A 262,443-nucleotide genomic window follows, 5' to 3' on the forward strand; every position below is an offset into this window, starting at 1 on the left:
CAAGAACAGAAAGGGGCACAGCAGAAGAGACAGGAGAGAAAGCCTGGGGCTGATGGTGGAAGGGCTATGCTAAGGAGCTGAGACTTCAACTTCTCCCTGTGGGTGGCAGGACCCATGGGAGGGGTAGCGCATGAGACAGATGATTCTGTCATCTTGGGCAGGACTGGCCATAGGCAGACAGGAAGGCCAGAAGACAGAGTATCCTCTCACACATGCGCTTCACTGGGAGAACGCAGGTCTGAAGCCCATTCTCAAACCACCCGCTTTCCATTTCTTCCAAGTGTTCGGTATGTATGCTGAGACTACCAGTGGAAATGGTGGAAGGAAGGAAACACGGGTAGTTCATTCAAGCTAACATGGAAGAAGTCAGTGGGCATCACGTTGTGCACAATGGGAACAGCTCTGCAGATAAAATCTAGTTGGGGCTTGTTAAAGAAGCTTTGCTATTTTCTGGCAAAGAAATGAGGTATCGACACCCTATTCACTGGGGAGGAAGCGAGGTATGCAGGAGCCAGTACTATTTCTTGGAAGTGACAGGGGAAGAGGCTTTTGAGGAAACAAATTTGAGCTTCAGAATGTTATTTGCAATGACGACAAAATGTCCTAGAGGTGCCAAGGAAATGGCTGGATGGATAAAAGGATTAGTGGAATCAGGGCCATGAAATCCTAGGTGGGAACAGGGATGAAATACAACTTGGGAATGCTGAGACTGAATGAACACTTCCAAGGCCCAGGTTGAGGTTGTCAGGCTTCCAGGATCGCTTTTGACTTCAGCGCTAATTTGTCAGCTTTGCCTTGAGAAAATTCCCAGCTCTCTCAACACTTTCTCACCTAATTGCAGTGGTTAGTATTAAGCAAAGACTATCCCTGCAGAAAGGGCTCCACTGGCCTTTAGTGCTGGCTTTTCTGCTTGAGCTGGCACCCCTTCTCAGTCCCACTCTTTTTTGCCTGGCCTTGGCCTGCTTAGGATACTTTCCCTCCCCTCTAGTCTCCTCCCAAACCTGCGGCTCAACTCCCACTTGCTTCTGCATCTTTATTAGGGCCGCCCTTGAGCCACTCGACTTCTACACTTGCTGCAGGTAAGGATTTTGTTTTCATTCACTGATTTCTAGAAGCACTTTCAACTTAAGACAAAGCTGGTCGTTTGTGATTGAACAAATATTTTATTTATTCATGGGTAGACCATAGGTTTGATAATACAGTTCTTCCTCTGTTAGAGATGAAGGAGTCAAGGCATGATCAGCTGCAATGTCAGCAACAAAACCAGGAGGAGATAGGGCTGTCTCCTCCCTCAGGACACGGCACAGCACAGCACGGCACAGTGTTAAGGGTGTGTCTCCTTTTGGGGTTTCCAAGTTGCTCTGTATCTTCTCGTGCTGGGGCTGAATGTTCTTCAGCTGTACCTCCACTAGGAGAACATCAGCTGTGAAGACAGAGCCTCAACAGTGTGACCATAGGCCAGATCTTTGTTCTCTTTGCCCTCAGGAGATGAATTTTCTTAAGCTCTCATGGAGCTCTTTGGGGACTCCCTTTTGTTGGGCTGCCTTCTAGCAAATGAGAGAATGTGGGAAAGCAAGCAACCTGCACACCATAAAGCGCCACAAGCAAGAGGACTCACCCTTCCTGTGGCTCAGCCCACACACATTTCAGGTGGCTCATTCATCCAGATGTTGCTCTTGACCTTATGAATTATGACAGCACTTCCTAAGACTCCTCCGCACAAGTTGCAATGGCGCCTGCCACGTCAGAACTGCCAGAACTGCCTGCTCTAAGCACCCCTCCCCTCCTCAGAAGGCTATGGGGATGACTGCTGTCCTGCTCTGCAACTGGGCCCATCCCACCCTCATTTTTGGAAACACTGGTAGCTGGCAGGTCACTTTCTCTGGCCATTTTTCTCACCCAGTTCTCTGCTACTAAATCAGGCCCCTGCTTTCTCTAACACACACCTTTGCTATAGCAGGCCTCTCCCACCTTGTGTACCTCTTGGGAAAATGTCAGCATTTTGCCACCACTGATGTGGACTCCCATCTAGTTGGTGCTGTTTGAAGCAGTGTCTGGGGCTGGGGTGGAAGACCAAGCACACACCCTTCACAAAGGGCCTGTCACCACCGCAGGGAGCTGTACCGATCCCCAGGACGGCCCAGCTCAGCTAGCTCATTATCACTAAGGAGAAAGCCCTCTGGCCCCCAAAAGTTTGGGATGTTCTTCCCACTACTTTGCCCACGCCCTCCCTTCTCAACTACTTCAAGAAGGTGTCTGAGCCACAGTTCATTGCAACTATCGTTTATTAAAAAATATATGTCTCCTTGGAAGGAACACTGGTAAACCGACTAGTGTCATGCTTACTTTGAATCTTTGTTTCTCTTCCCTGGGAGGGGGGAGGGCTGAGCATGGCTGAGACTTCGCCACATAGTTAACAACAAAGAATCAACCTCTCTGCTCAACCCTCCTCACCAGAGTCACAGTCAGCTGTCACTTTATCCTTCTTTGCCTTCAAGTCAGTGTACTGCCCAGGGAAAGCCACTGCCCTTTCCTTATCCTCATCCTGGGTCCCATGCTTTGTACAGTTAGCCTCATTCTGCTGGTTGGACAACTGTTAACAGAGTTCCCGGATTTGGCTGGTAGTGCTTAAAGCATCCTCAACATTGCCTTGCTGACACCAGCCCTAACCCAGCGGGCTAGGAAACAAATGCCTCAACCCTAGGGCCAAGCACTTCTCTGTTCTCCCCTGCATCGTCCCTCCAGTATGGAGGCGAGGGAGGCACGTTGGCTTCAAAGGAGCACAGTGGGGTGGGGGAAGACCTGAACCACACCTGCTGCCTGCACTTGTGGTGGTGAAGATTCCCTTGACCACAGTCACTGCCATCAGACTCTGGGAAAAAGCAACAAGGTTTCACAGCTCACCAGCAAGCGAATCTTAGCTCTACAGCTCAAATGTACAGCATAAAGTCTACTTTCCTCTTGAAGAAACCATAAGCTACCAGCTGTTGGGGAGGGGCTGGAGCAGAGCATATGAAGCAGCTGCAAAAAAAAAACCAAATCAAACTCACGACGCGGCTGGCCAAGCAAGCCAAGTGCTGTCCCGCCATCCCAGCACAGAACTGGAAGGCAAATGACTCCCCGTCCCTGTTGGTGGAACCCAGAAAGGAACCTCAGTGGAGTCCTGCGTGTCCTCCTCTCAGCCCAGCCCCTGCTCTCCCTTCTGCTGACAGGACAACCAGGCCTGTGTCACCTACTCCATCACAAGGCCTGGCTCCTTCAGGACCTCATAAGCCTTTAGAACCTTGGCAAACTGGATTCTATGCATTCACTTAAATAGTAAAAGTAAAATTTGCAATAATGAAAAGGCTGACACAGTAGCACAACATGGTTTTGGTTTAACAGCAGCTTAAAAAGGAACAAAAAGGAAACCTCTCATGCAGACACATCAGGTGGCATAAAACAATAGGCAATTCCACGCGGAGCATCATTAGCCATTCTCTCTGTCCACACACAGGACTGGCTGCACCTCAGGGGCAGCAGCTGCTTTCAGGTCAAGTCTCTAACCCTCTCACCCCAGGCAAAAGCCCTTTCTCTCAGGCCTCAGGCTGACCCCTCCTAGCTCTCAAGAGAATGACCAAATGCGAGTGCCCTTAGTGCAGCACTTGCTACCATCTTCAATCCCTTCCCAACCAGCTGGGATAGAAGATGCCATCTGATTGGAATATGAAAATTAAAGCATTTCTCTAATAACATAGTACCATTGATGAAGTCTCCATAGATTTTCTAACCCAAATGTGTGTGAATATATATATATATATTATATGAGAGTGTATAATATATATATATAATAATTTCTATATATTTTATATAAATTACATATATATATCTATATATAAATAAGATACTTTCTGTCGCCATTACGTTGCACCGTTCAGAGCTGCAAGACAGCAGTACAGATAGGGAGAAATGCCCAGGAGCATCTCATCATGTGGTGCATTTAGCTCACTTCACAAGCCGTGCAGCTGTCCAGAGTCTGTCTTTCCATCAGTCCTCCTCTTTTCTCTTCACTTCTGCTTGGTTTTTATGAAAACAATGGCTCTGATGGATTTTGCACCTGTGCTAGCGCTTGGGAAAGGTCCATGCAGGAATGGGCACAGTCACATGATGAATGAGATGGCATCATCCCAAAAAATAAACTGAAACAAACAAAAAAATTTAAAAAAAAGAACAGGACTAGAAAACTCAATTTTTTTTGACATATCTAAAAAAGGGGACAAGAACAGTAGCATTTGTTCTCCCCATGGGGACAGGAATGAAGAGGGAGGAGGGAAGAGGGACTTGATTTCTTCTGTTCACAAGAGAATGGTTGGAGGGGATTCTTCAGAGTTTTTCAGGGGATGGGACCCAAATGTAGTGCCCAGACTGGTCCTCAATGATTTGTTTGATTTTGTTATAAATCTCTTCCAGTGAGTCACCCTGTACAATGGCTAAAGTGAAGAGGAAAACAAAATTATTACTGTGGTCCACAGCACATCCCCCAAACCCAGCAATCCTGCCTCTCCCAACAATCCTACAAGTCCCCCCTCCACACCCCCAACCCCTCACATGAAGGACATGTTCCCAGGAGTATGGGTTTGGGCTTGGGTTCACTGGCTGGCTGCCTGTGTGTTCAGGGCAGTAAGGGCAACCAACTAGGTGCCCCAAGCCCAGGGCTTGAAGTCAACTCACTGAGACAGTGAGACTAAGTAGTAATGACCAGAAAAATGTGTTTATTCAAAAGATGTTTATTGAGCACCCACTATGTGCCAGACCTTGCAGTTCATGTTGCTCTTGGGTGCCATAAGGCCAGCAGCTTGTTATTCTAAAGCAGCCTTACTAAAAGATTTGGAAAACTGCAGTTCTCCACAGAAAGAGTTGAAAGCCACAATTTCTGGCAAGAGGCAGTGCTTCTGGGCCCATCACATCTGCTATATGTCAGAGGTCAGCCCAGCAAACAAGGACATGGATGCTGATGGTAAAGGGAGCTCTGAAGACCCAAGGTGTGTGAGGACATTTATGAATTCTTTACGCAGTTAACCTAGTGTCACCACCAGCTAGAATGGATTCAGCACTGCCTTGCATGCATATATGTATATATCACTGTACTTCAAAAGGTGAAGAACGTTATTACATAGAAACCTTCCCAATGTTTCAGGAACTGACCTTCTAAAGTAGATGATCACACACACACACACACACACACACACACACACACAGAGACAGGCACCCCAACAGACAACTTGAACACCACACTGAGGAATCATCATCATCAACAAACGTTTATTCAGCACCTAAACATGCAAAGCAAAGTACTGGGGGAGGGGGAGGGGAGCTGAAACAGAGGGAGACAGAGTAATACAGGGAGACCACAATCTAGTAAGGACAAGACAAAATGAACAAACCAACAATTCAAGGAAGCATTTGGTGAGTGGTTTATGCTATAAACTGGCTGAGCTGCTATGGCTGGACACGGGGAACTTGAGTGCTTTGGAAAGGTTTGTGCTCAAAAGCTTAAAAGCAACTGGAAACTCCGTGCAAGGTTTCTACATTCTGTCTACACCTCTTTGAGACACTTATAGAAACAGGTACCTGGCTAGTCCCCCAGAACCCCCCGCAGGGCAGCAGGAGTCTTACCCGTAAAGTACTCTCCAAACTCCTGCTCCAGTTTCATGGCTTTGTCATAGATCTTATTTGCTTGTTCATATGTCTGCCTTCGGTTCATTTCCCTGCCAAAGACAGAAGAAAAATAGTTCCGAACCAGATCTTATGTTCTGATTAACCATAAAGGATTATTCCAGGATCCCTAAAAATCTGCTAAGCTGCCCTCTCAGAGCAGCAGTGGCCCATGGCTAACTCCTCAAACCTTCTGTGTTCAAAAGTCCAACCGAGAACATACGCACAAGCCCTCAAAACAGGAGCGCCCAGTGACCAGAGCTGGGGCACAGAGTTTCTTTCAAGTTTCTGCCCAGCAAATCACTTTCTTCTCCATTTCCCTTCCAGACCCGATCTTAGCTTGGTGTGTCTGAGTTCTCAGTTAAACACTTACATAAGGGCTTCAATGGACTTGGGCTTGATGAAAATGGCAATGGGGTAAAGTTGTGCTTGCTGCAGTCTCTTGATAGCATTGCCGGAAACATCTAAGATGCAGTGCTTGCCCTGAAAAAGCAGAGATTGTATCAGCCCAGCCACTCCCTATTCACTGAGCCCCAAGCAGAAATCCAGTGACATTCTAAACATCCACCTTGGCTGGGGGTGGAGTTGAGGGGAGGGGCACCAGGGCCACCCAAAGTGGCCTAAAACACTGGATCCCTGAAGTAGACAGGCCCCACTTTTTGCTCCTATTACCCAGAAAAGGCCACATCTGTCCAAGGTCCCCTATTCCCTGTTGGGTGATGCTCTGGGGTGAGTTGTATGAAGGAGACAGATAGCTTCGTCAAGGGACTGGGAGTATGCAGAGGTGCTATGGCTTTGGTCAGCAGCACTGTTGGGCAGCTCCTGTGTTGGAAGGATAAGGATCCAAGTGGAACCTTGGCGTGAGCATTGGCTTTCCCTTTGAGGCCATCTCCTCTACACTTACCCTCTCTGCAACTGCCCGCACTGACTGGATGCTGGTCCCATAGAGGTTATCATTAAATTGGCCTGCTTCAATGAACTTGTTGTCCTGAATATCTTTCTCCATTTGTTCACGCGACACCACAAAGTGGTAGTCTTGTCCATCCACCTCATTATCACGTCGAGGTCGGGTAGTATCTGAAGGAAGAAAGGAAATGCTTTGTAGCCCAGGGGCAATGATCCATCCCAAGTCAAAAAATACTGAGTGGTCCATTCTCATCTGGGTGGGTCACTGGGCCACTCCATTTTTTTTTTTCAAATAAGTGGGAGAAAACAAGCAGTTGGGAAATAGTTTGTCTGGCCTACTTCTCTTCCAATCTCCAGGTCTCACATAGGGGGCTATTTGCTTTAGCTTAAACTGGACCAGAAAGGTGAGCTAAGGCATGGCAGAGGGTGCCAAACTTGGTAGAGGAGATAGTGAACCTAACAAACTGTTCATGGAGTCACATCAACACCACTTTGGCTGGGCCTCCCTATTTGTCCAACCATTCCCAACCATCACCACTGAAACTTCCCCTCAAGAGAGTGAGCAGCCAAGCCTGATGGCTTAATCTCTGCAACCCCATCAGCTTTTGGGGAATATATTGCCACCTACTCTTTTCCAGGGTGTCAAATGTACCCTGTCCTCAAATAGCCCTAGAATCTGATCCCAGACCTTTTCCATAAAACATTACAGGAACTATTCCCAGGGCACCAAGCCTCAATCCTCTGGGCCTTCCTGGACTCTTACGTGGCACACAGGATCCAAATTTATGTGGAAATTCGGAGATCAGGTCATCATTGACTCGGTCCTTCATTGGGCCCAGGATGATCACAGGCCTTGCATAGTGAACTAGAGAGGGAGAGCATCGAGACAGTGAACAGAGGCCCCCACCAGACAGCCTGTCCTACCCCTGAGTCTGGCTAGAACACAGAGGCTCTGGAGCAGAGACTCAGACAGGGTAAAGCATCTTCGGCCATTGTCTGGCTTTTAAACAGAAAGACATCAAAGAGCCTTTAATTTGAGAATATCTAAGTTCAAGGCAAGTCTGAAACCGGAAGCTGCTCCTCTTCTAACAGTCAGAAAGAATCTCTGCACTGACACCAGTAACTGAGCAAGGTTTTTGCAGAGCAGCCACTGAAGGGAAGAACCTGGACCTCTCTTTTAGCAGTGGCTACATCTACTGAAATAGACCTTCCTTGTAAATTTGCCCCCTCCTTTGGAAGGTGTCCTGGCAGCAGGCAAAGGCACAGAGAGAAGTGCACACTGGATGCACCCCCTTCCCTATGACACTAGGAAGAAGCAGAAGAGAAGAAGGAGCCCATGGGCTGGATGTGCCATGAGTCGAGCCTTCCTCCTCCTCCAGGTCCCTCCCTCTGCTGCCATAGCTACCCAGTGTATTGAGCCCCACGACCAGACCAGCACAAAGACAAGGCTCTCAGAGGGGGCTTACTTTCTTGCCGTGTCACTGGCTCATATGACAAAATAGCATCCTCTTGTCCTTCTGCAACAAAAAAGGGAGATAGGTTAGCACCATATGATCTGCCTCCTTCTGTACAACACTCCCCGCACCCCTCCCCTGCCAGGACACAGCCTTATCGGTGGTCCTTGCTACCACCTGTGATCCTTTCTGTTTTCTGCTGGTGAGAAAGCACAGGAAACCTTTCACTGGCTCTGAGACAGGAGTCAGCAGTTATCTTGTTCAGTGAAATATCACTGGGCAAGGGGCCAAGGCCCAGAAGCCATGAAGCCTCCACCCCAAACCACCCCAATTTCTGAGGAACTCTTCTTGTAGGTAACAAGTCAGCTGTGTGCAGTAGCCCCCTCGCTCTAGTAAGAATGACAGGGACGCTTCGACTGGTTGAGATGCTTGCCTGAGTCCCCTTCATCTACATACAGGGGAGTCAGGGCACACACCCAGGTCCCCAAAGCTGCGGCCTAACTTTCCCCTTTTAAAGGTCTACCGACCCACCTCCTGCATTGGAAGCAGCATCCAGAAAAGTGGCACATGGCTCTGCTAAGGTCCCCAGTGCCCTTTAAGAGCAATGCTGAGCCTGCTGTCTCTTTCTGGTGGAGCTCCATGTCGAGCCTAGCAATGTTGAGGTTTTCCTAAAACAGTCATTAAGCCACTTGGTGCTGGGTGCCTGGAGGTCCCAAAGTGGCTGATGGCAGTCCCAGGGAAGACAGTGATATTTGCATCAAGGCACACAATGCTTGCTAAAAGGCTTCTTCTGAGCCTAGGACTCCTGGGCAGATTTTACAAGGCTTCTAGCCACCATAGCTCCTGAAAGACCAGTGCTCCCAAAGTTCATGAGGTCTGAATTATGGTTTCTCTGGTCTGGTCACAGGATCTCCCAAGGAGAACTTGGCAATTACCTGATCCTTTAACTGGCCCCAAAGGCAAAGAGGTCCTACTGACCTGGAAAGGCAGATTTAGAGCAGTGTCCTATAGGAGCCATTTTTCTTTTGGTCTCTGAGCAAATCTACAAATCTGGCAGCACCTATGGCCCACAGTAGCCATGGCAGCGATTTACTCTTTGTCAGTTTACCCTTTCCAGTGCCAGGGATGCTTTTAAGTCAGGTCCTGGCCAGAACTATAGGGCTTATACTCTCCTTTAACCCATGGGGTGAACCCCAACCCATAAGGAGAATGAACTGGCCACAGCATTTCCAGGATCTCAAAGTGTACATGGCTAAAAGAAGCACCAGCCTCTGAGCAGCAATGGCAGCTGAGCGACACTGGAATGAGGATGGCTGGGATACACGGTGGAGCTACATGACATGGAAGGAATGACACACACTTACTGGAACTGCTTTCGCTGTCACTGGTGTTGGATGTCACTCCCTCTGCAAGCCAACAAGAAAGAGACTCCAATTCAGAACACACCACTGAGAGGTCACATGCAGCACAAAACTCAAATTCTCCAGGAGCGAGACACTGAGCTGCCAACTGAGTCAGGCCACAGGAGGCCTGCCACATCCAGGCTACCAACTGGGAGGCACAGCTCCAATCCTGAGCCCCTGGCCCTCTCGTACTTGTCCCCAGAGCCCTCTTGGTCTGCCAAGTCCCTCCCTATGTGCTACAAGTCATACTTCCTTCAGCAGCATCCTCTTCACCTGAATCAAACAAATTGACCTGGATGGTTTCCAAGTCCTATTTCAAAATGCATCGCCCAAGGCTAACAACAGGAAAGAAAAGGCAGTGACAGGAGCAAAGAGAAGTCCAGGGACCAGTCTGCTCATGGGTGTCCCCCGCCCGACAGAGTCCCCGAAGTACAGAACCATGTGGCACTCCACAACTAAGAGGCCAAACACTGGATGGGTTAAGCAGACACCAGGCAGCGCTGCCCTGACCATTTGGTGGGATCCCCAGCCTTCCTGCCACCACTCCAAAGCAGGAGAGCTTGGCTTCAGTGGTGAGAGGAGAAGCACTTCCATCCACCACCAGACACATGTCAAAACACAGACAACAAAACCAACAAAAACACCTTGAGGACAAGACAGCCCTCCTGTCTCACACAGCTGGGATCTGCCCATCTCTTAGCGGTGAGGGAAAAGAAAGCTCAAGCGGAGGAGCAGCGCTCACAGGAGGCACAAACAAAGCCCGCCCATCCAAGATGACACGCGAATGAAGATGAGACATGGACACACCAAACTATGGAGAGAGATGCTGCTCATTTCAGCCAAGACCACACTGTTCCAGACCATGATATGCTGTGGCCCCCCCCCAGAAAGGACTGGCTGAGTTGCCACACATGGCTAGTTCCTGAACAATCCCCATAGGCAACTCCTTTGCCTTTGGCCTTTATTATTTATTGAAGGAGAGTATATGCTGACAGAACCCATTCGGCAAGGCTGCATGTCTGTGCACCCTTGCACACAGCAGGATGGCCGCTAAGCCTCATCATCTAGGTCTTTTTCATTTTCCACTCTAGGATTCTTTTCCAGAAAGGAAAATGAGGTCAGAGTTTTCCTGAGATAAAGCACTAACTACATATGGTCCATAAATGGTGCCGAGGCCCCTAGCAGACCAGCTCAACCCCTTACAGGTGCTCTGTGGGAAGCCCACCGGCGCTGTTTGCTGAGGCCCTGGATCTGCTGGGACATCCCAGATGCAGGTTGGGAAAAGGGGGTCACAGTACCCTTGCCCCTAGTTAGAGGGACTGTAAGAGCTGCAATTCCTACACCCAATTCTTTAGCGTGGTATCACTGGAAGAAGAATCCAACCAGCAGGACCCCTCCCTTCGACAATAGGCTAGAGATTAGCTGAGTGGTTACCTTGGAGAAACATTTCAAGCCCATTTCACTTCTAAGGTGGGACGCCAAGCTCACGCCCTGCCACTTTGAGTAGCAAAAGGTAAACAAAGGCATGAATGATAGGGACTTATTTGGGTACTAGGGATCCAGAGCAAACATGTAACATTTGGAGCCACACGCACTTCTTCCTGCTGTGATGTCAGAGTGCTCACAAACACTGCCCTCCTCTCACCCTTGACCCTCACCCATGTCCCCAATAGCCCCACCCCCACTATCTCCATTCATGCCACAAATACAGTGAACGGTGTGTAAGTTGGACTTACTCAGGTTCTTTGCTCCATAATAATCGTCACTTAACCCCGGGAAGTCCTGATTTCACAGACAGCAAGGGCGGAGAGAGGACGAGGGGGAGAAGAAGAAGGGGGAAGGGGAAGGGATGGGAGGGAATGGAAGAGAGGGAGAGATTTGGGGAGAAGAGAAAAAATAGAGAAAAAGACAAGGGGGGAGGAAGAATACAGAGGCAGGTGAGCACTAGTGACAGAATTATGAAACACCATGAAGACCTAGCACTATAGTGAGGCCAGGAACTTTGCCACAGAAAGAACATCCCAGGGCAGATGAGACATCAAGACTTCATGCTGCCCAATTCGTTGCCAGAGGGCCTTGGAGTAGACTAGCTTTCTGAGGTGTCTACGGCTATAGGCCAATGGGACAGGACAGGTGACACTCCAAGGCTTACAGCACCTGCTTTGACCAAATTTTGGTTGTGGAGCCCAGGTCTCTGTTTGGCCCTGAAATCACCATTTCCCTCCGCAGTGCGTGAAAGAGCAAATGCCCACGTGTGCCAGGTAGGCAGACAGAATTCCCATTACCTCAAGAAGCTTTCGCTCAATACTGATTCACTCTGTTCAAACCCTTCAGGAAAACTTTCGCATGGTGTGGGGTGTGGCCTCCAAAGCTGCCCTGAGCCAGGCAGACCTTGGGGGATGAGCTCAGCTTCTGGAGAAGCACTAGGCACTTTCAACTCTGTCGTCCAACAGATACCCCCACCTCGCCCACCAGGCGGGACCACTGAGCAATGAACAACCCCCGAAGGCTGGGCTTGGCATGGAGGGACTCTGGGACACTGGGACTTATCTGATGAAATTATGGTGACATCACCTCAGGCCTCTGACTCGGACTGTCTCCTAACTGCTCATGAGCAGAGCCACCTCATCTATGGCTTCTCATTGAACTACTCCAGGACGATGAGCTGTGGCTGCCATCTGGATGAGGGCACCCTTTTGTCCACCAGGTACCACCCAGATAGCAACGACTTACACATACCATGACTGTGGACCAGGCTGGCCTCACAGAAGGACATTTCCTATCAGAACCAGTCAGTCTCCTGCCAGCCCCAATAGCCCAAGACCCCAAGATCCCTCCATGTAAGTCAGAGGAGTCACTGGTAAATGACAGATGTTTACCACTCATGATGAGACAAATGAGAAAACATTTTTCAAGCCAGACCTGGTGTTTAAGGTTAGGGTTGGAGCAGTTAATTGCTGAGGCACATGGTAGAGCAAGAAGATTTATCAGGATTAAATTTCTTCTTCAGTTGAATTTAACTCAGTGTGACTGCTCTTCCTACCAAACCAACTTTGTGTTTTTCAACAGATCTTTATTTGAACAATGTGGAGCAACACTCCTTCCATGTCAATTCATTTAAGCAGGAAGGATTCTCCTGGGAAAACTGGCTCTGTAGGCACTCTAGGATGACAGCAAGTCTGCTGAGAGTTGTGTGGATATCCTGTATGCTTATGCACGTGCCTGGGATTCCGGAAGTAGCCCCAACTCCAGGGATCCTGGGAAGAAAAGGCTCTTCTCTTGACATACATGAGTGAAGTTAAGGGAAAGAAAACACAAGAGGAAGAAACCAGGAGAGCAACACTGAGTCCCTAGACCTCGTTCTCTTGAAAAACCATTTTCCTGACCCTGACACTCTAGCTGAAAAACCGTTCCTCACCACCACAGCAGAGCTCTGTCTGGCACTTCCATTGCTAGTGCCAAGCACTTCCTGGGACCCTGGGACCAGTCCCACCTCAGTGCCTTCAACATTCATTCTAACTGAGGAGCAGGACAAATAAAACCCAACATCTTCTTATGTAGACCAATTTCTGCCCTGACTCTGTAGATAAGCAGGTGCACGCGCACACAGGCATGCACAGGGCCACACGTGGCCCTGCCCAGGCTTCTCCTGAGGGAAAGGCAACTGACGATGAGAAGACGGGGCTGCAGACGGCCTGCTCTCTGGACTCTGCTGCTACTTACGTTCCTGTATGCTGCTCTCCTGGGCCATGTTTTCTTTGCTCTTGTAAAATGGAAACTTTCGAGAGAGGCGGAAACTCTTTTTACGTTTCTTTTTGATCGACTGTGAAAGAACATGAAGATGGAGGGGAAGGACAGAAGAAAAAAAAACAGAACAATGGATTTTAAAGCATGCAAGAAAAACTAAAATGGAGACAACGGTGAGCTAAATAAAAGACCATCTCTCACAAATGGAGTCTATGAGATTAAATGAAAGTTGATGTAAGAGGAAAATTATGTTTACAAGAAAATGTTGTAGGGATGTTAGAGGTTTCTACCTAACCCAGACTCATAACACTCACTGTACTTCCTAAAGAACAAAGGTCACTGTAGCCTCCTGGACACATGCCCTAAGGTACCACTGATATACACAGAGTCATCTACTCCACGTCTCTCTTCCCTCTACTGCTCCAGAAGTTCTTTGGCCTGTGAAGCTCATAGAAAAAAAGGGGTGAATAGAGAGCCCCCCTGCCTCAGGTGGTCTGAAGGGAGGTAGGAGCTCTGGGACTGGGCTTCTTGGCTGGATGCTCTGACAGGATCTATAGCCAGGGAGACACCCATGAGTGGCTTCATTTTCCCCAAGCAAGTCAGCCTTCCAGACTGTCCAACTCCAACACATCTTCAAGAGCCAGTACCCAGGGGGAAGGAGCACAGACTAGCTGTGGACTTTAAGAGCTCCCTCTCTGCTTTCTGAAAAGCAGTCAATGTTCTGACAGGACAGAGCCAGCCCCCTGAAAAAGAGATTTTCTTTTGTGTCCCCCAGTTCTCCTACACATCAGACTAAATTCCAAGCTTCTCGCCCCTCTTTACCTACTGGCTGATTTCCTTGGGAATCCCCACTTACCCTGTTAGACTCAATCATCCCCGTCCTGGCATGGAACTTCACAGTTTTCAATCGAGCTCTTTCTTTCTTTTCTACCCTGTTTTGGAATCAGAAAGAAGTCCTGTTACTGCCAGTAAATGGTCCAACAGTGGGTTGCAGCAGGCACAGCAGCCATTTTTTTTGGCTCACTGAGTAAAAACTATGTTGAGTACCGACTCTACCAAAAAGGAAGCAAGGCACAAATGTTGCTCTCAAGCAACTTCTAATAGGAAAACAAGAAAGAAATACCAGCAAGAGGGCAGGAAAGGCCTTGCTCATGATCATGATGACTCACCTCTTCTTACTGGGGATCACACCGATCTGCTCACTTTCTCCGTGTGGGGTCACCAGCCTTGCCTGCCACCACTCATCATCAGAGGCATTAATGACATGAAGAATGTCACCATAAGAGAAGCTGAGCCCCTGGCTTGGCAGGCAGCTGTCCCGAGTCCGATCATAGTCAAACAGGGCCCTGAAAGGCACAGTGAAAGATGAAGTGATCATCCAACCCTAAATGCCAAGACACTGGCACCTTGAAAAGATGGAAGGCCAACCCAAACAGCACAGACATAGCAGCCTCACAGCATACTAGAAGGATGTCTCCAGGAGACCACATCCTTCTTTCTGTGCCAAAGTGGTAAATATGCACTCCCTTTCAAAGAAACATCTCATTCTCCCAATAAGAAGCATAAGAGAAAATATTTTACAAATCCCATTTCCTCTTGGCTTCTGGATGCAAGACAAAAGTTCAAAGTAACTCATTCAATAGCCCTCTCCCTCACTCACATCCTAGGAAACTAGCTCTAGCAGGGAGCTTTCTCAGTTCACAAACATATCTTCAAAAAGTAGCTAAAGACAGGACAAAAAAATGTTAACTACAATCCCAAACAATGACTGGTAAACACTGCTGAAACACTAAAGAAAGGGCCCTATGTCCTCGGGAGTCCAAAGAAAAAGCTAAGGCTGACGCTGACCCACACAATGGTAGGGTTGAAAAGAACCAATGGGACCCTAGAAGTGCAGTCTCTTTCTCTTACATATGGGGAAACAGAGGCTCAGTGAGGAAAAATAGTTTGACCTAGATCACACATCTAACCAACCTGGGACAAAACCCAGGTCTTCTGACAAGACATGCTGTTGTGACATGCTATAAATGATGCAGAGTAAAGAAGTAAAAGGGAAGGTGGGAGAAGGTGGGGAGGGAGCTATACAATCCAGGTTTATGGAAAAGGACACCAGCTTGGCTGCTGCTAGAAGTCCTAGGAAATGGTATTAGAAATAAAGGTCTGAGGCAAATTTTGGAAGCCCTTGAATAGACATGATTTAGCAGCCCCTGGAAATCTGAGAGGAGTGACACATCAAAAGAGCCTTACGAGGTCGGGTTCAGAGGCTCATGCCATTATACTTTGGGAGTCTGAGGTGGGTGGATCACCTGTGGTCAGGAGTTCAAGAGCAGCCTGGCCAATATGGTGAAACCCCATCTCTACTAAAAATACAAAAATTAGCTGGGCGTGGTGGCACACGCCTGTAGTCCCAGCTACTCAGGAGGCTGAGGCAGGAGAATCACTTGAACCTGGGAGGTGGAGGTTGCAGTGAGCCGAGATTATGCCACTGCACTCCAGTCTGGGTGACAGAGCGAGACTCTGTCTCCAAAAAAAAAAAAAAAAAAAAAAAAAAAAAAGTTTCTACTTTTCACATCCAGTGGAACCTGTCTTTATATAGTCACCACAAATGGGTGATTTCAGTAAGAAGTTTGTGTTTTTCTATCTGCAATCTAGGCTGTCTTCTTCATATTCTCTTAATAGAGGTGTTTTCACACCTTTGCACACACAGCCCAAAATCTAGTTCCAAGACGACTTCTACCTGCAATACTGTGGCCTTTGGCTCAGTTGGAAGTTGCAAGTAAAACACACTATCTTACCATATGCAAGCCCAAATGAGATAGGATGTAGTAAAACCATGAAGAGTGAAATACCCACCTACTGCTTAAAGTTCTTGAAACAGAGTTCTTAAAAATCAGTGTCAGATGATTTGAAAATGAAAATACCCAAACTCTAACAAAAAGCCCTTTTTTTCCCCTCAGTTTACACACTCAAAGCAGTCAGGAGAATGGCAGAGGCAGCAGACAAGGAGGTGCTGTCCAAGAGGTGCATTCTGGGCCATGTGTGACAGAATCAAAACTGAATGCATTTCACTGCCTGAGTCCTGCATTTCCTAAAGCAAGGAAGACATTCTGTCAGTCACTCCTACTAAGAAGAGCATCATGAAGCAACCTCATTCTCATGACAATGAGAAACACTGGATGTTATTATGGGTTTCAAAGATTAGAACAAATACAGTAAGGAAAAGAACAGAACTTGAATTAAGCACAAATTAATTTGGGGAGGGAAGGAAGGAAGATGTTAAAATGAATTTAGGAGGCTGGGAGCGGTGGCTCACACCTGTAATCCTAACACTTTGGGAGGCCGAGGTGGGCAGATCACTTGAGGTCAGGAGTTCGAGACCTGCCTGGCCAACATGGCAAAACTCCATCTCTACTAAAAATATAAAAAGTAGCCAGGCAGGATGGTGGGCGCCTGTAGTCCCAGCTACTCGGGAGGCTGAGGCAGGAGAATAGCTTGAGCCCGGGTGGCAGAGGTTGCAATGAGCCAAGATTGCGCCATTGCACTCCAGCCTGGGTGACAGACTGAGACTCCATCTTCAAAACAAAACAAAACAAAACAAAACAAAATAAAACAACAAAAAAATTAAAACACATACAGCACAAGCTAAGTAAAAACAAAATAAACACAGATCAAAGTCAAAAAGATTTTGCCAGTAGTTAACTCTGCACATTGGGAATTGTACTATTCGGGCTTGTGTTTTTAAGCACAGCATGTGTTCCTTTCACAATTTTCAAAAAACATTAAGTCAATTAAAAAGAAAAAGTGGGGAAGCAGATATATCAAGCACTGGTGTGAGTCATTTACTTCAGATGAGGAACACGTTTGGTTCTAAGTTCCCTGGCAAACAAGGCAAAAAAGGAAGTTGTCTAACTCTAACTTCCCAATAAAAAATGGTACCCAAGTCTATCTGGATTTTGTTTGATGAATTTACGAATGCTGAATGAAGAAGAAATATGAACAGGATGGACAATGCTTTAAGCTATGGTTTTGTAAAAGACATAGAAATGTAGTATCTGAGGTCTGAGATTCTGAACTGGACTATCATTCACAGTTGAGAATGCAAAAAAAATTGAACAAGAATTTCCTTTTCTATCAATCAGAACTGCAAATAGAAAAAGAATTTTGCAGACTGCTAAAGCCTCAGAGGTCATTTTGTCCAACTTTCTATCTGATAAAGGAAATCCCTTAGATATTCTCTAAGTTTCTTTCCAGCTCTAGCATTTAATGAGTCTGGGTCTTTCCTAGATCTTCTCTACCAGGCTAAACATTCCCAATTCCCTCAACAATTCCTTTGTCGTAACTTTGATTTGTTTTCCAAACCCGTGATGTGGATTTTCCCTAAATCTACTTTGCCTCTTTTTCCTGCTGAAATTTTGTTTGACTAAGAGCTAGAAAATTTCCTCAAAGACAATGAAAGTCAGGCCCAGATATGCACATGGCCTCATCTAGAACTCCATGCTGGGTGACTCTCAGACCAGGGCTCTTCTATCTCAGAAAATTTTGTAAGGCCTAAGTCACAGTCACATGTGTTTTTTTTTTTGTTTTTGTTTTTGTTTTTTTAAAGCTAATTCTTGGCCGGGCATGATGGTTCACATCTGTAATCCCAGCACTTTGAGAGGCCGAGGCGGGCGGATCACAAGGTCAGGAGATGGAGACCATCCTGGCCAACATGGTGAAACCCCATCTCTATTAAAAATACAAAAATTAGCTGGGCATGGTGATGCATGCCTGTAGTCCCAGTTACTCGGCAGGCTGAGGCAGGAGAATCACTTGAACCCGGGGGGCAGAGGATGCAGTGAGCCGAGATCACGCCACTGTACCCCAGCCTGGTGACAGAGCGAGACTCCGTCTCAAAAAAGACAAAAAAGCTAATTCTTCACTCGGCTATGTGTGGAAAAATACCATTCTTCCACTATTTAAATACTTATTCTGGCCTGGCGCAGTGGTTCACGCCTGTAATCCCAGCACTTTGGGAAGCTGAGACAGGTGGATCACCTGAGGTTGGGAGTTCGAGACCAGCCTGACCAACATGGAGAAACCCGTCTCTACTAAAAAATACAAATTAGCCGGGTATGGTGGTGCATGCCTGTAATCCCAGCTACTCGGGAGGCTGAGGCAGCAGGAGAATTGCTTGAACCCGGGAGGTGGAGGTTGCAGGGAGCAGAGATGACGCCATTGCACTCCAGCCTGGGCAACAAGAGAAAAACTCTGTCTCAAAGAAAAAATACTTAGTCTTCTTTATATGGAGTATGTGTTAGATACATGGGAGATACAAGAGCAAACTTTATTGTCTTGTGGAGCTTACTAGGTGACAGACGGTATAGTATACTAAGGATGTTGTAGCAAGAAGCCCAAAAGGAGGACAAACCAAGGCATAGAAGGATTCACAGGGAGTACAGATCACATCTAGTTTGTACAGATCACATCTAGGGAAGCTACAAGGAGATACTGCTTTTTGAATTGGTTCTCAATGAAGATTTAGGATTTCAAAAGGTAGAACTGGGGAGAGGCCCTTCCAGCTAAAGGGAACAGTGTAAGCAAAGGTCTGGAGGCAAGAAGCACAGGGTATTTGCAGGGATCAGCCGTGCATCCAAGTCTGGCTGGGCCTCAGAGAATGGCAGGTTGGGGCCTGACTGTGGACAGCCTGTACTGTCCAGTTAAGGAGTTTGACATTCATTTAGTAGACCTTATGGGACCAACTTCATTACCTCAGCTTTCTTATCCCATTATCAGGCTAAACTTCCATGTGGAAAGAAAACCAGTAAAAAAGAACAGGCCAGCGAACTAAAGTCAAACTTCTCCCATGAGATATATTTCATGTAATCAAAAAAAGTATGTAAATTAGACCTTAATAATTTTTTTAAAAATACTGACTACTTTCCTAAGATCTTTAAGAAGCAGCTAAACTGTGGCCATCTAGCAGTGACAGTCTGTCTTAAGAACACCCTGGAATCCTAATGAAGTGACAGGGGCTGGTACCTTCTCACAAATAAATGCCTCACGGTAGGCTTGATGAGAGGAAGAAGGAATACCTTTCTCCACAACACTGATAAATCCTCTTCTTCCTCTTTTTATCCTTAGGGTAGGCACTAGAGAAAGTCAAGGCAGATACTCCCCTTTCAAATCAGGCTGAACCACTGTCCGAGGATGGAAATCCTACACATGCAAGGCCCACATGACATAGCAACCAACCACTTCAACCTGACTCAAAACTAGAGAGCATTAAAAAAAAGCAAAACGTATTTGTCTCTCAATACCTAAAGAAAGGCCATAATTAACCAACTGCCACCCTGGTCTCACTATGTGTGTAGGTTTGTGTGTGTGCGCATGTGCACACGTGTGCATATGTGTGTGTTTCAGCTTCTGACAAGATAATGTGCTGACAGAGTAGAAGGAAGTCTCAGAAACTCGTTATTCCTTCTGCACTTAGATAAAAATAATTTCATTGAAGCCTCCAAGTTAGGGACTGGTCACATCAGAGAGAAACACTGTGCCATGAGAGAATAAAACTCATGGAAATAAATTACCATCCCCAGCCTGAAGTCACAGTGCTTGATCTACAAGAAAGATGATCTGCCCCTGAATATGTTACTCGTTAGTTATGGCCACGTACCTCTACGAAGCCAGGGAGAGCCAGAGCCTGGGTATTCCTGCAACTTTTCAAACATTGAGGCCAAGCCAGAAAAATATTACTTTATTTAAGAGCAACGAAAATAGTGTAGCCCAGGGAAAATGTGACATGTAAAAACAAAGTGACGGTAGGCTACAAAGCAGCTTTCCAGAGCCATCATACCACCATGAAGAGCAGATGCAACTTCTGGGGGATGTGCAGGTTTGAGTTCTTGAGCTGATCTTCGGCACTCTAGCTCTCAAGGCTGCTGCCTGTCTCCCTAAGGAGAAAGCGTTTCCAAAGGTCTTGAAAGACAATGTTGTTTAAGAGGTGACCTTTAAAAATATCCTCGAAGGGATGCATGCGCCCACCCACAGGGATAATGTACATGCTCTAGAGGACTCTGTCCAGTCTTCCTTTCAGCTGGGTCCTCTCTGCTGGATAGAAAAGCAAGAATATAACCAGCTCAAAGTAAACAGATTATCAGGCAAAAGTTCTAGTAGTTGAGATCCTAAATTGTGAGATTTGGGTTGGAAAGATCCAGAGAAATTATAAGCACCTGGCACTGCCACTGTGATGTCTTAATGAACCAGAACGCAAAGCAAATGGTAACTAAGAAGGAAACTGGTAAAGCAGGTTTCTCAATGCAAAGCAAATGAGCATTTTAGCGCTATAGCCTCAAAGGCAAGGGGTTGCTTCTGCTAAAATAACCTAGTATTGTGCCCATCTCTCTACCTGTGGCTCGAGCCATCTGTCTATAGCCTGAGATGCTCTGTCAGTCCCCTCACCCTGCTCAGCAATTCCTCTGAGGCCCAGCCCAAGTCTCTCCCAGCTTTGTGATCCTGCCCACTCCAAATTTCCTTCTTCCAAATCCATACCATATTTGCTACCACATTTGGCAGCAACCTTTCTTTTTATTTTCTCCTTATTGCTATTTAATTCTTGCAAGGTTTTTTTGATGTTTCATATTACACCGCCAAAGTGGAAGCCCTTTGAAAACTGAGACCATGTCTTATGCTTCATGTGGGATTCTGAATCCTTGTGAATCGTGGGTGAGACCTGGCTACAGGGGATGGAGTGTCCACAGAAGACCCTCCCAGTTACTCCCTAGTTACTAACCCTGAGTGTTCCCTCCCGTAGTAACTGGGGTCTAAGAGATCACTTTATTCCTTTGGCCAGAAAGTATTGGATAAAGGCCACACATTATTTGACGACTAAGCAGCCCATCCCTTGCCCAGTCTGTATAAAGCATGCACAGAAAGTTATAAAGCAACAGTCACTCATCAGCCCTTGACCTTAGTGAGAGTTCAATTTCCAGCAGCCTCTGAAGAGCAGCCTAACAGCACAAACCCGAGCACTCAGACAGGCACAGTGTAGGCCAACACAAAACGAGTGAATTGGGCCTCCCTGGTGTATCTTGAAGAAAGGTACATGGAGAGCAGGTTAAGAGCATCTTCCTCCTTTGTCTGTCTCAAAGTGTCAGGACTTATGGCAATTATGACGTTGGAGAGGCATTCAAGGACCAATTAGCCCACAATGAGTAACTGTTTGGGGCTCAAAGCACTTGCAGATGATAGGATGAGCTGAGGGATAATGAGTGCAAGCCCAGGACTAGTGTTTGGGAATAGGCAGTTCTAGAAATCACTGATGTAGGAAGCTCTGCCCCACCCTCTGGTAGCCCTGAACACTTACATATATTATTGTTGTTTTTTAAAATGCATATTATTCTCGCCCCCAAATTCTATCAGATAGTGAAGCCTGCCAATATTTCCCCATTGGCATCTTAATCCACTATTGAAACTCATTAATAAACAAGACCAAGTCAGGCTTCACCAAGCACCACCCTGGGCAAAGCACAGTAGTTGCACAATTAATGTTTGCTGGTTCACAGGAATGAGCATTCTCCAGCCTTCTTTAATGACCAAGCCAATATGTCTGACATTGTTTCTTGAATCAAGACTACAGATGCTCCAACATGATTTCCTTCCTACAGTGGGAAGACGACTAAGATGGCAGATGGCCAGTCAGGAGGCCGGGACTCCCAAACTACTTGAATGCTGTCCTGTGGCTGCAAAGAATGCAGCCAGGCTAGCCTGAACAGACTTTCAAAAGCTATTTATACAACTGTACTCTTGAGTCTCTTGGCAACATTTGGAGCACAAGGTCTTTCCTTTACTCATTCAATAAATAAATTAAATTAAATTAAATACAAGTATAGAACAAGGTCATCCCTGGAACTCTAACCTACCCAGTGTCTTTGTATTGCCTTCACATCAGAATGGTCTGAGTTAAACATCTACCCATTCCAACCCTGAGCAAGAAGTTCAAGAGAGGTTTATTTCTGTGGACTCTTCCAGTGGGCAAGGCAAATTCTCCAGCAGAGCAAAAGCCCTAGGCTGGGCAGACTGAGGTGCTGTGCTCATTCTGGTCATCTACTTAAGAGATGATTCTAGCACAGTGAAGTATGAGGAAGGTCCTTCCAAATAAGTCACTGATGACTTTAAAATCAAGTTTCATTTTCCAAATACTGCTCTTTCCTTCTTCCTCCTGCTCCCTGCTCTACAAACCCCATGTCCCCTGTGGTTGGTACAGCTGCAGCTCCCTAGGGTTTCACCTGTTAGAGCCTCTGTTGCAGCTTTAAGAGGGTGTTATTTACTTCAAAATAGCTTTGCAAACCCATGCACACCAAAGGTGGATAGATACTCAGGGGAGGGGAAGGAAAGCAAAATAATTATGTCATAGGGGAAGTGACAGCAAAAGAGAGGTGACACCCAAACTGAAAAAGGGTTCCCTCACTTTAACCACCTTCTGCTTAATCTTTTCTGGGTAGATGGCGAACGGCCAGAGGGCAGGGACCATACCTGCTGCTTCCTTGAATCTACTCTGCAACTGTGCCCAAATTCTCAGCCTTGTGTTTTACTGCTTTCTACATAGTAGGAGCTAAAGTAAGTGTGACGTTTATTTTTTATAATTTTTTATAGAGACAGGGTCTTGCTCCATCACCCAGGATGGAATACAGCGTCATGATGACAGCTTACTGAAGTCTCAACCTCCTGGGCTCAAGTGATCCTCTTGCCTCAGCCCCTTGAGTAGCTGGGACTACAGACACATGTCACCACACCTGGCTAATTAAAAAATTTTTACTTTTTAAGAGGGGTGCTCACTATGTTGTGCAGGCTGGTCTCGAACTTCTGGGCCCAAGCAATCCTCCCAGCTTGGCCTCCCAAAGTGCTGGGATTACTGTTGTGAGCTGCCACACCCAGCCTTGATTCTTGTTAAAAACATGTATTTTCCTGGGCCGGGCACGGTGACTCACGCCTGTAGTCCCAGCACTTTGAGAGGCTGAGGCTGGTGGATCATGAGGTCAGGAGATCAAGACCATCCTTGCTAAGATGGTGAAACCCTGTCTCTACTAAAAATACAAAAAATTGGCCAGGTGTGGTGGCGGGCACCTGTATTCCCAGCTACTCGGGAGGCTGAGGCAGGAGAATGGCGTGAACCCAGGAGGCAGACCTTGTAGTGAGCCCAGATCGCACCACTGCACTCCAGCCTGGCGACAGAGCAAGACTGCGTCTCAAAACACACACACACACACACACACACACACACACACACACTCTCACACATGCATTTTCCCAAACCTGGTGAATCCAAAGCACTGGAAAAGGAGCCTGGGAATCTGTATTTTTACTAGCATTCCAGCTGATTCCTATGAGGAAGTTGGGGAAACACTGAAAGAACCACTTTATAGTCAGAGCAGCCAGGTTCAAGTTCCAGTTTTGGAACTTCTTAGCTATCTAACTGGAGTCTCAGTTTTCTCATCTGCAAAATGGGAATCATAGTATCTACTTTGTAGGATTATTAAAGGGATATTAAAAGCCATTTAAAGAGAATAACAAGGTCTTGATGTACAATGTGTTCCCTAAATGTTTGTTCCCCTTTATCCTGAAGACACTGAGGAACTAGTGAAAGCTTTTGAGCAGATCATGTTCGGATTATTGCTTTAGTTTCAACCCCCTCTGCAACACCCCGGCAAATGGTTTCCCAGCCTCTCCTGTAACACCCTGAGTGACAAAAGATCGAATTTACTATATCCGGAAGCAGTCCATTCCATTTTCAGACAGTTTTAATCATTAGCTCTTCCTTCCTTATGTTGAGCAGAGATCTGCCTTGGGTGACAGAACAAATCTAATCCCTTTTCCACATGATAGGGTGAGGCAATTAACTTAGATAAGGAAAGCACATGCCGCTTGTTTGAGGCACTGAGAGGGCAGTTTTATTTATGCACATATCCAGCAAGTAGTTGATATGCAGGTCTGTAGTTCAGTAAAGAGATCAGGAATGTCATTTATATGGCAGGATTTGAAGCTATGAAAATAAATGACATTGCCATTTAGGGGGGCAGAACTAATGAAAGTATTAAGGAATAGTAAGCAGGGTAGAAAGGGAGCCTTTAAAGAAGAAAGCAGGTAATTCATGGAAACAAATGTGGTGAAGAGGTCAGAACAATGTCAGAGAACCAGCGAACCAGTCACTAAATTTGAAGACTAAGAAGTCACCCACTGATCCCTGACAGACAGTCAGGCTTCTGCTCCCCTGGAGCTTTCCAGAGCTGCTCAGAGCCACACTACCACATTGAAAAGCAGATGCACGCTTCCTTTTGGGCTAAAGAGAGGTGATTTGAAGCAGGAGCAAGTACTCCAACATTTCCCAACCTGGATGTTGACATAGGTTTCTCAAATAAGGCTCCCATGCTCTATCTTTGGGGAAACACTGCCTAGTACAGTCCTTCCTGGAGATTAATCACAGGCAAGAGCCCCATTTTCCTCTGTTTAAGCCTGCATTTGCCCAACTTACTAAACCACTGATTTTTCACACAATATTACTAATTATTTTGAGGAGCTAGTGTTTTCTGGCCAATAATTTGGCAAATGCAGTAAGCAAAGGGATACAAGACAATAGTTTAAGGGACTATTGGTATCAAGGGATATATTTTTCTTTTTAAGAATGGAAGAAGCTTAAATATGTTTACATGCTGAAGAAAAGGAACCAAGTGTAGAGTGAAAGGCCAAAAGCAGGAACAAAAGGGAAGACAGCAAGCCAGGTTCCGATAAAGGGGTTAGCTTAGCAAAGGGCCTCAGCTCAATGTTTAGCCATAAGACACTAAGTCCCCTGATTAAATCTAGTGATCACAAATGGTTACTATTTTCCTAACCACATCTACTTTCCTCAGAGGATACAGACAATTTATCTAGAGAAGGTTACGGGCAGATTATATAAACTGATTCACTAGACACAGTCATGGTCTCCACCCTCGCCTCAGAGTTAAGCTGAATGCATCCCCTTGAATTCCCTTGCCTGGGCCAGGGAAGAGTGCTCCAGATTGGGAGCCAATGCCCCATTCCCCCTGCCCAGGCAGAGAGAACTCTAACACAGGATAGGCGGAGAGGGGAAATCTAAAAATAAAGCTCTCCAAAGAAACTGTCTTGCCTAAAGAGCAGCTTCCCACGCACACTGGAGTGCCACATCTGCGGGGGCTGGAAGCACGGAACGGAACAATCCTGACCAAGTCATATAAGCATTACCTATTTTAGGGGGTCAACAGTGCATTTCTGATTTCCCCCATCAGCACCCCAGTATCCAGGCTGCAGACTGGGAACAAGGGCTTTAGTGACAGAAAACAAAACTTTCTTTTCCAGGGGACTGGAAAAATGACCAGTGACTAGTCCTGCCTTCCTACCATCCTCCCTTCACAGCTTGAGGTAAGCATAGCAAATGCTTTCAACACACAAGGGGTGGAGTTGAGGGTTCACATTAGAGAAGATTGTGAAGGGTTCTAGTGGGCTTCAGGCTCAGAGATGGGCTCCCTCAGCTCCACTCCCTGCCATAGAGTCAGGGACCACCAACTGGGGAAAAAGAAAAGCAAGCACCATGAGAAAAATTGCAATTAGCATTGACATCCCTTTGCTATTGTCATCTCACACCCCAAGGACAGAGCAGTTGTCACGTTGCCAAGCAACTAGCAAGCGCAACTTCCAGGCCAGGTATCAGAGGCCACTAGAAAAAGTTCAGCCCAAGAGTTTGATATGACGCCACACTTAAGCATTAAACACAATACTGTAGCGACTTCTGGCTCAGGAGAGTAATCCCCACCACCTTTCGCTAAGGGCTTTAACCTTGGAGAGATACAATGTACTTGGCACCAGATTTTGGAGTTTTGCCAAGAAGCCAAAGCAGGAAGAAGGAAGCTATCCCTAATTCTATGAGGAGTCCACAATATTCGCTTGGCACTCCAACTCCCCAGGAGATTTGTACTTTGACCTGACAAAGTATTATGCTATGCCTCAAGGGTCAGAGAAGCTCAACCTTGGAAATATCTTGGAATAGCTTTCAGCAGCAATATACTCCATGCCACCTATCTGTTCCCTCCACCCCCTCCCTCTTCCTAGGGCACATACACTATACATCCCATGATTCATAGATACAGCAGACCAGTGCTGCGGGTGGTGAGGGGGGAATGGAATCACAATAAAACATCCAGAATGCAGCAACCTGTCAGTTCTTTGGTCTCTTAAAACAGACCCTGTACCAGAACACTGCGATAGTTGCTATGCTCAGATACAAATCCTGATGTCTATCTTGCATACATGGAAGGGGATGGGGGGGTGGCAAGTTTCCCCTCAAAGCACAGATTGCAAGCAAAGTACTTTGAACATTTGACTGATATTTGAATGCTGACTAGCAACAATCACCTAACAGTCTTTTACAATTATAGCAAACTGAAATTTTCCCATACTGAGTCATTCATGAGCTAAAAGGAAGAAGCCAGCTCACAAAAGGGAGGAGACACTGACCATAAAATACACAACCTAAGCATACAGTGAGAATCGTTATTTTAGTACTGGGAGTACATACTCCCTAGCTCACTAGTTAAATAAGAAGGGCTGGGTTGGCATGGAGCTCTCCTCGTCCAGCACAAGGGCTAGTGCTCTGAAGGGCAACTTACCTGACATACAAGGACCTCTTCTCACTTGTTCGGAGGGACCCAGATCCAGAGCTCATGCTGCTGTTCATCATTTGTTCTCGCAAGTCATGTATCTTCGATTCAAAGCGACTGTATTCTGTCGCGGAAACAAGGGAAAAGACAGGAAAAGAATGAACTCAAGGAGCTCCCCTGAGCTTGCATGCCAGCAGCCAAAGAGCCAGAAGGCCCCTTGGCTTAAAAGCAGCCAGAGCCAGCCCACTCTGTCTTTGCTTTGATAAGCAAAGTCCCTCCTCCTAACCACAGAAAGACAGACTTCCCTTCAGCCCCAGACTAACAGAAGGAAAGAATGCACCTGAAAAGGGAGTAGCATTTGGGCAGGTCAAATGCAAAAAGCTCTTACCTGCCTCAGAAATCTCACTGATCCTTTAAAAAAATAACAACTGGAAAGAGGTTCCAGTGCAACCTTTATAAATCTTTAGAGCCGACACTAAGGCCCAAGGAGAGCAGATGGGAAAGGAGACTTTCCCAAAAAGCGGATTGCAGAGAACAGATGGCCCTGAGATGCAGAGCAGAGGGGCTGGAAAGGACCTGAGGTCATTATATCATTGTTAGGCAAGAAGACAATTTTTTCAGGATGACTTCTTGGCTGGGGTGAAGGGGGGTGATATTGGAACCCAGTAGAGAGGTAAAAACAAACAAACCTGACAACCGTAACAACCATATGAGGAGAATTAAAGCTCTCCTGAGTTATTTCCCTTTTAACCAATAGCCTCTTTGGCTTCAGTAACATACACTAAAACATAAATTCTCCCAAATCGAGAAGTCGGCGGACACCTCTCACCTCCAAAATCATCTAGGCATTGAGGTCATAAGTCCATCCCTAACCTTACAGCCCAGTGAGACCATCACAACAGCCGGAAACAGCCTTATCACTCTGGAAATGTAATACAGGTTTATGCCCAATTTAAGAAAACCTGATACAAGAAAATTAACTCTAGCTGTACAATTGTTATAAAAGGTTTTTATAGGGCTGCTTTGCTGTACATTCTCCAAGGACATTTAAAATACAATATTCACACTTACCAAACACACAATTACACATTTTCCAGGCCTATAATTGCCACATAAAATGGGGTATTATCTAAGGCCACAGGCTGTGGAAATACTAGAAAACAGGCATACTTCACTATGACAAGCTGACTTTAAAAGAAGCCAAAATTTATAGTAGGGGTTGAAGGTTGGGAAACTGCTTTAAAAAACACACTTCCAGAGGAAAAAATTCCACAAAAGCAATTTCGTGCACCATAGAGGGCTGGCAAGAAGCATCCCCACCTAGTCCGTATGACTCTACAGGAGAAAACAAAACACCTGTTCCGGCACCTGACACTCCCCTTCCCTCGACAAAGCAACCGGACTGACCTTCAACTGGGTGTAAGGGGAAATGCTAAAGCCTAAAGGGGAAGGAATGGAGTCAGGCAAATAACCTCCTCTCAACAAAGTTTCTTTTGTTCATTGTGGTATCAATTTAACCAACTGGTTAAATTCGTGCGCTCTTTCATTCATCACACACCGGTGTTATGGTGATTTGTCCTCATTACCTACTCCTGTTCCTGAAATCCTGGAGGAAGCAGTTAAGTCACTGACTCACCCATTAAATGTTGCAGGGGGGCGGTGGGTAGAGAGACAACAGCTGGACAATGTTCCTGTTCTGAGGGTTACATAGCAACCCATTAATATCAATGAGGTGCCCCAACTTAAAGGTAGGGGGTGGTGACCAATTTGTCACAGAAGCCCTGGACTGTCATAGAGCACAGCAGCAGGCCAGTCTACCTCTGGAGACCGCCTGGGTGCTGGCCCCACCCCAAGGCTTGGCCCTCTACACTGGGTGGGGATTGTTTCTCATTCGTTCCTTTCTGGCCCTCCTCTGAGCTCACTGGCTATGGGCAGAACCATGTGAGACAAAGATTTCTGACCAGGCAGCCTTTTCTTAGGGGATGATAAATAAAAGAGACAAAGAACTATGCATTGAACTGTGAACAAAAAAGTACACCCAATCTATCTTTAAGCCATGTTTTCCCCTTCTTGAAACTTGTTTATATATTCCCTTCTTTGGAATTGACTTGCCTGCTGAACTCCAACTCAGCAGCAGGTCATGGCGGTTGCTTAGTAACTACATTTCTTTAAAAATCCTTTAAAAAACAACCACCAAACCACCATTTCCTCAAAGCTCCTAATCCAAGGCTGATAATTCTGGGCCAGAGGGCCCACTTAAAATAGACTACAGAAAAAGAACAAAGCTATTGCTTCAAGGCATACACTTTTTGTTTTTACATGTGCTGCTAAAATTTCAAGTTTATTAAATTGTGTTTTATTCACTTTTTTTCCATTTGGATGATCCCCTTAGAGTTCCAGCTCCCCATCAGTCTCTGGCTTTTATTTGTAGATTTATCTAAAGTCTACTAGGCAGAGCAGCCTTTGAATAAATGATTGTTGGGTAAATGAGGAGCAAATTAGAAAACTGTGTCCAAGTTGACACTTCTATTCTTAAACTAATAAACTTAATGGTTTATTTAACTGATGGCTGCCAGCTTCACTGAGGGCTTAGAAAGGTAGTTAAGAAGCATTCACATTTACTTTTGTTCCCAAGGTTAACTGTTGGGAGCAATTGGGGTTTATTATTTTTAAACACCCTTTTGAGATGTTAACCCACAATGGGCAGCTGATTAACAGACTTTGTATACAACAAAGAAAAATCATTCTAACAAAAAACTGTTTAGAATAGACTTAGATACTACCTCCTCTTAAATATTAGAGGTATCATTTTCCCAGGACAAAAGCTTCCCTTAAAAAGCATCTCAGTTCTAAGACTTCAGGACTCGCCAAGCTCCCTCCTTCCCTCTGATTTGTCACTAACACAGCCATCACAGCCAATGCTGGAGGACATCTCCTAGGCCAAAGTCACCGCCTAGGAAGCCCACCTGACCAGCCTCTAACCCAGACGGCCCACTTCAAAGAAGCAACACTTAATAGTAGACTAAAATCTCAAGTCTACTAAACTGCTCTTTGTTTTTTCCCATTCAGATGAACCCAACTGTTTGTGATCCACAAAGATATCCATACAGTCATCGCCCTCTTTCCTTTTTCCCAGTTAATCACAGAGAAACAAGTGGGAGGGGGCACAATCAGAGGTCAGTACCAAAGAAGGGTTTTGCCCCAGTCACTGACAAGCTGGGGTGCCTCTAAAAGATCAGGATTTGGCGCCCCATCCCAGATACACAGAATCAGAACCTACTGAGCAGGGGCCCAGGAATCTGCATTTTAACAAGCATCAATGTGATTCTGATAAAGTTTGGAGCTGCTGGTCTTAACTTACAGAATTGGATCCTGCAGTGTCTCTCAAAAGGAAGATGGGGCCAGAGAGTGGATAAGCTCTCAAAAATAAAATTTGGCAATACAATTGCAAATCCTTCGGGAAAGGAAAGCCCTAAAGATGCCGCAGTCTTATGTGCCTGCAAAGAAAGCTGCTGAGTTTACACTTTTTAAAAATTCTGTATCACTTCTCCATCCCACTCCCCAGAAGATACCACTGTTGATATTTTTAGTATGTGTCCTTCCAGACTTATCTCTATGCATATATGGTTTATATACATGTACTCACAATTCACACACAAGCTTTTTTCATTTTCTCACACATCATGAAAACCCATCCATGTTGGCCAAGCATGGTGGCTCACCTGAGGTCAGAAGTTCAAGACCAGTGTGACCAACACAGTGAAACGCCGTCTCTACAAAAATACAAAAATCAGCCAGGTGTGGTAGCACATGCCTGTAGTCCCAGCTACTCATGAGGTTGAAGCAGGAGAATCATTTGAACCCAGGAGGCGAGGGTTACAGTGAGCCGAGATCACGCCACTGCACTCCAGCCTCGGTGACAGAGCAAGACTGTCTCAAACAAGCAAGCAAACAAACAAAAAACCATCCATGTCAGTATACAGACCTCATTTTAATAGCTGCATAGGATTCTATACTATGGACAGACCGTAATTTATTCAGTCATATTCCAATTGATACACATTTAAGTTGTTTACAATTCTTAATATTACAATCAATGCTGCATTGTGTATTTGTGGGGATTTTTTTATTTTATTTTATTTTTTGTAGAGATGGGAGTCTCACTATGTTGCCAGGCTGGTCTCGAACTCCTGACCTCAAGGGATCCACCTGCCTCGGCCTCCCAAAGTGCTAGGATTACAGGCATGAGCCACCGTGCCCAGCCTGCACTGTATATTTGAGCATTTCTGTTGCACAGATTACTAGAAGTGAAACTGCAGGGTCAAATTATACGCAAATTAAAATTTTTGATTAGCACTACCAAATTGAACCCCAACATTCTGAAACCCTTCTGACTGAGGACAAACTACTATTCCAAAGCTTCTAGTACTTTTTCTGTTTCTGAAGTGGAGGCAGAATTTACCTTTGAGGAAAAATTGATTTTTCGTTTGGAGAAAAACACTTTATAAACGATACCCCTTTTTCCCTGCATACAACCAGTGTTTTCTCAAATTTTGCTGATGTTTCTTCCTAATTGCTTCCTCGGATCTATTTCTTTATACCTTTAATTGTCATTGCCTTACTGTTGTTTTCATGTCTTAATTTTCCCTTGACTATTTTATTATCTCTTCTCTGGGCCACTGCTATATCTCTCCAACTGGTCTCCTGCCCCAAGGCTTTACAAACTCAAATCCAGATTAGATTCTTATTTGAAAAGCTTTCCTAAAGCTTGAATTTGTAGCCCCCCGTCCAAGTATCTATAATGACTCAATGAGCACTAAAGAATTTTACTTTTAATATGTCAACTAATCTTTCAAGGACTGCTACAACCATCCTCCCATCACACCCAGCCTATCTAGCCCACATCTCAATTACACAGGTCTTCTTTTTGAGCTAGCCTGCCTGGACCCCTTGAATACAGCTTGTTCAGTTCTACCTGTTATTCCCTGCTCCTGAAATATTTCTCCCCTGCCTGACACTAAACAACCTTTACATTCTTCACCATCTTTCCTACCTCATTTCAAGAAGTTTTATTCATTCATTTATTTATTCAAGTATTTTCTAAGTTTGGGCGCAGTGACTTACACCTGTAATCCCAACGCTTTGGGAGGCCAAGGTAGAAGTATTGCTTGAAACCAGGAGTTCAGGCCGGGCGCGGTGGCTCAAGTCTGTAATCCCAGCACTTTGGGAGGCCGAGACGGGCGGATCACGAGGTCAGGAGATCGAGACCATCCTGGCTAACACGGTGAAACCCCGTCTCTACTAAAAATACAAAAAACTAGCCGGGCGAGGTGGCGGGCGCCTGTAGTCCCAGCTACTCGGGAGGCTGAGGCAGGAGAATGGCGTAAACCCAGGAGGCGGAGCTTGCAGTGAGCTGAGATCCGGCCACTGCACTCCAGCCGGGGGGAAGAGGGAGACTCCGTCTCAAAAAAAAAAAAAAAAAAAGAAACCAGGAGTTCAAGACCAGCCTGGGCAATATAATGAGACCCCAATTCTACAAAAAATTCAAAAATTAGCTGGGCATGGTGGTGCACACCTATAGTCCTAGCTACTTGAGAGGCTGGGGTAGAAGGATCACTTGAGGTCAGGAGTTTGAGGCTGCAGTGTGCTATGATCACACCTCTGGACTCCAGCCTAGGTGACAGAGTGAGACGCTGTCTCTAAAAAAAAAAATTACTGAATGTCTACTGTGTATCAGGTATTGTGCTAGCTGCTGGGAATATAATGGTAATCAAAATAGTCCCTAGAAATTACAATTACAAAACAATTATTTCATTACAATTGTGATAATTGTGATGAAGAAAATGCTAAGAGAGAGACTAATAGGGTGACTTAACCTACCCGTGGGAGGGGGGTGGAGTTCAACAAAGATTTCCCTGAGGAAGTGACATTTAAGCTGAGTCCAGGGAAAGGGCACTGGTGAAGAAAGCATTCCAGACAGAAGGAACAGCATGAAGTAAGGGTACAAAATGTATGGAACATAGGAATGTAAGGGGATACTGGCAGGAGATAAGACTAAGAGGTAAGCAGGGGTCAGATCATACAAGGCCTTGTAGTACTATGGTAACGTTATTAGCTCACTGCAACCTCCACCTCCTAGGTTCAAGCGATTCTCCTGCCTCAGCCTCCCGAGTAGCTGGGATTACAGGCGCCTGCCACCACTCCCAGCTAATATTTGTATTTTTAGTAGAGACAGGGTTTCACCATGTTGGCCAGGCTGGTCTCAAACTCTTGACCTCAGGTGATCTGCCCGCCTCGGCCTCCCACAGTGTTGGGATTACAGGCGTGAGCCACTGTGCCCGGACAGGTTATTTGCTTTTATCCTAAGATAAATTCTTTCTCAATGGAAAGAAGCCATTGAATGATTTTAAGGAAAGGAAGGACATGATCAGGTATGTGTGTCACTTTGGCTACTGTGAAGAGAATAAGTGCAGCGTCTTATATCTACATTTAAGTTTCTTGACCGACGAAGCACATGCTTTCTATGTTTGTGTATCCTCCACAGCCCCTAGTATAAGAAGCCCCTGCTTTTACAGCATCTAAACCAGCTAGCCCTTCAGCCTTTGCTCAAACATGTCCAATACTGGGAAGCTCTCTAATTCTTTTTTTTCTTTTCCTTTTTTTTTCTTTTTTGAGACAGGAGTCTCGTTCTGTCACGAGGCTGGAGTGCAGTGGTGCGATCTCAGCTCACTGCAGTGTCTGCCTCCCAGGTTCAAGGAATTCTCGTGCCTCAGTGTCCCGAGTAGCTGGGATTACAGGTGCCCACCACCACATCCAACTAATTTTTTTTGTATTTTTAGTAGAGACGGGGTTTCACCATGTTGGCCAGGCTAGTCTCGAACTCCTGACCTCAAGCGATCCACCCACCTCAGCCTCCCAAAGTGTTGGGATTATAGGCGTGAGCCACTGTACCCAGCCGAGAAAATTTTTTGGTTCAGCGCCATCCCTTCTGCCAGCTGGTCCTAATTTTCGTGTCTAAAACAGCATAAAACATGATGGGTTCTTTCCTTCAAAACAGTGTGAAGGAATAGTTTAAAGAAGGTCAAAGAGTTGGAAAAGCCTGGAACAAGACTACTGAATAAAATGGGAGTAGATGGCAGAGTGCAAACAGGGGAAGGGGAAGTAATGGTAGGCTGCAGGCCAGATTATAAGTGCTTGAGATAGGACTTTTCTTACTAGGGAATGGGAACTGCGTTTAAGTGTTTAAACAGGAAAGTAATACAATTAGAACTAGGTTTGAGGGAAAATTATTCTGGGGGTGTAATATAGAATGGAGGACAGAGAGAGAGAGATAACAGAGAACAGGAAGCTACTCTACTACTACAAACAATAATTATAAAGGCCTGACATTGTATAAGGGCAATGAAGACAGAAGAGACAGGAATCAAGAAATATGTTGGATCCTTCAAAAGTGGAGAAAGACAAAAAAGAAATATATTGGAGCTTGAAAGGAGAAAATTTGACATCTGATTGGATGTAGAGTGAGAAAGGATCAAAGGCAAAGAAGCTGAGTTTTTTTCTGGGAGACATGGAAAAGGTGGGATATCAGCCATAATGCAGAATGATCTCAAGAATGTCCTCAAAAAGTTACATCTTCTCCAGGTTAACTGTTGTTATTTCCTTAACCATTTTCCATCCAACACAGTTTCCAGACCCTCCACTACCTCACCCTTGTAAACTCTAGTGCTCAGAATTAGTGGTGATGTCGTTTACTAAAATATAAGCTCCTTGATGTGGTTTTTGCTTCCTTCTCAAGGTTTAGTGTGGTGATCTGCACCCCTGTTAAGTCAACATTTATTGAATGTGCCAACTGGATATAGAGGTCTGACAGGACAAATCTGGACTCTGTAATTCTCAAATTTTGGCTCCTCAGGAACAAATGGGAGAAAAAAAAGAATACAAACTTTCTCCTTTCACATGCCCAAACATGCTAAAAACTGACCAACAAAACCATGAACCACTTCTGCAAAACACTAACATGTCAGAGGTTTCAAGATATACTTAACAGCCCAATAAAGCATCAAAGGGGACTGAAACTACAAGGTTCACTATTGCGAACTGGACACACACCCAAGCTTCCAAGTCCAGCTCTCCTCTAAGCCTCTGCTTGCAAATCCATCTACCTCCCTAATGACAGGAAAATTGTCAAAAATTAAAAATGACATTTTTTATTAATTTGGAAAGCTAGAGGTGCTCAGTTTCTCAACCGGTATTGTTTATTTGGTTCTATTTGATTACAGACAGGAAAATATTGTAGAGACAGGAAACAAGTGGTAGCAACAGAAGATATTTATTCTGCATGTAGTATAGACTACAAATGACTCAAATGAAGATATAAAAGGCGCAAAAGTTACAAAATAACATCCTGCCTATCAAATTTAGAAAAGACGCTGGGTGCAGTGGCTCACTCCTGTAATTCCAGCAATTTGGGAGGCCGAGGCAGGTGGATCACTGGAGGTGAGGAGTTCAAGACCAGCCTGGCCAACATGGTGAAAGCCCGTCTCTATTAAAAATACAAAAATTAGCCAGGCGTGGTGGCAGGCACCTGTAATCCCAGCTACTCAGGAGGCTGAGGCACAAGAATCGCTTGAATTTAGGAGGCGGAGGTTGCAGAGCTGAGATCGTGCCGCTGCACTCCAGCCTGGGTGACAGAGTGAGACTCCATCTCAAAAACAAAAACAAAACAAACAAACAAAAAAATACCTGGTCTAAAATGACTGGAATGAAAAATGCCTTGATCTCACATCAAACTAAGAAAAAGTATTCACAGGATCTTGCCTTCTCACCTATTCCGGATCACCCAGCAGATCAGGGTAAAAGCCTCAAATAGGACCTTCTCTATATCTAAAAGGAATTTCATATAGCATATTCAAATGAAAGATTAACAGAGTCTTTGGCTCCTGCAACCCATAAGCCAAAGTATATGTAAAGACCACCAAGACAAAATACCTCATCCAAAAAACATGAGAATAAAGACAGATTTGTACCTTTTCCCTGTTCTCCAGGTGGTGGGTACACTTGTTAAGAATAATCTTTTCCACTTAACAGAGATGCTATAATGCACTAACTAAAACACACACATTTTATGATGAAGTTTGACAACTTGAGTTAATGTAACCAATTGCTATGTTTTACCAGGTCAGTGGAGAGTCTGGATTCAAATGTTCTTCACAGTTGTCACACCCACAGGATCACAAACTCAACTGAATTTCCTTTAGGTCAAGTTTCTGTGGAAGACACTCAGAAAATGGGACCTGGAGAAATACTCTTCTCATCTAAGTTGTCAAAACACCTATGGTCATTTTCAATAACTGATAATCCCAGTGTAAAATATTAAAGTCCAAATCGTGTGTGTATATAAAATAATTTTATTTACAATAAAGGTGGTACTTCAAAAATGCAGAGAAACGATGGATTATCTAACAAACGGTACTGAGGTAATTCATTAACATTTGGAAGAAACTAAGTTAGTACCCTACTTTACATCACAAATCAACTCCAGGCAAGTTAAGGTTTTAAATGCAAAAACAGGCCGGGCACAGTGGCTCTTGGCTGTAATCCCAGTGCTTTGAGAGGCTAAGGCAGGAAGATCACTTGAGGCCAGGAATTTGAGAGACCAGCCTGGGCAACACAGTGAGACCCCATCTCTACAAAAAACCCCACAAAAATTAGCTATGCATGGTAGCATGTGCCTGTGGTCCCAGCTACTTGGGAAGCTGAGGCAGGAGGATCACATGAGCCTAGGAGTTTAAGGTTGCTGTGATCTATGATTGGGCCACTGCACTCCAGCCTGGGTGACAAAGCCAGACCCTGTCTCTAAAAAAAAAACAAATACAAAAACAAAAATATTAAATAACTAGAATAAAACTCAGATGGTATTTATTTGCCCTCGGGTAGGGAAAGCCCTTCTAAACCTCTGAGCACAGGCAAAATACACAAAACAATAGATTTGACCACATAAAAACATATAAAACATCTGTACATCAAGATAAAATTAAAAAAACAGGCTGGGCACGGTGGCTCACGCCTGTAATCCCAGCACTTTGGAAGGCTCAAGTGGACAGACTACTTGAGGCCAGGAGTTCGAGGCCAGCCTGGCCAACATGAGGAAACCCCCTCTCTACTAAAAAATACAAAAATCAGCCGAGTGTAGTGGCGCACGCCTGTAGTCCCAGCTACTCGGGAGGCTGAGGCAGGAGAATCGCTTGAACCTGGGAAGTGAAGGTTGCAGTGAGCTGAGATCGCACCACTGCACTCCAGCCTGGGCGACAAAGCAAGACTAAATCACAAAAAAAAAAAAGAAAGAAAGAAAGCAAACTATAAACTGGGAGAAGTCTTTGCAATATATGTGACAAAGAATTAATATTCTAACCATATTAAAGATTTTATATATCAATAAGAACTGATGAACACACCCCAATAGGGAAATGGGGAAAGAGTATGAACAGGCAATCCACACACACACACAAATGACCAAGAAACACTTGCACACAAATGTTCAACTCTATTATTAACAGAAGAAATACAAATTAAAATACAAATTAAAGAATAACATTTTTAACCTATCAAATTTGCAGAAATTGTCTTAAAAAATAATACTCCATGTTAGCGAGGATCTTGAAATAGACATTCTTATACTGTCAGTGGAAATGGAAGCTAATTTGGCCAAATACATCAAAAGCCTTAAGCATGTTCATACCCTTTGATCCAGTAATTCCACCTTAAAAAAATCTATTCAGAGCATAATCAGAGATTCACAAAAACTGTATACAAGGATATCAATCAGAATGTTTTGTGTAATATCAAAACATTGGAAATAATCTAAATGTTCACCAACAGGAGAATGGTTATGCAAATTATGGCACACACATGATGAAATATTATTTAACTATTAAAAATCATTTTTTCAAAAAATATATAGTGATCTAGGAAAATGTTCATGACATATGTTAATGGGAAGAACATAAAACTGCTTAAAGCCAATAATCTCATTCTTAAAACAGATAGATACAAACATATTATATGATATATGTAATATAAATATATAAAAGTTTAGAGGGAAATACACAGAAATATACACATACAACAGTGGTTATCTCTGGATATAGTTTTACAGATGATTTGAATTTACTTTACTTTGTATTTTTCTGTATTTTCCAATTTTCTACAAATCTAAATGTAATATACTTTTAAATACAGGAGAAAAATATAATTTGAAGAGAATGGGAAAGCAGACTTAACATGATAGGCTCAAGGACAAAGCCAGGACACACATGCACTAGAAACTTCTCTCCACACTGCTCCTGGCTTCATTAATCATTTTCCTCTGGGACTATTCATTCAACCAGTTCCAGACAAGACCAGTTAAACATATCACTATTATCACCCAGCCATCTTATCCAAAAGTAGACCAAAGAAGTTTTGTGAATGCCTTGCAGAAATCTAAATATAGTGCATCTACCATATTTCCCTAATCTACAACCCAGTTAACCCTGTCCATCAAGAAAATTTAGTCAGGCTGACAAGACTTTTTTGTCCTTGGTGAACCAATACTAGCTCCTAGTGCTCATCACTTCTTTTTCTGAATATGTACAAAACAACTCTTAATCTACCCTGGAATGTAACCCAAAATTTGCAAAATTCTCTCCTTTTTGAAAATCCAAAGGACGTCTACTTAGGCCCCTAATGTACATATTTATTAAAAATATGTTAATTTTCTTCTTTTGGTCTAGTCAAATTTTTTATCACTTAATTTCATCAAGTAGAAAGATCATAAAATCTCTAGGGCCTTTGCTTTTTTAGCACAGTGGTGGCATCCCAGCTCACTGCAACCTCCGCCTCCCGGATTCAAGAGATTCTCCTGCCTCAGCCTCCTGAGTAGCTGAGATTATAGAGGTGCACCACCACGCCTGGCTAATTTTTGTATTGTTAGTAGAGATGGGGTTTCACCATTTTGGCCAGGCCTGTCTCAAATTGCTGGGCTCAAGTGATTCACCCTTCTTGGCCTCCCAAGGTGCTGGAATTACAGGCATGAGCCACCACGCCCAGCCTGCTTTTTAAAAGATACCTAAATTCAGCAAAAAATAAACAAAAGTCCATTTCACGAGGGGAAGACAAGACCCTCATAAAAGCAAGACTGTTACTAGCTCAAGACTCTGAGTCTTGGCCGGGGTGGTGGCTCAAAGCCTGTAATCCCAGCACTGTTGGAGGCGGAGGCAGGGGAATCACTTGAGCTCAGGAGTTCAAGACCAGCCTGGGCAACATGGCAAAACCCAGTCTCTACAAAAAAATACCAAAATTAGCAGAGTGTGGTAGCACGTACCTGTAGTCCCAGCTACTTGGCAGGCTGATGTGGGAGGATCACTTGAGCTCAGGAAATTGAGGCTACAGTGAGCCATGATCATACCACTGCACTCCAGCCTGGGTGACAAAGCGAGACAAAAGAAAAGAGAAAGAAAACAGAAAGGCAAGAGAAAGGCAAGGCAAGGCAAAAGAAAAAAGGACGGAAGGCAGGAAGGCAGGAAGGCAGGCAGGAAGGAAGGAAATAAAAATCTACGCTGGGTGCAGTACCTGTAACCTTAGCACTTTGGGAAGCTGAGGTGGAAGGATTCCTTGAGCCCAGGAGTTCAAGACCAGCCTGGGCAACATAGTAAGACCTTGTCTCTATATAAAAAAGAAAATTAAAATTAAAAAAGGGGCTGAGTGCAGTGGCTCACCTTTGTAATCCCAGCACTTTGGGAGGCCAAGGTGGGTGGATCACTTGAGTCCAAGAGTTCAAGACCAGCCTGGGCAATACAACAAGACCCTATCCCTAATTTAAACAATAAAAAAGAGTCCAGGTACAAATAGGAACTTGTAAATTGAATTCACAACTCACTACCACTTATCTGACACAGAATTTGAGTTAGACATTAGTGATCATTTTGCACAGTCTCCTCATTTTATAGATTAAAAAATTGAGTCCCTAAGAGGAAGGTTGACTAGTCTAAGATCATTCAGCTACTTTAAGTCAGAACCCAAGGCCTTGGCTCCTCTGCCAAGATTTTATATATATACACATATATATATTATATGTTTCATACATATATACATTCTTACATAAAAGGAACAAAACCAATATATTTTACAAAAAACAATTACCCTATTGTGGAATATAAGACTAAAGCTTTAAACAAAGGAATAGTGTCAATATCAGAGTCAAGATTTCAACAAGCAACATATTAAACAAAAGAGAAATCCTAAAAAGCTACAATTAAGTAAGAAATAACTCATTCTCAGGGTTGGCACAGTGGCTCACGCCTGCAATCCCAGCACTTTGGGAGGCTGAGGCAGGTGGATCACCTGAGGTCAGGAGTTCGAGACCAGCCTTGCCAACATGATGAAACTTCATCTCTACTAGATATAAAAAATTTGCTGGGCGTGGTGGTGCATGCCTGTAATCCCAGCTACTTGGAAGGCTGAGGCAGGACAATCACTTGAACCCAGGAGGCAGAGGTTGCAGTGAGCTGAGATTGCGCCATTGCACTCCAGACTGGGCAACAAAAGTGAAACTCTGTCTCAAAAAAAAATTTAAAACAAAGAAATAACTAATTCTCATTACTGTTATTCTAATAATTCTACCCTATCAGGAAGAAGTGATGTTTTACGGACACCAAAGCTCCTAGGATTTTGCCTCAAACCATCTAACGAAGACAAGAAAGCACCTGACCAGCTAAATACAGAGTGCTTTACTAAATCTAGCACCATGTCCTTGGGTTACATGGAACAAAGAAAAGCCCAAAACAAACACACACATATGAAGTTCAGCTCCAGGGGGCAAAACTGAAAAGAAAACTTAATTTTTTTTCTCTTCTAAGTATATAGAACAGGGCTGGGCCTAAAAGGGTGTAGCTACTTTTTTAAAAAGCCAGGCAGTTCCTCAAAAATCTAAACACTAAGTTACCTATGACCTACCAATTCTATTCCTAAGTATGTATTATCTAAGAGAACTGAAAACATGTTCACATAGCAGCAATATTCAAAATAGTCAAAAGGTGGAAACAACCCAAACGTCCATCAACTCAAGAATGGATAGACAAAATGTGGCATAACCATAGGATGAAATATTGTTCAACCATAAAAAGTAATCAAGTGGCCGGGTACGGTGGCTCGCACCTGTAATCCCAGCACTTTGGGAGGCTGGGAGGCCGAGGTGGGTGGATCACCTGAGGTCAGGAGTTTGAGACCAGCCAGGCTAACATGGTGAAATCCCATTGCTACCAAAAATACAAAAAATAGCTGGGCATGGTGGCGCACATCTGTAGTCCCAGCTACTCAGGAGGCTGAGGTAGGAGAATCTCTTGAACCTGGGAGGCGGAGGTTGCAGTGAGCTGAGATCACGCCACTGCACTCCAGCCTGGGTGACAGAGTAAGACTCTGTCTCAAAAAAAAAAGAAAAAGAAAAGAAAAAGAAAGAAAAAGGAATTAAGTACTAATACATGCTATAACACACATGAATCTTGAAAACATTATGCTAAGTGAAAAAAAGCCGAGCACAAAACACCACATATTGCATGACTTCATTTTTATGAACTGGCCAGAATAGGCAACTTTATGAAAACAGAAAGTAGATTGGTAGTTGCCTGCCTAGGGCTGGGGGGGGGGGGGGGGGGGCGGGGGGCAGGGAATGAGGAGTGATTGCTAATGGGGTCAGGGCTTCTTTTTGGGGTGAATATGTTCTAAAATTGTGGTGACAGTTGCACAACTCTAAAAATTGTAAAAATTGTTGTACTCTTTAAATGAGTGCATTGTAGCATGTGAATTATATCTCAATCAGCAATTTTTTGTTAAAAAGGTAGGCCCCTGGCCAGGCATGGTGGCTCACGCCTATAATTCCAGCACTTTGGGAGGCCGAGGCAAGCAGATCACCTGAGGTCAGGAGTTCAAGACCAGTCTGGCCAACATGTTGAAACCTCGTCTCTACAAAATATAAAAATTAGCCGGGCATGACGGCGGGTGCCTGTAATCCCAGAGCTACTTGGGAGGATGAGGGAGGAGAATCCCTTGAACCTGGGAGGCGGAGGCTGCAGTGAGTCGAGATTGTGCCACTGGACTCCAGCCTGGGTGACAGAGCGAGAATCTGTCTCAAAAAAAAAAAAAAAAAAAAAAAAAAAAAAAAAAAAAAAAAAGTGGGCCCTATCATTTTTATCAGATCAGCATTCCTGAGCTAAAATTATCTATGCCCAAAGCCTTAAACCCCTCCAGCACACAAAGCAGTCAGAGTGAGAAGCTGTTATCTTCCTGGTTCTTTCTAGTTGCCTAATAACATAGCTGGCTTGCTCTGGTCTCAAGTCAATTTGGAAACAGAGAGAGAATCAAGAGAATCAAATTAGGGGACCAAGCAAAACAAAAGTGAACAGCAAACAATAAGCATATGAAAAATGCGCAACATTAGCCATGGCGGAAAATTCAAATCAAAACCACAATTAGATACCACTTCACACCTACCAGGATGGCTAGAATCAAAAAGACGGACAATAACAAGTGTTGGGGATGATGCGGAGAAATTGGAACCTTTACACACTACTGGTGGGAATGTAAAATGTTGCAGCCTAAATGTGGAAAGCAGCCTGGCCATTACACCAAAGGTCAGAGTTGTCATACGATCCAGCAGTTCCACTCACAGGTATATATACTCAAGAGAAATATAAACATGTCCATGCAAAAACTTGCACACAGATGTTCACAGAGCATTATTCATAACAGCAAAAAAGTGGAAACAACCCAAATGTCCATCAAACGACAAACAAAATGTGGTATATCCATATAATGACATATTATTCAGCTATAAAAAGGAATGAAGTATTGATACATGTACAACACAGATGAACCTTGACAATATTATGCTAAGTGAGAGAAGCCAGTCACATATTATATGAATCTAGTTATATGCAATGTCCAGATTGCAAATCCACAGAGACAAAAAGTATAATAGATTAGTGGTTGCTTAGACATGAGGGGGATGGGGAGATGAAGGGTGACAGCTAAAGTGTACAGGGGTGATTAAAATTCTAAAATCAATTGCGGTGATGGTTGCACAACTCTGTGAACATTCTGAAAACCACTGAAGCTCTTAAATGAGTGAATCGTAAGATCATAAAAAATGAATGACAAATACAACTCCATTAACCTTGAAGAATTAAAAAATACTTGCTTATTCCATTAATATCCTTAAGCCTGCACACATTTACTATTAAGTCAGGTAAACCAACTCCCATCTTTTGGCTCCTCCTGGGGTTCCCCCAACAGTATCATTCCCTGGTAGTCTTCCCAAATCCACTTTCCTTCTGCAGGAGAAGGGATCTCCCTCAGGCTTCCCAGCAGGCCATCTACCCTCAAGTTACTTCTTCCTTTGGGGCAGGAGTTTACAGCCATCAAAACTAAAAAGTTGAGATTTGGGAGTTCTTTCCCCCCGAGACGGAGTCTTGGCTCTGTCACCAGGCTGGAGTGTAGTGGCACGATCTCAGCTCACTGCAACCTCCACCTCCCGAGTTCAAGCGATTCTCCTGCCTCAGCCTCCTGAGTAGCTGGTACTACAGGCACATACCACCACACCCAGCTAATTATTGTATTTTTAGTAGAGATGGAGTTTCACCATGTTGGCCAGGATGGTCTCGATCTCTTGACCTCCTGATCCACCCGCCTTGGCCTCTCAAAGTGTTGGGATTACAGGCGTGACGGCCATCGCGCCCGGCCTGGGAGTTCATTTATACTCCATTTGTTGACAGCTTCTGGCACTTGAAGAGTCTCAGAGTGATATCTTCTGTTGTAGCCAGATGTATCTGGGTAGGGAGATAGTTGTGGCCTAGTGACAAAAGCCCTGGACTCAAAGAAGTTCTCCAGAAATCTGTACTCAAACTTTTATTCTGTCCCTTACAGACTGTGTGACCCTGAGCAAGTCACTCAACCACTCCGACCCTCACTTTCCTCATTTGTAAAATGGGGATAATATCACCTAATCCACAGGGATATTCTGAAGATTAGTGCTTATAAAAGTATCTGAAACAGAGATAATAATTCAACAAACTATTTGCCAGGCTCCATACTCGGGGCTGGGGACACAAAGATAAATGTAATACTAGCTGCCTTCAAATTGTTCACAGTGTACAAATGCTGATGATAGGAAATCATTTTCTTTCTTCCTTACCTTGCCTTCTTTTAGGATGGCAATAGGAATTTCAGAACTTTGATTCTCTGCCTTGGTATACTCTCAACTTTGTACTTTCAATGCTGATAGGATAGCAGTTACGTTTACATCCTTCATTCTCAAAAAGGGGGAGATGGAATGGTTACTTAAATGTTATGGGGAAAATATCCCTTTTATGCTTTCAAGTTATTATTACCACTGATTTCTAACTCTTCCAGGCCTTACCCAAAGGTGTTCCATGGTAAAAGTATGCTTATTCACACCTTAAAATGACTTACAGAAATACTCCCATTCTCTCTCACTCCTTGTACCCCCAAGCCTGCCTGGATTTACATTCCCGAAAAGACCGGTCACAAAGGATCATTTCCCAGTTAGGCTACCTTAATGACCAATTTCTCACTCACCTCCTGTTTTTGAGATCAGTTTCTACTCTAAAAACGAAAGAGCTTTCAAGAAAAATACTAGATCAGTTTATAAACAGAGGTTGACATAAAGTCACTACAGGGAAAATGTAGAGCTCAAAATGTTCTAACACATAACCCATCCTTCCTTTGGTGGGACAATTTCACAAGTCACAGAAAAATATTTTTCATTTTAGAATAGATTTTAAGAGAGCCTTTGCCAAGAGCCAGTTCTTTAAATGTTCAATTGAATTTTAAGCAGTATTATACATGTCCAAGAACATCATGCTATTTTTAGCTAACAGGTAGGGCTGCTGTGTCTACAACCGTTTGGAGCAATCAGGAATGAAACCATTAAATAGCATCTCTCACTGTGGTATCTTATCATTTAGCATTTCTATTTCTATTTTAATATTTTCCAAAGCCTCATCATAAAAAACACCTGTAAAGCACCCATGCTAGGCACAATACAAAGTTCAAATAGAAAGAAACAGTTCCTATACTTCATTATGGGTTAAACCCACATTAAGCAAACCAGATATATGAAAGAATCTTGGCTGGGCATTATGGCTCATGCCTGTAATCCCAGTGCTTTGGGACGTCGAGGTGGGAGGATCACTTGGGCCAGGTGTTCGAGGCCAGCCTGGGCAACATAGTAAGACCCTGTTTCTATAAATAAATTAACAAATAAAAAAAAAGAATTTCACAGAGCATTCTCAAGTTGCCACCAACCTCCTAAGTGTCCAGGGGAGGAACATTAGGAAGCAATTGTCCTAAACCCATCATCTTTCTAATGCTTGCACACCTTTTATGTATTAAAAGAAGAGGGGCAAGGAAAATGTTCTAGGCCGGAAGCAGTGATCCCAGCACTTTGGGAGGCTGAGGTGGGTGGACTGCTTGAGCTCAGGAGTTCAAGACCAGCCTAGGCAACATGGCAAACCCCCATTTCTACTAAAAATACAAAAATTAGGCTGGGCATGGTGGCTCACACCTGTAATCCCAGCACTTTGGGAGGCCAAGGCAGGAAGAATGCTTGAGCCCAGGAGTTCAAGACCAGCCTGGGCAACATGGTGAAACCCCATCTTTACAAAAAATACAAAAATTAGCCAGGTGTAGTGGCGCACACCTATAGTCCCAGCTACTCAGGAGTCTGAGGTGGGAGGATGGCTTGAGCTTGAGAGGCGGAGGTTGCAGCAAGCTGAGATGGTGCTACTGCACTCCAGCCTGGGAGACAGAGCCTGACACTGTCTCACGCACACACAAATAAAGTTCTAAAACTTACTGTGGTGATGGAGGCACAATCATACCTAAAAGCCACTGAAATATATACCTAAATGAGGGAACTGTATGGTAAATGACTTCTATCTCAACACCATTTTAAAAAGGAGGCAAATTGTCTTACTCTGATTGTTCTAATTAGTCAAACCTATTTTTGAAGCTCTCATGCTAAAGGCTATCTAGGTAAAGGCTGCACTGGTTTGGCAAGGGCGCCTCAGAGGCCACCATGGAGATCACTCTAACCTTGCCCTCCATGTCCATCTTTCTTTCCCTTACACTCTTCCTAATCTCTCTTCTGTTATTTCCCCAGTCTCCTTGCTGCTCCTCCGCTTTTAACTAGGTGTTAGGTTCCTCAAGTGTTCACAAGCATGGTCTGTCCCAACTAGTAGACCTCAGGATTAAGCTGATTTGCTGACCCTCTGATGCTGACCTTCAGTAACTTTCCCTTCTTAGGCAAGTTATATCTTGGTTCTCTTGTCATTGTTTCAGTATGGGGAATTGGACCACTTGATCCTTTCCAGCTCGCACGTTCACATAAAGAAAAAAAATTCAAGTAATGAACACTTACTTGGCCAATCACATGCAAAGTCTCTTGCCAACCGACATACATGTATTTGGATTATTCATTTTGTAAATACACCGTGATGCAATCCTCTGAAGAACCACACTTATTTATAAATTGATCAACATGGAGTCCTTATTTTTAAAAACTAGCACTTTATCAAAGAAAATTTAGAGCCCAACACAGAATGCTTGACAGTCCCTCTGGACCAGTCTCCAGGGATCTGTTTTCAAAGGGGGGGAAAAAATAAAAGCTTTTGCATGTTGGGGACTTGTTGGATTTACCAAACCAAAGGAGGAAGTAAGATTGATTGGGGTGGCAGAGCCTTAACAACAGTGGTTCACCTAAATCCTAAAAGAAGAAAGGCCTTATTTGGCAAGTGGTAGAAAGAACTAGCATAAAACAGCACCTCAACCTACATTATAAACTCTCAGAAATATGCTCAGAGAGCAATAAACACTGCAGGAATCCCCTTACCCTGGAGAACTTGCAGCTTTTATGCAAACCAGTTGCATTCCCCCAACAAGTCATAGAAATATGTAGTCACTAGTATCCAGCATACCCCCACCACACACATTCACAGTATTGTTTCCATGTGCCCAACATCAGAGAGCAAAACCGAAAGAAACATCAATTTCTCCTACAACATACACACACAAATATGCAAGAAAAACCATTTCCTTTGCAGAACCTGTGTTGTCTAAGTTGTGGGCATGAAATGCATAAATATTAGTTGCTAATAAAAATCAGACGGTTAGCTCTGTACTGGAAAGCGAACAGCACACACATAAATCATAAAAAAACAATAACCCTAAGGTGCGTTCCTCATCAGTAAGCTGAAAACCAAACAAGGAGAGAAATGACTCAAAGTGTCCATGTGAATCCCTCTTTCCCATTACCTCAGACCAACAAGCTCTCTCTCCTGCGAGTTACCTCCTTACACTTCTGTCCTCGATCAGAAGAGCCTCGTGGAAAAGGTCGCAGGCTCTCTATTCTTTCCCTTCAGGCTCTTGAGGCACTGAAGGAGCATGGGGGGAGGGGAACGGAAAGGACAAAGGTAGGCGCTTTCCATCCCTCTCAGCTTGGCGACAGGGCTCCCAGCCTCTCCCCCTCTCATCGCGGAAATAGAGCACCTGCCAGGGAGAGGTCGGTCCCTTCCACCTTAGTAACCGGCCCACAGGGCCTAGGTGTCCCAGGAGCCCAGGCGCTGCAGCCCTAGGGGACAAAGGGGAGGAGGCGAAAGAAGTCGGGAATGGTACGAATCCCTTGCAAACAAAAGGGAGGGGGCAGAATACCAATCCGTTCGCGGCTGTTCTCAGAGGTGGCCAGGTTGGGTGGAGAAATGGGTTTCGGGGGAGGGGAAGATTTAGAAAATTCCTCTGGGGCAAGGGATTAGGGAGCTGCTTGGGGGCGCAGCAGCCGGCAGGAAGGGGGCTGAGACAGGACAGAGGCCCTGGGGCGAGAAGGGGGCACAGCTCGCGGTGGGGGAGAGGTGACGGCCAAGAGGTGAAGGCCAGACTGGGCCCAGTGTGGGGTGAGCGGGAGCAGAGCCCCGCGCGGCGCTCCGAGGGGCCCTGAGGAGGGTCTCAGAAGGAGGCTGGGGGCACGCAACGAAGGCATTCGGGGGAGAGGGCAGAGTTGGGGGACACAGTGTTGGAAAAGAGGCTGAGAACAGAGCCGTAGAGAGGTTAGGGGGGACTGCGAGGGGGCCTGACCCCCGTCCGCCCCACCTCACCTGGCGCCGGGTCGGAGTCCAGGTCTAGTGCTGAGAAAGCGCCAGCTCCAGCCAGTCCCTCCGTCCCGCGCGGGAGACCACGGACACAAAGCGGGGCGCGCGGGAGGAGGGGAGGAGAGAGGAGGGGGAAGGAGGGGGGAGGAGGAGGAGACGCCTGAGGCGCGCGAGTGGGGGAAGGAGGGGCACCCGCCGCCCTCCTCCTGGGTCAGGGGGCGGGGCATGCGGCTGGAGGCCGCGCTCAGCCGGCCAATGGCCACTCCACCCGCCCGCAGGCTAGGGCGCGCCTTCCCGCGGCTCACCTCGGCACCTGGGCCTCGGTTGGCCCTAGCCAATCAAACGCCTTTATTTGCAATGACCAGCCCCGCCCATTCGCCCCAGCCAAGGGCTGCTCACTGAGAATACAAAGAAGGCCCCCCGGAGCGGAGGGAGTAGACTCCAGCTCGCCTATCCCAAGGGCATGGTATCACCTTTTCAGCGCGTTTATGGGTCTTTCACGGTCATCTTGAGGGGAGGGGAGTGGGGGTCACAGAGGTTTGGCCCAAGATCACTGAAGAGGTCGGATCTCTTCTACCTGAGGTCCTTCTAACCAAGAGCGGCTCTCCTCTTCCAGGGAACACAGTTCCCTGTCTTCTCCTGTGGGCCCTCCGCCCCCTCCCCTTTTTCCAATCGCCCTAATCTTTGGATGCTGCTTCCCGTAGGCTGCTGCCCACTACTGGCCTTCTCCTGCACTGCAGCCCACATCAGCAGGCTCTGAGCACAGCCTTAATTGATGCTTCCAAGCTGCCCAAACCAACCCCTATCCAGAAGGAAAAGGAGAGAGGAAGAGGTTACTGCCCTAGGGTAGAAGGGACCTGGTCAAGTGGCTTTGTTACCTAGGATGGCAAAAAGCCAGCACGTAATGTAAGTCTAACTCCCCCACATCATCTCTTCCCACCTTCCCTTCTCCTACCTTCAGGTCTGTACTGGGCCACAATGGTGACTGACTGGCCGGCCCGTTTCAGAGCAGCTGCAGCCTGCTCATGAGTTGCATTCCTCAGATTCACTCCATTCACCTGTCCAAAGAGAGAAGCTGTGAGCCACCCCAAAAGCAAGAAAGGGGGTCCTCTGCACTAGCAGTTACGTGAGGGAAATGGGTACCCCATCCCTAAGCCTGTTTAGATGCCTTTCCCAATATTCCAACCTTGCCCCTAAAACAAGGCCTAAAGGATACGACATCTCTAGTGTAATAATTATCTTCATAAAGGTCGAATGCCAATCAGGGTTAAGATCCAAGAGGCATTCATTTCCTCCTCAAAGGTAAGTCTGGTCCTGGTCCCTGTCACTAAGGATGTCTACAAAAACAAGATAAGTTTTCTCCAGTCCTTAGCCCTCCCCTCATCTCAAGAAGCATTCCTCGGAGGAAGTAAGGTCTCTCGCTCTCCAGTTTACACTGGCACAGTTCCCATCCTCCCACCTCTCCTTTGTCTCCTCACCGATAAGATCCGGTCTCCCCTGCGCAGCTCCCCACTCAGGTCAGCTGGGCCTCCTGCCAGGATGAAGGAGACAAAAATGCCTTCTCCATCCTCTCCTCCTACGATGTTGAAGCCCAGGCCTGTGGAACCTTTGTGCAGGATGATCTTGCGGGGCTCTCTGGTGGGAAAGGAGTGGAGGAGTAAGGACTAGGTAGATACGGACTGTTGTCCTTTGAGGGCCAGCCTGGAACAAGGTCCATACTTGCTGCAGGGAGTAAGGATGTGGTTCCCTGTGTATGATACCCAGAGCCTCCCTTTGTCTCCTGAAACCTGCTTGGCTGCTGTTCTGTCAGGTGCCAAGTTTCAGTTCCTCTTCCCTCCCTTCTTTCCAAGGGCTTGCAGTCAACTTCCCAGTGGACAGTCCCCTACTCTCTCGGGTCAACAAATTCCTACCCTGAACTTCAGAGACCAAATCTCAGAGCCCACTCACTGGTCCTCTTCCTTCCCAGATACTCCTATCCTACCAATCCGTGTGATGGACCCTGGACCACAAGAAGAGGAAGCAGTTGGGGCAGTGAAGTCACCCTGGGGTTGACTGCACTCATCATCCACAGGAAGTGCACACTTACTTCACAGATACTCTTCTGCAGTCTCAAAATTTCACCCATCAACTATGACCCCTCCTACCTGCTGCCCCAACAACATATTTAATCAGCAGCTAACACTATGTAGTCCCAGGGGGTTGCAGCGCCTGGGTTCTTAGGCGGACCCCAGGTTCCCAAAAGGAGTTTAGAAGCCAAACTGAAGAGAGCAGACGAGCACATGAAAAATGCGAGTAAAACTAACCACATCTAACGAAGCCCTCTGTAAAAGGTCACAGTGCCATCAGCCCAACTCCCAGGGCACGTTCCCGGCCCACCGCCTTCACTTGTTACAAGCATCTTTCCTCGGAGGAGCCCAAAGCCCCAAGCAAGACTCTTCCTTTCTTGCTCCCAGTCTCAGGGGCGAGGCTCCCTCCCTGAGTTCCAGATGCTCTTGCTCCTAGCCCTCCACTCCTACCTGGCATCCCCTCCGGGCCGCAGGGAGCGGAGCGGCCAGGCCCACCTCTGCGAAGCCCTCCTCCAGACCGAAGCGGAGGCGGAGCCCAAGCCCGTGGCCAAGCCGGGGCCCTTGGAGAACTTGCGGGCCCTCTCCATAGCTCCTCTGTCTCTCCCCCGGCCGCCTACCCTTCCGGCTCCACTGCTGCCTGCCCGCCAGCCTCCCGGGCCCCACCCTGCAAACCTGTCCCCCGGAACCCCGGCCGGCCCGACCAGTTCCAGGCCCCGCGCAGCCGCCGCCGCCGCCGCCGCCGCCAGCGGGGCGGGGCGGGGCCGTTGCCGGCAAGGCCACCGGGCCGGTCAGAGTCCCGCCAGCCTCACCGGCTGAACTACTTTCTTCCCTAATTTGAAATGGTTGCAGCAGAGCGGGCTGCAACTATCTCAGGGCAGGAAACTCCGCTGCCCTCACCTCCTCAGCCCCCTAAACACTCCACCCCATCGTTTCTTTATCTGCACTTTTGGACCGGGGCCACTCACTCGGCACTGCCCCTGATGGTAGAACTTGTCCCTGCAGCCACTTCTGTCCCTCTCTAGGTCCCCAAGGCCTGAGAGAGGGCCTCGGACCCCAAAGCCGGGAGTGATGAGGGTCTTACCCTCTTCTTTTCCATACTACAAGGAGCCTGTGGCCGGCCAGAAACGGAAAAACGGATTCCTCCCCTCCCCAATTTCTGGGTAGATTGAATGGGATGTTGAGTGGGGGGGGGGGGTTGGTCTTACCTGGTGAAGTCCTCCTCAGCCAGCATGTGCCTGGGAATAGGAGAGTAGCGGGTGGGGGGAACCTGAGGAGGAGCAGGGTAGCTGACCTTGCTCTCCACAGCCCCGAGATAACCCAGGCTGGAATTATGGCTTATGTGGTTGTCAGCCAAGGCAGTAAAAGCTGGAATCAAGAAAGGGAGACAAAAGTTCAGAGACTGGTCGAGGCAGGTACCCCAAACTCCTCCAAGGACTTTCCCCCACACCCCACTTCAGGTGCAAAAGAGACCCAGGGATGCTGATTCCTCAGGCCGCACCTCCCCACTCCATCCACCCGCCACCCAGGGTTCCTCCTCCGCAGTCCCTTTCTAAATCCTTGGCTCACTCCTGTGAGTCTTAGAAAGAGCTGAAGTCAAGGCAGTCTACAAAGAAAGGCATGACTAGAGGTGTGACTAATAATAATCCCTCACATCTCTATAGCCTAATACAGTTTTCCAAGGGCTTTCTCATCCATGATCTCATTTGATCCTTGCAGCAGTCCTATGAGGAAGGCAGCACATACATCATTAGCTCCTTTTTGCCAAAGAGGAAACAAAAAACAGGTGAAAGGGACTTGTCTAAGGGCACCCAGCTCTAAGGGACAGAGCTGGGGGCCGGGCACGGTGGTTCACGCCTGTAATCCCAGCATTTTGGGAGTCCGAGGCGGGCGGATCACGAGGTCAGGAGATTGAGACCATCCTGGCCAACATGGAGAAACCCCGTCTCTACTAAAAATACAAAAAATTAGCCAGGCGTGGTGGCAGGCGCCTGTAGTCCCAGCTACTCGGGAGGCTGAGGCAGGAGAATTGCTTGAACCTGGGAGGTGGAGGTTGCAGTGAGCCAAGATCGTGCCACTGCACTCCACCCTGGCAACAGAGCGAGACTCTGTCTCAAATAAACAAACAAAAAAACAAAGACAGACCTGGGATCCGGACTCACTTCTGTGCACTATCCTCTGCAGCTTCTCTTTTTCCTCTTTTTAAAATTCACTGTCCATAGAAGTTGTCAAAAATTGCCAATGCTGACTCTATGGCAAGTCTTCACGGTGGGGCACTGAGTAAAGTTTTCAATTAATATTAATGGCACCTCAGATAAACCTTATTGGCTGCTACAGTGCCACCACTGAGCAAAGCTGCTTGGCCTGTCTTAACAAGGGGTATGAACTTCTTCCCCTCCAGAAACCAGGGGACAGAGCTTTAGGCCAGGGACAGGGGCTGATGAGTACGTACTGCTGGCGTAGTCAGGGGGAGCGTACATGTCGTTGAGGTGGAGGCTGCCTGGCTTGGCCACCTTCAAATACACCATATCAGATGTGTTCTTCAGTGAGGCCACAGCTTCCTCGTGCCTCACATCCTGCAGATTGGTGTTGTTCACCTAGAAGACGAGAGGCCTCAGGCTGGGACTTGGGAGAAGGAGAGGCTTCTCCAGGGAACCCGAGGGATGCCTTTTCAGTGAAATTCAACAGCATGCTAACAGAGGCCCAAGTATAGCGCTGTGAGAAGCAGAGGCAGGAAGTAGGGGATAGGGCAAGACCCTGGCCACAGAAAGAAGTAGGGCCTTTGTATCTGGGCAAACACAACACAGATGATAACTCTTGAAATTCCCCCATGATGCCTCATCCCTGAGTGAGGTTTAGGCAGAGTGAGGGGTACTGGAGCTCCTCCTCCCTACCCTACCATTTGGGCATCCCCGTGAAGTCTGTCTCACCGCCAGCAGCCGGTCCCCGATCTGTAGGCGTCCATCCTTCTGAGCAGCACCCCCCTCAATGATCTTGGTGATGTAGATGCTGTTGTCTCCTGGGATGTGCTGGTTGCCAATACCCCCAGCAATGCTGAAACCCAGGCCTGAGTGGAAGCCAGCAGGGGGTAGGAGAGGCCCACAAGGAGAGGTTAAAGTGTTGTCGATCCCAAATCCAAGCCCCCTCCCCCAGCCAACCCACTGGCCCCACAGGAGCTCCCTCCGGGGGATCCAAACACTAAGCTGCCATCCCCAGATGAGTAAGGGTGAGGCCTGAGGTCAAAAAAGTAGGCTGTGAGTTGGAACAGGGGGAGTCAGGCAAGGAGTAAGGCCATTCCCTTCCAATTCCCTGTGGGGCCAGATGGGATCTGGGGCCTAGGGCTCTGGCTGGAGCACAGGAACCTGGAGGGCCGCACCTTTGGGCCCTTTGAGCAGGTTGACCTCCATGATGGTCTCAGGTGGAGGCTGTCGTCTCCGCACCACCAATCGCACCACAGGGCCTGCCTCCTTCAGCGCCTCCACCGCCCGGCTGTGTACCACCTCCGACACGTCCACCTCATTCACCCGCAGCACACAGTCATTCACCCTGTGGGGGAAGCCCGAGATGCATGACACTGTGCCCCCACCCCTCCACTCCCTCTCCCGCTTCCTCCCACTTCTCTCTCCTCCCCTCCTCTGCCCTCCCACCCTGCCCTCAGAGCTAATGGAAGGGTCATCCTGCCAGGCAGGCTTTCCTCCCCTCATCTCTATCCTGTCCTTGCCACCCACAACCCTGCTTCCAGGCCATCTCACCCCAGCCTCCCATCCATGGCAGCTGCTCCACCAGGGATAATCTTGGTAATAAAGATGCCAGGGTCATCAGGGACATGGGGATTGTCGATGCCACCTGCAATACTGAAGCCCAGGCCAGAGTTGCCCTGCAGAAGTGGGAAGAAAGGCACAGTCTGTTCTCTCTGAGGGCAAAAAAGAGAGTTCTGGGTACCCCATCTCCCCTTATGTCCCAGAGCTAGTTCTCCAGGTCTCAGAAGGGGCCATGGCAGGCTGGGCACATTTGTCAGAAACCCAGCCTCTGCTGACCATTCTGGGAAACCCATCCCCTCCCCAATACCCCAGGCCTCAGTGAACAAGGTCAATTAATATTTGCTAGTGAGTTGATTGATTGATGCAGTGAAGCGGCCTCTGAGGGCCGCTGTTTCTTCATCCTCTTAATGCAGGTCCCCCCATGGGTCTTGAAACCATGATTCGGGGGTCTCCCCTCTCCTGGCTCCAACCCTCTCCTTCCCTTTCCGCTTTTCCCCACTGGCAGACTCACCCGCTCAAGTACAATTTCCTCATATTTGAACATGCCATCGCTGCCATTCACCTAGGGGGAGACACAGGCAATTCCCTCAGTGCCCCCTGCCCTTCCAGTCATCTGCCCCTTGGTCAATCTGCCTCCTCCCCTACTCCCACAATGTAGAAGAGCCCAAGTGCACCCCAGGTCACCTCTTGGCCACAGATGAGGACAGGCTAACCCGGAAGAGGCCACTCCCCACTCACCCCCCACCCCTGCTTTGCTTCCAACCATATCAGGCCAAACCCAGCCGCTCATTTAGCCCAGATCAATTGTCTGAGACTGAGCCAGCCAGTGATGCACTCACCGACAGGCTGGGCTTCAGTGCCTCGGGGTTCACTAGGAGGAGTGCAGGGCTGGCCTAAGGGGGATGGCAGAGATGGAGCATGGCGGGCAAACCATGCCACACCCAGTGTCCATAGGGGATACCCAGTGGCCTAGACAGATAACCCTTCCCCTTCTGAACCACAGTTCTCCCTGACTGGGGGATCATAGACTCCCACTGTGCCCGAACTGGAAGGACAGCAGACATCATCTTGTCCTATCCCCTTCATGTGACAGTAGGTGACACGGAGGCCCAGAGAGGACATGGGATGTGCCTAAGGGCACACTGGGAGTTAGCGGCAGAGCAATGGGATCTCTAGGTGTTCTTTTGATTACAGTAAGCTCTTAAGGCCCTTGATGTTTTGGTCACTCATCCCCATACCCCAGCAGAGCTCATGGGAGAAAGGACAGTTGCCCCACTTTGGAGCACCTCGTGAGTCTTCACTCTATACCTCCTTCTTGGACTCCAGGAATCCAATTCCTCAAATAGGCAGAAGGAGTCAAAGTCCTAATCCATTTTCTACCAAAGGATTTTTGGCCCTGAGCCCTTCGTGTTTCTCAGCAGAAAGGGTGAGGGTGGGAGCTGGTCAGGAGTCAGAGACAAAGCCAAGGGTGGGACTGGAGCAAGGTAAACAAGATTCCCCATGAGGGAGAAGTTGGTGACCCACAGACTGACTGGCAGCAGAGTCCGTGGTCTTCAATATGCAGTAGCCATGCAAGAAGAGGCAAGGGAAGAGGTTAGAAACACAGGGGTGATTTGACCAACCCACAGAGATGGCCTCCCAGACAGGACATGTGTGTATCCATTTGTCAAGTGAAAATGTGATTCTGGACATACAAGCAGCACCTGCCTGCTAGCTCTCACTCTTACCTCCAAGAATGGAAAAGCCCTCTTGCCTGTCTCCCCAGGTATCCTGGCACCCCTCCCCCACCTTTCTCTGGCTATGTTGTCCCTTCCCTGACCTCTGGCCTCCTCCTCAGAAGCGGGGAGCTGGAAACCAGGGTGGGGGCTCCTCCACATGTCCTGCTCTGCTTCCCCCATCCCACCTCCACCCCACACAGCTTTGGCTTCAAGAAGCAGAGAGGAGGAGAGGGGGAGAGGACTAGCTTGTCATGCCTCCACCATTTCTGGGCTGGCCCTACAGCTGTGGGAGTTGGTGGGAGGACTCCAGCTGCAGCCTTACCCTGGTCTGTGACCCCAGGAAGAAGAACTGAAGGCTCTTTAGAGACCCGAAACCAATACAGCTGCCTTAAGTACCATGCAACAGACACAAGCAAAAGGACACCCATGTGGCTCTTGTGTGCATTTGGTGTACCATGTGTGCCCACATGTGACAAGCCAGGCCTCAAGCCCAGCCCAAGTGGTACCCAGAGGCTTCCCGTTCCCAGTGGTACACCCTCTAGCTCCCACCCCTACTCAGGGACCTTGTTCTCAGGGCCAAGAGCCATCCAGGGATCAGCCCTGGCAAAGAAACCTTGGCCAATTGGCCCAGCCTGGGATTGCCACCTGTCTCCCAGCCAGGCAGGACAAGCATAAGAGGGTGTTTGCAAGGGAAAGGCCTCCAGGACAGAGGGGGCAAAGGAGAGAGAGGGACTCGCTGGAAAGGGTAAGAGGCCAAGGCAAGGGATGTGGGGAAGCAGTAAGTGTGGACAGACAGAAGGCCAGAACCGAGGGCTCTTCTCCCCAGGAAGTCCCCACCTTTGCCTCTGAGTGAGAGCACATCCTATCCCCAGAGGGCAGAGGCAGCCAGAACGGTCACCAGCTTGGGGAAGTCATCACCTGCCCTCAACAGCAAAGTCTCCTCTTCCTCTCTCCCCATCCTAGGAGCTGCAGAGCCAGATAACCAGACAGGCCCTCCGCCTTGCGTGCCAGGGACCTGGCTCTGCCAGCCCAGCCTCCATTTTGCTGCTTCTCCCACAGATGCTCCTTCCATTTTCTAAGCTGGCAGTTTAGGCTGGGAGTGGAAGCCGGAGTTGTGCCCAGCACCCAGGGGCTCCCAAGCTGTGCCAAGTCAAGGCTGGGGGGGCTAAGCCCTCTCACATCTGGAGGTACCCAAGGGGGACATGCCCCACTGGGGCCAGTCCCTGCACCAGGGCAGCTGCCCCTTGCCGGCTCCAGGCACCATGCCTGCTCTAGAGCAAGGAAGCTTGCTTCAGTTCCTTCAGATCTCCCCCCCGCCCGCCACCCCACCCCGGCACACACACTTCAGAGCTGCTTGGACAAAAGAGTCTGTCCTTCTCAGCAGCCTCTCAGCCTTGCTTGGGACGTGTCTCTCGCCTCCTTCCTCTCCCCTCCCTTGCCTGTCAATCGCCTCTCACCAGAGACAACACACACACACACACACACACACACACCAGGCACACGCGTGCACACTCTTGCAGCCACATGCTCACACACATATACATGTAGCCACACACACAAACACAGCCATCCCTGCAGCCTCCTCTACAGAGACCTCTCCACATTCAGAGTGACATCTCCACACATCCATGTGCACATCCACACACAAAGGGACTGGGACGGAGAGGGACTCATGGCATCGAGGGATGAAGCTCAGTGAGCCAGGCACATGGGCTCCTCCACACGGATTCCCGGCAGCTCCACTGTCTTCCTCCACACACCCCAACATACATACACACACATATGTCCCCCCTACGCAGAGCACCATGCCCCCTCCTCCCCTCCTGTGGAGACACACACCACACACAGCCCCCGCAGAACCTCCCGCCCCCTGCCAGACACAGAGACACTGCCAAACCCCCACAGAGACAAACCCAATTCCCCCACACAGGAAAATGTGCCCCTCCGCCATGCCCTTACCCCCTGACACACACGGCTCCTCCCAATCTCCTTCTAATGGAGACCCCCAAACAGACACACACAGGGAACCACACATTTCCCACCACCTCTCTTTGCCCAGCTGCAATGCTAAGGCTTGGGGTCCACAGGCTTGGAGCCCCAGCGACCCCTACTGCATCCCAGGCCTCTAGGCCCCCACTCTCCAGCCCTCCTGGGTTGCCCCACCTCTCCCCCCGCCGCTGGTCCATACCTGCTCATACCAGTCCCGGTTGGTACAGGTGCACTCTGGCCACCAGCTGGGGCCGCTGCCGTTGAGTTTGGGGGTGCTCTTGCCCGGGACTGGCTTAGGAGGCACCGGCCCCACATCCCGGCCGGTGGGGATGAGCTTGGCCTTGGTGCGAGGGGTGGGGGTGGCCCCCGCCTGCGAGGGCAAGGTCTGCGAGCTGTAGCCCCCATAACCCGCGCTGGCGCCGTTGCCCCCACCTGGCCCGTAGGGGTCGGGGACCTGCCAGTCCCCGTAGCCCGGAGGCTCGAGGCGCCGCAGGGCGGCCAGGCGGGTCACCTCATAGCACTCAGGGCACTTACAGCAGTGCTGGTGCTTGTGCATGGCACTGCCCCCCGCGGCTCGGACCCCCCAGCCGACGCCGGTTTCCACGCCGCCGCCACTGCCGCCGCCACCGCCGCCGCCGCCGGGCTCCCGGGCACACTCACACTGCTCGGACCAAGAAGGGGGGGGCACCCGTGGGGGCGCCCGGGCTGAGCGGGGCCTGGGGCCGGGCGGGCGTCCCGGGGCCTCAGCCCCCACGCTGCCCCGCACCCACGGCTCCCCCTCCAGCACTGGCGGCTCCGTGTCGCCGGTCGTGGCTCCTGGGCCGAGGCCCAGCGGCAAAGAAGAAGCGGGAGCTCAAGCAGAGACTGGGTGCTGTGAGGACCGCTTCTGCTCTGGTCCCCAGGATGGATCTGAGTGGAGTCAAGAGCATCTCTCCCTGGCTCCCTTCTCAGTTGATTCCAGCCAATCAGCGCGCAGAGGCAGGCAGCGGCAGCGGCAGCGGTAGGAATGCTAAACAGCGGCTCCTTAAAGGAACAGAGGCAGTGGCGCCCCCAGGCTCAGCCCCAGCTCCCCCAGTGTCTAGGGAACTGTTGGCCCTAAGGTGGGGGCAGAGGACGTGGGCCACCAGAGAGCTCAGGCACCCGATCTTGTGCCCTTATATCGCCAATTTTAGCCTGTCCTCTGCCCACTCCACCCCATCCCACTTCCAAGAGGGAGTTGCAGGAAGATGCTCAATGGGTCCCCAGGCTTGCTCTGAGCTGGGGCCACCAGAAGTAAAGACGAGGTAGCAGGATGGACAGAAGGGACGTTGGAGCAGAGTGAGGGAGGTGCTTTCTCTTACAGGGGACCAAGGAAGAAAGCAGCATATGAGGCCCGCTGTCCTGTCAATACCTCCTCCACAAGACTATTGTTCTATCTCTAGTCCCTGAAATTACTGTGACCTCACACTTGACCTTCTACCATCACCAGTAAGGAACTCAACCCTAGAACAGGGATTAACACAAAGCTCTAAGTCCTTGTCCCTGGCCCACAAACCCCTATCTCCTCCACTCCACCCCTGCATTGTTATGATGGGGGAAGGAACTTCAGGATATCAAGATGAGAGTCCAGGACAGGTGAAAAGGTAAGAAGGGATTTGAAGGAGAGAAACCCTTCTGTGGGTCTGGAATTGAGCTTAGGAATACTTGTCCAAGGACATCTCCTTACCTTCTCCTGGCTCAGCTTGTCGGGGGAATGGAGGAAGGATGACGTACATGAAAGACTATCTTTTTTGCAGTTCTTGTTTTGTTTTTAGCTACCAATTATTGGGTCTTTACAATGTCCTAAGTGCATAACATGCAAACCCAAATCCTACCAAGCTGATGCTATTATTATCTTCATTTTACCAATGAGAAATTGAGGCTCAAAGATATTAACACAGCTAGGTAACACAGCTGGAAGTGACAGAATCAGGATGCAAATCCTGATTATTTGACTCCAGAGTCCATGCTGTGAACCACTCTAGTACGACAGGTCTATTCTAAGTTCTCCTGCAGAATTTACATCTCAGTTCAATTCAGCAAATATTCATTGAGCACCTACTCCATGCAAGACCTTGACCTAGGTATTAGGGATACAGAGATTCTTTTCTTTTCTTTTTCTTTTTCTTTTTTCTTTTTTTTTTTTTTTTTTGAGATGGATTCTCATTCTGTCACCCAGGCCGGAGTGCAGTGGTGTAATCTCAGTTCATTGCAACCGCAGCTTCCCAGGTTCAAACGATTCTCCTGCCTCAGCCTCCTGAGTAGCCAGGACTACAGGCTCCTGCCACCATGCCCGGCTAATTTTTGTATTTTCTTTGTAGAGACAGGGTTTCATCATGTTGGCCAGGCTGGTTTCGAACTCCCGACGTCAAGTGATCCACCCACCTTGGCCTCCCAAAGCGCTGGGATTACAGGTGTGATCCACCATGCCCGGCCCTCAGAGATTCACTCTTAATTCAACAAATATGCATGGAACACTTGCTATGTGCCAGACACTGTTGTAGGATTTGGGGATATAGCAGCAAACAAAATAAAACAGAACAAACAGAACAAATCCCTGCCCTTGGGGAGCTTACCGCCTAGTGAGAGGACACAGATAAAAATAAACACAATAAATAAGTGAATTATGTAGTACAATAGGTCCTCATTTAATGTTGTTGGTAGATCCTTGGAAACTGTGACTAACTGAACACATAACAAAACCAATTTTACCATAGGCTAATTAATATAAACAAGAGCTAAGTTCCTATGGCATATTTCTGGTCACAAAACATCACCAAGCTTCTAAATAAAGACCCAAAACACTTCTGATATTAAACATTGAAATAAATATGAGCTATGCACACATATAGAAAGATTAATGAAAATAAGTAAATAATTACCTAATTTTTGGTGAACCAGTGAGTGACAGCAGTGGAAGTGGTGGTGGGTTGAACCAAGGAATAAATGTATGCAAAGTGAAAATTGTAAGGAGCACCTCCCTACCACCATGCAGTTCAAAAGCAAACAATCACGAATATGATGGACTCGATGAGCACTTTCTTACCTCATAGTTTATTGTGCATTTGTATGATTATCAACTACTTTACACATTTTTATTTTACAATACTTTGTATTCATCCATCCATCCATCTATCCATCCTTCCATGCATCCATCCATCCATTCATTCATTTTTCAATCTGCTTATTTCAGTTCAGGGTCAAGGGTGGCCAGAGCCTATCACAGCAGCTCAAGGTACAGGGCAGGAACCAATCTTGGACAGGATGCCATTCCATCACAGGGTGCACTTACATACACACCCACACTCACTCACACTGGGACAATTTAGACATGCCAATTCACCTAACGTGCACTGGGATGTGGGAGGAAGCGCAGTACCCTGGAATACCCGGAGAAAACCCACACATACATGGGGAGAGTGTGCAAACTCCACACAGACAGTGGCTCTGGCCAGGAATCGTTTTAGTTTTTTTTTTTTTTTCCCCTCATCAATGTTATAACAAAATGATGTTGAAGAAAACAACATTATTCAAAGACCTGCTGTGTATATGGTGATAAGTGCCATGGAAAAAAGAAAAAGTAGAGCACAGTAAGACGGATTGGGAAAGGTAGGGGAGGATACCAAGTTGTGATTTTTTTTCAAGTTTTTTGCCCCCACAGTTTAATATGAAAGTTTTCAAACATACAGAAAAATTCAAAGAATTTTACAGTGAACACCCAATTACCCACCGCCCAGGATTCTCATTAACATTTTGCTATGCTTGCTTTATCATATATCTATCCTCCACATATCCTCTCCAACATTTTTTAAAATGAAAATTTACAAACATACTAAAATATTGGAAGAATAATACGGTGGGCACCACTGTATGTCTTCCTTATCAAGTCAACAATTTGACTTGTTTTGACTTGTTATATTTGCTGTATCTATGTATCTATGTATCTATCCATCTATCTATATTTTTTGAACAGTAGGTGTTGCTCACTCACTCAGGCTAGAGTGCAGGGGTGTGATCATGGCTCACTGCAACCTCAAACTCCTGGGCTCAAGCAATCCTCCCACCTCAGCCTCACAAGTGGCTGGGACTACAGGTGTGTGCCACCATGCCCAGCTAATGCTCTATCTATCTATCTATCTATCTATCTATCTATCTATCTATCCCTTTTTCTGAACCATTTACATGTAAGTTTCGTTACATGTAAATGGTTCCATTATTCATCTGTAAGTTTTGATAACTTCCTTTAGCCATTCTTTGTTTGCTGGCAAGAAATTCTCTTAGCTTTCCTTTGTCTGAGAATGTCTTGATTTCCCCCTCATTTCTGAAGGATATTTTCACCAGATATAGCAGGCTGGAGTGCAGTGGTGTGACCATAGTTCACTGCAGCCTCGAAACTCCTGGCCTGAAAGTGATCCTCCTGTCTCAGTCTCCCAAGCAGGCTCCTGAGTAGGTGGAACTACAGGTGCACACCACGCCTGGTTAATTTTTTTATTTTTAGTAGAGACGAGGTCTCATTATGTTACCCAGGCTGGTCTCAAACTCCTGGCCTTGGGTAATCTTCCCGCCTTGGCCTCCCAAAGTATTGGAATTACAGGTATTAGCCACTGTGCCTGGCCACATTTGAATTCCTTTTCCTCTGTAGGTAAGGTGCTGTTTCTCTCTTGCTGCTTTCAAGTTTCCCATCTTTAGTTTTCAGAAGTTTGATTATAGTGTGCCTTGGGGTGAATTTGAGTTTATCCTATTTGGGGTTTGTTCAACCTCTTGAACCTGTTCATTTATGTCTTTTTCCAAATTTTCAGCCATTATTTCTTGAGTAATTTTTTTTAGCCCCATGCTCTTTCTCTTCCTCTTCCACATCTCCAATTACGTAAATGTTAAGTCCTTTGTTATAGTCCCAAGCATCCCTAAGGCTCTGTTCATTTTTTTTTTCTTTGAGACTGGGTTTCATTTTGTCACCCAAGCTAGACTGCAGTGGCACAATCACAGCTTACTACAGCCCCGATCTCCGAAGCTCAGGTGATCCTCCCACTTCAGCCTCCTTAGTAGCTGGGACTACAGGTGTGCATCACCACATCCAGCTAATTTTTGTATTTTTAGTAGAGACAGGGTTTCGCCATGTTGCCCAAGCTGGTCTTGAACTCCTGGGCTCAAGTGATCTGCCCATCTCAGCCTCCCAAAGTGCTGAGATTACAGGCATGAGCCACTGTGCCCAACTCTGTTCATTTCTTTTTAAGTCTATTATTTTCTCATTGTTGTTCAGATCGGGTAATTTCTAATGTTCTATCTTTATGTTCACTGATTCTTTTCTCTGTCCTCTCCATCCTCCTTTTGAGCTCATCCACTGAGTTTTTTAGTTTGGTTATTATAGTTTGTTCTAAAGTTTTATTTGATTCTTCATTATATCTCTTATTTATTTGCCAAGACTTGCTATTTTTTAAATTTGTTTTAACCTTGTTTGTAATTGCTCATAGATTGCTCATAGAAGCATTTTTTTTTTCTGTTGGCCACTTTAGAATCTTTGTCAGATAGTTGAAATCTTTCTCTCTCTCATTCAAATTGAAGGTCTCCTGGTTCTTGGTATAATGAGTGAATTTTTTTTTTTTTTAAAGACACAGGGTCTCACTACATTGCCCAAGTTGACCTTGAACTCCTGGGCTCAAGTGATTCTCCCAACTCAGCCTCCTGAGTAACTGGGACTATAGGTGCTGGGCTTAGATATGGAATGATTTTTATTGCATCCTGGGAATTTCTGGATATTATAGTATGAGACTCTGGATTTCATTTACATCTTTTGTTTTTGGTAGGCTTCTTCTGACACCATTTTCATCAGAGGAAAGGGCCACTGCCTGGTTACTGACAGGTAGAGGTTCAAGTTCAATTTCCTTCCTTGGCCTTGGTTGGTAGGTGTAGTGGGGGCTTCTCCTTTTTACCGTGCAGGGGTAAAAATTCCAGCTCCCTATTAGGCCTCCACTGATGCCTCCCTAGCTGGAAGGGGCAGAAGTGCCTTTTTACTGTTCCCCAGGTGGGCTTCCACTAACACCACAGTCAGGAGGTAGAGAGATTTTGGGAGGGGAGGAGAGGGAGGCTAGTGGCCTCACTAAATGATATGTTGTGGTGAAAGTCCTGACTCACCACCAGGCCTCCTCTGACACTGACACCACCCAACAGGAAGGGGGTCTTGTTATCCCTTGGGGATGGAAGTTTAGGCTGTATACTCAGCCTTCTCTGACACTACCCCAGAGTACGGGGGAGCCTGGCCAGAGTGAAACTCTGGGTTATCTACTTGGCCTTTGCTGGCTTGGGTGCAGCTACAGTTTGTTGTTGTTTTTTTTTTCCTGTGGTGTGTGGTTGCAGTGGGTGGTTACTGTCTAAGAGTTTTCTGTCTGGCCAAACTCCATTTCCTGGTCTTATGGCTAGAGAGAACAGGCCAGTTATTGGTGTTTACATTTTTTTTTTTGTCTGTGCCCATTGGCATTTCCAGGCTGCTGGCTTCTCCAGTACCTGGTCTGGAATATTTGATGCAACAAGAAAACCCAGGGAACTCATCACCTCGAGTTCAGGTCACTGGGGTTCCTAGTTAGTCTGCCCCCTTCCTCTTCTTTCATAGTCTTCTTATGTTTGTCTTATATATAATGTCCAGAGTTTTAGCTGTACTTAGTGTGAGGAATAGGGAGAGGTGTGTCTATTCTAACTGGGTCCATCTTTTTTTAAAAATTAACTACATTAGGCCGGGCGCGGTGGCTCAAGCCTGTAATCCCAGCACTTTGGGAGGCCGAGACGGGCGGATCACGAGGTCAGGAGATCGAGACCATCCTGGCTAACACGGTGAAACCCCGTCTCTACTAAAAAATACAAAAAACTAGCCGGGCGAGGTGGCTGGCGCCTGTAGTCCCAGCTACTCGGGAGGCTGAGGCAGGAGAATGGCGTAAACCCGGGAGGCGGAGCTTGCAGTGAGCTGAGATCCGGCCACTGCACTCCAGTCTGGGCGACAGAGCGAGACTCCGTCTCAAAAAAAAAAAAAAAAAAAAAAAAAAAAAAAAAAAAATAATTAACTACATTAAGTTTTTGAAGAGTGCCAGTCAGTTGTTTTGGATTTGTCTTTTTCCTCATGGTGTCATTTATCTCGTTCCTTTATACAGTACTCCCCCTCTTATTCATGGTTTTAACTTTCCATAGTTTCAGTTACCCATGGTCAACTGCAGTCTGAAAATATTAAATGGAAAGTTCCAGAAATAAACTTTTTATAAGTTTTAAATTGTATGCCGTTATGTAATGAAATCTTGTGCTGTCCTGCTCCATCTCACCCAGGATGTGAATCATCCCTTTGTCCAGTGTATCCACACTGCATACACTACACACCTATAAGTCACTTAGTAGCCATCTTGGTTATCACTTCAGAAAAATACAGTATACATAGGGTTTGGTACTATCTGCTGTTTCAGGCATCCACTGGGGATCTTGGAACATATTACCCATGGATAAAGGAGGACTACTGTACCCTGTATTTACTGTAAACTGGAAATTAAAATAGAGGGAATCTTAAATAGGTTGGTCAGGGTAGGCTTCACCAAAAACGTGGCATTTGAGCAAAGAATTGAGGAAGGTGAGGAAGTGAGCCATGCAGAAGAGTAAACCTGGCAAGGGGAGACCAGTGCAAAGGTCCTGGGTAAGGAGTGCAAAGGTCTTGGTAAGGAGTGCATCTGGCTTGCTGAAGGAACAGCCAGGAGAATCAAGTGGCTTTAACAGAGAGTAAGGAGGGGAGAATGCCAGGAGACGAGATCAGAGATTTAATAAGGGACTAGATTGTGTAGGACCTTGTAGACCAATGTAAAGATTTTGGCTTTCCTCTCAGAGAGATGGAGTGCCATTGGAGGGTTTTGTGCAGAGAACTGGCATGATGTGACTTGGGTTTAGCAGGATTGGTATAGCTTCTTTGCGGAGAATAGGCCATGGGGCGAGGGTGGAAGCAGTGAGACTAGTCAGGCAGCTGCTGAAATGATCCAGCTGAGAGATGGTTGTGCCTTGGACCAGCATAGTAGCACCAGAGATGATGAGAAGTGGTTGGATTCTGGGTGTATGTTGAAGGGAGAGCTGAAAGGATTTGCTGACAGATTGGATACAAGGTGTGGTTCCAAGGATTTTTTGCCAGGACAACTGGAGATGTGAAATTGCCATCAATTGAGATAAGGACAGTTTTAGGAGGGGTCATTTTTTGGGGAAAAGGTCAGCTGTTCAGAAATGAGCATGTTGAGTTTAGGATGTTTATTAGATATCCAATTGGAGATGAACACAGGCCCTGTCACCAAGGTGCTCAAAGTGAGAGAAATGGAAATATGGAAGCAGATCATTACCATACCCGTGAAAAGTGGTATTTCAGGAGGGTGTATAGAAAAGCAAGTTATCAGTTCTGCTTGTTGGGGGAAGGGGACTTAAGAAAAGTTTCACAAAGGAGATGATATTTTCAGTTTGGTCCCAAAGGGTGACTAGGCGTTCATTAGGCAGAAAAAAGAAATGTATTGTTTTCTGTACTCCTAGAACTGGCACACAGTGATTGCTCAATCAGACCCAATCCAGTCACTATTTTTGTGTTTGGACATTACTTAACCTCTCTGAGACTTGGTATTGTAATCTGTGAAAAGGAAATAATCACAGTGTTCTTGTGAGGGTTGAATGTAGAACACTTAGCACACTGCGTGGTACATAGTGGGTTAGTGTTAATTATGGTCAAATGAATGAATGAATATCTTCCTTAATGACCAAATCTAGGCTGGGCTGGTAACCCAGGAGCCTAGTCTTTTATATGATTAACAGTTTGTCAATAGAGATTGCTAGACTCCTTTCAACCTCTGAACTGCTCTGATTGAAAAATAAGCATTGATAAGCCTCGATTGAATGGAGAGGGTCAAACTGCCCTCCTCAGGCCCCTTCCTTATCCCCTTTTTTGTCCTATCCCCTTTAACAGGTTCCTTCCTCCCTTCCTCCCACCCTCCCTCTCTCTTCATTTTTTAATGATTGTGAGCAAAATCCCTTCAGATTCATAGTGAGCTTCTCCTCATTCCATAGGCTCCCTGCCGCTCAGACTGGACTGGGTTGACAAGGCTGGGAGGAGGTCAGCCACACTGAGACACTGTGACACTTAACTAGGGAACCCCCCTCCCAACTGCCAGGGCTCCAGTCTGAGACCCCAGGGAGACAGTCGCCCCCTACGGACCAAAAGCAGCCCCACACCGCTGCAGGCAGCTCTGGTTGCTAGGCAACCAGGCGATGGAGGACTTCAGGAAGGGATTTTCAAGCAGAGAGACCATTTCTCTCCCCTTCCACCGCCTCTCCTGCTCCTTCAGCAAATAGACGGGGTTGAGACCGCGGTCCGCTGCTGTCTGATAAACTGGGCTCATTCTTGAAAATAGAGCTTCACTGGGTGACCTCCATTTTGTGTGTGGTGAAACGATCTCTCTTGCCCCAAATGTGGTTTCATCTGGGGGCTGGAGACTCGGGTCGCTGAAGGTGGAAGTTTCTGATTTGCAAGGAGGGGAGGAGCATTGTTGTGGGTGTGCACCCTTAGTCAATGGGAATTCTAGCAAATTGAGCTTGCGTGGGAATAATTTTGATCAGTCCATCAAGATTTCCTCACGATTCCCAATGTATACATTAGGAAACTCTTACGTTAGCCCATTAAAATAAAAAGGTCCATTGGAATGACAATATATAAAGGATCATTCATACCTCATTGGGGACAAGTTTTCCGTGGCTTTCATGAATACGGTTTCTCTCCAGACAAGGGAGAGATCATGAGGTCTGTGAATCCCTGTGAGTAGGGACAGAGCCCAACAAAATGGAAAGAAAGAAAAAGAATGGCGGGGTTGGGGGTGTGGTAAGCACAGAATCTGGCAGCTTCTGAGCTCTGTCTCTGGTTTGGGGATCCCCAGCTCTGTGCCCCCTGTGTTAGGACCATGCTGAAGCACTCCATCCTTATGAAGGCTGTGAGGGACCAGAAATCCATAGCTTTTCCTTCTAGTAACCTAGCATTCTGGCCCAGGAGTGGGCCCAGGCTGGCCAAGGCCATGACCAAAACAATCTTTCCACTTGGGACGCATCTCTTCCTTCTCAGCTAGTACGACAGAAGCTTGATTGTGGCAGAGCCCCAAGCCATGGCAAGCTTAGGGGAGAGCTGTGCCCAGGAGTCTCCTCGTGGGCTTTCCCTCCAGAGTTCCAAGGTAGAGATACCAGGGTGAGGTAACTGGCAGCCAGAGAGCATCTGGCCCAGCCACTGCTCAGTCCACATCTCCACAGGGCATGGTGGCAGGGGACGCTTCTTGCTCTCTGTGTTTCCAAACTGAACTGGGTCGGGGCTGTGCTCCTGCTCTATTAATAGCCCCCTAGCCCAGCCTGCTAGCCCCAAACCCGGATGCCAGGAGCGGTGAGTCAGCAGCTAAAAATAACGAAGAGCAACTACATCCGAACCCCAATGAGCAGCTCCCCCGGGTCCTCCGCCCTTAAGTTTTTGTCAGTGTCAGAATCCAGCCCAGGGCCTATAGGTTAAGCCGCTATAGCTGTCCAGTTCTCCTGGGAAGAGAGTGAGGATTTCCCGTGGCAGGCTCAAGGTTGCGTACCCAAGGCTAGGGGCTAGGAGAAAGGGGTTAGAGGCTGGGGCTGGGTGCTGTCGTTCCGGTTGGGGGGCCAGACGCTAAGGTTAGAGGACCACAGCTGAGAGTGTGAGAGCCGAGAGGTTGGGGCTGCAGGGATGGAGTTGCTGGAGGTCTTCAAGGTGAGGTTGGGAGGTGAGGGGAGGAAGAGACTGGGCGATTGGGAAGGGACATTAAAGTAGGGATGGGGGAGGAGGTACGTGCTGAGAGGTGACAGCCGGGCAGTACCAGGCCGACTGGGGGCCCTAGAGCTAAGGCTGGTAGCCAGTCTGACAGAGGGGGTATGGATCGGGAACCGGGAAAAGTAAGGGAACGCTGCTCGAAAAGGCGGAGTGTGGGAGAGACCTGCCCGGTACACAGCGGCGTGGACCCCCAGGAAGACCAGGACCGGAGCACTGATTGCGGCGTTCGTTCTCCGTGCGCCTCCAGCCTCCCCACGCGTCGCATGCTGGCACCCCCGCCCACCGTGCCAGCTGCAGGCCAGGTACGTGGGCGCGGCCGGCCGCCGGAGCCGGAGTGTGCAGGGATACGCAGAGAGGGCGGGGCGGCCAGAAAGGGAAGGGGTGGGCCCGGGAGAAGGGGGCGGGAACACGGATTCAAACTCGCTTGCGTCCAGCCGGAGACCGGAAATGGCCGGGGACTCACTGGGAACTGTAGTTCCCGCGGCTGCCCAGCAACCGAGGGTTGGGGGGCGAGTCTTGTCCCGATGATGCCAGTGCTGCCCCAGGGTCTGGAGAGAGAGGAGGAACCGAGAACCGGACCTCCCTACCTGGCCAACTCCTTAGTTCTACTTCCCTCCGTGTGGAGATACGAACTAGGTCGAATGTGGGTGTGGCGGAAGACTGTGGGGTCACCACAGAGCCCCTCTTGTCCCCGTTTTTGCCTTAGGCCCTCCCTGCTTCTACTAGACTCTTCATTCTCGGTCAGCTCCGCACTGGCCACCTTAGCTGCGGAGCCCAGGGACTCCCGAGCCGCAAACGCATTGGGGAACTTGCTCCTCGAAGGGAAGGCTGGGCCGGAAATTGGACCCTGCTCGCAGCCCAGAGGAGCGAAAACTTGTGGAAATCGGACCTTGCCCTCGGAGTCCTGAGTCAAGGACACGAGTCCCCAAGCGGCACGGAAAACAGGTGGCATTCAGCAAATACGTCACGGCGACAACGGATGCGGCCCTCCTCTTGGGGCGGCCACAAGGTGGAGCTACAGCGCAACCCTGCACCGCGCGCCTGGCCTCCGGACGCCCCCGAGGTGGCTGCTCTCCCGCGGGCCTCCCGCGTGTCCTTCATTGCCGCAGGTGATTCTCCTCCCACCTCCAGTCCACCTCCTCCCATCTCCCCATGATGGCCCCTCAAGGTCGTGTCCCATCCAACCACAGATGGAAGGTGCTTCCTCTCCCCAGCCCCTGAGCCAAAAAGATTAGGCTATGACCAAATGGAGATTACATTCTTTGAGTAACAGATTAAGACAAGATACAGGAACCAACCTGCCTTGAAGAAAAGGCTGCGCACAGCAAAAAGCCACCTGTAAGCACAGAATTACATGGCTAGACGGGCTTTTCAGCTTCTGGCCTCTAGGCACGGAAACAGCTAAGTTGCAAGGGTCGGGGAAGACAAGTATATCGTGGAGTGGCGATGGTGTCTCTATCATCTTACCGTTCTCCGGGAAAGACCATTTCGTTATCTCCTTCAGTCTCTCTTCCAAGCTATCCCACCCCGACACACCCTGTGCCTTCTATGCAAGAACACGTGCACACAAGTCTGAGACATTATCCGAGCAATCTCCCTTTTACTTCCTCTGTTCTAGTTTCATCTGGGGAGAGACTTCTCATGACTCACTGTGTTCCCAAACATCTCAGGTCAAAACCCCAAGGGGAGCAGATTCCATAGCAGCTTAGGGAATGCCCATCACCTAGGCAAGGGGCCCTCATGGTTCAAAATCTCCTGTTGGCAAAGCTCCTCTCACTGCAACCCACCACCCCTGAAGCATTCCATTTCAGCTGCTCTCCAACCCTTGCTGTTTGCGCAATGTAGACTGCCTTGGGTGGGGAGGCAGGGCAGGGCATTCACTCCATCATGAAATTGTTGATCCTCGTCAGCAGCACTGCTGTTTCCAAGCCTGGGGAGGAGCGGGAGGGTAGGTCATCTAGGGAGTTAAGCAAGGGGAAAGCTACAGGAGGAGAAATATGAGGTGAGGGGAGAAAGTTCTTACCAGTTTTCCCTCTCTTCTTAACAAATCTCCTGTGGGGAGAAAAGCTTCCCATTGTGAGTTCAGCTAGCTTCAAGCAGGCCCTTCCAGCCCCCACACCTGCTCCCCTAAGTGCTTTTCCCATGTTCAAGCCAATTTGATAGTATAAGGAAGGGCCTAAGAATCTCAAAGGAACTAAACAGACCCTCAGCCCTGGGCAGCATATATGAGTCTGAAGCAGCCTCATCACCAGGGCCCTGGAGAAAGTAAGGACCCAGAAAGCTGAGGCACAAAGCACTCACCTTTGGAGGAGGAAGGTCCACAAAAGCAGCGTGGTGGAGACAGAATTGGTAATGACCCATATGATTAAGTAGGTTTGAGGGGTCTGTGAAAATAGGAAAAGGTCCCAAGGGCAGTATATCAGGGGAAATAAGTAAGGAAGAGAGGGACAGAATTAAGGAAAACCAGGGATGGGAGAAGAAGAGGAGAGGTGACAGTCCCAGAGCCCTTACAATAAGCCAGATAGGGTAACGCATCTGCTGCAGCAGCTGGCAGTCGTTGGTGGTGACCGAATCCACCCCTGCACACCAAAGCAGGGAGAAGAGCCAGGGTTTGTTCACTACAAATAGGTTCACTGAGACATTATCCTTGTGCAATGCCCTGTGAAGGTGGGAAAGAAAATAGGGAACATCCAGAATCATGGTGCACGGGACCTGGGAGGCAGCCCCCTGCCTGTGCTTGAATCTACAGTGCCACTGCCAAGGAGGTATCAACTCTGCCTTTCCATAGCAGCCCCTGACCAACAGTGATTTTCCTTTCATAGCTGAACTCTGTCTTCTGGTGGATTCTGCCCATGGGTACTAGCTTTGCTATCTGGGGCCACACAATGTGTCTCTCCCCTGAGTCCTGAGCAGAGGCCCTGTCTCCCTGAGCCTTCTCTAGGCCTCACAGCTCCAGCTCCTTCAGCCATTACTCTTATTATTTCCTTCCCTGTACAAGCCTCTCTAATACGATATATTCCAATTTATCAATGTTCCTTTGAAAATATGGGGCCTGTCTCTGAAAATAATATCCCAAATAGGCTTGGACCAGCCTTTTTTTTTTGAGACAGGATCTTGCTCTGGAGTGCAGTGGCACAGTCTTGGCTCACTGCAGCCTCGACCTCCTGGGCTCAAGTGATCCTTCTGCCTCAGCCTCCAGAGTAGCTAGGACGATAGGTTGGCACCACCATGCTCAGCTAAGTTTTTTTTTTTTTTTTTTTTTGGTAGAGATGGGGTTTTGCTATGTTGCCCAGGCTGGTCTTGAACTCCTAGGTTCAAGTGATCCTCCCACCTTGACCTCTCAAAGTGCTGGGATTACAGGTGGGAGCCACCATGCCTGGCCAACTTGGGTCAGCTTTGAATAGAGCAAAACTATCTCCTCCTGTCCTCTGGGCACTATGCCTGTATTCAGGTAGCCCAGAGTCAGGTTAGCCTTTGGCAATGTTACATCCCACTGATGACTCACTACGTATACTGTTCAATGAAAGCCCTGATCTTTTTCACACACGTTCCTGTTGATGCCAGTGTCTCCTCTCTGGTCTTTATGCAACTGAAATTCTTTTGGGCCCCAAATAGAGGTCTTTACATCTATCCCTGGTGCATTTCATCTTGCTAGATTTGGCCTATCTTTTTACAGCACCTAGACCTTTCAGGGCATCGATTCCATCATCAGTGTATTCATCACCAATTCACATCATTTGGAAACGTGATCAGCAGTTGATTAGCAGCTGGTGTTGACCAGGACAAGACTAAGGTGAGAGCCAAACCCTATGTCATGTCTTCCTCTTTGGTGATAACTTGGGGAAAGAAATACTTATATAGCTAGGTGAAGTGGCTCATGCTTATAACCAGGAGGCTGAGGGCGGCAATGGCTCAGGCCTGTAATCCCAGCACTTTGGGAGGCCAAGGCAGGAAGATTGCTTGAGGCCAGGAGTTTGAAACCAGCCTGGGCAGGTAGTAGGAACCTGTCTCTACAAAAAAAAAAAAAAAAAAAAAAAAAAAAAAATTAGCCTTGCATAGTGGTGTGCGCCTATAGTCCTAGCTACTCAGGAGGCTGAGGTGGGACAATCACTTGAGCCCAGGCGTTCAAAGCTGCAGTGAGCTATGATCAGGCCACTGCACTACAGCCTCGGTGACAGAGCGAGACCCTATCTCTAAAAAAATTTTTTAAATTAAAATTCAAATTAAAAAAAGAAATATGTATGATAACTGGGCTATCATTCAGTTCACATTTTTCTATCTGAACACAAGGACCTTATAAGAGGCTTTAGCAACCCGATGCTTTGAAGTCCGTCATGGTTCAGCTGGGTCAGCTTCTGGGGTTCAGCTCACATCTGGGACTCTCCCCGATTCATGCTGTCTTACCCTGATCTCTTTGTTGTGGAATAAAATCCTTCCCGTGGCCTACAAGGTCCTACCCAATTTGACCCCTGCCTGCTTCTCTAGCTTCCCCTTCCCCCTTGCTCATTAGGCTGCCGTTCCTGTTCTGCAGCTCGTAGTTAGCTCCTTGCGACCATTCAGGTCTCAGCTTAGATATCACCTCTTTAACCAGCCTTCCTAATGTGGCTGCACCCACCTCCCTGCTCCAGCCCATCACTCCCAAACCTAACCACTCTTCTACATCTCTCTGTTTTGTCTTCATAACACTTTTTCACTTTCCAATATGCATGTATTTTGTTAAGTGACTTATTCTCTGTTTCTTTCAGTAGTACATGTATTCCACAAAAGCAGGAACCTTGCCTGTCTGATTCGTGTTGTGTCCCCAAAGCCTGCAGTACTACCTGATACGTGGCAAGTGTTCTGTAAATACTTGATGTATGAGTGAATGAATGAAGAGGCTTTGCTCTCCCTGAATTGGTTCTTCCCTGCCATTAAGCCTCATGTGATCCCCTTGGTTCCTTTCCTCTAGCACTCACTTGATATCCAATAGTGGCAGATCTTGATAGGGGAGGTTGAGAAACTGGGGCCTCTCAGTTCTGTTGCCTCCCTGATGTCCATATATCTGGCGCATTCCAGGTGCCCGTCGTTGGACATTAGCACGATCTTCATCTGGTAGCCAAAAGACCTGTGGTTCAGGAAGGATGGGTGTGAAGCTGGGGAAGACCTAGGGATTCCAAGGGCAGGGACGGGGCAGAGAGGTTTGACCACAGAATGGGGTATGTGAGCTGGGGCAGGGCCCTGGGGCTAGGGGCAGCCTCAAAATCATCATCATCATCATGGCCTAGGGAAGGCAGGGTGGGGAGAGGGGGTCCTGGAAACATCACCATGGTTTGGGGCACCCTTGCATTCAGCACAGTCTCCAATGTCTGGATCACGAAAGTGTCATAGTATGTGTGGTTTTGTGGGGGTCGGCGCAAGTCGAACATGATGGAAAGGTTGAGGGCTGCGGCTTCCTCCAATAGCTCTTCTAATGCTGGTACTGTCTGATTCTCAGCCTCTTTCTGATCAGGGCCTGCCAGCGGTTTGGCCCCCCAGAAGGGTCGCCTCTATAAGAAAGAACAATTATTTCAAGACCAGAAGAGGCCTCCCGGCCTTGCCCCCATCCTCACTATCTTCACTCATATCTTCCACTTGGTGTCCAGCTTCTTTCCACCTCTGAGCCAGGGCCTTTTTCCAAACCGTGGCCTTCTTCCAGACCATCTAACAACTTACTCCGTGACCTCAACCTCCTGCCCTTCCAGTTTCCTAACTTCCTCTCTCCCACTACATCTTCTCGTTGGTCTCAAGGAGACCTCTGCAATCTTGACGCTTTGGTTTCTTCCCAGTTCATCAGCCCCTTTCTAGCTGCACCTACATCCCCTACCCATGGTTCATCCACAGCTTGAACTACTTTTCCATAGCACTCTCAGCTCCCTTTCTGTCCCACTTGCCCTACAACTCCCAGACTGATTCAGTTGTACAATTGTCTGCCTCCTCTACCACTAGAACTGGGGACTGAGCACTGCCACGGGCAGAGTACAAAATGTGGGCTCTTGGCACTGCAGTCCTTATTTTTCGCTCTCAGCACTGCTTAGCAATCCTTTTACTTGCTCTTGATTTGCTCCCTCTTCCATTCCCCCTAGTGTTATTCCAAGCCTCTGCTACTCTCCTCTCCTCTCCTTATTCTCAATGAACGACCTCACTTCCTAATTGCTGACATGGATAAAGCTAGCTATCTAACATTTATTAAGTACCTACTATGTGCCAGGCAGTGTTCTGAGTACTTTATGTGTATTAACTGATTTAATCCTCCCGATAACCCTACAAGGTAGGTACTGTTATTATTCCCATTGTACAAATGAGAAAATTGAGGCACAGAGAGACTTAAGAAATGCTGCCTCGGGTCACACAGCCAGTAAGTGGTGGAGCCAGGGTTTAAACCCAGACATCCTTTGCTCTTAATCACTCTGATCTGATCTGATGTAAAGAATTAAATGGAAAAGAAGCAAATTGCAAAAGAGTCTGTGTAATGATTCTATTTGTGCAAAATAGAGAGTGTGTGTTTGTGTATGCAGATGCACCTTGACTTATGATGGGGTTGTATCTTGATAAACCCATTTTTTAAGTTGAAAAGATTGAAAATCAAAAATGTATTTAATATACCTAACCTACTAAATATCCTAGCTTAGCCTAGCCTACCCTAAGTGTGCTCAGAACTTACATTAGCCTACAGTTAGGCAAAAATCATCTAATACAAAACCTATTTTGTAATGAAGTATTGAATATCTCATGTGATTTATTGAATATTGTACTGAAAATGAAAAACAATTGTCATATGGGTACTCTAAGTATAGTTTCTACTGAATGTATATCAATCTCAAATCATCATAAAGTAAAAAAATCATTAAGTGGAACCTCAGAAGTTGGGAACTGTGTGTGTGTCTGTGTGTGTGTATCCAACTGTTAACAGTGAATATTTCAGAGGGATTGGATTATGGGAGACTTTGATTTCTATGTTATTTCTTATTTCTCTGATGTTTTACTTTTTACAACGAACATGTATTACTTTTACAATCAGGGAAAGAGGAACTGAAAAAATTCAATATCCTTTTAAATATTTTGTACCACTTACAGGATTGAAGTTGACACTTCTGGGCCAGGCATTCGGAGATCTTCAAGGCCAAGCCTCTGCTCCCTACCACTCCCATGAATTGTCTCTCTCAGTTACATTCAGCCACACTTTATTCCTGGAAACACCCTTTTTCAGACTTCTGGGTTTTACATGTCCTCTTCCCTCTGATGGAGTTCCCGTTCCCTGCTTTGTGCATCTTAGGAGAAGACTCTCATCCTGTCCTGTATGAATCCACTCCTGATTCTCTCCCAGGCAGGAAAATGTTTTTCTTGCTCTGGGTTTCCTGAATCGTCTGCTGCCTAGGCTCTCTACTGGGTGGAAGTGACTTGAGTGAGAGCACAGACTATGTTCTTATTGCCTAGCACAGGGCTGAGCAAATGCTTATCAACAGAATGAACTCTGCCCTCTCTGAGTGTCCCTGTAGGTGGCTGCCTCTTTGCAGAGGCTGTCCTCACCTCTAGGAACCAGGACCCAGCATTGAGTCTCTTCAGTTCAGCCCAGGAGAAGTCACTGCTGTGGGCTGTGATTCGGGTTGGGAATACAGAGGCTACATTCGTGGTCCTGCTCAGGTGCTCATCATGCATGAGGAAGGGGACCCCGTCGGAGCTGAGGGCACAAGGGGTGTCAGAGGGCCAAGCTCTGGGGCTGGTCATCATATCCTTCAGCCCCCCCAGGTCCCCTAAGCCCCAGCTTCCCTCACCTGACCATCACATCAGTCTCAAACACAGTAGCTCCGCATTCAGCTGTCTTCCGCAAGGACATCAGGGTGTTCTCGGGAGCCAGCTATGAAAGGGAATAGGCGATGAGGTAGCAGGGGAGGGTGGGAGACTGGGAACCCACAGGCCTGGCCGCTGTAGCGCGGACGAGCAGACCTTCCTGACCCTCCCAGCATTCTGTCCAACACTCACCATGGGGGCCCCTCGGTGTCCCACCAGCCCAGGCTTGGGTGGTAAGTCACTGGGTTCCATGATGCAGGGCGAGGAGATGCATAGTGGGGCCAAGTAGATGACCAGGACAACTCCAAAAAATAGGAGCAGTAGCAGAATCTTGGGACCTGTGGGGAGTGGGGGACAGGCTTTCAAGAATGGGCAAGGGGAGAGCTCTGGGGACGGAAGGCAGAGTGCAGGTGGCAGAGCAGGAGTGGCCAGCAAGGGTGAGTGGGGCAGTGGCATTGGCACCTCTTCGGTGGATACGGTAGAAGGTATCAGCCACAGGCCAGGCCAGGAGGGTGATTCCAGCGGCTGCTCCAATATGAAGGAATGGGGCTGTGGCCTGTGGACAAGAGCTGGTGAGGCGGGCTCTTCTCCAGTGCCCCTCCCCGCTTTCCTCTTAGGGCCTGACTGCTGGAGTTGAGAGCTACCTGTAGTCTTGGGGGAATAGGAGCAAGATATGTTCTAGAGTTGGCTGCAAGCCAAGGCTCCCGCCTAGACACTGGAGATTGGCCACTCACCTGCAGTGACACACGCAAGCTATGCCACTCCTGCTGCCATTGGATGTCCAGTCCCACAAGGCCAGCGGCCACAAGTAGCATAATGAGGAGCAGCAGCACCTGGGGGCCCAGGGATGAATGAGGCCTCTTGGTCAATTTGGGCTTATGGTTGGTGAGCTGCTCATTCACTCTCTGGAGAGGGGACCCGACCCTTGCCTTCCCCTGACACATCTACTTTCCTCCTTTCACTCAACAAATACTTACTGGGCTTCAGGTCCTGGGCTTGACCCCCCGGGGGTATAAAAGTGAGGTCCTCAGCAAATAGCCAGCCAAGTGCTGGGCCCAGTGGCCCCCTCTCCCATGCATTCCCATCCCTACTGTACCTTGTGGAGGCTGTGCAGATGCAGGGGCTGTCTACAAAGCCGCAGGAGCAGGGCCAGGACCTGGGGGCAGAGAGTGGTGGGACTGATGGGGCACCAAGAGGGGAGCAAGGTTACTGAGGTGGGCTTCCCAGGCTGGTACCTCCCTCCTGCCCAAGAATTAGCCCCTCCCTCAGTGGCCAGGATGAGAATAGGGAGCTAGAACTAAGCAGGAAGGAAGGCTGAGGTGGGGTTAGGCCAGCGGCCTCCAGACCCACCAATAGCAAGGATGCATATGTGACCAGTAGAGAGATGACCAGGAGGAATGCCAGGGACCAGTCCATCCAGTGTCCCCAGCGGCGGAAGAGGAATCTGTGGGAGGGGAGAGGGAAGTGTCCAAGTGGGGGAAGGGGTGTCAATAGTGGCCTGAGGGGAGGTGGGGTGGGTGGATCCAGGAGGACTAGAAGGGAGTGAGGAGAAAGCCCCTCACGGGGCCAGGGACTCCAAGGATTGAGATTTGGTGGAGGGATTTTTTTTTTTTTTTTTTTTTTTTTTTGAGACGGAGTCTCGCTGTGTCGCCCAGGCTGGAGTGCAGTGGCGCGATCTCGGCTCACTGCAAGCTCCGCCTCCCGGGTTCACGCCATTCTCCCGCCTCAGCCTCCGAGTAGCTGGGACTACAGGCGCCCGCCACCACGCCCGGCTAGTTTTTTGTGTTTTAGTAGAGACGGGGTTTCACTGTGTTAGCCAGGATGGTCTCGATCTCCTGACCTCGTGATCCACCCGCCTCGGCCTCCCAAAGTGCTGGGATTACAGGCTTGAGCTACCGCGCCCGGCCTGTGGAGGGATTTTCTAAGGAGATTGGGTAGCAGCAGAGCTGGGTTTGAGGAGCTGGGCAGGGCTGGGGGATGACTGGCAGTGGGGCGCCTAGGGGTCCCAGGGTGGGGAGCAGGTTGACATGTATGCTGGGGAAGCGGCAGGGGGAATCCATGACACACTCATTGAAGTTGTGCAGGTCATTGAGAAGGACGAGCCCGATGTACAGCCAGCCCAGGGAGAGTAGGAAGGTGAGGAAGAGCAGGCCAAACCAGATACAGTCGCACTGCAAAGGGGCAGGAGAGAAACTCACAACCAATACCTACTTGAAGCTCAGAGTCCCCAGCAGGTGGCAGCTGAAGGGAGCTGCCTGCCCCGTGTTGGGCTGCTCTGCTCAGGGGGCAGCTCTTTCCATATTTTAGGGAGATTTTCTTCCTGGGAGAGAGAGCCCCTTCCCCCAAGCTGTCTATGAGCACAATTGGCCTTCTTATCCCCTCCAGTGGGCCTCTGCCTTCTGACTTCCAGCCTCCCCCCTCTATCCCTACTCCACCTTGCTGGTTTGCATCCTCTCTCTGGGGCATTTCCTCCAGTGGCAGCTATACAGGCAGTGGAGGCAGCGGGCCCAGACGGAGCAGCAGCCGGGGGACTCGGCCATGGTGAAGGCCTGGGGGAAGGGACACTCAACCATCAGGGACCCTGGCAGAGAGCAGATCCCAGTCCCCCTCCCAGTGTATCTGAGGAGCCCGGGGGAGGAGCAGAGGCCTGGGCCGCTGCTCAGCAACGGAGGTCACGGGGCAGGCCCAGAGTGCCAGACTGGATGAGGCGAGCAGCCCCAGCTGCAAGCCTGGCAATGGGAGACAATCTCCAGAGCCTTCGTTTCCCTTTAATCTTGGTACCTGGAGAGTCAGTGGGACACCCAAGAGGTCCAGCCTCTTTTCGGGCAGGATGCATATCCACTGTCTCCAGCTCCTCCCCATTTAACAGCACACACCTCTGGGGATGGAGTGCTTGCCCTGGGGGTAAAGAACTCAAGAGAAACTGCCCAGGGTGGGGCAAACTCAGTTCAGCAAGTTAAAGCAGGTTTGGCCAAGCTGGAGGCAGCCCCATGCTGAATTGCTTTCCAGCCCAGGAAGCAGAAGTAACCTGAAGCAAAGGTTCCAGTTCTGACCTGGGGCTAATGAAGGCCCAGCTAGTTGGCCAGTTGCTATGGATATAGAGATTATTCAGATCACAAATCTCTGAAAGATTCTCTGTGTCCACCTCCCAGGGGACAGAGGGCACTGCCAAGAAGAGGAAGACTTGAGGTGAACATGTTGCCTGGGTCACTCCCAGTCTTCTAAAGGAATCTTTGGATTTTCAAAATACAAAGCCTCCCCCTCAAGTCCTGCCCTTTCCTGCCCAGTCGTCCCCCCACCCCAACCAGAAGCCCAGACCCGCCTTCAGGAGCCCCACCCTCTAAGTTAGCTTTAGTCAAAGTACAACAAACGCAGGGCAAAGGTGTGAATGCGGGGTGTGGTTGTCTTGGGGCAGGGGACCCCTGTACCTTATGCTTCTGGGTTTGGCTGACTGAGCTGATCCCCAGACTTGGCTGGGTATGTGACTGATTCTACACGAGAGGGTGTGCGATTTGTGTCAGCATTTGTACTTGTGTTTGCACAACTGGCTGTCGGTACAATACGATTTCAGGTGACTTTGAGTATGTAAAGGAGCCCCTGGATACACCCAAAGCGTGTGAGCATGTGTGCATGTGGGCTGAGGGACAGGACCCCTTGTCCTCCGAGCTCCCCAGAGGCTATGGAGTCTTAGAGGGGTGCACAGTGGCTGGGTCCGGTAAGGAGGAAGGTGTGGCTGCTTCCGAACTGCCCTCTTTATGCTGCCTTGGGAAAGGAGGGTTAGGGTAGGGGTGAGGAGCTGGAGCTGGGGGAAGGAAATCTCTCCCCTCTCTGAGACCCTTCCCGGTAAAAAGCCAACCCAAAGGGAAGCCCTTGCCTCTGCCCATCTTGGAGCTGGTTTGATAGCCTGCCCTAAGCTCTTGCCTCCCCTGGGGTCCTACCCCTGTGCCCCAGACACTGCCTTCCAGAGTCCCCTCCCTTCAGGAGCTGTCTGTAGGATGGGATCAGGGTCTGAGCAGCCTGAAAACCCCAAGTAGGGGAGCTGACAGGGGTGCCATTCAATCCCCCAGTCCAAGCCCAGCGGGATGGAGCTGGTCTCTGCTCCACAGCTCCCATCTGTAGCCCCCCAGCCTTCCCGAGCCCTCACACCTTTGCTCAGTGGCAGCTCCGCTCCACTCTGCTCTCTGCACTGCTTCCCAGCTCCTCTCCGAGTGGTCTGCCTCCTCCCTTTTTCAGTCGTCGGTTCAGCCCTATGAGTCAAACAGGTGGCACTGTTGCCACCTACAGGAGGCTGTGTGGGTCCTCTCCCTAGGCCTGCAGCTGCTCTGTGGCCTGGGTACAGCCCGGGTGGGAAGATGGAAGGCAGGAAGGGGGAGGGAGAGCAAATCTGCTTCTTTACTTGCTGGCAGTCAGGGGGCTTGGGGTGAGGAATTCCTTTGTGCAGCCTTTCCCATCCCTCTGTCCCTCCTCCTGTTCCCCTCCCAGTCACTGCCGGGGCTTTGTCCTGGCTCAGGGAGGCGAGGGCTGAGGGCACAGGCTGGCGGGAAGCTGGGGGGGAGGTGACCACACAACTTTGCAGCTTGGCAGTGAGGAGAAGAGGCCCAGCCAGCCCACTGGAAAGGCGTGTGTGTGTGTGTGTGTATGTATGTGTGTGTAAGTCTAACATCAAGTCTCAAGCTCCCTGGGAATACAGCCTTGATTCATTAGGCCCCCTCCCCTCTTGAGCTCCTACTTCTAATTCAGCAAGGTGCATGTATAAGAAGCTGCAGCCTGGAGTGGTGTCTCACACCTGTAATCCCAGCACTTTGGGAGGCCGAGGTGGGTGGATCACCTGAGGTCAGGAGTTCAAGACCAGCCTGGCCAACATGGTGAAAAAATACAAAAATTAGCCAGGCATGGTGGTGTGCACCTGTAATCCCAGCTACTTGGGAGGCTGATGTGGGAAGATTGCTTGAGCCCGGGAGGTCGAGGCTTCAGTGAGTTGAGATTGTGCTACTGCACTCCAGCCTGGGCAACAGAAGCTACAAGCTACTTCCTGAACTCTGGACAGCAAGTTGCCCTGTTTCTGGACCAGAGGTCCCCATGGGCCTTGTGGATCCTGGGTGACACTAGTAGTTCTCCCGTCTTCCCTCATCACCCGACAGGAGATGCTCATTCAGGACTTGTGTCATTTCTGCTGCCTTGTCCCTAAGGCATATGAGTCTCTTTCCAAGAATCCTTTGAGGAGTGTAGTGTATATTGGGGTCACAGGCTTTTGGAAGATGAACACATACAAAAGATGCTGTTACTATAGCATCAGCGGGGAAGGGCTGGTTAGCACGCTATAGAGTTTGTTTAGTGCTAAAGCACAGGGGTCTGGGTGGGATGGGGGCCAGAGGCTGGCTTGATTGACCTCTCCCTCTACATTATGCCTGATGCGGTGACTCGAGATCTGGGGGCTATTAGTGCAGTGTTGGTAGGAAAGGATGTTTTCTCTGGGGATAAGTCTGCTTACCCCTCCCCCGCCACACACTGGCTTTCAAACAGTGAGAAGGAAGACTGGCTCTCTTATGCCAAGAGCTGGCCCCCCTCCCACTCAGCCTTCCCATTGTGTCCAGAGGCTCTAGTTGGCAATGGCAGAGGCTCCTTTGCTCCCTCGGCATTAAAATGCAAAGAGAAGCAGGGCTGCTTGCTGGCAGGAGGCCAGGGAGGACCAGCAGGTCACCTAGTCCATTGCAGGCTTCATTCTAGGCAGACTGTTGCTCAATTTCTTTTGCTTGGGCTCTGGTGGATTCTAGAGGAGTCTTGGCTTTTGAGTTTTTGGGGATGGTTTGGGAGCTTTTTTTGGGAGAAGGGTTTTGGAATTCAGAATGCATAGATATGAAGCGCAGGGCTTGTGAGCACCTCAGAAGACAAGGCCAGTCAGCAGCCTGTGTATGGTATTCCAGGGCTGGCCCCCTTTTAGCTTTAAGCAGAGATGGAGAACCTGATACATTGTGAGGCATAAGCATCTTTCAAAGGAGAATGCAAGGAGCCAGTGCCGTTCTGTCCTGGAACTGGACAGCAGTATGGTGCAATGCCCCTCCTGCACTAAGAAATCAGGCTGCAGGGCATTAGAAGTGGCCGCTGCTGGCACTCTAGAGAGTTGGCTAGAGTGAAGCTTGGATGGTAGCTCTGCGTTCGGGTCCTAGCTCACTAACTTTGTGACTCTGGGTAAGTTACTTAACTTCTTTGTACCCCAGTTTCCTCAAATGCAAAATAAGGACATCTATCTATGTTGACCTTTTTGTGTGTGTGTGAAGAACAAATAAAATTGTGGCAAGAACATGGAGATGGTTAGTAAACGTGGTTTCTTCCTCCCAAATCTGGAAGCCAGGCAGGTTCTACAGTGGAGGTCAGGCCACTGGCCTTGCTAACGTGATTCTGATTTCTTAGGGTAGCAGAGCAACATAAAGACATGTCACACTCCACACTACCTTCTGGGAAAGAGGGCGGCTCCAATAAGGCAGGGAGGCTCAGGTACTTGTAATGAATCCCCTTAATAGCTTCCTCAGGGGCTCAGGAACACAGGTTGAAATTTTATTTCTCCCTCTAGCACAGAAGGATCTTCCCGAACAGTAGATGGGCTAAGGTTTATTTACTTACTTAACATTTAAAAATAATTCATTTACTTCAACAACATGGAAGACAATCGAGAGTACTATTGAAACACAATTCAGAGAGGGTCAGGACAGTACAGATCACAACCCCATTCCTGAGGTGGAATGAAAGATCTAAACCTCCGTCCTAGGCCAGGCTCCTCCGTTAAGCAGAGACAACCAAAAGATAAGAAAGCCTTGGCCTCATCCCCGTCATGAGATAGCCTGAACTGCTCACAAATAAGAAATAACTTGATGATTTTGAGGACTGGTTCCTGATGAGTCATTAGGAAAGTCAGTTGGTTCTCTCTTCAGTAGGTGGTTTGGCACCCTTCTGGAGAACAGCGAGTAGTAGTCTGGAGCTGGAGGCTGAGGGCCAACATCCAACAAAGGTTACCTTCTTTTCAGTAATGCTTTTTTCCTTTTTTCAACAGCAAGAAACCTGAAATCCAGAGAAGTCATTTAAAAACCCCTTCTGGCTGCAACCTGAAAGATCTCCCAAGCCAGACTGAGGGTAGAGATGATGACTCCAACTTCAGTGGGCCTCTTCTTCGATAGGGGAGCAGCCAGAGAAGAAGCTGGTGTTGCTGGCCAGAGCTCGTTTCTTTTTCTTCCCTGGAGCCTTATTTTCTTGGTATTCTGTTGCTACATGTTTCAACTCTGGGAGGTCAAAAAGGGAGGGAGCTGGGGGAGTCTTCTTTGACGGCACCTGCTCCACGTCGCACATCTCTTTCAGGATCTAGGAGGGACAGAGACAGGTATGAATAGACTTTAGAAAGGGGCAGAAGCTCAGCCCAGCCGAGCTGCTATAGATGCTCGACATACTCCCAGTAGTATGAGGTATTCTTTAAGATCATTCCATGGAAAAAACCAGACTCTAGTCTATGCGCGACCCCTAGTTCCCAGCAAGCTGATTACACCTTTACTCCACCCGCCTCTCTTCTACTGGTCCGTCATAGATAACGCAGAGAAGGATGCTAATCCAGTTTTCCAATGCCTGCCTTTTAGCCCACCTACCTTGCTATTGGGGGTGGCACAGACGGGATTAAAGAAGCTTAATCCTGGGGTCACCTCCGTAGGATCCTCCAATTTGAAGGAGCCTTCAGAATCCTGGGTCCGTTCAACAGTGCCCAAGCTATCCTGAAAATCAAGCAGACAGGCATATTATAAATTTGGCTGCAAATCAGTCTGCTCCCATTCAACCAAAGAGGTAACAGTTCTAAGTGCCTGATTAGTCAGCTGAAGCAAGTCTTAGGGAGGCCCTGCTTGGGGAGGTCACAGTGTTTGACATACTCTATCCCTGAAGGAATGGAGCAATGCTTGTAGGTAGCCTCTGAAGGCAAAGACTAGGTAGTGGCATGGGACATCTCACAAGGCCAGGTTTAAAGCAAAGAAAACCTTGGTCATTTGTTTGACTAAACTCCCCCTCTCTACAATTTGCGATATCCCTTTTAGCATCTATACTGGGTGTTGCCTGTATTAGTATTCCTTTCAGTTAACGAAACGGATTCTGAGAGAGACAGATAGAGATGGGAGGAGGGAGGGAGGGGCCATGCCCCTCTGCCTGGAGGCCCTTTCACGGAGCTACTTCATGACTCTTGAACCCAAATTGAAAAACCACAGGAATAGAGGATCCTCAAGGTCTCTGCTACTTCTACAGTTCTTAGCCTGACTTCTGGCTTGCCTATGTATATTACAAGTTTTGGTTTTTTTGTTTTTTTGTTTTTTTTTGAGATGGAGTCTCACTCTGTTGCCCAGGCTGGAGTGCAGTGGTGCGATCTCAGCTCACTGCAAGCTCCACCTCCCAGGTTCACGCCATTCTCCTGCCTCAGCCTCCTGAGTAGCTGGGACTACAGGCGCCTGCCACCACGCCCGGCTAATTTTTTTGTATTTTCAGTAGAGATGGGGTTTCACCGTGTTAGCCAGGATGGTCTCGATCTCTGACCTCGTGATCCGCCCGCCTCGGCCTCCCAAAGTGCTGGGATTACAGGCGTGAGCCACTGCACCCGGCCAGAGGTCTTATTAATAGAAGATGCAGGTTGAAACTTTTCACATGTGGATGTTCAAGAAATGCATGATGAATCATCATTAGACCGTGCTTGCTAGAATTATTGTATATCACATAGAGAGCTGTAGTAATGCATTTTTGCTATTGCACAGGTAGGTGTAAGGCAGGTATAGGGATCTGACCTGCTTGGTGCTGCTCTTCCCAGGGCACATTTGGTTTTCCTGAGTTTGCTATTCCTGGGAACAATATTAAGAGGACATTTAGATTAACTTGGTTTACAATAGTGATTATTAGAAAGGCCTGGTTCCTGTGGGTCTTTTCCTAGAGCCATGGAATAGCTAGCTGGTTGCCATGGAGAGAGTCTAAGTAACGAATGTCTCAAGATGTCAGAAGGATTAACTTCCTGGAAGCTGCTACCTCAGCACGTGGGTCTTACAGTTCCAGTTAAACCTCTGGACTAGTTTGATCTTACATGTCTATATGCCTGTGAATGCCTGCTCTCTTGTCCTTGTCGTCTCAAAAACAGTACCGAAACTTTACAGCCAAGCCTGGGGGTAGGGAGCTCTATACCTGGGAATCTCCTGGGAAGCACTGTGGTTTCTGAAAGGGGTATGTGAACAGGCGAGCAGCAAGGAAAAAGGATTGAGAAGTGAACTGTCTCTTTTCCTGGGTTCAGAGGGAAGGAGAAGGGTAGGAAGAGCTGTGCAGGAGACTCCAGGTTTCAGGACGGAAGGCAGAAAAAGAGGGTGGAAACTAGTGGGAGGTCTGAAGGGATGGGGAGAGGAAACAGCACTGATCCTACCTTGCCTTGCTGGCGGTTCCGACACTTTGTGGGGTCACAGCAACAGTCCACACCACAGTCTGACTTTTGCTTCCTGCACCCACACTGCTTGTTTCCACACCAGCCCTTGCAGGAACACTGCAAAACAGGTTTGCAGAAAGACACATTACTGAAAGGGTTAGAAGACTAGTTTAAAATGACTTCCCTTCATTTGCAAGCTTTTCTAGAAAAAAATGGAAAGTACTATTATCTACCAAGCTTCAATCTCCTTAGTCCTCTCTTCTTTGGTGAAACAATAATCACCAAGAACTGTCACAGGTTTAAAGAGAACAAGTCTTGCAAGACAAATCCATTTTCTTTTCTTTTTTTTTTTTTTTTTTTTGAGATGGAGTCTTATTATGTCACCCAGGCTGGAGTGCAGTGGCACGATCTCTGCTCACTGCAACCTCCGCCTCCCAGGTTCAAGTAATTCTCCTGCCTCAGCCTCCTGAGTAGCTGGGATTACAGGTGCACGCCACCATGCCTGGCTAATTTTTTAATTTAATTTATTTTTTTGAGATGGAGCCTTGCTCTGTTGCCCAGGCTGGAGTGCAATGGTACGATCTTGGCTCACTGCAGCCTCCGCCTCCTGAGTTTAAGCAATTCTCCTGCCTCAGCTTCCCGAGTAGCTGGGATTACAGGTGCCTGCCACCACGCCTGGCTAATTTTTGTATTTTTAGTAGAAACAGGGTTTCACCATGCTGGCCAGGCTGGTCTCGAACTCCTGACCTCAGGTGATCAGCCCGCCTCGGTCTCCCAAATTGCTGGGATTACAGGTGTGAGCCACCGCTCCTGGCTGAAAAATCCATTTTCTTTTGGACAGAATACTTGAAGGACAGATCAGAGGGATAGCATAATGCAAGGCAACTGACAAAGACTCTTGTGACAACTTTATGGGCAAAGTGAAGAACTGTGAGCTGGATGGTAGTATAGTTAAGTACATTTAAAAACTGAGTGTAGTTGCTCAGTATTTTTAGAATTACCAAAGTGTACTTTCATCCAGCTCACATTTCTGCATTTTGTCCAGTGTTAGTCTGGGCTTTGTCCTTACCACATTTTGATAAATCACTGATGATATGAAATAAAATCATTTACATTTGATAGCACTTTACAGTTTTCAGAGTACTTTCATGTACATAAATACAAAATCTCATTTTAATCTCATAACTACTCTATAAGGTAGGCATATTTATCAGCTCTAACAATGACAGAAAGCTGGAAGGATGAGTAATATGTAAGATAAAAGAATCACAATTCAAAAATATTTTGACAAGCTGGACTTAAGGTGTGAAAGTAGAAAGAAAGTAAGTTTGTAAGTTTGGTATTTAGGTTCCCCTCAACTCAGTCATAGAAATACAATATGGAGAGTGATCTAGCTTAAAAGTAGACCGTGCAGTGGCTCATGCCAGTAATCCCAGCACTTTGGGAGATCAAGGCGGGTGGATCGCTTGAGCTCAGGAGTTTGAGACTAGCCTGGGCAACATGGTGAAACCCTGTCTCCACCAAAAATACAAAAAATTAGCCGGACATGGTGGCAACCTCGGGAGGCTGAGGTGGGAGGATCACTTGAGCCTGGGAGGTGGAGGCTGCAGTGAGCTGAGATCACGCCACTGCACTCCAGCCTGGGTGACAGAGTGAGACCTCATCTGAAAAAAAAAAAAAAAAGACTGTGTAGAAAAGGGCCTAGGGATTTGAGGTGTAAGCAAGCTCTGTGAGTCAACAGCTTGAAATGGCTGTCCCAAAGCAAATGCAGTCAGGTAGAAATCTGGGGTTCAGAAAAGATGGGGAGTAATTATTTCACTGTACCCCGGCTCAGTAGGATCCCATTTGAAATAATGCATCCTGGCTGGGCACGGTGGCTCATGCCTGTAATCCCAGCACTTTGGGAGGCTGAGGCGGGTGGATCATCTGAGGTCAGGAGTGCAAGAACAGCCTGACCAACAAGGTGAAACCCCATCTCTACTAAAAATACAAAATTAGCCGGGCATTGTAGCGCATGCCTTTAATCCCAGCTACTCAGGAGGCTGGAGGCAGGAGAATCGCTTGAACCTGGGAGGCAGAGGTTGCAATGAGCCGAGATTGCGCCATTGCACTCCAGCCTGGGCAACGGAGTGAAACACCGTCTCAAAAAAAAAAAAAAAAAAAAAAAAAAAAGAAAAAGAAAGAAAGAAATAATGCATCCTATTTCAGGGCACCATAATTTTGTTCATGCGTACAAAAGCATAGACAATAGCAATAAAAAACCTCACTCATGCCCCTACTAACCCCCCTTAACAGTAAAATGCAGATATAACCGAGGTCTCCTATGTACTCCTTCCTGATCCCATTTGCCTCCTCCCTTTCCAGGGATAAACAGTCTACTGAATTAGGTATTTAACATTCCTATCACATTAGTTTTTTTTGTTTGTTTTGTTTTGTTTTGTTTTGGAGACAGGGTCTTGCTCTGTCACCCAGGCTGGAGTGCAGTGGCACAATCATAGCTCACTGCAGCCCCAACCTTTTGGACTTAGTGATCCTCCTTCCTCAGCCTCCAGAGTATTTGGGACCACAAGCACATGCCACCACGCCTGGCTAATTTTTTGTTTTTGATTTTGTAGAGACAGGGTCTTGCCATGTTGCCCAGGCTGGTCTTGAACTCCTGGCCTCAAGCAATCCTCTTGCCTCAGCCTCCCGAAGTGCTGAGATTACAGGTGTGAGCAACAGCACCTGGCCACACATATGAGTTTTTGTAAAAAAACAAAAATAAACAAGAAATTGTCTTACACATTTTTAAACCTTGTATAAATGACATCTTACATGTTGATACATATAGCTCAATTCCATTCATTTTCACTCTATGAACTTGCCACAATTTACCCATTCTCCTGATAGTGCCATTTTCCACTCTTATAAACAAAGCTGCAGTAGTGATGGCTAACATTAATGTGTGCCAGGCACTGTTATAAGGGCTTTCCGTTTATTAAACCAGTTTAATTGATAAGCATGTTTTCTTGTATGCACATTCAGGAATTCAGTGTGTATGTTTTATAAAGAGGATGTTAAACAAAAAAGAGGTGAGTGATCAGAATTACAGGAAACAATGCTATAAGAAAAATCATAGAAGAAAGTGGGATAGTTTGGCTTTGAAAAGATAGAGATGGCCAAGCTCACAGGATGAAGGAACAGAGTGAGAAGAGACCTCAGCAACCATCTAACGACTGGTTTGATGTACGAAGCTCCTCTTAACATCCCTGGTCTAATTATCTGAAGCTCTATTTATCCTGAGGTAATAATAGTTTCTATATAACTTCTAGTCATAGAACCCAATTCTGCCATCTAAAATGACATGGAATGAGTTTAACCCCACTTCTATAGAATAACTGTTAAAACCTGAACATAATTTCTACTCCCCAGTCCCCTTCTGTCCAAATCCTCTCAAAGTTAAATGTACCTAGTTCCTTCAATGATTCACCACATGACATGGTTCTCATGTATCCTCACCACCTTGACTATACACCAATTTGTCAAAGTTCTTCAATTGTGAGATCTAGAAATGAGCACAACTTTCTAAATGTGGTGTGACCACTGTGGGGTGGACTATGATAAACACCTCCCTTGTTACGGACCCAGTAGTCCTGTTAATGAGGCCTAAAATCGTTGCTTTTTTTTTCCTGTCACATCTTTGTGGATTCATACTGAGCTTATAGTCAAATTCAGGCCCTTAAATTTTTTTCATATGAGAACCATCACCTTTGCTCTGTAGTTGCTCTGTAGAAACCACAATAACATCTTTTTTCTGATTAGCAAAAAAATATATATCACTTTACAAAACTTGAAAACCAAAACACTTGACTTTTAATAGTTGTGTATAATATTTCCTCATGGGGATAATGTCAATTTATTTAACCAGTCCCCTAATGTTAAATATTAAGATTGTTTTGAAAGAAATTGTTCACTATTATCAATCATGTTTTAGTAAATATCCTTGTATAGAAATATAATCTAAACTGTACTATGACTGACAAGGCCCTCCATCATCTGGCCCTTGACTACCCATCCCCTGACTGTAGCTTATGCTCAATACATTCTAGCCACACTGGCCTTTTTAGTTGTTCCTCAAGATACTAAGCTCATTCTTGCCCCGAGGTCTTGCATTTTCTGTTCCCCTTTCCTGAAATGTTCTTCTGATGCTTTTCCTGACTTGCTCTTCACTGTTTAGGCCTCAGCTTAGATATTTCCTTCTCAGAGAGAGCTCCGCAAGCACTCTTCTTTAAACAAAATTTTTTTTTAATGAGATGGGGTCTTGCTGTTACCCAGCCTGGTCTTTGTAACTCCTGACCTCAAGCAATCCTCCCAAAGTGTTGGGATTACAGGCATCTGCCACCATGCCCAGCCTCCCGAAACACTCTTTTTTTAGTAGAGATGGGGTTTTGCCGTGTTGGCCAGGCTGGTCTTGAACTCCTGACCTCAAGTGATCCGCCCACCTCAGCCTCCCAAAGTGCTGGGAATACAGGCGTGAGCCACAACACCTGGCCCCAAGCACTCTTCTTTTTTTTTTTTTTTGAGACGGAGTCTCGCGCTGTGTCACCCAGGCTGGAGTGCAGTGGCGCGATCTCGGCTCACTGCAAGCTCCGCCTCCCAGGTTCACGCCATTCTCCTGCCTCAGCCTCCGAGTAGCTGGGACTACAGGCGCCCGCCACCACGCCCGGCTAGTTTTTTGTATTTTTAGTAGAGACGGGGTTTCACCATGTTAGCCAGGATGGTCTCGATCTCCTGACCTCGTGATCCACCCGCCTCGGCCTCCCAAAGTGCTGGGATTACAGGCTTGAGCCACCGCGCCCGGCCCAAGCACTCTTCTAAAGTGCTCTTTTCCCATCCCACATTCTCTATGACTTCACTATATTTTATTTTCTTTTCCACTCATCACTATCTAAAATTATCTTATTTTTCTGGTTACTGTGTGTCTCTCCCCACAAGAATACCAGTTTCATGAGGGCAAAGAATCTCACCTGTCTTGTTTCATGTCTTCTCAGCAGCTAGAAACAGTGCCTGGCACATAGGTGCCCAGAAAAAAATTTGTTGAACGAATAAATATATTTACATACCAATGTCTATTTCCTTAGTATAAATTCCTATAAATTACTGGGTCAAAGGATAGAAACATTTTAAAGGCTATTGATACATATTTTCAAGTTGCTTTCCTGAAAAGTATACCAATTTATATCCCTAATAGCAATACAGAAATGCCCTTCTTTTTTTTTTTTTTTTTCCAGACAGGGTCTCACTCTGTCACCCAGGCTGGAGTGCAGTGGCATGATCAGAGCTCACTATAGCCTCAACCTCCAGGGCTCAAGTGATCCTGTGGCCTCAGTCCCCACTGAGTAGCTGGGACTACAGGTATGTGTCACCACGCCAGGCTAATCTTTTGTATTTCTAGCAGAGACAGGGTTTTGCCATGTTGCCCAGGCTGGTCTCAAATTACTAGGCTTAAGTAATCTGCCCACCTCAGCCTCCCAAAGTATTGGGATTACAGGTGTGCGCCATGGTGCCCAGCCAGAAGTCCCCTTCTTAGTCACCCTTGCCAATGCTAGACATTATAATAACAAAAAATCTTTGCTGCTTTAAGACAGGATGAAAGATGGAGTTCTATGACATGTCCTGGTGATACTTCCCCAGGATGACAGTGATCCACTGATTCCTACACCCTGGGTAAGGTCCTTTGGCCATTTACAAATTCATCTGAATGCTCCAAAAAGGCTGTTACCTCATCCATGTTTCTCTATTTTATCCAAGGGATAATATCATGAGAGCAGTATCTGAAGGGCTGTCATAAAGAATGATTAGGCTCTTATGTAGCCAAGACCCATTGGGATGATGTATAGGACAGCACATTTCAGCTAAACAAGAAGGAACTTTCTAACAATTAGTGGAGTCCAATGGGTTGTCCTGTAAGACTGTGAGCTTCCCCCTATTAGAAGTCTTCAAGCAAGAAGAGGTTAGATAAACACCTGGTAGTGGTATTATAGCACAGTCATGACATACATGACAGATGTAGTTGCATGAATGCCACGTACATGAGCTGTAACTTCATCCTATTCTCTCTCACACCAGGAAGCAGATTAGAATGTCAAAGACAGAATGTGACCCTATCACAGGCATAACTACAAATGTATTTACTACATGTATACAGGGTGGTGTGTGTGTGTGTGTGTGCATGTGTGTGTGTGTATATCACAACTGCTGGCAACCCACCAGCATGTTCCAGCACCATAGTTGAGAAGTAATAGGGGGACTCTTTTTTTTTTCTTTTTCTTTTGTAGAGATGGGATCCAGCTGTGTTGCCAAGGTTGGTCTTGAACTCCTGGCATCAAGCAATCCTCCCACCTTGGCCTCTCAAAGTGCTGGGATGACAAGCATGAGCAACCACACCCGGCCAAGGGATTCTTTGTAGAGAGTGGAAAGCAGAGCTGAAAGACCTCTGTTCTCAACTTAAGCCAGTTGTTCTCAACTCTAGCTGCACATAAGAAATCTCTGGGCAGCTTTTCAAAAAGGCCATGTCCTACCTCAGACTAATTACATCAGAATATCTGGGGGTGGGGTCCCAGGCTCCATGTTTAAAAGCTCCCTTGGGGGTTCCAATGTGTGGCTAGACTTGAGAACTACTGTTTTAGAGTCCATAATTCCTCTAGCACTAAGCTCAGTGTTACACTGTACCTCATACTTCAGAAGGATAAGATCTGGTCAAAAAAAAAAAAAAAAAAAAAATACCAGGATTGGTAAGTGATGCTGTGGCAAAAACAAAAAACAAAGAATACCAGACTAGGAATTTGGAGACTCAGGCTCTAGTCTTATATTTAATGCTTGGCATGACCTTGGACAAGTCACTTCATCCAAGTTAATCTCGATTCTTTCTTTTTTTTAATTTTTAAATTTAGAGATGGGGGTCTCACTCGGTCACTGAGGCTGGAGTGCAGTGGCACAATCATAGTTCACTGCAGCCTTGAACTCTGCGCTCAAGTGATCCTCCCACCTTGGTTTCCCAAAGTATTGGGATTACAGGTATGAGCCACCGTGCCCAGGCCATTCCTTTATCAGTAAGGTAGAGGCAAGAATACCTGCTCCCTCTTTTCTGCCAAATGTGACAAATGAGAATATTTGTAAAATGCTTACAGTGCTTTAACAACAATATCTGCATGATATTGTATCCTTCACAAGGTGCTTTTGCATATATTCCCCCTAACTTCTCAGATACCATATAACACCATATAAAAGCATTGTTATGGCCAGGTGTGGTGGCTCATGCCTGTAATCCTAGCACTTTGGGAGGCTGAGGCGGGTGGATTACGAGGTCAGGAGATCGAAACCATCCTGGTTAACATGGTGAAACCCTGTCTCTACTAAAAATACAAAAAATTAGCCGGAAGTGGTGGCAGGTGCCTGTAGTCCCAGCTATTCGGGAGGCTGAGGCAGGAGAATGGCGTGAACCCGGGAGGCGGAGCTTGCAGTCAGCCGAGATCGCGCCACTGCATTCCAGCCTGGGGGACACAGCGAGATTCCATCTCAAAAAAAAAAAAAAAGGCATTGTTATTAAAACCCATTTACACAACTTTGACTGTTACTTTGACTCAGGATATTAGTCCTAGAAGGAATCTTATTCATAATCTATTCTAGACCAGGGGGTCCACAACCCCTAGGCTGGGGACCAGTACTGGTCAGTGGCCTGTTAGGAACTGAGCCACACAGCCGGAGGTGAGCTGCAGGCGAGCAAGTATTACAGCCTGGGCTCCGCTTCCTGTCAGATCAGTGGCAGCATTAGATTCTCATAGGAATAAGAATCCTATTGTGAACTGTGCATGTTGTGCACTCCTTATGAGACTCTAACTAATGACCGATATCTGAGATGGAACAGTTTTATCCCCAAACCACCCCCACGACCAGTCTGTGGAAAAATTATCTCCCATGAAACCGGTCCCTGGTACCAAAAAGGTTGGGGACCGCTGTTCTAGACCCTGCATTGCATAGATAAGGAATCTGAGGCCCAGGGAGACTGACTTACTCAAGGTTACTCAATGAACCCGTGGCAAACTCAAGACCCATGTCTATCTGGCTTCTAGGTTACTACTTTTTCTATGATAGCACATGACTTACCCCCCAGCATCTCCTTAGTACATATAGGAAATGTGGCTGAGTAAGGAAGCCATTAACTCTGGACAAGTCATCATTTTGGTGCCTGCTTCAGTCTCCTTTTCAGTAATCTAGTGATAGTCCCAGCCAGCTTCAGCTGGGTTGAAGCAGTAATAATAAAGGTGCTCTGTGAAACATCAAGGTCTACAGGTAATACGTCTGCAAGCAGTCTGATCAAAGAGCAGTCATAGCATCCATGTACTTTCAGATTGCCAAAAGGTAACTTTAGAGAAACTAGATTTTATGCTAACTTGCTCCCTTTAAAGTCCAGTTATATTCACTTTCCAAATTATAAAATCAGGGGAAAAGCCTAGAAAAGAATAATTCCTCATTGTTTTAGACATAGGATTTATCACTAATAGCAAATATTATTTACTTGCAATATTTGCTATATACTTCTATAGCAGTATATAATATCACTAATAGCAAATATTATATATCACTAATAGCAAATATTATTTACTTGCAATATTTGCTATATACTTCTATGATGCCCTTTTAAGCTTAGAGCAACAGTGCTATAATAAATATATGAAGCTTTATATAGCATACCTGTATTCACCTCACATTTCAGCCCCTTTCTTCCAGGCTTAGGCCCCTCTACCATTTTCTTTTTTTTTTTGGAGACAGTCTTTCTCACTCCAGGCTGAGCACAGTGGCTGATCCTCAGCTCACTGCCATATCACTCTCCCTCCTGGGTTCAAGCAATTCTCCTACCCCTCAGCCTCCCAAGTAGTTGGGATTTCTCAGGCATGTGTCACCACTGGCTGATTTTTGTATTTTAGTAGAGATGGGGTTTCGCCATGTTGGCCAGGCTGGTCTTGAACTCCTGACCTCAGGTGATCTGCCTGCCTTGGCCTCCCGAACTGCTGGGATTACAGGTATGAGCCACGCCTCGGCTCCCTACCCATTTTTCTGTGTGTATCAACTCTGCCTCCCACATTACTTAGCTGACCTTTTTTTTTTTTTTTTTGAGACGAGTCTCGCCTTGTCACCCAGGCTGGAGTGCAGTGGCCGTGATCTCAGCTCACTGCAAGCTTCCACCTGGTTCACCATTCTCCTGCCTCAGCCTCCCGAGGCTGGGACTATATGCCTCGCCACCTCACCGCTAAGTTTTGTATTTTTAGTAGAGACTGGGTTTCACTGTGTTAGCTGTGGATGGTCTCGATCTCCTGACCTCGTGATCCGCCCGCCTCGGCCTCCCAAAGTGCTGGGATTACAGGCTTGAGCCACCGCGCCCGGCCTTAGCTGACCTTTTAATCTACATTCAGTTCATGCTCTCTACTTCAAGTATAGTAAAACATCCATAAATGTTTGTTGAGTAAATGAATGAAAGACAGATACTCTCTGCCCCATTTTCTCTAAGTGTCCCAACTCTGTTCCACTACCATCTTCAGGTCTTAGGAATATGCTATTCATTGTGCCAGAAATGTCTTGCAGTTGCTCCCAAGACTGTATTTCCCTTTCTGTCTTACAACACAGCAATAGTCACCTCTTTCATGGCATTTTCTTAAATTACACCTCCTTGGTTTGGCTTTATAGTCACTCTTAAAAACTTGCGTGGTGGCTCACGCCTGTAATCCCAACACTTTGGGAGGCCAAGGCGGACAGATCACCTGAGGTCAGGAGTTCGAGACCAGCCTGACCAACATGGAGAAACCCCATCTCTACTAAAAATACAAAATTAGCCGGGTGTGGTGGCGGGCACCTGTAATCCCAGCTACTTGGGAGGCTGAGGCTGGAGAATCACTTGAACCCGGGAGGAGGAGGCTGCGATGAGCCGAGATCATACCATTGCACTCCAGCCTGGGCAATAAGAGTGAAACTCGGTCTCAAAAGAAAAAATACAACAAACAAACCAAAAACTCCCCAGTCCATCTCCCTGAGATGAATATGCTACCATATTCTCTATGGTAGGCTTCTATTCCTTTACCTTGTTTTCCCATTAGATCATAAACTCTCTGAAGCTAAGGATGAGTTCTTAGTTTCACTACGAGCACATGATATGTTGCATTCTTGATGATTCTGACTGACCAAATGACTTACCACCATGGCTGTCTATACCTTATGACTTGCTTCATCCTGGTGCTGTGGGTTTATAAGGCTCAGTTCCCCAGGTGATGAGCTATAGGCTAATCAAATCAAATAACGTAGGAAGCCAGCTAAGGTAACTTGTGAACTGTTCTCTTTAAGTGGAATGTGGCTGCAGGGCACAGTTGGGGGCCAACTGTAATGCCTGGGAAGTTAATGTTTCAACATAAAACATCTAGGTTTGAGTAGGACTATCATTGTGTAAGCAAATAAAGCATGCCTAAGTCAGATTGTTCCTAACTAGCCTTAACTTAATGTGTTTGAACTTAATTATTAGCTTTTTCTGTAATTCCTTTTGTTCCTTAGCCTAGGGAGTGAAATCACTCTGTTAGGCAAAGATAAAGTACACACTCAACTTCTGGTCTAAGGTTTTTACTGACATAACCATGATGTGGGGGAAACAAACTGGACTTGGAGTCAGAATATTTGGTTTCTAGTCCTGACTGTCATGTAGTTTTACGACCTTGGGCAAGGTTGTTTCCCTCCTGTGGGTCAGGGGTCCCTCTGGAAAATGCAAATAATAAATATCTCACAGGATTTTTTTTTTTTTTGAGACGGAGTCTCACTCTTGTTGCCCAGGCTGGAGTGCAATGGCATGATCTCGGCTCACCGGAACCTCCACCTCCCGGGTTCGAGCGATTCTCCTGTCTCAGCCTCCCGAGTAGCTGGGACTACAGGCATGTGCCATCACGCCCGGCTAATCTTGTATGTTTAGTAGAGGCGAGGTTTCTTCCTGTTAGTCAGGCTGGTCTCAAACTCCCAACCTCAGGTGACCTGCCCGCCTTGGCCTCCCAAAGTGCTGGGATTACAAGTGTGAGCCACGGCGCCTGGCCCTTCACTGGACTTTTTTGTGGTGATTAAAAGTGGTAATATATATGAGAATGGTTTATAAACTGTAAAATGCTATAAAAACATGAAGAATTGTTATGATCATTTTGGTATCAGCTTCAATGAAATGGTATGGAATATTACCTATTCAAATTGATAAGAAGCTGAAAACAAGAAGAGAGCCAACTTGTGCACTCAAGCAGCCCTCTATACTAGCCCCAGGTTCTACACAGAGATGGCCCAACAAGCCCCCCCTTTAGTGGAGTCAGCGCCTCTAAATGGTAGCTGAAGGGTATGGGGCCAACACATTCCTAGATTCAGAAAACTATCCCAGTGGCAGTGAATGAATACTAAGAATTAGAACCCCTGACAAAGTCGAAGAGCTAGGCCGGGCGCGGTGGCTCATACCTGTAATCCCAGCAATTTGAGAGACCGAGGCAAACAGATTGCTTGAGGCCAGGAGTTCGAGACCAGCCTGGCCAACATGCTAAAACCCTGTCTCTACTAAAAATACAAAATTAGCTGGGTGTGGTGGCGCATGCCTGTGATCCCAGGTACTCAGGAGGCTGAGACACGAGAATCACTTGAACTTGGGAGGCGGAGGTTGCAGTGAGCCGAGAATGCGCCACTGCACTCCAGCCTGGGTGACATAGAGTGAGACTCTCACTCCAAAAACAACAACAACAACAAAACAAAACAAAAAAAGTTGAAGAGCTGGCTCCTACCCCTTGGATGTTCTTCCTGGACACCTTAACTAATTTTGTTGGCTTCCATTCCTCATCATCCCCCTCATCATCGTCACCATCACCATCACCATCCTCATGCTCATTCACAGAATGCTCTGAACAATATTTTAGATCCTCGATGTCCATGCTTTGCTCCAGGAACTTTTCTTTAACACGAGAAGGTTTTGGCTAAGAAAAAAGGTTTGGAGTAGTTTAGTTATTTAATAAAAATTAAAAACTACATATGCATCATATCTTCCCAGTAACTGTTGCCAACTATATTCTCAGAGCAAAGATTTCAGACTCTCTCAAATCCATCCCACTTGGCTTTACCAATCAGAAGAAATTCTGCTTTAGCCTTTGGCTTTGCAGAGTCTTTGAAGGCAGTGAAATTGGAGGCTGACCAATCTGAGGGAGGAAAGGGAAACTCATGATATGATGAGATAAGTATCTTTGGATGGACAGCTGAACATTATTGCTCTTTTCTCCTGTTCCTCCTCCTCAGTTATGTTAAATAATGCCTGTCCGTGGCCCAAAGTCAGCCTTCTGAGGAGTGAGAGTGCCTACTTTCCTTAGGATTGAACTGTAGTTTTATCTGGGACTCCAAAGAAATGTGAGATACTAGAATTTGGGAATTTTAACTGTCAACCTCTTATAAAGGGCAGTTTTAGCACACTTACCCCAAACCTACGCTGTGCAAAGGTATCACAGGCACTGATCATTTTACCTTAGGTGGGACATATTCAAAAGAAGAGTCTGGAGATAGAAGGGTATCCTTAGGAAGATGTTTCTGTCTGCTGGCTACCTGGAGGAGGGTCAGTTTCTATTTGAAAAGAAGAGACAAAGTATATAATGCAGGGCAGCTTCTGGGAGTGTTCATGACTAAAACAGATACCAGACCTAGGCTAGCTCAATGTTAAACCATAGTAAAGTGAGGCAGGATTATAGTAGAGTACGTTGACTCCCACTTTCCAATATCAACAATATTAGATTCAGAAAATGACAAATTAAAAAACTTATGTTTATTCCACTTTGAAATGCACAGGTCACATGGAAACTAAATATAGACCTCATGAAATAGAGCCAAGTCACCACAATGGGGATTGGTCCCAAGAGCTGGCCTCAGTAGCAACAGGGTCTCTTAGGGCTTATCAAGTGGGTGGGAAACTATTACCTGCTTGATGATTTCATTCTCTCGGAGAAGCTGCTGATTTTGCTCACACACTTCTCGCATCTTCTCAAGTTCTTCATCCTATTTCCAGATAGTGCAGTGATATGTGGGGTTATTTTGGGCACTACATGTGGGTTACCAAACAACTCACATAGATGAAAACATACTGCTGCCAAGTTGCTGGCAGCAGATGGTTTTTGCACAGCAGGCATTGGCACCCAGAAAAATGTCTGATTCCCAGTTCCTAGGTGACCTGAATGCCACTTCTATTCCAATGCTCCCCAGCAGCTCTGACCACACTCATAGGAACCACGGACTCTGCCTGACAAGCCTTCCTTATTCTTTTCCACTCCTTAGCTTCATATCCCTTATTCACATTGGGATGCTGATTAAGAAACCCGCAGAAACTTAGCTCTATTTTCTTGAAGTCTATAAATGCTACTCTTTACCCTTCTTAACACAGACCAGGCAGTTTACTTGCCACTTTAATAAGCCTGACTGAACTACCTGGCACCTAAGACAACCAGATCCATGCATACAACTAGTTTGCTTATGTCTTAGATGGAAGGTGCCAAGGAAACCCTACAGACTGGTGGTTCAGGAAAAAGATTCTAAGTTAGACTAAAATAGTGCTACAACATGCTACTAAAGGGTGTGGTGTTCCTAGCCTCTGGAAGAAATTCAGACCCCAGGCATTTTACAAATATGTCAGATTTGAATGTCCCTAGGATTCTAAGTAACTACTGGATGATTTCATTTCCTCAACTCTTTAGAGCTCAGGGTTGAGGCCAAGAACCACAAGGCCTCAGAGTCTGGTATGGAGTATGTGCTGCCATTTTGGTACCAAAAATGAGGTTATTCCTATATGTGGCTACACTCTAAGTACCCCTAACCTGATCAAATAGGGCCTAAAGGCAGTAGAGGCTACCATTATAAATCTTTTTTCCAGTAGGTAATTAACTATTTGCTGCCAGTACAAGGGGCTAAATGAGACAAGATTCTCAGTCAGTACTGTGAAACTCATCTCTGGAGACCTCTCCCTCTTGATCATACCTGACACTTCAGTGTGCTCAGCAGCTGCTGTTCCTTTTCACTGACTGATTCCTCTAACTGCTTCTCTGCCATTTGGCTTTGCTGCAGCTGGCTGAGAAGGTACAGCACCTAGAGAAAGACACGACCCAATGGGTGACAACAAAGGTACCAAAGGGAAAAAGAAATTTTGACTTAGTTCAAGCAGTGATCCAGGTGACTGCTCCCTTGTGATTTAGAAGTAAACTGTTCTCATTTGCTCTCATGGCATGAAGTAGTGAGTACAGCATGGATATTTCTCAGCATAGTTTTTTTTTTTCTTTCTGTTGCCCACGCTGGAGTGCAGTGGCACGATCATGGCTCACAGCAACATCTGCCTCATGGGTTCAAGCGATTCTCCCACTTCAGCCTTATGAGTAGCTGGGATCAGAGGTGCACACCATCACACTCAGCTAATTTTCTGTATTTTATTGTAGAGATGGGGTTTCACTCTCCTGGACTCAAGCAATCTGCCTGCATTGGCCTCCCAAAGTGCTGGGATTACAGGCACGAGCCACCACGCTGGGCCTGTTTCTCAGCATGTTAATATTCATATTTAAGTTGGAAACCAAGAGCCATTGTCACTGGTATGTATAAAGTTAGACAAGTCACATCTCTGCTTCAGGTTTCTTCTTATTTGCAAACTTTAGAAAAGGCCACATGGATTTTGAAAGAAATTTCATATCCCCACTTTTTTAAAAAAAAACTAACAATACAAGGCAATGATAGTTTCACAGTGTAGCTTCTTGGCTTGCTAGAGTTTACCTTCTCTTGGTGCTGTTGCTCCATTCTGACCAGTTCAGCTTGTAACTCTGTCTCTATCTCGGCAAAATGATTTCGTTCCTCAAACAGCAGCTTCTGCATGTCAGCACAGCTGGTCTTGCTCTGTTTCAGGCTACTTTCAAGTTTGCTGACCTGTATTTTGGAGGAGACCAGCTGGAAGGAATAAAAGAAGATCAGTTTATTTGAAGAATGACCACCTTTCTTTCCCCCTTTCAATAGGCAGGATAATGTCAGCTTTCTTGAAAGGGTCTGAGAAAAATTCCTCCACGTCCAAGTCTATTCTTATTTTTTCATGTCATATGGATTCCAACATTGAATAGTAAATATACTATTGTTCTATTCCCAGGCCAAGAGTCCACATTTCTGCTGAGACATGTATCTTGGGGCTAGAAGCCACTGCTAAGGCCATTTTATTTCTTGCTCTGCCTCAAGGTAAGAGTAAACCTAACCCGAACAGTATCTGACAATTACAAATTCTGATATTTAAGAAGTTCTTCCTTAATTTTTAAGCGAAATCCACAGGACACACCCTTATGGCCAATTATGTCCCATTTCAGAATGTCTATATTCACATGTTAGAACTCGTAGACTGAGACTGCAGATCTGGCTCTTCAGGCTACATGATATCCTACACTGGCCTAGTTTTACATTCACTACTAGCCCAGATGGTAAACATCATAAGTATCAGTGTTCACAAGACTGATCAAGATTTCCTTAGTAGAACAAATCTGCTAAGCTAACACAAAAATGTATAAAGGGTAGCATTGTTTAAACTTGTAGGTTTGGAGTTTGTATGCTTGTCTTGAGTGAAAATGCTTCAATCACCAGAGGCAATCAATTTTCATTCCTCTGGTGACAATGTAAGGTGACATATAATTTTAAGGTCAGCAAAGATGGCTTTTCCTTAAAATGAATCTTTATATGTCAAAAGATGCTTAGGTTTTCCCTTTTCTAGACTGGATCTTAAATTTTTGAATATACATCTCATAGGGGTTTTAAAAAGTACTACAGTATAACAGTTGATGTTTAGCCAGTGACCCACTATGGCATTTTGGTCTTTCCTAATAACAACAGCTAACATACATTCAGCACTTGCTATAGGCCAGTCATGACAGGCATCAATTTGTGAGTCATATTATATTTTTGTAAGTGACTGGCCTGTACTTGCTTATACCAACTTTTATCTACTAAACCCTGTAATGTTAGTGTTATTGGGGTTTCTACCATGAAAAGTGACAATAACACTATGACAATATTTCAAGGCTAACATCTCATTTCAATCTACACAGCCAGCCCCCTAACTGCTGGTTAGAGTGATGTTTACCTCTCCAATCAAGTATTTCAGGGCACACTTGGCTTCCAGAATGGTGGCAATATTCTCCCAGCGTTGTTTTGGCCTGTCTTCACTTTCCGCATCCAGCAGCTTCTGCTGTAGGTCAGCAATCTGAGCACTCCTTCAGGGAAAGAAACAGTGAGCCTTACTGCAAGTAGCCTGAACATCAAGGAGAAGGGGGAAGAGCTCTAAGGAGAAACTTCAAATAATTTTATGGATGGAGCTATCAGTTAAATATCATTTAAATAATGTTTGAGTCATCTGGTTAGGATTTTACACAGTATCGCAAATCCTGTAACAAAGGACTCTAGTGGCTCCAGTGGCGCAATCGGTTAGCGTGCGGTACGTATAAGACAAAGGACTCTAAGAGACTATCTAAATGGTTTTATTCTATTAAATACTGGTTGAAATAAATGGGTCATAAAGTGGGACTTGGAAAGACTTGTCACAGTAAGGCTTCTGTTGTAATGGATTGAGTAAAATATGTTAGTTTGTCTTGGGGCCATATAAGCTCAGACTGTGACATGGTGGTCCACCCATGCAAGGATAAGATTCAGGTTGGAGACCTGAAGGAAAAATCTCAAAAGAACAAACAGGTAGATATGCTCTTTACTACAATCGAGTACCAAAATGATACCCAGGGCTGGCGTTGTGAGAGGTTATCTTGATGTGCCTGCCACAAGACTGAGAAGTTTCTAAGAAGACTAGATATTTTGACCCTGGTTATAGCTTCCGGGTACTTTCTGATCAAGTATGTCCTAGACCAAAGTCTCCACAGTATTTCAGTTTCATTAATAGTTTTCTTCTCAAATTTCTTGTGTCTAGTGAGAAAGAGCATACCAGCATGTGCTTCATATGCAGTGATAAGTTTGGTTCTATAAGGAAGATGGGTACGAAAATAATCTAAGACTGTAGTTCTCAAATTTTGAGGTCTCAGGACCCCTTTACACTCTTAAAAATTATTGAAGTCATCTAGGACATTCTGTTCACATGTGTTATACCTATAGAGATTTATAGTATTAGAAAGTACAACTGAAAAAAATTTTAGCTGGGCGCAGTGGCTCACGCCTCTGCACTCTTGACCTGAGGTCAAGAGTTCGAGACCAGCCTGGCCAACCTGGTGAAACCCCGGCTCTACTAAAAATACAAAACCCTGTCTCTACTACAAACACAAAAATTAGCTGGGGGTGGTGGCGCGTGCCTGTAATTCCAGCTACTTGGGAGTCTGAGACAGGAGAATTGCTTGAACCAGCAAGTCGGAGGTTGCAGTGAGCTGAGATTGTGCCACTGCACTCCAGCTGGTGACAGAGCAAGACTCCGTCTCAAAAAAAAAAAAAAAAAAATCATAAACCTATTGGCCGGGCATGGTGGCTCACTCCTGTAATCCCAGCACTTTGGGAGGCTGAGGCAGGTGGATTACCTGAGGTCAGGAGTTCGAGACCAGCCTGGCCAACATGGTGAAACCCTGTCTCTACTAAAAATACAAAAAATTAGCTGGGCATGGTGGTGGGCACCTGTAATCCCAGCTACTTGGGAGGCTGAGGCAGGAGAATCGCTTGAACCCAAGAGGTAGAGGTTGCAGTGAGCCGAGATCACGTCATTGCACTCTGCCTGGGTGACAGAGCGAGACTCTGTCAAAAAACATAAAAAACAAAAACAAAAACATAAACCTATTATACATTACATATTTTCTGAAAAGTAGCATTTTCTGAGATAATAAACAGTAAGAAAAGGGATTATTTTACATTTTTGCAAATCTCTATAATGTCTGGCTTAGTTGAAGACAGCTGGATTCTTATGTCTCACTCTGTATGCAATCTTTTGTGACATGTTGTTCTAGTTGATGTAAATGAAGACAATCTGGCCTCACATGAATATGCAGATGGGAAAAGGAGTATTTTAATAGCCTTTTCAGATAACTGCAAATAGTCTTCTTTGAGACTACACTAAAACTCAACAAGCGGTACCTCCTTAAGAGTTAGTTGCAATGTTGAATCTGAAACTTATTAATAAACCTTTTTGTATTCTCTCATATTAAAATTCATCAGTCTATCTTGCAATCTGAATGGCTCATTTACCAATACATGATTCTATAAAATGCCATTTGGACAATATTAGTCCAGAGTCATGCAGATCTTCCAAATGTTAACACATTTCATTCTATAATATATATTTTTTAAAATCACACTTATTAATATCACTACTGGTCTTATCAGAAAAGTTATGAAAAACTGTCAAGTTCACAGTGGCAGATACAAGTTTTCCAAATCCAAATTTTGTTTGAAAGCTCACATTTTGTCTTAGGTAACACTGTCAGCTGTTTTCCTTAAAGCAACAGGCTTGCTCTGTTCTTTTTGAGAAAATGTCTGCCAAATAACCAAGTCTTAATAACCACAGTTTGTCAGTTGTTCATTGAAGTAAAAATGATGTCCCATGAAAAAAGAGGCCTATTGAGCTCACACCTCAAACAATCGCACACAGTGCTTTTCTTGAGAGACCATATTCAGCATGCAGCAGAAGTGCTTTCTGTGTTCTTCCTGTTTTGTCACACAGGCTCTAACACAGACATGAACTCCAGGGTCCAGATTTAGTAAAATGAATAACTTTCACTGCTCTTGCAACACCACTCTTAATTAAGACTGGCTTGGTTTTTTAAAACCTGAGAGTATGTAGTGGTGAAGCATACAATAACTACTAGTTCAGGTTGGTGCCACTGCTTTCATTCAGCCTAGGGTGTCAGCACTTTAGCCCACTATGGCGTTTGCATTTTCAGTGCAAATGCCAATGTAGCAAAAAAGGCAAATAAGGCCTTAATATTATTATGAAAATAGTTTTGATCACTTGGACTCCCTGAAAGGGCCTTGGAGCTCCCCAGGAATCTGCGGACCACACTTTGACAACCCTGGTCTAATGTAGAGTCCTTTCCTTCAACAAGCTTACAGTCTGTCTTTAGAATGACAAAATTAATAAACATAAAACAATAAACATAAAGATAACATGTCAGCAGTATGTCATAATTGAGTATCATAAGTTCTGAAAGAGTTTAGAGAGGAAGGAAGATTAGTGAGGGATTAAAAAGTCAGGGAAGGCTTCTGGAAGAGGTGGGGCACAACACTTCGGAGTTGTCACCTATCATTGGCCCTTTCCTATCTTTTCTGACAATTCATGTCCCTTACCTATTCCAAAATTTAGTTTAAGTCTCATCAGTTCTAAAAAGTTTCTCCTAACTAAACTCACTTCTAATTCCTTCTACTTGGCACCTGCCCTACATTTACATAATCATTTACTTACACATATGGTATGCAGGTAAATTTTTAACAACCAGCACTTAAAAAACCAGCCCTCGGCTGGGCACAATGGCTCATGCCTGTAATCCTGGAACTTTGGGAGGCCGAGGCAGGCAGATCACTTGAGGTCAGGAGTTCGAGACCACCCTGGCCAACATGGTGAAACCCTGTCTCTACTAAAAATACAAAAATTAGCCAGGCATGGTGCCACGTGCCTGTAATTCCAGCTACTTGGGAGGCTGAGGCATGAGAATCACTTGAACCCGGGAGGCAGAGGCTGCAGTGAGCCAAGATTGTGCCACTGCGCTCCAGCCTGGGCAACAGAGTGAGACTGTCTCAAAACAAACAAACATAAAACAAAAACAAAAACCCCAGCCCTGATTTGTAAGTTTTGTCAGTTTCTGTGGTGTAAATATTCTCACCATAATCAATTGTAAACTAACAATGGTTTACAACATTCTTGAAATTTTAACAAATGATTCCAGGACACCACTGTGAGTAATGATACTATTTCCACCTGAGAGCAAGGGCAAACTCATCTATTTTTTCTGTATATCCCAACTGCATCCAGTGTAGCACAAAGCAGGAACTCAAAGGTTGAGTGATTTATAGATGTATCCCAAGATAAAGTTAGTATGTATTACTAAAACCAGATTAAATGATCCCAAGGTCTTCTGGACAATAAAAATCTATTATCCTAAAACACGATAAAATCTCTGTCAGGGTTCTGTTCCTTCTAGATTTCATAAACTGCTTAAAATAATCATGATTAGAAGAGGCTGTGTAGCATAATTTCTGGTGTAGGGCCAGGAGATGAGGGACAGAAGAACATTCATTGATCACTTCTCTTCTTTTTACTTTTTAGAGCCAATACGAGTGACCATGGCACAGGGAACACCGCCTGAAGAGCTCCTGAGAAAGTGCAGCCTTCACTGAGCCCTTCTATTCCTTCTCTTTTCTTTCTTTTTCCTTCCTTTCCTTTCTTTTCTTTCTTTTTGTCTGTCTGTCTTTCATTTTTGACACGGAATCTCACTCTGTTGCCCAGGAGTGCAGTGGCACGATCTCGGCTCACCACAACCTCCACCTCCCAGGTTCAAGAGATTCTCCTGCCTCAGCCTCACGAGTAGCTGGGACTACAGGTGCGTGCTACCATGCCCGGCTAATTTTTTGTATTTTTAGTAGAGATGGGGTTTCACTGTGTTAGCCAGGATGATCTCGATCTCCTGACCTCATGATCTGCCTTCCTCGGCCTCCCAATGCTGGGATTACAGGCGTGAGCCACTGTGCCCGGCCTTTTTTTTTTTTTTTTGAGACGGAGTCTTGCTCTGTCGCCCAGGCTGGAGTGCAATGGCACAATCTCGGCTCACTGCAACCTCTGCCTCCTGGGTTCAAGCAATTCTCCTGCCTCAGCCTCCCTAGCAGCCGGGATTACAGGTGTCCGCCACCACGCCCAGCTAATTTTTTTTGTATTTTTAGTAGAGACGGGGTTTCACCATGTTGGCCAGGCTGGTCTTGAACTCCTGGCCTCAGGCAATCCACCTGCCTTGGCCTCCCAAAGTGCTGGGATTACAGGCATGAGCCACCGCACCTGGCCCATTGAGCACTTCTAATATGCTAAGTACTGTTATGTACTTTACTAATTTAATTTAATGCTCATGACAACTTTACTTACATGTTATAGCTATTTTCTTGATGATCTCTAAAATTCACCTTCTGTGTTGTTGCTATTCTATTATCATTTCTTTGGTTCCTCTAAAATTCTGTTATTGGTTCTACATCTTAGAGACACCACTGCATCAAAAATTATGGTGCCTGACTCTAGTTATCAGTTAAAAAATAATAAAGAGAAAAAAATTGTGCTGTATTGTAAAAAGCATGGGCTTTGGAATTAGAGTGTGTTTTGAATCCCAGCTCTGTTGTTTGTTAGCCAGTTAATTACCTTTGGCAAATTTCTTAAGATCACTGAATTTCCTTTTAAAAATCAACCAATTAACCGGTTTATTTATTAAAAAGCCAGTCAAATTTAGCAGCGAGGGGGCTGTATATCAACTTTAGTGACACTAATGTTAATAAGTTCTGATAACCCACTTCCATATGACCAAGTTAATTTTAGATCTCTAAAATGAGAAGAATGATACTTACCTCATAAGGCATCAAAGGGACTGAATAAGAAAATGTATCTAAGATACCTAGTACAGTGTTTGGTTTAAAAAAAATGGTTATTTTCTCGCGTTTTTCCACCATCACAAGGCTTTTGAATCACTGGATTAATAGGTTCTATCTTTGATTCCAGGCATAAATTTTTATAATGGCTTAGAGATAGTCCCTGTTACCTGAATTCCATTTCAGTCTCTAGGCTTTCAATCTGCTTTGTAATAGAATCTTCTGACTCCGAAACTTGACCACGCACTTCAGTAAGGGAGAATGTACGCCTCTGTAAATAATAGTGGGAACAAGGGTGAAATACTAAAAGGAAAGTAATCCTCCAAAGTTATAAGGATTTCTGGCGAATGTAGAGTCTGATTACTGGCAACATTTTTTCATAAGGGTACTTACCCGGAGTTTAGGAGGTGGATTCTCCCCAGATTCCTTTTTTTCTTTGAGTTGAGCCACATCTTGAGCCAGGATCTTTCTATCTTCAAGGAGGTCATTCAGATGGCGTTTGGCTTCCTCAGTACTGACCATAACCTCAATTTCGTTTCCAAGCCAATTCTGGACGAGAAATCAGTGATGTCTGGGTTAGGGATGAGGAATCACTGGCTCATGGGCTAGATTCAGCTCCAGACTTAACTTATTTGAACCAGAGCCCAAGTAACTACAAGTGTGATATCCATTCATACCTACACATACCAAAAATGTCAGTACCTCTCAAAGAGCCTTTAACAGCAACATGCCAAAAGGTCACAAGAAAGAGACTTTCTCCAGAAAATCTTTCTCCAGATTCTTAGTATTTCTATGTGCTCTGTTCTTTATTTTCTCCATTTTTTCCTTTGCCCTTAACATAACAAAAAATTGAATATTTTATGATCTATTCTATTTAATAAATATCTATTTTTAATTTTTAAAGTAGATGAATGGGATTTTTAAAAAAGGAAACAAAATTCAGTAAATTCACTTTTTATTTATTTATTTAGACAGGGTGTCGCTCTGTCGCCCAGGCTGGAGTGCAATGTCGTGATCTCAGCTCACTGCAACCTCTGCCTCCCAGGTTCAAGCAGTTCTCATGCCTCAGCCACCCAAGTAGCTGGGATTACAGGCATGTGCCACCACGCCTGGCTAATTTTTGTATTTTTAGTACAGATGGGGTTTCACCATGTTGGCCAGGCTGGTCTTGAACTGCTGGCCTCAAGTGATCCACCCACCTTGACCTCCCAAAGTGCTGGGATTACAGGTGTGAGCCACCATGCCCAGCCAAAATTCACTTTTTAAAACAGTAACTATCCCTGAGAATATTTCTGCTTTTAATGAAGGTATACCATGCTAATAGTAATCAAAAGAAAGCTGGAGTGATCATATTAGAATCAGATGAAGTAGAATTCCTATCAAAAAATAAAACTAGGGATAAAAAGGATTCATGATAAAGGAGCCGATTGTTCAAAGAATATAATCCTTAATGTTTACATCCCTAATAACAAAGCACCAAAATACATGAAACAAAATCATGTACAAGTAACAAACAGCAAGATGATAGCTCAAACCTACCTGTATCAATAATCGCATTAAATGTAAATGGTCTAAACACCCCAATTAAGTTGTAGAGATTTTCAGATTGGATTTAAAAAGCTAGACATGGCTGGGCACAGTGGCTCACACCTGTAGTCCCAGCACTTTGGGAGGATCACTTGAGGCCCATAGTTCAAGACCAGCCTGAGCAACATAGTGAGACCCGGTCTCTACAAAAAGTAGAAAAATTAGCCAGGTATGGTGGTATACGCCTGTAGTCTCAGCTATTCAGGAGACTGAGATGGGAGAATCACTTGAGTCCAGGCATTTGAGGTTACAGTGAACTATGATCATGCCACTGCACTTCAGCCTGGATAACAGAGTGAGATCCTGTCTATGGAAAAAAAAAGCTAGACCCAAATATATGCTGCCTATAAGAACCACACCTTGGCTGGGTGTGGTGGCTCACACCTGTAATCCCAGCACTTTGGGAGGCTGAGACAGGTAGATCACTTGACCCCAGGAATTTGAGACCAGCTTGAGCAACATGGTGAAACCTCATCTCTACAAAAAATACAAAAATTAGCCAGGCACAGTGGCATGTGCCTGTAGTCTGAGCTACTTGGGAGGATGAAGTAGTAGAATCATTTGAGCCCAAGAGGTTAAGGCTACAGTGAGCCGTGATTGTGCTACTGCACTCCAGCCTGGGCAACAGAGCAAGACCTTGTCTTAAAAAAAAAAAAAAAGAAAGAAAGAAAAGAAAGAAAAAGAAAAAAAAGAAAAAAAACCACACCTTAAAAATGAAGGCACAAATAGGTTAACATTAAATACACCATGACAAAAAAAAAAAAAAAAAAAGAACATACTAACATTAATAAAAAGAAAGTTGGAGGGGCTACAGTAATATCATACAAAGTAGATATTAGAACAAAGAATATTACCAAGAATAAAGAAGTCCATTTCATAATAATACAGGGGTCAATTAATTCTAAATGTAGAACTCCAAGGAAAAACTCCATAATTATATTTGGAGATTTCAATACCTATTTCCCAATAATTGATAGGACGAGTATGCAGAAAATCAGCAAGGATACAATAGACGTTAACAGCACAATCAATTAAATCAACATGATTGACATTTATAGACACTCCATCCAACAACAGCAGAATACCCATTCTTCTCAAGTACACATAGAACATTTACTAAGATTGATCATACTCTGGACCATAAAATAAGTCTCAATAAGTTCAAAAGGATTCAAGTCATATGAAGTATGTTCTCTGACCATATTAGAATTAAATTGGAAATCAATAACAAAAAGACATTTGGAAAAATCCACAAACATTTGGAAACTAAATAACACTTCTAAATAACCCATGGTTCAAAGAAAAAAAATCAATAAGAAAATTAGAATGTATTTTGAATTGAATGAAAATGAAAACGTAACATTATGAAAATTTGTGGGATATTATTAAAGGAGTACTTAAGAGGAAACTTATAGCACTGAATGCCTATATTAGAAAAGAAGTAAATCAATGACCTTAGTTTCTTCCTTAAGTAAAAAAAGATGACCAAAATAAATCCAAAGTATGCAGAAGTAAAAAAAAAAAAAAAAGATCCGGGAGGCGGAGCTTTCAGTGAGCTGATATCACGCCACTGCACTCCAGACTGGGTGACAGAGCGAGACTCTGTCTCGAAAATAATAATAATAATAATAGTTATAATAATAAGATCAGAGTGGAAATTAATGAGTTGGGAGTTGTTTTGAAATTTTTTATTGTGGTAAAATATATATAACATAAAAATTACCATTTTACCCATTATAAGAATGACAAACCTCCAGCTGGACTGATTGAGAAAAATGAGAAAGCATACAAACAGGAATGAGATAGTTGACATCATTACATATTTTTAAAATTTTAATTTTTAAAAACAGAGATAGGTTCTTGCTATGTTGCCCAGGCTGGTCTAAAATTCCTGGGCTCAAGTGATCCTCCCATCTCAGCCTCTCTAGGTGCCAGTATTATAGGCATAAGCAATCATACCTGGCTGAGATTTTACAGATATTAGAACCATAAAGGAATATGATGAACAACTTTATGCCAATACATTTGACAACTAAGATGAAACAGACAAGTTCTCTGAAACACACAAACTACCAAAGCTTACTCAAGGAGACTTTGAACAATCTTTTATCTATTTTTAAAACTTTATTTTAGTTAACATCCCTCTCCCCAAAAAGCAAAACTAAGCAAGAAACATAAATCTCTCTAGTCACAGATGGCTTTCCTGGTAAATTCTACCAAATTTTTTAGAAAGAAACAATATTAATTCTACACGAAATCTTCCAGACATTTGAAGAGAAACAACTACTTCCCAGCTCATTCTGAGGCCAGCATTACCTTGATACCAGAAACAGACCAAGGTGTTACAAAAAACTACACATCAGTATCCCTCATGAACACAGATACAAAAATTTAAACAAGATTTTTTAAATGTATTACTGAATTTAATAATACATAAAAAGGATGATATATCACGATTAAATAGAGTTTATCTAAGAAATGCAAGGTTGGAATGGAATATTACACAGCCATAAAAAAGAACAAAATCACATCCTTTGTAGTAACATGAATGTAGATGGAGGCTATTATCCTAAGAGAATTAATGCAGGAACAGAAAATCAAATACCACATGTTCTCACTTCTAAGTGGGAGCTAAACACTGAGTACACATGGATAGGAGGAAGGGAACAATAGACACTGGGGCCTACTTGAGGGTGAAGGGTGGGAGGAGGGTGAGGACTGAGAAACTACCTATTGGGTATCATGCTGATTATCTGTGTGACAAAATGATCTGTACATGAAACTCTTGCAACATACAATTTACCCATGTAACAAACTTGCACATGTAATCCTTGAACCTAAAGTAAAAGTTGGAAAGAAAAAAAAAAGAAATGCAAGGTTGGTTCCATATTTGAACATCAGTCAAAATAATTCACCAAATCAACTAACTAGAGACACAAAGTATTTCAAAAAAATTAACTACAGTTAATAAACTTAATGGTGAAAGACAGAATGCTTTCCCCCTAAGATCAGGAAGAACAGAAGAATGTCTATTCTCACCACTCCTATTCATCATCATCTTGAAGGTTCTCACCAATGCAATAGGGGAAGTAGGAGAAATGATAGACATATAGATTAGAAAGGAAGAAATAAAATTGTATTTACAGATAGCATGATAGTCTACATAGAAAATCCTAAAAACCTATAAAAAAGCTAAAATAATAAAGGCATGAGATAAAAGTTAATATACAAAAATAAATTGTATTTCTATATACCAGCAATAAACAACTAACTGGATAAACAATTTGGCATTTTCTTACAAAGTTAAGCATACACTTATCATATGACCCAGCAGTCCCGCTCTTAGGTATTTACCCAAGTGAAAAAATTAGTTTACATAGAAACGTGTACGTGTTTTTAACAGTAGCTTTATTCGTAATTGCCAAAACCTAAGGAAAAAAAAAAACCCTAAGATATCCTTCGACAGGTGAATGGATAAACAAACTGTGCTATATCCATACAATGAAATACTACTTAACAATAACAAAAACATGCAAACTACAGATACACAAACAACACAAATTAATCTCAAATGCATTATGCTAAGTGAAGGAAGTCATACTCTATGTTTCTATTTCTATGACACTGATGGAAAGGAAATACAATAATGACAGAGTACAGATCAGTGTTTGTCAAGGACCAGGGGTGTGAGAGGAATTGGCTGTAAGAGATATAGGGGAGTTTCTGAGGATAAGAGAACTATTCTGTATCTTGATTGTTGTAGTGGTCACACAACTGTACATGTTGTCAAAACACATAGAACTGTACAACAAAAGGGTAAATTTCATTGTATTTCAATTATGCCTTGACAGAATAAATTAGGGAGAAATCCATGTCATTTGCCATATAACAGAATAAAAACTGACCAATCAACTGTCAGATCATCTCAACAGAAACAGAAAAAAAAGCTCCCGAAAAAACCCAACATCAATTCGTAATAAAAACTTTTGCAAGCTAAAAAAAAAAAAAAAAAAAAAAAAGGAACTTCTTCAACCTGATAAAAGACATATACCAAAAAATCTATAGCTATTATCATACTTTATGGTGAAAAACTGAATGCTTTCTGCCCAAGATTGGGAACAAAACAAGGTTGTAGCCTCTCACCTAGTCTATTCAATATTGTACTGGAGGTTCTAGCAAGTGCAATAAGGCAAGACAAAGGTTAAAAAAAAAAAAAAAAAAAAAAAAGGCTGGAAAAAACTGCTTTAAAGTTCATATGGAACCAAAACAGAGCCCGCATCTCCAAGACAATCCTAAGTCAAAAGAACAAAGCTGGAGGCATCACGCTACCTGACTTCAAACTATACTACAAGGCTACAGTAACCAAAACAGCATGGTACTGGTACCAAAACAGAGATATAGACCAATGGAACAGAACAGAGTCCTCAGAAATAATACCACACATCTACAGCCATCTGATCTTTGACAAACCTGAGAGAAACAAGAAATGGGGAAAGGATTCCCTATTTAATAAATGGTGCTGGGAAAATTGGCTAGCCATAAGTAGAAAGCTGAAACTGGATCCTTTCCTTACTCCTTATACGAAAATTAATTCAAGATGGATTAGAGACTTAAATGTTAGACCTAATACCATAAAAACCCTAGAGGAAAACCTAGGTAGTACCATTCAGGACATAGGCATGGGCAAAGACTTCATGTCTAAAACACCAAAAGCAACAGCAGCAAAAGCCAAAATTGACAAATGGGATCTAATTAAACTAAAGAGCTTCTGCACAGCAAAAGAAACTACCATCAGAGTGAACAGGCAACCTACAGAATGGGAGAAAATTTTTGCAATCTACTCATCTGACAAAGGGCTAATATCCAGAACCTACAAAGAACTCAAACAAATTGACAAGAAAAAAACAAACAACCCCATCAAAAAGTGGGCAAAGGATATGAACAGATATTTCTCAAAAGAAGACATTCATACAGCCAACAGACACATGAAAAAATGCTCATCATCACTGGCCATCAGAGAAATGCAAATCAAAACCACAATGAGATACCATCTCACACCAGTTAGAATGGCGATCATTAAAAAGTCAGGAAACAACAGGTGCTGGAGAGGATGTGGAGAAATAGGAACACTTTTACACTGTTGGTGGGATTGTAAACTAGTTCAACCATTATGGAAAACAGTATGGCGATTCCTCAAGGATCTAGAACTAGAAGTACCATATGACCCAGCCATCCCATTACTGGGTATATACCCAAAGGATTATAAATCATGCTGCTATAAAGACACATGCACACGTATGTTTATTGCGGCACTATTCACAATAGCAAAGACTTGGAATCAACCCAAATGTCCATCAGTGACAGATTGGATTAAGAAAATGTGGCACATATACACCATGGAATACTATGCAGCCATAAAAAAGGATGAGTTTGTGTCCTTTGTAGGGACATGGATGCAGCTGGAAACCATCATTCTTAGCAAACTATCACAAGAACAGAAAACCAAACACCACATGTTCTCATTCATAGGTGGGAACTGAACAATGAGATCACTTGGACTCGGGAAGGGGGACATCACACACTGGGGCCTATCATGGGGAGGGGGGAGGGGGGAGGGATTGCATTGGGAGTTATACCTGATGTAAATGACGAGTTGATGGGTGCAGCACACCAACATGGCACAAGTATACATATGTAACAAACCTGCACATTATGCACATGTACCCTAGAACTTAAAGTATAATAATAAATAAATAAATAAATAAATAAATAAAGACACACACACACACACACACAAAAAGCACAGAACAGAAAAGAAGAAATAAAATTGTCCATATTTGCAGATGACACAATTGTCTAGGTAAAAAACCTTAAGAATTCTACAAAAAAGCTTTGAGAACCAACAAGAATATCTAAACAATTGGAAATGGAAATAAAAATGCCATTTTCAATATCATAAAAATATGAAATACTCAGGAATATGTTTGACAAAAGATGTACAACACTTGTACACTAAAAACTAAAATGTTGCTGAGAGAAATTAAAAACCTAAATAAAGAGATGTACTGCATTCATGTATCTAAATATTCTTAACATGTTGATTCTCCTCAAATTGATTTATAAACTCTATGCAATCTTAATCCAACTCCAAGCAAGCTGTTTTGTAGAAATTGACAAGATAATTCTAAAATGTATATGGAAATGCAAAGGACCTAGTTTTCCCAAACAATTTTGACAAAGAACAACAACTTTGGAGGACTTACACTGCCTGATTTCATGATTTCTTAAAAAGCAACAGCTTGAACCGGGGAGGCAGAGGTTGCAGTGAGCTGAGATCGCGCCACTGCACTCTCCCTGGGTGATAGAGCGAGGCTTCGTCTCAAAAAAAAAAAAAAGGAAATATTTGTCAAACTCATGGTCACTAAGATTTCCCCCTAAGTTTTCTTCTAGAAGTTGTATATTTTTAAGCTTTTTGGTATTGGCATAAAAATAGACATATAGATCAATAAAACAATCTGAAATAGATGTATAGATATTTGATTTTGACAAAGGTGTCCAGTCAAAATGAATCACAGACCTAAATGTAAAGCTTAAAAATATACAACTTCCAGGCCGGGCGCGGTGGCTCAAGCCTGTAATCCCCACACTTTGGGAGGCTGAGACGGGCGGATCATGAGGTCAGGAGATCGAGACCATCCTGGCTAACACGGTGAAACCCCGTCTCTACTAAAAATGCAAAAAACTAGCTGGGCGAGGTGGCGGGCACCTGTAGTCCCAGCTACTCGGGAGGCTGAGGCAGGAGAATGGCGTAAACCCAGGAGGTGGAGCTTGCAGTGAGCTGAGATCCGGCCACTGCACTCCAGCCTGGGCGACAGAGCGAGACTCCGTCTCAACAACAACAACAAAAAAATACAACTTCCTAGAAGAAAACTTAGGGGGAAATCTTAGTGACCATGGGTTTGACAAATATTTCCTTTTTTTTTGGAGACGAAGCCTCGCTCTATCACCCAGGTGGAGTGCAGTGGTGCGATCTCAGTCCACTGCAACCTCCGCCTCCCCGGTTCAAGCAATTCTTCCACCTCAGCCTCCCGAGTATCTGGGACTACAGGCGCATGCCACCGGGCCCGGCTAATTTTTGTACTTTTAGTAGAGACGGGGTTTTGTCATGTTGGCCAGGCTGGTCTTGAACTCCTGACCTCACGTAATCCACCCGCCTTGGTCTCCCAAAGTGCTGGGATTACAGGCATGAGCCACTGCACCCAGCCAGCCAAATATTTCTGTTTTAAATTTTTTTTGAGACAGGATCTTTCTCTGTCACCCAGGCTGGAGTGCAGTGGTGCGATCATGGCTCACTGTAGCCTTGACCTCCCAGTCTCAAGTGATCTTCCCACCTCAGTCTCCCCGGTAGCTGGGACTAAAGGCGTGCGCCACCATGTCTGGTTAATTTTTTAAAGTTCTGTTTTGTAGAGACAGGATCTCACTTTGTTCCCCAGGCTGGTCTTGAACTCCTGGCCTCAAGCAATTCTCCTGCCTCAGCCTCCCAAAGTGCTGAGATTATAGGCGTGAGCCACTACACCCAGCCAAGATTTCTTAAGTAAGATATGAAAACTGTTTAAGTATAAAATAAAAAAAATCAATAAATTGGATGGCATTAACATAATAAAGGTTTGCTCTTCAAAAGACACTGTTACAAATTGAAAAGGGCAAGCCACAGCCAGGGAGAAAATATTTGTAAAACACAGAAGTCCTCTGTTAAATATATTTAGAATATATAAAGAATTTTAATTCAATAATAAGAAAAAGATAAACAACCCAATTTAAAAATGGGGACAGATTTGAATAGATATTTCACAAAAGAAAACATACATATCGCAAATAAGCACATGAAAGGATGTCCAACATCATTAGTCATTACAGAAATGAAAATTAGAACCACAATGAGGTTCCACTACCCCCACACACAAAATAGCTAAAATTCAAAAGACTGACCATACTAAGTATTGGTAAGAATGTGTAGCAACTAGAACCCTTATACATTGCTAGCAGGAATGTAAAATGGTACAACTGCTTTGGAAAACAGTTTGGCAGCCACTTACAAGTTAAAACATACACCAACCATACAAGAAAGCCATTTTATTCCTAGCTATCTACTCAAAAGAAATAAAAAAAATCCACACAGACTTGTGCGCAAATGTTCAGTGCAATATTTGTAAGAGCCAAAAACTAGAAACACCCAAGTGTCCATCAACAGGTGAATATAAAAACAAATTATGGTATAGCCATACAATGAATAGGATGCCACTCAGCAATAAAAAGGAAAGAAGTTGTATATGATATATGCAACCACATGGATGAATCTCACAATAATTGTGCTGAATAAAAACCAGAAAAAAATACATACTGTATGATTCCAGATGAAAACAAATCCATAGTGACAGAAAGCAGATTAATGGTTGCCTGGAACCATTGTGGGGATATAAAGAAATATATATGAAATGGGGAGTAGAGGGGTAGACCGGGGAGGAGAAGGAGGGATTACAGAGGGATACAAAGAAAGTTTAGGCAATGAAGCACACTGTCATTATCTTGACTGTGGTGATGATTTCATGGGTGTATACATGTGTCCAAACTCACCAAACTGTATACTTTTTTTTTCTTTTTGAGACAGAGTTTCACTCTGTCACCGAGTTTGGAGTGCAATGGTGCAATCTTGGCTTACTGCAACGTCCGCCTTCCGGGTTCAAAGGAGTCTCCTTCCTCAGTCTCCCAAGTAGCTGGGATTACAGGCACCTGTCACCACAGCCAGCTAATTTTTGTATTTTTAGTAGAGATGAGGTTTCACCATGTTGGTCAGGCTGGTCTCAAACTCCTGACTGCAGGTGATCTGCCCACCTCGGCCTCCCAATGTGCTGGGATCATAGGTGTGAGCCACCATGCCTGGCCAAATTGTGAACTTTAAATATGTACAATTTATAATACGTCAATTCTATTTCAATGAAGCTGTTTAAAAAAGTAACTGAACCTCAACAGGGGCAAGGATAGAAAGAGTTCTATACTCCTGGTCTTTAACAACAGTTCAAAGACATTGCTATCTTTAGGAAATAAGGCTTTCAAGTAGAACTTTAGATTTTGCAGTGTTTACTTCTAAAAAAAAGAGAAAAAAAGCTATTTCTCCTTTTCTCCTGTTCCCAGCGTCCACAAGAGAAATGGCAGTTCAAGTTGTTCATACCTTCACTCGAGCTGCAGTGCCTTCCATTCCACGGCTCTGAGTCTCTTTCCGCTTATCTGCAACCTCCCGTTGTTTCTGGAGAGCATCCTTGAGACGCTTGTTGGCAGCTGCTGCCTAAATAAAATTGGCACATAGTAATGTTGAATGAAAGGTTAAAAAAAAAAAAAAAAAAAAATCCCATTTCTAGCACATTAGTAAAGATAAAAATTACATGGGTTTGAGTTCCTATAGGAACCAGGTTTATAAATCTCCATGGACATAATGAACAGCTACTGCTTTGGTGCCTAGGGGAGGAATACACTTCAAGGAAGTTCTGCAGACTAGGTGTCTAGAAATGTCACATATCAATATCACTTTGTTTTTTCAGGAAAGGCTCAAGTCCAATTAGGAAAAAATCCTTATTTAAACAGTACCATTTTTCATCAAGTTTTTATCTGCTCACAGGTCATGGCATATAAACAGCGATCAAGATTTAGGAATTGCTTGTGAAGACTGGCATCCCTGGTTTCTCAGGACACTTGCTCGTTTAAAGGATATTACTTTGCAAGCATTTAAGCCTGAAGATGACAATATACTTGACCTAGCAGACTGAATTTTCTTACCTCCTCTGTTTTACGTCTGAGCACATTGGATTGTTTCTGGAAGTTTCTTTCAAGTTTCAGCAGCTCATATTGCCTCTTACGGTCCTGACAAGAAAAAAGTCAGATATGAATTGCTGTTCAGCTAGCTAAAATAAAACCTTATACTATAACTAAGGCGTCTCTCAAGACATCCTTGATTTGTAAGGTTAACTACAATACAGTGAGCTGCCTTTATCTTCTCCTATGAGTCAAAAACTCATAGTTCTAGAAACCATGTTTGTATGTAGAGGGGAAGTAGTTTTTCCCTTTGGCTTATTGCTGTGTGGCCAAATTCTTGAGTCTCAGTCATAAGTCAACTACTAGAAATAATATCCTAGAATGTGAGGTCTGGAAGGAAGCTTAAAGATCATCTAGTGAACAGTCCTTTCCACATAGGTAGTTATTGACAGAGGTGGGATTCAGGTCTCCTGATAAATAGACCAGTATTCTTTTCCCATCAACCCTACCTGTCCATCCATTATAAAACCCGGGTGGCTGGCAAAAAAGAGAAAGCCTATCACATAGCCAACCACCTATAAAGTTAAAGTAACTTGCAGCTAAAAAAAAAGAGGTTTTTCATTTTTGAACTAAACAAGGTTAACCTGGGTACACATAGACATAAAGATGGACACAATAGACATTGGGGGCTCTAAAAGGAGGGAGGGATGGAGAAAGTGGGGCAAGAGCTGAAGAACTTCCTATTGGGTACTATATGGGTGATGGGATCAGTAGAAGCCCAAAGCTCAGCATCACGCAATATGTCCTTGTAACAAACCTGCTCCTGTACCCCCGAATCTAAAATAAAAATAAAAACAGGTTATTACTGAATTTGCTCTTTCTTCCCAGAGATTCAAGATAAAGAATACCAAGAAATACTATGGGATATCACCTGCTTCAGCTGAGCACACAATATTTAACTGCTTTGATTTCTTGGCCCTTTCCCTCTTCTAATAATCCATTAAGCTCCTTCTGGCTTCACTAGTTCCTATCGAATCTGGATAGAATGGTCAGCCATTTTTGTCATGTCTTTGCCAGCATACTAGAACAATTCATTTCATTCAATAATATAATATTTACTGTGCCATCAACTACATACTAGGCACTGGGCTAGGTGTCTATGATACAGAGATAAACATGACATGGTTACTACTCTTACGGAGATTACCAGAGAATACAAACACCATGCAACACAATTATAATAAAATAAGATGTGTGTTGAAATGAGAAGTCAAGATAATTAAAGAAACACAGCCAGAGGACTAAGCTAGTCCAGTGAAAAGAGGAAAGTCAACAGTCTTCTTAGCACCAGACTTCTTGAAAGAGAGGTCTATGTTTAGTGCTTCCAATTGTCATTATTGCTCACTCCATAATCCCCTTGTAAGTAGTTCCTACCAATTGTCCTGGAATTTCCTACTTGTTAAATTCAATGGTCTTTTTACAGTCACCATCTTCTTTGGCTTCTCTCCCAGCATCGTTAGCACTACCAATAACTTTCCCATAACATCCTAATTCTTTTCCTACCTTACAAATTTCATTGTCTTCTTTTCATTTTCTTATACATGAAATAGATTCTCAGCTGGGCATGGTGGCTCATGCCTGTAATCCCAGCACTTTGAGAGGCTGAGGCGTGTGGATCACCTGAGGTTAGGAGTTCAAGACTAGCCTGGCCAACATGGCAAAACCCTGTCTCTACTAAAAATACACAAAAATTTGCCAGGCATGGTGGCATGTGCCTGTAGTCCCAGCTACTCAGGAGGCCGAGGCAGAAGAATCGCTTGAACCCAGGAGGCAGATGTTGCAGTGAGCCAAGATGGCTCCATTGCACTCCAGCCTGGATGACAGAGTGAGACCAGAAAAAAATAAAAAAAGAAGAGATTCTCTTCTTAGACTTCTTTTTCTATATATTCTCTGTCTCCATTATCTCATTACTCCCAAAGTTTCATTTTTCACCTCTATGCAGACAACTCTTTTTTTTTTTGAGACAGAGTCTCCCTCTGTCGCCCAGGCTGGAGTGCAGTGGCTCGGTCTCTGCTCACTGCAACCTCCGCCTCCTGGGTTCAAGTGATTCTCTTGCCTCAGCCTCCTGAGTAGCTGGGATTACAGGCATGTACCACCAAGCCTGGCTAATTTTTTTGTATTTTTAGTAGAGACGGGGTTTCACCATGTTGGTCAGGTTGGTCTCGAACTCCTGACCTCGTGATCCACCCACCTTGGCCTCCCAAAGACAACTCTTAATTGCAAAGTCCAGTCCAACTTCTCCCTTGAACTCTAGGCCAACATTATCCAATATTTTCTAGGTCTCTCCATCCCAAAGATTATTCTCCTAAAACCAACTCTGTCTCTTCAAACTAGCTGTTTCCTCTGACTTTCCAGTCACTGAAAAGCCCGTGGTACTTTTTGTTGCCCTACTTCCTTCATTTTTTGAAAGGTAGATTTTGCATTAATTATGATTAAAATCATTCACTAAACATTATTGAGTGTGCACTACTTGCCAGTCACTGTTCTAGACATTGGAAATACAGAAGTGAGCAAAACAAAGATCCTTGTCAATGTAGAATATATATTCCTGTAGAATGTAAAGTTGTCATCACTTTATAGAGATGTCTCCTTTCTTCTTTTGTTCTTCTTAACAGTTTTATTGAGATATAATTCACATACCATACAATTCACTCATTTAAAGTACATGATTCAGTGGCTTTTGGTACATTCACACAGTTGATGTAAACATCACCACACTTAATTTTAGAACATTTTCATTAACACAAAAAGAAATATACTGTTTAGTGATCACCCTACAACCCCATCACCCCACCCCAAAGCCCTGGACAACCACTCATCTATTTTTTGTCTCTACAGATTTTAATGTCCTACTCTGGATATTACATATAAATGGAATCCTATCATATATGGTCTTTTGTGATTGGCTTCTTTCACTAGGCAAAATGTTTTCAAGCTTCATCCATGTTGTAGCATGTATCAGTACTTCATTCCTTTGTATGGCTGAATACTACTCCACTGTATGGATAGACCACATTTTATTTGCCCATTCATCAGCTGATGGACATGTTGGGTTTTTCCACTTTTTGGCTATTATGACTACTGCTGCATAAACATTTGGGTACAAGTTTTTGCATATATGACATATTTTTGTATCTCCTGGGTAGAAAAAACTAAGAGTGGGATTGCTGGATCATATGGTACCTCTAGGTTTTTATTTAGCCTTTTGATAAACTGCTAAACTGTTTGCCAAAGCAGCTATACCATTTTCCCATCCTACTGACAATGTATGAGGCTTTCAGTGTCTCCACATTCTTGCTAAGACTTACTATCATCTGTCTTTGTTTATAGCCATCCTAGTAGATGTGAAACTGCATCTCATTGTGGTTTTGATTTGCATTTCTCTGATGGCAAACGACATTGAGCACCTTTTCGTGTACTTATTGCTTTGCCCATTTTAAAACTGAGTTATATTTTTATTGTTGATTGGTAAGAGTTCTTTTTTTTTTTTTTTGAAATGGAGTTTCACTCTTATCGCCCAGGCTGGAGTGTAATGGTACGATCTCGGCTCACCACAACCTCCGCCTCCCGAGTTCAAGCGATTCTTCAACCTCAGCCTCCCCAGTAGCTGGTATTACAGGCATGTGCCACCACACCAGGCCAATCTTTTTGCATTTTTAGTAGAGATGGGGTTTTTCCATGTTGGTCAGGCTGGTCGTGAACTCCCGACCTCAGGTGATCCGCCCGCCTCGGCCTCCCAAAGTGCTGGGATTACAGGTGTGAGCCACTGCGCCCGGCCGGTAAGAGTTGTTTATCTATCTTGGGTATAAGACTCTTATCAGCTATATGATTTGCAAATATTTTCCTCCCAATCTATGGACTGGCTATTAACTTTCTTCTTCTTCTTCTTTTTTTTTTGTTAGAGATGGGGTCTTGCTATGTTGCCCAGGGTGGGATCAAACTCCTGGGCTCAAGCAATCCTCCCACCTTGGCTTCCCAAAGTATTGAGATTACAGGCGTGAGCCACCATGCCTGATCATATTCACTTTCTTGATGGTATTATTTACAATGCAAAAGCTTTTAATTTTGTCTCTTTTTTGGTTAGCTGTTTGTACTTTAGGTGTCACATCTAAGAAATCATTGTCTAATCCAAAGTCACAAAGATTAACACCTATGTTTTCTTCTAAGAGATTTATAGTTTTAGCTCGTACATTTAAGTTTTGGTCTGTTTTAATTTTTGTATATGGTATGAGAGCAAGTTTCTTTCTGAGACAGAGTCTCACTCTGTTGCCCAGGCTGGACTGCAGGGGCATGATCTCAGCTCACTGCAACCCCTGCCTCCCAGGTTCAAGTGATTCTCCTGCCTCAGCCTCCTGAGGAGCTGGGATTACAGGCACGTACCACCATGCCCAGCCAATTTTTTTAAAATTTTAGTAGAGACAGGGTTTCACTATGTTGGCCAGGCTGGTCTTGAACTCCTGACCTCAAGTGATCCACCCGCCTCGGCATCCCAAAGTGCTGGGACTACAGGCGTGAGCCACTGTGCCTGGCCACAAGTTTCAACTTCATTATTTCGCATGTGACTATCCAGTTGTTCTAGGACTATTTGTTGAAAAGACAAAATTGTTTTCCTCATTGAATTGTCTTGGCATTACTGTTGAAAATCAACTGGCCGTAAGTGTGTAAGTTTATTTCTGGATTCTCAATCTTATTCCATTGACCTATATGTCTATCTTTACACAGTACCACACAGTCTTGATTACTGTAGCTTTGTAGAAAGTTTTAAAATCAGTAAATGTGATGTTTACAAATTTGTTCTTCTCCTTGAGTGCTTTGAATAGTCTAGGTCCCTTGCATTTCCATATATATTTTAGAATCAGCTTGTGAGTTTCTGTGAAGAAACCAGATGGAATTTCATTGGGATTGTGTTGCATCTGTAAGGCAATCTGAAGGGTATTCCATCTTTAGAATATCAAGTCTTCCTGCCCATGAACGTGGGATATCCTTCCATTTATTTAAGGCTTCCTTAATTAAATTCAATGATGTTTAGTAGTTTTCAAGTATACAAGTCTTACACTTCTTTTGTTAAATTTATTCCTAAGTATTTTATTTGTATTGATGCTATTATAAATGGAATTGTTTTCTTTTCTTTCTTTTTTTTCTTTTGAGACGGAGTCTCGCACTGTCGCCTGGGCTGGAGTGGTGCAGTGGTGTTATCTTGGCTCACTGCAACTTCCACCTCCCGGGTTCAAGTGATTCCACTCAGCCTCCCGAGTAGCTGCGATTACAGGTGCCCACCACCACACCTGGCTAGTTTTTTGTATTTTTAGTAGAGACAGGGTTTCACTATGTTGGCCAGGCTGGTCTCAAACTCCTTACCCTGTCATCTGCCCACCTCAGCCTCCCAAAGTGCTGGGATTACAGGCGTGAGCCACCGTGCCCAGCCCTGGGATTGTTTTATTAATCTCATTGTCAAATTGTTAATTGCTAGTATATAAATATACTACTGATTTTCCTTTTTTGTTGTTGTTTTTTTGTTTTTGTTTTTGAGACAGAGTCTTGCTCTGTAGCCCAGGCTGAAGTGCAGTGGCCTGATCTCAGCTCACTGCAACCTCTGCCTCCTGGGTTCAAGTGATTCTCGTGCCTCAGCCTCTCAAGTAGTTGGGACTACAGGCATGTGCTACCATGCCTGGTTAATGTTTGTATTTTTAGTAGAGACAGGGTTTCACTGTGTTGGCCAGGCTGGTCTTGAACTCCTGGCCTCAACTGATGTGCTTGCCTTGGCCTCCCAAAGCGCTAGGATTACAGGTGTGAGCCACCGTGCCTGACCACAACTTATTTTCTTATATTGATCTTATATTCTGCAACCTTGCTGAACTTATATATTAATTCTAATAGACTTTTAGTGGATTCTCTAGGATTTTCTACATACAAGATCATGTCATCTATAAACAGAGATAGTCTTGCTTCATCTTTTCCAGTTTAGATGCCATTTATATATTTTTCTTCCCTAAACGTCCTGGTTAGAACCTCCAGGACAATGTTAACTAGACATGGCAAGAGTGGACATCCTTGTCTTGTTTCTGATCTTAGGGGAAAAGTATGCTCTTTTTCACCATTAAGTATGTTAGCTGTGGGTGGGTTTTTCTTTTCTTTTTTTTTTTTTTTTTTTGTTGAGACAGAGTCTCGCTTTGTCGCCCAGCCTGGAGTGCAGTGGCCAGATCTCAGCTCACTGCAAGCTCCGCCTCCCGGGTTCACGCCATTCTCCTGCCTCAGCCTCCCGAGTAGCTGGGACTACAGACGCCCGCCACCTCGCCCGGCTAGGTTTTTGTATTTTTTAGTAGAGACGGGGTTTCACCGTGTTTGCCAGGATGGTCTCGATCTCCTGACCTCGTGATCCGCCCGTCTCGGCCTCCCAAAGTGCTGGGATTACAGGCTTGAGCCACCGCGCCCGGCGAGCTGTGGGTTTTTCATACACGCCCTTCATTGCACTGGGGAAGTTCTCTTCTATTCCTAGTTTCTTGAGTGTTTTTATCATGAAAGAGTGTTAGATTTTTGTCAAATGCTTTTTCTGTGTCTATTGAGATGATCATGTGGTTCTTGTCCTTTTTCCTACTGATATGGTATATAACATAAATTTTCCATATATTAAACAAACTCTGCATTTTTCGGATGGACCTCACTCGATCATAAGTGTATCATCCTTTTTTTTTTTTTTTTTGAGACAGTGTCTCACTCTGTTGCCCAGGCTGGAGTGCAGTGGCATGATCTCGGCTCACTGCAGCCTCTGCCTCTTGGGTTCAAGCAATTCCCATGCCTCAGCCTCCCGAGTAGTTGAGATTATAGGCATATGCCACCATGCCCAGCTAATTTTTCTTTTTTGTATTTTTAGTAGAGACAGGGTTTTGCCATGTTGGCCAGGCTGGTCTCAAACTTCTGACCTCAAGTGATCTGCCCGCCTCGGCTTTCCAAAGTGCTGGGATTACAGGTGTGAGTCACCATGCCCAGCCTATCATCCTTTTTAAATGTTGATGGATTCAGTTTGCTAGAATTTTGTTGAGGATTTTCATGCCTATATTAAGATATATTGGTCTGTGGTATTCTTTTCTTGTGATGTCTTTGGTTTTGGTATCAGGGAACATAAGCCTCATGGAATGAGTTGGGAAGTGTTTCCACTGCTTATAGTTTTCAGAAGAGTTTCTGAGAAATGGGTATTTCTGTCTTTTTTTTTTTTTTTTTTTTTTTTTTCTGAGACAGAATCTCACTCTATTGCCCAGGCTGGAGTGCAGTGGTGTGATCTTGGCTCACTGTAACCTTCGCCACCTGGGTTCAAGCAATTCTTGTGTCTCAGCCTCCCAAGTAGCTGGGATTACAAGTGTGTGTCACCACACCTGAATAAGTTTTGTATTTTTAGTAGAGATGGGGTTTCACCATGTTGGCCAGGCTCGTCTCGAATTTCTGACCTCAGGTGATCTGCCCACTTCAGCCTCCCAAAGTGCTGGGATTACAGGCATGAGCCACAGCACCAGGCCAAGAAATGGGTATTTCTTCCTAAAATGTTTGATATAACTCACCAGTGAAGCCATCTGTGCCTGGGCTTTTCTTTGTGGGAAGTTTTTAAACTACTAATTTAACTTCTTGTCATGGGTCTATACAGATTTTCTATTTCTTCTTGAGTCAGTTTTGGTAGTTTTTGTCTTTCCAGGCATTTGTCCACTTCATCTAGGCTATCTAATTTGTTGGCGTACAGTTGTTAATAGTAATTCCTTATAATCCTTTCCTTCCAGCAAGACTAGTAGTGATATTCCCTCTGTCATTCCTAACTTTAGTAATTTAAATTTTCTTTCTTTTTTGTCTTATTAAGGTTATCTGAAGGTTTGTCAGTATTTGTTGATCATTTCAAAAGACCAACTTTTGGTTTCAATGATTTTCTGTTTTTTTCTATTTTGTATTTATTAATTTCTACTTTAATCTTTTTTTTTTTTTTTTTTTTTTTTTTTTGTTTTTTTTTTTTTTTTTTTTTTTTTTTTTTTTTTTTTTTTTTTTTTTGAGACAGAGTTTTACCCTTGTTGCCCAGGCTGGAGTGCAATGGTGCAATCTTGGCTCAGTGCAACCTCTGCCTCCCGGGTTCAAGCAATTCCCCCGCTTCAGCCTCCCAAGTAGCTGGGACTACAGGCATGCACCACTATGCCCGGCTAATTTTGTATTTTTGGTAGAGAGAGGGTTTCTCCATGTTGGTCAGGCTGGTCTCAAACTCCCGACCTCAGGTGATCCACTCGCCTTGGCCTCCCAAAATGCTGGGATTACAGGAGTGAGCCACCGTGCCCAGCCTATTTCTATTCTAATCTTTTAATGTTTCCTTTCATCTACTAGTTTTGGGTTTAGTTTGCTCTCTTTTCTTCGGTGTTTTAAAGTGGAAGGCTAGGTTATTGGTTTAAGATCTTTCTTCAATTAAAAAAAACTGAGATGCAGTCTCACAATTTTGCCCAGGCTGGTCTTGAACTCCTGGGCTCAAGTGATCCTTCCACCTCAGCCTCCCAAGTAGCTGGGACTACAGGAGCCTTTCGCGTTTTTTAATATAGACATTTACAACTATAAAATTCCCTCCAAATACTGTTTTAGCTGTATCCCATAAGTTTTGGTATGTTGTATCTTTGTTTTTATTAATCTCAAAGTATTTTTTAATTTCCCTATGACTTCCTTTTTGACCCATTATTTATTTAGGATTATGTTAATTTCTTCATATTTGTGAATTTCCCAAATTTATTTTTGTTACTGATTTTTAATTTTATTCCATTGTGGTTAGAGAACAGATTTTGTATTATTTTCAATACTTTTTTTTTGAGACAGTCTTGCTCTGTTGCCCAGGCTGGAGTGCAGTGGCACGATCTCAGCTCATCGCAACCTCCATCTCCCAAGTTCAAGCGATTCTCCTGCCTCAGCCTCCTGAATACAGGAGATCACAGACATGCCACCATGCCCGGCTAATTTTTGTATTTTTAGTAGACACGGGGTTTCACCATGTTGGCCAGACTGGTCTCAAACTCTGACATCAGGTGATCTGCCCACCTTGGCCTCCCAAAGTGTTGGGATTACAGGCGTGAGCCACGATGCCTGGCCTGTTTCAATACTTTTAAATTTATTGAGGGATAAAAGCATATGGCCTATCCTGCAGAATGTTTCATGTGCACCTAGGAAGACCATATCCTGCTGTTGTTGGTTGGCGTAGTCTATAGATGTCTGTTAGGTATAGTGTATAATCTAGCATATTACATAAACTATAGACCAATATCTCATGAATATAGATATGAAAATGCTAGGTATTATATTGTTGAAGTCTTCGATATCCTTACTGATCTTGTGCCTATTGTTCTATCCATTATTAAAGTAGGGGCTGGGTTCAGCGGCTCATGCCTGTAATACCAGCACTTTAGGAGGCTGAGGTGAGAGGACTTCTTGAGCCCAGGAGTTCGAGACCAGTCTGGGCAACATAGTGAGATTCCATCTCTACAAAAAATAAAAAAGTTGCCAGGTGTGGTGGTATACAGCTGTAGGTCTAGCTACTCAGAAGGCTGAGGTGGGAGGATTGCTTGAGACCAGGAATTTGAGGCTCCAGTGAGCTAGGATTGCACCACTGCACTCCAGCCTGGGCAACAGAACAAGACCCCATCTCTAAAAAAGAAAGAAAATAAAGAGATGGATTGAAGTCTCCAAATATTTATTACTGTTGATTTGTCTATTTCTCTCTCCATTTCTGTCAGTGTTTGCTTCATATATTCTGGGGGCTCTGTTGTCAGATGTATATTCAGGCCCTTATAATTCTTCTGGATTATACAATATCTTCTTGTGTTCTGGCCTCTGTTTCTCAATATTACAGTTTGCTCTATACATTATTCCCAGATATATCTTTCTAAAGCAGTATTATGTTGATAACACTTTCTAAAAACCCTTAAAAATATTTATGCTACTAACAAAATGAGTTCAAACTTCTTGGATCTTTAATAATCCAGCTTCGACTTGCCTTTCCAATGGAATGGTCCACTACTATACTTCACCCCAGTTGGACCACTTGCCATTCCTTGACTATGCCTACAAAGTTGTCATCTCTATTTCTTTGATCTATCTATCTGGAATGCTTGTACTTATCTCTATCAAAACCCTTCCTATTATTCAGGGCCTATTCAGCCATCATCTTTTCACTCCAACTGCAAATTTGCTTTCCTTTCTCTTAGTTACTTTGGTATTTTATTCTTATAGCCCAAATCTCTTTCTTCCTTGTATTTGAGAAATCCATGCTTATGTCTTACCGTCTCCTTTAGATAAGACATTCTTCAAGGGCAGAGTTTATATACTACTAATTTTTCTATTTCTCACAGTGCCTAGTAGATAGTACTTTGAACATAATAGACATAGTAGACATTTAATACAAAGTTGTTAAATTCATGAAAATGTCACACTTTTGGAGACATGAGGTATTTGAAGAGAAGCATCAAAATTGTTAGTCAGCTCAGAGAAGCATTTATTAGCTAGGCCTTCAAGAAGTTTTAGTTACTTACTCGTTCTTTTAACTGTATTACTTCTTTGTCTTTTTTCTGCTTCCACTGTCTAAACTTCTCAGCATCTTCTTTCATTTGACGCATTAACTGTACCCGCTGGTTTTTCATCATCTATAAAAACAAAAACCAGTACAAGTATTAGTCATCTGCACTTTATTCTAGGCTGGTGCGGATGGATAGACTTACCATTAAGAAGAGAGAAAAGCCAGAACTAGGCTGGGAAAGTGGTCCCCAACAGATTTTCTGATTAGGCTTACAATACCCTTGCTATGCTTGCACAGGGTTTCCAAGTATAGACTACACAAGTGAACACCGAGAAGACAGTAAAGAAAAATGTACCTACAAGCTAAATCCAGCCCTAAATTCACTGTATACAAATGAAATTTCAAGGAAACATCTAAGCCTCCAGGACAAATCTACCTAGCAACCACTGTATTCTAAAGGTTTCAGTACAAGTAGCCTGTAACCACCACTTTGTTGGTGCCACAAGTTGAATATTCAATAACTGAGAATTTTCTCTAGGTGTCTGTCATCTTGTTACTACTTCAGGAAATTATGCTGCGTGATCATGGAAGGTGATCAGGATATAACCACTAAGCATGGAGATGTCTTTGTTCTTTGGTTTCAGAGACTCTAACGCTAAATTTTGAATGTCAAAGCAAGGTTATATTGAGCAGATCCTAGATGACCACTAGCACAATGTTCTGCAAAAGTGGCATTTGTGGAAATTCACACACTTGAAATGATTGCCCTGCCTGCTATTTTCTCACCTGAAAACACCTCTGGTGTATTTCTAAATGGAATACCTATGTTTGTAAATTCCAATGGGAGTAAATGCAAGGATGAGAATTTATTACCCGTATCTCCTGGTTCAGTTTGGAGACAGTACGCTCTGTGGATTCCTTTAGTTTCAGAAGTTTGGACTGCTCATTCAGTTTCTTCTTCAGTTCAGCGATTTGACCCTCCAGCTCCTGGAGACGTTTGCGGCGGCGCTCACTCAACCTAAACACAGATGCTGTAGAAGTGAGGACTACCAGCAGCAAAGCCTGACTTCAAAAGACATAATACTAGACTCCCAGAGTTACAATCCTGACATATACAAAATAGGTGACTAGTCACATAGCCATCTTGAAAAAAGAATACCACCCAAACAACCAAACCTGTCTCAATAATAGGAGCTTAATACAAAGAGTAAGACAACTTTTAGTACACAGCAATGCAACTGCCTCAATATACGCCGCCCCTTTTGCATCAGAATGGTTCTTTGAAGGCATTTCACTTCACTTTAGCTATGAAGAATTCTGATGACTATTATAGAAGTCTGAGATAGAAAGTAAACATTCAGCATAACTTTTACAAACATGAGCTTTAGACTCAACCGAGAGATAAAATGGAGTCACTGAGTAAAAAGAAGGTAGCATAGCCCATACAGCAGAGGTCTGAAGGAGAGTAGAATGTTATAGTTATCTGCTTTGGTTTTATTCTTAACTGGTAAGAGATGGCTAGATTGATTTTTTTAATCACTAGCCTGGACATTAATTCCATTCACAAGCTAATTTACCATTAGCGCAGGGACAAAGAAACTGCTGTTATCTAGTAAGTGTGATAATCTTTCAAAAGCCAGCTCAAGCGCTTTTTACAAAGCCTTCCTTGATCATGGTAGCCTGAATTGATATTTCTCGCCTCTGAACTCTTAACACAATTACTGCCTAAGAAATTTATTTGGCTACTAATCATGTGCTGTGTTATGACATTCTTTTACTGTCAACTTGAGACGCTATTTAAAATTGCAATTATTTAACCACTTTTGTGTTTAGGTTTCCTCTTCATAACTACGTTTAAATCTTTAGGGGCAGTAAATGGGACTTCTACTTCTCTATTTCTTGCAAAGCTCCTCACACATAGTAGGGACTTGAAATAACATTTATTAACTTTAATCTTACTTGGCTTGGTTGACATCTTTCTTTGCTGTCTGAAGTTCAAGAACCAATTCTTCCTTTTCCTTTTGCAGATTGATGACTTCTAATTCTAGCTCTTTTATGTTATCCTAGAAAGGTTATAGGTAAAAGAGAAAGAAGACATTACATGGCACAGGAAGAAAAACCACTTCAGCATTCCATGTCTCAAGGAACTATGCATTAAATTTTACCACTTCGATTGCACGCTGAAAACATTTATTCTTGATTTGATGGAGATTAAAATTACGTAGTAGGAAATGTTTGGAATCTGAGGGTCTGGGTTTTAATCTTGACTGCCACACTTAATAAGAATCTTTAAGGAAAGTCACTTCATCTTTTAGTTTTGGTTTCTGTTCAGAAAAGAGTTTATATACGTGTGTGTGTGTATGTGCGCGTGAATGTATATGTGTGTGTATATATACTATATCATACATATATAGTGTGTGTGTGTGTGTACATATATATATATAGCCCAGATTGGTCTTGAACTCCTGCGCTCAAGTGATCCTCCTGCCTCTGCCTCCAAAAGTGCTAGGATTACAGGTGTGAGCCACCACATCCGGCCCTTCATTTGCTTATTTTCTTTCTTTTTTTCTTTTCTTTTCCCTCCTTCCCTTCTTCCTTTCCTTTCCTTTCCCTCCCTCCCCCTTCTCCCCATCCTTCTCTGTCTCTGTCTCTCTTCTTTCTTTTGAGACAGAGTCTCACTCTCACCTAGGCTGGAGTACAGAGGCATGATCATGGTTCACTGCAGCCTTTATCTCCTGGGCTCAAGTGATCCTCCCACCTTAGCCTCCTGAGTAGCGAGGACTACAGGAGTGTGCCACCAACTTGGCTAATTTTTGTATTTTTTTGTAGTGACGGGTTTTCGCCATGTTGCCCAGGCTGGTCTTGAACTCCTGGGCTCAAGCGATCCTCCCACCTTGGCCTCCTTAAAGTGCTAGGATTATAGGCATGAGCCACAGCACCCAGCCCCATAAATCTTAACTGTGAGTATGACTATATACTGACTCCTGTGAGTCCTCCTAGTGAATCATTCGATCTAGGTGAGCTCTTAGGGACTCCCAAAGGTTTCCCTATCTATGTCAATAATTAATAACAACACCTACCTCACAGGGTTGTTGGGAAGATCAAATAAGATAAAAAGGTAGACACTTTGTAAACTGTAAAGAGCTGCACAAATATTCTTATATTCAGAACTTTCAAACTTATCTATTCAATCTTATCTATTCAATAACAACTGCAGTTCTGCACGCATTTAGAAAAAGAAGTCTAGAAACTGAAGTTTGACAGTGGAAAATCCAAATTCCATCCTATTCTCATAACCAAAAAAGATTGGAGAAAACTGACTGGATGAGTAGTTGGCAGTGAAGAAGATTATATGCAGAACCTAGACCAGTATTAGACTGACAAAAAGAAGCAGAGGCAGATTAGGTGGGGTTATATCAGAGAAGCTTTCTAAATGCTTTCTAAATAGGCTAGAGCTGTTTTCCAAGCAATGTACTCAGTCACTTCAGTATAACCACTGAAAATCAAACTTTATAGTTACCTTGCTTTTTTTTTTTTTTTTTGAGACAGAGTCTTGCTCTGTCGCCTAGGCTGGAGTGCAGTGGTGTGATCTTGGCTTACCGCAACCTCTGTCTCCCAGGTTCAAAAGATTCTTGTGCCCCAGTCTCCCAAGTAGCTGAGATTACAGGCACCCACCACCACACCTGGATAATTTTTGTATTTTTAGTAGAGACAGGGTTTCACCATGTTGGCCAGCCTGGTCTCAAACTCCTGAACTTAAGTGATCCACCCACCTCGGCCTCCCAAAGTATTGGCATTACAGGCGTGAGCCACCACGTAGCCTACCCTGCATATTTAAAATCACTAACAACATGGGCGTGTATGTATGTATGTGTATATTCATATATTCTTTATATGATAAATATATTCTATATTCATCTATACTTACAACATAGAAAATATATTCTATATTTTTACTTATAGAAGTAACATATAAATATATTTATATAAAAAAATAGATAATACATATAAAGGTCAAGTTCCCTTGACTGCCTCACCCCTGCCAAAATTCCAGTCCCCCTCCAGAAGCAAGCACTGTTACCAGCTTGATGCATATCTTCCATTTTTTCTAGACATTTACATATTCAAATATTACATATCTAGACATTTACATACACAGTCATATGTCACTTAATAACAGGAACACATTCTAAGAAATGCATTGTTAAGCAATTTCATCATCGTGTGAACATGATAGTGTACACTTATACAAATCTATATAGTATAGCCTACTATACACCCAGGCTATATGGTATAGCCTATTGCTCCTAGGTTATAAAACTGTATATCATGCGACTGTACTGAATACTGTGGGTGATTATAACATAATGGTAAGTATTTTGTATCTAAACATAAAAATGGTACAGTTAAAAATACAGTATTATAATCTTATGGGACCATCATTGTATCCATAGTCTGTCATTGACTGAAATGTCATTATTTGGTGCATGATTATATATTAAATAAATGTATTATATATTACATATCACATAATATCTATTACTAGAATATGTAATTGATGTAAGTAAATATATAGTATATACACACACACGTGTGTGTTTATACCAATTAAAATGTGTTAAACATAGACTTTTATATATATATGTTATTCTGTAACTTGCCTTTTTTTACTTAATTAGTCATGGAGATTTATTTATATCAGCATATATAGATCTGCCTTGTTTTTTTGCCATAATGAAATATTCTGGTACATGCCTTCTGTGCACATGTGCAAGGTTTTACTAGGGTAGAGAGAAGTGGGAATTACACAGTCACGAGGGTATACATTTTCAATTTTTATAGACCTGCCAAATTGTCATCCAAAGGGGCTATTCCACTCTTGCCAGCTAAGCACGAGAGTACTTTGCTTGCACCCTTGTCAACATTTGATATTGCTACACTTAAAAACTATTGCCAATCTGATAGGTGAAAAATAGTTTCTATTCATTATATATACCACATTTAGTCCCTAATTGTCTTACCAACTCCACAAGGGGGAATTATTCAAAAATTTAAGTCCTGGTTTACTACAACTCATGGTAATCTTCATTAATCAGACCCTATGCCTCCCCCTATTTTTCTCTGGCAATTCTTTACAAGTGACAGGAAAAATACCATGCAACTCAGGAGGCTGAGGTGGGAGGATCACTTGAGCTCAGGAAGTCAAGGCTGCAGTGTGCTATGATCACGCCACTGCACTCCAGCCTGGGCGAGAGAGTGAGACTTTGTCTCTAAATAAATAAATAAATAATTGAATTAAAAACTGCTTTTATTTCTTAGAGAAAAAAAAGGGTGATTCACATGTGAGTAAAAGGTATTGATTACATTAAGAATTTATTTCAGGCCTTGTGCAGTGGCTCACACCTGTAATGCCAGCACTTTGGGAGGCCAAGGCAGGCAGATAACCTGAGGTCAGGAGTTTGAGACCAGCCTGGCCAACATGGTGAAACCCTGTCTCTACTAAAAATACAAAAATTAGCCAGGCATGGTGGCGCAGACCTGTAATCCCAGCTACTCGGGAGGCTGAGGCAGGAGAATCGCTTGAACTCAAGAGGTGGAGGTCGCAGTGCACAGAGATTGCACCACTACACACCAGCCTGGGTGACAGAGCAAGACTCCGTCTAAAAAAAATTTTATTTCTTCTTAATCAAGCATATTTGATGCCATGGGGAAAAGGACGAGATATCTTACTATAGCTATAGCTCCTTACTAGCACCCCTTTGTAGAGTTAGAAATACAATGGGCGGGGCACCCAGTGCTGGTCCTCCCAAGACGGCGATATGCATCCCGGTGATCACCAAGGAGAATTACCCTCTCTACATCCGCAGCACCCCCATGGAGAACGAGCTGACGTTCCAGTACATGGTGCACACATCTCTGGACATGGTGGATGAGAAGATCTCTTCAATGGGGAAGGCCCTGGTCAACCAGAGGGAGCTCTATCTGGGCCTGCTCTACCCCACAGAGGACTACAAGGTCTTGCCTCATAAGTCACTAGAAACTCTCGACCAGTCCCTTTGGACAAATCACTCGAGATCATGGAGTTCAAAGACGTTCCAAGAGTAGTAATGTAGCTTGTCCATGATGACATGTGCCAGTAGCCACTATTTTACAAAACAATATGGCCTCTACAGAGGAGGTCCACCTTATTCATGAAGTCTCTGGTTTTGCAGTTAACTTTCTGGACCAGGCATTGATTCATAAAGAGGGTGAGGCATCCCAGGTGCACATAGAAACTCAGAGTCTGAGTGGCTCGGTTCCTGGAGCCTGAATTGGGTAAGGCTTAGCTGCCTGCCCTTTGCTTCTCCAGTAAACACCAGTTGCCCCAACGAAGTATCTAGGCATGCACCCAGTGTGGTCACTGCAGGACCAGCCCAGCCTGGGCACTGCCTGTGATTCAAGGTTGCCAGACTTCTCCAAAGTGAGGGCACACAGAGGGCCCTCAGCTGGCAGGTTCTTCACCTGCTTTCCCAGCAGTCCTTGTGTTACAAGTGCATTCCCTAACCAGCTACGCAGACAGAGCTACACTACCATCTCCAAGGTGAAGTTTGTCATGGTGGTGAATCCCTCCAACACAGCTCTTCGAGACAATGAAATCCACAGGATGTTCTGGAAGCTGCACAACTCCTACATAGATGTGATGTGCAACCCCTTCTGTAACCCGAGGACAATATCCAGGCCAGGGACTGATAACATGGTGATGTCTATGATGATACAGGTCTGCTGAGTGAGAACTCTGCCACCAGACATTGCAAACAGAAGCTTCAGCTTGTGACTGTTGTGGGGATGTCTGCCTCTTCCTGAATGTGATGACCATGGCATTTGGGGCAAGGCTCCATGCATGGTGCACCTCAAATAAAAGTCTTGTGAGATGAGATTTGGCTTTTTCCTTTTGTGTTAGCAGAGGATTCAACTAAGGAGAGTTTAGCTACGGATCTTTAGTGGTGTGGGCAGAGGTTAGTGACCAGACACAGCAGGAAGTGTGCCCCCAATAGGTTCGAAGCAGGGGAGGCAGGGGTGCCTGGAGCTGAGAGCTCTGGAGCCCACGGGACCTGTGACCACATGGGCTGCCTCTGCTGTTCCCTCTGCCCTTGCTGTGGCTGCCCATTGGCTGAATGGGTGGGCTGGTCCATAGGGGTTAGCCTCCTGAGCCCAGATCCAGCCTAGGATCTAGGGGCAAATGCGCCCTTCCCACGTGCGCATTCCCATGGGGGAGGGCCCTCCTCTTTCTGGACTTGGCCTCCATTCTTTGCATGTGGTCCAACATCTGGACACAGCCCAGGCCTTAGAAGGAGCCCTTGTCAAATATGGAAGGCCTCAGGGCAGCCTGCTTCTGAAACCCTGGAGTGGCAGACTCAAGGTGCCCTTTCCTGCCTGTTGGTGCAAAGTAGGTTAGGATCCGGCTGCTGCTCTCCAGATCCCTGGGCAGGCTGCTCTGGGAGCACATGGCTAGGACGAACCAGTTGGATCTGCTCTTTCTGCCCAGAAGCCCTGCAGCCAAAGTCCAGATAACGACCAGGCCTGAGGTGTCAACCAGGACAAGGTGACAGTTCAGGTGGCCCAGGCCTGCCTCCCCAGTGTCGCTTGTTGACGTGGCTGAGTGACGACTGCCCAGGGCAGTGGCAGAGGCCACAAGGACCACCCACGCGGCTGAGCCCTCGGCACACTCCTCACTCCATGTGTAGTCAGTGTCAGCGGGGTTGAGCAACCAAGGCTCAGCCTGCTGAGGAGCCCCCTTCCCTCCCCAGCCCATCCTCCCACCACCCCCAGCACTGGTCTAGGACTACAGAGTTTCTCAAGGACCTTCCAGGATCCCAGAATCCCCTGGGAGCAGGTCAGGCTGTTAACATGGGTTAGTCAGGGGCGGGGCACAAGGAGGTGAACTTTTTCTCTACACATCTTTGGATTTTCATGTCTTCCAATAAGTGCAGTGTTAATTTTATAAATTATAGAAGAAAAAGAAATCAACTAGGAGTGTGTGTGTGAAAACAGCACGCCCCAGGCCTCCCCCGCCCCAGGGTGAACTGGAAGCCCTGAAGTGGGCTGAGGCATGCCAGGCAGCTGATTAGGGTGCACGTGGGCCACAAGCCACCCTCACAGGGTTAAATATTTAACAAGAGCCTCATATTTGTTAAGACAAGGCAGGACCCCAGCCCAAGCACCTCTCCCCTGCAGCTAGGCATGAAACCTTTGGCTTTTAGTGGGGATCACCCCTGCCTAAGTCCTGGCTGTGGTGGGGACTGCAAATTGTTAACCCAGCATCTATTATCCTTCCTCCCTACTAACAGAATCCCAGTGCTTCTGCCCAATCCTGATAAGCGGGCAGACAAAAGCCATGTCCTACCCTCCCTCACAGCCCAGGGTGGGCAGTTGTAGCATGCAAGTGGATGGTGTCGGGAGAGACTTGCAGGAAAGACCCTGTAAAGGGAGCTCAGCTGACAATGTGCAATACCCTTCACCTTTGCCTTCTTCCTGCCCGGAAGGTGGATATGATGGCTGATGCTCAGCCAGCTGTCTTGAGAGCATGAGGACAAGATTCACACCCTAAGGCCAAGGAAGCAGAAAGCAGGAAGGATCTTGGGCCTTTGCTGCTGTACGTGCCCCAGACTACTTATGTTCAGCTTTTTTTTTTTTTTTTTAAATGTGAGAAAATAAATATACCCCTCTCTGGTTAAAGAAAAAGAAAAAAAAAAAAAAGAAAGAAATACAATGGGGGAACACATATCCCCATGTTTCCAGGCAAGAGTACAAGAAAGGAGGAATCACTTCTCAGCCTTACCAGTAATCCTTTGTTTATCCTGGAAAAGCCAAAATACATTTGACCTTAAAGAGGCTGCATTGTATGTCCTGTTAATATGGACAATTGAGCTACATATTTAACTTACTCCCTCCTGAAATCCCATGAAAATGAACAAAAAAGGAGGTATAAATCAACAAGAATGAAGAGAGATGAGGAGAGCAGTTGAGAGATATCAACAAACTTTTGGAAGAAGAAAACAGCTGGATAAGAAGTAACTGACGTCCAGAGTGGAAAAAGCTAAAATATAACTCCTACAGGACAAATATCAAGAAGAAGCAAGCCAATACGTACCACGGAGGCACAGAGTGGAACAGAGGCTTCCTTTCTAGAGAGGCCGAACCTAACAGGTTGGACACAGCTAATAGCAGGGATGCAGTACCATACTGCTGACAGGGATTAAATAAAAGTCTGTCTATGATTGGAGAGACTTCAACTCCCTTATTTTCTTTGGGTTACTAGAACGATGGCATACCACCACTAGGCCCACACAACTCTAGGCAAAAGAATAAAAGAGTTCTTTATTGGAAATTGATTAGCCTAAGAGAAATCCATGCACATACAACTTGCTATTGGCTTTTAGTGCCTCCCTCTTAAATATGAATGGATAGCCATGGCTCACTAGAAATTTGAGGAAAGTGTCTTACCTGAAAGACAGACCAAAACAAACACATTAGAGAAAGGAAATCTGGAGGAAACAAAGGCAAAGCAGGAAGAAGAAGAAAACCTTGATAAAATTTAATTCCTATTCTTAGAGATGGGCTGTGAATCCACACAAAAAGAATAAAAGGCTATAACAAGGAACAATTACAGGATCAAAAGGAGACCTTGGAAATTAATAACCAAATGAAATAATTCACTAAGAATGAAGGGAAATCTCCCAGAGTGGAATAAAAAGACAAAGAAATGGAAAATAGGAAGAAAGAGATCAGAAAAGTAGAAACTAAATCTAAGAGATCCAATATCTAAGAGAAGTGCAAGAAAGAGAAAACAGAGAAAATGTAGAGATAGCATTATCAAAGAAATGATAGGAAAAAAACTGCCCAGAAAGGAGTACACATTTCTAGATTGAAAGGACTAGTCAAGCACCAAGTACAATAAATGAGAAAAGAAGGCTGGGTGTGGTGGTACATGTCTGTAATCCTAGCACTTTAGGATTAGGAGGCTGGGAGGATCACTAAAGACCAGGAGTTTGAGACCAGCCTCAGCAACATAGTGAGACTTCATCTCTACAAAAAATAAAAAATTAGCCAGGCATGGTGGCACATGCCTGTAGTCCCAGCAACTTGGGAGGCTGAGGCAGGAGGACCACCTGAGCCCAGGAAGTTGAGGCTGCGGTGAGCTGTGATGGCACCACTGCACTCCAGCCTGGGCAACAGAGCAAGACCCTGTCTCTATAAAAACAACAAAAACAAACAAACAAAAAACAGGAAACCATACCAAGGCCCATCATTGTGAAATTAAGTAACACTTGGGGACAATGAAAAGATCCTGAAAGTTTCCAAAGTAAAAAAATATATAGGTCTATTACAAATAATCCAAAATTATAATAGACTTCTCAACAGCAATACTGGAAATAGAAGACAATGGAGCAAGGCCTTCAAAATAATGAAGAAAACATTTCTATAGAATTGTAAACCCAGCCAAACTAACAAGTATAAGAATTTTGAAAAAGCAATTTTCAGACATGCAAAGCTTTAAAGTATTTCCCTTTCATGTATGCATTCTCAGAAAGCTATTGGGGTTTTATTCCACCAAAGCAAAGGGGTATACTAAAGAGGAGGAAGACATGAAATCCATGTCAACACAGAGATGAGAAAGAAATGAAGCAAATCCCCAGGATGATGGTACCAAGCTGGTGGCTGGACAACAGCCCTAGAGAAAGCAAACCAGGAGAGAAGACTCCAGAAGGGTTCTTTTCAAAAAAGAAATGGATAAATTACCTGGTATGTCTGACCACAATGAAGAGGTTTATAGTTTTTTTTCTTTTCTTCTTCTTTTTTTTTTTTTTTGAGACACAGTCTTGCTCTGTCGCCCAGGCTGGAGTGCAGTGGCGCTATCTCGGCTCACTGCAAGCTCCGCCTCCCGGGTTCATGCCATTCTCCTGCCTCAGCCTCCCGAGTAGCTGGGACTACAGGTGCCTGCCACCACACCCAGCTAATTTTTTGTATTTTTAGTAGAGACGGGGTTTCACCGTGTTAGCCAGGATAGTCTCTATCTCCTGACCTCGTGATCCGCTCGCCTCGGCATCCCAAAGTGCTGGGATGAGTTTTATAGTTTTGTCAAGAAGTTTGGAGATAAAATTATTGACAGGTATATAGAAAACTAAGTAAATGGAAAAAAATGTTATCTCTAGAAAATACAAAGAGCTATACAAGAAAGGAAATGCAATCATACTATATGGCTCAATTTTAAACATATTTACATAATCAGAATAATTTAAACACTAAATATTCATTTAAACAGAAAGGGTGATATAACCATTTTGAATGAAGAAAGTGAGGCAGTGTGCGCAGGTGGTGGGATAAGAGAGCTACATTCTTGTCTTCCACTGTGGGAGGTCAATAGATAGTTATCTAAAAAATGTAACATAATCATACTGCCAATTCTTATCTAGAAATATGGAGGTAAATGTCAGAATAGGAATAGAGAACTATTTTGAGTTTTCTAAGTATTATAGTATTTGACTTTAAAAAATGATATATATGTATCTGACATAGAAAAAAATTAAGTTTTTTTGTTTGTTTGTTTGTTTGAGACAGGGTCTCACTCTGTCACCCAGGCTAGAGTGCAGTGGTGCAATCTCGGCTCACTGCAACCTCCACCTCCTGGGTTCAAGCGATTCTCCTGCCTCAGCCTCCCGAGTAGCTGGGATTAAAGGCATGAAGCTAATTTTTGTATTTTTAGTAGAGACAGGGTTTCACCATGTTGGCCAGGCTGGTCTTGAACTCTTGACCTCAGGTGATCTGCCTGCCTTGGCCTCCCAAAGTGCTAGGATTACAGGCGTGAGCACCATGCCCAGCCACAGTTTTTTTTTGTTTGAGATGGTCTCACTCTGTCACTCAGGCTGGATTGCAGTGGTGTGATCTCAGCTCACTGCTGCCTGGACCTCCCTGTGCTCAGGTGATCCTCCCACCTCAGCCTCCCAAGTAGCTGGGACTACAGGCTCACATCAGCAGGCCCGGCTAATTTTTGTATTTTTTGTGGAGACACGGTTTCGCCATGTTGCCCAGGCTGGTCTCAAACTCCTGGGCTCAAGTGATCTGCCCACTGCAGCCTCCCAAAGTGCTGGCATTACAAAAAAACTAAGTTTTTTAAAAGTTAAAAAAGACCATGATAACAAAAGGGAAAAAAACCTCTATTGGCAACTCAGTTATTATTTTGGAAGCAACCTCTAACCTAGGGGAAAAAGTGGTGAAAATTAATTAGCAGAATCACTTTTTTTTTTGTTTTTACTCTGAAAATGTATGAGAGCTGGTAATTTTTTGAAAAGCATGAGAATTTGTTGTAGGGTCCTACAGCCCCATCCATTCTCTACTGGGCCCTGGTATCCCGCTCCTCTCCTAGCTCTGTCGCTGAACGCTGTGCCTTAGTTTACTTCTCTGCACCGGTGGCTCACCCCTAGACCATTCCCAGCAGCTTCCCAGGTGATGTCGGTACCCCTAAGGCTGGGCTTTGCCAGCTGTGGCCCGGCTCCTTAGTACTGCCCAGGAGGCACCAGGTGGCTGAGGATGTGACTGTGGGCATCATTCTAGGCCAGTGGTTCTTGTATTGCATTCCAGCAGCAGGAATATCACCTGGGAACTTGACAGAAGTGCAAATTATTGGCCCCACCCAAGACCCACTGAATTAGAGCTTATGGAGTGGGGACCTGCAAGCTGGGGTTTTAAGGAGCCTTCCAGATGATTCTGACATGCATGAGAATCTGCCAACTACTGATCTAGGCCAGTCACTAGTGTAGCCTGGGGAGGGACTGGGGCTGTCTAGACCAAGAACAGGTGGAAAACACTAGCCTCATTTGGACTCCTGAGACTGGGAACCACCACCAACAAAAACCAACCCTATAGTCTCTCCTCTTGGAAGAGGAAGATAAGTTGGAGGGCCTGGAGAAAGCATACATTTTTTTTCTTTCCCTGCTCCTGGCTTGGTTACAGCTCTGCTCACCTCTCTCACTTGTCTTGGTTCTACAAAAGGTTGTCTAGATGATGCCAGCCAGGCAGGGGGTGGAAGTCCTGGGGAGGCAGGAGGCAGAAGACCCTGACTGTTTATCCCTTGGGAACCTCACCATAGGCCAGATGGCCCACCTTCGAATGGAAAGAATCCTAACTCCACAAGGAAAGAATCCTAAACCCCCCGTTCCTCCTCCTCCCAACCCCAGGAAGACCTTGTAGACAGTGCCAAAAACAAACAAACAAACAAACAAACAAAAACAGCTCCAACCCCCAGCAGCTGGGAAGACAGCCAGAAGCTGTCCTTCCTCCTCATTCTGGCCCCCCTTCCCAGCCCCCAATACTGTGAACCTTCTTCCCATTCAGCCTGGTTTCCTGGTGAAGGTCCTGCAGTCGTGGGCCCTGGGGGACCCCCCAAGGAAAAGGCCCTCAGGAGGGAAGGGACCAAGGGCATCCTTGGGCCAACTGTCCACCTCTCTTGTCCACTGTTCTCTCCTCCCCACTTCTGTCTTCAAAAGGCTCCTTCCCAGGATGGATCGGGTGCTAGGACAACTAGAATCCAATCCAAAAGCTCTCCCTGCCCCTGTGTCTTTTTTCAGATGTGAGAACAACTGTACAGTGTAAACTTATAAAGTGATTTTAATGGTTATAGATTGGAAATAAAGTATGTCATATGAACAGCTGCCATGGGGGGAAAAGAAAGCATGGGTACTAGAGCTATTCCTCAATATAAGCATATAATACCTTGGGAGTAGTAGGATATAGCTGGATGGGAAAACAACCCACTCTTCCCCCTACCACCCATCCTAATATCCCTTTGTCTGTAATCACAAACAATGAGAAACACTGGTCTACAAGGGAAAATAAGTCTGGAGCAAGGGCCATTTCTTGTGGGTAACCTGAAAGCCAAGGATTTGCCTTTAAGTAAAGACCTGATTATTAATTGGCAAAGGCCACTTAGAACTACTATTAGAAAAAAGTTTAGCCATTTGTCAAGTCATGTGACATCCACTAGTCTCTTCATAATTCATACTATAACCCAGACTATTTACCAAAAGATGTATTTTTCTCAGAATCCAAGCACAGTTATTAGAATATAATTTTTCTGTAAGTAGGGACCACATTTATTATAACGTTATCAAACTATTTATTAAATACCTGTGGCATAAGGTAAGGCATTAGATAGATTAAATGGAACAAAATTACAGGCTCCCTGTCCTGAATGTATCCTCTTTTTAAACCAACAGTACAACTCCCATTATACTATATACATTTTGTTGTCTTTTCATCATCAAAAATGGTATGCTTGTTGTTTTCTTCCCATTCAGTTTAAGAGACTGTAGACATGAACAAATACTGCCCTAGGAAATAGTTTACCTGGTATTGGTACTGAATGGGCTGTAGTTGGCTGTCATTCTGAGTCATCTTCCTAGCCAGGGCCTCTTTCAGTGCAAGCGCTTTATTCAACTCAACCAGCTCCTTAGACATCTGCGCTTGACGGAGAGCATGCTGAGTGGTAAAAGTGTCAGAAGACCTGTTCGTCTCTGGACTGGTTTCTACTTGCTGGAAAAAAAAATCAGGATAACGATTTATAAGAGAAACAAGCAAATGAAGTTCCTTAGGCACTATTTCATCAAGTCTCACAGGCACTTCTCCATTAACAGTATTTCTGTTCCTTTACAACGGTGGCTCTGCATACATTTGTTTTAAGTATCTGAAATAAACTGAGCTAGCCTCGTTCCCTGCTCTCTCAAGCACCTTATTTCTTATACACTTTAATGGACTCTTTTAGTACCAACTACGTTTCTTTGCTCTTTCCTTTGTTGATCTGGATGGCATTTCTTACTTTTACCTCATTCCAAGGGGTCCTTACAGGAGAGAAGGTCCTGGAAATTGAGAAAAGGGTTCATTTGTTCTCACACAGCTGACCTCTAGTACCTGATCTAGTATTTTCCTTCTTTCAGAATGTGAAAACTACTGACATAGATTCATTTTAGGGATAAAAGCCTGTCTCAAGCAATCCATCATCCAGCCTTTCATTTTGTCTTTATAACCTTTAGTCAACATCTAATACATTTTATCTATCCTTGTGATCTGAACACTCAAATTATTTTCCTTGGTTCTTTTAGCCCCTAATATCTCATCCATAGAAAATTATGCTGAGAAAAAATTCTCTTCGATTTCTCCTCTAATGCTTTTTTGACTTTGCCATAATTTCCTCATTTTTTCCTCTCCTCATTTTTAACTTGCTGGACGGTTGATGCAGAATACTAGCCTCTAACAAGAAATCTGTAAGCTGGGTTGCAAATATGGAACATTACATCCTTGAGAAGTCCTGGCCCCCATTACCAGTTATACTATTAGTGGTAGAGCCTATGCAAGGTAGGGGTTTTATGAAGCTGAGATTTACACTAAAGATTTCTGGATTTCCCAGGCATTCTACGGAGGATGGTAACAATCACAGGTTCTCTTTTTCAGTTGAGTGATAAATTATAGGAAACAGCAGTTAGAGCTCCTGGTTCCACACAAAGGGACCAATTACTTACAGCTTCTTGTTCCACCGCAGTATCAATGGCTGCAGCCATGCAAGCAACAGTTTCATCCTGCAGTAACAAATGTTTTGGTTTAGGGAAAGAGTCTGAAGTAAAGCTTACTAGTGGATTTTATATTGGTTATTGTTAATTTTTTTCAAGTGTATACAGAGACCGTTTAAGGTACTGAACCCATTTTATAGTCACAGAAATCCCAAAAGCCACATGTTTCCATTTCCCATCTCTCAAGAGTCTTTCTTCTTCATAAAGGACAATTGTGTAGTTTTTATAAAAAATAAGGTCATGTGGCAATTGACATATTTCTTGCACTTCTCCTGAAGCCCTGCCAGAGACAGTTGGGCCAGAGTGAAACATTTAGCCATTCCAACAGGCCAAAGTTTAACCCATTTTATGGACTCTACCCTTTCTTTTTATGCATCTACCACTAAGTATACCTCTACTAAATGTACAAGTCTAGCCAGTTCTTATGGGGGCTTACCATTCTACAAACAGACATATCGAATAACGGCAATGCATCAGAAAAGTAAATAGAATGGTTATTTTTTATTTTTATAGTCAGTCAAGGTAGTAGGATCTTCCTCTATAAAGAAATAATTGCCTGGCCAAGCACGGTGGCTTATGCCTGTAATCCCAGCGCTTTGGGAGGTCAAGGCAGGCAGGTCACGAGGTCAGGAGTTTGAGACCAGCCTGGCCAACATGATGAAATCCCATCTCTACTACAAATACCAAAAAAAATTAGCCGGGCGTGGTGGCGAGCACCTGTAATCACAGCTACTCTGGAGGCTGAGGCAGGAGAATTGCTTAAACCTGGGGGGCGGAGGTTGCAATGAGCCAAGATTGCACCACTGTACTCCAGCCTGGGCGACAGAGCAAGACTCCATCATGAAGAAAAAACAAAAAACAATCAAACAAACAAAAACAGAAAGAAATAAATGCCTTAGATGGATACTCCCAGAAAAATAAGCTCATGAAGTCAGATAAAGGTACTGCAGCCTCTGTCCCTCATGTAAATAAGAACTGATCATAAAGATATGGAATCAATCTAAGTGTATACACACACCACATTTTATTTATCCAATCATCCATTGATATACCATGGACTACTACTGGAATAGTAGTAGTCACACCATGGAATACTACTCAACCATAAGAAGAATGGAATCATGTCTCTTGCAGCAACGTGAATGAAACTAGAGGCCATTATCTTAAGTGAAATAACTCAGAAAGTCAAATACTGCATGTCCTTACTTATAAGTGGGAACTAAATAATGTGTACACATGGACATAGTGGAATAACAGACATTGGAGACTTGGAAGAGTGAAAGGGTTGGGGGTTGGTGAGGGATGAGAAATTACTTATTGGGTACAAAGTACACTATTCAGGTGACAGCTACAGTAAAAACCCAGTCTTCAGTACTACCCAATTTATCTATGTAACAAAACTGCACTTGTACCCCCTAAATCTAAAAATAGAAAAAAAGAAAAAAGATTAAAAAAGAACAGATCATATGGTATTACTCCAGGTAACTAGGAGGAAAAGGGTAAGCGCTAATTCTTTGGCAAATTATTTTTTGGGGCATTCAAACAACTGCCACCTAGAAGGGAAACCTAAAACTACTCAATAGGACTAATTTGTTTATAGGCTATCATATTAGCAAGCTCTGTTCTCACCACTGGAATTTAGGCTTTATTTGGTATTGTAAGACATGGATTACCACTTCTGTGTAAGTGATTCTCCAAAGCCCCGGGAAAAGAGAATTATTTCCAGGAAGTCATGTAATTAAGGAGGTCACAGGTGAAAGAGCTATTAGCTCAACAGCTAAGAATTTAGGGTTAGCACATGGAGTCTTTATACCACCCCTGTGAAACATTACATAGTTGTTGAAACTTAACTTCTAGTACCTTTAATGTGAGGAGTGAAGAGACCCCTCTTCTCTCACTCTTTTTTGAGACAGAGTCTCACTCTGTCACCCAGGCTGGAGTGCGGTGGTGCCATCTCAGCTCACTGCAACCTCCACCTCCCGGGCTCAAATGATCCTCCCACCTCAGCCTCCCAACTAGCTGGGACTACAAGTGTACACCACCACACCCAGCTCATTTTAAAACTTTTTTGTAGACAGGGTCTCACTATGTCATGAAGGATGGTCTAATTTTATTTTATTTTTTTGTAGGGACAAGGTCTCACTGTATTGCCTAGGCTGATCTCAAGCTCTTGGGCTCCAGGGATCCACCTGTTCGGTTTCCCAAAGAGTTGGGATTACAGGTGTAAGCCACTGTGCCTGGCCTGAAGAGATCCTTAATAAGTGCTATTTACAAAGCATTTCCCTTACTCTGCCCAGAAACTCCCAACCAGTGAGGCTCAAAGAGAACTTAAAGGAAGCTTCAGTATTCCCATATCCTTTCTCATAATGATTTATAGTACTGGTGACTCTGCAAGTGCAGGACATACTAAATTATTCTTAAAAAGGATTTAAAAAATCTATAAGGGTTACCCTTTCCTCCCTCCCATGTTTCAATTTTCAGTATAAGGACTAATAAGAGGCCTATCCTAGATTATTAGGGCCTATAACACTGGCCTTTGGAGACTTTCTCTAGGACCTTCCAGAGAGTTAGGATCAAAAGTAGATGGGCTAATCCTTGAAGAAGATATGTTGTTACTGTGGGTTTATCTTTGGCTTTTGGCCCAGAGAAATTTTACAATACTAAGGTTTAAGCTTAGGGCTATGGTGACATGTTCTGCATAAACATGGCAGAATTCTGCCTCTATAATTCTAAATGTAAATATACGACAATAAGATTTATTTCAGTCTCACAGCCCTCTTTCCCCTGATTCCAAGACTATAACCAAGAACCTCGTAAAAATTGTGATTTCAAAAAGGTGATGGTCAGGGGAACAAGGCCAGGGTACATTGTGCTACATTAACCAGCAATGTCCTCCAAGATGAAGTTTGTGTTTGTAGGCTGTACCATGACTGGGCATGCAAAATGCTTTTTATGGAACTGGTCTTGGAGGAGGGGATATAAACAAAAAAGATCATTTGATTTTGTAGGAACTGAAAGGACTGCTTGAATTTCCTCACAGGTAACTGTACAAGGAGGTTTGCTTGAATTATATTTTAAAGGAAGAAATGGTACAGTTTAGCGCTTAAGGCCCCAGGAAGAATATCTAGGAACAATGGTTGCCTTTATAATGGAAAAGGGGGTGTTCACTAGTCACTTAAAAATAGTTTTAATCCAGAATGAAGGGCACAAGCACTTACTTTTGAAACATTTTGCTTTCACTGTAGTGAGTCTTAATAAAAGACACAGGATACATTGTTGTGTATTTCCAAAAAAAAAAAAATATAGCTGGGAGGGTCTCCGAACAATAGATGTGGAGAACTCTGATTCAGGAGTCCAGCAGGACTCCTGGATAAAAGGGCTTACTCTGCCTAACTGTGACAGTGGATGGAAGGCAGGAACTTCATCAGTTTGTGGCAATCTTTAGCACCCTCCTACTGTGTGTGCCAAGTACATTTTAGTGGCAGACACAGTGATTCTGCAGAGTTCCTCTGAGCCAGCCACCACTAGCAACTCCCTCTACAGGCACACCAGGCACCAGTCATATTGCCAGATTCTCACTGAAGATGCTTTATTTTATTAGTTTGGTTCCACGGGTTTCCTTCATCTTTCCCATGTGACTCAAAGCCCCAGAAATGAGGTGGTATTAATCCTCTAAGATCAGTGTGATGGCCATGAACAATGGTGGGTACCCTGGGTCACTATTTCTGAGCTTGTAAGTTTTGGCTCCAGTGGGCTTCTGCAGCCTAGATTATCTTAATACTAAGGCAGCTCACACAAAGTTTTCATATATCAGATGTTTCAGTTGCATTTGAGTGGCATTATAAATGGTGAAATTTAACCTTGTGATAGCCGTTGTCTAACATGTACTCTATACTTCAGCCACATTGAAGTTCTTACCATTTTTTAAACTTTCATACCTCTTTGCTTTTATATATATCTTTTCCTCTATATATAGTCTGGTCCCTTTTTAAAAAACTTTATTTATTTTATATAAAAACTTCTAAAATTTTCCTTGTGGAGCAGGGCTAACTCATAAGCAGTGTGCCCAGAATTGGCCTGTCCCTTCCCTTTTGTCTGCATGGCAAACTCCTATTCATTTTTAGGACCCAGTTTCTTCTATTATGCCTTCCTGAATTTTCTGGACTAACAGTTAATCACCCTTTATGATCCCACTGCACTTTGCTCATATTGCTGATATAAAAGAAAACACACATGAGAGAGGGTTCCCAGTTTTCCTTGCCTTCAACCCTTGCCTCCTTTCCCTGTTCTCCCTATTTTGCCACCTCTCCCACCTGTGAACCTTGACCAACTGAGAAACTGCAAGGCTTGTAAGAACATCTCTCAAAATATAGTAACAGTTATCAGGATAGGATTGCACCAGTATGTTCCTGAGGAAGAGGTATAAAAAAATGAAACAATCTCCAACCAAAAGTTTCACAGCAATTAACATAAAAAACTGTTACCTGAGCTAAACCACAAGAACATACACCCCTTCCTTCTCTTTACTCTATAAAACTCCAATCTTGCTTTACTTGGGAAGTTACCTGGAGTTCAGGCGTGCCCTGAGTGCATCAGCTAAATAATGCTGCTTCTTCTTTTTATTTTTGAGATTAAGTCTCGCTCTGTCACCCAGGCTGCAGTACAGTGGCACAATCTCGGCTCACTGCAACCTCCACCTCCTGGGTTCAAGCGGTTCTCTTGCCTCAGCCTCCCGAGTACCTGGGACTACAGGTGCATGCCACCACACCCAGCTGATTTTTGTATTTTCAGTAGAAACGGGATTTCACCATGTTGGCCAGGCTAGTCTCGAACTCCAGACCTCAGGTGATCCGCCCACCTTGGCCTCCCAAAGTGCTGGGATTACAGGCATGAGCCACTGCACCCGGCGGAATAATTCTTTTAACCCCTATTTGAATCACTTAAATTATCTCCTTTTGACAGTAATACAGCATTTAGTAAGATTACATAGCTAGGAAGTAGCAGAACTGGCTGCAAACTAGGGTCTGTGTGGTTCTAGAGCCCAGGCTCTCAATTACTATACCCTGTTAGATAAATGAGCTGTCATCTTGGACAGCTCCTGACAGCTTTACAGTCCTCCTTATTCTAAAACACTGCCTAATAGTCTTTGGGGAATTAACTCATTTAATGTTTTAGAACTGGTCATCATAATGAGTCCTGACAATATTGTATGACACTTTTTTATTTCCTCTTCAAGAATAAATCTATGTGTGGATAATTCTGTGACACAATATTGACAACTCTAGAAAACACTGGGCAAGACCAGGGATGACAGTCTCACGGTTCTGGTAAAATTAAAATCTCTGCCCAAAAGCTAGGAATTACCACCAGGTATTTGCATACACATTACTGTTTCAGAATAATAAACAACAGAGTGTAGACGGAACAAAACCAACCATTACCACTTAACATAGTATGTTATAGTATAATTTTAATTTTTTTTAAAGCATATATGCCTAAGGACTAAGAGATGGAACACCAAAACAAAAATAGATTTTTAGGGGTAGTGGGATTGTGAAAATTTTTCTTCTGGGAAAAACAACAAATAACCACTCCCATCCCCAAAACACACCTGCCACTACTATAATGGTTCTAAAAATAAACAAAAAATGGGAACTTATGGTAGAACATTCAAACTTACTTATTATTGGTTATAAAAGAGGCTTATGGTATTCCCTGGTTGCTTTAAGCTGTCAGAATTTAGTTTCTTTAAAATTGGGGTATGATACAAGACCTCTTTTTAAGTTAGCCTACACTGTGAGGACAGCAAATCAATGACTGCTGCTCTTGCTACCTAGGCAATTTTGCACTGCTATGTTGTTGCTTCTGGTATTTGATTAGAATACTGAAATACTAATGTGCATTATATATGTAACCTATGAGTGTTTTAACAAACTCAATATTCAGACCATATCAAATGCTTGTCCTCAAGCAGCTCACAATCTAGTTTTTTCAGTAAAAGGTACAGAGTTAGAAAGGCTCGTATATGTCAAGAGAAACAAATGAAAGTGATATGCCTATTTACACTGCCCCTACTTGGCTTACCGATAACTGGGTAATCAATTGCTGCAGGTTACAAATTATCTCTACATTTTCTTTCAATTCCTGGTCTTCCAAAGTCTCTACTAGCTTTTGAAGATCCAGTTTGCAGCTGAAAATTCAAACAAAAAGAACCCAAGGGTTATTCATATGACAAAGGCCAGAGGCTCCATGATTATATACTAAGGTGCTATAGGTTGCTAACAAATATCTGGTGGGCAACTTACGCCGCATGCTGCCTGAGCTCTTCTAGCTTGGCGTTCATTTTTTCATTCGCTTGTTCTGTCTGCAACAAAGACCCAGGAGATCATCAGTGGCAGTGCCTGACAGCCTCACATAATTATGCTCTCCTACTCCTATGAATTAAAAGCTAGGTAAAGAGGCTGTCTCCTTTGCTATAACAGAGGATTTAGTGGGCTTTGGTTATTTTGTGAAAAATAAGAGTCATGGAAATTAGCCCTTCAGTCAACATGAGCTACTAAAAATAGCATCCGAGCAGCTGGGTTTTATGCTTGCCATGAAACTCAGACTATGGGGTGGAGTGTGAAGCCTTAATTCCATAGAGAACTTTGCAACTAGGGGGAAAAAGCAATATTTCCTGGCATGTTAGTCCCTGCTGTTTGAAAAAAAAAAAAAAAAAAACCAAAAACCAAAAAACAACAAAAAAAAAACCCCACTTACTTTAAATTGCCTCCTACACTACACTGTTCCCTAGCCCCAGCATAAGGGCATTTAAAACATAAAAGGGCCTCACACTAAATTTGAGCTGAGATTTTTTTTTAAGTTATACTATCTGATATGGTAGGCTAGTTTTAGCAAAAGACAGCAAGAAAAAGGGTACGGCACAAGAATGATGGTAGAGAAAGAAGAAACGGCAGAAGGCAGCTTACGTTTTGGGAAGGGTGATTGATATTTTCAGTTTTATTTCAATCACAGTATCTGTAACATGCTGGATGCTATAACAGATCTGGAAAGAATTGTTTATATAGGACAAAAATGTTGTGCTTGTTATGAAGTTCCGACAGGATATGAAACAATAAGCCTATCAGGCAGACACTGTAACAACCTTATAAAGGTCGGATGAGTATGTGGCTAGAATAAGAAGTAGTTTCTGTTACATCAGCCTCATTCACATACATGTGAAACGCAGCTTCTAGAGTTACTTCAAAGCACAAAATACAGCACTGGAGACAGAAAACTGTATATAAAAATCCCCTCTATCCCATTTTCACCCTCTGTTAGTAATGGACAATACAATGGACGTAGGATTTAGCCCACTTGAAAGAAATCTTTAAGCAGCTTATCTTCCTTGACTAGAGAGCACACTGATGCATGAAGGTGTATATATTACAGAGGTTCAATTATATTTTGATGGAAACTCATTTTTGCTTCTGGCAACAGCCGTGCTATCAAAAATTGAGTTGTATTTAGACTAGTAGAAAAACCTTAGTGATAGAGCCAGCATGCACTGATCCAGGAGGTTACTGACAGACAGGCAGGTAGTAGGAGTCAGAACTCATGTAATCAGTTATATAGTGATCCACTATTTGGAAATCAACCATATGGAAAATGAATTAAAATTAATTTCCCAGCTGTTATATCTCACCATGGCAGCTGTTAGTATGGGATATGAAATGTGACAACATTAGGGGAAGAGAGATGGAAAATAACTAAAATCTCAGAGAAGGAATGGTTACTTAGTATTATGGATAAAGATTAGGCAGGACTTAAGGTGATAGAGGTACTTGGTTCTTTACTTTCTGGTATTTTTAAATGAATCTATTTTAAAATGGGATTTATATAGATTCTTTGTGGTAGATACATAGGTATTCACTGTACAATTCTTTTAACTTTTTTGTATGTTTGATTATAAGCCCACATATTAACCCCAGAGGGACTCCCTGGAGGATATGGTAAAACAAATACATTTCTTTCAACATAACCTGTCTCTCATAATGAAAAGCATGTTAAATATTTTGGAAACTAAAGCCAGTAAATGTTCAGATTGCTAGTAGTTTATTCTTGGGGCCTTACCAAAATGATCCTCTCCAACATCTGGGCTGTCTGACCAGCTGCCTCACTCAGACCACGACTTAATTTTTCATTCTCTTCTACCAGGGACTGATTCTTCTCCATTAGGGATTGTAGATTCTCTGATGGTTCTACACTAAAACAAAGTAAATAACATATTAGAAAAATATCTGATTGATAATACCTATATCAAAGGTGGATAAAAATATATCCCATAGGCCTTTTGGATAGGTAGGGCGATTAAGTTAAAATTATACCACAAAAGTCTGGGAAAAGTGTGTCCAACCCAATCTATCCTCCTACTCAGGTAGAATATTGGGTGTACAATAAACACATCTCTGAAGTACTTCAATGGTTTGGAGAAAGGTAATAATTCAGAGACAGATATGGTTGCAACAGGAATGACTAACCTCTATCTTGACTCTTGGTTAGGATCTTTTCTGTTTGTGTCCTGTAGGTATGAAGTTATAGCTAACTGGAGCTAAAATACATGTTGTCTCCCTTTTCTTCCCACCCTCAATCCCTCATTAAAGATTAGGGAAGTAGAGAAGGGAGAGGTATGGGGGAGGTAGAAGTGACACCGCTCAGGGTCAAAATTCAACCTAATCAACATAAATATATTTCCCATTTACTGTAAAGTTTAGGGAAACAGCATTTGAGAAGTCAAAAAGTTGAAATGATGACCAGCAGCCACTAAGAAAACATTTCACAATTCTTTATAAATAAGTGCTCCCTTCTAAATGCTTGCTTTGCTTGAAACTTATGACCCATAGCCTCTTGTTCATTTGTCTATCAATTTTAAATTGCTTAGAGTGAGTCAAGACAACAATGGTATCCATTTCAAATATGAGGAAAAGGGAGGGTCAGAAATAGCTTGAAGGAATACATATAGGTAAGAACCTTTGGAATGTATACATATCACTTGATATGTTTTTTGTTTTTTGTTTTAATCCAGTGGGATGAAATGTTCAAAAGACTGGAAAACAGGACTGGTTAAAAAAAGATCAGAAGAAATATGAAGATTTGATCTGAGGAAGACTGAGGGGGAAAATGAATAGTTGTAAGGCTATGAAAAAGAGAAAAATAAAGGCCAGGGAACAGCTGTTCTCAATCTCAATAAAGGATAGAAAAGGACTTCAGGAATAAAGTAGATGCCCTCTCACCCATCTTAAGACCTCCATCAATTTTTATAGAAGATCTTAGAAGGCACTTTATCAAAAGTTAATAGCAAGGTCACACAATAAGGTCTCATATGACACTGTTGAGCATTTACTAAGACTCTTATGAAGGAATGTTCAATTAAAATGCAGACTATAAAAATAAGCTATTAGTAAATTTAAGTGTTATTTCCTTATTTATTAAACTGAAAACTTCCATGTGTCATTCATGTAAGCTGACAAGCTGACAAGCTTCAAAGTAATGATACTTTTAACTCAATCGTTTTTTATTTCCCTAAAAAATTTCCAGGATTTCTCTAAATGGGAAAATCATATTTAAGTTTAATTGTTGATTTTTCCAAGGAAAATTTAGCACATAGAAGTAGGTTCTTCATTGTAATTTGAGGCAAATTCTTGAATATTTAAATACTACTATAATTAATAATAGTTAACACTTCTATAGCATTATGGGCTAGGCTCTATTCTAAATACTTTATATACATTAAAATTTTTAAAATTCTCCCAACAGCCCCTATGAGGTAAGTTCTACTGTTATCCCCATTTTACAGCTGGGGAAACTGAGGCACAAAGAAGTTAAATAACCTATAGCCACACAGCTAGTAGGTAATGTGAAGCTGAGATTTGAGCTCAGCAGTCTAGTTTCAGAGTCCATGCTCTTAACTATTATGCTGACTACAGAGATAGGTACTATAAGAACGCAGAGAATCCTGGATATAAAAGCTCTCACAGTAGTAAGGAAAAAAAAAAGAGTTCTTGGCAAGATTATAGATATATTATAGGACTACATGATATAGGACAGCCATGTAATGGGTAAAATCTTTAAAAGTAAAGCAAAAACAGGACCAGGGCCAAGCAAAGATCAGACTGAAAAAGAAAATATAACAGAAAACCAATGTTTTCACATGCTATTTAATTGCCAAGGCTAGGAATTCAAGTAAACTGAGCATGTGCAAATTGACCAACACTCACAGAAAATAAATACAAAAGCTTCAATAACATGTTAAAAAACAAAAGAACATAGTCTAAGGACAAAAAGTGAAAACATTCATATATGTAAAATGTACTTTTTGTTAACAAGCCTTATAAAATGTCTCTAAAAATATAAATATACATTCTTAAGAAAAGGAGCATCTTTATTTCTCTGTAAAATATTGAACAATTAAGTTTAATTGTTTGATTCATCAACTGTTTCTTAGAATCCATTACTTTTGCAGCTGAAACTATTTCCTTTAGTATATTCTAGACAATCAGAAGTCTGGAACTTTTTGTGCTAAACTGAAAGGAAAGGAAGATGGGTCAATTGCTTCTAAATGAGTATAGTGAGAATAAAATGTAATCAGGAAACCCAGAGTCAATTATCTAAAGGGGGAAAATTAGGAAGAAAGAGGTAGTCATCTCTGGGTGATGAAATTATAGCAACTTTAAGTTTTATTCTCTATACTTCTCTAAATGTTCTACTAGAAGCAATTAGTCACTTTTATAATCAGAAAAAATGAGTAATTGAAAACAAAAATATTGAAAGAAAGTAGGCTCACATCATACATAAGAATAAATACCAAATGCAAAAATGAAATGTAAAAAATAAAACGACATTATTACTAGAAGAAAACATGGGTGAATTCCTCTTTTTTTATTTTTATTTATTTTTGAGACGGAGTCTCGCTCTGTCGCCCAGGTTAGAGTGCAGTGGTTCACGCCATTCTCCTGCCTCAGTCTCCCGAGTAGCTGGGACTACAGGCGCCTGCCACCATGCCCAGCTAATTTTTTGTATTTTTAGTAGAGACGGGGTTTCACCGTGTTAGCCAGGATGGTCTTGATCTCCTGACCTTGTGATCCGCCCGCCTCGGCCTCCCAAAGTGCTGGGATTACAGGCTACCGTGCCCGGCCGAATTCCTCTTTTAACCTTGGTGTGGGGAACGGCTTTCTAATTGTGAATCCAGAAGCATGCAGAGAATGTAAATGGTATAGCCACTTTGGAAAACAGTTTGGCAGTTTCGTAAAAAGTTAAATATATGACCCAGCAATTCTATTCCCAGGCATTTACCCCATGAAAACACATGTCCATATAAAAACTTACAAGTGAATGTTTGCAGCAGCAGTGTTCATAATAGCCAAAAAGTGGAAACAACCCAAACCTCCATCAACTGGTAAATGGATGGACAAATATGGCCTATCTAGACAATGGAGTACTATTCTGCAAGAAAAGGGAAGTGCTAACACATGCTGTAACATGGATGAACCACAAAACATAAGTGAAAGAAGCCAGACAAAAAAAGACTACATCCTCTATGATTTCATGTATACGAAATGTCTATAACAGGCAAATCTATAAAGGCAGAAAAGAGATTAGTGGTTGCCTTGGTCTGGGAGTGGAAATGAGAGTGATGGCAAATGGGCATGAGGAAATTTTTTGGGGTGATGGACATGTTCTAAAACTGAATTGTGGTGACAGTTGTACAACTCTGTAAATTTAATAAAAATCATTGAACGGTACACATAAGATGACTGAATTTTATGATATGTAAATTTTAGCTCAATAAAGCTGCTGAAAAAAATCCAGAGGCAATAAAAAAATAAGCTTTACTACATAACAATGATAACTTTCTGTATGACAACAACATCATAAAGTAAAAGAAAACTGACAAATTCGGAGAAATTATTTGTAACACACACCACAGACAAAGGGCTAATATCACGAATATATAAAAAACTGTCAAAAATAAGGGCCAAACAGGGTTGCTATTATAAAAAAAACACATTGGTGAGGGTGTGGAAAAATTGGAACTTTTGTGCATGGCTGGTGGAGATGTAAAATGGTACAGCCAGGCTGGGCGTAGTGGCTCACGCCTATAATCCCAGCACTTTGGGAGGCCGAGGCGGGCAGATCACAAGGTCAGGAGATTGAGACCATCTGTGAATGGTGAAACCTCGTCTCTACTAAAAATACAAAAAAAAAAAAAAAAAAAAAAAAATTAGCTGGGCGTGGTGGCGGGCGCCTGTAGTCTCAGCTACTCGGGAGGCTGAGGCGGGAGAATGGTGTGAACCCAGGAGGCGGAGCTTGCAGTGAGCCGAGATTGCGCCGCTGCACTCCAGCCTGGGTGACAGAGCGAGACTCCGCCTCAATAAATAAATAAATAAATAAATAAATAAATAAATAAAAAATGGTACAGCCACTATGGAAAACAGTATGGTGGCTTGATTTAAAAATTAAAAACAGAACTACCATATGATCTAGCTATTTACTTCTAGGTATATACCCAAATGAATTGAAAGCAGGGATATGATCAGATATTTGTACACCCATGTTTTTTTTGTTGTTGTTGCTTGTTTTGTGTGTGTGTGTGTGTGTGTGTGTGTGTGTGTCTGTTTTTTTTTTTTTTTTTTTTTTGAGACAGGGTCTCACTCTGTTGCCTAGGCTAGAGTGAGTGGCATGATCACAGCTCACTGTAGCCTCAGCCTCCCTGGGCTCAGGTGATCCTCTCAACTCCAAGTAGCTGGGACTACAGGTGCACACCATCATACCTAGCTAATTTTGTATTTTTTGTAGAGACGGGGTTTCGCCATGTTGCCCAGGCTAGTCTAAAACTCCTGGGCTCAAGTGATCTGTCCACTTTCGCTTCCCAAAGTGCTTAGGATTACAGGCATGAGCCACCACGCCTGGCCCATGTTTTTTTGTTTGTTTGTTTTTAAAGAGATGGAATATTACTATGTTGCACAGGCTGAAGCGCAGTGGCTATTCACAGGTGCTATCTTAGCATACTACAGCCTTGAACTCCTAGGTTCAAACAATCCTCCTGCCTCATCCTATTGAGTTGCTGGGACTTCGGCATGCACCACCATACCTAGCTGTACACCCATGCTTATAGCAGCGTTTTTCACAATAGCCAAAAGATGTAAGCAGTCCAGGTGTCCATCAATGGATGAATGGATACACAACATACAATGAAATATTATTCAATCTTAAAATCAAAGGAAATTGTGACATATGCTACAACATGGATGAACCTTGAAGACATTATGCTAAGTGAAACAAGCCAGTCACAAAAAGACAAATACTGTATGATTCCATTCATATGAGGTACCTAGAGTAGTCAAATTCATACAGACTGAAAGCAGAATGGTGGTTGCCGGGGGCCAGGGGGAGAGAAAATGAGGAGTTATTGTTTAGTGGGTATAGAGTTTAAGTTTTGCAAGATGAAAAAAAGTTTTGGAGGTGGATGGTGGTGATGGCTGCACAACATTGTGAATGAACTTAAAGCCGTTGAATTGTATGCTTAAAATAATTAAAATGGTAAATTTTATGTTATGTATATATTACCACAATTTATTTTTAAAAAGAGGCCAAAGGACCAAAAAACCCAATAGAAAAATGAGAAAAGACATGGACAATTCACCAGCAAAAGGGATAAAAGTGGCCCTTAAACATAAGAAAAAATGCTCAAATTCACTCATAAGAAATACAAAGTAAAACAACACTGAGATAGCATTTCTCAACTATCAGACTGCCAAAAATTGAACAAGTATGACAATACATTCCATTGGTGAGGCTGTGGGGAAACAGGTTTTCTCATACACTGCTGGTAGGAATGCAAACTGGTACATCTCTTCTGGAGGTGAATATACCTTATAAAGGTACAAATGTACTTACCTTTTGTCCCAGCAATCCAACTTCTAGAAACCTACCCTCAAGATAAACCTCTGACAATACAAAAATATATACACACAAGTTATTCACTGCAGCATGTTTGTAATTGCAAAACATTGGAAACAACCTAAATGTGCATACATAGGAAAGGGGTTGAATTGATATGTATGGCACATGTCCACAATAAAAGTACTATGCACCTGCAAAAAAGAATGAGGAAGACTTCTCTGAACTGGTTAGAAATGATTTCCAGGAAATACTGAACAAAGCAAAGCCACAAAGAGTATAAAATCATTACATACAGTACTCTACCATTCATATGAGAAAAAAAGGTGATATAATAAAATACACAGATATCTGCTCCTTTGTACAAAAGAAATACAAGAAGGCTAAACCAGAAACTAAAGAGATGGGTTAAATACAGGGGTAGGGAGAATAATGGTAGAAAAGAGGCAGAAATAAGGGTGGGAAATAGGAATGGGAACAGAGTTGCAGGGATGGAGAGGGAATGACATTTACCTCACTGAGTGTATCCTTTTTCCTTTTTGAAAAAAATTGTGGTACATGTATGCATTAAGTAGTTTTTCATCACCCACTCCCCTCAAACTTCCTACCTTTCCTAGTTGCCAATGTCAATTGTTCCATACTCTAGGTCCATGTGAACACATTATTTGGCTCCCACTTGTAAGTGAGAACATCCAGTATTTAACTTTGTGTTTCTAAGTTGTTACAATGTACATTATTCAGGTGATGGATACACTAAAAGCCCAGACTTCACCACTACACAACATCCATATAATAAAATTGCACTTACATCCCATAAATTTATACAAATACAAATTGGAAAATCATGGGAAACATATAAACATAAAACTTACCATCTTAATCACCTTTAAGTGTGCTATTCACTAGTGTTAAGTATATTCACATTGCTTGCTGTGAAACAGATCTCCAGAATGTTTTCATCTTGCAAAACTAAAATTCTATACCCATTAAACAACTTCCCTTTCCCACCTACCCCCCAGTTCCTGGTAACCATCATTCTACTTTGTTTTATGAATTTGACTACTTTAGATACCTCACATAAGTGGAATCGTACAGTATTTGTCTTTTTGTGACTGGCTTAGTTCACTTAGCATATCTTCAATGTCCACCCATGTTAGCAAGTGACAGGATTCCCTTCCTTTTTAAGGCTGAGTGATATTCTGTTGCATGTATACACCACATTTTATCAGGTCATATGTTGATAGACATTTGGGTTATTCTACCTCTTAACTATTGTGAATAGCGCCACTATGAACATGGTCGTGAAGAAATCTCTTTGAGACCTTGCTTTCAATTATTTTGGATATATACACAGAAGTGGGATTGCTGGATCATATGGTAAGTCTAGTTTTAATTTTTTCAGGAACCTCCATGCTGTTTTCCATAGTGGTTACATCATTTTACAATCCCACCAACAGTGTACAAGGTTTCCAATTTCTCTATATCTTCACATCTTTGTCAACACCTCTTATTTTCAGTTATTTATCTACTTATTTATATAATAGTAGCCATGCTAATGGGCATGAGGTGATATCTCACTGGGGTTTAATTTGCATCTCTCTGCTCTAAGTATATCCTTTTGCATAACTCTGACTCTTAGATCCATTATGTTTCACATACCTAAAATATAAACAAAAAAAAGTAACTAAGATTTCGGGGGAGAGTGCCTAAAAGGGAATACAAACAGTAACTGTGGGAAACGTTATCTTGCTTAGATTCTCTAAGCCTAAAGATAAAAAGAACTGTACAAAAATGCTGTAATCTATTTCATAAAAAGTATTTCCCACAGAGATATAGGCTAATAATTCTGAAACTACTTTATGTGTATAGTAGAACTGAACAAGTAAATAAATAGATTGCAGATGAGAGCTGGGTTTCTTACTGTTGGAGAAAGAAATTACAAGTAAGGAAAGGGGAAAAACCAAAATGAACCCTGTCACATTGGAATAGTATCAGAGGTGTCCGTATAAACTCATGGTTTGTAATATATATGCAGATAGATATATTCAAAAATATAGATGAAGGTGTATGTGTATGTTACTACACATGTAGACTGCTTCTGAGCTCTACCTGCTCAGAGTGCTTAGAAGCAGTAAAACTCTAGTAACAATAAACACAGCTGGCACTAGTACCCAAATCTTGGTTTCTAAACACAATTTTCCATCGACAAAAAAAGAAAGGAACTAGGGCTCCTTGGAGACATGGTTGATTCCAGAACTGGGGCAGGGAAAATACAAGATGAGTTTGGAAACTCTTGTAGAAATGATCAAAAACTTGAGAAGAGCCAACCTGAAGGAGCTCCTAACGGACAAAGCAGGAACAATTTGAGCAAAAAAACAAATAATAGTGCTGGATGTTAACCCATAGAATAAAATAAATATCCATGAATCTATACAAATATAACTAGATGTCAAACAAATGAGGAAAAAGAGACAGCTCTTCCTCACAACAGAATTCCAATTAATAAATTTCTGAGGCCAGAACCCATGCTCTTTCTGTTACATTAGGCTGCTTTAAACATAACTAAGTCCTAAATAGTCAGCAAAATTGGTAAGATCCTTACCTTGACACCAAGTGCTAGCAGAAACCAGGGAAAAACTATTATTAGGAAAAATAGCCTCTACTAGAATACACAATTAAAATTAATCTATGACTCTTACTTTATAGATCCAGGCAGGGTACCTCCATGGGCTTGTAGCAACAAGACTTGTAGCTGTTGTACCTGGGAGAAGCAAAGAAACATAATCAGCTAGCCACCAACCAAATGCTACTCATCCCTTGGCAGTAAAATTACCACAATTAGCAATAGGGTAATTTTACTAAATGTCTATGAAATCTAAGGCAAATAGCATATCTTAGATACTACCAAAGGCATCATACATAGTTGATGATCCAATGATAACAGGACAATCAGCATTACATGAACAACTATTAAGTAGAAGATGAGTTGTCCATTTTATCTACATCTTAATGAGTTTTTACTGAGCGCCTATTTTTCTTCTTTTTCTTTTTTTTTTTTTGGAGACAGAGTCTTGCTCTGTCGCCCAGGCTGGAGTGCAGTGGCACTACTGCCTCTCAGGTTCAAGTGATTCTCCTGCCTCAGCCTCCCAAGTAGCTGGGACTACCGGCGCCTGCCACCACATCCAGCTAATTTTTGTATTTTTTGTAGAGACAGGGTTTCACCATGTTGGCCAGCCTGGTCTTGAATTCCTGACCTCAACTGATCCGCTGACCTCATCCTCCCAGTGCGGAACTTACACGTGTAAGCCACTGCTCCTGGTCTTGAGTACCTATTTTTCAAAATCAGTCTCAGCACTGGGCTAGACAATGTTCGGACATATAAAAATAAAATACGACTCCTACTCTCAAGTTTACAATCTAGTTAAGAAAGATAAGCCTAAAGTCTAAAATAGTAGGAAATAATACAAGACAGAATAAGCAAATTAACAAAAACCGAAATAGTCAAAGGGAGGCTTCATGTAGATGGATCTTAAACCAGAGCGCATGTATAAGCATTCTCTCCCATTCCCTCCTATGACACAAGGGGAGTTGTTCTCCCTCCCAAGACTGGTCTTCTTGCATGTGCTTTGGATTCCTACTCTTCTCGCCATCTTATGAATCTTACTCTGTTATCCCTTCTCTCTTCTATATTTTCAATTTCTCCCTTTCTATAAGATCCTTCCTATTAAGATTAAAACATGTTCAAGTCTCTCCTATCTTAAACAAAACAAAAGCGTCTTCCCCAACCCCACTTCCTATCTCCCTTACCCTATTTCTCTCTTTTTTCACAAAGTTTGAGAGAGTAATACACCAATTGCCTCCATTTTCTTTTGCTCGCCACTCGGTTGCTCCTCGACTAACTCCAGTATGACTGCCTACATCATTCCAATGAAATAACTTGCCCAAGTTACAAATGAGCTGCATGTCACCAAATCCAATGAGAATTTTCCAGTCTTCATTTTACTTGACTGACTGACTGGTAGCATTTGGCTTACAAGACACATTTTCCTGGTTTTCCTTCTATTCTTTTAACTCATCTTCTAAGTCTCCTTCTTGGTTCATCTTTGCTCCACTTGTCCTTTAAATGGTAAAGTCCCCCAAAGCCAGTAGGAGTTTTCTTACTTACATTCTCCTTATATTCTCTTCTGAATGTCTCATCTCTGCCTCTGGTTTCTATTACCTGAAACTGGTGACTTCCAAAATTACCTCAAGCACAGATCTTTCTGAACTTCAGACTTTTATATTCAACTATCTACCTGATATTTCCACTTAGTTGTCTGGTATCCTCAAACCTGGTGCTTTTCCAGTGTAACCCAGGTGAGTGAATATCCAGTTCCAAATGCCAGAAATCTGGGTGTCATTCCCTTATCTAATTCATTGGTTTCTTCTTTCTATCACCACTGCCAGCACTCTAAGTCCAAGTCATCATTATCTCTCACTTAGACTACTGCAGTACCTTCTTAAATGATCCCCATGAATCTACTCTTGCTTTACTACATTTCTATATAGCAGCCAGGCCATTGTTTAAAAATATAAATTATCAAGTTACTACCTGGCTTAAATCCTTCTTAACATTGTCCAGGAGTCCTGGATCAGTCCTCTGCTTTCCCTCTAGCCTTATCCTGGAATACAGGCACATCTCAGTTTATTGTGCTTCACTTTACTGCACCTCACAGATACTGTGTTTTTTTAATAAATTGAAGGTCTGTGGCAACCCTGAATTAAGCAAGACTATTGGCACCATTTTTCCAACAGCATATGCTCATTTCATGTCTCTGCGTCAACAATTTTTTAGCAATAAAGTATTTTTAAATTAAGGTATGTACATTGTTTTAAGACATAATGGTATTGCACATTTAATAGACTACAGTATAGTGTAAATATAACCTTCTATGCACTGGAAAACAAAAAAAATTGTGACTCACTTTATTGCAGTATTTGCTTTATTGTGGTGGTCTGGAACCAAGCCCACAACATCCTTAAGGTAAGCCTGTACTCTTTCCTTGCTTTCTGCGCTCTAGCCACACTGGCATTCTTTGAGGTCTTCAAATGCACTATACTTCTGTCCTATCTCAGACCCTTCCAGCACTTGCTATATGGCAAGTACTGTTCTAACTGCTTTACATGTATTAACTCATTTAACCCTCGTGAAAACCTTAAGAAGAAGGTATTATTATTATTTCTACTGTACAGATAGGGATACCAACGCACAGAGAACTTGCCCAAGGTACATAGCTAGTGAGTTACAGAGCTAAGATTTCAACATGGGCAGGCTAGTTGCAGTGTCAGTGCTCCTGGCCACTATACAGCTATCCCTATGTATATGCAGGGGATTGGTTCCCCTGCATATACATTTTTGTATACCCTGTGCATATACAAAAATGTACACACATAGTCCAGTCAGCCCTGCAGAATCCACATGTACAAAAAGTTTACACATGGGTTTCTCATTCTGCAAATATCATATTTTTGATCTGTGTTTGGTTGGACCAAACTCCTATTGTTCGAGAATCAACTGTACTTTGCCACCTATGTTTCTTCTCTCTAGAACTCTCTTCTTTGTTTTGTGCAGTGATTTATTTTCCTTCTTCTAGTCATGCCCACTTCTAATCTATTTTCTCTATACTTGCTAGAGTGATCTCCCCAAAACACACATTTCATCATGTCACCCTCCTACTTAAAACTCTTCAATGGCTCTTCACAGCTTTCAGGTTGAATTCCAAATTCTTTAACAAGTCATATAAGGAACTTTAGAATTTAGCCCTTGTCTACACCTCTCATCTCATCTCTCACTGCTCACTTCTTTATCAGTGAACTCTCCAGTGCTACCCCCAATCTTAAATGGACAGCAAACACGTTAATAGGAGTTATTTTAAGAGGTCCCCAAACTAACATGCCTAGCCAACATCTCTAAACTTCTGATAGAGAAGAAACTGAGAAACAGAAGCTCTACCATTCCACTCACATACTTGTAATTTTTCCCGTCAAATTTTAAGTTCCTTATACCTGTTGCTTTAGATGATTAAGTTCAGCTGTCTGGGGATCAATATTAACAATAGGTTTGTTCTTGATTTTTCTTGCTCTGTCAGCATAGCGAAGGGTATTTAATGTTTCCTCTAGATTGGAGTCAGCGGGACTCACACAGGCTATCATAAGAGTATGGCTATTACCTCCTAGAGAATCTGAAAAAGAACAATAAAGAATAATGAAAGGAAATGAAATCAAACAAGTAGGATATAAGCAAAGCTGTCCATTCGGGTTGGTGACTTAAAATTCAGAGCTATAAGAAAACGTTCTTAATGTTTTTTATATTGAAACAATGGAAATATATAGATATCTAAGATTTCTGATGCGATATACATTTAAATCCTATTGCATGTGTCCCCATTCTCAAAAGGGATTGTGATTTCAGCAGCTAATCAGGTTAAAACAACTGGGGCCTGGCCTACGTAAGTTAGGAGCCACTAGTGAAATTAAACATTCTTAGGATGCCCCCTCTAGGTGGATCTTAACTCTCCAGGGAATTCTGCTTAGCAGCACTAATAATTAAAGAAACAGTAACCAAATTCATTTTCAGGTGCAAAGTACAAAGTACAGTTGGTGCACCGCAGATTTCTTGGCTCTCAATGTCATATATGAAGACATTTTTCCATTATCTTAGAAACCTGCTTGCCAACAGCACTCTCTCATATTTATCAATTAGACAACTGTGTATATCATAGTCCAAATAGCTGGCTTTTTACCTGTTTCATCTTTGCTTTCTCAGCACTATCATTTTGAGTTACTCTCTTATTTTTAGAGGCACTTTGGGCTTACCTTGAAGCAGTCGAGTCAACTTGGAATCTCTGTAGGGCACAAAGCCACCCTTTTTGTCATCTCCAAGAGCACTGATTACATTTCCCAAGCATAGGAGGCCTCGGTTAATATTAATACCTAATAGCAGGAAACGAAATTTAAATTGCTTGGTAACGCATCCAACATATACCGACATTTCTTCTGAGAAACAGAAAATAAATTAAGACCCCATAAAAATATTGAGTCATCACAACAAATAAAGAGAATTTTAGACCAATATCCCTGATGAATATCGATACAAAAATCCTCAATAAAATACTGGCAAACCGAATCCAGCAGCACATCAAAAAGTTTATCCACCATGATGAAGTGGGCTTCATCCCTGGGAATAAAGGCTGGTTCAACATACGCAAATCAATAAATGTAATCCAGCATATAAACAGAACCAAAGACAAAAAGCACATGATTATCTCAATAGACGCAGAAAAGGCCTTTGACAAAATTCAACAGCCCTTCATGCTAAAAACTCTCAATAAACTCAGTATTGATGGGACGTATCTCAAAATAATGAGCTATTTATGACAAACTCACAGCCAATATCATACTGAATGGGCAAAAACTGGAAGCATTCCCTTTGAAAACTGGCACAAGACAGGGATGCCCTCTCTCACCACTCCTATTCAACATAGTGCTGGAAGTTCTGGCTAGGGCGATCAGGCAGGAGAAAGAAATAAAGGGTATTCAATTAGGAAAAGAGGAAGTCACATTGTCCCTGCTTGCAGATGACACGATTGTATATTTAGAAAACCCCATCGTCTCAGCCCAAAATCTCCTTAAGCTGATAAGCAACTTCAGCAAAGTCTCAGGATACAAAATCAATGTGCAAAAATCACAAGCATTCTTATACACCAGTAACAGACAAACAGAGAGCCAAATCATGAGTGAACTGCCATTCACAATTGCTTCAAAGAGAATAAAATACCTAGGCATCCAACTTACAAGGGCCCACTGCTCAACGAAATAAAAGAGGACACAAACAAATGGAAGAACATTCCATGCTCATGGAATCAATATCGTGAAAATGGCCATACTGCCCAAGGTTATTTATAGATTCAATGCCATCCCCATCAAGCTACCAATGAGTTTCTTCACAGAATTGGAAAAAACTGCTTTAAAGTTCATATGGAACCAAAAAAGAGTCCACATTGCCAAGACAATCCTAAGCCAAAAGAACAAAGCTGGAGGCACAACGCTACCTAATTTCAAACGATACTACAAGGCTACAGTAACCAAAACAGCATGGTACTGGTACCAAAACAGAGATACAGACCAATGGAATAGAACAGAGCCCTCAGAAATAATACCACACGGCCGGGCGCGGTGGCTCAAGCCTGTAATCCCAGCACTTTGGGAGGCTGAGACGGGCGGATCACGAGGTCGGGAGATCGAGACCATCCTGGCTAACATGGTGAAACCCCGTCTCTACTAAAAAATACAAAAAACTAGCCGGGCGACGTGGCGGGCGCCTGTAGTCCCAGCTACTCGGGAGGCTGAGGCAGGAGAATGGCGTAAACCCGGGAGGCGGAGCTTGCAGTGAGCTGAGATCTGGCCACTGCACTCCAGCCTGGGCGACAGAGCAAGACTCCGTCTCAAAAAATAAAGACCAATAGAACAGAACAGAGACCTCAGAAATAATACCACACATCTAAAACCATCTGATTTTTGACAAACCTGACAAAAACAAGAAATGGAGAAAGGATTCCCTATTTAATAAATGGTGCTGGGAAAACTGTCTAGCCATATGTAGAAAGCTGAAACTGGATCCCTTCCTTACACTTTATACAAAAATTAATTCAAGATGGATTAGAGACTTAAATGTTAGACCTAATACCATAAAAACCCTAGAAGAAAACCTAGGCAATACCATTCAGGACATAGGCATGGGCAAGGACTTCATGTCTAAAACACCAAAAGCAATGGCAACAAAAGCCAAAATTGACAAATGGGATCTCATTAAACTAAAGAGCTTCTGCACAGCAAAAGAAACTACCATCAGAGTGAACACGCAACCTACAGAATGGGAGAAAATTTTTGCAATCTACTCATCTGACAAAGGGTTAATATCCAGAATCTACAAAGAACTCAAACAAATTTACAAGAAAAAAACAACCCCATCAAAAAGTGGGCGAAGGATATGAACGGACACTTCTCAAAAGAAGACATTTATGCAGCCAACAGACACATGAAAAAATGCTCATCATAACTGGCCATCAGAGAATCAAAACCACAATGAGATACCATCTCACACCAGTTAGAATGGCGATCATTAAAACGTCAGGAAACAACATGTGCTGGAGAGGATGTGGAGAAATAGGAACACTTTTACACTGCTGGTGGGAGTGTAAACTAGTTCAACCATTGTGGAAGACAGTGTGGCGATTCCTCAAGGATCTAGAACTAGAAATACCATTTGACCCAGCCATCCCATTACTGGGGATATACCCAAAGGATTATAAATCATGCTGCATACAAAGACACACGCACACGTATGTTTACTGTGGCACTATTCACAATAGCAAAGACTTGGAACCAACCCAAATGTCCATCAATGATAGACTTGTTTAAGAAAATGTGGCACATATACACCATGGAATACTATGCAGTCATAAAAAAGGATGAGTTCATGTCCTTTGTAGGGACATGGATGAAGCTGGAAACCATCATTCTGAGCAAACTATCGCAAGGACAAAAAACCAGACACCGCACGTTCTCACTCATAGGTGGGAATTGAATAATGAGAACACTTGGACACAGGAAGGGGAACATCACACACCGGGGCCTGTCATGGGCTGGGGGGAGGTGGGGGGGATAGCATTAGGAGATATACCTAATGTAAATGACGAGTTAATGGGTGCAGCACACCAACATGGCACATGTATACGTATGTAACAAACTTGCATGTTGGGCACATGTACCCTAGAACTTAAAGTATAATTAAAAAAAAATGTATCCATCACTGCTATATTGAATATATAATATGTCATTAGACTTAAAAAAATATTGAGTCATCAATCTTGAGAAAACTTCTTAATGTTGTTCACTTTTTGGAGTGCCTCTTTAAGTAAAGGACAAAGGTCCAAATGTTGGATATGTACGATTGAGTCCACTGGCACTTCTTGTCCTTTCCCATGGAAACAAAGCAGACAGATAAATAACTATCACCATGACAACCATCTGCATAGTTATTTACTTTTTATATCCATTATGATAATCTTTAAATTAATGCTGTGAAATTGGATGAACAGGGTTTCTTTTTTTTTAACATATCATTATCATTATTTTCATTATCATTCTCATTTTACAGATAAAGAAAGAAGCTCAGAGGTTAAATGACCTGCCTAAGGTCAAACAGCTAGTAAGTGGTAGGCCTGAGATTCCATTTCAAGATTTCAGTCAAGTCCTATGCTCCTTTCATTATACCATACTGAAATACCTTTCCTACTGCAGCTTTAAAAAAGATAAAGATTATTTTCCAGTTTGTTTAATTCTGAGGTTTGCTTCTTAAACATTGTAATAACCTCTGAAGTCCTGCTGAAGCAACTAACTTCCCATTATTAGCCTTACTGTGGAAAAGCTATATCGTATAATAGTTAAGTGCAGTTGGTATCAAATAGGTTACAATCCTGGCTCTGTCACTGACTAGTTATATGATCTTGGGTTAAGTTCTTTCATAAAATGAGACAACCTTATTGGGTTGTGGTAGGGAATTAATTAAGATTCTATATATGAAGCAAAGTTAAATGATAAATAAATCATGCCATGGTTTGAATGTTTGCGTCTCCTCCAAAATTCATGTTCAAACTTATCCCCCAATGTAATAGTATTAGGATATAGGACCTTTAGGAGATCATTAGGCCATGAAATGTCTACCTTCATGGATGGGATTGGTGCCTGATAAGAGGACTGGAGAGAATTAGCTAGTTGCTTTTACCCTTCTGTCCCTTCTGCCACGTGTGGACACACCATTTATCCCTTTTCCCCATCTGCCATGTGAGGCTGCCAGGATGTCTGTCCTCACCAGTCATTGATTCTACTGGCACCATGACCCTGGACTTCTCAGCCTCCAGAACTGTGAGAAATAAATTTATATTGTTTCTAAATTACCCAGTCTAAGGTGTTTTATTATAGCAGCACAAATGGACTAATATAAATGGTATCTTATTGTTAGCTCTACTCTACCTTTTATATAGCTATCCTTTGGAATTCCTTATAACATGAAACAATTATATTTATGAGATTCCGAATTCGAAATTCCTGACTGCATCCTACTATCCTTCCATTTCTTTGGATCCTGTTCTTCACCCTTTTTTTGGACTACCAATGTACTGACACTTTCTAATACTGTCAGTAGATCAGTCTCTTCTGGACCTTCAACTCTTGCTCTGAACCCTATGGTTGATAATTTCAATTACATTTTCCTAAGAACTCACTGGACATATGATCTTCTACCATTCTCACCGTGTCAATTCTCAACCACAGGTTAAACCAACTGTGTGCGTGTATGTTTATTTGTAGGCTGCAATACTGAAGAAACAGCATAACCAAACAGATGAGATCCACTATAAACATGCTACCTAACCTTAGCTGAACCCTTGGTCAATTGATCATCTTTTCTTCCTCATTCCTACTTTACTAACTTTCTAATCTAACGAATCTAATTCACCATGGCAGCTATTATACAAACTCATCATTTTTAAGAATATAAACCTATCTTCACTTTCTAATGGTAGATGATTTCACCAAATACTTTATAGAGAAGAAAGTTATCAACAAGGGCTCCCCAACCTCCCCTCTCCTTACCTCACATTCATTCTTTTGCTATTACTTATTCCTTCATCCTGCCCCTTGTTTCAGAGGAAATAGCTGCCTTTGTTTTCAAGGTCCTGCCTTCTGCCTCTGTTTCTATTCCCTCCATTTCCTCTGGGACCCTGATCCCTTATCTTCTCCCTCTCTCTTAGATCTTCCACTTATTTTTTTCCTTCACTAATTCCTTCTTTTTAGCCTATACTCATGCTCAAATCTCTCTAATCTAAAACGAAAATAATTTTCTCAATTATCCCTTTGTTTTCCTCTTATTACCAACCAGAATGGGTACCGCTTATCCTCTCTAGGATGTGAAGGAAAGCCTGCTGAGATTTATCAAACCTGCCTGCTAATACCTGTAATAAATCCTATGTTAGTCCATTCTTGTCTTTTCCTTCCCTTTTTAGCCAAACAAAACATTGTGTTATTTTATTGGCCCATATCCCAACTAGATGTAAAGGAGAGACTGCTGAGGTTTTTCAAAGCTGCTGAGCAAAACTTCCATCTATAGTTTCATATAGGAACAAAACAAAATTCCGGATGAACCCTGAGAAGAATCTATGGCAATGATCCAAGCAAGAACCATAGACTTAAGGATAAAGTGGGTGTTTTTTTTCCCTTCCTCTTCAAATGAGAGTTGGGGCTCAAGAATAGAAAAGAGCTAAGAGACATGAATGTTTCTCTAGAAATAAATCACCACAAAACAGGATTTGATTTCCTGTTGTTAAGACATTAAAATGATAAATTATTGACAAAGATGGAGTATATATCACAAAGATGGGGAAGAACATATTTGCAGAGACTTAAAAGTTCTGATTAAGGACAGCTATGAAGAAAAATGAAGTTTTCTCCGGAAGAATGAGAACAGATCAAGTAAGGAGAGTCAAAAATGCTACTTAATACCTTTGGGTGTTTGTTCACTATGGCAACAAATAAATAATAAAGGAGAGATTTTAATTTTAAAAGAGAAATATAACTTCACAGCTATCATGGAGGCACATTACAATAGTTTTACAGCTGGAATAGAAAAGCATATTTGTAAGAAAAAAGAAAACTGAGGCAGGAGAGAAATGAAGTAGATCTATATGCAGAGGTTCTCAACTGGAGGCAATTCTGCTTCACAGAGGACATCTGGCAATATCTGGAGACATTCTGGTTGTCACAACTTAGGAGTGGGGTATGTGTGCTACTGGCGTCCAGTGGGTAAAGGCCAAAGATGTTGTAAAACATCCTACAATGCACAGGACAGCCTCCTTCCCCGTAAACAATTATTTGATCCAAAATATTAATGGTGCCACAGCTGGGAAACCCTGCTCTATGTGTGAAGAAAATATGGGCCTAAAGCAGGTAGCATGGCTGAATAAATGAGGGTGAAAAACAGAAGTATGCTATGATAGATGGTCTGCCTGGTCAAAGAGAAAGGGAATGATTGTTACTGAAATGGATCACAAAACGTATAAAGGCAATCAGTGATAGGGGATACAGCAGGAAAGGCACTTGATTAGGAGAGAGAATCTGTTAAAATTCTGCCTCTGCCACTTACCAATGTGTATAATACTGAACTAGCCACTGAAACTTTCTTTTATCCATAAAACAGGGATAATACCGATCTTACCTAATGGGACTGGGATAAAACTCAAATGTGATTTGTAAAGGGTTATCTATATTTAAGTTATTATTAACATAGTAGAAAAACTTGGATAATCTGAATACTTACTAAGTCACATGAGGCTGAAAGCAGAGTACTTGATAAATCCCTTATCTACTCTGCTGACTGTTTATTTACCCAAAAGATACTACGAGTGAAGAATAAAATGGCTGTTTTGGCCTTCAAGTTGACACACAAGGAAGAATTGATTATAGAAGTAAAAAGATGGGAATCTGATTGAAGGATACCAAGGAGCACAGTCAGACATCAGTGTCCCAGACTTTAAGAAAATAATCTTCAAAATTCAGGAAAAAAGATAGTTAGGATCCCAGGAACAGAATGTCTAAAGGGGAAAATAACAAAAAAAAAGAAGGCTTTCAAAAAATAAAATTATAATTAGTCATAAATTATTCTAATAAAATATCAATGTAGCTACACAGGAACGGGCTTTCAAATAACTTCATATATAAAAAGAACATATACAGCATTATGGGAAATTCTACTCAAACATAGGAAACTGAACACCAGCGTATCTCTCCTGTTCCTCCTAAGACACCACTAAAAAGAATAAAAAATGTACTAACCCACTAGATCACAGAGCACAGAAGAGGAAATATAGTAGGCACAAGGTTGCAACATATTTTTAGAGTACAGATTAAGAAGCAATAACTGACTTAGCAAGATGGAATAAGCCTTAACTTAAAGTGTTTGCAGAGGGAAAATAATGATAATGATAGTGATAAAAACAGCTAAGTTTATACAATGTTTATAGTACTGTTCAAGGTACTGTATACATATTAACTAATTCAATTTTCACAAGTCCTATAAAGGAGATATTATAATTATCCCTGTTTTGACAGATATGAAAGTTGAGGCACAAATAAGTTAGGTAACTAGACCAAAGTCACCCAGCTACTAAGTGGCAGTCAGAATGCAAATGTAGGCAGTATGGTTCCAAAGTCCATGGAGTCTTAATCTCTGTGCTCTAGGGAAGGAACCTACTTTGTTCACTTGGCACCAGGTTCTGCAGAAACAGGAGAACCTTAGGGTTAAAAAGATGGAGGTGGTAGAAAATCTATATGATATACAGAACTCCTGGACTCTCAAGTCTCCTTTCCAGAGCCATGCAACTACTGTGTCCTCCATTCTCAATCTCCCAGTCTACTTTATGGGATATGCTTTCTATATTTGCCCATTAAATGTTGATACTCTCTGGGAACTGTCTTAAGCTCTTTTGTTATTATATATACTCTCTTTGTGGGATCTCATCCATGCCTAGAGTGCCAATAAATACCTATATACTAATGACTCCCTAAATATATATGTTCAAACCAGACTCTTTCCTGACGTCCAAATCTGTATTATGACTACCTACTGAATCCCTCTAGTGGACTATGCCCACGTGGCATGGCACAAAAACATTGAAAAAAACAGAATTTATCTTTCCATGCAAACCTATTCCAATTCCAGCACTGTTCCTTTCAATTATCTCACCATCTAACCTGTCACCAAACCAACAGCAAATCTGAGTCATCTTGGACACTTCCTCTTTTCTCACCCCACACGTCCAAATCCTTTATTCATTGTGCTACATATTAGAGACACAAAGATGAATAAGTCAAAATCCCTACTCTCAAGGAGTTCATAGTCTAAAGGGAAAGAGAGACATACAAACAAATAATTGCAAATACAATGTTAGAGGAAGAGATACATGTGGTTAAGATGGGTTCTCTTAGGAGAGAGTGGTAAGCTTTACCTGGGAAGGTAAAAGGCAGCTTCAGAGAATTAAAGTTAGAGCTGAAATGTGAAAGATGACTAGGACAATGATAATGGAGGAGGGAAGAGTAGGAAAGAAGAGAGTTAAGGGCATTCTAGGCAGAGGAAGCGGCATATGCCAAGGCACATGTTTGTGTGAGAACAAAATACATTTAGGAATTACAAGTAGTTCAATATGAGTACAATGCAAGTTATGAGATGGAGAGAGATAAACAATGAGGCCAGGGAACAGATCATAAAGGGCCTTATATGTCATGGCCAAGTATTTGTATTTATCCTATAGGACTGTGGTTTTCAAATCGTACTCCTCAGAACCTTAGGGATAATTCAGGGAGCCCTAGAGATACTTGAGTTTCTACAAATAACAATTTGGATTTTGTTTTAAATATTATTTTTTACTGTGGTAGAATATACATGACATAAAATTTACCATTTTAACCATTTTTATTTATTTATTCATTAACTTTTGTTTTCAGTTCAGGGGTACATGTGCATGTTACAGGGGCTTGGTATATAGATTATTTTGTCACCCAGGTTATAAGCATAGTACCCAATAGGTAGATTTTTTATCCTCTCCCTCCTCTCATGCTTCACCCTCAAGTAGGACATGGTGTTTGCTGTTCCCCTCTTTGTGTCCATGTGTTCTTAACGTTCTCACTTATAAGTGAGAACATGCGTAATTGGTTTTCTGTTCCTGCGTTAATTCACTTAAGATAATGGCCTCTAGTTCCATCCATGTTGCTGCAAAGGACATGATCTTGTTTTATTTTATAGCTGCATAGTCTTCCATGGTGTATATGTACCACATTTTCTTTATCTGGTCTATTGTTGATGGGTATTTAGGTTGATTCCATGTCTTTGCTACTGTGAGTAGTGCTTCAGTGAACACACATGTGCATGTGTCTTCATGGTAGAATGATTTATTTTCCTTTGGATATTGTATTACTCCATTTTCACACTGCTATAAAGACATACCCAAGACTGGGTAATTTATGAAGGAAAGAGTTTTAATTGACTCACAGTACTGCATGGCTGGGAAAGCCTCAGGAAACTTACAATAATCGCAGAAGGGGAGGTAGGCACCTTCTTCATCAAGTGGCAGGAGAGAGAGGTGAAGTGCAAGCACAGGAAAAACTGCCACTTTTAAAACCATCAGATCTCCTGAGACTCACTCACTATCAAGAGAACAGCATGGGGAAACTGCCCCCCATAATCCAATCACTGTCCTCCAGGTTCCTCCCTTAACACATGGAGATTATAATTTGAGATGAGATTTGGGTGAGGACATAGAGTATATATTCAATAATGGGGTTGCTGAGTTGAATGGTAGTTCTGTTTTAAGTTCTTTGAGAAATCACCACACTGCTTTCCACAATGGCTGAACTAATTTACATTCTAACTAGCAGTGGATAAGTATTCCCTTTTCTCCACAACCTTGCCAGCATCTGTTATTTTTTGACTTTTTAGTAATAGCCGTTCTGACTGGTGTGAGATAGCATCTCACTGTGGTTTTGATCTGCATTTCTCTAATGATTACTGATGTTGAGGATTTTTTGATATGCTTGTTGGTCATGTGTATGTCTTCTTTTGAAAAGTGATTGTTACAACCCATAGAGTGGGAGAAAATCTTCACAAACTATACAGCTGACAAAGGACTAATATCCAGAATCTACAAGGAATTCAAACAAATCAGCAAGAAAAAAACAAATACTCCCATCAAAACAGTGAGCAAAGGACATGAACAGACACTTCTCAAAAGAAGATATACAAACAGCCAACAAATGCATGAAAAACTGCTCAACATCACTAATCATCAGGGAAATGAAAATTAAAACCACAAGGAAATACCACGTTACTCCTGCAAGAATGGCCACATAATTAGTAAAAGTCAAAAAACAATAGATGTTGTTGTGGATGTGGTGGAAAGGGAACAACACTTTTACACTGCTGGTGGGAATGTATATTAGTACAACCACTATGGAAAACAGTATGGAGATTACTTAAAGGACTAAAAGTAGAACTACCATTCAATCCAGCAATCCCACTACTGGGTATCTACCTAAAGGAAAAGAAGTCATTATATGAAAAAGACACGCACATGTATTGTTTATAGCAGTACAATTAGCAATTGCAAAAATATGGAACCAACCTAAGTGCCCAGTGACTAACCGGTGGATAAAGAAAACGTGGTAAATATACACATTGAATACTACTCCGGCATAAAAAGGAATGAAATAATGTCTTTTGCAGTAACTTGGATGGTACTACTCCGGCATAAAAAGGAATTAAATAATGTCTTTTGCAGTAACTTGGATGGAGCTGGAGGCCTTTATTGTAAATGAAGTAACCCAGGAATGGAAAACCAAGTATTGTATGTTTTCACTTATAAGTGGGAGCTAAGCTACAAAGACACAGAGCCATAAGAATGACATAGTGGACTTTGGGGACTCAGGCCAGGGGGAGGTTTGATGGGGGTGAGGGATAAAAGACTACATATTGGGTATAGTATACACTCCTCAGGTGATGGGCACACTACAATCTCAGAAATCACCACTAAAGAACTTATCTATGTAACCAAAAACCACCTCTACCTTGAAACTATTGAAATAAAAAAATTAAAAAAAATAATGGCCAGGCACGGTGGCTTATGCCTGTAATCCCAGCACTTTGGGGAGCCGAAGTGGGTGGATTGCTTGAGCCCAGGAGTTCTAGATCAGCGTGGGCAATGCGGTGAAATCCTACCACTACCTAAAATACAAAAATTAGCTGGGCGTGGTAGTGTGCACCTGTAGTCCCAGCTACTCAGGAAGCTGAGGTGGGAGAATCACTTGAGCCTGGGAGGTCAAGGCTGCAGTGAGCCAAGATTGTGCCACTGCACTCCAGCTTGGGTGACAGAGTGAGACTCTGTCTTAAGAAAAAAACAAAGAAATTGTGATCACAAAAATAGCTATAATATTCTTATGGCTTTAACATTGACTTAATGTTATACATTTGAACTTATATATTTACATGAATTTAAAATGCTTTTTAATCTATTTCAAATGTTAGAATTTGTTATAAGGTTTTATTTTTTAAAAAGCTCCTATGCTTTTAAAAGAAGGCAGATTAAAATCTGTTGTAGACAATGGGAAACAAACAAAAGGTTTTAAAGAGGATGGAAACATGACCAACTTCGGATTTTATAAGTATTACTTTGTCCAGGAGTTCACAACCAGCCAGGGCAACACTGCAAAACCCTGTCTCTACAGAAAATACAAAAATTTGCTGGGGACAGTGGCATAGACTCACAGTCCCAGTTACTCAGGAGGTTGAGGTGCAAGGATGGCTTCAGCCCAGGAGGTTGAGGCTGCAGTGAGCCGTGATCACACCACTGCACTCCAGCCTAGGCGACAGAGTGAGACCCTGTCTCAAGAAAAATAAATATTAAGTATTACTTTGTTGGTCATTTGGAAGGTGGACTTGGGAGTAAAAAACTGGTATTTAAAAAACTCTTTACCATTCTTTTCTTTTTTCAAATGATTTTATTTACTAGAATGCACAATTTTTAAAATATGCAAATAAAAAGCTTAAAACCTTGAAAAAAAGAAAGAAAACATTTAGAAGGTTATTTTAATGGTTCAGATGACAGAACTCTGAGAACTGCAGCAGTGGAAAAGGAATGAAGGATATAGAAGTCAGAAGCACTTAAGGCATAAACATGACATGGCTAAGCTAACTTCTGGATGTGAAAGGTGAGAAAAGAGAATGCGTAAAGTCACATACTAATATTCCAGGAATAAAGTACATATTTATTCTCCTAGCCAGACAACAGTTATAGAATACCTACTGTGTGTAAGGCACAGTGCGGGGCACACATAGCAGGAAAATAAGAAATGGTCTCTGCTTTTAAGGAACTCAAAGTCTAATGGGGGAAACAGATAATTAAATAATTACATGAAAAGAAACACTATGAGAAAGAGGTAACTTTATCTTGATGAGGCTTTGGGTTACAGGCTTTTGGGTAAATGCATTTGTCAAAACCCAGCTAATATACACTTAAAATTTGTGCTTTTCATTGTACATCTTATATTAAGAATATAAATATTGGTCGGGCATGGTGGCTCATGCCTGTAATCCCAGGACTCTGGGAGGCCGAGGCGGATCACCTGAGGTCAGGAGTTCAAAACCAGCCTGCTCAACATGGTGAGACCCTGTATCTACTAAAAATACAAAAATTAGCCAGACATGGTGGTGCAAATCTGAAGTCCCAGCTACTTGAGAGGCTGAGGCAGAAGAATCGCCTGAACCTGGTAGGCCGAGGTTGCAGTGAGCCAAGACTGAGCCACTGCACTCTAGCCTGGGAAACAGAGCAAGACTCGGTCTCAAAAAATAAATAAATAAATATTAAATGCCAGTTAATAATAAGCAAGCTGAAGTAGTTAGGAGGAAGTATATTAATTTGTGCAATTTACTTTAAAATGTGTTTTTAAAATGAATATAGATTGACAAATGGATAGATGGACAGATATGTGATAAAGCAAATACAGTAAAATGTTAATTTTACTATAGGTATAGGGGTATTGTAAAATCAACTTGAAGTAACTTTGAAAATTTTTATCAACAAATGTTAGAAAAAACCCACTATGTGAGCATGAATTTATGGAAAGATCTTGACCGAGAGCAGAGGTTTCATAGGTGGGTAACATCTGAATTGTGAATTGAAATATTAGTAGGAGTTTCCAGGCAGACCAAAAGGGAGAAAGAACTCAGGCATTCAGTGAGGACCTATGGCATGTCAGGCGCTATGCCGGGGCCTAGGGATTCAAAGATGAATATGACTCAGTTCTTGCCTTTGATTGGCTTGCTGTCTACTGGGGAAGTCAGGTAGTTAAGGAGATGACTGTAATACATGGTTGGGGCAGTGTTAGTGTAGAAGAGAGGTAAGCACTAGATAAGGGGTACCTACTCCGCATTGGGGGAATTGAGGTGGTCAAACAAAGTTTCTTTAAGGGGATGAAATTGGGACTGAGTGCAAAATTGAATAAGCCACATGAAGATAGAGGGAAGGCACTTCTGCAGAGGGAACAGAATGCACAAAGACACATAGATGAGAGAGTATGAGGCACGCTTAGTATGGCTAAGCAGATTGCAAGTAAAGAGTGGGGAGAGGAAAAGCTAGCCAGGGAGGGCAGGCTAGAGCAAAAAGGCCGTAAGGAAGCAGCATGGTGCAAACTGAGGAGCTCTGGAAGAGCTCTTAGCAGGGAGACACAGTTTAGGAAGAATACTCTGGCTGCTGATTGGTTGATGACTTGAAAGCATACCTAACTGAAGACAGGGAGACTAGTTCTTGTTATAATCAAAAAAATGATGAGGGCCTGACATAAGGTAGTGGTAGTAGGGATAGAGAAAAGAGAGTGAGGTGAAAGAGGAAAAGTTAGGACTGACAGGTCTCAGTGACTGATGAGATTGGGGAAAGGAGTCAGAGTAAAAAAAAAAAAAAAAAAAAAGGAGTATAGAACAATGCCCCAGTTTCTGTCTTGGGTGACTGGGTGGATGTTGATATTATTCACTGCAGCTGATGGAGGGACCAGTTTAACCGCAACAGGGAGGAATGAGGAGTTCAGTTTTAGACATGTGGAATGGGAGGTGCCTGTGGGACATCCATGAGACTCCTCACAGGCAACTATATTTACATACTTAAATATGACACATGAGATAGGGGCTCGAGATAGAGGTTTAGAATTGGTAGCATACAGGTAGGAATTATAAGCATCTAAGTGGGTGAAACCACTTCCAGAGGGAGGGTGACAGGGTGATAGGCATGAACAGTGGGAAGAGAAAGAAAAAAATCCCAGGACAAAGCCTGGATTATGTTTCAGATAGGGTTGAGTGGAAGAGGAGAAGCCTGTGAAAGAGTCTTCAGAAAAGTGAGAGGAAAATCAGGAGAGGGTAGCATCACAGAGTCAAGAGGAGTGAGATTGTCCAGAAGAAGGGGCAGGATGTCAGACCTGCAGAGTTACCAAGTCAGAGGAGGACTGAAAAGAGCCTAACGGATTCAGTTGTTCAGGTCATGGGTTGACTTCAAAAGCGATAGTTTCAATGGGAGGAGGATGGCGGGGTGACAAAAATGCAGAATGAAAGGAAAAGGGAGGAGAGGAGTAGTAAGAGGAGGATGAAATATTTTGGTTAAGTTGGGGAAACATTAGTATGCTTCTACGCTGAGGGCAGAAAGTCAGTGGAGGGGGAGAAGTTAAAACAGGAGGGGCAAGAGTGCTTGATGGAACCATGTTTCTGAGGCAGTGGGGAGAAAACCCAGCAGAAAACACACAGGAGTAATGACACAGAGATCTGAAACAACAGAACTGTTTGGAAAAACAATGAGTAGACTGCTGTGGCTGGAACCTTGTAGTTGGTGGGAAAATGGGGGGAGATGAAGCTAGAAATACAGAGGCACCCGAAAATGACAATGTAGTCCTGTGGTACTAGAGAAATTTCAGAAGAGAAAAAATACATTAGAAGATAACATGATTTAAAAAGGCAATGTCAAATACCCCAACACTTAAGTTGAGCCTTAAAACGTGGTATGTTGTAGATAGTTTGATTGCATGTTGGGGGGCACACACTACATTCTGGGCAAGAAGAGGAGATGGCTGTGATGAAAGTGTGCAAAGACCAGAATTAGCTGGGCTGGCGTGGAGTGTGGGTAGGGAAGCTGTGAAAGATGGTCGAGGAGGTAGGCTTGGGACTAGGGTATAAAGGGTCTGGAAGACTTGGCTGTGTGTTTTAGACTTCATCTTGTAAGCAGCTACTTCAAAGTTCTATTCAGGTGAGGTGCCATGTAAAAGATGTTATTTTTAAAGATACATATGTAATTCATTTATTTATGTATTTTTATTGATACACGATATTTGTACATATTTATGGGATACATGTGATATTTTGTTACATGCATAGAAAGTGTAATGATCAAGTCAGGGTATTTAGGGCATCCATCACCTTGAGCACTTATAATTTCTATGTGTTGGGAACATTTCAATTCCTCCCTTCTAGTTATTTTGAAATGTATGATACATTGCTGTTCACTCATCACCCTACTCTGTTATCAAACATTAGAACTTATTCCATCTAACTGTATGTTTATACCCATTAATCAACCTCTCTCTTCCCCTCGGCCTCCACCCCCACACCCTTCTTGGCCTCTGGTAACTATCATTCTACTCTCTTATGTCCATGATACCCACGTTTTTAGCTCCCATATATGAATGAGAATATGCAGTATTTGTCTCTTTGTGCCTGGCTTATTTCACTTAACATAATGGCCTCCACATCCATCTATGTTGCTGCAAATGACAGGATTTCATTCTTTTTTATGGCCCAATAGTATTCCACTGTGTATATATGCCACATTTTCTTTATCCATTCATCTGTTGAACACTTAGGTTGGTTCCAAATTTTTGCTATTGTGAATAATGCTGCAATAAACATGGGGGTACAGGTATCCCTTTAATCAAAAGGTATTTTAAGATTAACCTAGCTATGGTATTTAGAATAGAATGCCTTCTAGGAGTCAAAAAGTTAGAAGGCTATAGTTCAGATGTGCAGGGTGAGGGCATGGACTTTGTAGTGGTGGCAGGAAGAGATTGGAAGTGGATGCATCTCTACCACAGTGCAAAGGAAGAACTAACAGCAAGTAATGGGTACTCATTCCTAATTGAGGAGATCATGCTGGCTGCAATTAGATTAATGGATCAGCAAGAAGAAAAAGCAAAAGAGATTGAAAAGTAACAGTTTGAGCTAGGAAAAGAACTAGGATAGTGAGGCTTTACAAGACAAATTAAGAGTTTCAAAAAGAGTATTTTCGAGTGTTAATGCCACAGAGAGGTTGGGTAAGATGGGCACTGAAAAAAATTAGTTCTGGTAATTAAGATATCCCTGGATATCTCTTACATAGTGGTTTTGGCAAGGTAGGTAAAGACAGACTGCTGAGAGAGTGAATGAGGTTGCAGGATACAAAATCAATATTAAAAAATAAATTTTATTTTCCACACACAAAAAAACAAAGTCAGAGAACATAATTTTTAAAGATTCTATTTATGTTGGTTACATGGGTTTGTTCAGTTAGTGAAAATGCAGCAAGCTATACACTTATGGTAGGTCTACTTTTCTATTTGTACATTATACTTCAATAAGAAGTTTTAAAAATATCACTTGCAATACTGTCAAAATACAAGTTACCTAAGAATAGAACAAAAGATGTATAAGACTTCTACAGGGAAAAACACTCATTTAATTTTGATTTAGTAGAATACTCAGAAACAGACTAAGGGATATTTGGGCACTTAATATATGAAAGAAATGGCACTGCTTACCAGTAGGGAAAGAATGGACTTTTTAATAAGCAGTGCTAGGATAAATGTGTATTTATATGGAAAAACAAAACTGGACCCTGCATCATACCATGTATAAAACAACAGTTTTGGGTAGATTAAAGGCTTAAGTGTGAAAGGCAAAACTGTAAAGCCTTTATTAGATAATATAGAAAAAACATCGTTAAGATCTTGGGGATTCCTTCCTCCCTCCCTCCCTCCTTCCTTTTTTTTTTTTTTTTTTTTTTTTTTTTTTTGAGATGGAGTCTCGCTCTGTCGCCCAGGCTGGAGTGCAGTGGGGCAATCTTGGCTCACTGCAATCTCTGCCTCCCGGGTTCAAGTGATTCTCCTGCCTCAGCCTCCCGAGTAGCTGGGATTACAGGTGCGCGCCACCAAGCCCAACTAATTTTTGTATTTTTGTAGAGACCGGGTTTCACTGTGCTAGCCAGGATGGTCTCCATCTCCTGACCTCGTGATCCACCTGCCTTGCCCTCCCAAATTGCTGGGATTACAGGCGTGAGCCAACACACACGGTCTAAAGGATTTCTTAAGACACAAAATTAAAAAGAAAGTGAAAACACAAGCCAGAGAGGAGGGAGAAGATATGTGCAAAACATACGGGGTGGGGAGATTTGCAATAAATATAACTGACCAATGACTAGAATCTATAGTATATTAAGAATTACTTTTAATCAGTAAGAAAAAGACATTTAATAGAAAAATGAGCAAGACTTCAACAGACATTTTACTGAAAATACACGTGGTCAATAAACATATGAAAAAGTGATCAACTCCATTAGTAATTGAGGAAATGAAAATTAAAACCATAATAAAGTATCACTCCACATCTACTATATGGGCAAAAATTAAAAATTCTCACAAAACAGTGGATATAGAGCAATTAGGATTCTCATACATTGAAACAAACTTTGAAAGACAGTTTGGTATATATGTACCCTATAACCCAGTGATACTACTTCTAGGTACATATCCTAGAAAATTCTTATACATATGCATTGGGATACACAAACAAGAAGGTTCATATGGGCATTGTTGACAATAGCCAAAAACTGGAAAGAAATGGAATATCCTTCAAAAGTAGAAAGAATAGTGGTTCAGTCAAATGATAGATTACTATACAAAAATGAAAAGAAATGAACTACAGCTGTATGTAATGTAGTAGATGAGTCTCTCAAATATTTTAATTGGAAGAATGAAGGCACAACAGATTATATACAGTATAATTCCACTTACATAAAGCTTAAAAATAGACAAAACTATATTATGCTATTTACAGATATATACACAGGTGGCATTGCTATCAAGAAAGCAAGGGGAGGCCGGGCATGGTAGCTCATGCCTGCAATGCCAGCACTTTGGGAGGCCGAGGCAGGCAGATCACCTGAGGTTAGGAGTTCAAGACCAGCCTGGTCAACACGGTGAAACCCCATCTCTACTAAAAATACAAAAATTAGCCAGGCGTGGTGGCACACACCTGTAAAACCAGCTACTTGGGAGGCTGAGGCAGGAGAATCGCTTGAACCCAGGAGGCAGAGGTTACAGTGAGCCAACATCACGCCACTGAACTCCAGCCTGGGTAATGGAGTGAGACTCCATCTCAAAAAAAGAAAAGAAAAGAAAGCACGCAAGGGGGGCCAGGTGTGGTGGCTCACACCTGTAATTCCAATACTTTGGGAGGCTAAAGCAGGAGGATTGCTTGAGCCCAGGAATTCAAGACCAGCCTGGGCAACATAGGGAGATCCCAACTCTAGAAAAAACTAAAAATTAGCTGGGAATGGTGGCATGTGCCTGTGGTCCCAGCTACTCAGGAGGCTAAGGAGGGAGGATTGCTTGAGTCCAGGAGGTTGAGGCTGTAGTGAGCTGTGATTGTGCCACTGTACTCCAGCCTGGGCAACAGAGCAAGACACTGTCTCAAAAAAAAAAAAAAAAAAAAAAAAGGCAAGGGAATTGACATCACAAAGTCAGAAGAATGGATACCTGGAGAGAGAAGGAAGGAGATCATGATCTCGGAGGGGTATGCATGGGTGCTGGAAGTGTTTTGCTTTCAACCTGAGTGGTAGTTACATAGATGTTTACTTTATAATCATTTATTAAACTAGATACATGACATAACTTATGCAATGTTCTGTATGTATCCTACGTTTCACCAAAGAAGTGAAACTAAGAGTTAATCACATGTATTGCTAAGCAGTGTAAGCTTTTTTGAGAAGCCTGAGTCTAAAGGGAAGGAGATAGGACAGTAGTTACAGGAGGATTCAGGATTAAAGGAATTTAGGTACGTATATCCACCAAAATACCTGTACAAGAATATTCATAGCATTATTCATAACAACTCCAAACTGGAAATTACCCAAATGCCCATCCAAGAGTAGAATGGATAAATTGTGGTACATTCATCAGTGGAATACTATATAGTAATGAAAAATAAACAAATTACAACTACATGCAATACTACGGATGAACCTCACAAGCATAATGTCGAGTTAGGGTTATCAGATTTGGTAAAACAAAAAAAATATAGAACATCCAGTTAAATCTGAATTTCAGATAGATGATGAATCATTTCTAACATAGGTATATTCCATACAAAATGATGTCATTTATCTGAAATTCAAATTTATCTAGGCATCCTGTATTTTCTCCGAAGATCTAACATTGAGTGAAAAAAGTCAGACACGAAGGAGTCCATACTACAAAACTAATCTAGGACTAAAAGTCTGGACAGTGGTTACTCTTTAGGGAAAAGAGTGACTAGAAGAGAGTACAAGTGGCATTTCTGGGATGCTTAGAATACTGTTTCTTCACCTGGGTGCTATTTACATGTATGTATTTCATATTGTGAGCATTCATTGAACTGTATAATGATGACTTGATATCATTATGTATATTACATAATATGTATGTAATATACATAGATATATGTATATGTAATATATATGTATATGCAATACATATATGCATATGTATATGTCATATATATTTATGTGTAATATGTATATTATACTTCAATTGAATAATCTACCTATTATCCATCTGTAATCTATTTATAATCTATCTGGCAGTGGCCTAAATATGTTTTATATTCAAAATCACAACAAAAAGTAGGGATAAACTTAACAGAAAATGTACAGCACTCACACTGACTGAAGGGAGAGAAATACTTTGAATAGGTAATTTAATCAGGAATATAAATAGCCTATAAATATAAAAGTATGTTCGACTTCACTAATAACTACAGAAATGAAAGTGAGACACCATTTTTCACTTATCAAATTGGTAATAATACTTAGTAGAGAATTTAGGAAAGTGAATAATCTCATCATTCCTTCATGGGAGTTTGGTAGCATCTGTTTTTAAAAGGTACATGAATTTTGGGAAGACAGTAAGTTGAAAATATTCCAAATCGCCTCTATTCCCAAACCTGATTCATTGACTGTTCTTGAGCCAAGTAGGTGCTGGGGCCAGCCAAAAAAGTAGGTTGCAGGATGGGTCTGAGGCCTGAGAGTAAGGGGTGATGTAGAATTTTTCACCTCTGAAACAGACAAAAGCCCTGGGCTAAGAGTTTGGTGTAGCAGAGCCAAAGCACAAGGATGGAAACATGGTCCATGGTAAAGGCTTGGCCCATACCACTCTGACCTCCTAGGGGGAAAGAATACTGCTTATGTGAGTGTGCCAGGTTCCCCATCTGAAAATGCTAAGAAAACAATGAGATGGGTTGGGTCTTCTCTACCTTGAGACTAAGAAAGCACAAGGAAACAAGAGTACATAGAGGCCTCCTCCTGATGCCTCCTCATGGGTTTGACAAGCTGACTGGCAATATTCCTGCTAGCTCATGGGCAGAAACCACTGTGCTTTTCCCACTCACTGGGCTGCTATGACTTCAGATACTCCAGGATTAGACTTTAGACCCGGAGAGCAGACCAAGGAAAATAACAATACACCTAAAGGGACCCAGAAGCCAAAAAGAACATGCAGAACACTTAGAACAGGACTTTAATGAATAGAGTTGCTGAATGAAACAGACAATTTGCACTTAAAAAGGACTTTAGAACTAAAACAATTAAATACCATTTACCAACAACAATAGCAATTATCATTCCAAAAAATAAAACATTAAAACCATTCTGATTTAAATCAGAAACTAGATTCCCCTGAGGAAAGCAACTTTACTGGTCTAGGGTATATCTGCTGACATTTTTCTCATTGCTAATAAACATAAGAGAATTAAATAAAGGAATAAATATTGGAAGAGATAATTTTCTTCTTACTGACACAATTTGATACCAAGAAAACTCAAGGCTCTAGTTAACAAAACCTATTAGGACAGAGCTATATTATCAAGATGAATTGATCTCACGAATGTAATGTTGAGGGAAAAAAATCAGTTTCAGAAGACACATATACCATGAAACACCTCACGTTAAGTTTAGAAACATGCAAAATGTCACTACATATCATTAAAGGATATAAGAATAAAGAAATTAATGGAAAGGATAAACACCACATTTAGAATGGTGACTAAATTCACCCCTTAGTTTGATACAGCCTGTCCTAATTCCTTACCACTCGACTGACACTGCTCTGACAAAGATCACCCAAAACCTCAATGGACAAATCTGTTTACCTCTTCTCACTAATCACGCTGAAGCATATGACATAGGTGACAGTACTTTTTGTTTATAAAAACTCCTACCTTGGTTATCTAGATACTATGATCCTCCAGTGTCTCTTCAGCTTCTCTCATTGACTCATTTACACTTGGCCCTTAAATATGAGTGCTCCTTGCTCATATTTAGTATTTATTAATATTGTTTAGGCCGGGCACGGTGGCTCAAGCCTGTAATCCCAGCACTTTGGGAGGCCGAGACGGGCGGATCATGAGGTCAGGAGATCGAGACCATCCTGGCTAATACGGTGAAACCCCGTCTCTACTAAAAAATATAAAAAACTAGCCGGGCGAAGTGGCGGGTGCCTGTAGTCCCAGCTACTTGGGAGGCTGAGGCAGGAGAATGGCGTGAACCCGAGAGGAGGAGCTTGCAGTGAGCTGAGATCTGGCCACTGCACTCCAGCCTGGGTGACAGAGCAAGACTCCGTCTCAAAAAAAAGAGCAAGACAAAAAAAAAAAAAAAAATATTGTTTAATATTTACTAGTGGCTTTCATTGTCTAGTCTTTCTCTGCACAACTTTCCTACCCATGGATTCCAAATATTTATCTCTAGCTCAGATGTTGCTTCTAAGCTCTTGTCCTGACTTTCCTATTTCTTCCTGGATTTTTCTAATATGTACTCCAAATCCGACACGTCCAAAATCTTTCCATCTGCTGTCTGCTTCCTATATAGCTATCTCTTGTTTTCTCACTAGCTTCCCTTCAACTCTTGGCATCTGCCACTTGATATAGGACTCAACTGTGATTCTGTCATAAACTTCTTTGCATCACGAGTGAAATCTGACACTTAGGTACATCTTCTTTCCCCCAGTCCGCAGTAATGCAACATGTAACAATATTCTGCCGGGTCATATCCACCCTCTGAAAATATTCCAGAGGGGTTAGCAACTTTCTTAGTTCTTGATAAGTAGAAAATGATTTCCTCTAACAGTGGAGGACTTGCCTTTGACAATGGCAGTTTGGTAGCCAAAGAAAAGTTAATTCCACTGGTAAAAGCCATATCCCTAAAAGCTTCTTCCACCCATGAAGTCTACTTCAAATATTGACAAGCACCTTAGCAAGCTCATAGGGATCTTAGTTCAGCTGAGATTGTATATAAACATCAGTAGAGCCCCTATATTCCTCATTAGCCACACTCAGAGCAAGTAAAAACACAGATAATGGAATTGGTAATTATGAAGAGACTACTATTTACTAAGAATTGCATTAAATGTTTTACAAATATGAGTTCACTTAATTCCCACAACTCTATTGGAGAATATATTCAAATCCTATTTTACAAATGAGGAAATTGAAGCTCTGAAGCTAAGATGGGCAACCCAGAATATGTATGTAAAACCCTCTAACACAATTGAGTAAAATTCCTTTAGAGCCCCTAAAAGTCTTTGAAGAGGCTGCCAAGTGGGAAAGCCACCAACTTCCTGTGAATCCATCACTGGTGGATCACAAACCGTGACATCCTCGAGAGACGGAAAGCAGATCAATCAGACCAACATAAGAAAAAATATGCAGGAGAGAACTGATGTAAAAAGTTGGCAGCAACTGCAGGAGTACTACAGACTTGAAGGTAGTGGATTCAGAAAACAGGAGGAAGCCCTGGGACAATGGTCAAGGTAACTGGTTGTGGTACTGGAGCAGGAGTAGGACCACAGACTAGCAGTCAGTGATATGACAGAAATAAGTCCAAACACACACACAAATATAGAGGGTAAAACTACCTGTTAAAAGAGAACATCATCCCTAAGCAGTTTAATAAAAGGAAAAAAAAATTTAAAAAGAGAGAGTATCAGATTGGGTATAAATGAAAGGATAAATAAATTAATAAAGTCAAGCTACATAGTTTCTGTAAGATAGAGATGGAAAACATACCAGGTAAGGGTTAACAAAGAGAAAGTAGGTGAAGAAATACTTATTAGACAAAACAGATATAATCCTCTAAGAAGACATATGTCATGACATTTTATGCAGTTGGCAACATAGCTTCAAAGTATAAAATATATAAACAAAGAAATACAAGGAGAAGTGGACAAATTATTGGTCATACTATGAGAAAATAACATACTAAGTAAATAACAAGAAAGAACATGAGGATCTGAATAATACAAGTAACAAGCTCATCTAATAGGTATATATAAAACTATATACCCAAGAGAAAATACACTCTTTTAAAATATAAGCAGAATATTAATAAAGACCAAATAAGTATAGGCCAAATTTCAAAAAACACAAATCACATACATTTGTTGAACATACTGCAATACATTAGAAATTGACAACAAAAGGAAAGACAGAAGCACCTTCTAAATAACTCTTAGGTTTGAGAGAAAATGCAAGAGTAAATATCTATTTAGAAATGAGCAGTAAGAGTACTATTTCTCAAAATTATAAGATTAGATTGAAGTGGTACTTAGAGGAGATGTGTAGCTTTAAATATATCTTTTTAGATAAGAACAATTGAAAACAAATGAGACATAGTTAAATGGTATGTGCAAATACAAGATAAAAAATTGGTCTTGAATGTGATTAAGCCTCTAGATCTAACCGCCAATTTATAGGAAATAGAGAATGAAAGTGAAACATGTGAAACTATATAGGCATCCAATTAGCAAAATTCACACTAAGGGAAATTCTACAAGACAACTTGATTTCTTCAATAAACAAATTCCAGGGACCTGAGGGGTAAGGAGAGATGGAGGAGGTACCTATAGATTAAAGGACATTTAGGCCTTGGCTGTGCAGTGGCTCACGCCTGTAATCCCAACACTTTGGGAGGCTGAGGTGGGTGGATCACCTAAGGTCAGGAGTTCAAGATCAGCCTGGCCAACATGGTGAAACCCCATCTCTACTAAAAATACAAAAATTAGCTGGACGTGGTGGTGTGTGCCTGCAATCCCAGCTACTCGGGAGGCTGAGGCAGGAGAATCACTTGAATCTGGGAGGCGGAGGCTGCAGTTAGCCAAGGTCATGCCACTGCACTCCAGCCTGGGCAACAGAATGACACTCTGTCTTTAAAAAAAAAAAAAAAAAAAAAAGACATTTAAAAGACCTATTGAGCAATAACAATGTGTGAACCTTGTTTGGATCCTGATCCAAATTAAAAAAATCTATGAGACAATTAAAAATTTGAACACTGACTAGATATGTAATTTTAAGGCATAAGTATTATTGTTAATTTAATTTTTAGGTGTGTATATATATATATATATATATTTTTTTTTTTTTTAGAGACAGGGTCCTACTCTGTGGCCTATGCTGGAGTGCAGTGGCTCAATCACAGCTCACTACAGCCTCAAACCCCTGGGCTCCAGTGATCCTCCTGCCTCAGCTAGAACTACAGGTATATGCCACCACACCTGGCTATTTTATTTTTGATTTTTGTAGAGATAGTGGGGTCTCGCTATGTTGCTCAGGCTGGTATCAAATTCCTGGTCTCAAGCAATCTTCCTGCTTTGGCCTCCCAAAGTGCTGAAATTATAGGCATGAGCCACTGAACCTGACCTAGGTGATTATATTTTAAGAGTTCTTAATTTCTACAGATACAAACTGAAATAAATAAAACAATATATCCGTGATTTGTTTCAAATAATATCAGAGGGAGAAAGTGGGCGTTATATAGACGAAACAAGACTGGTCATAAATTAGTCATTGTTGAAACTGCATGACAGGTATATTAGGGGAGGCATTCATTATACCATCCTGACCTCTTTGGTATATGCTTGAAAAGCTTTTTTAAAAAAGAGAAGAAAAGAAGTAAACTCAGCTTTCAACCTCAAGAAGCAGTAAAAAGAACATAAAACAAAACAAAATAAAACAACTTAGGAAGAACTCAGTAATAGAGTAATAGTAAAAATTGGAAAACGGTAGAGTTAATTTGTCAAATGTGATAGAAAAAATAGAGAAGATACATAAACAATTGAAATGAAAGTAGAGACATACCTACAGATACAGAGATTAAAACTACAAAGTAAATCTATTTGCAATATTATATTAATAAATTTGACAATCAGACAAAATGAATAATCTTCTTTCTTTTTCTTCTTCTTCTTCTTTTTTTTTTTTTTGGACAGGGTCTCACTCTGTCACCCAGGTTGAAGTGCTGTGGTGCGATCTTGGCTCACTGCAGCCTCGGCCTCTTGGGCTCAATCGATCCTTCACCTCAGTCCCCCGAGTAGCCAGGACTACAGATATGTGCCACCTTGCCTGGCTAATTTTTTATTTTTTGCAGAGACAGGGATCTTACTATATTGCTCAGGCTGGTCTCCAACTCCTGGGCTCAAGTGATCCTCCTGCCTAGGCCTCCCAAAGTGCTGAGATTATAGGTGTCAGCCTCCGTGCCTGGCCAAAATGAACAATTTTCTAAGAAAATATAAATGACCAGAATTGGCTCAAGATATAGAAAATCAAATCTCGAAGAAACCTTCAGAGATAATTTCCGTGTTATATCAACTGTACCAGAGCATACAAAAAACGTAAAAAACTGGAACTCTCACACATTGCTGGGGTGTAAAATGATACAAACCATGTTAGAGAACTGTTAGGCACTTTCTCATAAAGTTAAACACAATGCTTGCCCTCTTCTATTCCTAGGTATTTATCCAAGTGAAATGGAAACATATGTTCACAAAAAGACCTGTATACAAATGTTCAGAGTAGCTTTATTCATAATAGCTAAAAATTTGAGATAACCTAAATTCCCAACAATAGGAGAATAGAAAAACAAATAGTGGTATAATCATAGAATTGAATACTACTCAGCAATACAAAGGAAAATTACTAATCAAAGCAAGAACATGAACAAATCTCAAGAAACACTATGTTGAGCAAAAGAATCTAGGCACGCGCACACACACACACACACACACACAACCATTTTGAGATCTCATTGTAATGAAGTCTAAGAACATGCAAAATTAATCTATGGTGACAGAAGTCAGAAAGTCGTTGCTGGAAGTGGAATGGGGGAAGAATGGATTGACTGGAAAGGGGCACAAGGGAAGTTTCTGGGAAGATGGAATTGTTTTATATGATATTTTTGGTGGTAGATATATGAATGTATATAACTACCAAAACTCAACAAACTAAGCATTTAAGGTATGTGCATTTTACTGTATATAAATTTTTTCTGTTTGTTTTTGAGACAGTCTCACTCTGTCACCCAGCCTAGAGTACAGTGGCGTGATCTTGGCTCATCGCAACCTCCGTCTTGTAGGTTCAAGCAAATCTTGTGCCTCAGCCACCAGAGTAGCTGGGATTACAGGCATGTGCCACCATGCTCCGCTAATTTTTGGATTTTTAGTAGACACAGGGTTTTGCCACGTTGGCCAGGCTGGTCTCAAACTCCTGGCCTCAAGTGATCTGCCCTTCTCGACCTCTCCAAGTGTTGGGATTACAGGCATGAGTCACTGTGCCAGGCCAATTGTATATAAATTTTACTTCAAGAAATAATATATTGAAAAAGATAACTACATGAGGTGATTGATATGCTAATTAGCTTGACTGTGGTAATCATTTCACAAATTATGCATATATCAAAGTATCACATTGTCTAAACATTTACAATTTCTGTTTGTCAATTATACCTCAATAAGGCTGAAAAAGAAAAAAAAGCTATTGCTCCCTAAGTAGCCAATTTTATACATTAAAAAACAGAAAAAATATGTAAGAAGAAATACACACACAAGGCATGAATGAAAAAGATCAATAAAGTTAAAAAATGAGACTGAGGAAAATATATGCAATATATGTAACTAAGGCTTAATATCCAGAATATATAAACAATTCCTACAAATCAACAAGAAAAATACAACATGAAAGAAGAAAAAATAAGCAAAGGGTATGAACATGCAATTCATAGAAATGGAAACAGAAATAGCCAATAACATGCAATATTCAAGACAGGCAAAACTAAAAAGGTCAATAATATCTAATATTGTCAGTAGTATAGAAAAACATCATCATTTTTTGTAGGTAGAGTGGATAAAGAGGCGGACATTTTGGTGTGCAATATTTAATAGTATTTACTCAAACGTGTATGCCCTTCAATCTAACAATTCCTCTTCCAGGTACAAAACAGAGAATACTCTCACATGTTTATCATGTACAAGGCTATACAGTGAGGCATCAATTTCCAATAGCCAGAAATTGGAAAACTGAAATGTCAACCAAAATAGGAATAAACAAGGTAGACTCTATACTGTGGAATCCTATGTAACAGTTTTTTAAATGAAGTAGACTTATATACATGGGATACAAAAAAGATCTCAGGTCAGGCGCGGTGGCTCACACCTGTAATCCTAGCACTTTGGGAGGCTGAGGCAGGCAGATTGCTTGAGCTCAGGAGTTCGAGACTAGCCTGGGCAACACAGTGAAAGCCCATCTCTACTAAAATACAAAAAATTAGCCAGACATGGCAGCATGTGCCTGTAGTCCCACCTGCTCAGGAGGCTGAGGCAGGAGAATTGCTTGAACCCAGGAGGTGGAGGTTGCAGTGAGCCGGGAGGCTGAGGCAGGAGAATTGCTTGAACCCAGGAGGCAGAGGTTGCAGTGAGCCGAGATCATGCCACTGCACTCCAGCCTGGGTGACAGAGTGAGACTCCATCTCTTAAAAAAAAAAAAAAAAAAAAAAAAAAACTCAAAGTTGTATCACGAAGAGATAAAAGCAAGTTGAAAAACAATATGTGTAGCATGATGACATTTATCTTTAAAAACACAGAAACACCAATAAAAAACATATGTATACATGAAAAAATCTTGAATGATACCCACCAGTCAGATGAAAGTGTTCACCTCTGGATTAGGACTGGGTGGTAAATCAAGGTAGATTTTATCTTCATCTGTATTGTTTGTATTTTTATACGAGAATCTATTCATGTATTACTTGTATAATTGAAAGGAAATAAATAAATTAGGCAATGCCCAAACATTTCAAGGTATATAAAAACTATATTACTATATGTACACATACACATATGCACAGAAAAACATCTGGTGAAGATAAACATCAAACTTAATAATCATGGTTAAACAAAAGCCTAGCCAAGAGCTTAAAAGGTCTGGGAAATGAGGTATCATGGGAGGAAGTGGGGATTAAAAAGTTCAGATATATTTCTAAAGGTCTAGAAAGTTGTCTGAATGTATAGGGCTGTCCACATGCTCAGGAAAGGCCTAAAAAGCCCTAAATTTTGCATCTTTGGCTGACTTTGAGACTCTGTTCAAGCAGTGAAGGCTAAAGCAGAGTTGTAAGTACCTGAGTGTTGAAGGCATGCCCAAACACAGACACAAAGCTCTTGGCAAATGCTGGAAGATTTATAGGTTCAAGGCATTTAAGTAACTGAGACCAGTCATCAAGTAACCACTAAATTAACTGAGAAGACACTTCTGTGATGGCAAACTACAGGGAATCCAGTTTACAGAATCAGTCCAGGAAAGTCACTAAACAAACAAAAACAAGTAAGATTTATCCTAGGAATACAAGGTTGGTTTAACATTCAAAAATCAATTAATGCAGTACACCATATCAATAGACTAAAGAACAAAAATAATGTGATCACATCAATAGATGACAAAAAAGCATTTGACAAATACCCATTCATGATAAAAACACTTAACAAACTAGGTGTACAAGGGAACTTCCTCAACCTGGTAGGGCACCTATGAAGAACGAAGACTGAATGCTTGTCCCTTAAGATCAGGAACAAAACAACATTCATTCTCACCACTTTTATTCACCGTTGTGAATAAAACGCTTCTAGCCAGGACAAGTAGGCAAGAAAAAGAAATAAAGGCATCCAGACTAGAAAGAAAGAAGTAAAAGTATCTCTATTCACAGGTGATATGATCTTGTAAATAGAAATCCTAAAGCATCTATTTAAAAAACTATTAGAACTAGTAAGTTCTGCAAGTTTGCAGATACAAGATCTACAAAACTCAATAAACAAATTGAAAATGAAATTAAGGAAACAATTGCATTTACAATAGCATTGGAAAGGATAAAATACTTAGTAATAAATTTAACAAAAGAAGTGTAAAACTTATACTCTGAAAATTAAAAAAAATAATTATCAAAACATATTTAAAAAGAATTAAATAAAAAGAAAGATATTCCAAGCACAGTGGCTCATGCCTATAAACCAGCACTTTGGGAGATAAAGGCAGGAAGATCACCTGAGGCCAGGCATTCAAGACCAGCCTGGGCAAGAAAGTGAAACCCACATCTACAAAAAAAAAAAAAAAAAAAAAAATTAAAAATTAACCAAGAGTAGTGGTACATGCCTATAGTCCCAGTTACTTGGGAGGCTGAGATAGGAAGATTGCTTGAGCCTGGGAGGTTGAAGCTGCAGCCATTGCTTTCCAACCTGGGAAACAGAGTGAGATCCTGTCGCTAAAAAAAAGAAAAAGAGGCCGGGCACGGTGGCTCACACCTATAATCCCAGCACTTTGGAAGGCCAAGGCTGGTGGATCACTTGAGGTTAGGAGTTTGAGACCAGCCTGGCCAATATGATGAAGTCCCACCTCTACTAAAAATACAAAAATCAGCCAGGCATAGTGGCATGTGCCTGTAATCCCAGGTACTTACTTGGGAGGCTAAGGCAGGAGAATAGCTTGATCCTGGGAAGCAGAGGTTGCAGTGAGTCGAAATCACGCCACTGCACTCCACCCTGGGAGACAGAGTGAGACTGTCTCAAAAATAAAATAAAATAAAATAAAATAAAGATAAAAATTAAAAATTTGAAAAAATTTGAAAAAGAAAAAGAAAGACATCTGATGTTCAAACATTTGCAAGACTTAATATTGTTAAGATGGCAATACTTTCCAAGTGGATCCACAGATTCAGCGAAATCTCTATAAAAATCCCAGCTGGCTTCTTTGCAGAAATTGACACGTTGAACCTAATATTCATATGGAAATGAAAGGGACCCAGAATAGCCAATACAATCTTGAACAAGAACAAAGTTGGAGGACTCACACTTCCCAATTTCAAAACTTACCACAAAGCTACAGTAATGAAGACATAAGGCGTAAGGCATACAGATCAAAGGAATAGAGACCAGTTGCTTCTTGACAAGTATGCCAAGACAATTCAATGGGAGAAAGGATAGTCTTTTCAACAAACAATGCTGGGATAACTGTATATACAGATGCAAAAGATTGAAACTGGACCACTCTTCACATCATATGCAAAAATTAACTCAAAATGGGTCAAAGCCTAAATGTGATATGAAAGGACATTCTTCCAAAAGATATATAAATTGCCCATGACCACATGAAACAATGTTCAACATCATTAGCCATTGGTGAAATATAAATAAAAACCACAATGAGATACCACTTTGTACCCACTAGGATAGCTATAATTAAAAAGGCATAATAACAAGCAAATCTGATGGCCTAGGAGTTTGAAAAATAAATAAGTAACAAGTGAAAATGTGGAGATACTGGAACCCTTATATATTGCTGGTGAGAACATAAAATGATGTTGTTGTTTTGAAAAACAGTGTGATGGCAGTTCTTCAAAAGGTTAAACATGGAGTGACTATATGACCCAGTAATTCCACTCATAGGTATGCACTCAAGAGAAATGAAAACAGGTCTACAGAAAAACTTATACACAAATGTTCATTGTAGCATTATTCATAATAACCCAAAATGAAAACAACCCAAATGTCTATCAAGGGATGAATGGATAAATAAAAACATGGTATTTCCATACAATGGAAGATTGTTTGGCAATAAAACAGAATTAAGTACTGATACATGCTACAATATGGATGAACTGTGACATTACGCTATGTGAAAGAAGCCAGTCACAAAAGACCATATATTGTATAATTCCATTTATATGAAATGCCCAGAATAGGCAAATCAGCAGAGACAGAGGATTGGTTATTGCCTAGGATGAGAGGTGAGGAACATATACTGGGGGGAAATAAGGAGTGAATGCTAATGGGTATGGATTTCTTTCTGAGGTGATGAAAATATTCTACAATTTATTGTGGTGATGGTTATACAACTCCTTGTGAATATACTAAAAATCAGTGAATTGTATACTTTAAAAGGGTGAGTGCTATGGTACGTTAGTTATATAATTATATCTTCTATTTTTTTAAAAAAATTAGACAGAGTTACCATATGACCTAGCAATTCCATTCCTAGGTATATACCCAAGAGAAATGAAAACATTTGTCCCCATGAAAATTTACACACACAAGTTCGTAACAGAGAAAACTGGATATGACTGATGAATGAACAACCATAATGTGGCATATCCATACAATGGAATATTGTTCAGTAATAAAAAGAAATGAGGCCGGGTATGGTGGCTCACGCCTGTAATCCCAGCACTTTGGGAGGCCGAGGCGGGTGGATCACTTGAGGTCCGGAGTTCAAGACCAGCCTGGCCAACATGGTGAATGAAACCCCATCTCTGCTAAAAAATACAAAAATTAGCCAGGCATAGTGGCACATGCTTGTAACCCCAGCTATGGGAGGCTGAGGCAGTAGAATTGCTTGAACCTGGAAGATGGAGGTTGCGGTGGGCCAAGATCGTGCCACTGCACTCCAGCCTGGGCAACAGAGTGAGACTCTCTCTCTCTCCAAAAAAAAATGGTATGAAGTACTGATATATGATGCAACATGGATGAACCTTGAAAATCTTAGGTTAAGCCAGTCACAAAAGACAATATATTGTATGATTACATTTATATGAAATGTAGGTTAAGTGGTTGCCTAGGGCCAGGGAAGGGGGTAGGAATGGGGAGTGATTGCTGATGAATATGGGGCTTCTCCTTGGGATGATAAAATGTTCTAAAATTAGATTATGATGATGATTGTACAACTGTGAATATACTAAAATCCACTGATACGTATAGTTTAAATGGGTAATGTTATAGTATGTAAATTATATCTCAATAAAGCTGTTAAATAAAACAACTTGGAACTGAACACCTAAAAGAAGATGAAGAAAGCATAACAGCCTTTAAAAATAGTCTTAGCAAAGCTAAATCTCAAGTGCAAACATAGAACAAAAAGGGTACTTTGAATGACACTCAGAACAAAAAGCTGAATAAGGAAGAAACAGGTCTGCACTCAGTGGCAGCAGTATAATAATGATAAATGATAGAAGTAAAATTCCTCGATTACTATTTTTCCTTCTGCCTTCTCAGTTCCCAAGAGAGAAATGAAGCTCAATATGAGTAAAGAGGTAGTAAGCGTAAACCCAACTGCTTTAATAAGAGTTCAAATATCTTGGACCAGATGAATTATAGCTAAGGGAACAGAGAGTAATTTCAAATGAGACTGCTGAAGCTATGTCAACGATCTTTGACGAATCACAAAGAAATATGTTCCAGAAGACTGGGCAGATGCAATTTCAATTTTCAAAACAGGGATAAAAGTTAATTCCATAAATTACCAACAGTGGGTTTGATATAAGTCTAGAGTGGATTATTACAGAGACAGCATGCAAGAGCCTAGAAACAGAAGAATAAGCACTAGAAGCCAACCTTGAATTCACCAAGAAAAAGCACTTTAGGTTAAAAACCCTTATTTCTTTTTTGTATTGTTACTAAGCTGGTAGCTATGAGAAATACAGTAGATACGGTATATCTGGATTTAGCAAGGCATCTGATGAACTATTTTATGATATCCTTAAGAACAAAATTGAGATATATGAGCTGGATGTTAATTTTTATTAGAGAGATTAATAATCACTTGAAGATCATTCCCAAGGCATGCAGATTACCAGGTCACTATCATGTTAGAAGAAGGTTTCTAATAACATACATCACAGGGTTCTTCTAGCCTTAGGAATTTCATCACTTTTCAAATTCAACAACTTGAATAAAGGCATGGAAATTGTGCTGAGGTTTATATGTGACAATATCTGGAAGAGATGGTGAATACTTAAAACGACAGAATCAGGATACTGATTTTAATTATAAATAGTTGGGGTAAAACAAAACAAAATAAAACTAAAACTAAAACTTGCCTGGACCAGGTGAAATCAAACCAAGGGCCAGATCCAAATCTCATACCTGAATTAGAGAATGAGTGCAAGGGAAAGAAACAATTTTTCACTATTTCTAAAGTCAGCCTCAAATCTAAATCGTAGTTACTGTTAGAATGTGATCTCAAATCCCAGTCGAAACACCACCAATACCAACAAGAGTACTAGAACTGTTTATCTACAACTGTGACCTTAATTACTCTCTTACCCTCTTTTAGACGATCCCCTTCAGCCTTGGTTTTCTTCTGTCTTTCTGATCCAGCAAGGTCTACAAGATGCAGCTTGGAGCGAAAGCTGCTATTCCTGTGATAATGAAAGGAAGACACAGTGAGAATGGTACAGAAGCTTGAGACTAGCTGAGTATCAAAGCTGACCTGTCAGCTCTCATTTTCTTTCAAGTCAGTCAAAGTGGCTCCATTAGTCACTCGTGCTCACAATACTGATGTCTGACGATTTGCCAAATCAATTGAAGAAGCAGCCTAATGTTTAACCTTAATAGAACTAATACTAAAAATCTTGACTCTTTAAATTGTAACTTACTTGTCACTTTTCTTTCTTTGCTCTATGGAGATTGTAAAGATGGCATGAGATCGGGACGACTGGGAGTTCATAGCCGTGGAGGCCACAGTCCTAGAGTTGTTGCCCTGCTCCAAACAGGAAACAGTATCCAAGGCAACTAAAACAGTCTTCTCAGTGAGTCCCACAATCTAATTGCAAGAAAGAGAAAATTCCCTTATGATTTATACTTCAAATGCTTGGTCAGAAATATACGGATTTCTGGTTTAAAAAATGCCTTGATGCTCTAGTAGAACCTCAAATAGAATAGTCATGGTGATAAGAACTGCTTTAACTAGCAACTCTGTGAAGATAGCTGGAAACCAAGGTCTCCAATCTTCCTTAGGAACTTCAGAAACAAGGGTGCCAGTCAATACTGGAGCTAGAAAAGATCTCAAGATTTTAGGGTAGTAATGGCTATGTGCCTTCCAAGGAACCCCAAGTGAAGTTAATTTTGGTCCCAAGGAGAGCAAGTACAGCACAAACAGTGATGGCATTTCTCTTTGTTACCTTCACCTCTATCTGACCCCATGCTCCTCTCTGTACCTCTGATTCATTTTAAACCTCATTTTCACTAGAGGAAATAGCATGGTACAGTCTCCACCGGATTAGGAAGCCAGGAAAACAGGGCCCCAGGCTTAGTATTGTATTTACCTGGGAGAACTTATACAAGTTGAATCTCTTGGAGCCTCTGAGGTGATTGGACTAGAGGCTTATGAACTCTTTTCTAGCTCCAATATGCTATAATTTTATTACTTCATAGCTCCCAAACTTACTTCTGTGGCCCTAATTTCTAGTCTTTTATTTCTAATGATCTACTACTTATACTCTGAAATCAGTCAATTATAAACCAAATTCATCTTCTTCCCACAAACACTAATTCTCTCTACTATAATACTTCTCCATTTCTATTAATCTTGTCTCATATTCTCAAAAACTCACATCGCCTTCAACTCCTCCCACTCCTCCATATCCTGTCTATCACCAACTACTAGTCATTCTCCTTTTGAATCCATCACTTCCTTTTCCTTTACACATCTACTTGCCTAGTTCAGGCCCATATTACTTCACACCTAAAAAATAAGCAACAGTTTCCCCAACTGGTCTTCCTCATCCTAGTCTTTCTCCTTTTCAATCCATTTCTGTTTGGTTTTCCTAAAATGTCACCAACCTACTAAGCCCTGTGCTAGATAATGAAGATACAAAGAGATTTCCAAGTACTCCCCTGACCTCCAGGTTAGGGTGAATTCCTTATAAGAATGAATTCACATATCACTTGTAACAGAGTTGGAGAGATACACACATAAGATAAAAACTTGGTAAAAGTAGCCATAGTAATCCCTCACTCAGAAGTTTTACATAGTTTATATATGGTTCACAGGGATAGAAACTAAGCTCTTTAGCCCGGCTTCATAATCTGGTCCTAACATATCCCCTGTTACTTCTCAGCCCAAATCCTCTAATCCAGACAGACTTGTGTAGTCTTATTACCCTCAGGTGTATATTTTCTGCTTTCCTGCTAAAGCTATTCCTTACCATAAGAATATCCTTGTTTATTTTCTCTACCATTTAAAGCCTATCCATCTCATCTGAAGAGTGTTTACAAACTCGTCCTTACCAATTTGTGTCAGGAACTTATACTTCCCTGTATTGCAAATCTCACCTCAAACAACTCTTAGGACTTAATTCCTGCCTTAACATGGGGCACATAAAAGATCTTGAAACAGGGTCAAGTGCTGGCTCAGTACAATAGCATGTATTTTGTCCAGATTTCTTATCCTCACTATCCAAATCATCTTTGTATATTCCAAGCTCATCAGGGCTGATCCTTTAAACCTTGCATTAGTAGCTGGCTAACAACTTAATGCCCCAGAAAAAAAAAATCAGCAGCACAGGCACTTGCCCCTCACTGGTACCCCAAATCTTCAACTTTCTTTTTTTTTTCTTTGTGCAAGGGAAGAAGGGAAGGAGGAGTAAGATATTATTCCAAGTTTTCTCAAAGTACTACCTAGTCTCATCTACTTCCAGCCTCTGATTTTCCCACTCCTGAATACTCAAGCTCTGCCTGTTTTCAACACTGACTTCTGGATCTGGCTCACTCCCACATAGGAAACTCTCAATTTTGCCTCACATTTTCTGTTCAGTTCTAGCTCCTCATCTTGCATCTATACCATCTAACAGAAGATTCTCAAATAAGCTATCTCTTCTTCCTATGATACTTACATGTTTTAAAAATTATATATTGTTTAACTTTTCAATTTTAAAAATATCATCCCAAAGCCCAGCACAATGTCTATTACAGTACTGTCCAATAGAATTTTCTATTGGATATAGATATGTTCAATCATATCCATGCATTAGTAGCTGGCTAACAACGACCCAGAAGAAAATACATGAATATGTTCTGCATCTATCTGTGCTCTCCAATATGGTTACCACTAGCCATATGTAGCTATCAAGCACTTGATATGTGGCTAGTGTGCCTGAGGAACTGAATTTTTAAAATTTTATTCCATTTTAATTTGTTTAAATTTAAATAGTCACTTGTGGCTAGTGGCTAACATACTGGACTGCTCAGCCTTAGAACTCTGTAAATAATATTTAGTTGATATTAGCATTCCTCTAGGTAACAGGAAGGTGACAAAACTGAATGTGAGTCCTTCCTTGCTCCCCCACAAGAGCTCCCATCTAGAAATTTTAGATTAACAAAGGGACTTAGGACCACACAAAACCTGACTCAGATGATAGTAGTCATTTAAAACCACAGTGGCAGATAAAAGGGATGTGAACTTTAGTATTATAATTGCTAAAATTTTTTAATAACATCAAATGAGAGACAAACACACCTTTATGCCTTCCTTAGGATCCTCCCGTATATTTATTTGAGCTTTCTCACGAGATGGGCATAGAAGATCCAAAATTTCTTCATTGTAAATCTGATATTGTTGAAAATAAAGTGGCAAAAACAAGATGTTAACAGTGGTAATCTCTGGGTGGTGAGATCATAGGTAATTTTAAAAATTATTTGTGACTTTCTACATTTAAAAATTTGTTCATAATGAACATGTATTACTTGTAGAATTAAGAAAAGGACCGTAACCCTATAGGTAATTACTTGATGTTTTATAAGAATGAATTCACGTATCACTTGTAGCAAAATTGAGATTGCTTTTTATTATTATTATACTTTAAGTTCTAGGGTACATGTGCCCAACATGCAGGTTTGTTACATACATATACATGTGCCATGTTGGTGTGCTGCACCCATTAACTCGTCATTTACATTAGGTGTATCTCCTAATGCTATCCCTCCCCGCTTCCTCCAACCCATGACAGGCCCCGGTGTGTGATGTTCCCCTTCCTATGTCCAAGTGTTCTCATTATTCAATTCCCACCTATGAGTGAGAACGTGCAGTATCTGGTTTTTTGTCCTTGCGATAGTTTGCTCAGAATGATGGTTTCCAGCTTCATCCATGTCCCTACAAAGGACATGAACTCATCCTTTTTTATGACTGCATAGTATTCCATGGTGTATATGTGCCACATTTTCTTAATCCAGTCAATCATTGATGGACATTTGGGTTGGTTCCAAGTCTTTGCTATTGTGAATAGTGCCATAATAAACATACGTGTGCATGTGTGTTTATAGCAGCATGATTTATAATCCTTTGGGTATATACCCAGTAATGGGATGGCTGGGTCAAATGGTATTTCTAGTTCTAGATCCTTGATGAATCGCCACACTGTCTCCCACAATGGTTGAACTAGTTTACACTCCCACCAACAGTGTAAAAGTGTTCCTATTTCTCCACATCCTCTCTCTTAAGACAGAGTCTCTTAGGAACAGCAGACACATGAAAAGTTACATGGCAACACAAATTCAGTTCTTTGATGGCATCATAATAGCATTACATTAACCCATTTTGTTAAAATGTGAATAACAGGTACATAGATGGGGGTGGATGGAAAAGGAAGAAGTGGTAGCTAATATTTCAACAGGAAACAGAATTGTAAGTACTTACAACAGTGTTTAGCACATATAAGCACTACATTTGTTTGCTATTACAGCTATTGCTATTATTTAACATATCATGATCTGGAGTTATTTTGATACTCAATTATGTTGGCCACAACTAGGTTAATCAAGAGACTTGAGAAGGCTAATCTAGCTGAGCACAGTCACTCACGCCTATAAACCCAGCACTTTGGGAAGCCAAAATGGGAGGATCACTTGAACTCAGGGGTCCATCACCAGCCTGGGCAACATAGTGAGACCCTGTCTCTACAAAAATTTAAAAATTAGCCAGGCGAAGTGGCATGCGCTTGTAGTCCCAGCTGCTTGGAAGGCTGAGGTGGGGTGGGAGGATCGCTTGAGCAGGAGCTGGAGGCCCCAGTGAGCTATGATTCTGCCACTGCACTCCAACCTGTGAGAAAGTGGGACCCTTTCTCAAAATAAATAAATAAATAAATACAATTAAAAACTGCCTTTAAGGTCTCACTCTGGGGCTCAAGCAATCCTTCCACCCTGCCTCAGCCTCCTGAGCAGCTGGGACTGCAGGCATGCACCACCTCACCTGGCTAATCTTTAAATTTTTTGTAGAGACAAGATCTCACTGTGTTGCCGAGGCTGGTCTCAGATCCCTGGGTTGAAGTGATCCTCCCGCCCTGGCCTCCCAAAGTGCTGGGATTACAGGCACGAACCACCAGGCCTGGCCAAGAAGGCTAATCTTAATGATGTAATCCTCTGTCTTCCAGTTCTACATCTCTTTACCTGTTAGCATGTTGAGATTGAACTTCAGGATAAAGTATTCACATACAATTTATAATTGCATGCTTAAATTATATAAGTTTAATTATTACCCCCTAAAGGATAAGACATCACTGCTATGGAACCAACTAGCTAGCTTCCCAGAAGCCATCAGTTCCCTAAACATGTGTTTTTGGTGTTATGAAGTTAGATATAATCGGCCAGTCTACAACTATACTAATATACACTAGAACACAAACTCCCATAAGGGCTAGAATTTTTGTTTTGTTCACTGATATATACCAAGTACCTCATATACCCAAGTGCCCAGAATTGGGCCTGGCACATGGTACGTTCTCAATAAATATCTGTTTACACACTCTATCACCACTTATACAGTTCAATATTTCAGCTGGTTTTTATAATATTCTTCATGAGGCAACAGCATTATCATTTAAGTCTCAAACAGTAAAGGGAAATCAAACACTCTTCTGCAGACTCTACAGGTAATCAGTAACAGAGGCCAAAATCCTATCTGCCAGGCGTGGTGGCTCATGCCTGTAATCTGAGCACTTTGGAAGGCCGAGGCGGGCGGATCATGAGGTCAGGAGATCAAGACCATCCTGGCTAACACAGTGAAACCCCGTCTCTACTAAAAATACAAAAAATTAGCTGGGTGTGGTGGTGGGCGCCTGTAGTCCCAGCTACTCGGGAGGCTGAGGCAGGAGAATGGCATGAACCCGGGAGGCGGAGCTTGCAGTGAGCTGAGATCACACCACTGCACTCCAGCCTGGGCAACAGAGCGAGACTCTGTCTCAAAAAAAAAAAAAAGAATTCCTATCATCCTTTTATATGGCAATGCCAATTCCTCCAACAATCAAATTAAACAGACTATTCTAACACCAAGGAAAGAACTGGGTGGGTGGGAGCCAGATCCAACTGAGTCAGTAAGTTTTCTCTATCAATTCATTAAAATGCAACTTACTAATTTGAGTCATGTCAGGAAAAACCTGATTTGGATTTATTTTTCGACCCACAGACAATTTCGAATTCAGAATAATTAAACGTAAATTGCTTACCTCTAAGTAAGACACTTTCAGAGTAAATTCAAAGTCACTCTTTTTATCAATTTCTTTGAACAGCAGTTGTATTACCCTAGGAATAACCCCAACTGTTGGTTCATTCTCTTGCTCTGCAGTGTATGCACCTCCCATCGAATAGGTTTTTCCAGAGCCAGTCTGCCCATAGGCCAGGACCGTTGCATTATATCCTGGCAAAATAGATGTCACATGCATAGTGGTGTTTAAACATTTTCATCTAATCAATATACTCCATTTCCTTCAGCAATTATTTGTAATAAAACTGAGATTGCTCTCTTGATACAGTCTCTTAAGAATGGCAGACACAAAGTAAAGTTCTATGGGTACCATGACCTTGCACTACTCAAAATAAGCAAAAAACAAACACAGAAAAACAAAACAAAACCCAACCCTAAAATGTGTCCCCCTAGTGATAGCCCTTAGAAGCTAGGAAATCAAACACTTAAAGATATGACTGACTAAATGAAGGTGGCCAAGCCACTGTCAAAAGTCATTTGGAGCTTGAAAATTCTGTCTTCCTACCTTAAGCAATTTTAAATTACAGAAATTAAATTAAAGGAAAAGAAAGGATTCTGGCATGTATTTTCTTGATTAACAGTATTTATCTGAAAAGGAAACAACATTGTTTTTTACAGTCAACGAAAGCATCTACTTTATATCTGAACTCTCAGAATGCATCTGGACCATATTATCAGACTCCTTACAGAAATATCATCATTTAAGCATAATTCAATGTGATATATGTCCTTTGCTTTTATTGAGAATTGATAAAGACTCATCCATTCAGGAGCCAGGTTCTGTGACTCATGCCTGTAATCCCAGCACTTTGGGAGGCTGAGGCAAGTAGACTGCTTTAGCTCAGGAGTTTAACATTAGACTGGGCAACATGGTGAAACCCCGTCTTTACTAAAAATACAAAAATTAGCAGGGCATGGTGGCGGGTGCCTACAATCCCAGCTACTTTGGAGGCTGATGCAGGAGAATCACCTGACCCTGGGAGGCAGAGGTTACAGTGAGCCTTGGTCAAGCCACTGCACTCCAGCCTAGGTGACAGAGCGAGACCCTGTCTCAAAAAAAAAAAAAAAAAAAAAGAATCATTTATTCAAAGATGTTCACAATATAGTTAACTGAAAAAAAAAAGCAGCTTAAAAATAATTGTTAAATATCAGTGTATGGACAGGAAAAGTTCAAAAGTATATGCATTATTAACATTTTGATGTTTACCTCTGAGAAACAGGATGGTAAATTTTTTTTTTTTTTTTTGAGATGCAGTCTCGCTCTGTCACCCAGGCTGGAGTGCAGTGGCGCGATCTCAGCTCACTGCAACCTCCACCTCCCAGTTCAAGCAATTCTCCTGCCTCGGCCTCCCGAGTAGCTGGGATTATAGGCGCACACCACCATGCTCAGCTAATTTTTTGTATTTTTAGTAGAGATGGGGTTTCACTGTGTTAGCCAGGATGGTGTTGATCTCCTGACCTTGTGATCCTCCCAGCTCGGCCTCCCAAAGTGCTGGGATTACAGGTGTGAGCCACTGCACCAAGCCAAAGGATGGTAAATATTTTGTGTTTTCTTTTCCCCCATTTGTATTTTTTAAATTATTAAATAGAAGGCACTATTGAACAGAGGCTTTTTCGTTATCACTTATGTTATCAGTACTGTCTGCAGAAAGACCCATAAAGTATGTTTCTGTTTGAGTTTATTGGCCAGGCGTGGTGGCTCACGTCTTTAATCCCAGCACTCTGCGTGGCCAAGGTGGGCAGATCACTTGAGGTCAGAGTTTGAAACCAGCCTGGCCAACATGGCAAAACCCTGTCTGTACTAAAAACACAAAAATTAGCTGGGTGTAATGGTGGTGCCTGTGGTCCCAGCTACTGGGGAGGCTGAGGCAGGAGAATTGCTTGAACCCAGGAGGCGGAGGTTACAGTGAACCGAGATCACGCCACTGCACTTCAGCCTGGGCCACCGAGGGAGATTCAGTTTCAATAAAAAGTATATTTCTGTTTGGGCTTAGTTCTGGTAAAAATGTTTATTTTGTAGATTAGTTTTTATATTTTCTCTTGTCAGATAATCCAAATTACTAGTTACTCAGCACTCCCTCTCCCCATTTTTTTGAGACAAGGTCTCACTCTGTCACCCAGCCTGGAGCGCAGTGTGTGCAATCACAGCTCCGCCTCCCAGGCCCAAGTGATCCTCCCACCTGAGCCTCCAGGAGAGTTAGGACTACAGGCACGCGCCACTACGCCCAGCTAATTTTTTTGTATTTTTTGGTAGAGACAAGTTTCGCCATGTTGGCCAGGCTGGTCTCGAACTCCTGACCTCAGGTGATCCACCCGCCTCAGCCTCCCATAGTACTGAGATTACAGGTTTGAGCGACCATGCCCGGTGGGCATTTTCGTTTTATCCCATAAATTCAAAGTTTAGATTGAAGCTAGAGGAAGATAAACAACTGCAGCAAGATTTTATAAAGAAACAATTAGACAATAGATAGGTTATTCTCACTTTAACTTCAAATGTTACAGTCGTGTGCCATATAATAGCATTTCAATCACGTGGAATGTATTTACGATGGTGAAAAATTCCTGTTACTTCTTGACTTAGCCATTATAACACTGCAGTGCAACATGTTACATGTTTGTGTTGATGGTGGGGTAAAGAAACCTACTTCACTGCAGGTCATATAAAAGTATAGCACATATAACTATGTACAGTATGTAATGCTTTATAATAATAAATGATTGTTACTAGTTTATGTGTTTAGTATACTATACCATACTTTTTATCATTTTAAGAGTATACTCCTACTTATGATAAAGAAAGTTAACTGTAAAACAGCCTCAGGCAGGTCCTTCAGGAGGTATTCCAGAAGAAGATATTGTTGTCATAGGAAATGACAGCTCTATGGATGTTAGTGTCCCTGAAGACTTTCCAGTAGGACAAGACGTGGAGGTGGAAGACAGTGATATTGAAGATCCTGGCCCTGGGTGGGCCTAGGCTAATGTGCATGTTTGGGTCTTAAACAAAAAGTTTAAAAAGTAAAAACATATATTTTTTTTAAAAAAAGAAAAAAGAGGCCGGGCGCGGTGGCTCAAGCCTGTAATCCCAGCACTTTGGGAGGCCGAGATGGGCGGATCACGAGGTCAGGAGATCGAGACCATCCTGGTTAATATGGTGAAACCCCGTCTCTACTAAAAAGTACAAAAAAAAAACTAGCCGGGCAAGGTGGCGGGCGCCTGTAGTCCCAGCTACTTGGGAGGCTGAGGCAGGAGAATGGCGTGAACCCGGGAGGCAGAGCTTGTAGTGAGCTGAGATCTGGCCACTGCACTCCAGCCTGGGCGATAGAGCGAAACTCCGTCTCAAAAAAAAAAAAAGAAAGAAAGAAAAAAGCATACAGAATAAAGATGTAAAGAGTGAAAATGTTTATTCAGCTGTGCAATGTATTCGTGTTTAAAGCTAAGCATTATTACAAATAAGTCAAAAAGATTAAAAAAATTAAAGTTTATAAAGTAAGAAAGTTATAAGCAGCTAAGGTTATTATTGAAGAGAGAAAAAATGTTTAATAAATTTAGTGTAACCTAAGTATCCAGTGTTTATAAAGCCCACAGTAGTATACAATAACGTCTTAGGCCCTTACATTCACTCACCACTCATCACTGACACACTCAGAGCAACTTCCAGTCCTGCAAGCTCCATTCACGGTAAGTGTCCTATACAGGTGTACCAGCTTTTACCTTTCATATTGTATTTTTACTTCACCTTTTCTATGTTTAGATCACAAATATTTTCCACGGTGTTACAAGTGCCTACAGTATTCAGTGCAGTAACATGCTTTGCAGGTTTGTAGCCTAGGAGCAGTAGGCTCAGGTGTATAGGAGGCTATACTATCTAGGTTTGTATACATGCACTCTACGACGTTCATACAATGACAAAACCGCCTAATAATGCACTTCTCAGAAGGTATCCCTGTCATTAACTGATGCATGATTATAACTTGCTACTTAATTGTACGGTAGTAGCTTCTAAAACTATAAGCATGGCACCTAAAAGGAACTACAAATCCAAATTTACTTCAAGGTGAAAAAAATAATGACCTTAGGAAAGTCTGTCGCTTATTAGTGTGGCAGACATGTTGTCAAGGAACACAAAGCAAGCTTTCTCTGTTAAATGATCATCATATTTTTGTCAAAGCTGTTATCTGCTATTTACCAAGATAATTTTGCAGTCTGAAGGAAAAAACCCTTTAAACGTTGAAACAATGTTTTAATCTAAATGAAAACTTTGAAGTTTTGAAAGAACTTGTTGGTCTAAATGAAAGATCATAAGAAGATGCTAAATTGAGATTTTCACTGTAATAGATTGCTGGTAGTAGCTGGCATGACTATGGGGCAAGAGAATAACATTTCATAATTTTCTGCAATACCACAGATATATGTAGATAGCAATAACTTGGGAAACGAGGTTTTAGCAGTTTTTACAAAATATTCAGGGCTCTGTGGTACCAGGAGTTCAGAGTACAAGAGGGTGCTGTTGAGCTGACTATAAAAAATATTGGCTTTGTTTTTGCAACCAAGGGCAATGTTAAGCAAACACATGTATATTGGAATCACTTTCTACTTTATGTTGCCTTTAAAGAACATAATTTAATTCTATCAGTTTCCCAAGTTAAGAATATAAAAGTAGAACTGTGGTGCTCTTACTAAGCTGTGGAGGGATAGCCTGAGGAATCTGACCAGACAGTGAAGGGTCTGAAAACCATATTGTTTCAGGAATGGCTAAAGGAAAGGCGGGGATAATTAAAGAGAAGAGAATTAGATAGAAACATTTAACGGTCTTCCAAATACTGTATCTAAAAAGGAAAAAGATTAACTTTATAGCGGAGAAGCCCAGCAGATTAACACCTTAATCAAATGATCAAAATGAACATCAGTAGTAATAGAATAAATCAAAATCATGTGCTGCCCAATAGGCTTCAGTGAGAAGAAAACAGCACCACTTCTGTGATATTCCTGCTAAAAGATACACAACTTGAATCTAATCATAAGTAAACACCAGACAAAACAATATTGAAAAACGGTTTACAAAATAATTGGCCTGTAATCTTCAAAGTGTCAAAATCATAAAAGTCAAAAAAAGACTAAAGAATGTCAAAATCATAAAAGTCAAAAAAAAGACTAAAGAACTGTTTTAGAATGGAGACTAAACAGGCAGCAAAACTAAATAAAACATGTGATTTTGAACTAGATCTTTTTGCCATAAAATATTTACTGGGACAATTGGTGAAACTTCAATGGGGTTTCAGGAATAGATGGTAGTAATGTAGCAGTGCAAATTTTATTGTTTTGATGGCTGTATTGTGGTAACTTAGAAGAAAGTCCTTTTTTTGTAGGAAATATATACTAAAGTATGGGGGGTATCAGGCCAACAACTCATCTCAAATGGTTCAGGGAAAAAATGTTTTTTATGCTGTTCTTGCAACATTCCATACGTTTGAAATTATTGCATTAATATCTTAAAATTTTGAAACAAAAATTTCAATGTTCCCTGAGCCAATCATTAAACAAAAAAACGTGAAAAAATATGTGAATAGCTGTTGCCTGGAAGAAGGCTTCTAAAGGGATGAACTAACATCACCGGGTAGAACTTATCAGGAAGCAAATTTCACCTCAATATAAAGATCTTTATAACATAATTAGACTAGTCCAAAACCCAAATCTCAACTGGACTACCTGTGAGTCAGTGAGTTCCCTGTCAAAAAATTTTAGACACTGGCAGTTCACCTAACAGATATTGTCAGAATGCATTTTTCTTTGGATGAAAAACAAACTAGATGATATACAAATGTCTCTTTCAACTTTAAGGCACTAGCATGCCATGATTCTACTTCTTTTATATGAACCTCTGTTTTGAATCTTGAATAACCACTGTATTAGAATAATAATTAGACATCTCTCAGGCACTGCTCCCTTCTTTAGAACCCTGCTATGGTCTTCAACAGCATTAAAGACTTAGCTTCCGCAATAAAGATTATTAACTGGTCATAGTATTCAGAGGCTTTAGGAACTCCCCTTTTCCAGCTAAAAGAATTATACTCATTATTCAAGACCTATCTCAAAGTTTTCCCACTCTGTGAAATTCACCGCAAATTCCCCAAGCAGAGTTAGAGTCATCCTTTTGTTTTTCATACCACTTTGTATGAGAGCAGTGCTACTTCTATAGGACTCACTCTGTTGTATATTTTTAACTTGAAAAATTTTTCTTCTAAAAGGTAAGTACAAAAAATTTAAAAATTTTTATATATTCAAAATGATTTATGTAATCATCTACCTCCATTCCTATTCCCTGGACTTTGAATTCCTTCAGGGCCTCGAAGCTATATTGTTTGTCACCTGAATCCCTCAACAAGCTTTGCAGTGCCTGAGCCTCAAGTAGGCTGGCACGCTTATCACCTTCAGCAACCACCACAGAGTTTATAATCTAATGAAGTTCCAGGATAAACACAAACATATACAAGTCAAAGATGAACAGAACCACATAGAGCAAATACAGAATAAAACTAGCTTCAAGGGTAGAGAGACTTTCACAAATGTTATTAGACTAAGGGCTTTTTGAAGGCACGTATCATGATTCATCCGTTCCTGTATTCGCAGCGCCCAAGCACAGTGCTTGGCACATCGTATATGCTCAAGGAATATATATGCTATGATGGAGGAATCAAATCGCCTCACCTTTAAATACACCTTTTATGAGTGGCGCCACTGCTGTATTGAAGACTTCTTCCTGTTCAGTAGAGGGATCAAACACAAAATCGTAGGTGAAGGATTTATCTGTACCAACCACCACCTAGAGAAGGCAAGGGACAAGGCGTAAGGGAAGAAATGAAAGGCAAGACCACACCCCTCGTTACCATTTGGCCCCAGCTGTTCAGACACAGGCTCTGGACTCTACTACGCACCTGAGGCTCCCCAGGCACGAAGGAAAGGCACATCTGGCAGCCTTCGCTAATCTCTTTGGGGACCAGAGGGCGACAACGCAGCGCCACTCTTACAGGAATTCCCTTCACCTCTTCCTTCATGATCCTATCTCAGCACCGTCTCTGCGAGGGGGAAAAAGAAGGCTCGCTGATGAATGTTAGCAGGTCAGCAGGGGTGGGAGGGCGTCCTCCTCGGTTCCGACCCTTCTCAGTGGGAACACTGCCTTGGGAGATTCACTCTCCAGGACTTGGCCAGGGCTGGACCGTCCGTCAGCCCTGCACTCTAAAGAGAGTGCACGCGCGTCTGAAAGGCAAAGAAAAAACTCCAACGGGGACAGCGACAAAGAACCAAAGCCCTAGGGTACCGGGAAGAAACAGGTTCTGAGCTAAGGTGTGCCCCCGTAACTCACCAAACTAAATGTCCCTTCCCCGTTCTCCACGGGTCTCCAGCCGCCCTGTCCCAGACGGAGCTTTAACCGCCAAGTTTCAAATCCGTTCCGGAGACGCCAACCAATTGCAGTGCGGACTGCCGGGGGCGGAGCGCGCACGTCGGCGCGCGCAGGCCGGCGCGGTGGGAAGGGGAGGGTCAGTTTGTTGCACCCTGGCCCGGCCTCTTTTCCACCCTGCGGAGCATCCGCTTCCGGTTCCCAGACTGAATTGGCGGTGAGCGGAGTTTGAGGTCGCTGTGGACTGCCCACTGGTGAGGTGGTGCGGCGTTTACGCGGCCGAGAGCGCGGGACTCAGGCAGAATGTGGGGTGGGGACGTGGGAGGTGGCTGGTCAGGTGAAGGAGGGGTCGATCTGGGGACCCTACCGTTACTAATCGCATCTAGGAAATGTGGGGCGGTGCCTTGCCCCGAGTCCCTGCGGATAGTTAACACTCGCTTGGGCTTCGAAAGTAGATCTTTTTAGACTCGACCCTGATTTCCTCTTCTCCAGGTTTAAGACGGTAACATCTGTTTTGCAGGATTGTTGTGAAAAATGAGGTCCTCTTTCTAGAGTACCTGGCAGGTTGCTTGGCATCCAGAAGATGTTTAGCTAAGTTAAGAGTTTTCTTCTTCCTTCCTGCTCTCCTCCAACCTTAACACCTAGATGTGGGCTGTGCCCGTAGACTGACTGCCTTGGAATGGGTTGGAGCTGCTTTCTGAAACTTGCTGGGCTGCTCTCCCTTTTGAACCACTTTTTGTCTGTTCTGATTCACTCTTCCAGGGCCTTGCCCGAGATGGACAGCCGGATTCCTTATGATGACTACCCGGTGGTTTTCTTGCCTGCCTATGAGAATCCTCCAGCATGGATTCCTCCTCATGAGGTGGGAACCATCTGTATTCCTGAGTAGGAGATTTTTTTCCCCCTGGGCATGAGATGATGCATGAAAGGTAGGATGGCAGGGTTAGAAGGCGACATGGAGAGTGCATCTTAGCACTTGTAGCCAGAAGACCCAGAAGCTGGATTCTGAGCAACAGGACCCATTGGGAACTTCTTTGTGGAAGCCTCCTGCTGGGGTCTATTCACACCAGTTAATTCTGGAAATTTGGAGCCTTCCTTTCCATACTGTTAAGAGGCGAAGGCCAGGCGCGGTAGCTCATGTCTGTAATCCCAGCACTTTGGGAGGCCGAGGCAGGCAGATCACATGAGGCTGGGAGTTCGAGACCAGCCTGACGAACATGGAGAAACTTCGTCTCTACTAAAAATACAAAATTAGTCGGGCGTGGTGGCACATGCTTGTAATCCCAGCTACTAGGGAGGCTGAGGCAGGAGAATCGCTTGAATCTGGGAGGCGGAGGTTGCGGTGAGCCGAGATCAAGCCATTGCACTCCAGCCTGGGCAACAAGAGCAAAACTCCATCTCAAAAAAAAAAAAAAAAAAAAGTGAAGACATGGGGAGCTACTGGGCTGTCCCAATGCTGTCCATCTACTCATTTAGTCAGTGTTATCTGTTCTACTTAAATTAAGTCTATGACCTTTCCTTTTCCTGACTTCAGGGTGATTCATTAGTGATCCAAATGAAGGTAGGTATGAAGTAAGACTGGTAAAATTTCTGGGGTTGCTGTGTCTTGCAGAGGGTGCACCACCCAGACTACAACAATGAGTTGACCCAGTTTCTGCCCCGAACCATCACACTGAAGAAGCCTCCTGGAGCTCAGGTGAACTTATGAAACCTTATTCCAGGCTAGATTCATCCATACCAGAAGTTGGCAGTGTTGGGGGGATGGATTGGAAAGCAGGTGCAGATGTGAGGAAACTTTCCTTCTTGTGGACAGAAAAGCTGAGATAACACTTCTGCAACTTCTGACTTTCCTCTCAGGGACACACAAGCTGAGCTATTGCACGATGATGCTACTAGTTGTTCTTGTGTTTGTGGTCTCTATTGAGCCCCCATTCTGTGCTCTTGTCTTATAGTTGGGATTTAACATCCGAGGAGGAAAGGCCTCCCAGCTAGGCATCTTCATCTCCAAGGTATTTATGCCCAGTAGACAATATGGATAGTTACCTCCCTTTGTTAAATTAACAGATTGCAGAACCCTAATGTCCCAAAGGCTGAGAGGATGACTCAGTGGATTCATAGAAGGGGTATAATGGAGACACCCCCTTTCCCACTTTAAACTTTTCATTTGGCAGGCCATCTGTCTGCATAGATTATCACAGAAAAACAATAGCACCTTACATGTGAATAGCACCGAATTTCACTGACAGTCTTCTGCAATTATCGCATCCCAATCACATGTATTCTCTTTTTACCAACAGGTAATTCCTGACTCTGATGCACATAGAGCAGGACTTCAGGAAGGGGACCAAGTTCTAGCTGTGAATGATGTGGATTTCCAAGATATTGAGCACAGCAAGGTGAGCACAGTACTTGGGCTGTGGTGCTGCAAGAAGCCATCTCAAATAGGACATATTGGACAGGAGTAGCCCAATCTGTAACTTAATAAGAAAGCATTTTGCTGGGCGCTGTGGTACATGCCTGTAATCCCAGCTATTTAGGAGGCTGAGGCGGGAGGATCACGTGAGCCCAGGAATTTAAGACCAGCCCAGGCAACACAGCAAGACCCTGTCTCAAAAAAAAAAAAAAAAAAAAATAGAGAAAGTAAGCACCTCTCCTGGGGAAAGTACCAGAGGGAAGCAGCTATTAGTGATACAGAGGTTGGAGTGGCAAATCCCTTTCCCCATGTTATGATTCTGTCTTGGGTCATATCTCTTCATTTGTACAAGCTACTGTGTTCCTTCCAGGCTGTTGAGATCCTGAAGACAGCTCGTGAAATCAGCATGCGTGTCCGCTTCTTTCCCTATAGTAAGTGCCACTTTTTTCACTTTCCTGACAGGGCCGTAAGTAAGAACTCTTTAAATACTGATAGCTAGAGGCCCTACAAGTTGGGGATAGGGAATCGGGAGCTCAGGTGTGAAGATAACCTGCTCTGTTCCTCCTTTTCTTCTTCTTTCCTTCAGATTACCATCGCCAAAAAGAGAGGACTGTGCACTAGAAAGTTGCAGCCCACAGCCCTTCATGTGGACTCTGCCATGACATGCTAACTAGACTTCAGGAGAGCCACTTCTATTTTCAGCCCCTCCCTGGAATAGTGAGTTGGGAGGATGGGGAGACAGCTAACCAACTGAATTACCCAAACTGTATTGCACTTTTAGTTCCCTAGTTTTCTAGGTGAGCTTCATTCCCTGAAAGGAGGATGATATCTAGGCATAACCTAGCCTGTGAGGAACCTAGTTAGGAAAGACAGCTGACATTTATTGAATACCATGTACTAGTCCCTTACATATGTCATATTTTAATTATAGAAATCAGTAGCAAAAAGAATCTTGGGGATTTTCCATCTGACTTCCCTGACCATCTTATCCCATCCTTGTACTACCAGAGGATTCATACACTTTTCAGACTCCAAAGAGACCCTGTTTTCACCCCTTCCTCCTCCTAGCCTCTCCCCCAAAAAGTAAAACACAATGCTGAAGAAATATTGGTGTGGCTTTTGAATGTTACCAATTGGATGTAAAATGCTATTGAGGGAAGAAAAAGCTCTTCCAAAGAGAGGAGCCACTGGAAGGAACAGAGCAACACTATACCTACCTCGCAGCTACCTATGATGTCTGACCAGAACATTAGGGAGGCCGAGGAACATTAACCACAGTATAACTAAGGAATGGCATAGAGTGAGGGGCACTGAAAGAAACTGCCTGTTCCCCTAGCTTTGAACATTTCTCTGCAGGGGACAGTATTAATATAATTCTCTCTTCTTTCTCATATTCTTTGATCTGGAACATAAACTAAGGAAGGGGCTTAGATGCATTTCTTTTCTGAGGCAGCAGTAAGAAATTGGTTCACAGTTTCCAACTTGTAAGTTGAGTAGTACTAACTGCTGACTTCTCCCTTTTCTTCACCCCAGCCCCAAATAACATTCTGCCATGTTCCTAGATCTTTAGTTACCAATCCACCATTACAGGATTCCTGGTCACGCCTATGCCATCGCCACTGACATGTTCAAAATACCGATTTGGAATTGAAAGTTTTCTAGTGTGAGGCTGGGTGTGGTGGCTTATGCCTGTAATCCCACCACTTTGGGAGGCCAAGGTGGGCGGATAGCTTGAGGCCAGGAGTTCGAGACCAGCCTGGCCAACAAGGTGCAACCCCATCTCTACTAAAAATACAAAAATTAGATGGGCGTGGTAGCACACTGCCTGTAATCCGAGCTACTCGGGAGGCTGAGGCAGGAGGATTGTTTGAACCCTGGAGGTGGAGGTTGCAGTGAGCCAAGATGGTGCCACTGCACTCCAGCCTGGCTGACAGAGTGACTGTCTCAGAGGGAAAAAAAAAAAAAAAGTTTTCTAGTGTGGCGTGGGGTGATGTACCCCTATGATGAAGTCCCAAAATTTGCCTTGAAAGAATCCTGGGGAACTTAAATATATATTTATAGACCCGTCTACTGGACAATGATTCTGTTAGTCTGAGGTGGAATCTGGAAATCTGGATTTTTAAAGACGCAAAGGAAATAAGTAAATAAGTCTTCAAATGTAGGAAACATGGTTCTAAACAGTAGTACTATACTCTATGGGGAAGGTCTGGTTCTTCCTATATATCCCACCCTAGCTCTACTGACATACCTCTTCTAGAGCCTCAGTGCTATTGTTAGGTGGCAACATCCCTTGAGAGCAGAGCTGGAGGTAGGATTAATGTAGCTGTCTCTATGCTTCCTGGGAAATCCTGTTCTATGCTCCTATTTGCTGACCCCCTGCCCCGCATTGGCCACGAAAGAAAGAAAATAGTAGCTTGGTTACTTCCATAAAGGCATGTTGGGTGACTTGGCTGAATGTTGAGGTCCAAGGCTCTCCCTGTGGTTAACAGGTCTTAAAAAATGTATCTAAGAAGTATGAAAAACATGGTAAAAAGTCCCAGCCAGGTGCCATGGGCCTAAGAGGCAAAAACCCTCCTGCCCTAAATTGGTTCTCACTTGAGATACTTGGATTGGTTCTATGTTAGGGCACCAACGTGAGATAATTGCATTGTGGAAATATAGGTATAGTGTGGAGAAAGCACAAGCAGTAACAGCCTTAGGTTAAAGAACCATTTATTGAGGGTGTACGTAAACAACAACAAACAGTGGAGAATGAATTGTATTGGCCTTTGAAGTATGTCAGCTGCTATAGAACTGTATTCTCTACAGATGTCTTTTAGCCATCAGAGAAGGTAAGGTAGAATTCCCAGGTGCTGCAAGAAGCTTCCACCCAGTAGCTGTGAGATGCAGTCGGGAAAAAATGATAGCACTTTCAGGGGTTCTGTTTTTACCCCAAGCCTAGGAATTGGAAGAGAGTAAGTGACCATGTATCATAAAACGAGGTGGGGAGGAGAACTGGCATGGCAACCCCAAATGTAAGAAATCCATCAAATGAGGCAGAGAAAGCCTAAGCTGTCAACGGGAACAATAGCTTCTGTTGCCTGACTCCTCGAAGGATTCCAGTTCGATTTCAACTGCTGAAGTGTGTGTTAAGGAAGCTAATACAGTGAGGTGACTGGAGTCAAATCTCAACACCCAGGGTCAGCTTCTAGGAGATGTAGAAGAGGAATTCTGATCTTACAATCCCTCTCACCTAAAGGCAAACCAACGAACTACTTTGGGCTAAAGTTAGTCCTGTTTTTCCCTTAAGTACCACTCAGGCATCAGCTCAGCAAAGGAAACTTACCTTCTCTACTTGTATACTCCCTACCCCAGCAAAGCTAGGAAAAAGGATACTCCCCTCTTTCGGTGGAGGTAAAGTCCTTGTGGAAAGAAGGGCAGAAACCACATGCCGGAACAGCTGTGCGTGTGTGAATGGTGACCAAAAAAAAAAAGGAAAAAAAAAGGTCAGGTTCAGAGGCTGGAATAATTCAGGGCCTTTGAGATACATGATGGGGAGATGAATCTTGACCCCCACCCCACAAAAGATAAGCCAAGGTTATCCAAAAGAGTAAACAGTGGTGGTAGCTACAGACAGAGTGCAGTTAAAGTATTATAGAAAGAAACAAGTATTACCTTTTTCACGTTGTAACCGGTTTTGGCACTGGTCTCGATAAACATCACATTGAGGTTTCTGGATTTTTCTTCACCCTCTTCGGCAGTGACTTGTCTGGACGAATCAGAAATGATGAAAAGGGCCAGAGTTATTGGATATGGATAGATTCTTCTGAGGTGTAATGATGCTTACCTAGCGCCAGGAACTCTAGAAGGCTTAAACCTATGACCCATCTGATTACAGGGTGGGGACTCTCTCCTATACCCCCCACATATCCTTGTGCCCTGATGGGACGCCCCCCTGTCCTTCCCCTCCTGCAGTGCTGGTAGTGGGCAGAGGAGACTAAGGTAACTCCTCCCCAAGTAAATAGAACACAGTTGACCCTCCCCATAGAGACTGAATTTTAGGTATGCCAGAAGAAATTGTAGTTATACTTTACCTTTTGTTATCCAAATCAATCTTGTTACCCACCAACATGATGACAACATCGTCACCTCTTTCTGCTCGTACATGTTCTACCCACTTATCTGTCTCCTTAAAAGAACTGATGTCTGCAAGAGAATATGTTGCAGAGCGTTGAAACATTTAGGAGAGATTTGGAGAGAACACTTCCTCTCTGCTAATTTTATCAATCTCCCTATCAATCTCTTTATAATCCCCTTTTGAAATAAAACATTGCATAACACCCACTTGTGATGTCATAGACAACCACTGCAATAGTTGAATCACGAATGTAGCTAGGAATTAGGCTGTGAAAGCGCTCCTGGCCAGCTGTGTCCCATAGCTGCAGCTGAACCTGCATAAAACAAATGTTCAGGAAGAAGATGGGGAAAGGTAGAAAAGAAACTAGCCTTTTTAAAAAGCTCAGACCTAATAAAGGCAGAATACAAAAGGTCGGGGAGAGTGGATCCCTGAGAAGTGGCTGCTATAGCCTCAAACCAAGTGGCCTATAGTCCTAGGACAGGTCCAACCAATTTCAATATACTGTTTTGATTCAGGAAGACCCTACAGCACAGCAGATTTAAGGATTCAAGGTCTCTTGGAGTTTATGTTACAGTTGGAGATTAGATGAAGGCAGACAGAACAAGAAACATCATAGGGCTTGGTAATTTGAAGAGGCTTCAGTTTTTTTGATGGTGCTACCCAACTGTGATGAATAGGCCTAAGGGGTTGAAGTGTAGGGTTTGTGGTATGAGAGTTAACACTCACTATTTGGTCCTCCAAGTACATGGTCTTAGACAAGAAGTCAATTCCAACAGTTGCCTGCAAAAGAAAGTGAGAGACACTCCAGCATTCCCTCTATTCCCAATATGAGGCAGTCTTAGAACCCAAAGTGGAGAATGACCCTTCAAGAAGTTGTCCTGGCTCCACTTCCCAATGCTTATAATACATAACTTTGAGGAGGAGAATCTCCAGGTGAGTCCGCCAAGAAGAGCGGCAAAAATGTATCATATGACTTGGTGATGGGCTTACCTGGCAGGCGCAGCCGAAGCTGTTGTACATGAAGCGGGTGATGACGGATGTCTTCCCTACTGTGAGGGAGTTAAGCAGGCCAATCGTTGCCCTCGGTGCCCTTTCTCCCCCCAATGTTTCTTTCTTTCTTTTTTTTTTTTTTTTTTTGAGACAGAGTATTCGTTCTGTCGCCCAGGCTGGAGTGCAGTGGCCGGATCTCAGCTCACTGCAAGCTCTGCCTCCTGGGTTTACGCCATTCTCCTGCCTCAGCCTCCCCAGCAGCTGGGACTACAGGCGCCTGCCACCTCGCCCGGCTAGTTTTTGTATTTTTTTTTTTTTAGTAGAGACGGGGTTTCACTGTGTTAGCCAGGATGGTCTCGATCTCCTGACCTCGTGATCCGCCCATCTCGGCCTCCCAAAGTGCTGGGATTACAGGCTTGAGCCACCGCGCCCGGCCGATGTTTCTATGAGCCCTCCCTCTTCCCACTCCAACCTTTCCCAACAAGGAGGAACTCGGTTCCCCAGAGAATGCCCCACCCCATTTCATACCAATTACACCTCCCTGTCCCCAAAACCCAACCCAGACCCGCACCGCTCGGCTCTCCCAGGAATAAGAGTTTAGATCTGCACAGAGACTGGTATTCGGTTCTTTCGGCAGCCTCCAGGCCAAAGCCTCCGGCCTCCATCCAGGCCTTGTCATGACCAAAGGCAGACATCGCTTCAGGTAGGTGGCAGCCAAAATGGCTTCCGACGCTCAGCCTGCGCCGCCAGACGTCATGCCATACTCTACTGACGTCCGCTGATGGCCATTGGCTTCACACCCAGGCCTGGGCACGGCCACGCCCCCTCGGCCCCCTCCTCACAGCTTGCACTGTGCCTCGTGTTCAGCGCAATCCTATGGCCACTCGAGTGGGGTCATGGGGTGGAGAGAGGGATGGCCACTGACCGTGTCACAGGAAGTTGGGGTCAGCGTAAGGGAAAAGCACGGGCTAAGTGTAGTGTAATCACGGCGAAGGGGTGGAGGTGGGGAAGATTGTTCTCAGCAGTTCCATGATCCTCCAGGAAGAGGAAATAGGCAAGAGATCGCCAGGCACATCTGAACACACTGATTAATTTATTAGAGTGTTACAGTGGGGGCTCCCACACAGACGGGCACCAGAGCGAGGTGCTCAGCTCCCCTCATCTCCCTCGGCCTCCGCAGCCTTCTGGTTCTCCTCCTCGCCTTTCCGCGTAAACTCCTCGATGACTATGTCCTCAGAGCTTGCAGAAGCAGCAGAAGAGAATGGAGGGTTAGGAACCCCTTTCTGGGTGTTCTCCGTGTCCACTCTTTTTTCCTGATCCCAGAAAAGTGATCCCCTCCCTGCTTCCCAGCTAGGCTCCTCGGCCCCCTCTTGGTGCCCCCACTCCTCCATCAGCCACTCTGGCTTGTTTCCTTCCATTCCCGCCCAAATTTCCCAGCACAAAATTCCCCCAGGAGCACTGGAAGAGAAATAAGGATGAGGGGTGGGAAGGAGGGAAGGTATCAAAGAATGAAAGATGAAAGAAGTAAGGGCGAGGGGGTGGGGGAAAAGGAAGAAGAAAAATGGGAAGGGGATGAGGGGGAAGGATGATTCCAACAAGAGCAGAAGGTGGAGGGCGGGGGGGATGCAGAAAGGGAAAGGAGGGCATATGAAAAGCACCGAACTGTGACACGAAGCTAAGCCATATGTTTCCACTGCACACGTATTGAAAGCACCCCAGGGAAGCATTTTCACATTTCCATCATCATAACATGGAGGGTGGCAATGGGAAGAGGGGCATGGGGCTTCCCAGTCTTGTATTCCATTACCTAGCAGCCTCTGTAACAAGCATGGAGAGAGAGGGAAAAAATGGAGCTGAAGCTGATTAGGGGCTCTTCGGTTCCCTGAAGAAGTATCTTTACTTCCCCCTCCCCCTTCCCAATCCTTCGTCTCCAGCACACACGACACACACACTTCCCCTGAAAACCTAGACACCCAGCCTACCTATTGCTATTCCATCCCCAGGCAAACTGCTAGTCTCCAATTCATGAGATCAGAATGGCTTGGACCCCAGTCCTCAGGACAACCGTTCCTGTGAGTTCCACCTGGTCACTCACCTTGAGATGGCTTCGGATGGATCAGGACCAAGGGTAGCTCCACACCAACATCGCTGCAAGGATCCCAAGGTGGAGTTACATCTCCTCTCTCTACAAGCCCAATCCCCGGACCTCCCTCCCTTAGTTTTCCAGTCTTTGGATGCCCTCAGACCCTCCCGAATCAATCATTTTGCTCTCCTTATCCCCTTGTCCTCCTCTTCTTGCCCAAGTCCCCCCACCCCACAGTCTCTCACCTGGCTGTCAGGTCTCCTAGGATGCTGTGGGTAGAATGACACCCAAAATTAGCAGCAGGAAATACAGAAGGGGCAACCTAGTTTCACTAGGGGATGAGGGATCATAAGACCTAATGAGCCAGCCACAGAATGGGTTTCTGGAAGGGAAAGTGACTTGCTCACTGAGCTCACCGGTTTGGGAACCTGGTCTGGGAGAAGGGGTGGGGAATGGTTTGATTGGGTCAATCTAACTGAGAGAAAAACAGAAGCGAAAAACCCTTGACTCCTCAGCCCCTTCCCAGACAGACCCAGAACCCTCACTTACCCACCACAGGACACCATCAGGTTGACTCTGACTTTGTAGGACACCAGGATCCCCAGCAGCTCTTTGTCCATTCCAGGTCTAATACTGGAGGTTGTAGTATTCGTTTTGGGGTGTTTGGGAGCATGAGGAGTAATTCATTCAGTCCCCAGTTTCTTCTCATGCATTCCCATCACCACACCCTATTATGTTTAGTCTTATCGTAGAATATCTCCCAGGCTCTAACCTCTCCTACCCATTGAGACCACATTTCTCTTCCTAACATTCACTTTTACCATGTCACCCTCTGCTCAAGAGCCTACATTTTGAATATAACAACTACTCTGCCTGACTTTCAAGACCCCTAACAACCTTGCCCTATCTAGCCTCTCTAACCTTTTCTGCCCTAACTCCTGGGATACAACCTAAGCAGACCCATCTTCTCTCCGTGATCAGAACATGCCATGTGGATTCCCACCTTCTAGCCTTGGCCCATGCTGTGTCCCTAGTCTAGAATGCTCTCTTTTTTCCTCTGTTGGTATCCAGATCCTTCACATTCTTCAAAATCTAGCTTATTCTACCTCCTCCAGGAAGCCCTCACCAGCTCTCCTGGCTTCTTTTAACTTTGTTGCACTTTTACTCTGAACCACGTGCACTAACATTTAACTGTTGGGTTGTATTTGCATCTCTCTTTGTTCCTCATCTAGGCCATAAATTGACTGAAGGCTGTCTTAAACTTCTTTGTATTCTCCACATTGCTTAGCATAGGAATGAGCATGTAATAGGTGTTCAGTAAAAAACCCACTGAAAAATAAGACACTGAAAGCTGTATGAGCTTGAGAAAATCTCTTCATTGCTCTGGGCTGCTGATCTCTTACATATAAAATAATGCAGTTTGGATGATTTCTAATGGTATTTCTAGCAATAACAGTCTATAGCTACTTGATTGATAAGGGTAGGGAGAGATGGAGGGATTACACTTGACAGATGGTGGCAGGTGGTTTTTGGTGGGAGACACATCTAACACTAGGGCCTCCGAAGGCACAGAACCAAGTGAATGACTTCCTAGAATTCTATTCATTCCTGTTGCATCATTTTCCTTTTTTGCCCTCCTTTTCCTCCATTTCTCATCTCCTAGTCTTCTACTCCATCTTTATCTTTTCTAGAGAGTAGCTTCTGTAGAGATCACAGTATTCAGAGCCGGATGACATGTGATATAATCCTGTCTACGTCTACCACTTAACAGCGATGCCACCTTAAATGAATTCCTTCTTCTCTCTGAGCCTCAGGGTCCTTAAGTGTAAAAGGAAATAAGAACACCTATCCAGGCTACTTTAGTGGGGTTCTCACAAAGATAACATAGTACATAGGTAGGACCTTTGTGAACTGTGAAATCGTATACAACATAAGGATTGCTTTCCTCTCCATGTTTTCCTTTTTTTCTGCCTATGACCTAAGCCTGCCGTTGGTCCCACAGGCATTATTGAGCTTACTGCCGGCCCTTAGGCCTGGAGGAGTCTCTGAACACTGCCCTAGAGACACTTTAAAAAACAGATAGGCTTCACTGAAGATGAAACGTCAGAGCTGTAAATGTAGCATGTAGAATGGTTGAGGGGTGGGAAATGGAGGCTGAGAGTTACATTTGAGCTTACATCGTGCTAGAAGCCAGGTTGGTATCTTCATGCTTAAGTTTGCCATCCAGTGCCAGGCCCCGTTTCTGGCAGCTGGCAGCCAGGATTGGGGTTACTGCAAAGCTCTGGGAGAAGCTGGAATTGGCAGCTACAGTCTCCCTTCAAAAGAAGAACAAGAGAAGAATTTAGGCTGGGCTTGCTGACTAAGCATACTTTTACTCCCAAGAGTATCTTGTACAAGATTATACAAGAACCTACTGGAGTATCCAAGAGAGGTGACATGTTTAACTGTGAAGACTGGGGGGAGTTAGTTCTGGTGGGAAATCCTTATGCCCCTGCCCTCGCTCAGCATCGTGATGGGATTGCTGGGGGTAAGTTGCATCTCCTCCATCTAGTTCTCCTGGGAATCCCTCCCTGGGATCTTCCACCACCCTTTTTCCCCCAACCCCCTCACCTGCTTCCTGGACCTCTTTCCACCACCCCACCCCTTGGCTCTCTGAGCCTAGCCCCAGCACCAGCTCACGTGAATTCCTGAATGAACACAGTCTTGGAGTACTTGTCTAGTGAATACAGGACAACATCTGTGGTCTGGTCAACTGAACAAGCCAGGAAAAGCACATGATTATATCAGTCAGTCATCCTTGAGACCCCAGCTCAGTGTCCTTAGTTGTGACCTTATACATAGGCACACTATACATGATGCAGTAAGACATGCTCATTGACAAAATAAGATACGCATTTTGACAAGCCCATGTTAGAGGGAAAGCCTAGATGAATGCGGACAGGTAAGTGAGGCAGAATTTTGGAAAAACACCTGTGGCTTTGGGACCAGGTGCACAGGGATGGAAAAAGAAACTCACCTGAAATCTTGATTTTTTTGATGACCTTGTTGGTGCAGTTGTTGATGGAAACATTGACAGAGATGGGTTCTCCATGGTAGTGAACCTAAAGCAGGAGGAGGGACCCATGTCAAGGCTGGAGGAAGAATGCACAGATGGAGACCCAGAACCCCTGCTTCCTTAGCACTGTTGTCACCCTGGCTCCCATCTCTGCCTGCCCAAGTAGGAAATCAGTGAAGAAAGGGCATCAGAGGGGTTCTGGGGTGGAAGGCAAAAAGTGGGGGTCACAAACCTCACTGTCCATCCAGGCCTGGAGTTGTAGGGGCTGAGCTGACAGAAGGAAGCGGCGGATGGTCTGGGCTGAGGGGCCAGGGCCTGCCTCTGGTGGTGCAAATTGTACTTTCCGGACAACCAGCCGCACATAGTCTCTGAGCAGAGACCAAGGGATTAGCCAGAGCGTCCTCCTTTCAGACCCACAGACCTCTCCCATGCCACCCCCATAGTCCAATCGTTACTTAAGAATGGGAGCAGAGGAAGGCCTCCCTCAGAGAACTCTTCTAGTCCCTTAATGCAAGTATGTAGACCAAAGGTTAGTAAACTGTGGCCCACTGGCCAAATCTGGCCTGATGCCTGTTTGCCTATGGCCCACAAGCTGAGAATGGTTATATTACATTTGTAAATGGTTGAAACAAATCAAAGAACAATGCTATTTTATGACATGTGGACATTACATGAAATTCAAATTTCAGTGTTCATAAGTAAAGTTCTATTGGACACACAGCCACACTCATTCATTTCTATACTATCTGTGACTGCGTTTGCACTACAACAGCAGAGTTGAGTACATGCAACAGAGAAATACTGTTTTTTTTGGCCCATTACAGAAAAGTTCGCTGACCCCTGCCCTAGATCAAAGAAGATAAGTCAGAGGGGGCTCAGAACCGGGCATCACTGGTGGCGACGATGCTGTGGAGGTTAGAAGTGGGGCTATTTCTGTCATGAGAGCAGGATCTGTTGCCTGGCAGAGGCTGGAGGCAGGGATTTTTGGGGACAACCAAAGAATACCTCTTGGAGACTGTCTCCTCCGGGTTTTCAGCGCAGAAACTCTTCACTTCAAAGTCAATCCCACAGGGCTGTAAAAGGACAAGGGCAAAGAGAGCTAATTTCCAGTGCTGTCCTCCCTTCCTCATGGGCCTATAAGAAAATGCCTGACCTCTTTCCTTAGCTGTCCATTTCTCCAGTCTTGACTATCCCACTGTTCCTCTTCCCTGGCACTACCATCTATCCTTCTTTCTTAGAACCTAGTCCTCACCTTTCCTGAATCTTCAGGACCTGGCTGCAGTGTCACAGAACAGGGCAGGTTGGTCACCATCTAGGGGACAAAAAGGAGATCAGAAAAGAAGTAGAAAAGAAAAGAATACAAACAAATGCAAAAGAAATAGGGAACCCTCTCCCTTGTCCTTCTTGAGCTTCCTCTCTTAATCTTCCCTGGAGACCTTGCCTGCCCAGGGCTTGGGGTCAGTACCTGCAGGGTAAAGGGGTAGGCATTGTCCCCTAGCTTGTGCAGCAGTCGCTCCTGTAGAACTGTGAGGGGCCCCTTAGGGCTGCTGGATTCAGCTGGGACCACTTGCAGGGTCTGCACATACAGATCTTTTCGGAATGTCAGACCAATCACTTCCAAGTCATCACGGCCATAGCGAAAGGCACATGTCAACATGACAAACACTGCAGGCATAGGAAGAAGAGAGTGGCCTGTCAGGCCTGAGTGGGAAGGGGAATCTTAACTGAGTCAAGAAGACACAGACAGGTTATGTAATATGATCGAAGGCTGGCCGGGCGCGATGGCTCACGCCTGTAATCCCAGCACTTTGGGAGGCCGAGGCAGGTGGATCACAAGGTCAGGAGATCGAGACCATCCTGGCTAACACAGTGAAACCCCATCTCTACTAAAAAAAAAAAAAAAAAATACAAAAAATTAGCCGGGCGTGGTGGCAGGCGTCTGTAGTCCCAGCTACTCGGGAGGCTGAGGCAGGATAATGGCATGAGCCCAGGAGGCGGAGCTTGCAGTGAGCCAAGATCGCGTCGTCACTGCCCTCTCCAGCCTGGGCGACAGAGCAAGACTCTGTCTCAAAAAAAAAAAAAAAAAAAAAAAGATCGAAGGCTATGGCCACAAAGAAAAAGATTATTAATACATTTGACTGCAGTAAGATTTACGTTAAAAGTCTTTATAAACAAAGTCTTCTTTATGTTCAAAGTCTAAAAACAAAGAAAAAATGGAAAGCCTGGGAGAAAATCTTTGCAACACATATAACACACTGAAGTTTAGCGTCCAAAATATGTAAGGACTCCCACACATCAACAATAATAATGTACCAGTATAAAAGTGTGCAAAGAATGTGAAGAGGCCCTTGCAGAAGTGTGCAAAGAATGTGAAGGAATGGCCAATAACATATGAAAACATATTTAGTCTCATTAGTAATCAGATAAACGCAAATCAAAACCACAACGAGATCAGATTTCACATCAGATTGTCAAAAAATGTTAAATCTGACAACACTACGTGTTAATGAAGATGTGGAGCAAAAGGAGTTCTTACATACTGCTGGTGGGAGTATTAATGCAACCAGTTTGGAAAACTATTTGGGATTATCCAGTAAAATTAAATCTGCTCGTAGTGTATGACCTAATAAGTTGACTTTAAAGGAGCTTTTGTTCATGTTTACAAAGAGATACATATGATAATGACCATCGCATCAATGTTTGTCAGAACATAAAACTGGAGATAATCTAAAAATCTATCAACAGGAGAATTGGTAAAAAAAATGTATGGTATATTCACATAATGGAATACTAAACCAAGGTTGAAATAAATGAACTAGAACTTCAAAGAATGCCCTATGGTTTGTATGTGGCCTCTCCATAATTCAGGAGTTGAAAGTTGATGGCCATTGTGATGGTATTAAGATGGCCATTAAGAGGTGATTAGATCATGGGGCTTCTTTGTTCATGAATTCCTTTATGAACGGGATTAAGACCCTTATAAAGGAGACCTTTTGCCCTTCCACCTTCCACCATGTAAGGACACAATGTTTCTCCCCTCTGGAGGATGCAGTAATAAGGCACCATCTTGGAAGCAGAGAGCAGCTGTCATCAGACAACAGAACCTGCTAGAGCCTTGATCTTGGACTTCCTAGCTTTCAGAATTGTGAGAAAATAAATTTCTGTTCTTTATAAATTACCTAGTCTCAGGTATTTTGCTGTAGCAGCACAAACAGACTAAGACCTGTGTCAACATGGTTAAATCTCAAAATCTATTGAACGAGGCTGGGCGCGGTAGCTCACGCCTGTAATCCCAGCAATTTGGGAGGCCTAGGTGGGCAGATCGCTTGAGAACAGGAGTTCGAGACCAGCCTGACCAACATGGTGAAAACCCATCTCTACTAAAACACAAAAATTAGCCGGGCATGGTGGCATACACCTGTAATTCCAGCTACTCAGGAGGCTGAGGCAGGAGAATTGCTTGAACCCGGGAGGTGGAGGTTGCAGTGAGCTGAGATTGCACCATTGCCCTCCAGCAGGGGTGACAGAGTGAGACTCTGTCTCAAAAAAAAAAAAAAAAAAAAAAGCTACTGAACAAAATATCTAGCTGCAGAATGATAGGTACAGTATGTTACCGGTTATATAAAGTTTAAAAGCATGATGATGACAATATCAAAGTTGATCATAGACACGTAAATATGGAGTAGAAGTATGGAGCCATCAAGAGAATAATAACCACCAAATTTAGGATAGTCGTTATCTGGGGAGGGAGGAGAGAAGGAGGAGAAGCAGTGAGTAGGGAGGGAGGAAGGCAAACTGGATCAGGGAAGGACACACAGGAGACTTTAGTTTGTTTCTGATATTCTTTTTTTTTTTTGAGACGGAGTCTCGCGCTGTGTCACCCAGACTGGAGTGCAGTGGCGCGATCTCGGCTCACTGCAAGCTCCGCCTCCCAGGTTCACGCCATTCTCCTGCCTCAGCCTCCGAGTAGCTGGGACTACAGGCGCCCGCCACCACGCCCGGCTAGTTTTTTGTATTTTTAGTAGAGACGGGGTTTCACCGTGTTAGCCAGGATGGTCTCGATCTCCTGACCTCGTGATCCACCCGCCTCGGCCTCCCAAAGTGCTGGGATTACAGGCTTGAGCCACCGCGCCCGGCCTGTTTCTGTTATTCTTTTTAAAGCTTGGTGATGAGTACAGGGTATTCATTACGTAATTCTCTATGCCTGAAATATTTTATCATGAAAAAGAGAAACAATAATATTTAGGGCCAGAATACCTGGACCTGAATAGGACTTGCACAAATCTCTTGATTTCTCTGGGTCTCAGTTATTACACCTGTCAATAATAGGACTGCTCTAGTAACTCTACATATGCTATTTAGACCTCGAAACAACCCTCTGAAGTATTATTATCTCCACTTTACAGGCAAAGAAAGTGAGCTTGGAGCTGTTAAGCAATGATTCAGGATTTCAACCCAGGCCTGTCTGACTCCAAAGCTCAGGTTCATAGGTGCTCAACTTAACTCATAGGATGGTTGTGAGGAGTTGATGTATTAGAAATCCCTTTGGAGGCTGGGCACAGTGGCTCACACCTGTAATCCCAGCACTTTGGGAGGCTGAGGTGGGCGGATAGCCTGAGGTCAGGAGTTCGAGTCCAGCCTAGCCCACATGGTGAAACCCTGTCTTTACTAAAAACACAAAAATTAACCGGGCGTGGTGGTGGCCACCTGTAATCCCAGCTACTCGGGAGGCTGAGGCAGGAGAATCGCTTGAACCTGGGAGGTGGAGGTTGCTGTGAGATGACATCACACCACTGCACTCCAGCCTGGGCAACAGAGTGAGTCTCCGTCTCAAAAAAAAAAAAAAAAAAAAAAAAAAAAGGAATCCCTTTGGAAACTTCAAAATAATTATAGATGTGGATGAAGATGATGATGATGATACTGACAGAAATGGAAGAGTTATAATTGAACTCATACTTTGTAACTGGTATCTAAGATTTGAAAGAAATCAAGTGAGAGGCAGATAGAAAGCATCTGAAATGCACTAATGGAATGTAGAATGGAGTAGAGAGGGATACCTGTCCAAGTACAGGGTGACAGAGGTTGAGGCGAGGAAAGATATAGAACAGGAATGTGTAACCTTACTTCTATCAGGGGTTCTGACCCAAAGAAAAAAAAAAAACTGCCAACAGCAGCACTTGAGTAGAAAGCAACTTATTTTAGTATTTTTAAGAACTCAAAACATCAAACACCGGATTATTTGCTTTTAAAATTGAGAATGAGGAAAATGAACCTATATTCAAAAGATACAGCAAAGCCTGAAAGTATTGATAATATCGGTGTTTATAAGGACTGGGGCAATATGGGAAGCCTCATGCACTGCAGGAGTGAGATTTAATTGGTATAAGCGTTTTAGAGGGCAATTTGACAATGGGTATAGAAAGCTTTAAAAATGTGTGAATGAGGCCGGGCGCGGTGGCTCAAGCCTGTAATCCCAGCACTTTGGGAGGCCGAGACCGGGCGGATCACGAGGTCAGGAGATCGAGACCATCCTGGCTAACACGGTGAAACCCCGTCTCTACTAAAAAATACAAAAAACTAGCCGGGCGAGGTGGCAGGCGCCTGTAGTCCCAGCTACCCGTGAGGCTGAGGCAGGAGAATGGCGTAAACCCGGGAGGCGGAGCTTGCAGTGAGCTGAGATCCGGCCACTGCACTCCAGCCTGGGCAACAGAGCAAGACTCCGTTTCAAAAAAAAAAAAAAATGTGTGAATGCCTTTTGGCCGTTAATTCCTCTTCTAGGCATTTAGCCTAAAGAAATAATTGAACAAGTGAGAAAAAGATGTGCATTGCAGGGCATCGTGGTATCCCCATACAATATAGTACTAGGCAACTTAAAAAGTTATAGATTTGTATATATTGACACAGGTTTAAAAGATTATAAAATATTATTTGTAGTATAGCATTTTAGTTAAAATTTTGATGTTTGCACAGAAAATATGAATAAGATCAAAAGATTAGTGATTAAAGATGGTAAGGTTACACAGTCTCTCCTCCATCATCAAATGTTTTCTAATTTTTCTACAATGGAGACAAACCTAATAATTTTCAAAAGATACAACAAATAGATTCACCTTTGTTCTCAATTATGGCCAATTATAGTGTGAGAAAGGAAAGAGAAAGAAAGGAAAATAAAGCATAAAGGAAAGGAAAAAGACAGAAAGGAAAAAGGAGAGGAAAAGAGGTGGCTGGTAGGAGGCAGGGTGAGAGAAGAAATGAAAAAGATGAGGAATGAGACAGAAAAAAAGATCAGGATGGGTGAGGCAGAAGGGGATCTAGTAGCACCTGAGGTAAGGATGTTAATCAGATGACTTGTTACTTGGAATTGCTTTCTGTTCCTGTGTTGGGAGGGCAGCAGACTAAGACATCAACTGCATCATGCAACTCCTACCCCCAACTGAAGCTCTAATTGGCTCTCTAGCAGTTTAGCATTGTCCTTTTATTGCATGCTAGGAAATAGCTTGTTTTTATTTTAAAGTCAGTGTGTATTCTAAAGTTATTAATGTATAGTTGTGTTTATTCTACAAAATATATGTTAATTGTCTGAGCATCAGAAAATACAAACAAAAAGACAAATCAAAGCTCCACCATAATATATCATGTTCCACAGATAACTACTGTTAATATCTGTTATGTGTGCTTCTCAACTTTGTCTGTTGCTAGAATTGAACGCAAGGCCACCTTAGGTATTTTTTACTTTTCTCTCATTGCCTTTTTGAAGTTAAACTTTGTATTTTGAGATCACTGTAGAGTCACATGCAGTTGTAAGAAATTATACAGAGAGAGATTGTAGATATATTTTTGTTAAACAACAATTTGTTCACACTATCACATATACTGCCCTATCACTGGCCTTTATCACTCCACAGTACAGATTAAGCATATTTTACATCCACAAATGTACCTTGATAAAAAAAAAAAACATTAGAAAATATGACGCAAACAAGACAATCTTCATAGAGGTAACAAACCATGTTGAAAAACTAAGAATAAACAAGAAATACGCACAACTTAAATGAAAAGTAATATAAAACTCTACTAAGGGGACATTAAAAAAAGATTAGAATAAAAGGAAAAATTCATTCTCTTCCTGGAACAACATATATTTTTAACTAAAGATTTCTTTCCAGAGCTTGTGAAGATTTTGTAGAAATGTGAAAAAATGATTTAGGTTTTAGAAATATAGAATACTTGGGAACCTTAAATAAGTTGGTTAATTTATGAGTCTATCCCAAAGTTCCTCTGATATTTAAAACCGACTTGATTGCTTATTCACACTGCTTAATCTGAGAGATTTAGGCTACTTTATTCTCCAATATCCAACAGTTACATCCGAACTAGTACTCATCAACCCATTCAGCACCTTTTTCAAATCAACCCCAATTTTCAGTCTAGTTGGATCACAGTGGGGTTAATCCACAGTGAGAATTAAAAGGAAAAAAAGCAGCAACAACAACAACAAAAATCAGCATAATCTTGATCTGTAGTAGTGCTGCCAGAGTAATGTTTCTTACGGTTACTTCCTGTGGTTGTTGTTTTGGTTTTTGTTTGGGAATTTTTCCTTGAATAAAAGGTCAGTTTCACTACACAAAAAAGGAGATGGAAACACGTATACCAGAGGTTGCAAAATGGCAGCCTGAAGGTCACATCTAACCAACAGAAAAAAAAAAGTTTATAATCTATCCAGGCTTCTAAAGTCTTTTAGTGAGTTGCCAACATTTGAAAATCAGGAAATCTGCATTAAAATATGGATTTCTGACTTATTGGATCATTCTATAGGCAGTCTAAGATTCAGATCAATAGCCAAGCAGGGCCACCACCAGTAATAATAGAGAAAATCCGAAATTCTGAAAGAAGCTATTTTAATTTCGGCACGAGTGTAAGTTTTGTGCAATTTTGAAAAATAAAATTTAATTTATGCTTTAGATATTTACTTTGAATATGATTTGGGTAAGGGGGCACCATAATCTTTTCACACTTTGGGCCTCTAAAAGTCTTATTTTGAGCTTCATTTACAGTTCCTCGTTAACAATTATAAAATTTGGCCACACTGGGCTGGAATTCCCAGTTGTCAGCCTCCACCAGAGAAGGCATTCGCAGTTCCTGCCACTTTCTGGTTTTCTTATACTCTGGTGCAATCCACTCATCGAGTTACCTGTCTGAAACACACAAAGACCGACAAGGATTTCCACTTACACTTTCGACCTTTTAAGTACTCAGGATCAACCAGGACTACACCATCTGTGGAGAGAAGGACAGACAGCACTTTGGTCAGGAAAAGCTCTCAAGACTATGAAATAGAAGACGATCCCTGAAATGGTTCTTCCCATTCTTCCCTTTAATTTGCCTCCTTTTCTGCACAGTCTCTCCTGGACTTTCTTTTACTCCCTAGTTTCCATTCCTCTTTCCCCAGGCTTCCCCTTTTTGGACTCACTGACCAATGGGTTCCACCATGTCCACATGGTCCACGAAGTCCCGTTTCCCCAGGTAGATGGAGAGCTGTTGTGGAACAACTTTGCATGTTATTCTCACAATCATTTTGGAATGGATTCCCCTGAAGCCCCCAACCCAGATCCCTGAGACCTTGAAGGATGTACCCACCTATCCCTTTTGCCCTCTCATTTGCCCAGCTGGGCCAGGTTCTCTCACCTTCCCATTGGAGCTGGTCTTCTTAAACACCCTATGGGGAGAAAACCAGAAAGAGGATGGAGAGGGGGATTGGAAGTGCAGGGAAGAGGAAATAAGGGAAGTGGGGAGAAAAGAAATATTCTTAGGATTAGGAGAAGAGGCTCCAGGAGCATAGGATGGGGCAAAGGTAGAGATAATCGGGATAGAATCCAAGGACACAAGTTAGGGAGAGATTGGAAATCCCCCTACCCCAAAGGGAAATACTTGGATTGGGGTAGGGAGCAATTCACAGATTCAAAAGATTAGAAGGAGTTCTTACTTGGACATGTTGGCTATATAGTTGATGTTGAGCCTTTTCTGGGAAAAGGGAAAGAAGAAAGGCTCAATCATTTCATTTCCATTCTTCTCACCCCACTCCAGCATACCATCCATATACACCTAGTGTGATGTAACCTTTCTTCCTTAGACAGACACCTCACCCACATCAAGTACCTCCTATTCTCCCTTCTGCCAAGGGTACTTCTTCAGCCGTATTCTTGCCCATCTTGGGCAAGAGGGGAAAAAAAACTTTCCTATTTTGTACAAATCATTGACTAAGCATACTATCTATTCTCCAGAAAGGGCCAAACTTCCTAGAATGGCTGGGGGACTCTTGAGAGCCCTCAGAGAGAAGGAACTTCTCTGGAAAGAGGCTGGACAGAGGTTTTCATCCAGAAAAGTTTGAGAAAAATGTGTTTCTTGGTCTGTATGAGGCTAGACATCCCCTGGCACACACTAGGTGCCGAGACATGTTTGTGGGGTACATGAATGAATGAATGAATGAACAAATGAATGGATTCTGTCTCCTTCTGCTACTGCAATGGATCCTGAGCCTGAGTTCACCTCATGATGGCCTTGACTGTCAACAAAGAATGGAGAAAAGTGTTAGAGAGAAGGGGTTGGTGCCTTCATACTCTCAGTTTTTGGTGACAGAAGTCTCTTTGGAGGTTGAAAGTCCTCCTTGAACCAACTCATCCCTCTCATTGCCTTCCCTAGATTTTCCCATTCTTATCCCCGTCCAGGTCCCCAGGGGCTAGGCCTTTGGGTGGGAATCCTTAGAGAGAGGGAGATGTCTCTCTAGGGCTTCTCTTTGATGCTTACTGAGCCTGGCCAGGGGGTGAGCTTAGGGGAGCTTCCAGAGGTCTTTGGAGGGTCTCTAGGCCTGAATGTCTATAGGCTATGTCAGGAAGGGTGTCCCTCAACTGCTGCCTGATATATTAAGGGGGATGCTAAGAGCAAGGGATATAGGGTTTAGTATGGGCTAGAAGTCGAGGGCTCTGGAATATTACCTGGGGAGAGAGATGAAGTTCACATCAGTCTCCAGCTCTGGTTGCTATGCCTGCCTCCCCAGCCTCTTATACCCACAGTCCTCTGAGTGTTTTGATTGGTGGGGGTCATCAGAAAAGAATAGGGTTCTTGGGGGGGCATGAAACACTGCTATAAATAGTTCAGGTGCCAAGAGTTTGGAAAGCAGATTAGTGCCTAAAAGATTAGTGGCTAAAAGATTAGCAGGCTATTGCTGCTGGGACAGAGTGGGGGTAGGAGGTTGATTCTGATGATGTTAAAGGCAGGGGAGTTTGAGAAGGGTAACTTCAGGATTTTGGCCTTGTGAGGCCTTGAACCTGAGAACTGGGATCAAAGTGGAGTTGGAGGTCTTAAAGGTGAAGCATGGTGGGGGATTGAAATGAGAGGGCTCAAAGTATAGGCCTTTGTGTTTTTGAAAGGAATACCTTGTGTCACACTCCAATCTTTATATCAGCAGCTCCAGGCCACACAAAAGCCAAGGGTATGGGAAAGAGTACCTCGTCCTCAAGCTGCCCACCACTTGGGACATTGGACTCTTGAAGCTGATGTTTAGAAACCCCGATTATCCCAGCTTATGTGCACAGCAGGAGTCAATCTCCTGTAGGTAGTGGGGGCAGGAGTGGTGGAGGGGGAGCTGAGTGCATTGAGCTGTGTGTGCACATGTCTGTGAGCCTTGAACTTCTCTTCTCGTTGGAGAGGAAGGTAATATAAGATTCCCAGCCCGGGGACAGGTTCTTCTGGCAGGACATGCATGTCGAGGGAATAGGCGGCTGACATCTTATCACCCCTACCTAGGGTAAACCTCCTCACCCCAGCTCTTGACTCTGTCCAATCCCTGAAACTAAGTCCATGCTGTAAGCAGCTTCTCTTGCCTCGTATGACCGCTCATGGAATTAGAGATATTTCTGTCTCTGCAGCTGCCAGGACCCCCACAACAGCAACAACAAAGTAATCTTCCTTTCTTGACTGTCCTTCCCACAGGGCCTAGGCTCAGGCTTCACGGGCATAGAAAATGTAGAGACAGAACCTACAAGCTCTGGGGTTTCCGGACTCTGACCTCCTTCACCTCCCCTTACAGCAGTCTAGACATTAGTACTTATCTATAGACATAGCCCTTAACCCCAACCTCCACAATACGGTGTCCATTCCTCAGAGGATGGCTATGGCTATGACTCAGAGGGCTGGGCAGGGCCTTCCCTAACTCCTGCCCCTCACTGAGGACCCTGGACAGCTGTCCCATATTCTCTTTGCACAGTTCATGGTGTCAGCCCCTGCCATTCCTAGCCAATATGCATCTCAGGGCCTGGTTGTTTAGTTACTATAACTCTCTCCTTCTCAGGGACTTTCAGATAGTGTGAGAAGCCCAGATTCTGCAGGTACCACAGTGGGATAGGAACTGATGCTGGACATACAGGAAAGACTTGTATACATGCCAAGGTTGGTGTCTGCGAGGAAGGTGAAAAGTCAGAATGAATCTACTTTTCATGCCAGACATGGCAATATTCAATGGCAGGAGAGGAAGGCCTCTCTTCTTGTATGCTTATTTTTATCATTCAGGAAACCTTTCCCAGAATCTCTAGAATGACTAGTGGTCAGCCTATTTTTGTCTTTAGACCCACACTTGAGGCTCCTACCTCCCTTTTAGGTACTCAATCCCACTTTTCTTCTCTTTCTACTCAGATCCATGGACCTCTCAGTAGGAAGAGAGTAGATCTGCTAGGTCTTTAATTCATTATTATGATGGAATGTAAATCATTACTCTTTTCCAGAAGTTTGTGCATTTCTTGACTGAGGTAAAATTCACAAATCTTAACTGCAGCTCAATGAATTTTTACCTACTGTGGCAAGCTGAATTATGCCCCCCAAAGATGTCAGGTCTTAATCCCAGGAACCGATGAATGTTACCTTATATGAAAAAGAGACTTTGCAGATGTGAATAAATTAAGGATCTCGAAATGGGGAGATTATTCTAGATTATCCAGGTGGGCCCTAATGTAATCACTAGTCTCTTTATGAGAGAGGGGCAGAGAGAGTTTTGACTCTGAAATAGGAGGCAATATGAGGCCTGAAGCAAAATGCTAGGCTGCTGGCTTTGAAGATGGAGGAAGGGGCCATGAGCCAAGGAATGCAAGCAATACAACTCTAGAAGCTGGAAAAGACAAATAAATCAATTCTCCCCTAAAGTCTCTCACGGCCACAAGATGGCTGTTCCTGCTCAGGCATGGCCCTGCTGAAACCTTGATTTTGGCCCACTGAAACTGATTTTAGACTTCTGACCTCCAGAACTGTAAGAGAAGAACCGTGTATTGTTTCAAGTCACCAAGTCTGTGGTAATTTGTTACAGCAGCCATAGGAAACTAATACACCTGTGTAAACGCACATATAACCACCACCCAGGTTAAGATATAGAACATTTCCATTCCCCCAGAAAATTTCTTTGTGCCTCTTTCCAGTTAGTAGCTTCCCGAAGAGAACAGTCACAAGTTTCACTTTGACCTGGAATACTTGCATTTTACGAGGATGCAACAGTAAGAAAGCAAAGGAATGCATATCTAATGGAGTTTCTGGCCCCTATAATACATTGGTGGGGGAAATATTTTTAGGTCCTTACCCACCCTCATTCTGTACACCTGGATGATATCTCCAACCAGACCTTCCAGTTAGAAAATGATGATCAGATCTCTGCATGAGGAAGGAGTGGGTTATTCAGTAAAAGGTTGTAGCAGACAGAATTGCTTACCAACTCAATAGTCATCTCCCTCTTCCTCCTTGTGGAAAGAATCCCCATTTTTAAGGTATTTCACCCTCCTCCGCATGGGTCTGTGCTCCTCTATGCCACTCATGGTCGTTTTATCCCCCTTGCCAGTGATCAGCTTAGTTATAGGCATGGTGAAATTCAGGCCACTGTGATGTGAGAGGAGGTATGCTGGAGAGATTCTGGGAAAGGTTTCTTGAATGATAAAAATAAGCATACAGGAAGAGGCTTTCCTCTTTTACCATTGAATATTGCCATGTCTGGAAACAATGCCTGACCGGCAATAGCCACCCTGTGACCATGAAAGTTGCTAAATAACATGCCAAGGTTTCAAATCAGAGAGATGGAAAGAATCAGGATTTTTTAATGACATTGTTGAACTGCTGAATTAATCAGCTCCAAAGCCACCCACTACTGAACTTATATGCAAGATAATATATTTCCTTTTTTAAAAACAGTCATCTAAGTTGGGATTTTCTGTTACTGCAACTGAAAACATAGCAAAAGATTCAAGTGGGATGTGGATGAGGCATTAGCTCAGTGGGGGAGGATGGAACGGAGATAGATGGATTAAATCGCAGAAACAGATTTCCTGTGCTGTCCTAGGCGCTGAACAAACTAGTCCTGGTCTCCACTCTAAGGTTGTTAACAGCCTTGCTGGAGATAAAGTTGGGTGTGTAGAAAGACAAAAAGGGCACACTACAGATAATACATATGAACAAAGCTAACTTGGGTACAACTATGCGGAGCCAGTCATTTCCCCATGATTTTATTAGTAAGTTTAGACATCCAGGGCTTCAGATCACTACTCCTTTCCGTCAAGGTTGAGTGACTGTCTTGTTCCACTTACTCTCAGCAAGTAATTCCATTTGTTCACTTCATAAAGAAAATTCAGCCAATTGGAGTGGACCTCACACCTTCCAAATACACCTATACTTTAATTCTCAATAACGACAATGAGGGCACTCTGCTGGGTTCCTTACATGCATTGCTTCATTGTCTTCTCACAACAAGCTAGGTGCTAGCATCCTCATTCTACATATGAGGAAATGGAGGTTCAGAAAGACTTATCCATAGTCACAGCTGGCAGGCAATGGAGCCAGAGTTCAACCCTAGGTCTGTCTGACTCCAAGCCTGCATTTTTTCCACTATATCACTTACCTTCCCTCCCTCATTTTCTTCCCTCTCCCTTCCTTCCTACCTTTATCCCTCCTTTCCCTCCTCCCTCCCTCCCTCCTTCCCTCCTTCTCTCCCTTCCTTCCTTCCTTCCTTCCTCCCTCCCTCCTTCCCTCCTTCTCTCCCTTCCTTCCTTCCTTCCTTCCTTTCCTCCTAACTCAGAGAAAGATATTAGAAATCATGCCTCTTCTCCGTTTCCTTCTTAAAGCTCCAAGGAAACAGAAAATCTTGCAAAGAAACTGTCATCAAGACAATTATGAATATTAGATGTGAAGGGCCAGGAGGGAGAGGACTGGAACAAACTGGAGGAGTAGGGCAATGGAAGGGTGTCAGCAATAATGGTATTTGTACATCTTATTTATCTCTGTCATGAGAAAAATAGTAAACTTTTCCTGCATACTAAATTCCAGACGTCAATGAGATACCCAAGTGTGTGTGTCCTGTAGCAAACAACATATATAGGGCTTAGATTGTAGATGTGGGAACCATTCAATTCAACAAATTATAATTAAGTTATTCATTCATTCAACAACTATTTATTGAACACTTACTATGTGCAAGGTACTTGTTTTCTTTTTTTTTTTTTTTTTTTTTTTTTTTTGAGACGGAGTCTTGCTCTGTAGCCCGGGCTGGAGTGCAGTGGCCCGATCTCAGCTCACTGCAAGCTCCACCTCCCGGGTTTACGCCATTCTCCTGGCTCAGCCTCCGGAGTAGCTGGGACTACAGGCGCCCGCCACCTCGCCCGGCTAGTTTTTTGTATTTTTAGTAGAGACGGGGTTTCACCATGTTAGCCAGGATGGTCTCGATCTCCTGACCTCGTGATCTGCCCGTCTCGGCCTCCCAAAGTGCTGGGATTACAGGCTTGAGCCACCGCGCCCAGCTTGTTTTCTTAACTCTGAGTTGGAAGGCATTTTTATGGGGACGGCAGAGAATATAATTGGAAATAAAATATCTAGAACATATGTTATAATAACTTCACCTGGAAGGCTATGGGAAAGACAGAGGTACAATGAGGTACATGTTCTCAAGGAGCTCTGGTTCTGGTATGGGGGTGGGAGGATCAGGAGGAGATGGCCAAAACCACAAATGAGTATAATTCTAGGCTGCCTGTGGTATGTGCCATCTCTGTAGAAATGAAATGTGATAAAACTGTGAGAGAAGGAGAGATGCATTTTGATTAGAGAGAGATCTGTATGCTGGAGTCTCTTGGCCATTACCAATTTTTGATAACCTCTGAGTCATAGTTGAAATCATGAGAGTAGATGTTCCAAGAGAGAAGGGGAAGAGAGGGTGGGGGTAGGGGGGAGAGAGATGGTGGAGAGGGAGATAGAGGAGAGGAGAGGAGAGGAGAGGAATCTTTGGGGTAAGGCTCACATGTGGGGGAAGTAGGGCAAAAAAGAGCCAGGGAAGGGGCCAGAAGGAACATCCAGAGGAAGAGGAGAACCGGAGTAAAGCAAAGTCACAGAAACCAAAGTAAAGAAGAGTTTCACAGAAGAGAGTGAGGCTGATCCGCTGCATTCCATTCCTCTTGGCCCCGGGTGAGGATAGTAAAAGCCAATCAGGGGTGCTGGTTGGGGAGGGTTGGGAGAGGTCTTTTCCTGAAATAGCCACTGGGCGGCAGTGGTGGCAGCAGCAGCCGCTGCAGCTGTGTCGGGACCTGCAGAAACGTAGCAGAGCTAAGTCAGGGGAAATGTAGCAGAGGTGAACCAGCCTGAAGCAGTGGGAGCAGGAAGCTGGCTCAGGCTGGGGCTTCTGTAGTGTAGTGCTTCTCCTTGGGTGTACACCAAACTTCAAAACACGCTTGTCCACCTCTGCAGAGGCCAGGTTCATCCCTGGGAGCAAAGCAGTAATAAAAAACACCTTATAAACGTGCAGCATTTTATGGTTCACAAAGTGCTTCCACACCTGGTAACCAATTCAATATTCAGGAAACCCTAAAAAGATTGGTGTTATCATTCCCATTTCACTGGTGAAGAATGGAAGTTACAAAGAGGCGCCCAGGCTCACATAACTAATAAGTGGAAGAGCAAGGATTTAAACACAGGTCCGTCTGGCTTCAGAAACCCGGGCCTCTTATGCAGTGTCACAGTAGTCAGCTGCCCAGGACTCAGGTGATGACTGTGCCCTCCACTGCTACCTTTTATTCCACCCCTTACTCTGCCACAGGGCAAGGATCTTCAGTTGTTTCCCCATCCAGGTTTCTGAGCTTTCTGAGAGATCTAGATTCTAAATTCTAGAGCCTCCTTTGCAAGTCCGCCTCCTCCTCTCACTCCCGGTATCCAGCTGGGTGACATTCTCAGGACCTGAGGATCAAGTAAATTCAGAGTCCCCATTGCTTCTCAGCTCCATGCAGAGTGGATTCTGCTCCAGCCTGCTCACCCCTCCCCAAAGGCACTGCTTACCTCATCCTCAGAGTCCTCCAGACCGGGTTTGCCTCTAGTGCCTAAGACATACTTACGGAGGCTTAGTTGGCTTCAGGAGCCCCAGATCCTGAGCTGCTGACAGTCCCTACACCCGGCTCTCAAACCTCTAGGCTTGTTCTCTGCACCTTCTCCACTATATTCAGACCAAGTCTCTGGGAGTGATCAAGAGAGATGAGGGGTACTGTATAGAAAGGGGTAGAGTCTGTATGGGAAATGTATTGGCTAGTATCCTCCAGGAGGCATGAACTGTCTCCTGGCCATCTCCTCTTACATGTATAACAGGCATCTCAAAATTTACAGGCTGAAAAGTGAACTCCCAATCTTTCCCCTAAACCCCCTCCTATCTCTGTCAACAGTAACTTTATTCTTCCAGCTGCTCAGGTCAGGCATCTTGGAGCAATTTTTGACTCTTCTTTCTCTTATACCCCATATCAGTAAATCTCACTGTCCCTACTTAAAAAAAATATATCCAGAATTTGACCACTTCTCATCATCTCCGTCACTGTGATCCAAGCTACCATCATCTCTATCAGCAATAGCCTCTTGACTGGTCTTCCCCCTGTACCTCCAGCCCTGCAGTCTATTCTCAACATAGAGCTGGCCAGTGAGCCTTCTAAAATGTAAGTCAGATGACACCTCTCTTCTCTAAACCCTAAGTGCCTTCCCATTCACCAAAGAGTCCTTTACAACGGCCTCCAAGGACCTTCATGATCTGGTCCCTGCCAAACTCTCTGACTTCATTTTTTACTTTTCCCCTTCTCGCAACACCTGGCCTTTATTCAAAAGTCACCCTTAATATTTATTTATTTATAGACAGGGTCTTGCTTTGTCATTGAGGCTGGAGTGCAGAGGTGTGATCATAGCTCACTGCAACCTCGAACTGCTGGGTTCAAGTGATCCTCCTATCTCGGACTCCCAAAGTGCTGGGATTAGACGTGTGAGCCACTGTGCCTGGTTTCACTCCTAATACTTAAAACAACAACTCTCTCTATTACCCTTTTCCTTCCCTCTTTAATTTTTCTCCATAATGATGATCACAATCTACATATTTTACTTATTAATTTTGTTATCCCCCAGTAGTATGTAAGTACCATTAGGGTGGGAGTTTTTGTCTATTTTGTCTACTCCTAAGGAATTACCAGTAACTGGAACTGGACCAGGCAAAAGTAGGCTCTCAGTAAATATTTGTGGTTTTAAAAAAAATTATTTATATTTGAGACAGGGTCTCACTTTGACACCCAGATTGGAGTGCAGTGGCGCGATCACAGCTCACTGCAGCCTCAACGTCCCAGGTTCAAGCACTCCTCCTGCCTTAGCCCCCCATATAGCTGGGACTTCAGGTGCATGCCACCACGCCCGACTAATTTTTTGTATTTTTTGTGGAGACAGGGTTTTGCCACGTTGTCCAGGCTTGTCTTGAACTCCTGAGTTCAAGAGATCTGCCTGCCTTTGTCTCCCATAAATATTTGTTGATTCTTTCCTGGATCATAGCTAGTGGCTTAGAGAGGCAACTTAAGCACAGCAATTAAGTCATGGATGCTAGAGCCTGATCCAAAGGCAGGCCTGCCTTGGTTCAAATCTTGACTCTACCACTAACTAGCAAGACACCTAAACTTTCTGTGCCTTCATTTTTTCATCAGCAGAGCAGAGACAATAATAGTACCTAGTTCACAGAGAACCTATGGAGTCATTAATAAGTATAAAGCACTTAGAAAAATGCCTGTCACATACTAAGTGCTATATAAGCATTCGTTGTAATGATATGCATATGAGATTGAGATTTGTATTAAATATCAGTAGTTTAGATTTTCTAAAATCTTTCAATGTGTTGTCCTGCATTTGCCCATGTGAAAATTCATTTCCCATGTTTCTGCTCACTTACACAGACTTGTATGATCCCCCTGTAATCTATCTCCAGGGGCCTGGCTCTTCATCGGTAAACTTGGATGTTTCCTCGTGTGCTTCCTCCTGCAGTCATTTCAAAGCTGTTAAATAGTAATCTCGCTGGGCCCCAGTTTCCCAATCTGTACAATGAGTAGGGTTGGACTAGGTCATTGTAAAGGGCCTTTCTAACTCTTTGGATCTCCCAGATGGGAGGAGGACAGGCCCCACCTCCAACTCCACCTCCTTGGATATGCCCTCTGGCTGCCAAGGGGAAAGGTGACAGAGTCAGCTGAGCTCAGCTTCAAGGGGACCAGGTAGGAGACGTGCCAAGGTTCTTGGGCAAGGGTGGCAATGGGGCTCCTGGGCTGTAGGCGGGCAGTGGGGAAGGTGTCATAGGTAAATGTCATCTGGAGACACTGTGACCAGGGCACTAGGAGAGGCGAAGGCACTGTGGGGAGAGACACTCCTCTTCCAGGGACACAGCTGTGATGAGGAGTCAGGAGACACTTTGTGTCTGGGTATCTTCCCACTTTGGATAGTGCTGGGAGGCCTCCACCCTCTTAAGCTAGCCAGGCTCTTAGGGACAGAGTGAGCTGCAGAGTGAGAACAACCCAAACCCACGGGCTGCCTGCCTGAGCCCCAGCACTGCCTGCTGCCCACCACTCCCCAAGCTGGACCAAGGGAGCTTGGGTAGGGGCCTGGCTAGCCTGAGTGCACCCAGATGCACTCCTGTCAGCTCTCTCTAGTGCTTCAACCACTGCTCTCCCTGCTCTCTGCGTTTTTTGCCCCAGCTCAGGGATAGGGGTGGGCAGGGAAATCCTGCCACCCTCACTTCTCCCCTTTCCATCTCCAGGGGGGCCATGGCCAGTACAGAGTCCTCGCTGTTGAGATCCATAGGCCTCAGCCTAGGTCCTGGCAGCAGTGAGGTGGAGCTGGACTGTTGGTTTGATGAGGATTTCAAGTTCATCCTGCTTCCTGTGAGCTATGCAGTTGTCTTTGTGCTGGGCTTGGGCCTTAACGCCCCAACCCTATGGCTCTTCATCTTCCGCCTCCGACCCTGGGATGCAACTGCCACCTACATGTTCCACCTGGCATTGTCAGACACCTTGTATGTGCTGTCGCTGCCCACCCTCATCTACTATTATGCAGCCCGCAACCACTGGCCCTTTGGCACTGAGATCTGCAAGTTCGTCCGCTTTCTTTTCTATTGGAACCTCTACTGCAGCGTCCTCTTCCTCACTTGCATTAGCGTGCACCGCTACCTGGGCATCTGCCACCCACTTCGGGCACTACGCTGGGGCCGCCCTCGCCTCGCAGGCCTTATCTGCCTGGCAGTTTGGTTGGTCGTAGCCGGCTGCCTCGTGCCCAACCTGTTCTTCGTCACAACCAGCACCAGAGGGAACACCGTCCTGTGCCATGACACCACTCGGCCTGAAGAGTTTGACCACTATGTGCACTTCAGCTCGGCGGTCATGGGGCTGCTCTTTGGCGTGCCCTGCCTGGTCACTCTTGTTTGCTATGGGCTCATGGCCCGTCGCCTGTATCAGCCCTTGCCAGGCGCTGCACAGTCTTCTTCTCGTCTCCGATCTCTTCGCACCATAGCTGTGGTGCTGACCGTCTTCGCTGTCTGCTTCGTGCCTTTCCACATCACCCGCACCATTTACTACCTGGCAAGGCTGTTGGAAGCTGACTGCCGAGTGCTGAACATCGTCAACGTGGTCTATAAAGTGACTCGGCCCCTGGCCAGTGCCAACAGCTGCCTGGATCCTGTGCTCTACTTGCTCACTGGGGACAAATATCGACGTCAGCTCCATCAGCTCTGTGGTGGTGGCAAGCCCCAGCCCCGCACGGCTGCCTCTTCCCTGGCACTAGTGTCCCTGCCTGAGGATAGCAGCTGCAGGTGGGCAGCCACCCCCCAGGACAGTAGCTTCTCTACTCCTAGGGCAGATAGATTGTAACACGGGAAGCCGGGAAGTGAGAGAAAAGGGGGTGAGTGCAGGGCAGAGGTGAGGGAACCCAATAGTGATACCTGGTAAGGCGCTTCCTCCTGTTTTCCAGGCTCTGGATAGAAGCCCTCGCCCTGAGGGTTGCAGGGAGACAGGGACATTATGGGTGATCTCATCTCTCATAACCCCTTCAGTTGCCCACTCTTTTTTAGCCAATGCCAGTCTTCTACTCCTTTCTCATTGTTTCTGTCCCTTCCTGGGGCCATTGATCCTACAAGTCTTCCTGAAAATCTTCCCCAGTCCTCTTTCCCTGTCCCATTTCCCCCACAGCCTCCTATAGCATGTGTTTCTCCAGCCAGACCAGAGCATTCAGCTGAAGGGGTGGATCAGGCAGAGTCATCTCAGGATTGGCCTGACGTATCTGATGGTGATAACCAGAATCAGGAAGTGGAGGCAACTTCCATATCACAGATGCCAAGGATGTGCCATATGCAGCACCCACACCAACTTCCTGGTTCTCCCTCAAAGACAGCATAGTCTTGCTTACCGAGGCACTGCAATAGGGTGTGATCCCAGGGAGCCTGCATGCCAGGGTCCCCGCATATAGCTGGGGGCCTGACACTGTTGAACTAGTGCGCAGCATGAATTAAAGTCCTGTGATGGGGTGGGGACCTTAGCTGATAACAGCCTTTAGGACAGGAATGGGACTGGACCTTCTTTATGATGTTTGCTCAGAACATGTATATGACAGCTCTCCTGTACTTAACGAAAGGACAAGTGGATGGCTCAGACTGAGGGGGTGGAGCTCTCATGTCTATGGCTGTAAGTTCCGGCATTGAGGAGTAGAGCAGATTTGTGCAGAGGATGGTGGTGACAGGAATTGACGCCCAGAACTAGCGTTTCACTGATCTCTCCCCTTTCTCTAGCTCCTGCCCCAAATAAATGATAAATCTGTCACCAGCTCTTTCAGATCAGGCTTCAGGACTTTGAGGCCAGGGTGGAGCACTAGGACTGGGAAGGTTCCTTTTAAAGTTTCCCACCCATTCATTGCTTCTCTCTTCCAGTGCCATCTTAGCACTTACAGGCTTATAGGATCAAGTTGCGGAGGGGAGCGGGGTGCATTGGAAATTGAGAAGCTAACCCCTAAGCCTTGGGAAGTAAGAATTTCTTGGCAGGCATTCTTTTTTTTTTTTTTTTGCTTGCATTTAATTTAATTTAATTTTATTTTATTTTATTTTTATTTTTTTTTTAAATTTATTTATTATTATTATACTGTAAGTTGTAGGGTACATGTGCATAACGTGCAGGTTTGTTACATATGTATACTTGAGAAAGGTGGGCTCACACTTACAGGCCTTCTCCCTTTGAAATCACCTTCCAGCCTGTTGGTCTCCTGAGTCAGATCCCAGCCTTGCCTTTCGTTTTTTCCCACCCTTGCTGACCTGTCTCTGATCTCTTACTTATCTAATGATACCAACTTCTTATTGGCTTCTAAGGGGTCTCTCTCCGTAGAGTAGGGCTGGGGCTGGACTGCAGAAAAAAATGACTTCAGTTTTCCTAAATTTCCCTTTTTGTTTTTTGAAAGGCTCCCACTTTCTCCCTAGATATCCAGGACCTTCTTGCTACGCAGGACTCCTGCCATTAGGAGTAAATGAACCAACTTTTTTCTCCTCTTCTTACTGGTTCTCCCAGTCTCACAGCCACTGTTACATACACTGTTCCTCATCTGCACTCTCTTCCTTTTATTCCTATGACCATGGCCTCTTTGCCCATCACCTCCCCTAACCTGCTGTCCCCACCCAGTAAAGCTGCTCTTTCCATCCCAACTGACTCAGGCCAATTTTCTCATCTGTTACTTTAGGGCTGTCTTCCCTTGCACTTTAGCTTTGAACACCTTGACTTTCACCTTGGGCCAATCTCCTTTCTTCTAGGACTGGAGGAAATTGCAGATGAAACCAGAGGACAAGGCTGGCTTGACTCACTAAAACTTCACATCCTGGAGCTACGTCTAAGCTCTCATTCCTCTTAGCCTGGTGTGTTCCTAGAGAACATTCCACAGCAGCTGTTTCCTGTCTTTTCCACCTCCACAAAGCCCCAAATTCATCTCCTTCTTGTGATCTCTTAAGAGAGTTACCTTGCCTCCTGCAAAACTGAGAAGCTCTAACGCTTCAACTTCCAGTTATCATTCATGATAACTACTCTATATTTGCCCTGTCTTTCTCCCTTTCTTCCCTGAAGTTCCCAGAATAAGAGGTGGTCCCCTTTCTTATTCCTTTGTTTACCTCTCTTCATTATTTCAAGTCTCTTCCATCACCCATTTTATCCCACCTTAAAAACAAACAAACAAACAAAAAAACAAAGCATTACCACTGACACCTTAACCCTGCTGTCGTTTGTCTTTTCTTTTCTTTTTTGTTTTTGAGACAGAGTCTTGCTCTGTCGCCCAGGGTGGAGTGCAGTGGCACAATTCTCGGCTCACTGCAACCTTCACTTCCCGGGTTCAAGTGATTCTCCTGCCTCAGCCTCCCGAGTAGCTGGGATTACAGGCATGCACCACCACGCCCGGCTAATTTTTGTATGTTTAGTAGAGACGGGGTTGCACCATGTTGGCCAGGCTGATCTCGAACTACCTACCGACCTCAAGTGATCTGCCCTCCTCAGCCTCCCAAAGTGCTGGGATTACAGGCGTGATTACACGCCTGGCCTAGAAACCTTTTATTGTAAATATTCTCCCTGGTTGCTATAGTCTTTCATGTCTATTATTTCAATTGCCTCATAAAATTATACCTGTCAGTAGATTACATTTTATTTGACTATTCTCCTATTATTGAATATTTAGATATATTTCAATTTTTCTGTGCTTTGAACATCTTAATGTGTATAGATTTTTTCTCCTTTGTAATTCTGTCTCTAGGATAAGTTCCCAGAAGCGGGATTACCAGACCAAAGAGCATGAACGTTTTTATGGATCATGATTGCCAAAAGGACTGCAAAAATTTTCCACACCACAATGACATATGAGTTGTTCCAGTTCCCTTGCAGTGCTAGCATTGGACTTTAGAAGAAATCTCTTTAGATGGTTAAATATTATTTTCATATTTTTTCATTTCTTTGATTACTCATGGGATTGAACTCTTTCCCATATGTTTACTCTTTGCATCTTTCTTCAGTTGGCACCCTAGTGGTATTCTGATATATCTAAATGTATTCTTTTTTTTTTTTTTTTTTTTTGAGATGGAGTCTCGCTCTGTTGCCTGGGCTGGAGTGCAGTGGCCGAATCTCAGCTCACTGCAAGCTCTGCCTCCTGGGTTTACGCCATTCTCCTGCCTCAGCCTCCCGAGTAGCTGGGACTACAGGCGCCCGCCACCTCGCCCGGCTAGTTTTTTTGTATTTTTTAGTAGAGACGGGGTTTCACCGTGTTAGCCAGGATGGTCTTGATCTCCTGACCTCGTGATCCGCCCGTCTCGGCCTCCCAAAGTGCTGGGATTACAAGCTTGAGCCACCACGCCCGGCCCATGTATTCTTTACTTAATATACATGCTATCCCTTTGTCATTATTTGATGTAAATATTTATCTTATTTATTGTGATACTTTTAATTTTAGTTCCTTATTTTATCCTCTCGCTTTGGAATTTCTCTCCTCATGCTTTTATCTCTCTGATTGCTTTCTATCTCCTTTGCTGACTTCTCTTTTGCTCCTTAAGTAAATAACATTCCTGAGATCGGTCACAGAGTCATAGCATTTGGGGATTATTTAATGCCCTTTGTTCATTGGACTGTTGATTTTGCCTTGGAGAGAACATACATGCAGGTGACTCATAGTCCTTGAGAGTACCTCAGAGATCATATAGGGTCTGCGCACTCCCTCACTTTACATTGAAGGAAATAGGCCCAGAGAGGTGGCTTGCCCATGACTCAGTAAGTTAGTGGCAGAGAAGAGGCAAAGTCCCAGGTCTCCTGACTCCCAGGGCTCCTTGTATACCATTACTTCAAGCCAACTCAATTCTAGGCCTTCCCTTCTCCCAACCTCCACCTCTACATCTTCAATTGCCTACTAGACAGTTTCACTTGGACCTTCCATTGTTAATTCCACCCCGAGATGTCAAAAGCAAAACTCCCTGAACCAGTTTGTCTACCTGTCTTGCTAATTTCTGTTCATGGCCTCTTCTTTCAAGTCAGCTAGGCTTGAAAACTCTCAGGCAAGTTCAACTCTTGTCTCTCCCTATTTCACAGGTTCTGACATTTCTTTCTTCATCTTGCCAATTACAATTGGCCTTCCTTTTAGTCTCAGCACTACCATTCTAATACTGGCTTTTGTCACCTTATCCCTGACTGTCATAGGCTCCTAACTAGTCTTCCTTATCTCCAATCTCTTCCCATCGAAAGGCATCCTCCAAAATGCATATTGCCAGATTAGTCTACCCACACACTGCTTTCAGAGTTTCACTGTCTGACTCAAAATTCTTTCATAGTTCACTATTGTCCACAAGACAAGTCAAAATCCTTTTGTCAGAAATTCAAGAGGGTCTTTTGAATCTTATTTTCCATTATCCCCCAGTAAAAGTCTCTCTTCCAGATCTAGCTAAATTTGTCTTTTCATTCTCTCTCCAAACAAGACTTGGGTTTTCTCACCTCTGTCTTTATTTTTCCTGTCCCCCACACTGGAATGCCCTCCCTTTCTTCTTGGGCTGCCCTTTTTCTATTCAGTTTCCAAGGCCAGGCTTTAGTCCTGCTTCCTGTTCGAGGCCTTCTCTGTTGACTCTTACCCACAGTGACCTTACAGGTCACTCCTAGAGCAATTATTGTCTCTGTCAGTCATTGGACACTTTTATTGTCTTCTAACATTACTTCTACTGTTATCTTGAATTGTTATTTAACTATTCATGTACTTTTGTCTTGAGTTCCCACCTATAAACCCCTTGAGTTACTGTGATAGAAAGGAAAGAGCATAGAACACAAAATCGGAAGACCCAAGTCTGAGCTCTGGTTCAGAAAATGGGGCTCAGGTGTGTCATCTGGAATGAGTCACTCAGACACTCTGAGCCACAATTTCATCATCCGTAAAAAGAAGATAATAATCTCAGCTTTAAGTACCTCTTCAGATTCTGGTGAAGCTCTAAGTACCTCTTCAGATTCTGGTGCTTACTAAATATTTTCTGAATGATTATATGTTAGTAATTCAGTTTATTGTTTCTTCTTCCAGGTATATTTCCACTTTGAGAGGCCACAGGAACCCCAAGGAATTAAAGGCCTAGGGGACTTTAGGAACAACGGGGGTAGGAGGGCATTGGAAAGATGTTTTGAGGGGAAGTAGACATAACCAGCATCTTTCACATTCCACTCTGTGGGCTACTCACTACTTGGCCTGTCTGTAAGGCTAACCTGGATGTAGGGAGGAGGGGAAGGTGATGCATTCTGAGCTTTCACTTTGCTTATGTTTTCTATTCCTTCATCCAACAATCCCCAGCTGATTAAGTTAAATGCTTCACTCAGGACTCTGCTCTCCTTCATTGATGTGATGAAAGCCAGCATTTTGGTAAAGGAAGTGATAAGGTGTGGTAGAGAGAAGGAACAATTTTCATGAGATAACTGGATTTGGCTTTGAATCATTGATCTGATACTTGCTAGCTGCATGATCTCAGGCAAGTTACTTGATCTCACTGAACTTCAGTTTCCTCACTGATAAATTGGGATAAGAATACCCATTTCAGAAGACTGTTGCAAAGAGTCAATGGAGTAACGGATGACGAAACATCACTTACAATTCCTGTGGGTGGGAACTTCCTTTCAATGGTTTTCAACTTTAGCATAGCTGGACATGGAACAAGAACTCCCATTCAAGTACTAATCAGGCCCAACCCTGCTTAGCTTCCGAGATCATGAGATCGGGCACGTTCATGGTGGTATGGCCATAGATCATGGAACTAGAACTCTATATTTGAATCTGCTGCTTAGATGTGATAGTTAAGATCATGACAAAGAAAGAACCTTCGAGTGTGAGAAGCAGAGGGCTAAGAACTGATCACCAAGGGATGGCCATAGCGATGGATTGGGAGGAAACAGTTTGGGACTCTGGCATTGCATGAGGGAGAAGAGAGTTTCAAAAACAGGGATTTAGGATAGTTATTTAAAAAACAAAAACAAAAACTTTGAATAAAAAAAGAGAAAGATTAAGAAAGCAATCAACAGTGCCAAGTGCCTAAGAGAATTCAAGGAGGATGTGATGGTCAGAAACACTCAAAAAAAATACTTGATTCTCTGCAAAACTGGGTTTATGCATACAATAGATAATAGCCGATGGCATTGACTAAGAGGACAATTTTAAATAACTTTTGTAATCAAGAACTTTTTACATGCATTTCTTGGTGACCACACCTCTTTCCAAAGTTTCTTGATGACCACACCTCTTTCCAAAGTTTTCAGAATAACCCAGTTAATGGGTTACTTGCCATAACCTACAGAGCTGCTATTTCCCATGTGAGATGAGATGTGGCTTGTCATCAAAACGAAGAGCAGAAATACCTGAGTGGAACCAAAGAGTGAGTCTGTCTATGAGGGTACCTTGGTATAGGTTTGATTACCAGAGCTTAATGTATTTGGGTCACAAGATGGGAAGAAAAATTATCCCTTCTTCAGTCAAAATATACATTATTAAAATGTAAGAACTCTCCCAGAGAGAGAGGAAGATGAAATCTTTCTTGAAGTGGGCTGGTTATTATTGTCTATTTTGTACCACAGTTTGGGGTTCTAGTCCTGTTTTTGGATCTACTGATGGAAAGAAGGAAATAAATGTACTGGGGCCAGGTGCGATGGCTCGCGCCTGTAATCCCAGCACTTTGGGAGGCTGAGGCAGGTGAATCACCTGAGGTCAAGAGTTCAAGACCAGCCCAGCCAACATGGTGAAACCTTGTCTCTAGTAAAAATACAAAAATTAGCCAGGCATGGTGGTGCACGCCTGTAATCCCAGCTACTCGGGAGGCTGAGGCGGGAGAATCGCTTGAACCTGGGAGGCGGAGATTGCGGTGAGCCGAGATCATGTCACTGCACTCCATCCTGGGCGACAGAGCGAGACTCCAACTCAAAAAAATGAAAGAAAACAAATGTACTGGGAAAACTCAAGAGAAGAATCAACTGATATCCTCTCAGGAATCACCACGCTGATGGCACCTGCCCAATTTGTGTTACCTCTCACTGATGTTTAACTTACTGCTCTTTGTACATCTCATTCCCTTCACTAAATCAACAGCCCTCTATCTGCAATGTGAATAAAACATTGTTTTTTTTACCCACTCTAAATATTGCTATATCCCTTTCCAGAGGGTAGCTGCTGTTCTGGTTCTTTGAGGATTTAAGCTGGTTTGATTTTTTTTTTTTTTTAACATTTTTGTCTTTATTTCTCTAATGAAATTTTCTCAAGTACATTTTCCAGGTGCTACTAAGTTTTGAAGGGGCTGGCTTTAATATTGTTAAGCAGGTTTCTTTACTACAGGATTTATCTGGAGCCCTTAACATCATAATATCCACTGTGAATTTCTAAGAGGAGGGGTTCTATATACAGTACTTAGCAGACTTATGGACCAGGGAACCATTTTTTCCTGCAAGGCACATCTCAAGGACCTCCTATGCCAAGACACATTTTAGGAAGCACTGTTCTAGTAAGAGAAACCTACTATCTGGAAACCACCTAGTCAGAGGGCAGGAGTTAGCTTATGTCTCCTGCACTCCTAGATTTCTTCTCTCCACCATGGGCAGATACAGACCAAGAAAAGTTCTTTTCTTTTTTCGTATGTAGAAATGTAAAAAATACTTTTCTACATTTTCCAGGAAATCACATGACTTTTCAGATTCAATGGAAAAGTTTTTCCCCTCTCCTAATAATAAGTAAAATACTTTTCCTGGAAACCTTTCCCTTTTGAGGTAGTCCATCAATTAGGAATGCATTTGACTGTATGTAACAGGAACCCATGGGGAGGGCTCAACAAGTTATGTGTTTCTTGTGTGTGTTTGTTTTAACAAAAATCCCCAGGTCAGCAGTACAGGGTAGGTGCAGATGTTCAAGAGAATGCTTACAGCTTCCTGCTTTACCATCTCTTTAATGTATGTTTTTCATCTTTGTGGTTATAAAATGGCTGCTCAACTTCCAAGCACCTTGTCTGTGTTACACATGGGAGGAAAGGAGTAAAGGCATATAGCAAGGGGCTAAATAATCCGGTCAACTAAGCCTTTTTTTTTTTTTTTTTTTTTTTTTTGAGACGGAGTCTTGCTCTGTCGCCCAGGCTGGAGTGCAGTGGCACGATCGCGGCTCACTGCAAGCTCCGCCTCCCGGATTCACGCCATTCTCCTGCCTCAGCCTTCTGAGTAGCTGGGACTGCAGGCGCCCGCCACCACGCCCAGCTAATTTTTTGTATTTTTAGTAGAGACGGGGCTAATTTTTTGTATTTTTAGTAGAGACAGGGTTTCACCATGTTAGCCAGGATGGTTTCGATCTCCTGACCTTGTGATCCGCCCGCCTCGGCCTTCCAAAGTGCTGGGATTACAGGTGTGAGCCACCGCGCCCGGCAGCCCTTTTTCTTTTTCAGGAAAACAATAACCTTTCCGGAAACACCACCCAGTAGTCTTCTGCTTACACTTCACTGGTTAGAGCTAGGCAATGTACTCAGCTTCCCATACACATAACTGTACATTGCTGCCCCAAACAGGGTGTTCTCTGAGTAAAGAAGACAGGGATAATAGGTATTGGGTAGGATACTAGCAGGGTCTGTTACATACTGCTTGTTTTTTTTCTTCTGACTTAAAAACTGATTTTCCCTTGATAACGTTCTGTAATACAACCAAACTCCTTTCTGAGAAAGTTCTGTAACAAAAGCAAGATTAACAGTATGCAATCTTCTATCACATCTGTTACAAACTTCTCGGAAAACCAAGAACCTAATAAATCTTGAATTCAATAATTGAAATTCTTCCAAATTGTCTTGTACTCATTGTGTACATACTATTGTAGTCTGATATTGTCACTTCCATTTCACATGCAAAGTTTTATACAGTCTGCATGTGAGAATGCTTAATGTGTAGTAAATCAGCATTAATAACCGTCAACTGAATTTGAGCAGTCATCCAATAGATCGAGTTTTTTTTTTTTTTTTTTTTTTTTTATTTTTTTTTTTTTTTGAGACGGAGTCTCGCTCTGTCGCCCCGGCTGGAGTGCAGTGGCCGGATCTCAGCTCACTGCAAGCTCCGCCTCCCGGGTTTACGCCATTCTCCGGCCTCAGCCTCCCGAGTAGCTGGGACTACAGGCGTCCGCCACCTCGCCCGGCTAGTTTTTTGTATTTTTTAGTAGAGACGGGGTTTCACCATGTTAGCCAGGATGGTCTCGATCTCCTGACCTCGTGATCCGCCCGTCTCGGCCTCCCAAAGTGCTGGGATTACAGGCTTGAGCCACCGCGCTTGGCCAGATCGAGTTCTTAAGGACGTAGTTGTCTGACTTACTTCTCTGTCTTCCCCAGTGCCTAGAACATAATAGGTGGTCAATAAATATTGCTGAATGAAGTGAGTGAATGAATGAATATCTGAAGTGTCCAGGAAGACCTGTCAGGGCCCTGTGTTATCAAGGAAGATCTAGCTCTAAGTAGGAAAGGACCAGCCTGCCAGGTGAGAAGATAGCAGAAAAACCGAACTGTCAACAGTTGATTCAAAAGCAATTCTTTATATATCGGTTAATTTTGGTGCACCAGAGATGGTTTTGGAAAACTTTTATGCATTTTTAAATATCTTTGGTTTTCAAAATTTCAGTTTTTATTTTTAATTTATTAAGGCATTGCCAAAATAAATTTATTTTTAATTTATTAAGCAGGGCTGGCATAACTGTCTAAAAATGAATTAGGAATAAAATTCCAAAAATGTAGGAGTAATAATCCCACATCTGAAAAGTTATGGAGTTTTATTAAATTTTTGAAACTTGGCCGGGTGCGGTGGCTCACGCCTGTAATCCCAGCACTTTGGGAGACCGAGGCAGGCAGAGGTCAAGAGATTGAGACCATCCTGGCCAACATGGTGAAACCCGTCTCTACTAAGAATACAAAAATTAGCTGGGCATGGTGGCATCCGCCTGTAGTCCCTTGGGAGCCTGAGGGAGGAGAATCCCTTGAACCCAGGAGGCAGAGGTTGCAGTGAGCCGAGATTGCGCCACTGCACTCCAGCCTGGTGACGAAGTGAGACTCTGTCTCAAAAAAAAAAAAAAAAAAAAAAAAATTTAAACTTAAACTTGCCTTACATTATTACAAACGCAATGCATTATCACTACACAAGGATCATAAAATACAGACAAGCAAGAACTCTGTGGGGCAGGCAATGATTTATTAGAACCCAGAAAACAATAAACATATGAAATAATTTGATAAATTAGACTTTATCAAAAACTTGTAAAAATTGCTAGAAACAAATCTGCAATGCAGATTTTTTTTTTTTTTTGAGATGGAGTCTTGCTCTGTCACCTAGGCTGGAGTGCAATGGTGCAACGTCAGCTCGCGACAACCTCCGCCTCCTGGGTTCAACCGATTCTCCTGCCTCAGCCTCCCGAGTAACTGAGATTACACACACCCGCCACCACACCCGGCTAATTTTTGTATTTTTAGTAGACACGGGGTTTCACCATGGTGGCCAGGCTGATCTCAAACTCTTGAAATCACGTGATCCGCCCGGTTTGGCCTCCCAAAGGCTGGGATTACAGGTTTGAGCCACCGCACTGACCAGAAAAATTTCAAATAATTGGTACAGCTGCTTCATCCTCAAGGATAGACAGCATAATTCCCCACTCGTTAAAGGTGAACTATTGAGACTTCTTTCCAAAGAGCACAGAGTGGAAAAGGGGAAAAAGAGTAACTTTACAGTGGGGAAACTTGACAAACACTACCTCAGCCAGGTGATCAAGGTCAACTACAACTCTGATAAGTCTTGTTGATATATGTGTCTTAGTTATAAGGTGATGACAAATGGCACTTTACTTCTGTGGTCTTCTTCCCTAAAACCCATAACCTCAGTCTCATCATGATAAAAAACATCAGACAAATTTCAATAGCAGGACATCCTACAATGTACTTGACCAGCATGCCTCAAAAGAGTCAAGGTCATTAAAAACAAGGAAAATCTGAAAAACCATCAAAGCCAAGGGGAGTCAAACATATAATACCTTAATGTAATAGGATATCCTGTATGGGATCCTGAAACAGTAAAAGGACATTAGGTAAAAACTAAGAAAATCTCTGAATAAAGTGTAGTTAATAATAATGTATCAATGTTGGTTCATTAATTGTAAAAACTATACCATACTAGTGTGAGATGTTAACAATAGGGAAACTGTACTATCTCAATTTTCAGTAAATCTAACACTATTCCAAACAATAAAGTCTATGAAAGCACAAACAAAACTTTGCTCATCAAAAGAGACCATTACTGGCTGGGCGCAGTGGCTCATGCCCGTAATCCCAGCACTTTGGGAGACCGAGGCAGGTGGATCACCTGAGGTCAGGAGTTCGAGACCAGCCTGGCCAACATGGCAAAACCCCATCTCTACTAAAAATACAAAACTTAGCTGGGTGTGGTGGTGGGATCCTGTAGTCCCAGTTACTTGGGAGGCTGAGGCAGGATTGCTTGAACCCAGCGGGTGGAGGTTGCAGTGAGCCAAGATCGTGCCACCGCATTTCCAGCCTGGGCAACAGAGCAAGGCTCCATCTCCAAAGAAAAAAAAAAGAGAGAGAGAGGGAGAGAGACCATTACCACATGAATAGACAAACCAGTGACTGGGAGAAAATATTTGCAAAACATCTGTCTGACAAAGTACTGGTATCTAAGATGTATAAAGAATTCCTGCTAACACTCAAGAATGAGAACACAAACAGCCCCACAAAATAGGCAAAAGATATAAACAGATACTTCAAAAAAGAAGATATATTTATGAGTGGCCAAGCATGGTGAAAAATATGATCAACGTTATTAGTCATCAAAGAACTGAAAATTAAAACCACCAGGGGATACTATTACACGCTCTCCAGAACAGCTAAAACTAAAAGAACTGATAATGCCAAATGTTGGCGAGAGTGTGAAACATCCAGAAATTTCCTACATTGTTGATGGGAGTGTAAAATGGTACAAAGACTTTTGGAAAGAGTCTGTTAGTTTCTTATATAAGTAAACATACACCTATCCTATGACCCAGGAATTATATTTCTAGGTATTTACCCAAGACAAATATATGGCCATATAAAGATGTTTATAGTTGCTTCACTTTTTTTTTTTTTGAGACAGTGTCTCACTCTGTCACCCAGGCTGGAGCACAGTGGCATGATTATGGCATACTGCAGCCTCAACCTCCCGGGGTCAATTGATCCTCCCACCTCAGCCTCTCGAGTGGCTGGGACTACTGGAGCTTGCCACCACACCTTGCTAATTTTTCTTCTGTAGAGATAAGGTCTCATTTTGTCGGCCAGGCTAATCTTGAACTTTTGGACTCAAGCAGCCCTCCCACCTTGCCTTTTGAAAGTGCTGGGATTACAGGCATGAGACACTGCGACCGATGGCTTAAATAAAGTCCACCATAAAGAAGATTAGAGAGTCACTATTCATACCTTGATGTATATCCTTCCAGATCCTTTCTTATGCACAGATACAAGAGGCATTGTAAACTTACTTTGACCAAATGCTGAATGGCCAAGTGTTTTCCTTCCAATTTTTATTTTAGGTTAGGGGGTACACGTGCAGGTTCGTTACATGGGTAAATTATGTGTCACTGCGGTTTGGTGTACAGATTATTTCATCACCCAGGTAGTGAGCATAGTACCTAATAGGTAGTTTCTTGATCCTCACCCTCCTCCCCTCTAATCTCAAGTAGGCCCTGGTGTCCGTTGTTCCCTTCTTTGTGTCCATGTGTATTTAATGTTTAGCTCGCACTTATAAGTAAGAACACGCAGTAGTTGGTTTTCTGTTCCTGTGTTAATTCGCTTAGGATAATGGCTTCCAGCTCCATGCATGTTGCTGCAAAGGATATGATTTTATTCTTTTTAATGGCTGCATTATACTCAATGGTGTATACATACCACATTTTCTTTATCCAATCCACCATTGAAGGGCATCTAGGTCAATTCCATGTCTTTCCTATTATGAGTAGTGCTGTGATGAATATACACTTACATGCATCTTTTTGGTAGAATAATTTTTATTCCTGTGAGTATATACCCATTAGTGGGATTGCTGGGTAAAATGGTAGTCCTATTTTAAGTCCTTTGAGAAATCTCCAAACTGTTTTCCATAGTGGCTGAATGAATTTCCATTCCCACAGTGTGTAAGTGTTCCCTTTTATCTGCAACCTCGCCAGCATCTGTTATTTTTTGAGTTTTTGATAGTAGCCTGAATGGCCAAGTTTTAAAGTTAATATTCAACTGAAGTTCAGGATGAAGTTGAATATCAATATCTATTTTAGCATGAATCCCTGGTATATAAGAATAAATCTGAAACTTTATTAAAAATAAATATTATGACCGGGCGCGGTGGCTCAAGCCTGTAATCCCAGCACTTTGGGAGGCTGAGACGGGCGGATCACGAGGTCAGGAGATCGAGACCATCCTGGCTAACAAGGTGAAACCCCGTCTCTACTAAAAAATACAAAAAACTAGCCGGGCGAAGTGGCGGGCGCCTGTGGTCCCAGCTACTCGGGAGGCTGAGGCAGGAGAATGGCGTGAACCCGGGAGGCGGAGCTTGCAGTGAGCTGAGATCCGGCCACCGCACTCCAGCCTGGGGGACAGAGCCAGACTCAGTCTCAAAAAAAAAAAAATAAAAATAAATAAATAAATAAATAAATATTATTACCACTTAAAATTTTTGGTAGCAATTTTTAAGAAATTTGACCTTACAGCGAAGGAACTATAATGTGTCAGCATTGTGAGCAGCATGATTGTTCTTGCGCTCACTGTTTTGTACATTTTCCATGTTAAATAAATGTTTACTTTCAGATGAAGTCAATGGAAGAGCACAATTCGTGGCCTAAATGGAATTAGTTAATTAAAAATTAAATATAGTTCTTAGAAGTTATTTCTAGTGTTGTTAAGACTAGTACATCAAACAATTCTGTAAAGATTAGAATTGAGATATAATTTAATTTTTTTTTTTTTGAGGCAAGGTCTCACTCTATCTCTCAGGCTGGAGTGCTGAGGCATGATCACAGCTCACTGCAGCCTCAAACTCAAGCCATCCTCCCACCTCAGCCTCCCAAGTAGCTGGGACCACAGGTGTGCACCACTATGTCGGGCTGATTTTTGTAGTATAAGGTCTCATTATGTTGCCCTGGCTGGTCTCAAACTCCTGGGCTCAAGCAATCCTCCCATCTCAGCCTCTCAGAGTGTTGGGATTACAGATGTGAGCCATTGCACCTGGCTGGAATATTACCTATGATATGAAAGTGATCTTCTTATGTCTCCTTTATACAGTGGAGTATCTTATGTACTGACTATTTGTGTTCTCCACCCTATGATTCTTATGTTAATATCCTAACCCTCAAGTGTGGCAGTATTTGGAGATGGGACCTTTAAGGAAGTAACTGAGGTTAAATTAGATCATAAGGATGGGGCTCTTATCTGATAGGATTAGTGTCCTTACAGAAAGAGACACCAGAGAGCTCCCTCTCACTTTCTCACCAAGTGCATTCACCGAGGAAAGACCATATGAAGTCCTAAAAGCAAGAAGGGTGGCCATCTATGAGCCAGGAAAAGTGCCCTTACCAGGAACCAAACTTGCTGGCACCTTAATCTTGGACTTCCCAGCCTCCAGAACTGTGGGAAAATAAATTTTAGTTGTGTAAGCCATCCAGTCTGTGGTATTTTATCATAGCAGCCCAAGCCAAGTTGTACAGAGTACATTGGCCAAATTCAGTGACTCTGGCTAGGATTTATTACATCTACACACACACCCACACACACCCCTGGGTTTTATCGTGTATATGTTCTAATTAATTGGTTAACTCTCCTGTAACTTTTAAAGCTTTTCATGTAGGAATATAATTAATTTATTTTCTTATTAGTAAAAACATTTAAAAGTGATTAGTTTTTCTTTCAGTACCAATCTGTCAGAAACCCACACATTTTTAAAATAAATTATTTATTTTGGATTAATTTTACATTTACAGAAAAACTGCAAAGGTGATGCACAGAGTCCCCAAATACCTCTCGTTCAATTTCCCCTAATGTTAACATCTTATCATGGCACATTTTTCATAACTGAGACATTGACATTAGTACATTACTATTAATTAAACTCCAGACTTTATTCAAATTTCACCAGTTTTTCCACTAATATTGCTTTTTTCTGTTTCAGGATGCAATTCAGGATAGCACGTTGCATTTAATCATCATGTCTCCTTAGTCTCCTTTGGTCTGTTAACAATACGTCTTTCCTCGTTTTCATGACTTAAATGATTTTGAAGTCCTAGTCAGGTATTTAGTGAAATATTCCTCAATTTGGGCCTCTTTGGTATTTTTGTCATAATTAGACTAGGTTCTTGGGACTGGAGAATAGCACAGAAGTGAAATACCCTTCTCATCACAAGATACCAACATGATTTATCACTTGTGACGTTGTAACCGCCCAAGGGGCTCACCTTGCCTGCTGCCTAGACAGAGCCAGTTCATCAAGAGAGGGGAACTGCAATAGAGAAAGAGTAATTCACACAGAGCTAGCTGTACGGGAGGTCAGAGTTTTATTATTACTCAAATCAGTCTCCCTGAGCATTCAGGGAGCAGAGTTTTTTTGGTTTTGTTTTCGTTTTTGTTTTGAGATGGAGTCTCACTCTGTCACCCAGGCTGGAGTGCAGTGGCGCGATCTCACCTCACTGCAACCTCTGCCCCCCAGGTTCAAGTGATTCTCCTGCCTCAGCCTCCGGAGTAGCTGGGAATACAGGCTCCTGCCACCACGCCTAGCTAATTTGTGTATTTTTAGTAGAGATGGGGTTTCACCATATTTGCTAGGCTGGTCTTGAACTCCTGACCTCGTGATTCACCCGCCTCAGCCTCCCAAAGTGCTGGAATTACAGGCATGAGCCACCACACCTGGTCAGGGAGCAGAGTTTTTAAGGATAACTTGGTGGGTGGAGGGAAGCCAATGAGCCAGGAATGCTGATTGGTCAGAGATGAAATCATAGGGAGTCGGAGCTGTCTTCTTGCACTGAGTCAGTTCCTAGGTGGGGGCCGCAAGATCAGATGAGCCAATTTATTGATCTGGGTGGTGCCAGCTGATCCATCAAGTGCAGGGTCTGCAAAATATCTCAAGCACAGATCTTAGGAGCAGTTTAGGAGGGTCAGAATCTTGTAGCCTCCAGCTGCATGACTCCTAAACTGTAATTTCAAATCTTGTGGCTAATGTTAGTCCTACAAAGGCAAGAAGGAGGTCTGCTTTGGGAAAGGGCTGTTACCATCTTTGTTTAAACTATAAACTAAGTTTCTCCCAAAGTTAGGTCAGCCTACGCCCAAGAATGAACAAGGACAGCTCGGAGGTTAGAAGCAAGATGGAGTCAGTTAAGTTAGATCTCTTTCATTGTCTCAGTCATAATTTTGCAAAGGCGGTTTCAATGTTAACCTTGATTGCTGGGTTAAGGTAGTGTTTGCCTGGTTTCTCTGCTGAAAAGTAGTATTAGGTTGGGGCAAAAGTGATTGCATTTTTGCCATTAAAAGGAATGTTTTTTCACTTCCCACACTCCATTCTTTGGAATAGAATTGCTAAATCTAGCCCACACTTGGGAGTGGGGAGGGGATTAAGTTCTACCTCCTGAGGGGACGTATCTACATATTTGTAATT

The 262,443-nt window shown here is 43.3% G+C and overlaps 8 protein-coding genes and 2 pseudogenes across 24 annotated transcripts; 4 read left to right on the top strand and 6 right to left on the bottom strand.

Annotated features, from left to right (window-relative positions):
• Positions 1 to 1,143: 1,143 nt before the first annotated feature.
• On the bottom strand, positions 1,144 to 58,504 carry DLG3 (discs large MAGUK scaffold protein 3). 9 transcript variants are annotated; one of them, XM_009197773.4, is made up of 21 exons: positions 57,775 to 58,504; positions 54,708 to 54,761; positions 54,380 to 54,430; positions 53,860 to 53,984; positions 53,484 to 53,653; positions 53,038 to 53,174; positions 52,560 to 52,704; positions 51,316 to 51,475; positions 49,523 to 49,679; positions 49,000 to 49,102; positions 26,860 to 26,974; positions 14,374 to 14,550; positions 14,061 to 14,136; positions 11,194 to 11,239; positions 9,419 to 9,460; positions 8,067 to 8,117; positions 7,364 to 7,465; positions 6,599 to 6,771; positions 6,068 to 6,177; positions 5,656 to 5,747; positions 1,144 to 4,469 (listed from the first exon to the last, which is right to left on the bottom strand). In XM_009197773.4, the coding sequence occupies exons 1-21, from the start codon at positions 58,129 to 58,131 to the stop codon at positions 4,363 to 4,365; spliced, it is 2,550 nt and encodes an 849-aa protein (XP_009196037.1). In that variant the 5' UTR covers positions 58,132 to 58,504; the 3' UTR covers positions 1,144 to 4,362. The 9 variants fall into 9 exon arrangements, with proteins under 9 accessions (XP_009196037.1, XP_009196034.1, XP_009196038.1 ...); XM_009197770.4 differs by lacking the exon at positions 11,194 to 11,239 and adding an exon at positions 13,181 to 13,280; XM_009197774.4 differs by lacking the exon at positions 9,419 to 9,460.
• On the bottom strand, positions 52,303 to 52,464 carry LOC116272320 (annotated as a pseudogene).
• Positions 58,505 to 68,008: 9,504 nt separating the features above from the next.
• LOC103880762 lies at positions 68,009 to 75,964 on the top strand. Of its 2 annotated transcripts, XM_009197767.4 has the most exons (4): positions 68,009 to 68,720; positions 69,125 to 69,527; positions 72,095 to 72,211; positions 75,511 to 75,964. In XM_009197767.4, exons 1-3 carry the CDS (start codon positions 68,520 to 68,522, stop codon positions 72,193 to 72,195), a joined length of 705 nt encoding a protein of 234 aa, XP_009196031.1. In that variant the 5' UTR covers positions 68,009 to 68,519; the 3' UTR covers positions 72,196 to 72,211; positions 75,511 to 75,964. The 2 variants fall into 2 exon arrangements, with proteins under 2 accessions (XP_009196031.1, XP_017809783.1); XM_017954294.3 differs by lacking the exon at positions 75,511 to 75,964 and having other exon boundaries at positions 72,095 to 72,351.
• Positions 69,995 to 80,717, bottom strand: GDPD2 (glycerophosphodiester phosphodiesterase domain containing 2). 4 transcript variants are annotated; one of them, XM_003917840.3, is made up of 16 exons: positions 80,371 to 80,717; positions 78,660 to 78,773; positions 78,292 to 78,395; positions 77,575 to 77,668; positions 77,321 to 77,380; positions 76,959 to 77,057; positions 76,687 to 76,780; positions 76,417 to 76,562; positions 76,209 to 76,291; positions 75,964 to 76,114; positions 73,722 to 73,943; positions 73,374 to 73,522; positions 70,930 to 71,077; positions 70,720 to 70,802; positions 70,442 to 70,470; positions 69,995 to 70,348 (listed from the first exon to the last, which is right to left on the bottom strand). In XM_003917840.3, exons 2-16 carry the CDS (start codon positions 78,762 to 78,764, stop codon positions 70,296 to 70,298), a joined length of 1,620 nt encoding a protein of 539 aa, XP_003917889.1. In that variant the 5' UTR covers positions 78,765 to 78,773; positions 80,371 to 80,717; the 3' UTR covers positions 69,995 to 70,295. The 4 variants fall into 4 exon arrangements, with proteins under 4 accessions (XP_003917889.1, XP_003917890.1, XP_003917891.1 ...); XM_003917841.3 differs by lacking the exon at positions 78,660 to 78,773; XM_003917842.3 differs by lacking the exons at positions 78,292 to 78,395; positions 78,660 to 78,773.
• Positions 80,718 to 82,813: 2,096 nt separating this feature from the next.
• Positions 82,814 to 212,825, bottom strand: KIF4A (kinesin family member 4A). Its single transcript, XM_021932678.2, has 31 exons — positions 212,725 to 212,825; positions 212,297 to 212,437; positions 212,070 to 212,184; positions 205,327 to 205,517; positions 202,347 to 202,436; positions 199,486 to 199,652; positions 199,154 to 199,248; positions 165,644 to 165,760; positions 164,834 to 165,009; positions 161,488 to 161,549; positions 152,963 to 153,095; positions 151,156 to 151,214; positions 150,935 to 151,040; positions 144,803 to 144,859; positions 143,634 to 143,819; positions 131,211 to 131,314; positions 130,125 to 130,269; positions 129,268 to 129,378; positions 118,697 to 118,780; positions 118,095 to 118,208; positions 107,672 to 107,827; positions 107,449 to 107,549; positions 101,820 to 101,949; positions 100,478 to 100,648; positions 99,698 to 99,805; positions 98,648 to 98,725; positions 98,201 to 98,296; positions 97,474 to 97,662; positions 85,649 to 85,765; positions 83,856 to 83,978; positions 82,814 to 83,577 (listed from the first exon to the last, which is right to left on the bottom strand). Exons 2-31 carry the CDS (start codon positions 212,414 to 212,416, stop codon positions 83,374 to 83,376), a joined length of 3,705 nt encoding a protein of 1,234 aa, XP_021788370.1. The 5' UTR covers positions 212,417 to 212,437; positions 212,725 to 212,825; the 3' UTR covers positions 82,814 to 83,373.
• LOC116272068 lies at positions 135,634 to 136,017 on the top strand (annotated as a pseudogene).
• Positions 212,826 to 212,856: 31 nt separating the features above from the next.
• On the top strand, positions 212,857 to 216,278 carry PDZD11 (PDZ domain containing 11). Of its 5 annotated transcripts, XM_017954216.3 has the most exons (8): positions 212,889 to 213,014; positions 213,281 to 213,355; positions 213,523 to 213,622; positions 214,373 to 214,456; positions 214,713 to 214,769; positions 215,058 to 215,156; positions 215,544 to 215,604; positions 215,760 to 216,278. In XM_017954216.3, the coding sequence occupies exons 3-8, from the start codon at positions 213,536 to 213,538 to the stop codon at positions 215,792 to 215,794; spliced, it is 423 nt and encodes a 140-aa protein (XP_017809705.2). In that variant the 5' UTR covers positions 212,889 to 213,014; positions 213,281 to 213,355; positions 213,523 to 213,535; the 3' UTR covers positions 215,795 to 216,278. The 5 variants fall into 5 exon arrangements, with proteins under 5 accessions (XP_003917887.2, XP_017809705.2, XP_017809704.2 ...); XM_003917838.4 differs by lacking the exon at positions 213,281 to 213,355 and having other exon boundaries at positions 212,857 to 213,014; XM_017954215.3 differs by having other exon boundaries at positions 213,281 to 213,622.
• Positions 216,279 to 217,868: 1,590 nt separating this feature from the next.
• On the bottom strand, positions 217,869 to 220,975 carry RAB41 (RAB41, member RAS oncogene family). The gene is made up of 8 exons (XM_021933121.2): positions 220,852 to 220,975; positions 220,281 to 220,336; positions 220,017 to 220,070; positions 219,498 to 219,603; positions 219,247 to 219,358; positions 218,828 to 218,921; positions 218,549 to 218,612; positions 217,869 to 218,289 (listed from the first exon to the last, which is right to left on the bottom strand). The coding sequence occupies exons 1-8, from the start codon at positions 220,973 to 220,975 to the stop codon at positions 218,228 to 218,230; spliced, it is 672 nt and encodes a 223-aa protein (XP_021788813.2). The 3' UTR covers positions 217,869 to 218,227.
• A 453-nt stretch (positions 220,976 to 221,428) lies between these two features.
• On the bottom strand, positions 221,429 to 227,285 carry ARR3 (arrestin 3). The gene is made up of 12 exons (XM_021933120.2): positions 226,884 to 227,285; positions 226,671 to 226,730; positions 226,424 to 226,491; positions 225,651 to 225,786; positions 225,380 to 225,464; positions 225,043 to 225,115; positions 224,541 to 224,678; positions 222,913 to 222,996; positions 222,609 to 222,632; positions 222,376 to 222,428; positions 222,088 to 222,097; positions 221,429 to 221,519 (listed from the first exon to the last, which is right to left on the bottom strand). Exons 1-12 carry the CDS (start codon positions 227,091 to 227,093, stop codon positions 221,429 to 221,431), a joined length of 1,032 nt encoding a protein of 343 aa, XP_021788812.1. The 5' UTR covers positions 227,094 to 227,285.
• A 15,905-nt stretch (positions 227,286 to 243,190) lies between these two features.
• On the top strand, positions 243,191 to 246,739 carry P2RY4 (pyrimidinergic receptor P2Y4). The gene has a single exon (XM_021933069.2). The coding sequence runs from the start codon at positions 244,525 to 244,527 to the stop codon at positions 245,620 to 245,622; it is 1,098 nt and encodes a 365-aa protein (XP_021788761.1). The 5' UTR covers positions 243,191 to 244,524; the 3' UTR covers positions 245,623 to 246,739.
• The last annotated feature ends 15,704 nt before the right edge of the window (positions 246,740 to 262,443 follow it).

The sequence above is a fragment of the Papio anubis genome, chromosome X (genome assembly GCF_008728515.1).
Source record: "Papio anubis isolate 15944 chromosome X, Panubis1.0, whole genome shotgun sequence".
Taxonomy (NCBI): Eukaryota; Metazoa; Chordata; class Mammalia; order Primates; family Cercopithecidae; genus Papio; species Papio anubis.

What these genes read in the sequence shown, in the direction of transcription:
- PDZD11 (XM_017954215.3), top strand. Translation starts at nt 213,440, where the DNA reads ATGGGTTGGAGCTGCTTTCTGAAACTTGCTGGGCTGCTCTCCCTTTTG. An exon ending in CATGGATTCCTCCTCATGAG is followed by an intron (nt 213,623 to 214,372) that starts GTGGGAACCATC and finishes TGTGTCTTGCAG; the next exon opens with AGGGTGCACCACCCAGACTA. An exon ending in TGTCCGCTTCTTTCCCTATA is followed by an intron (nt 215,605 to 215,759) that starts GTAAGTGCCACT and finishes TCTTTCCTTCAG; the next exon opens with ATTACCATCGCCAAAAAGAG.
- DLG3 (XM_009197770.4), bottom strand. Translation starts at nt 58,131, where the DNA reads ATGCACAAGCACCAGCACTGCTGTAAGTGCCCTGAGTGCTATGAGGTG. An exon ending in GGGGAGACCGGATCTTATCG is followed by an intron (nt 49,103 to 49,522) that starts GTGAGGAGACAA and finishes CTCTTTGGACAG; the next exon opens with GTGAATGGAGTGAATCTGAG. An exon ending in AAGAGGTCCTTGTATGTCAG is followed by an intron (nt 14,551 to 26,859) that starts GTAAGTTGCCCT and finishes TGTGCCTTTCAG; the next exon opens with GGCCCTGTTTGACTATGATC.
- GDPD2 (XM_003917840.3), bottom strand. Translation starts at nt 78,764, where the DNA reads ATGGCCGAGTCCCCCGGCTGCTGCTCCGTCTGGGCCCGCTGCCTCCAC. An exon ending in ATCTGCACAGCCTCCACAAG is followed by an intron (nt 77,058 to 77,320) that starts GTACAGTAGGGA and finishes CTGGGCCCCCAG; the next exon opens with GTGCTGCTGCTCCTCATTAT. An exon ending in GTTACCCTATCTGGCTTATT is followed by an intron (nt 70,803 to 70,929) that starts GTAAGGGCTCTG and finishes CTATTTTCACAG; the next exon opens with ACCCCTCAAACCTACTTAAT.
- P2RY4 (XM_021933069.2), top strand. Translation starts at nt 244,525, where the DNA reads ATGGCCAGTACAGAGTCCTCGCTGTTGAGATCCATAGGCCTCAGCCTA.
- RAB41 (XM_021933121.2), bottom strand. Translation starts at nt 220,975, where the DNA reads ATGTCTGCCTTTGGTCATGACAAGGCCTGGATGGAGGCCGGAGGCTTT. An exon ending in ATTCCTGGGAGAGCCGAGCG is followed by an intron (nt 220,337 to 220,851) that starts GTGCGGGTCTGG and finishes CCCTCACAGTAG; the next exon opens with GGAAGACATCCGTCATCACC. An exon ending in CCGGTTACAACGTGAAAAAG is followed by an intron (nt 218,613 to 218,827) that starts GTAATACTTGTT and finishes ACACACGCACAG; the next exon opens with CTGTTCCGGCATGTGGTTTC.
- KIF4A (XM_021932678.2), bottom strand. Translation starts at nt 212,416, where the DNA reads ATGAAGGAAGAGGTGAAGGGAATTCCTGTAAGAGTGGCGCTGCGTTGT. An exon ending in TGAAAGTGTCTTACTTAGAG is followed by an intron (nt 202,437 to 205,326) that starts GTAAGCAATTTA and finishes CAACAATATCAG; the next exon opens with ATTTACAATGAAGAAATTTT. An exon ending in GTGCCACCCCCAATAGCAAG is followed by an intron (nt 83,578 to 83,855) that starts GTAGGTGGGCTA and finishes TGTCCCTCCTAG; the next exon opens with ATCCTGAAAGAGATGTGCGA.
- LOC103880762 (XM_009197767.4), top strand. Translation starts at nt 68,520, where the DNA reads ATGGATCGGGAACCGGGAAAAGTAAGGGAACGCTGCTCGAAAAGGCGG. An exon ending in CCGTGCCAGCTGCAGGCCAG is followed by an intron (nt 68,721 to 69,124) that starts GTACGTGGGCGC and finishes TTTTTGCCTTAG; the next exon opens with GCCCTCCCTGCTTCTACTAG. An exon ending in CGTGTCCTTCATTGCCGCAG is followed by an intron (nt 69,528 to 72,094) that starts GTGATTCTCCTC and finishes ATCTTTTTACAG; the next exon opens with CACCTAGACCTTTCAGGGCA.
- ARR3 (XM_021933120.2), bottom strand. Translation starts at nt 227,093, where the DNA reads ATGCCTGCAGTGTTTGTCATGTTGACATGTGCCTTTCGCTATGGCCGT. An exon ending in CCTACCCCTTTACCCTGCAG is followed by an intron (nt 226,731 to 226,883) that starts GTACTGACCCCA and finishes TTTGTCCCCTAG; the next exon opens with ATGGTGACCAACCTGCCCTG. An exon ending in GTGTTCATTCAGGAATTCAC is followed by an intron (nt 224,679 to 225,042) that starts GTGAGCTGGTGC and finishes CTTCTTTTGAAG; the next exon opens with GGAGACTGTAGCTGCCAATT.